The sequence below is a fragment of the Rutidosis leptorrhynchoides genome, chromosome 2 (assembly GCF_046630445.1).
Source record: "Rutidosis leptorrhynchoides isolate AG116_Rl617_1_P2 chromosome 2, CSIRO_AGI_Rlap_v1, whole genome shotgun sequence".
NCBI lineage: Eukaryota > Viridiplantae > Streptophyta > Magnoliopsida > Asterales > Asteraceae > Rutidosis > Rutidosis leptorrhynchoides.
Genome location: NC_092334.1, coordinates 52082158 through 52370515, shown reverse-complemented (window position 1 = coordinate 52370515; position 288358 = coordinate 52082158).

The window sequence follows — 288358 nt, the reverse complement described above, 5'->3', positions numbered from 1 at the left end:
TATATACCTATGCATATGACCGCACACACACCACATCTAGCTCGATACTTGTCGCACATCCTTGCTTGACTTGACTTGCAACCGTAATAGTGGTCGCGACTCACTATTACGCTCACATGCCGTGCCATGCTCAAACGTGTCACAACCATCTTGATCGATGTTCCGAAACAACAACACACGATTAGTAACATCATAACATAGCATAGTTGTCCACTTATGCATCAAAGAACTAATCAAACCCCGCACTGACCCGTAGTCCTACAAGTCCCGCATATAATTTCACAACACAAAAGTCTAAGTCTAGGCGCCTATCTCAAGTCACCTAAATCCCTTAGACCATGCTCTGATACCACATGTAACAACCCAACCCGTAATCCATACGATAAATTTTTTTTTATACAACACAATTACACGCCAATTAAATATGTAACCCATTTCACGAGTTCTATTTAAAACGCACAACAATTAATTGTTTACAATAGGCACGAGGGCCACGAATAAAGTTTAGTACAAATTTGACCCATTACAAATGATAGTTGATAAACCAAATGACGTTCCGAGCATGGTTTGGGACTAAACTACCCAAAACTAGGCCAACTTCCAAAAGCTCCAACATAACAACAACAAGGGACACCTAGTGCCCAACGACCCCCTTGCCCTTGTCCGCGCCTGCATCTAAAAAGATAAACAACGAGAAGGGTAAGCAAAGCTTAGTGAGTAGAATAAATATATACATGCATATAAGACTTACCCACACGCATCCACGATATCATATAATGCACACAATCGCATAACATCTCGATAAATAAGCTAGTATCGTGAAACTGTACAACTAGCCACATTAATAACATAAATATCATAATCATAAATCAAATGCTAGCATCACCAACTATAAACCATGGTTAACTAAAATCCTTCGCAAGGGGAATGACTTTACGAAACAAGTCATCGATGTTCATAATAACCGTTAGCTCTCAAACACGGCTATGGTATACTAACCCCCGAGGTCTTCCAAAAACGGCTATGGCATCACCCCCAAGTGTTCCCAAAAACGGCTATGGCATCACTTGATCAACATGTGAGTAAAACACGGCTATTACTCACAATCATGTATACAAACACGGCTATGTGCACAATAACACGGATAATAACGTGGGAGTAAAACACGGCTATTACTCGCCACTATATGCACAAATACGGCTATGTGCATAAATATAAAACGTGGACAAAACGGCTATGTCTCACAACTATGGTCACAAAACGGCTATGTGACACCATTAATACGGCACGTAAATCATATACATACATATATAGATTTTCCACTCACCTCAAGTCCCTTGTGAAAGCTAACCGAGCTTGCAACCCTTCAATGTAATGTACCTATTACATTATGCATTTATTAACATACAATCTAGTTGAATTAAATGCCAAACACTAACCCTTGAGCATTTAATGACCCGTTTGCATTAAATGACTAAACTACACCAAAACCGCCCATTAATGGCCATGCCTCGTCATAAATCACTAAAAGCTAGTGATTAGGGTTTAATAACATCAACTAACATAAACTTGGTGTATTTCATAACCATTTCACCCGATTAGGTCAACTAGTGTTCTTTTGACTCTTTGACTCACAATTCAAGTCAACTTACACAATAATAACACTTTCATCCTTTTAAAAGTGCATTAATGACTAACAACATCATTTAGCACTTACAAACCTCAAATCACAAGATCAAACCCTAGATAATAGCTACTTAGGGTTTCTTTTCAACAACCCAACCCAAAAACCCACCCATTTAACCCTCAAATGGGTCACACTAGTTCCATATGAACCAACCCTAGCTTAAACTAATTAAAACTCAAAACTTAGAGTTGAGACTTACCAAAACTATCCTCTTGTAGCTAATAACAAGGAGAGCAACTTTAATTCTTGCTTCTAGGATTGATTCACAAAACTTCACCTTCAAATCTTGAGTTTAATCTAAGTGGGTTTTAGGATTTGAGAGGAAAAATGTGAAAGAAAATGGAAAAGAAATAAGAAAAATAAGATAAGAGGTTGATATTAAAGGCTCCAACCAGATCTACACGTAAAAAGACCAAATTGCCCCTAAACCCTATTTAATTTGAATAGAATTCGGAGTCAGAATTGCAGAGGTGTCGCGGCGCGGCTCCTTTGTCGCGGCGCGACATAAAGAAGGAAAAAAGACCCTTCTTAACTCAAGTTCTGAACTGGATTTGCTTTGTTTGTCGCGTCGCGGCCCCATTCCTCGCGGTGCGATATTGGCCTGTTCCTGGTCACTTTGACAAAAAAATCATAAAATGAAGGTTCATACAACTAGCACACCTCGTTCACTATTCCTATCCACGTCTAAGCTTCGACCTTAAGTCTCACACGACTCAACACCTTCGCGACACATACACAAACACGTATACGCACGCATTTGCATATACCCATATATATTTATATACACACATATACATATATTCACTTACACCTAACTAACACTTTAGTTCATTTAATCACATAACGAGTAAGTTATAAGCGTACTATTGATTAAGTACGTACCTTTAGATGCGCACGGGAAAACGGGGTGTTACAGGTTTACTCCGTAAAGCGTTCGTGAATCTACACCTTAAATCTAAACCCCAAACCAAAAAATTTAAACCCTAAACCCTAAACTCTAAACCGTTCGTATTAAAAACTCAATCTAAACTCTAAATCTAAACCCTAAACCCTAAACCTAAAAATTTAAATCGTAAAACCCTAAACTTAATTTGATGAAATCGATGTAGAACGGGTGTAGAACAACATGTTCTACATGCTTTTCTACAAAAATTGTAGAACCAAGCTAAAAAATGCATCTATATATTGTTCGATCTAAAAGGAAATTGGTTCGCTTGTGTCTTTTTTTGCTCGCTCGAATGAGTTCTCACATTTTCCAATGCAAAATTGTTCTCAATTGATCTTTTAACTATATATATATATATATATATATATATATATATATATATATATATATATATATATATATATATATATATATATATATATATATATATATATATATATATATATGTTGGAAAATTTGGTTAAAAATGTGTTTTTTCACCAACTTTGGACACTAACTAATATATGATAGAGTAGTCAATATTAATGATGATTTAGTGGGTTTTGTAGCTTCTTGTGAGGGCTTTATAATGAACTAAAGTGTGTCTAAAATGGAATAAAGGTGAATGAGATATCTAGCCTCAAAGTTGTGCGTTTAGTGCAAATTATAAAAGGCTTCTAAGTTGTCAGACATCGGAAGTGGGAACAAACCAAAGGGATTGATGTCCACTATAAATAAAGCTTTTTAGGTTGAAGAAAAATACACCAAAAATCATATAAGCATTCTTATATGATATGAGTTTCCTCTCAGCTGCAACAAGGTCTCCCCATTCCGATTACCTTTCAAACAAGTGTTCAAGTTCGGCAGTACGCTGCTTCGGACCGGTGTACCCTGAGAACATACATTGAATCTGTTTAAGTTTGTATATATACGAAACCAAAACGAGTAAATCAAATAATAACATAATACTCAATATAATTGAAATGTCCCGTTCATATTGATTATAAACGTTCCATATTAATTGATTTCGTTGCGAGGTTTTGACCTCTATATGAGACGTTTTTCAAAGACTGCATTCGATTTTAAAACAAACCATAACCTCTATTTTATCGATAAAGGTTTAAAATGATAATAAAAATATAGCGTTTTCACACGACTATTACATAATGGTTTATGTCCTTAACCATAAGAACGAGTTAGATAACGTATGATTTCATTGCGAGGTATTGACCTCTATATGCGACATTTTTAAAAGAACAACTGCATTTATTTTACATTACAAACCATAACTCTTATGTTAATACAAGCTTTAGACAATATAAAGATGATTATCGTTTAGCGATAATCTTAGACTTACAAACTTTACATGTGATGATAACAATACGATTTCTAGCATATTTTACATTACAATTCCTCGGATATGCAGTTTTATTTTTGACACAAATATGCATACTCAAGATCTTGCTTAAATTCAACATGTTGCAGCGGAAGCTTTTAGTTATCACCTGAGAATAGACATGTTTAAAACGTCAACATAAAGTTGGTGAGATATAGGTTTAATACCGGCAGCGATATAAATATAGACCACAAGATTTCATATGTAAACATTTTAATAAAAATATTCTAAGTGGTTGAGCACTTGGTAACCATACTTAACATTTAATCACGTCGCATATTCCCTTTATTATGAAATCTTACTACACCGTACCAAGTGTAGTCATGAAATGAAGTACTGTACAACCGTTGAATACTGGTCGTCCAGTCCGGTTGGGGTTGTCAGGCCCGATAGATCTATCAACAGGATTCGTGTTAACAATACCGCTGTAAATAATAGTTACCAAGCTATAGGGAAGTATGCCAGTGGTACAACTCAACGTAGAATATATTTTTCAGTTACTTGTGTCCATAACGTAAAACATAAAATACATGTATTCTCATCCCGAAATACTTAGAGTTTAAAAGTGGGACTATATACTCACTTTTGCCTTGAAGATATATATATTTTGACTTGGTCTCCGGTTGATATCACGAACCTATCCATATATAATATATCAATATATTTTCATTTTAAACAATCGTCACATATATATACTTATAATAATTTTAATGTCTTCTTAGTCCGTAGTTAGCAATTCAATTTTAATGGTTCATATTTAGGTGTTTAATAAATAAATAAAACCCCCATCGAAATAAAACCCCATTGTATTCGTATTGGTCGGGATTAATCTTGACCCACGGTACCGGTGTTGTCAAATGACGTGTTGCGTACATAAAATACCAGTGTTGTCAAATGACGTGTTGCGTACAATCATGGGATCTTATGATTAATCTTCTCGTATTGTTTACGGGTGATCCTGAAATATATAAAATTAAATTATGAGTACATATATATAAAATATCATGTTATTTTAGAAAGATGTGATTTATTTAATTTTTCTCCAATTATTTTCGTGGCTAAACTAGTTTTGGATATCCGATTTTGTTTTGGTCATAGTTTCTTCGTTACAACTCCGTTTTCGTTGGTTCAACTTGCCACTTCCTTGGATCGAGTCCTTCTTTAAGAATATGAACTGTAAATACCTTAGTTTGTATTCGAAATCACAGGTCATAGGTCAAACTTTGGTGAAACTTATGAAGTTAATCATTTTCCATCATGTAAACAACCTTAAATGATTATTTTTCTAAAAATACTTATACTTTGAGTTAAATCATGAAATTTTTATGTGTTAACATATTCATAAGAAATATCATTTTTCCAGAATATAAACCTCCAATTCAAAGTTCAAGATAGTTTTTAATTATCCAACCCAAAACAGCCCCCGGTTGCACTCCGACGTCGTAAAAACAGTTTTTAAGGTGTTCTTTGAAAAACCAAGTTATACCTTGTTAAATTAGCATATATTTATAATATATTACAGGTCTTGAAGTATTTTAAAAGTTAAGTTAGAAGGATCTATTTAGTTTGCAAACAAGTTTGAAATCATTCAAACTATGTTCTTGTTGTTAAAATTGTATACCATAAAATAAGATAGCTATATATATATGAATCGAATAAGGTTATGAACAAAGTTACTACCTCAAGTTACTTGGACAAGATTTCTGTAAAAGAGGAGTAAAAACCTAGAACCAAAAGAGTGGTGGAGTTGGATGAAAGATTGGAAGTAAACTTGTGTTCTTGGAAGGATTCTTGAAGTGTTTTTGTAAGGGTTTTCTTATGGTGTTTAAGTGATGTTCTTGAAGCTATATTTTCATGGTGATAGGCTGAGATGGTTAAGGTGTTTAAGGGTTATGAAAGGGTGTTCCTAACTAGCAAAATGATGTAGCAAAGTTGAAGATGGATGGAGTATTTAAGGTGGTGGTGGTGGCGTGAATGATGAGGAACAAAGACATGATCTTTGTTGTATTTTTGTGTAATAATTCATGCATGCATCCAAACTCTAATTACCTCTCATCTAGGGCAGTAATAATAGCTAGTTAGGTGGTGATTTGATGTGTATATACTAATAGTAAATACGTATAGAAGCTAGGTATGATACGAGTACATATACTCTAGATATACGTATAGAAATCTTGTGAAAAATGGAATGAGAATTCAAATATAGCTATCTTTTGTGAATACATTTATATTGTTTTATGTATTTAAGTCCTTAAAAAGTGATTAAATACATTATATATACGATATATATATAAACATTATAGGTCATAAGTATTTATATCAAAAAAAACGTTACGTATGGTTATTGTTTTGAAAACTTAAGTTAGTAGTTTCAAAATATACTTATAACTTATTGTTATTAATACAAAATGAGATATTAAAACATCCATAAATCATGTTAAATATGTATATATACATATATATACACAAACGTATAATTATCATATATTATATAGTTCGTGATATCATCGGTCAAACTAGACGGTCAAACGTTGTGTAAAACTCTTTTCGAAAACATAAGTTTCGACAATTTGGATTGCTTATCATGTTGGTAAGGTTTAATTTATGTAAATATTAATCTTATAAGTATAGATTGATCGAAAAAGTCCGGGTCATTACAGTACCTACCCGTTAAATAAATTTCGTCCCGAAATTTTAACATTGTACCTATTTTGCGTCATCGGGAAACAAGTGTGGATACTTTTGTTTCATCTGATCCTCTTGTTCCCAAGTAAACTCAGGACCTCTTCGAGCATTCCAACGAACCTTAACGATCGGTATGTTGCTCTGCTTGAGCTGTTTAACTTCACGGTCCATGATTTCGACTGGTTCTTCGATGAATTGTAGTTTCTCGTCGACATGGATTTCTTCAAGAGGAATGGTGAGATCTTCCTTTGCAAGACACTTCTTAAGGTTTGAGACGTGAAATGTATTATGTACTCCAGCGAGTTGTTGTGGTAACTAGAGTCGATAAGCTACCGGTCCAATGCGTTCGATAATCTTGAACGGTCCTACATATCTTGGGTTCAGTTTACCCCTTTTTCAGAAGCGTATTACACCTTTCCACGGTGACACCTTTAACATAACCATGTCCCCGATCTGAAACTCTAATGGTTTTCTTCGGACATCGGCGTAGCTCTTTTGGCGACTACGGGCCGTTCTCAATCTCTCCTTGATTTGTACTATCTTTTCAGTAGTTTCATGTATGATCTCGGGACCAGTTAATTGTCGATCTCCTACTTCATTCCAACAGATAGGAGATCTACACTTCCTTCCATACAGTGCTTCGAATGGTGCAGCTTTAATGCTCGCATGATAACTATTATTATACGAGAATTCTGCTAATGGTAAATACTTATCCCATCCGTTTCCAAAATCGATCACACATGCCCTGAGCATGTCTTCAAGAGTCTGAATTGTTCTTTCACTCTGCCCGTCAGTTTGCGGATGATATGCGGTGCTCATATCTAAACGAGTTCCTAGGGCCTCTTGTAGTGATTGCCAGAACTTTGATGTAAATCTACTATCCCGATCGGATATAATGGAAATAGGTATTCCATGCCTTGAAACTATTTCCTTTATATATAATCGTAATAATTTCTCCATTCTATCTGTTTCCTTTATAGGCAAGAAATGTGCAAATTTGGTAAGACGATCAACAATTACCCAAATGGTGTCATATCCCCAGGCAGTCTTTGGTAACTTCGTGATGAAATCCATGGTAATACCATCCCATTTCTATTCTGGGATTTCTGGTTGTTGAAGTAACCCTGACGGCTTCTGGTGTTCTGCTTTGACTTTGGAACAAGTTAAAAACTCCCCAACATATGTTGCAACGTCTGTCTTTAAATTAGGCCACCAATAATGTGTCTTAAGATCTTGGTACATCTTTCCAACTCTAGGATGTATCGAATATCTTGTCTTATGTGCCTCGTTCAATATCAACTTCCTTAATCCACCCAACTTCGGTACCCAAATACGATTTGCAAAATATCGAATTCCATCTTCCCGCATAACGAGTTGCTTCTCATACTTCTTCATTATTTCATTTCCTATATTTTCTTTAGTAAGTGCTTCTCGTTGAACTTCTTTGATTTGTGAGTTGAGATTCATACGAATTTTTATGTTCATCGCTCATACTCGAATTGGTTCTCGTTCCTTTCTGCTTATGCGTCAGCCACCACATTCGCTTTCCCGGGATGATAACGAATTTCACAATCATAGTCGTTTATCAGCTCGACCCACCTACGTTGCCTCATGTTCAACTGTTTCTGATCAAAAATATGTTGAAGACTTTTATGATCAGTAAACACAGTGCATTTAACCCCATACAAGTAGTGTCTCCATATCTTCAATGCAAACACGACTGCTCCCAGTTCTAGATCATGCGTCGTATAATTCCGCTCGTGAATCTTCAATTGTCGGGATGCGTATGCAATAACTTTCTTCCGTTGCATAAGAACGCAACCAAAACCTTGTCGCGAAGCGTCACAATATATTTCAAAATCATCGTTCCCTTCTGGTAACGATAAAATAGGTGCCGTGGTCAACTTCTTCTTGAGTAATTGAAATGCACTCTCCTGCTCAAAGGTCCATTCGTACTTCTTCCCTTTTTGTGTTAACGATGTCAATGGTTTAGCTATTCGGGAAAAATCTTGAATAAACCTTCTATAATAACCGGCTAAACCTAAAAATTGGCGTATCTGCGTTGGTGTCTTAGGAGTCTCCCATTTTTCAATGGCCTCAATTTTAGCTGGGTCAACCTGAATTCCTTTGCTACTAACAACATGGCCAAGAAATTGCACTTCTTTCAACCAGAAAGCACACTTAGAAAATTTAGCGTATAGCTGTTCTTTTCTCAACAACTCTAATATTAACCTTAAATGCTGCTCATGCTCTTGCTCACTCTTGGAATAGATAAGAATGTCATCAATGAAAACAATAACAAACTTATCTAAATATGGACTACAAACTCGATTCATGAGGTCCATGAATACAGCTGGCGCATTCGTCAATCCAAACGGCATGACCAAAAATTCGTAATGACCGTAACGTGTCCGAAAAGCAGTTTTCGGTATATCTTCTTCTTTGACGCGTAATTGATGATAGCCCGATCTTAGGTCAATTTTCGAGTACACACATGATCCTTGGAGTTGATCAAATAAGTCGTCAATTCTCGGTAGTGGATACCGATTCTTGATAGTTAACTTATTTAATTCACGATAATCTATACACATTCAGAAAGATCCGTCTTTCTTCTTGACGAATAAAATTGGAGCTCCCCACGGTGAAGTGCTTGGTCGTATGAATCCACGGTCCAGTAACTCTTTTAACTGACTTTGAAGTTCTTTTAATTCGGACGGTGCAAGTCTATATGGCGCACGAGCCACTGGTGCAGCTCCTGGTACTAAATCTATTTGAAATTCTACAGATCTAAATGGAGGTAATCCCGGCAACTCTTCCGGAAAAACTTCAGGAAAATATCTTGCCACAGGCACGTCGTTGATGCACTTCTCTTTTTCTTTCTTTTCGACTTTATTAACATGTGCTAGAATAGCATAACATCCCTTTTCTAAACACTTCTTGGCTTTCAAACAGCTAATGAGTTTTAGCTTTGAGTTACCCTTCTCTCCATAAATCATCACCGGCATTTTATCCTTACAAGGAATGCGAATTGCCTTCTTGGCACACACAACTTCAGCTCCTACTTTGGACATCCAGTCCATGCCGACTATTACATCAAAACTTCCTAATTCTATGGGTATCAAGTCAATTTTAAACGTTTCTCCGGCTAAATTTATTTTACAATCACGACAAATTTTATCGGCTTTAATTAGTTTACCATTAGCTAACTCAATAATGTACTTAGCATCTAGAGGTAATGATTAACAATTCAATTTAGTGTAAAAATTTCTACACACGTAACTTCTATCGGCACCAGTATCAAATATAATAGATGCTGATAAGTTATTAATGGTAAACGTACCCGTAACAAGCTCCGGGTCTTCACATGCCTCTCTAGCATTAATAATAAATGCTCTCCCACGTGCAGGTCCGATATTCTTCTCTAGATTCGGGCACTGGCTCTTATAGTGACCTTGTTTTCCACACCCATAACAAGTAATGGTAGCCAAAGCAGTTCTATTTGCATTGGTGGCAGGAGTCTTGATACCATTTGTATTTGTAACGAGAGCCCTACAATCTTCAGCAAGATGACCCTTTCGATTACATTTGTTGCATACCACATTACAGTAGCCAGAGTGATGTTTGTGGCATCGGTTACATAAAGGATTTTGTCCTTTGTAACCAAAGCTTAAACCACTACCCGCACCTTGCGTGATTTCTTGTTTCTTAAAAGATTGTTGTTGGTTACCTCGACCATAATTTCCATTCCACTTTCTTTTGTTACCTGATACCTTCACATCAGTATTGGATACTTTCTTATCCATGATGACCTGATCCATTAGCTCGTTTGCCATGGTTATAGCTTCATGAATTGTCTTAGGTTTCGATGCTGTAACATTTACCTTGACCTTTTTGGGCAAACCATCTTTGTACATTTCAATCTTCCGTTCTTCGGTTGGAACCAATTCAGGCATAGCAAAACTAATTCCATGAATCGCTGATTGTAGTTGGTGATTTCAGTACCAACAACCTTCAGGCTTCGTAATTCATCTTCCAACTTCCTAACCTCGTTCCTTGGACAATATTCGTTGATTAACATTGTTTTGAATTCTTCCCATGGAGTATCATAAGCTACATCTCCTCCTACAGCCTTCACATAATTTTTTCACCACGTGAGTGCACTATCTTGTAAAGTGCACGATGCATACTTGGTCATGTCCTTTTCAACACAACCACTGATTTTAAACACAGTCTCCATCTTTTCTATCCACCGGGTTAAACCGATCGGTCCTTCTGTTCCACTGAATGATGAGGGCTTGCAAGCTTGAAAAGTTTTGTAGGTGCATCCTACACGAGGATTTGGGTTAACTGCAGCAGCTCTTGCAGCCTCGACCCATAACATTCTGTCATTCACTCACTGATTGATGAGTTCCTGGATTTCTTGTTCCGTCATTCGGTTCAATCGCGCCATAATCTTCAATAAGAATGAGAAAAAAAATAATTATTCACATGGAATATTATAGATGTAGTATGTATTTACAGTACATCGTAGCTTATTAATAATATGAACCAGTTATTATTATAAAAGCCTTTTCTTCTTATTAGCATTTTATAATTATATCTAGGGTAGTACCTACCCGTTAAAGTTCATACTTAATAGCTTAGTACGAAAATCAATTACTACCACCCAAATAATACTTAACCATGGAAAATTATTGCATTTCACACTTCACTATTTTACATATGCTTATCTTACATCGAACATTAAGCAAACCACACTAATAATATTATACAAAACATTATATGATCCCATGGTTTAATACGGCAGCGCATCGTTTGGTCTATTTTCTAGGACGTTTAGGTTCAAAGAATCGCTTAACGCTTATCCTGGCTGTCTGCCTATATTTTGGCTGTGGGACTGAAGAACTGGATGCCGGGATAGAACGAATAGGAATAGCGGGAATAGGGGTGGTAGTGTCTAGTGGAGTTGGTGCCACATCATCCTTACTAAACTCGGGATTTGAATTTTCTAATTCATTAGCCTTTCGTTTCTTTCCTAGTTCGAACTTGTCTTTCGTAATTTCCTGTATTTCTTCCTCGGGTTCACTTTCCTCCTCGAGTTCACTTTCCTCCTCGGGTTCACTTTCCTCCTAGGGTTCACTTTCCGGGTTCCCTATAGTTGGTTAATCCGGAATTTGTGAGTCTTCCCCAAAGATATCATTTTCGTCATCGGATAGGTTAATGACTGGAACACCATCTGAAGATTCTGGTTCGGAGTCGCTGAATGTGATAACAAGTTTTGAGCCCGACATCTATCACACAACAACTAACCCATTAGTACTACATAATATTTACATATAAATTTTAACCAACAATGATAAGCAATGGTTTTCGAAATCAGACCCGGTCAAAGTCCAGACTTACTAATGTATCCTAACGACTTATCAGTTAGACACACTAATGCAAACCTGGTTCGCTAAGACCACCGCTCTGATACCACATGTCATAACCCGTCCTTAACCATAAGAACGAGTTAGATAACGTATGATTTCATTGCGAGGTATTGACCTCTATATGCGACATTTTTAAAAGAACAACTGCATTTATTTTACATTACAAACCATAACTCTTATGTTAATACAAGCTTTAGACAATATAAAGATGATTATCGTTTAGCGATAATCTTAGACTTACAAACTTTACATGTGATGATAACAATACGATTTCTAGCATATTTTACATTACAATTCCTCGGATATGCAGTTTTATTTTTGACACAAATATGCATACTCAAGATCTTGCTTAAATTCAACATGTTGCAGCGGAAGCTTTTAGTCATCACCTGAGAATAGACATGTTTAAAACGTCAACATAAAGTTGGTGAGATATAGGTTTAATACCGGCAGCGATATAAATATAGACCACAAGATTTTATATGTAAACATTTTAATAAAAATATTCTAAGTGGTTGAGCACTTGGTAACCATACTTAACATTTAATCACGTCGCATATTCCCTTTATTATGAAATCTTACTACACCGTACCAAGTGTAGTCATGAAATGAAGTACTGTGCAACCGTTGAATACTGGTCGTCCAGTCCGGTTGGGGTTGTCAGGCCCGATAGATCTATCAACAGGATTCGCGTTTACAATACCGCTGTAAATAATAGTTACCAAGCTACAGGGAAGTATGCCAGTGGTATAACTCAATGTAGAATATATTTTTCAGTTACTTGTGTCCATAACGTAAAACATAAAATACATGTATTCTCATCCCGAAATACTTAGAGTTTAAAAGTGGGACTATATACTCACTTTTGCCTTGAAGATATATATATTTTGACTTGGTCTCCGGTTGATATCACGAACCTATCCATATATAATATATCAATATATTTTCATTTTAAACAATCGTCACATATATATACTTATAATACTTTTAATGTCTTCTTAGTCCGTAGTTAGCAATTCAATTTTAATGGTTCATATTTAGGTGTTTAATAAATAAATAAAACCCCCATCGAAATAAAACCCCATTGTATTCGTATTGGTCGGGATTAATCTTGACCCACGGTACCGGTGTTGTCAAATGACGTGTTGCGTACATAAAGTACCGGTGTTGTCAAATGACGTGTTGCGTACAATCATGGGATCTTATGATTAATCTTCTCGTATTGTTTACGGGTGATCCTGAAATATATAAAATTAAATTATGAGTACATATATATAAAATATCATGTTATTTTAGAAAGATGTGATTTATTTAATTTTTCTCCAATTATTTTCGTGGCTAAACTAGTTTTGGATATCCGATTTTGTTTTGGTCATAGTTTCTTCGTTACAACTCCGTTTTTGTTGGTTCAACTTGCCACTTCCTTGGATCGAGTCCTTCTTTAAGAATATGAACTGTAAATGCCTTAGTTTGTATTCGAAATCACAGGTCATAGGTCAAACTTTGGTGAAACTTATGAAGTTAATCATTTTTCATCATGTAAACAACCTTAAATGATTATTTTTCTAAAAATACTTATACTTTGAGTTAAATCATGAAATTTTTATGTGTTAACATATTCATAAGAAATATCATTTTTCCAGAATATAAACCTCCAATTCAAAGTTCAAGATAGTTTTTAATTATCCAACCCAAAACAGCCCCCGGTTGCACTCCGACGTCGTAAAAACAGTTTTTAAGGTGTTCTTTGAAAAACCAAGTTATACCTTGTTAAATTAGCATATATTTATGATATATTACAGGTCTTGAAGTATTTTAAAAGTTAAGTTAGAAGGATCTATTTAGTTTGCAAACAAGTTTGAAATCATTCAAACTATGTTCTTGTTGTTAAAATTGTATACCATAAAATAAGATAGCTATATATATATATATGAATCGAATAAGGTTATGAACAAAGTTACTACTTCAAGTTACTTGGACAAGATTGCTGTAAAAGAGGAGTAAAAACCTAGAACCAAAAGAGTGGTGGAGTTGGATGAAAGATTGGAAGTAAACTTGTGTTCTTGGAAGGATTCTTGAAGTGTTTTTGTAAGGGTTTTCTTATGGTGTTTAAGTGATGTTCTTGAAGCTAGATTTTCATGGTGATAGACTGAGATGGTTAAGGTGTTTAAGGGTTATGAAAGGGTGTTCCTAACTAGCAAAATGATGTAGCAAAGTTGAAGATGGATGGAGTATTTAAGGTGGTGGTGGTGGCATGAATGATGAGGAACAAAGACATGATCTTTGTTGTATTTTTGTGTAATAATTCATGCATGCATCCAAACTCTAATTACCTCTCATCTAGGGCAGTAATAATAGCTAGTTAGGTGGTGATTTGATGTGTATATACTAATAGTAAATACGTATAGAAGCTAGGTATGATACGAGTACATATACTCTAGATATACGTATAGAAATCTTGTGAAAAATGGAATGAGAATTCAAATATAGCTATCTTTTGTGAATACACTTATATTGTTTTATGTATTTAAGTCCTTAAAAAGTGATTAAATACATTATATATACGATATGTATAAACATTATAGGTCATAAGTATTTATATAAAAAAAACGTTACGTATGGTTATTGTTTTGAAAACTTAAGTTAGTAGTTTCAAAATATACTTATAACTTATTGTTATTAATACAAAATGAGATATTAAAACATCCATAAATCATGTTAAATATGTATATATACATATATATACACAAACGTATAATTATCATATATTATATAGTTCGTGATATCATCGGTCAAACTAGACGGTCAAACGTTGTGTAAAACTCTTTTCGAAAACATAAGTTTCGACAATTTGGATTGCTTATCATGTTGGTAAGGTTTAATTTATGTAAATATTAATCTTATAAGTATAGATTGATCGAAAAAGTCCGGGTCATTACATTTTACAATAATATTACACAACAATATATGTCTTCGAATGCAGTTTTCAAACAATATTAAACAAGCATGGACTCCAAATCTTGTCCTTAATTTAGTATGCAACAGCGGAAGCTCTTAATAATTACCTGAGAATAAACATGCTTAAAATGTCAACAAAAATGTTGGTGAGTTATAGGTTTAACCTATATATTTATCAATCGTAATAATAGACCACAAGATTTCATATTTTCATTTTTCATAAACATCATCCCATACATAAAGATAAAAATCATTCATATGGTGAACACCTGGTAACCGACATTAACAAGATGCATATAAGAATATCCCCATCATTCTGGGACATCCATCGGACATGATATAAAAACTCGAAGTACTAAAGCATTCGGTACTTTGGATGGGGTTTGTTAGGCCCAATAGATCTATCTTTAGGATTCGCGTCAATTAGGAGTGCAGTAATTCTTATAAATTAGTGATGTTCCCTAATTCTTAGGCTACCAAGCAAAAAGGGGCATATCCGGCTTCGATCATTCACCCATATAATGTAGTTTTGATTTCTTGTGTCTATTTCGTAAAGCATTTATAAAACTGCATGTATTCTCATCCCAAAAATATTAAATTTTTAAAAGTGGGACTATAACTCACTTTTACAGATTTTTTACTTCGTCGGGAAGTAAGACTTGGCCACTGGTCGATTCACGAACCTATAATAAATATGTACATATATATCAAAGTATGTTCAAAATATATTTACAACATTTTTAATATGTTTTACTGTTTTAAGTTTATTAAGTCAGCTGTCCTCGTTAGTAACCTACAACTAGTTGTCCACAGTTAGATGTACGGAAATATATCGATATATATTATCTGGAATCAATCCACAACCCAGTGTATACACGTCTCAGGCTAAATCACAACTCAAAGTATATATATATATATATATATATATATATATATATATATATATATATATATATATATATATATATTAGAATCAACCTCAACCCTGTATAGCTAACTCAAACATTACTGCATATAGAGTGTCTATGGTTGTTCCAAATAATATATATAGATGGGTCGATATGATATGTCAAAACATTTGTATACGTGTCTATGGTACCCCAAGATTACAAAATATATTATAATACATGTATAATACAATATAAGTTAGTTAGGATATGATTAATATAGATTTGTTACCAATTTTCACGTAGCTACAACAAGCAAAATTATCCAATCTTGTTTTACCCATAACTTCTTCGTTTTAAATCCGTTTTGAGTGATTCAAGTTGCTATGGTTTCATATTGAACTTAAGTTTATGAATATAAACAGAAAAATATAAGTTTATAGTCAGAAATACAGGTTATAAGTCAATATTATAAGAGGTAGTCATTTCAGTCGAAAGAACGACGTCTTGATGACCATTTTGAAAAACATACTTCCACTTTGAGTTTAACCATGATTTTTGGATATAGTTTCATGTTCATAAGAAAAATCATTTTCCCAGAAGAACAACTTTTAAATCAAAGTTTATCATAGTTTTTAATTAACTAACCCAAAACAGCCCGCGGTGTTACTACGACGGCGTATATCCGGTTTTACGGTGTTTTTCGTGTTTTCAGGTTTTAAATCATTAAGTTAGCATATCATATAGATATAGAACATGTGTATAGTTGATTTTAAAAGTCAAGTTAGAAGGATTAACTTTTGTTGCGAACAAGTTTAGAATTAACTAAACTATGTTCTAGTGATTACAAGTTCAAACCTTCGAATAAGATAGTTTTATATATATGATTTGAATGATGTTATGAACATCTTTACTACCTCAAGTTTTGTGGATAAACCTACTGGAAATGAGAAAAATAGATCTACCTTCAAAGGATCCTTGGATGGCTTGAAAGTTCTTGAAGTAGAATCATGACACGAAAACAAGTTCAAGTAAGATTTTCACTTGAAATAAGATTGTTATAGTTATAGAAATTGAATCAAATTTTGAGTATGAGTATTACCTTGAATTAGAGAGATATCTTACTATAAATAAGAAAGATTTCTTGAGGTTGGATGATTACATAAAATGGATCTGCAAGATTGAAAGTAAGCTAGCAAACTTGAAAGTGTTCTTGATGTTTTCTTGGGTAGTTGTTTTGTATGTTGATCTAGGTTACCTAGATTGAGCTAGATTATGAAGGAAATGATGAAGAACACTTAGAACACTAAGAGAGTAATTGAGAGAGAGTAATTTGATGCATAAAAATGTAAATCAAAGTGTGTTTGTGGTTGGTGAAATGAGGCGTGAAAATGGAGTCAAATATAGGCTCCATTACTTTGTTGTTTTGTTAGATATTTCATGCTAGTTGCCAAATAATGGTTCTCACATGTGTTAGGTGACTCACAAGGGCTGCTAAGAGGTGAATTATTATGTGTATATACAAATAGTATATACGTCTAGGAGTTGGGTATTGTACGAGTACGAATACGGGTGCATACGAGTAGAATTGTTGATGAAAATGAATGAGGATGTAATTGTAAGCATTTTTGTTAAGTAGAAGTACTTTGATAAGTGTCTTGAAGTCTTTCAAAAGTGTATGAATACATATTAAAACACTACATGTATATACATTTTAACTGAGTCGTTAAGTCATCGTTAGTCGTTATATGTAAGTGTTGTTTTGAAACCTTTAAGTTAACGATCTTGTTAAATGTTGTTAACCCATTATTTATTATATCTAATGAGATGTTAAATTATTACATTATCATGATAATATGATGTATTAATATATCTTAATATGATATATATATATATATATATATATATTTAAATGTCGTTACAACGATAATCGTTACATATATGTCTCGTTTCGAAACCTTTAAGTTAGTAGTCTTGCTTTTACGTATGTAGTTCATTGTTAATACACTTAATGATATGTTTACTTATCATTTATCATATTTAAACATAGTGTAACAATATATTAATATGATTCATATGTATTTAGTAATACGTTGTTATAACGATAATCGTTATATATATCGTTTTGAGTTTCTTAATTCAATAAACTCATTTTTATGTATAACACTCATTGTTAATATACTTAGTGAGATACTTACTTATCATAATCTCATGTTAACCATATATATGTCTATATATATATATATATATATATATATATATATATATATATATATATATATATATATATATATATATATATATATATATAACATCATGTAGTTTTTACGAATTTGTAATGTTCGTGAATCGCCGGTCAATTTGGGTGGTCAATTGTCTATATGAAACCTATTTCAATTAATCAAGTCTTAACAAGTTTGATTGCTTAATATGTTGGAAACATTTAATCATATAAATATCAATTATATATATATATATATATATATATATATATATATATATATATATATATATATATATATATATATATACACATGGAAAAGTTTGGGTCACTACTGTACCTACCAGTTAAATAAATTTCATCCCGAAATTTTAAGCTGTTGAAGGTGTTGACGAATCTTCTGGAAATAGGTGCGGGTATTTCTTCATCATCTGATCTTCACGCTCCCAGGTGAATTCAGGTCCTCTACGAGCATTCCATCGAACCTTAACAATTGGTATCTTGTTTTGCTTAAGTCTTTTAACCTCACGATCCATTATTTCGACGGGTTCTTCGATGAATTGAAGTTTTTCGTTGATTTGAATTTTGTCTAATGGAATAGTGAGATCTTCTTTAGCAAAAAATTTCTTCAAATTCGAGACGTGGAAAGTGTTATGTACAGCCGCGAGTTGTTGAGGTAACTTAAGTCGGTAAGCTAATGGTCCGACACGATCAATAATCTTGAATGGTCCAATATACCTTGGATTTAATTTCCCTCGTTTACCAAATCGAACAACGCCTTTCCAAGGTGCAAATTTAAGCATGACCATCTCTTCAATTTCAAATTCTATATCTTTTCTTTTAATGTCAGCGTAGCTCTTTTGTAGACTTTGGGCGGTTTTCAACCGTTGTTGAATTTGGATGATCTTCTCGGTAGTTTCTTGTATTATCTCCGAACCCGTAATCTGTCTATCCCCCACTTCACTCCAACAAATCGGAGACCTGCACTTTCTACCATAAAGTACTTCAAACGGCGCCATCTCAATACTTGAATGGTAACTGTTATTGTAGGAAAATTCTGCTAACGGTAGATGTCGATCCCAACTGTTTCCAAAATCAATATCACATGCTCGTAGTATGTCTTCAAGCGTCTGTATCGTCCTTTCGCTCTGCCCATCAGTTTGTAGATGATAGGCAGTACTCATGTCTAAACGAGTTCCCAATGCTTGCTGTAATGTCTGCCAAAACCTTGAAACAAATCTGCCATCCCTATCAGAGATAATAGAGATTGTTATTCCATGTCTGGAGACACATTCCTTCAAATATAATCGTGCCAACTTCTCCATTTTATCATCTTCTCTCATTGGCAGAAAGTGTGCTGATTTGGTGAGATGATCGACTATTAGCCAAATAGTATCATAACCACTTGCAGTCCTTGGCAATTTAGTAATGAAATCCATGGTAATGTTTTCCCATTTCCATTCAAGGATTTCAGGTTGTTGAAGTAGACCTGATGGTTTCTGCTGTTCAGCTTTGACCTTAGAACACGTCAAGCATTCTCCTACATATCTTGCAATATCGGTTTTCATACCAGACCACCAAAAGTGCTTCTTGAGATCTTTGTACATCTTTCTCGCTCCGGGATGTATTGAGTATCTGGTTTTATGTGCTTCCTTAAGTATCATTTCTCTCACATCTCTAAACTTTGGTACCCAAATTCTTTCAGCCCTATACCTGGTTCCGTCTTCCCGAATATTAAGATGTTTCTCCGATCCCTTAGGTATTTCATTCTTCAAACTTCCTTCTTTTAAAACTCCCTGTTGCGCCTTATTTATTTGAGTAGTAAGGTTAGTATGAATAATTATATTCATAGCTTTTGCTCTTATAGGTTCTCTATCCATACTGCTCAAAGCGTCGGCTACCACATTTGCCTTCCCCGGGTGGTAACGAATCTCAAAATCGTAATCATTCAACAGTTCAATCCACCTACGATGTCTCATGTTCAGTTGTTTCTAATTAAATATATGTTGGAGACTTTTGTGGCCGGTATATATAATACTTTTGACCCCTTATAAGTAGTACCTCCAAGTCTGTAATGCAAAAACAACAGCGCCCAATTCCAAATCGTGAGTCGTATAATTTTGCTCGTGAATCTTCAATTGTCTGGACGCATAAGCAATTACTTTCGTTCGTTGCATTAATACACAGCCGAGGCCTTGCTTTGAGGCGTCACAATATATCACAAAATCATCATTCCCTTCAGGTAATGACAATATAGGTGCCGTAGTTAACTTTTTCTTCAACAATTGAAACGCTTTCTCCTGTTCATCCTTCCATTCAAATTTCTTCCCTTTATGCGTTAATGCAGTCAAGGGTTTTGTTATTTTGGAAAAATCTTGGATGAACCTTCTGTAGTAACCAGCCAATCCTAAAAATTGGTGTATATGCTTCGGAGTTTTCGGAGTTTCCCACTTTTCAACGGTTTCAATCTTTGCTGGATCCACCTGAATACCTTCTTTGTTCACTATGTGTCCGAGGAATTGAACTTCTTCCAACCAAAATGCACACTTTGAAAACTTAGCGTACAGTTTTTCTTTCCTTAACAACTCTAGCACTTTTCTCAAATGTTCTTCGTGCTCTTAGTCATTCTTTGAGTAAATAAGTATGTCATCGATGAAAACAACGACAAACTTATCAAGGTATGGTCAACACACTCGGTTCATGAGGTCCATGAACACAGCTGATGCGTTAGTCAATCCAAACGGCATAACCATAAACTCGTAATGACCGTAACGCGTCCTAAAAGCAGTCTTTGGAATATCATCCTCCTTCACCCGCATTTGATGATACCCAGAACGTAAATCAATCTTCGAATAAACCGAAGAGCCTTGTAGTTGATCAAATAAGTCGTCGATCCTCGGTAGTGGGTAGCGGTTCTTGATGGTAAGTTTTTTCAACTCTCAGTAGTCGATACACAACCTAAATGTACCATCCTTCTTCTTGACAAACAAAATAGGAGCTCCCCACGGTGATGTGCTTGGTTGAATGAAACCACGCTTTAAAAGTTCTTGTAATTGACTCTGAAGTTCCTTCATTTCGCTGGGTGCGAGTCTGTATGGAGCACGAGCTATTGGTGCAGCTCCCGGTACAAGGTCTATTTGAAATTCAACAGATCGGTGTGGAGGTAGTCCCGGTAATTCTTTCGAAAATATATCGGGAAATTCTTTTGCGACGGGAAAATTATTGATGTTTTTTTCTTCGGAATTGACTTTCTCGATGTGTGCTAGCACAGCATAGCAACCTTTTCTTATTAGTTTTTTCACCTTCAGGTTACTAATAAGATTTAACTTCGCGTTGCTCATTTCTCCGTACACCATTAAGGGTTTTCCTTTTTCTCGTATAATGCGAATTGCATTTTTGTAACAAACGATCTCTGCTTTCACTTCTTTCAACCAGTCCATACCGATTATCACATCAAAACTCCCTAACTCTACTGGTATCAAATCAATCTTAAATGTTTCGCTAACCAGTTTAATTTCTCGATTCCGACATATATTATCTGCCGAAATTAATTTGCTGTTTGCTAATTCAAGTAAAAATTTATTATCCAAAGGCGTCAATGGACAACTTAATTTAGCACAAAAATCTCTACTCATATAACTTCTATTCGCACCCGAATCAAATAAAACATAAGCAGATTTATTGTCAATAAGAAACGTACCTGTAATAAGCTCCGGGTCTTCCTGTGCTTGTGCCGTATTAATATTGAAAACTCTTCCGCGGCCCTGCCCAGTAGTATTCCCCTGATTCGGGCAATTTTTAATAATGTGGCCCGGTTTTCCACATTTATAACAGACTACGTTGGCATTACTTGCTCCGATACTACTTGTTCCGACATTACTCGTTCCGACATTATTTGTTCCTTTAGTTCTATTATACATTGGTCCGTAGACCTCACACTTTATCGCGCTATGACCATTTCTTTTACACCTGTTGCAAAATGTTGTGCAGAACCCCGGGTGATACTCTTCACACCTTTGGCATGGCTATTTCTGATTATTGTTGTTGTTACGATTGTTATTGTTGTTGGGACGATTATTGTAATTGTCGTTGTTGGGACGTTTATTTTAGTTGTTGTTGTTGAGATTGCGATTATTGTTGTTGCGGTTTATGTTGCGGTTGTTGGAATAGTTGTTGCGATTGTGGTTGTAATTGTTGTTGTTGTTATTGTACTGGTGACTCTTGTCACTGTTTTCCTCCCACTTTTTCTTGAGTTGTTTCATGTTGGCTTCTTCGGCCGCCTGCTCTTTAATTCTTCCCTCAATCTGATTTATGAGTTTATGAGCCATTCGAATTACCTTTTGTATGGAAGCGGGCTCATGTGAACTCACATTTTCTTGAATCCTTTCTGGTAATTCTTTTACAAACGCGTAGATCTTCTCTTCTTCATCTTCGAACGTTCCCGGACACAATAGGCACAAATATGTGAATCGTCGTTCATACGTGGTAATGTCGAACCCTTGTGTTCGTAACTCTATAAGCTCTGCCTTGAGTTTATTGACCTCGTTTCTAGGACGGTACTGCTCGTTCATCAAGTGCTTGAATGCTGACCAGGGTAGTACGTAAGCAGCATTTTGTCCTACCTGTTCAAGATAGGTGTTCCACCACGTTAACGAAGTACCTGTGAAGGTATGCGTGGCATACTTAACCTTGTCCTCTTCAGTACACTTACTTATGACAAACACCGATTCGACCTTCTCGGTCCACCGTTTTAATCCAATTGGTCCCTCGGTTCCATCGAATTCCAGAGGTTTGCAGGCAGTGAATTCTTTGTAGGAGCATCCTACACGATTTCTTGTGGAATTAGTTCCACTGCTAGATCTAGAGTTATTGTTATTTTGCATCGTAGCCTGTACTGCGGCTATGTTTGCTGCAAGGAAAACACGGAAGTCTTCCTCGCTCATGTTCAAATTCTGACGATTCGTCGGTGTCATTTCCTTCAAAAATAGCCCAAAAGAATTAAGTTAATCATATAGAATTTTAAGAGTAGTCAATAGTATTTTGTAGCATAGTATGAACTCATTTATAAAAGCTTTTTCTTCATATTATCATTTTATAGTTTTAATTCGGGTAGAACCTACCCGTTAAGTTCACACTTAGTAGCTAATATACAATTCAACTACTATAATTCTATATGAAAAACTGATTATAATAATATTTCGCGTTCAAATTTTATACAATAATTTACAAACTTACAATACCGCTATTATACATATAGGATGGAATATAGCACATAATAACTTTGCTACTCAGCAGCTATAAAGGCAATTCTAGTTAATACGCAAGTCGTTCAGCAAAAGAAATAAAGACACGTAATTCATAAGTCCAGAAACAAGTCATGCATTCTGGTTTTACTAGTATTATTTCCCATCCTTGATCTTGTGGAAAATAACCGTTGTGACCGTTGGCTAGGCAGCATGTTGTAATGTCGTCAAAAGGAAGAGGGTCACGTAATATCCAACAGCCCCGTAATAATCTAAAAACCTTGTTTCTCACCCCAAATACTGAATCCGTCACTTGTGGGAACGTTTTATTTAAAAGTTGTAATCCGATGTTCTTTTTCTCACTTTGGTAAGAAGCGAATATCACTAACCCATAAGCATAACATGCTTCTTTATGTTGCATGTTAGAAGCTCTTTCTATCTCACGAAATCCTATGTTGGGATATGTTGAGTCAAAATAGGTTCTTAACCCGTAGCATAAAATTGCATTTGGGTTCCCCGCATTTAACGCTTTAAAGAAAACACGGCGTAACTTACGGTCTCCCCAATGTGATATACCCCACCTATCAAAGGAAAGCCTTTTATAAACTAAGGCATTTCTGGAAAGTCTTTCAAATGTTTGACAAGTTAATTTCACCATAACTAATTGTGCTGATGAATTCTGACCGACTCTAGACAAGATTTCATCAATCATATCCTCTGGTAGGTCTTCTAAAATATTCGGTTGTCTACCCTTAACGTCCATTTTGTGTTTTTATACTGTAAAATAGGCAAGGATTAGATTCGTAAAAGATAATTAACAAACAATACAAGCAATTTTACATAGAACATAAAAGTACAAGCACACTACAATACATATAATACACAACATGATTACAACCCTCTAATCTGAATCACTGGTTTCTTCTTCTTCGGACTTGGTTCGTTTTCCTAATTTTCTAGGGATATATGGTGTTCCTCTAATACGAGCCGTCGTTTTTCGCAATGGTTTAGAAAAACCTGGTGGTTTAGAGGTTCCCGGGTTATTGTTACAATTTAGGAAATACGGATGTTGCCGATACAGATAAAGTTCATCGGGGTTGGAATCAGGTTTCTCTATTTTTATACCTTTTCCCTTATTATTTTCTTTTGCTTTATTAAAATGGGTCGAGGTAATTTCTATAACATCATCGGAATCCTTATCGGGATCACATTCATCAAAAAATTAGTAATCTTCCCAATATTTTGTTTCCTTGGCGGAAATACCATTGACCATTTTTAACTTTGGTCCGTTGGTTGAGGATTTTCTTTTATTTATCTGTTTTTCTGTGGTTCCTAATATTTCCTCCTCCGAAACCTCTTCTTCTTCCGGTTCCTCTTCTTCCGGTTCCTCTTCTTCCGGTTCTTCTTCTTCCGGTTCTTCAGGAACTTGTGAACCTTCCCAATATATATTCGACTCTTCATTATTATTAGGTGAGTCGATGGGATTTGTACTAGTGGTAGACATCTATCACACAATATCAAACACATTAAGAGGTTAATATATCACATAATATTTACATGTTAATAATATATAGTTTTCAACAAAAAGTGTTAAGCAATCGTTTTTAAAGAAAAACTGTCGAAGTCCAGACTCACTAATACATCCTAACAAACTCGGTAAGACACACTAATGCAATTTTCTGGTTCTCTAAGACCAACGCTCGGATACCAACTGAAATGTCCCGTTCATATTTGATAATGCTAAAAACGAACATATATTTCATAGCATTATTCCTCAAGAAAGACAAGCTTTTAGTTACAATTGTTCTATTTACAAGTGATATTCGTTTAAATAATAAAAGGTGAAGACAAAAGACAGATTCGATGAATTGAAGATACAAACGACCAAAAAGCTCAAAAGTACAAAAGACAATCAAAGAGGTTCCAATTATTGATAAGAAACGTCTCGAAATTACAAGAGTACAAGATTCAAAACGCAAAGTACAAGATATTAAATTGTACGCAAGGACGTTCGAAAATTCGAAACCGGGACCAGAGTCAACTATCAACGCTCGACGCAACGGACTAAAAATTACAAGTCAACTATGCACATAAATATAATATAATATTTAAATAATCCTTATAATTATTTATATATTATATAAATAAATAAAAACCGTCGGCAAGAAAGACTCCAAGTTTGTGAGCTGTAATTTCAAACTCCGCGACTCGCGGAGTTTGAAGGCAAAATAGGCCACGAGTCGCGGAGCCCCAAAGTTTGAAACTCCCTATAAAAGCAAACGAATTCTGATCGCAAAATATATCATATATCCATCTCTCTATCTATATCGTATATATTTATATTTATATTTTAATTTTAATTTTAATTTTAATCCTAATAATAAGGGTATGTTAGCGAATGTTGTAAGGGTGTAAGTTGAAATTCTGTTCGTGTAACGCTACGCTATTTTTAATCATTGTAAGTTATGTTCAACCTTTTTAATTTAATGTCTCGTAGCTAAGTTATTATTATGCTTATTTAATCCGAAGTAATCATGAGGTTAGACTAATTACTAAAATTGGGTAATTGGGCTTTGTACCATAATTGGGGTTTGGACAAAAGAACGACACTTGTGGAAATTAGACTATGAGCTATTAATGGGCTTTATATTTGTTTAACTAAATGATTGTTTGTTAATGTTAATATAAAGATTTACAATTGGGCGTCCCTATAAATTACCATATACACTCGATCGGACACGATGGGCGGGGTATTTATATGTACGAATAATCGTTCATTTAACCGGACACGGGAATGGATTAATAGCCACTAGAATAATTAAAACAGGGGTGAAATTATGTACAAGGACACTTGGTATAATTGATAACAAAATATTAAAACCTTGGGTTACACTCAGTCGACATCCTGGTGTAATTATTAAACAAAGTATTAAAATCTTGTTACAGTTTAAATCCCCAATTAGTTGGAATATTTAACTTCAGGTATAAGGATAATTTGACGAGGATACTCGCACTTTATATTTATGACTGATGGACTGTTATGGACAAAAACCAGACAGACATATTAAATAATCCAGGACAAAGGACAATTAACCCATGGGCATAAAACTAAAATCAACACGTCAAACATCATGATTACGGAAGTTTAAATAAGCATAATTCTTTTATTTCATATTTTATTTCCTTTATTTTTAATTGCACTTCTAATTATCGCATTTTTTTTGTTATTGTATTTAATTGCACTTTTAATTATCGTACTTTTTAATTATCGCAAGTTTATTTTATCGCACTTTTATTATTCGCAATTTCATTATCGTTATTTACTTTACGCTTTAAATTAAGTCTTGTATTTATTTATTATTTTACATTTGGTTTTAACTGCGACTAAAGTTTTAAAATCGACAAACCGGTCATTAAACGGTAAAAACCCCCCTTTATAATAATAATATTACTTATATATATATATTTGTATTTTTATAAAAGTAAACTAATATAGCGTTAAGCTTTGTTTAAAAAGATTCCCTGTGGAACGAACCGGACTTACTAAAAACTACACTACTGTACGATTAGGTACACTGCCTATAAGTGTTGTAGCAAGGTTTAAGCATATCCATTCTCTAAATAAATAAATATCTTGTGTAAAATTGTATCGTATTTAATAGTTTTTCCTGTAAAAATATAAGCTATTTTATATACACCTCGCACGACATCAATATTGATTATAAACGTTCCATATTAATTGATTTCGTTGCGAGGTTTTGACCTCTATATGAGATGTTTTTCAAAGACTGCATTCGATTTTAAAACAAACCATAACCTCTATTTTATCGATAAAGGTTTAAAATGATAATAAAAATATAGCATTTTCACACGGCCATTACATAATGGTTTATAATAATATTACACAACAATATATGTCTTCGAATGCAGTTTTCAAACAATATTAAACAAGCATGGACTCCAAATCTTGTCCTTAATTTAGTATGCAACAGCGGAAGCTCTTAACAATTACCTGAGAATAAACATGCTTAAAACGTCAACAAAAATGTTGGTGAGTTATAGGTTTAACCTATATATTTATCAATCGTAATAATAGACCACAAGATTTAATATTTTCATTTTTCATAAACTTCATCTCATACATAAAGATAAAAATCATTCATATGGTGAACACCTGGTAACCGACATTAACAAGATGCATATAAGAATATCCCCATCATTCCGGAACATCCATCGGACATGATATAAAAACTCGAAGTACTAAAGCATCCGATACTTTGGATGGGGTTTGTTAGGCCCAATAGATCTATCTTCAGGATTCGCGTCAATTATGGGTGCACTAATTCTCAAAAATTAGTGATGTTCCCTAATTCTTAGGCTACCAAGCAAAAAGGGGCATATTCGGCTTCGATCATTCACCCATATAATGTAGTTTTGATTTCTTGTGTCTATTTCGTAAATCATTTATAAAACTGCATGTATTCTCATCCCAAAAATATTAAATTTTTCAAAGTGGGACTATAACTCACTTTTACAGATTTTTTACTTCGTCGGGAGGTAAGACGTGGCCACTGGTCAATTCACGAACCTATAATAAATATGTACATATATATCAAAGTATGTTCAAAATATATTTACAACATTTTTAATACGTTTTACTGTTTTAAGTTTATTAAGTCAGCTGTCCTCGTTAGTAACCTACAACTAGTTGTCCACAGTTAGATGTACGGAAATAAATCGATATATATATTATCTTGAATCAATCCACGACCCAGTGTATACACGTCTCAGGCTAGATCAAAATTCAAAGTATATATATTTTTGGAATCAACCTCAACCCTGTATAGCTAACTCAAACATTACTGCATATAGAGTGTCTATGGTTGTTCCAAATAATATATATACATGAGTCGATATGATATGTCAAAACATTTGTATACGTGTCTATGATATCTCAAGATTACATAATATATTAGAATACATGTATAATACAATATAAGTTAGTTAGGATATGATTAATATAGATTTGTTACCAATTTTCACGTAGCTACAACAAGTAAAATTATCCAATCTTGTTTTACCCATAACTTCTTCGTTTTAAATCCGTTTTGAGTGACTCAAGTTGCTATGGTTTCATATTGAACTTAAGTTTATGAATCTAAATAGAAAAAATATAAGTTTATAGTCAGAAATACAGGTTATAAGTTAATATTATAAGAGGTAGTCATTTCAGTCGAAAGAACGACGTCTTGATGACCACTTTGAAAAACATACTTCCACTTTGAGTTTAACCATGAATTTTGGATATAGTTTCATGTTCATAAGAAAAATCATTTTTCCAGAAGAACAACTTTTAAATCAAATTTTATCATAGTTTTTAATTAACTAACCCAAAACAGCCCGCGGTGTTACTACGACGGTGTATATCCGGTTTTACGGTGTTTTTCGTGTTTTAAGGTTTTAAATCATTAAGTTAGAATATCATATAGATATAGAACATGTGTCTAGTTGATTTTAAAAGTCAAGTTAGAAGGATTAACTTTTGTTTGTGAACAAGTTTAGAATTAACTAAGCTATGTTCTAGTGATTACAAGTTCAAACCTTCAAATAAGATAGTTTTATATATATGATTTGAATGATGTTATGAACATCTTTACCACCTCAAGTTTTGTGGATAAACCTACTGGAAATGAGAAAAATAGAGCTAGCTTCAAAGGATCCTTGAATGGCTTGAAAGTTCTTGAAGTAGAATCATGACACGAAAATAAGTTCAAGTAAGATTTCCACTTGAAATAAGATTGTTATAGTTATAGATATAATCAAAGTTTGAGTATGAGTATTACCTTGAATTAGAGAGATATCTTACTGTAAATAAGAAAGATTTCTTGAGGTTGGATGATTACTTAAAATGGATTTGCAAGATTGAAAGTAAGCTAGCAAACTTGAAAGTGTTATTGATGTTTTCTTGAGTAGTTGTTTTGTATGTTGATCTAGGTTACCTAGATTGAGCTAGATTATGAAGGAAATGATGAAGAATACTTAGAACACTAAGAGAGTAATTGAGAGAGAGTAATTTGATGCATAAAAATGAAAATCAAAGTGTGTTTGTGGTTGGTAAAATGAGGCGTGAAAATGGAGTCAAATATAGGCTCCATTACTTTGTTGTTTTGTTAGATATTTCATGCTAGTTGCCAAATAATGGTTCCCACATGTGTTAGGTAACTCACAAGGGCTGCTAAGAGCTGAATTATTATGTGTATATACCAATAGTATATACGTCTAGGAGCTGGGTATTGTACGAGTACGAATACGGGTGCATACGAGTAGAATTGTTGATGAAAATGAATGAGGATGTAATTGTAAGTATTTTTGTTAAGTAGAAGTACTTTGATAAGTGTCTTGAAGTCTTTCAAAAGTGTATGAATACATATTAAAATACTACATGTATATACATTTTAACTGAGTCGTTAAGTTATCGTTAGTCGTTATATGTAAGTGTTGTTTTGAAACCTTTAAGTTAACGATCTTGTTAAATGTTGTTAACCCATTGTTTATTATATCTAATGAGATGTTAAATTATTATATTATCATGATAATATGATGTATTAATATACCTTAATATGATATATATACATTTAAATGTCGTTACAATAATAATCGTTACATATATGTCTCGTTTCGAAACCCTTAAGTTAGTAGTCTTGTTTTTACATACGTAGTTCATTGTTAATACACTTAATGATATGTTTACTTATCATTTATCATATTTAAACATAGTGTAACAATATCTTAATATGATTCATATGTATTTAGTAATACGTTGTTATAACGATAATCGTTATATATATCGTTTCGAGTTTCTTAATTCAATAAACTCATTTTTATGTATAACACTCATTGTTAATATACTTAGTGAGATACTTATCATAATCTCATGTTAACCATATATATGTCTATATATATAACATCATGTAGTTTTTACGAATTTGTAATGTTCGTGAATCGCCGGTCAATTTGGGTGGTCAATTGTCTATATGAAACCTATTTCGATTAATCAAGTTTTAACAAGTTTGATTGCTTAACATGTTGGAAACATTTAATCATATAAATATCAATTTCATTTAATATATATATATATATATATATATATATATATATATATATATATATATATATATATATATATATATATATATATATATATATATATATATATATATATATATATATGTATAAACATGAAAAAGTTCGGGTCACTACAATAATCAGATCATAAACATATATAAAATAGGAATCGAAACTTAAACAGATTCAAGTTCCACGAAACTTAGATCGTCTTAATTTTCAGTTCCTATTCTATATATATTTATGATCTGATTATATTGAGTAATCGGATTAAATGCTATTTAAACTGAAACGTTTATAACCGGATAGCATGCTTCTGTATGTTTATAATTAACGAGATTTTGTATATGTTCTAATAAACATGAGTTTATGTGTTTCGCTGTTGTATAGTGCAATCTGAATGTAAAAGTGCTTTTTGGAGGAGGATTAATGAATATATTATAGAATAATTTGTAGATTTATCTAATTATGTAAACTTACTGAACTGTGTCACGACATATTTGTGAACAAATTTAACATCAATACGCTTCTAATTTGCTCCCGTTATATGATCGAAATTAATTTATCACGTGCTCATGTGTTAGTTGTTAATCTTTGCAATATAAACAACGACTATTTTCGATCCGTTTTTTTATCCACTATTTGATTTGTAAAATTAGTGTTATATATTATTGCTTATAACCGTTGTTGAAGAATTTAATGTGATAGAACAGATTGCTCAATTGCATGAATAAATAGCTTATATAATGTCATTTGAATGACTTGTTTCTATTCAGATTACTATTTTTTGCCAAAAAAAATAATTAAAAAAATCAGATTGCTATTTGTTCATTTTATTAATTCACGCAAATGGTTCAAATTGAAACTGGATTGAATTGAGACGTAATAAATTAATATTATATGCTGAGGCGGTGCTACTAATAAGTTAAGGTGGGCCTGAAGTGTCTTGAACCTCACAACGCAGTAGGTTACATTGTGTAATATTTTGGAAATTCAATGAGTGACACCATCTATCTATAATCTTGAAAGCTCAAACTGTATATGAAAGATTGAAAATACCAAACATAAGTTGGGTAACAGAGTTGTTGTATTAACAGGGCAATTTGTATAATCCGCGTGTTCGTTTGGTTGAACTGTTATCGGAAAACAAATAACTCGAAACAGATTGCTTGAAACAGGACCCGACTGTTCTATACAGATTTTGGTCTGATTTTAGACTGGTTTTGGATTGGTAAAATTCATGACAAATTACAAATTTTGAACATATTGCTGGATAATATTTATTAACTAAATCGTTGAATAAATGGTTGCTATGTAATCTGGTCGTTCATGATTAAATTGCGATTAAATTTGCTACCTGTTTTTGTGATTTTGTCAAATTCTAGCAATTATTTTTTGTAATGAATTAGCCATATTGACTAATTTGCCGAGTTGACTGAATCAAAATTCGAGATATAAGAAGATATATGAGCATGATCTCTATAGTCATAGTCATATAGATAAGATAAGTTATACCACATGTTCATTAACAAGCATACTATGCACGATATATCTCCTTCACGTAAATAATTAAGGAACGTAAATAATTAAGGAGATATTTGAGGCAAGGATACATATCATATATATTCATATTCTAAATATTGTGCAATGAGTACATGACACGTGAATATCATGCCAGGAATATTTGATACGAGATCTTATAAATAAATTGTTGCGTTAAAACAAGATTGCACCTTATTTAGTTATGGTCTAATTTAAATATTAAGGGTTAAAGCCAAAAATAGGCTACAAACTTACACAAGTATACCGATGTCGCCCACAAACTCATTTTCGTCCTACTGTCGCCTACAAACTTTCAAAAAATGTGCTAACATCAACATTTTGGCGTTTTGACCTGTTACATACTAATTTTGACCTGATAAATTTTTTTTTTTTTTTTTTTTTTAAGAATTAAGATCCAATAAACGAACGACACGTGTTAATTTTGACCAGTTTAGCCGGTAGCAAGTCATTTTTGTTTACATTGGTACACTTTTTGAAAGTTTTTGTTTACATTGGTACACTTTTTGAAAGTTTGTAGGCGACAGTATGACAGAAATGAGTTTGTGGGCGACATCGGTACATTTGTGTAAGTTTGTAGCCTATTTTTGGCTTTAACCCAATTATTAATTATAAGTTTGGCTTTGTAATTAATAATGAGCATTAACCCGATCATGATGTATGCTATTATTATCACTGTTGCAACAGTAGCACCGCTGTCGAATGCGGTTCTTTCTCATACTGAGAAAGACGTGGGAAGTTCACAAGTGTGAACTTATACGTTGGCACTAAAGGATGTTCTTTTATATGACCATCTTGAACCTTGCGAGATTCTCGACCGAACCTTGAGAGGTTCTCGACAGAACCTTGCGAGGTTCTCGACTGAACCTTGTGAGGTTGTCAACTGAACCTTACGAGGTTCTTAACTGAACCGCTTCCCAAGTTGCAGAAGGGAACATGATGCTCAAATTGTGAGTGCGGGTTCAGACTTGGAATCATTCGGATTCCTTGTGCTGCAGCTATGTCTTGAATGACATGGTCAATTCGTTCTATAACATATATTCGAACCATTTTCGGACTGCTTCCGGACTGATTTCGGATTGTTTTTAGGATTGTTTCCAGACAGTATTCCAAACCGGTTTTGGACTGTCTTCAGGACAGTATTGAGACAATTTTCTACTGTTATTGGATTGGTAAATGGTTTAGTTTAACCATATAGTTGAAACCTTTTGGTTTACATGTTTGCGTTCAAATCGAGTTGATTTAACCGTTGGATTGAAACATGTTTGGCATACTCGTTTGGGTTGAAACATGTTTGTTATACTCCTTCGAGTTAAAACCTATTTGGTTTACCTGTTTGGTTGAAACCTGATTGGTTGAAACTCGGTTTACCTCTTTGGTTTAACATGATTGGGTTGAAACCGTTTTAGTTTAATCCATTTTGCTTAAGACAAACTGTAACTTTTATTTGGGTAGAAAACCTAAAATTTTCCAGTGTGCGTGGTATTTGCTGACTGAAATTTTCTGTTTTGCTAAAAAAGTTTATTTTAGTTTATTTTTCAGAGTGATGATCCTGAAAATTGACCTCTAGATAGGAACTCACATTGAATAATGTATTGTATGTTCATGAGATTCGATAGGAATTTGGTGTCCGGATGGTTGTTGAACAAGTTTGGCGTTTTAAAAAAAAAAATGATTAAAGGGTCATGTTGACCAAGAGTGAATGCTCTATAAATGTGAAACTTGTGTTGAAGCCAAATTAACGAGATCGTCTTCGATTGAACGAATAACCGAACCTCTTATTATCCACATATGTGTGTGATTTAAAATCCATTTTAACGAGGAATGGTAACAGTTACTTCATTACGTTTATCGATGATATCACGAAGTATTGTTATGTTTAGTTGTTGAAAAGTAAAGAGGAAACAATTGAGAAGTTTTATTGCTTATAAAAACGAAGTTAAGAATCAACTTAACAGAAAATCAAGATTGTTCGTTGTGATAGAGGTGGTGAATATGTCGCACCTTTTGCTGAATTTTGTTTACAAAATGACATTAGACATGAATTCACTGCACCTTACTCAACCTGATCGAATGAAACTATTGAACGAAAGAATAGAACCTTGAAAGAAATGATGATTGTCATGTTGGTGTGTTTTAGTGTAAATCTGAACATGTGGGGGGATGTTATTCCATCGGCAAATTATCTTTTAAATAAGATACCCCAAAGGAATCAGAATGAAACCCCATACAAGTTATGGTTGAAAAAGAAACCATTCTATGAGTACCTCAAAATGTAGGGGTGCCTAGCAAAGGTAGATGTTCCATTACCTAAGGAACAAAAGATAGGCTCCAAGACTATTTATTGCATATTTATTGAATATGTTGAATAAAGTAGTTCTTATGGCTTCATTTTGTATGAATTCGATATTTCGGATATTTACAAAGATCTTAAAATGAAATCGAGAAACGTTTCATTTTTGAAAATGTATTTCCATACATTACAAATGAACGTGGAAGTTCGTCTAGGATAGACGATGAAGGTGTTCAAGATGAGACACCTGATGATCTAGTTCAAGAGGAGCTAGTAGATATGAGGAACTTCCTCGGAAGGATCTTAATGGAGAGATACCATTAAATATTTATTTGTGATAATAAACTGAATTATGATTTTGTCATGATACAAGAGATATGGTATGACATTTCTTGTGAGAAAAGTTATGGAGAATATGTATGATGCGTCTTTTATTCTAATGCTTTGGACATAAAGTCTATGGAATGCTAGGCTTGGACTTGTTAATGACGATCATTTGCAGACATCAATTTATAAGTAATATTTCATTGTATTGAATATATTTATGGACAAAATCTCTTTCATTCAGTAATAGAAGGATTTGATATATTTTGAAACCAGATTTGTGAATATCATTGATGATGTGAATTATTCACATGTTAAGTGAATTATGATATTGAAGATAATTATTGTAACGACCCGACTTTTTCGACTTATATTTTTGTGCTCTATACTTTCACGAATCTGCGTATATGTGCGTACTGAGCTAGTTTATGCTCTGGGATCTTATTTCATGATAAATTACTTCCGTTAATACCTTAAAACGTGCTATTAAGTGTTTAATCACTTAACTTGATCCTCGAATGCTTTTATGACCGTTAGTGTCACTTTACGTTTAAAGCGAGCTACATACTTGGTACACGTTTAACTTTTGTCATAATTGGAATATTATGACTACGTAATACTAATTGTTATTTTCTAATGACAATTACTTGGCTTATTGGTTGCTTAATTACGCTTAGTAATTTACTAATGCACACTAGTTAGTCTTGTTGAACTTTCTACCTTATTGGACTTAAGCCCACCCTACTCTAGTTATTGGACTTTTAAGTTAGCCCAATTTTAAATGGATTATGACCCATTAAGAAGTAGGATAAAAACCCATTAATATGAGCCAACATACTTGATGTGCAGCGGGGTGTATATAAAATAGTTTATATTTTACTAGGAAAAACTATTAAATACGATACAATTTTACACAAGATATTTATTTATTTATAGAATGGATATACTTAAACCTTGCTACAACACTTATAGGCAGTGTACCTAATCGTACAGTAGTGTAGTTTTTAGTAAGTCCGGTTCGTTCCACAGGGAAATCTTTAAACAAAGCTCAACGCTATATTAGTTTACTTTTATTAAAAATACAAATATATATATAAGTAATATTATTATTATAAAGGGGGGTTTTTACCGTTTAATGACCGGTTTGTCGATTTTAAGATTTTAGTCGCAGTTAAAACCTAATGTAAAATATAAAATAAATACAAGACTTAAATTAAAGCGTAAAGTAAATAACGATAATGAAATTGCGAATAATAAAATTGCGATAATTAAAAAGTACGATAATTAAAAGTGCGATTAAATAACAATAAATAAAAGTGCGATAATTAGAAGTGCAATTAAATATAAAATAAAGGAAATTAAATATGAAATAAAAGAATTATGCTTATTTAAACTTCCGTAATCATGATGTTTGACGTGTTGATTTTAGTTTTATGCCCATGGGTTAATTGTCCTTTGTCCTGGATTATTTAATATGTCCGTCTGGTTTTTGTCCATAACAGTCCATCAGTCATAAATATAAATTGCAAGTGTCCTCGACAAATTATTCTTATACCCGAAGTTAAATATTCCAACTAATTGGGGATTCGAATTGTAACAAGGTTTTAATACTTTGTTTAATGAATACACCAGGTTATCGACTGCGTGTAAACCAAGGTTTTACTACTTTGTTAACAATTACACCAATTACCCTTGAATGTAATTTCACCCCTGTTTTAATTATTCTAGTGGCTATTAATCCATTCCCGTGTTCGGTTAAATGAACGATTATTCGTACATATAAATACCCCGCCCATCGTGTCCGATCGAGTGTATATGGTAATTTATAGGGACGCCCAATTGTAAATCTTTATATTAACATTAACAAACTTTCATTTAGTTAAACAAATATAAAGCCCATTAATAGCCCATAGTCTAATTTCCACAAGTGTCGTTCTTTTGTCCAAACCCCAATTATGGTACAAAGCCCAATTACCCAATTTTAGTAATTAGCCCAACATCATGATTACTTCGTTTTAAATAAGCATAATAATAACTTAGCTACGAGACATTAATGTAAAAAGGTTGAACATAACTTACAATTATTAAAAATAGCGTAGCGTTACACGGACAGAATTTCGACTTACACCCTTACAACATTCGCTAACATACCCTTATTATTAGAATTATAATTAAAATTAAAATATAAATTATAAATATAAATATAAATTTTACGTATGAAGAGGAAGAAAAAAAGATGATATATTTTGATCAGAATTCGGGTTGCTTTATAGCCAGAGTCGAAATTTGGGGCTCCGCGACTCGCGGCAAAAGCCTCTCCAAACTCCGCGAGTCGCGGAGATAGAAATTACAGCTCAGTCCTTGGAGTTTTCTCTGCCGACGGTTTTTATTATATATATATAATATATATATAATTAATATAATTAATTATATATTATATTATATTTATATGTATAGTTAACTTGTAATTTTTAGTCCGTTGCGTCGAGCGTTAAGAGTTGACTCTGGTCCCGGTTCCGGATTTTCGAACGTCCTTGCGTACAATTTTATATTTTGTACTTTGCGTTTTGAATCTTGTACTCTTGTGATTTCGAGACGTTTCTTATCAATAATTGGAACCTTTTTGATTGTCTTTTGTACTTTTGAGCTTTTTGGTCGTTTGCGTCTTCAATTCGTCGAATCTGTCTTTTGTCTTCACCTTTTATTATACAAACGAATATCACTTGTAAATAGAAAAATTGCAACTAAAAGCTTGTCTTTCTTGAGGAATAATGCTATGAAATATATGTTCGTTTTTAGCATTATCAAATATTTCCACACTTGAGCGTTGCTTGTCCTCAAGCAATATTGTCTTGAAATACTAGAATCACTTCTTTATTCTTCACACTTTGTACATCAGTGATTTCTATACGGCGGTATAAACAATGGTAGTAACGATATGGTTTACAGTCCCACATGACTATAAAAATTTAGATCCATTAAGGAAATTGGATCTTTATGAAAACATTTGATCTTTTGAAATCTAGTTTTTACCCTAGATAAGTTTTCCGGAATAACCCTTTACCGGTGTTTGTAAAATATTTTTGTGGGTTTGGTGGGTTTCAGATTTGAAAATTTTAGCTCAAAACTTGCGGTTTTGTGTCACCCACTTGCTAACCTTGTATTTGGAAAGCAACACGTCCAGTTTACTTGTCCCGTATATTACCTTTCGGTAAACTACCGTCCGGTTGTAAAGGAAAGCGTTGAACAAGCAACTGTTAAGGCAATGTCCCGTGACATGCTTTTGATTATGGTCTATAACGTGTCGGACGCAATTACTATCCTTGGTAGGAGCAATAGTAAAGCTCACCCTTATAATTTTTCGGTCTGGCACAAGGTCCTGTCTTTGACCATGCTATGCAACCACCGTTCTTACGGTTGACACCCGATTTAGTTCAGGTGACCTAATGAATTCCAGGTGAATTCCTAGGATTTTACGTTCAATGGAAATGAACGCATTGAAAATAGGGTTTTCAGAAAACAAATCGGTTTATAATTTTGATCAAAATATTTTCTCGTTTAAGCTCGAGTTTAGATATCATCGAATTCCATGAGTTTGTAATTCTCAATCTTTAAGGTCAATCTCTAGGATTGAGTAATATCAGTCTTAAAAGCTGATTTTTAATCTTTAAGGAGATTATCCTTTCTGGGGATCTGATTCATTAGTCTTATCCAGCTAATTTGCACGGTGCCTCCCCATTGTACGAGATAAATCCTTCTCATGGTTAGGATAAATCTGACCACTTGGCGACCCTGTTTAATGCTGAGGTCCGTGGATTTCCTGTTGATTTTAGAGATGACTTTTCTAGATTTTTCGTCAACCTACAGCTGGTCTGGACGACAACTTCATGACCTAAATCAAGAAGCGCGTTTCTTTTTCGGAAGACTTTACTTCCTTTTAATGATGGAATCGATTCATCGTGTAGATCCATCTTTTCTTTTCTTTCATCGGGTAAAACAGTTTAGTTTAGTCCAAAGCAAAAGTATTTTCAGTTATTTGTTACAGATATATGTGACATATGTTTAAAATAACTTGGTAAATTTTCCCACACTTGGCTTTTATTTTCCTTTTTATCGTCCTCTATTCCATTTTAAATGAATTTTAACATTTTAGTTTGTTTCTCAATTTATGTCTCTTACGAGGTAACAATAATTTCGGTGTTAAAACCTAGTTTTATCGTTCATAAATATGTATAAACATGATTTTGAATTCATTTAATTGAAAATTTTTAAAAATTTTACTAGAATTGGGTAGTCAGTATATAAGACTAGGGCTGTTCTTTATTATCAGAGAGCACTAGATTCTAATACAACTACTGCTTTACTAGTATTTTTAATGGTAACCAAGTTGTTTAATATAAAAATTTTAAAATCCGAAAGAATTTAACCCCTTCCCACACTTAAGATCTTGCAATGCCCTCATTTGCAAGAAATCAGTAACAATTTAAATTATTGAGGGTGATTTGTGTGAAAATGATTAAATTTTTACCAAAGTTTCCAAATATATTGGCGTTTGTTTGCTGAATGATAAATGGTGCACATCATTTGTTCATTCCGTCTTGTTGTTATTTCACATATATTTTGCATCTTGTCGTCAAAATCAGTTGCTTTTGCTGAACTTAATGCCAGTCTTTGAAAATGCGTTGTTTTACCCTGTTGTGTACATAAGATAAACTGCAAACATATATACATATTTTTGAAGTTTGGTATATTACCCCACATTCAAAAATTATTAAAATCTAAGAATAAAAGTTAGAAATTATAAAAATGATTACAATATTAACAAAAATATTAAATATATCAATAATTACAAATTACAAAAGAATAAAAAAAATAATAAGTAAACTAAGGATGATATTGGTACCAATAGGGGTTCCAGGCATAACCATAAGTGCTATAGAATGCTTCGGCAGGGTCATACGTAGGATATGGTGGCTGCATCTCTATCGACCAAGGAGGGAAGACGGGTTTCGGTGTAGGAATATAGTTTCTACCTATATGTTGGCAATGCGCTATGATCTGGTTCTGATGAACTTGCCAATCTTCAAATGCTCTATGTCTAGCATTTTCGTATTCCTGAGAAGCTATAAACCTATGCATTTCTTGCATCTCATTCCCCCCTCCTACATTACCTTGCTCCTGGTTTCTCTCCACCTGTGGATGTCTACCATGGTATCGTACTGCGGCGTTATTTCGCCTCTTTAAAACTTTCGCACCATGGTATACATTTAAACCTATAGTGTCGCGGGGTTCCGGGTCTTCTAGTAATAATCCCCCCCGACTTATATCCACACCGAGATATTCACCAATCAAAGTAATAAAAATACCACCTCCTATTATGCTATGTGGTCGCATCCCCCGAACCATAGCTGATAAATAATAACCCACACAATATGGTATACTTACAGCGCTCTGTGGGTCTCGAATACACATATGGTAAAACAAATCTTGTTCATTTACCTTTTCTTTGTTCTTACCCCTTTGTGTAATCGAATTGGCTAAAAACCTATGTATCACTCTTAATTCGGCTCTATCTATATCCAAATAAGAGTAGTTTCCCCCTTTGAAACGGTGATGGCTTGTCATTTGACTCCACACACCGTGTGTATCAAAATTTTCATCTATCTTTCTACCGTTTAGTATCAATCCTCTACAATCGGCAGACGCTAACTCCTCAGGCGTATATATACGTAAAGCCTGAGCCATGTCCAGTAAAGACATGTGGCGCATCGAACCGCCTAACAAAAATCTAATAAAAGAACGATCGGTTAAACTAGCTACCCGATCATTCAACTCTATACTACATAACAACTCTTCACACCATACTTTATATACAGGTCTGCGTATGGTGAATAAACATATCCAGTCATTAAAAGAAGAATTACCATACCTCTGTACAAGTAATTCCCTAATTGGCCCGGCCAATTCTACTGCTTCTAAGGGTCCCCATTCTATGACCCTCGGTACCTCAACAACCTTGGAATGAAGAGTATGCAAACCCCGTTGATATTTTGGATAATCTATCCAAAGTCTGTCAAATCTCAGGTTCGGGTGCAACTCTTCCAAATGCATATCGGAAAAGGTCATGACTGGATGAGGTACATCCTGCTTGTAGTAGTTATCCACCTCCTGTTGTTCCAAATTCTCAGCAGGAGCATTGCGGGCTTGGGATGAAGATTCACCCCTTTCATTCTGCAAAACACATCAAACACAAATTTTGTGCATCCAAATATGCATTAGTGTCAGCAAAATCATCAATCAAAATAATTACAATGACATTATCAATTTATATCAAACTTAAGCTTATTTTCACATTTTTATCAAATCTACACTTTTTCAAATAAGCATATACGAAAATTTTCGCCAAGTTCAAAAGCATTCAACTCAAATAACATGTCAAAATAATCATTACTAGCAATTAAACAAGTCTCAAATGGCATTATCTTTCAAAAATCAAGTTCATGAATTTTAGACTTGAAAAAGTCCACTTTAATTCTCAAAATCATGTTTAGGCTCAAAGTTTGGATCATTTAACTACCTAGACATGTTACACTACTCAATTTAGCAACAATTCATGACAAAAATCAGCCATAACCTGTTTATATCAAAAAGCCCCAAATTGCTCAAGAACACAAACCCTAGATTATTCAAAATTTGAAGTTTAAGGCTTCTAATCATGTTAAACAGCATCAATCTAGGTTATACAATTCGGATTGTTTTTAGGATTGTTTCCAGACAGTATTCCAAACCGGTTTTGGACTGTCTTCAGGACAGTATTGAGACAATTTTCTACTGTTATTGGATTGGTAAATGGTTTAGTTTAACCATATAGTTGAAACCTTTTGGTTTACATGTTTGCGTTCAAATCGAGTTGATTTAACCGTTGGATTGAAACATGTTTGGCATACTCGTTTGGGTTGAAACATGTTTGTTATACTCCTTCGAGTTAAAACCTATTTGGTTTACCTGTTTGGTTGAAACCTGATTGGTTGAAACTCGGTTTACCTCTTTGGTTTAACATGATTGGGTTGAAACCGTTTTAGTTTAATCCATTTTGCTTAAGACAAACTGTAACTTTTATTTGGGTAGAAAACCTAAAATTTTCCAGTGTGCGTGGTATTTGCTGACTGAAATTTTCTGTTTTGCTAAAAAAGTTTATTTTAGTTTATTTTTCAGAGTGATGATCCTGAAAATTGACCTCTAGATAGGAACTCACATTGAATAATGTATTGTATGTTCATGAGATTCGATAGGAATTTGGTGTCCGGATGGTTGTTGAACAAGTTTGGCGTTTTAAAAAAAAAAATGATTAAAGGGTCATGTTGACCAAGAGTGAATGCTCTATAAATGTGAAACTTGTGTTGAAGCCAAATTAACGAGATCGTCTTCGATTGAACGAATAACCGAACCTCTTATTATCCACATATGTGTGTGATTTAAAATCCATTTTAACGAGGAATGGTAACAGTTACTTCATTACGTTTATCGATGATATCACGAAGTATTGTTATGTTTAGTTGTTGAAAAGTAAAGAGGAAACAATTGAGAAGTTTTATTGCTTATAAAAACGAAGTTAAGAATCAACTTAACAGAAAATCAAGATTGTTCGTTGTGATAGAGGTGGTGAATATGTCGCACCTTTTGCTGAATTTTGTTTACAAAATGACATTAGACATGAATTCACTGCACCTTACTCAACCTGATCGAATGAAACTATTGAACGAAAGAATAGAACCTTGAAAGAAATGATGATTGTCATGTTGGTGTGTTTTAGTGTAAATCTGAACATGTGGGGGGATGTTATTCCATCGGCAAATTATCTTTTAAATAAGATACCCCAAAGGAATCAGAATGAAACCCCATACAAGTTATGGTTGAAAAAGAAACCATTCTATGAGTACCTCAAAATGTAGGGGTGCCTAGCAAAGGTAGATGTTCCATTACCTAAGGAACAAAAGATAGGCTCCAAGACTATTTATTGCATATTTATTGAATATGTTGAATAAAGTAGTTCTTATGGCTTCATTTTGTATGAATTCGATATTTCGGATATTTACAAAGATCTTAAAATGAAATCGAGAAACGTTTCATTTTTGAAAATGTATTTCCATACATTACAAATGAACGTGGAAGTTCGTCTAGGATAGACGATGAAGGTGTTCAAGATGAGACACCTGATGATCTAGTTCAAGAGGAGCTAGTAGATATGAGGAACTTCCTCGGAAGGATCTTAATGGAGAGATACCATTAAATATTTATTTGTGATAATAAACTGAATTATGATTTTGTCATGATACAAGAGATATGGTATGACATTTCTTGTGAGAAAAGTTATGGAGAATATGTATGATGCGTCTTTTATTCTAATGCTTTGGACATAAAGTCTATGGAATGCTAGGCTTGGACTTGTTAATGACGATCATTTGCAGACATCAATTTATAAGTAATATTTCATTGTATTGAATATATTTATGGACAAAATCTCTTTCATTCAGTAATAGAAGGATTTGATATATTTTGAAACCAGATTTGTGAATATCATTGATGATGTGAATTATTCACATGTTAAGTGAATTATGATATTGAAGATAATTATTGTAACGACCCGACTTTTTCGACTTATATTTTTGTGCTCTATACTTTCACGAATCTGCGTATATGTGCGTACTGAGCTAGTTTATGCTCTGGGATCTTATTTCATGATAAATTACTTCCGTTAATACCTTAAAACGTGCTATTAAGTGTTTAATCACTTAACTTGATCCTCGAATGCTTTTATGACCGTTAGTGTCACTTTACGTTTAAAGCGAGCTACATACTTGGTACACGTTTAACTTTTGTCATAATTGGAATATTATGACTACGTAATACTAATTGTTATTTTCTAATGACAATTACTTGGCTTATTGGTTGCTTAATTACGCTTAGTAATTTACTAATGCACACTAGTTAGTCTTGTTGAACTTTCTACCTTATTGGACTTAAGCCCACCCTACTCTAGTTATTGGACTTTTAAGTTAGCCCAATTTTAAATGGATTATGACCCATTAAGAAGTAGGATAAAAACCCATTAATATGAGCCAACATACTTGATGTGCAGCGGGGTGTATATAAAATAGTTTATATTTTACTAGGAAAAACTATTAAATACGATACAATTTTACACAAGATATTTATTTATTTATAGAATGGATATACTTAAACCTTGCTACAACACTTATAGGCAGTGTACCTAATCGTACAGTAGTGTAGTTTTTAGTAAGTCCGGTTCGTTCCACAGGGAAATCTTTAAACAAAGCTCAACGCTATATTAGTTTACTTTTATTAAAAATACAAATATATATATAAGTAATATTATTATTATAAAGGGGGGTTTTTACCGTTTAATGACCGGTTTGTCGATTTTAAGATTTTAGTCGCAGTTAAAACCTAATGTAAAATATAAAATAAATACAAGACTTAAATTAAAGCGTAAAGTAAATAACGATAATGAAATTGCGAATAATAAAATTGCGATAATTAAAAAGTACGATAATTAAAAGTGCGATTAAATAACAATAAATAAAAGTGCGATAATTAGAAGTGCAATTAAATATAAAATAAAGGAAATTAAATATGAAATAAAAGAATTATGCTTATTTAAACTTCCGTAATCATGATGTTTGACGTGTTGATTTTAGTTTTATGCCCATGGGTTAATTGTCCTTTGTCCTGGATTATTTAATATGTCCGTCTGGTTTTTGTCCATAACAGTCCATCAGTCATAAATATAAATTGCAAGTGTCCTCGACAAATTATTCTTATACCCGAAGTTAAATATTCCAACTAATTGGGGATTCGAATTGTAACAAGGTTTTAATACTTTGTTTAATGAATACACCAGGTTATCGACTGCGTGTAAACCAAGGTTTTACTACTTTGTTAACAATTACACCAATTACCCTTGAATGTAATTTCACCCCTGTTTTAATTATTCTAGTGGCTATTAATCCATTCCCGTGTTCGGTTAAATGAACGATTATTCGTACATATAAATACCCCGCCCATCGTGTCCGATCGAGTGTATATGGTAATTTATAGGGACGCCCAATTGTAAATCTTTATATTAACATTAACAAACTTTCATTTAGTTAAACAAATATAAAGCCCATTAATAGCCCATAGTCTAATTTCCACAAGTGTCGTTCTTTTGTCCAAACCCCAATTATGGTACAAAGCCCAATTACCCAATTTTAGTAATTAGCCCAACATCATGATTACTTCGTTTTAAATAAGCATAATAATAACTTAGCTACGAGACATTAATGTAAAAAGGTTGAACATAACTTACAATTATTAAAAATAGCGTAGCGTTACACGGACAGAATTTCGACTTACACCCTTACAACATTCGCTAACATACCCTTATTATTAGAATTATAATTAAAATTAAAATATAAATTATAAATATAAATATAAATTTTACGTATGAAGAGGAAGAAAAAAAGATGATATATTTTGATCAGAATTCGGGTTGCTTTATAGCCAGAGTCGAAATTTGGGGCTCCGCGACTCGCGGCAAAAGCCTCTCCAAACTCCGCGAGTCGCGGAGATAGAAATTACAGCTCAGTCCTTGGAGTTTTCTCTGCCGACGGTTTTTATTATATATATATAATATATATATAATTAATATAATTAATTATATATTATATTATATTTATATGTATAGTTAACTTGTAATTTTTAGTCCGTTGCGTCGAGCGTTAAGAGTTGACTCTGGTCCCGGTTCCGGATTTTCGAACGTCCTTGCGTACAATTTTATATTTTGTACTTTGCGTTTTGAATCTTGTACTCTTGTGATTTCGAGACGTTTCTTATCAATAATTGGAACCTTTTTGATTGTCTTTTGTACTTTTGAGCTTTTTGGTCGTTTGCGTCTTCAATTCGTCGAATCTGTCTTTTGTCTTCACCTTTTATTATACAAACGAATATCACTTGTAAATAGAAAAATTGCAACTAAAAGCTTGTCTTTCTTGAGGAATAATGCTATGAAATATATGTTCGTTTTTAGCATTATCAAATATTTCCACACTTGAGCGTTGCTTGTCCTCAAGCAATATTGTCTTGAAATACTAGAATCACTTCTTTATTCTTCACACTTTGTACATCAGTGATTTCTATACGGCGGTATAAACAATGGTAGTAACGATATGGTTTACAGTCCCACATGACTATAAAAATTTAGATCCATTAAGGAAATTGGATCTTTATGAAAACATTTGATCTTTTGAAATCTAGTTTTTACCCTAGATAAGTTTTCCGGAATAACCCTTTACCGGTGTTTGTAAAATATTTTTGTGGGTTTGGTGGGTTTCAGATTTGAAAATTTTAGCTCAAAACTTGCGGTTTTGTGTCACCCACTTGCTAACCTTGTATTTGGAAAGCAACACGTCCAGTTTACTTGTCCCGTATATTACCTTTCGGTAAACTACCGTCCGGTTGTAAAGGAAAGCGTTGAACAAGCAACTGTTAAGGCAATGTCCCGTGACATGCTTTTGATTATGGTCTATAACGTGTCGGACGCAATTACTATCCTTGGTAGGAGCAATAGTAAAGCTCACCCTTATAATTTTTCGGTCTGGCACAAGGTCCTGTCTTTGACCATGCTATGCAACCACCGTTCTTACGGTTGACACCCGATTTAGTTCAGGTGACCTAATGAATTCCAGGTGAATTCCTAGGATTTTACGTTCAATGGAAATGAACGCATTGAAAATAGGGTTTTCAGAAAACAAATCGGTTTATAATTTTGATCAAAATATTTTCTCGTTTAAGCTCGAGTTTAGATATCATCGAATTCCATGAGTTTGTAATTCTCAATCTTTAAGGTCAATCTCTAGGATTGAGTAATATCAGTCTTAAAAGCTGATTTTTAATCTTTAAGGAGATTATCCTTTCTGGGGATCTGATTCATTAGTCTTATCCAGCTAATTTGCACGGTGCCTCCCCATTGTACGAGATAAATCCTTCTCATGGTTAGGATAAATCTGACCACTTGGCGACCCTGTTTAATGCTGAGGTCCGTGGATTTCCTGTTGATTTTAGAGATGACTTTTCTAGATTTTTCGTCAACCTACAGCTGGTCTGGACGACAACTTCATGACCTAAATCAAGAAGCGCGTTTCTTTTTCGGAAGACTTTACTTCCTTTTAATGATGGAATCGATTCATCGTGTAGATCCATCTTTTCTTTTCTTTCATCGGGTAAAACAGTTTAGTTTAGTCCAAAGCAAAAGTATTTTCAGTTATTTGTTACAGATATATGTGACATATGTTTAAAATAACTTGGTAAATTTTCCCACACTTGGCTTTTATTTTCCTTTTTATCGTCCTCTATTCCATTTTAAATGAATTTTAACATTTTAGTTTGTTTCTCAATTTATGTCTCTTACGAGGTAACAATAATTTCGGTGTTAAAACCTAGTTTTATCGTTCATAAATATGTATAAACATGATTTTGAATTCATTTAATTGAAAATTTTTAAAAATTTTACTAGAATTGGGTAGTCAGTATATAAGACTAGGGCTGTTCTTTATTATCAGAGAGCACTAGATTCTAATACAACTACTGCTTTACTAGTATTTTTAATGGTAACCAAGTTGTTTAATATAAAAATTTTAAAATCCGAAAGAATTTAACCCCTTCCCACACTTAAGATCTTGCAATGCCCTCATTTGCAAGAAATCAGTAACAATTTAAATTATTGAGGGTGATTTGTGTGAAAATGATTAAATTTTTACCAAAGTTTCCAAATATATTGGCGTTTGTTTGCTGAATGATAAATGGTGCACATCATTTGTTCATTCCGTCTTGTTGTTATTTCACATATATTTTGCATCTTGTCGTCAAAATCAGTTGCTTTTGCTGAACTTAATGCCAGTCTTTGAAAATGCGTTGTTTTACCCTGTTGTGTACATAAGATAAACTGCAAACATATATACATATTTTTGAAGTTTGGTATATTACCCCACATTCAAAAATTATTAAAATCTAAGAATAAAAGTTAGAAATTATAAAAATGATTACAATATTAACAAAAATATTAAATATATCAATAATTACAAATTACAAAAGAATAAAAAAAATAATAAGTAAACTAAGGATGATATTGGTACCAATAGGGGTTCCAGGCATAACCATAAGTGCTATAGAATGCTTCGGCAGGGTCATACGTAGGATATGGTGGCTGCATCTCTATCGACCAAGGAGGGAAGACGGGTTTCGGTGTAGGAATATAGTTTCTACCTATATGTTGGCAATGCGCTATGATCTGGTTCTGATGAACTTGCCAATCTTCAAATGCTCTATGTCTAGCATTTTCGTATTCCTGAGAAGCTATAAACCTATGCATTTCTTGCATCTCATTCCCCCCTCCTACATTACCTTGCTCCTGGTTTCTCTCCACCTGTGGATGTCTACCATGGTATCGTACTGCGGCGTTATTTCGCCTCTTTAAAACTTTCGCACCATGGTATACATTTAAACCTATAGTGTCGCGGGGTTCCGGGTCTTCTAGTAATAATCCCCCCCGACTTATATCCACACCGAGATATTCACCAATCAAAGTAATAAAAATACCACCTCCTATTATGCTATGTGGTCGCATCCCCCGAACCATAGCTGATAAATAATAACCCACACAATATGGTATACTTACAGCGCTCTGTGGGTCTCGAATACACATATGGTAAAACAAATCTTGTTCATTTACCTTTTCTTTGTTCTTACCCCTTTGTGTAATCGAATTGGCTAAAAACCTATGTATCACTCTTAATTCGGCTCTATCTATATCCAAATAAGAGTAGTTTCCCCCTTTGAAACGGTGATGGCTTGTCATTTGACTCCACACACCGTGTGTATCAAAATTTTCATCTATCTTTCTACCGTTTAGTATCAATCCTCTACAATCGGCAGACGCTAACTCCTCAGGCGTATATATACGTAAAGCCTGAGCCATGTCCAGTAAAGACATGTGGCGCATCGAACCGCCTAACAAAAATCTAATAAAAGAACGATCGGTTAAACTAGCTACCCGATCATTCAACTCTATACTACATAACAACTCTTCACACCATACTTTATATACAGGTCTGCGTATGGTGAATAAACATATCCAGTCATTAAAAGAAGAATTACCATACCTCTGTACAAGTAATTCCCTAATTGGCCCGGCCAATTCTACTGCTTCTAAGGGTCCCCATTCTATGACCCTCGGTACCTCAACAACCTTGGAATGAAGAGTATGCAAACCCCGTTGATATTTTGGATAATCTATCCAAAGTCTGTCAAATCTCAGGTTCGGGTGCAACTCTTCCAAATGCATATCGGAAAAGGTCATGACTGGATGAGGTACATCCTGCTTGTAGTAGTTATCCACCTCCTGTTGTTCCAAATTCTCAGCAGGAGCATTGCGGGCTTGGGATGAAGATTCACCCCTTTCATTCTGCAAAACACATCAAACACAAATTTTGTGCATCCAAATATGCATTAGTGTCAGCAAAATCATCAATCAAAATAATTACAATGACATTATCAATTTATATCAAACTTAAGCTTATTTTCACATTTTTATCAAATCTACACTTTTTCAAATAAGCATATACGAAAATTTTCGCCAAGTTCAAAAGCATTCAACTCAAATAACATGTCAAAATAATCATTACTAGCAATTAAACAAGTCTCAAATGGCATTATCTTTCAAAAATCAAGTTCATGAATTTTAGACTTGAAAAAGTCCACTTTAATTCTCAAAATCATGTTTAGGCTCAAAGTTTGGATCATTTAACTACCTAGACATGTTACACTACTCAATTTAGCAACAATTCATGACAAAAATCAGCCATAACCTGTTTATATCAAAAAGCCCCAAATTGCTCAAGAACACAAACCCTAGATTATTCAAAATTTGAAGTTTAAGGCTTCTAATCATGTTAAACAGCATCAATCTAGGTTATACAAGCATAATACATAAACAATTTAAGTCTAATTACACTAAAAAGCATCAAAATCAAATTGGGGAAAAAATAGCTCAAGAACACCTAATTTCGAATTAATGGTGTTTAGGTGTAGAAATTTACCGTTTTTCTTGAGTAATTCTTAGATTTCATCCTTCTCAACATGATTTTAGCAAAAAATTTGGGGATTAACGGTTAAAAATTGGGATTTTTGGGGGTGGTTTTCGGGTTTTTTCGCAGTGTTTTTGCAGTATTTTTCGAGTTGTTTTTGTGTGTGGGAGCTGATCAGTTCGTGCAGCTCTTTTATTTTTTTTCTGGGTTTTGGTCCCTCCGCGAGTCGCGGAGGTTTTGCACTGCAAACTCCGCGAGTCGCGGAGTTTGCTCTCTCTTTTTTTTTTTTTTTTTTTTTTTATAATCATTAACTTATTAAAACAATTTAGTAATTAATTTTAAAATTTTGTTTCCCTTGTTATTTAGGACGAGGTCGTTTCGGATCGATGTCCTAGTCCGTCCTTCGACAAAATTTTAAAATTTGTCTTTTTGTAGCGATTGTTTTAAAAGCTAAGATTTTTGGGTTTTTTTAATTTTTTTGGCATACTTTAAATCAATAAGATTAAAAATAATGATAATAAAAGTTCTCGTCCCTCCCTCGGGTAAAGCAATTTCGGTTCAAAGACCTAGTCTTCAACTTACGACGAATTTTAAAAATCATATTCTTAACTTAATGAGATAAAGTAAATTTTTGTTTTTAAATTCACACAACTTAAATATAAAATTCAAAATTAATATAAAAAAAATCACACCAAACTTAAAATTTGAAATGCATAAAATTAAAAATTCATATTTTAAAAATTAAAAATTCACACCAAACTTAATTTAAAAATTCATATTATAAATTCACACCAAACTTATATTAATTTTTCAAATATTTACAATTTTAAAAATATTGTTTTTATAAAGTTTACAATATTAATTTAAGGTTTAAATATTAATTTTAAAAACATGGTAAAAATAAAATTAAAAATCTTTTTGTCTTTTTATCCCACTTTAATCAATCAAATATTATCAAAAATATGCGCCCCTCTTTTCGGTAAAGTAATTTCGGTTCCAAGACCTAATTTAACTCATGACGAATTTTTGAAATATTTTGGGTTGATTGTTTAAAGATATTTATACCTTAAGAATAAACGTTAAATTTCGCAGTGATGTAATAAATTTTTGAATGATATCAATAATTTCGGTCGCCAAACCTAATTTTATTTAATACCAATTTAATACTTTTTAGCGAACAAATTAGCGTTTATTATCAAAAGGTTAAAAATAAAAATAAAAACTAAAAACTGTACAGACATACCTGTGAAATAGATTTCTTAGTTATATGATCTATTCCATTCATAAGATAGTCGGTTTAATTGGTTTTCCATGGCTGCATAGGCGTATCCTCGAGCATTCAGTGTCTTTTCTTCTAAACATATGAACGGTCCGTCTCTGCATAAAGTAACAAATTCGGTATTTGAATAGGTTTGATTATTTGAACATTTACCTCCATGTGACCATTTTCCGCATTTGTGACATCGTTCTAGGTGTCGTGCTCTTCTTTTCGCTGCGGATTTTGATTTTTCTTTACCAAATTGTAACTTATTATCTTCGCATCTGGATTCTTTTCTAACTCCGTCCATTCTTTCTCTGATTACTGATACTAATTCACTCGGTAGTATGTCATTATTTCTTTTAGTGATCAAAGCGTGTAGCATTAGACCATGGTTTAGTTCACAGGCAGTCTTCATTTTGTAAAAACCTAAAAAAATAAAAATTCAGAATGGGGGGAGAAGACTAGTTCTTTAGGGTCTGCTAGGGAAAGACCATACGTGTTCCATTTTCGAGAACTACACGAAAACAGACAATCTAACTCTAACAGAAATACATATTATCCTTTAAAGACTTGATTCTCCCCACACTTAGTTAGCTGTGGTGTCGAAATTGTGATTAACTTCGTTGTCGACTTCCATCGGACCATGTATGTAATGTTTAACTCTGTGACCATTAACTTTAAATTCAATCCCATTTGAATTTATTAATTCTATCGTTCCGTATGGGAAAACTCTTTTGACTATGAATGGTCCAGACCATCTTGATTTCAATTTTCCAGGAAATAGCTTGAATCGTGAATTGAAAAGAAGAACTCTGTCTCCTTCTTTAAATTCTTTTGAACTTCTGATTCTTTTATCATGCCATTTCTTCATTCTTTCTTTATAGATTAACGAATTTTCGTATGCTTCATGTCTTAATTCTTCTAATTCGTTTAGTTGACTTAATCGTAGACGTCCGGCTTCATGTAAATCAAAATTACATGTCTTCAAAGCCCAAAAAGCTTTGTGTTCAATTTCTACTGGAAGATGACATGCTTTTCCATAAACAAGTCTAAAAGGTGTGGTTCCAATTGGAGTTTTGTAGGCTGTTCTAAAAGCCCAGAGTGCATCCTCCAATTTAATGGACCATTCCTTCGGATTTGATCCTACGGTTTTCTCTAGAATACGTTTTAAAGCTCGGTTGGTATTTTCAACTTGTCCACTTGTTTGTGGATGATATGCGGTGGAGATTTTATGAGTTACTCCATATCTTTTAAGAACTTTCTCAAGTTGATTATTACAGAAATGAGTACCCCGATCACTTATTAAAGCTTTCGGTGTTCCAAACCTTGCAAAAAGATGTTTTAAAAAGTTGACTACAACTCGTGCATCGTTAGTTGGGAGAGCTTGTGCTTCCGCCCATTTAGATACATAATCAATGGCTACGAGTATATATAGATTATTATGAGATTTTGGAAATGGACCCATAAAGTCAATACCCCAAATGTCAAATACTTCACATACTTGGATGACATTTTGTGGCATTTCATCACGTTGACTTATTTTTCCGGCCCTTTGACATGCATCACAAGATTTGCAAAGAAGGTGTGCGTCTTTGTAAATTGTAGGCCAATAGAATCCAGCTTCATAAACTTTTCTTGCTGTTAGTTGAGGCCCATAATGCCCTCCTGTTGGTCCTGTGTGACAATGGTTTAAAATTTTACTAGCTTCATCTCCAAATACACATCGGCGTATTATTCCATCGGGACAACTTTTAAACAGATGTGGATCTTCCCAGAAATAGTGTTTTATATCACTGGAGAATTTCTTTCGTCTTTGGTACGATAATCCTTTTTCAAGGAATCCACAAACTAAGTAGTTTGCATAGTCTGCAAACCATGGGATTTCTTTATAATCTATCTTCAATAGATATTCATCAGGAAAGTTGTCTTGTATGGCTGATTCATTCAGAACTTCTAATTCGGGATTTTCAAGACGAGAAAGATGATCAGCGGCGAGATTTTCTGCTCCTCTTTTATCTCGGATTTCAATATCAAACTCTTGTAAGAGTAAGATCCAATGGATTAATCTTGGTTTAGCATCTTGTTTTGAAAATAGGTATCTAAGAGCAGAATGGTCGGTATAGACCACCGTTTTTGCTAGAACGAGATATGATCGAAATTTGTCAAAAGCAAAGACAATAGCAAGGAGTTCTTTTTCAGTAGTTGTATAGTTCGTTTGTGCTCCTTGTAACGTCTTACTAGCATAATATATAGGTTGAAATCGTTTTTCAATCCTTTGTCCTAAAACGGCTCCCATTGCAAAATCACTTGCATCGCACATTAGTTCAAATGGTAGATTCCAATTTGGTGTTATCATGATTGGTGCATTAGTGAGTTTTTCTTTAATAATATTAAAAGATTTGATACACTCATCTGAAAAGATGAATGGCGCATCCTTTTCTAGGAGTTTATTCATAGGAGTGGCAATTTTAGAAAAATCTTTTATGAAACGTCGGTAAAAACCGGCATGCCCTAGAAAACTCCTAACTCCTCTAACATTGGTGGGATGTGGAAGTTTAGCAATTACATCTACTTTAGCTCTATCCACTTCAATTCCTTCTTTTGAAATTTTATGTCCAAGAACGATGCCTTCTTTAACCATGAAATGGCATTTCTCCCAATTAAGTACTAGATTTGATTTTTCGCATCTAATTAGCATTCGTTCCAGATTAACTAGACATGATTTAAATGTATCACCGAAGACTAAAAAGTCATCCATGAAAACTTCCATGCATTCTTCTATCATGTCGTGAAAAATCGCCATCATGCACCTTTGAAAGGTTGCAGGGGCGTTACAAAGTCCAAATGGCATGCGTTTGTAAGCAAACGTACCATAAGGGCACGTGAATGTGGTTTTCTCTTGATCTTCGGGTGCTATTGGAATTTGAAAATATCCGGAAAATCCATCTAGAAAACAATAGTAACTATTTCCGGCTAATCTTTCCAACATTTGATCTATGAAAGGTAAGGGAAAGTGATCTTTTCTGGTGGCGTCATTTAATTTTCTATAATCAATACATACACGCCATCCTGTTACAGTCCTAGTAGGAATAAGCTCATTTTTCTCATTTGTAATGACAGTCATGCCACCCTTCTTAGGCACGCATTGAACTGGGCTTACCCATGGACTATCAGAGATTGGATATATCAAACCTGCATCTAGCAGTTTAATAATCTCTTTCTTAACTACATCTTGCATATTAGGATTTAGTCTTCGTTGGCGTTGCACATACGTTTTATGACCTTCTTCCATAAGGATTTTATGTGTGCAATACGAAGGACTTATTCCTTTAATATCATGAATCTTCCATGCAATGGCTGGTTTATGAGCTTTCAACACAGAAATGAGTTGTGATTTCTCATTTTCAGTAAGAGAAGACGATATTATTACAGGTAATTCAGATTCACCATGTAAATAAGCATATTCCAAATGGTTTGGAAGTGGCTTTAACTCTAATTTCGGAGGTTCTTCTATCGATGATTTATATCGATATCTGTCTTCTTCTTTTAGCATTTGAATTTCTTCTGTTGTTGGTTCATATCCATTAGCTATAAGTGTAGCTAACATTTCAGCTTCATCAATTGGTTCATTACCTTCTCCTAAAGAACATTCTCCTGTTCCTTGTAATTCTGGAAATTCTTCTAATAATTCTGCATGTGCATCTATAGTTTGAATATAATAACATGTATCATCTGCAGATTGTGGTTGTTGCATTGCTCTATCAACTGAAAAGGTAACACTCTCATCCTCTATACTTAGGGTCAGTTTCTTACCGAACACGTCTATCATTGCTTTAGCCGTGTTTAAGAATGGTCTTCCTAATATGAGAGGAACTTGAGAATCTTCTTCCATGTCCAAAACAACAAAATCTACTGGAAATACTAAAGTACCAACTTTAACTAGCATGTTCTCCATTATCCCTCTAGGATATTTTATTGATCTATCGGCTAGTTGTATGCTTATTCTGGTTGGTTTTAATTCTCCAAGGTCTAGTTTAGCGTATAGTGAATACGGCATTAGATTTATACTAGCACCTAAGTCTGCCAATGCTTCAATTGAACTAAGACTACCCAGAAAACATGGAATTGTGAAACTTCCTGGATCAGATAATTTTTCTGGTATCTTATTCAACAGCACTGCTGAACAATTAGCATTCATAGTAACAGCCGAGAGTTCTTCCATTTTCTTTCTATTCGTGATTAGATCTTTCAAGAATTTAGCATACCTTGGCATTCCTGAAATCACATCAATGAAAGGAAGATTTACATTTATCTGTTTAAACATATCCAAGAATTTGGATTGCTCGGCTTCAAGTTTTTCTTTCTTCATTTTACTCGGGTAAGGAAGTGGTGGTTGGTATGGTTTAACATAAGGTTTATCCTTAACTGTGTTATCTTCATTAACCTTTTCAACTACCGGTTCTTTTTCCTTTTCTTGATCAGGTTGTGGTTCTTGTGGAGTAGGAATAGTTTCATCAGAAGTTACAGGTATTTCAGGTGGTTTAAGTGTTGTACCACTTCTTGTGGTAATAGCTTTAGCTGTTTCATTCCGGGGGTTAGCATTTGTATCGCTAGGTAGACTTCCCGGTTTTCTTTCACCTATTAACCTTGCTAGGTTACTCACTTCTTGTTCCAGATTTTGAATAGAAGCTTGTTGATTTCTAAATGCTTGAGCATTTTGTTCATTGGTTTGTTTTTGAGATGTGAAAAACTGCGTTTGAGTTTCAACTAGCTTCGTCATCATATCTTCTAAATTTGGCTTTTTATCATCGGTTTGTTGTGGTGGTTTGTTTTGAAAATTAGGTCTTTGCTGATTGTAAGTATTATTGGATACTTGTTGATTGCTAGGACCTTGTTGGTTGTTGTATGGAATATTTCGGTTATAATTCTGGTTTTGATTGTAAATCGGTCTTGGCGGTTGATAATTATTCTGATAATTATTTCCAGGCCTTTGGTTTATGTATGAAATATTCTCTCTTTGTTCCATTGTTAATTCAATACTGAGACAATCTTTTGTCAAATGTGGTCCTCCACACTGCTCACAACTAATTCGTATTGAGTGAATATCTTTAGTCATCTTTTCCATTCGTCTCTCGAAAGCATCTATCTTTGCCGAAATGGAATCTAAATCATGACTAGAATCGGCTCTAGCTGCTTTAGATGATCTAATGATATCTTTTTCTTGGTGCCACTCATGTGAGTGGGAAGCAGTGTTATCAATAATTTTGTAAGCATCAGTTTCGGTTTTCTTCATAATAGAACCACCAGCTGCTATATCTATGTCTTTTCTTGTAGTGATGTCGCATCCTCGGTAGAATATTTGTACTATTTGACAGGTGTCTAAACCATGTTGCGGACATCCTCTTAACAACTTTCCATATCTTGTCCACGCCTCATATAGAGTTTCATTTGGTTTCTGTGTGAACGTAACAATTTCTGCTTGAAGTCTTACGGCTTTAGATGCAGGAAAGAATTGTTTAAGAAATTTGTCAATTAAAACGTCCCATGTATCAATCGCCCCTTCAGGTAACGATTCCAACCAATCTTTGGCTTCTCCCTTTAAAGTCCAGGGAAATAACATGAGATATATCTGTTCATCCTCCACTTCTCGTATTTTAAATAGTGTGCAGATCCTATTAAAGGTACGTAGATGTTCATTTGGATCTTCCTTCGGCGCACCACTAAATTGGCATTGATTAGTCACCATGTGTAGAATTTGTCCTTTGATTTCATAATCTGGCGCATTAATGTCTGGATGAGTAATTGCGTGACCTTGGCCAGTGCGTTTAGCTCTCATTCGGTCTTCCATACTTAAAGGTTCCAGATTCTCCATAATTGAATTTGTTGAATCGGTATCACTAGATGATTCTGTTTTAATGGTTCGTTCCTCAACAATCTCTGTTTGAATGATTGGTGGCTCCGGAGGAAAGTTTAATGGTTCAGGATCTACGAACCGTTCCTGAATATTCTCTGGATTCTTAATTGTGAGGTTGGGTTCAAAAAATGGATTATCGGAAATTTGAACTGAAGTACTTGGTTGACTAGATGACGATTCTAAAGAAAAATCAACGGCGGTTATATTTGTTAAACGATGTCTTGATCGAGTTACAGGTGGTGAACGTACAAAAGGTGATGAACGTCTTGCTCGGTGCATTCACTGAATATCCTATTAGTTTTAAAAAGGAAAGAAAAATTATAATAAGTTATCCAATCAATAGACTTTTCTGATTTTGCCCACGTTTCGAATAGCCAAAAGATGCAGCAGAGGGGCAGGATTCGTTTGGTCTCAATATAATTGAGGACTGTTTGGCTCCAATAACCCGGTCCACGTACAAATCCAACTATTACTACGAACCAGAAAATTTTGATGTCTATTAATTTAACCACTCAAAATAAATTTTCGTAATTTTGAGAAATTTAGATAAGAAGTAGAAAAAATTCTAAGTCCTAAAAACTAGAATGGCGAGAAATAAGAAAGAAAAAGAGTTCGTCGAAAAAGGTCGAAAAAGAAAAAAAAAAAATTGTTGAAAAATAAAAGGTGACGGAAAAATAAAAGAAACTTATCAAAACTTAAAAATACTTGACTAACCTAACCTTATTACTACAACTAACTTAAAATTATAATCGCAAATTGAAATTACTAATTGGAATGATAATTGGTACATAGTAAAAGGTCTAAAAATATTAAAGCTTACAGGAAAAACTAAATCCCTAAATAGAAATAACTTAAAAAGAAACTAAAACTTAAAAAGGCGTCGCAAAATTCTAAAACACCTAAATCTTAGTCTAAAGAAAAAGCACTTAAGGAATTCTACGGCAAAGCCTAAAAATCTAGGAGTAAAAATAACTATAGCAAAAACTAAGTTTAAAATTAATTATGAGCTAAAAATACAAATATTACGCTACAACGATTAAAAAGGGACAAAATATAAAAATATACAAAAAGTTGTAAAAAGTACAATTTTTTATAAAAATATTATTTTTATATTATTTATTTTATTAAACTATTAATTTTACAATTTTAATAAAACTAATTAAACAAAATACATAAATTAAATAAAAAGTAAAAATAAAACTAAAACTAAAACTAATAATAATAATAATAATTATTAGGTTTAAATAATAATTATAATTAATAATAATAACCCGTAATTAATGCAGTTTTAGGGTTTCTGTTCGCGTGTCAGAGTAGCTCCGCGAGTCGCGGCAATTAAAGAAGAAAACCCCGCGAGTCGCGGGGTTCAGAATTTCAGCTGACAGCTTGCAATATTCGACGCGTTTTTTTTTTTTATATTTTATTTTCTGTTTTCTGTTTTTATATAAATAAAAGATGTTTAATAAAATTTATATTTTTATAAATTAAAATAAAAATAAAGAAACTTATAAAACTTAAATATTTAACAAAATCTTAAAAATACTTATATTTTTTTGTTTTTCTTTTTATATTTTCGAATATTTAAAACGTATTTTTACAAAAACGACTTTTAATAAAAGTAACTAAAAATCTTTTTTTTTTTATATATTAGCGTTGCGCTTCCGGCTTTTAAGAGTGTTCCCCGGCAGCGGCGCCAAAAATACTTGATGTGCAGCGGGGTGTATATAAAATAGTTTATATTTTACTAGGAAAAACTATTAAATACGATACAATTTTACACAAGATATTTATTTATTTATAGAATGGATATACTTAAACCTTGCTACAACACTTATAGGCAGTGTACCTAATCGTACAGTAGTGTAGTTTTTAGTAAGTCCGGTTCGTTCCACAGGGAAATCTTTAAACAAAGCTCAACGCTATATTAGTTTACTTTTATTAAAAATACAAATATATATATAAGTAATATTATTATTATAAAGGGGGGTTTTTACCGTTTAATGACCGGTTTGTCGATTTTAAGATTTTAGTCGCAGTTAAAACCTAATGTAAAATATAAAATAAATACAAGACTTAAATTAAAGCGTAAAGTAAATAACGATAATGAAATTGCGAATAATAAAAATGCGATAAAATAAAATTGCGATAATTAAAAAGTACGATAATTAAAAGTGCGATTAAATAACAATAAATAAAAGTGCGATAATTAGAAGTGCAATTAAATATAAAATAAAGGAAATTAAATATGAAATAAAAGAATTATGCTTATTTAAACTTCCGTAATCATGATGTTTGACGTGTTGATTTTAGTTTTATGCCCATGGGTTAATTGTCCTTTGTCCTGGATTATTTAATATGTCCGTCTGGTTTTTGTCCATAACAGTCCATCAGTCATAAATATAAATTGCAAGTGTCCTCGACAAATTATTCTTATACCCGAAGTTAAATATTCCAACTAATTGGGGATTCGAATTGTAACAAGGTTTTAATACTTTGTTTAATGAATACACCAGGTTATCGACTGCGTGTAAACCAAGGTTTTACTACTTTGTTAACAATTACACCAATTACCCTTGAATGTAATTTCACCCCTGTTTTAATTATTCTAGTGGCTATTAATCCATTCCCGTGTCCGGTTAAATGAACGATTATTCGTACATATAAATACCCCGCCCATCGTGTCCGATCGAGTGTATATGGTAATTTATAGGGACGCCCAATTGTAAATCTTTATATTAACATTAACAAACTTTCATTTAGTTAAACAAATATAAAGCCCATTAATAGCCCATAGTCTAATTTCCACAAGTGTCGTTCTTTTGTCCAAACCCCAATTATGGTACAAAGCCCAATTACCCAATTTTAGTAATTAGCCCAACATCATGATTACTTCGTTTTAAATAAGCATAATAATAACTTAGCTACGAGACATTAATGTAAAAAGGTTGAACATAACTTACAATGATTAAAAATAGCGTAGCGTTACACGGACAGAATTTCGACTTACACCCTTACAACATTCGCTAACATACCCTTATTATTAGAATTATAATTAAAATTAAAATATAAATTATAAATATAAATATAAATTTTACGTATGAAGAGGAAGAAAAAAAAATGATATATTTTGATCAGAATTCGGGTTGCTTTATAGCCAGAGTCGAAATTTGGGGCTCCGCGACTCGCGGCAAAAGCCTCTCCAAACTCCGCGAGTCGCGGAGATAGAAATTACAGCTCAGTCCTTGGAGTTTTCTCTGCCGACGGTTTTTATTATATATATATAATATATATATATAATTAATATAATTAATTATATATTATATTATATTTATATGTATAGTTAACTTGTAATTTTTAGTCCGTTGCGTCGAGCGTTAAGAGTTGACTCTGGTCCCGGTTCCGGATTTTCGAACGTCCTTGCGTACAATTTTATATTTTGTACTTTGCGTTTTGAATCTTGTACTCTTGTGATTTCGAGACGTTTCTTATCAATAATTGGAACCTTTTTGATTGTCTTTTGTACTTTTGAGCTTTTTGGTCGTTTGCGTCTTCAATTCGTCGAATCTGTCTTTTGTCTTCACCTTTTATTATACAAACGAATATCACTTGTAAATAGAACAATTGCAACTAAAAGCTTGTCTTTCTTGAGGAATAATGCTATGAAATATATGTTCGTTTTTAGCATTATCAATACTAGCATTTTTGTTAACCATTACCATACATGTTGCATGGGATCCCAACAATAAGCACCACCTTTAGACCACCACCATACAAAAAGCAAAAAGGTGTCCCCTTGTCCCCCCATTTGGCCGTCAGTTTTGGAGACCACCACCACCACCACACTATAAATACCAAGCTCATTTCTCCCATTTCACACTTGATCTCATTCATATTTTACACACACTTGCTCTCTAATTCTCTCTCTAGTCTTTCTCACACTAAAAATTGTAAGTTTAAATTTTCTTCTTCTTCTTCTTTTCTTCTTCTACACGAGATCATCATCATCATTAAAGGGTCAAGCTTTTTAGCTTCTTGATCTTGTTATATCTTGAAGATTCAAACTTTGATTTGAATCCTTTAAGAACATGAAAGATTCAAGCTTTCTAGCTTTGAATCTTCATTACTTTGTTGGATCTAAGTTTTCTAGCTTATGATCCCTTTATTTTGTTAAAAAGATCAAAACATGTTGTTAGGACCCCGAAGTTGTCTAGTGTTAATGTGAAATAAGCTTAAATGATGGTTCCTTAGAAGAGGGCTATATAAGGAACCTAAATAGTCCTAATTAGATAGCCATTGCATTGTAACTGAGTTCTAGAAGCTGTGGAATGTAAATCTTATTGATTCTCTCTCATACCGAGTCTCCTTTACACTTACCGAATCTCATTATAACTTGTCTTTTCTTCGAATCTCAACATGATCTGACCTATCATTTGGTATCAGAGCTTCCAGGGAGTGATATTACATCACTAGATCGATACAGAGGTTGAAGATTACAGAATCTGAGCACTCTCGGTATATTGAATCAGATTCGGTATAATCGAATCTGATAATCTGACGTTCAGATTCTTGTGATAAGTTCAGCGAAGGTGTATTAGGTTGATTAGAAAGAGTTTCAATCATCATTACAGCTTTTTAACATCAATTATGAAGAACCAAGTTGATTTTTAGAGTTCGTGGCTAAAACTCTCGGTATTCATCATTTCCAGCTTGATTATGTAGTTTAGTAAAGGTTTGAGATTTCAGTTGTGATCGTGAGGTGTTTAATCACATTTCTGACGGTTTAATTTCTTCAATTCTTCAAGTTTTGAAGATTTGATCTACATTCGGTATCGTAACTATTATACCGAATCTGCTTCAAAGCTATTAATTCTCAATCAGTGTTGCAGATTGTGGTGTGTTTGTGATTCAATCACATTCGGTTTGGTCATACGCAGCTAATTAGTGTGATTTGTGAAAGGATTCGTTTGAATTCTAAGTTTTCATACTTAGACTCGGTATTGTCAACTGCTACAGTTGACATTCGATATCCTATACATTCGGTATCTTTGATATTTTGTGTGATACTAACTTGTTTCCTTGTGCAACAAGGTTATAGAATCTAGTTCAAAGGAATTGAATTGTGTTTGAATTCAAATTCATACAGAATCTGACTACTGAGTCAGATACCGAATTAGAATCTCGGTATCACTTAATTCATTGGTTTTAAGTGTTCTCAGGCTACAAATCTTGTGGTTACCGAATCTATACTGAATTTGGGTGTGTTACTTGTATTTCTGATCAGTTTCTGATACAGAATATGGTTTACCGAATCCACTACAGTACAGAATCTGTACCGAATCTGCTACAGTACCGAATCAGATACCGAATCTGACATTTTTGTTAGATTGTTGTGATTTTTCATCCTAGATTTGTGTAATACCGAATCTTTACCGAATCTACCTCATTTTCAAGATGTCTACTCAAGATACTTTGATCATTAGATCAGATTCCCGTCCTTCAGTGTTGTTTGATGGCAAGTACACTCAGTGGCTTCACCGAATCACTCAGTACATAGACTATAAGGGTGAGAAAGCAAAGTACATATGGGCTTCTCTGAGAGATGGTCCAGTTGTAGATTATCATCCGGATACTAGTATGCCAATTTCAGTCTATGAACTTTCTGGTGATAAACGTGAGAGAGCTCAGGGTGACATAGAGGCAAAGAACATTGTTATGCAAGCTATCCCGTATGAGTTGTTTGAATATGTTGATAGCAACACCACAGCAAAAGATATATGGGATGAGATCAAACGACAGCAAGAAGGTTATGACATGTCAGATGTTACTAAACTGAATAAGGCTCTGGGATTTTATGAAGATTTCAAGCAGGGACCTGATGAACCACTCAAGGATACCTACCGTCGTTTCAATGGTGTTCTCAATGAGTTGAAAAGGTGCAAGATCATAAAAGTAAATGCTGAAGTCAACATGAAATTTCTCAAAAAGCTCAATGTTGATTGGCTTCCTTATGGAACCATTGTTTGATCTACCAAAGAGATTGACAAGTTGACTATTCATGAGCTTGTTGGAGTTCTTATGCATTACCAACCTGAAGTGTCTAAACTTCAAGAAGGAAGGAAAGTGTCATCTCCAAGTGATCCTCTTGCTCTCATGGCCAAAAAGAAGAGCAAATCATTTACGACTTCCAAAAGTTTGTCCAAGAAAGTGCTTGTTGAAGAATCAACTGATTCTGAAGAGTTGAATCTTTCTGATGTTGATGATTCTCACCTTGAATTAGTCAAAATGGCAGCCATGTTCACAAAAGCCTTAAACAAACACAAGTTCAAAAGCAAATCAAGCAATCAACGCAGGAACTCATCGTCTTCCTCGTACTACAAGAAAGCTGATCACTCAAAACAACAACAACGTGCTGATGATTCCAAGAAGGATTAATCAATCTATTTCAATTGTGGCAAAGCTGGTCATTACTCTCGTGAGTGCAAGATGCCTAAGAAGTGAAACGCCCGATCCTAATCCATCCGGACGAAGTCCGCATCGATTATAAACGAATCACAATAGTTGGTTACATCGCGAGGTACTTGACCTCTATATGATACATTTTACAAACATTGCATTCGTTTTTAAAATATAAACTTTCATTTACATCGAAGGTTGACAGATATGCATACCATTTCATAATATCCAAACTATAAATGACTTAATCTGTCGTTTACTTAATAATAATCTCTAATGAACTTCAATGACTCGAATGCAACGTCTTTTGAAATATGTCATGAATGACTCCAAGTAATATCCTTAAAATGAGCTAATGCACAGCGAAAGATTTCTTTCAAACCTGAGAATAAACATGCTTTAAAGTGTCAACCAAAAGGTTGGTGAGTTCATTATTTTATAGTAATCATTTCATTTTCATCATTTAAATAGACCACAAGATTTCATATTTCCATTTCTCATAAACATACGTCCCATGCATAGAGACAAAAATATCATTCATATGGATTGAACACCTGGTAACCGACATTCACAATATGCATATAAGAATATCCCCATCATTCCGGGATCCTCCTTCGGACATGATATAAATTTCGAAGTACTAAAGCATCCGGTACTTTGGATGGGGCTTGTTGGGCCCGATAGATCTATCTTTAGGATTCGCGTCAATTAGGGTGTCTGTTCCCTAATTCTTAGATTACCAGACTTAATAAAAAGGGGCATATTCGATTTCGATAATTCAACCATAGAATGTAGTTTCACGTACTTGTGTCTATTTTGTAAATCATTTATAAAAATTACGCATGTATTATCAGCCCAAAAATATAAAGGGTAAAAAAGGCAAATGAAACTCACCATACTGTATTTTGTAGTAAAAATACATATAACATCATTGAACAAGTGTAAGGTTAGCCTTGGATTTACGAACCTAAATTAATTATTAATTATATATATTTATATGATGGTCAATATTTGTCTAATAATTTAAGTAAGGTCATAGTGTACCACAATCCTAATGCTCGAGACTAATATGCAAAAGTTAACAAAAGTCAATTTGACGCAAAAATGATTTCCAAAATTTATACATGATTATTATATAGTCTTAAATATCGTCGTTTTATATTTTTAAAATATTTTTAAAAGATTTATTAGAGTAGATAATATAATTTATTTATTAATAAATAAAACTTTATATAAAAATATACTTTTATATATCTTAGATAATAAAATTTATAAAGTTTATTGAATATCATAAAAATGTTATGATAGGTTTTATTAAGATAATTATATTATTTGTATTACATTTTTATTTGATAAAATAACATTGATAATAATAATAAGTAAAAGTTGTATTATTTTGTATTAATAATTATTATTATTCTACTAATAATAATAACAATATTTATATTTATGAAAATGGTATTATAACAATATGATAATGATAATTCTTATTAATAATGAAATTTTATATTAACAATGACATTCCTATTAAAAATAATAATCTTTGTAAAGATACCATTTTTAATATTAACTATAATACTTTTAATAATAATTGTGATATAAATAATGAAAAATGATAGCTTTATCTAAATCAATTTCTTTAAATTTCATCACGATACTCATTATTTCCTAATCAATTTGTTAATAGTTTTTAAATCGTCTTTTATATCGCGTTCATCTTAATGATAGTAATAGTAATCATACTAATTAAGTGTTACTAATATTAGTTTTAATAATACTAATAATAATAAATATTATGATAAGGATAACACTAATAACTATTTTAATGATAATAATAATAATAATAATAATAATAATAATAATAATAATAATAATAATAATAATAATAATAATAATAATAATAATAGTAATTGGATAAAAGTTAGAACGACGATAATAATAATAATTTTTACAAAAAATTCAATTGACGATAACTTCTAATCCGTTCATCGAATCCATTCGATATCTAAAGGAAAAGTTCTTAATTTTTTGCTAGCTTTCCAAGGACATGCATATCTTATACCTTATCTCAACCGCAGGTGTAACTAGTTTAAGATTCAACATAACCTATCTAATGGCAATATCAAAAGTACAAGCATGCATAATCCTATATACTCGAGCACTAGTCAGGGATACACTATTAGTATGTAAAAATTAAATTATGAGTACTCACGTATCAATATTGAGATTCAATATCGCAGAAAAGGTACGTAAACGCGACGGAGATGATAAACACTAGATTGGCCTTACGAGCATACCCATGAATCATACTCATCACCTCCATAGCTATAACCCATAATTTTCTTAGCCCTATCCTACTCGAAACCCAGTTTTTAAAAAAAAACACGCGTATGACCTCGTCGTAGTATTTTATTTATATTACTAATAATATTGCTCCTACTAATAATAATAATAAGTTTAATAATAATAATAATAATAATAAATAATAAATAAGTATGTATATGTATATTTAGAGAAAATGAGATCGAGCTAGATAAAAAAAAAAAAAAATGGAACGCTCGATATTTATAGAGATTTTTAATCTCACCTACTACCTAAACTTCCATAATTTGTGGCTTTACTACGTTTACCTATCATATGAAAAAAAAAACGTGGAAGTGATTAATTTATATAATATTTAATATAATATATTTAATCTTTAGAATTAATTAAATATTATATTATATTTACGCTCATGGTAAAAATATAATTTTTACAAAAATGACACGGTCGTGGTCTCACGACTCATGTACCGCTTTCTATTTTTCGAGCGCACTTTCGTACGTTTAGAAAACTAGCCTTTTACGTTACGCGACGTGTACCTTTTACAAAAATTAGACTTACTCATCAATAAATTTCCTTTATAAAAATATAACTTATAAAATTAAGCGTTGTGGTCATTTACTTCTATAAATCAGTGACTCGTTGTTTATCAAAATATATTATTTTAAATCAGGACGTTTTATGACTCGTACCTTTATCAAAATATAGACTTAAATAAATGAAAAATTAACCCACTCAAAGTGTAACTTAATCTTTTAAGTAATTTGGTTATTTACTTTTATAAACCATAATCTCGTTATTTATCAAAACAATTTTAATGATATTAGTTTAGATCAAAACGTTTGTTGACTAATTATAATATAATAATTCATCATCTCGTAAAATATATATATATATTTTCAATAAAAAAAATAAACTCGTATATATCGTATATAATGGAAATATTAACGTAATAATATTATATTTAGTTTTTCAAACTAATAATAGTTCAAAGTCTATTTTAAAAACATAAAACACGTAACGTTTACACTCTAAACCTATAATTCATTTATACGCTAACATTTATTTTAGTTCCCTTAAACTTTCTAAATATAATAACTTAGTATCGATCGAATCAAATAACAAGGGTTATGAAATTCAATCCTCCACCAACTTTTTGTCTAATCCTCAATAATTAACACTTTTGTTCCTATATACAATCACTTTTCCAAATATTCCGAATACCGTTAAAAATAAGGGTTTCCTAATTCAAAGTGGACCTCATAACAGAGACTCTTCATCCTAATTCAATGTATCTTATAAATCAATCATTTTATATTTTCATCTAAATCCATCGATAAGCATATTAAACTTATATTGAAATAAAATACATTCTTGTAAAGTATTATATATCTAATACCTTGTTAACGCCTTCACTTAATAAGTACTATATACACACATCTATATACACATAAATGTTTGTGAATCGTCAGGCATGGTCAAATGGTAACTTATTACATGAATATAGATTTCAAACTTTCGAGACTTTAACATTATAGATTTTTGCTTATCGTGTCGGACACATATAAAGACTAAAGTTTAAATTTGGTTGGAAATTTCCGGGTCATCACAGTACCTACCCGTTAAAGAAATTTCGTCCCCGAAATTTGATAGGGGTCGTCATGGATAACAATAAGAAGTTTCATGGCAAATTTGAGTTGATAAAAAGAGTTTTATCATTATTGTGTAATATGGATAAAACAATTTGTTTTTGCGAAGAGCACGAATGAAGCTATCATTTAAAAGTGAAAATGAATAAATGCAGGTTTGACTTAACCGGTGGCGTAGTCAAGATTGATTTCTGGAATTTAAGGAATTTAGAAGAAGATCTTCATAATAAGATTTGATACGTCGGTAATTAAGGAGATTAGGATCCTCTTCAGTTATATGCGATAATCTGCTTCGATTGCTCTGTCTATAAATCCACCCTCTCCATTTCCTTATAACTCACATCTTCTATTCTTTCTTCCTCAATTCATACCTTAAAGTATTTATCAATATGCTTCATCCTATTTTGATCCTTGATATACTCTTAATTTTTACATATGTCATCCTTCTCTTTCATCTACCACCGGAGGATTTTATTTACTTCTACTATTATCTTGGGGTTATAGTGTTGTTAATTTTCCCGCGTCTTTACGTTGCAATACATATTGATATGCACGGTTTGTAGTTTCTGGGTGGTTGTTGGGTTTTATATCTTCCCTTATATTTCGAAGTCCCTGCTTCTGTCTTCTATAATCATTGTCATCCATAGTTAATGCTCTCTCCTATTTGCTGCGATTTATACTCCAATTTTCTATTTTGGAGTTTTATTCTTTCGTTTCCTCTTCTTGCGACTAAGCATCTCTTGTAATGGTCCGGAATTCACACCTATGGATTTCGGAATGAACATAGTTAACGTTCTAAGAAAGAAATGGTAAGGGCAAAATTTTGATTTGGTAAATTACCAGAATACCCTGGAAAAGACCGAATCATCAAGAAAAATTTTCTTGATATGTTTAGAGATTAAATATAATACAAGAGCCGTGTAGCATGGCACATGATGACGGTATGGTCTGTGAATCATCACGTTCCATTTAGAAACTCAACATAACTTACTGTAATATAATGGCGTTGATCAAGTGTCATTATATTATACTAATTCATGCTTCAGTTCCCAACACTACTTTAAAATATTCCTATTTTAAACTTGAATGTTTCAGAATTTAGAAACTAAAATAGTTTCTTTTATGATGTAATACAGATAGCGCGAAGAGGTAAATGATTTCAAATAAGAAAAATTAAGAAAATATCTTCAGAAATATGGAGGATATTTATAATGAAAGATATGATGATATTTTAGAATTTCTAATATCAGAGGATGATGAAGAATATTATCTGTAGGGGTTTAGAGTCAGGAGCAAGGTATTCGTTAATGACTTCAGCAGGTACTGAATCATTTGGATCCTTTGAAATCAGGTTCAGTCTTTGTAATTTATCCACAGCCTCCTTCCTACTTTGCTCAATCCGTTTTCCAGTTCCAAAACTTCTCTTTTTCTGCGCTTTGCCAGCACACTTCATCATTATCATCCAGCTTTTACCGTTTAAAGTTGTTTATAGTTTTTGCTGCTTCATCAGCATTTTTTTTTTCCATTTTCGGCGAACCAATTCGTAGTTCGGAGTGTTTTTCAGAAACTTCATATTCAAATTAAGTCCAGAAGATAGACGTTATATATACACATATAACTGTTGGCATAGACATGCTGCGAGATTTCAAAATACTGATTGCTAAATCCCAATGATTCGTATGGCAATTCTCATTACAAGATGTGAATGAGTAAATGATGGGGTTTCAATGAATAATTATAATGACTTTTTGGAGAGGCTAAAGTCAAAGGGTAATGAAGTTGTTGGTACATCTGCTAATAATGTGGTGGAATGTAAAAGGTTCCCTGGTAACGATGGTGTATATCTCAAGGTTATAATAAGGTTAGTCTGACTGAAAAATCGAGGTTGACTTGCTGGAGTTGTGACAAAACTGGCTACTTTGAATAGGAGTCGCAAATTTATTTTTGCTAATAAATGCCAAAGAATCTGACGCGGATACGTTGTTTAAACTTTTACTTTGGTTTCAAGAGTTTTTCGGGTACATAACTGTGGGTAACATGTGGTTGGATCATCATCTCGATTGCTCATCATTCGAAGTGTCTTCAGAAATTTTCGAAGGGTTTGAACACAGATTGTAATCATTAACATACATTTGATGTTCTAACACTGTTTTGAAGTCAAAATATAGCTTGTGAAAGATGTAAGGATCTAAGAGTGATGATTTTGGTCATATCTCAAGTTGAATTTTGAGATTTCAAAATCAGAATATGTAATTAAATTTTGAATGAGTATGGTTGTTTTGATTTCTATAAAAGAATGTATATTGTTGTGAAAGTAGGGAGTATAATGGATGATTTGCTGAATCAGATTCGAAGAATGTAACATATTAATTGTGAATTTATATATCTCTCGGGTATTACCTACCCGTTAAAAAAAAAAATTCACAATTAATATTTTGTACAAAAGAATTTTATTACAGTCTTTATGAAAATATATATATGTATATTTTCTTCAGATGTAACATAGATTTAAAGAGTTAATGTTAAATTAAACTCATTTGATTTACGGTTGAAACTAGAATTGAATAATCCCTAAAGGCTTTAAAAAGTACATAACTTTTACGCAGTATTTCTTTAATGACATTGAAATTATGAATCAATACTTCTTTATTTATTGATGTATGATGTTCGGTTCGTGGAATTCTTGTGAATTTCGCAAAGTACGAATGATGTTATCTGAAAAGTTTCGGGTACATCGATGATGAAAGTGTAAAATCAAATATATACTTGATTTATTATGAATTGGAATTTGTTGAATTGTGTAGTTAACGCTGGTTAAGTTGCGGCCGAAGGACGTACATTATTGCATATTTGTAATATGAATTAACCGAGTAGTTAAGATTCACACACAATAGCTTAGCACGGAAAGATTTATTTCAATATATATATATATATATATATATATATATATATATATATATATATATATATATATATATATATAATTTCTTCTGAGGGAATGAGTTAATTCTTCATAACTCATTGATACAATATACACGTTATTGATTCGTAATGATGTCCACAGTGATTCTTGAACTGACGGAGTTTGTGATGTTATCGGTGTTGTTGATTCGAATGTTGACTGTACTGACGATGCTGGTAACGCTGATGGTACTGTTGATGCTGCTGGTAAAGCAAGTTTAACTTGTTAATCACACACCATTTTTGTCAGGGTTTCTACTCTTCCTTCTATCATTTTGGTTCGCTTAACTGATTTATGGTTAGGGCTAGATTAGATAATCTCTAAGACTTTAGAGATTACATAATCGCCGCGGAATGTTTCTCCAATGAAGTTATGAATTAATACTTCATCAGTTATTGTTGTTGGTACTCCTTGGTATCTATGGTGCGTATGACGTTGATGCTCGTGGGACAGATTGTGAAGTTGAGGTTTACGATGCGGTTGTGGTTGGAGGTGGTAATGGTACTGTTGGCGTTGATGATGGTGGTACTGGTTATGCTGCTGATGCTGCTGCTGGTGTTTGTAATCTCTGCACCATATTCTCCAAAGCCACTACCCGAGCGCGAAGTTCGTTGACTTCTTCTATTACACCGGGGTGATCGGTAGTTCGGACGAGCAGATAAATATAATCTAGAATTTGTTGTAATATATAATCGTGACGAGATACTCTGGAAATGAGCGAAAAAATGGTGTTTCGAACAGGTTCGCCGGTAAGTGCTTCAGGTTCTTCGTCAAGAGGACAATGTGGTGGATGGAAGGGATCACCTTCTTCTTGTCTCCAATGATTGAGGAGGCTACGAACCCATCCCCAATTCATCCAGAATAGGTGATGACTGATTGGTTGATCTATTCCGGTCACACTACTTTCGGAGCTTGAATGGGATTCCATTTCGAAATCTGAGTGACTTGAACTGATGACGAATTCCATTTCGTACGATTGGATAAAGGATTTTTTTTTCCGTTATGAAATGATTTTGGCTAACGGATGGTATTCTAATTACATAGAATATATATATATATATATATATATATATATATATATATATATATATATATATATATATATATATATATATATATATATATATATATATATATATATATATATATATATATATATATATATATAGATCAAAAGATTTCGTAGATTACGGAGGACTTTGCGGGATATGTCAGGCAAAGTTTAAAGTAACAGATACGATAAGATATGATTTAGCAGATATGCTAAGATATGAATTTTTGTCTATACACTATTCATGCAATCAATGCAGCAAGACGTGTCTTGACTTAAGAATAATAATCAGGTAATTTTGTAAGGATGGTAAGTAGATGATTTCCGACTAAAAATGATAAGCAAAACTTTTGGCATGCCGACACGGTCGAAGTCCAGACTCACTAATGCATCCTAACGACTTATCAGTTAGACACACTAATGCAGACCTGGTTCGCTAAGACCATCGCTCTGATACTAACTGAAATGCCCGATCCTAATCTATCCGAACGAAGTCTGCATCGATTATAAGTGAATCACAATAGTTGGTTACATCGCGAGGTACTTGACCTCTATATGATACATTTTACAAACATTGCATTCGTTTTTAAAATATGAACTTTCATTTACATCGAAGGTTGACAGATATGCATACCATTTCATAATATCCAAACTATAAATGACTTAATCTGTCGTTTACTTAATAATAATCTCTAATGAACTTCAATGACTCGAATGCAACGTCTTTTGAAATATGTCATGAATGAATCCAAGTAATATCCTTAAAATGAGCTAATGCACAGCGGAAGATTTCTTTCAAACCTGAGAATAAACATGCTTTAAAGTGTCAACCAAAAGGTTGGTGAGTTCATTATTTTATAGTAATCATTTCATTTTCATCATTTAAATAGACCACAAGATTTCATATTTCCATTTCTCATAAACATACGTCCCATGCATAGAGACAAAAATATCATTCATATGGATTGAACACCTGGTAACCGACATTCACAATATGCATATAAGAATATCCCCATCATTCCGGGATCCTCCTTCGGACATGATATAAATTTTGAAGTACTAAAGCATCCGGTACTTTGGATGGGGCTTGTTGGGCCCGATAGATCTTTCTTTAGGATTCGCGTCAATTAGGGTGTCTGTTCCCTAATTCTTAGATTACCAGACTTAATAAAAAGGGGCATATTCGATTTCGATAATTCAACCATAGAATGTAGTTTCACGTACTTGTGTCTATTTTGTAAATCATTTATAAAAATTACGCATGTATTCTCAGCCCAAAAATATAAAGGGTAAAAAAGGCAAATGAAACTCACCATACTGTATTTTGTAGTAAAAATACATATAACATCATTGAACAAGTGTAAGGTTGGCCTTGGATTCACGAACCTAAATTAATTATTAATTATATATATTTATATGATGGTCAATATTTGTCTAATAATTTAAGTAAGGTCATAGTGTACCACAATCCTAATGCTCGAGACTAATATGCAAAAGTTAACAAAAGTCAATTTGACGCAAAAATGATTTCCAAAATTTATACATGATTATTATATAGTCTTAAATATCGTCGTTTTATATTTTTAAAATATTTTTAAAAGATTTATTAGAGTAGATAATATAATTTATTTATTAATAAATAAAACTTTATATAAAAATATACTTTTATATATCTTAGATAATAAAATTTATAAAGTTTATTGAATATCATAAAAATGTTATGATAGGTTTTATTAAGATAATTATATTATTTGTATTACATTTTTATTTGATAAAATAACATTGATAATAATAATAAGTAAAAGTTGTATTATTTTGTATTAATAATTATTATTATTCTACTAATAATAATAACAATATTTATATTTATGAAAATGGTATTATAACAATATGATAATGATAATTCTTATTAATAATGAAATTTTATATTAACAATGACATTCCTATTAAAAATAATAATCTTTGTAAAGATACCATTTTTAATATTAACTATAATACTTTTAATAATAATTGTGATATAAATAATGAAAAATGATAGCTTTATCTAAATCAATATCTTTAAATTTCATCATGATACTCATACTCATTATTTCCTAATCAATTTGTTAATAGTTTTTAAATCGTCTTTTATATCGCGTTCATTTTAATGATAGTAATAGTAATCATACTAATTAAGTGTTACTAATATTAGTTTTAATAATACTAATAATAATAAATATTATGATAAGGATAACACTAATAACTATTTTAATGATAATAATAATAATAATAATAATAATAATAATAATAATAATAATAATAATAATAATAATAATAATAATAATAATAATAATAATAATAATAATAATAGTAATTGGATAAAAGTTAGAACGACGATAATAACGACGATAATAATTATACTTTTTACAAAAAATTCAATTGACGATAACTTCTAATCCGTTCATCGAATCCATTCGATATCTAAAGGAAAAGTTCTTAATTTTTTGCTAGCTTTCCAAGGACATGCGTATCTTATACCTTATCTCAACCGCAGGTGTAACTAGTTTAAGATTCAACATAACCTATCTAATGGCAATATCAAAAGTACAAGCATGCATAATCCTATATACTCGAGCACTAGTCAGGGATACACTATTAGTATGTAAAAATTAAATTATGAGTACTCACGTATCAATATTGAGATTCAATATCGCAGAAAAGGTACGTAAACGCGACAGAGATGATAAACACTAGATTGGCCTTACGAGCATACCCATGAATCATACTCATCACCTCCAAAGCTATAACCCATAATTTCCTTAGCCCTATCCTACTCGAAACCCAGTTTTAAAAAAAAAACACGCGTATGACCTCGTCGTAGTATTTTATTTATATTACTAATAATATTGCTCCTAATAATAATAATAATAAGTTTAATAATAATAATAATAATAATAAATAAGTATGTATATGTATATTTAGAGAAAATGAGATCGAGCTAGATAAAAAACAAAAATGGTACGCTCGATATTTATAGAGATTTTTAATCTCACCTACTACCTAAACTTCCATAATTTGTGGCTTTACTACGTTTACCTATCATATGAAAAAAAAACGTGGAAGTGATTAATTTATATAATATTTAATATAATATATTTAATCTTTAGAATTAATTAAATATTATATTATATTTACGCTCATGGTAAAAATATAATTTTTACAAAAATGACACGGTCATGGTCTCACGACTCATGTACCGCTTTCTATTTTTCGAGCGCACTTTCGTACGTTTAGAAAACTAGCCTTTTACGTTACGCGACGTGTACCTTTTACAAAAATTAGACTTACTCATCAATAAATTTCCTTTATAAAAGTATAACTTATAAAATTGAGCGTTGTGGTCATTTACTTCTATAAATCAGTGACTCGTTGTTTATCAAAATATATTATTTTAAATCAGGACGTTTTATGACTCGTACCTTTATCAAAATATAGACTTAAATAAATGAAAAATTAACCCACTCAAAGTGTAACTTAATCTTTTAAGTAATTTGGTTATTTACTTTTATAAACCATAATCTCGTTATTTATCAAAACAATTTTAATGATATTAGTTTAGATCAAAACGTTTGTTGACTAATTATAATATAATAATTCATCATCTCGTAAAATATATATATATTTTCAATAAAAAAAAATAAACTCGTATATATCGTATATAATGGAAATATTAACGTAATAATATTATATTTAGTTTTTCAAACTAATAATAGTTCAAACTCTATTTTAAAAACATAAAACACGTAACGTTTACACTCTAAACCTATAATTCCTTTATACGCTAACATTTATTTTAGTTCCCTTAAACTTTCTAAATATAATAACTTAGTATCGATCGAATCAAATAACAAGGGTTATGAAATTCAATCCTCCACCAACTTTTTGTCTAATCCTCAATAATTAACACTTTTGTTCCTATATACAATCACTTTTCCAAATATTCCGAATACCGTTAAAAATAAGGGTTTCCTAATTCAAAGTGGACCTCATAACAGAGACTCTTCATCCTAATTCAATGTATCTTATAAATCAATCATTTTATATTTTCATCTAAATCCATCGATAAGCATATTAAACTTATATTGAAATAAAATACATTCTTGTAAAGTATTATATATCTAATACCTTGTTAACGCCTTCACTTAATAAGTACTATATACACACATCTATATACACATAAATGTTTGTGAATCGTCAGGCATGGTCAAATGGTAACTTGATTACATGAATATAGATTTCAAACTTTCGAGACTTTAACATTATAGATTTTTGCTTATCGTGTCGGACACATATAAAGACTAAAGTTTAAATTTGGTTGGAAATTTCCGGGTCATCACAAGAAGAAGGATGCAACTTACTACAAGAAGAAAATGTTGTTGGCTATGATTGTAGAAACTGGGGGAGAGCTAAAACCGGTTGATGATACTTGGTTTAACTGGACTGATGATTCAGATTCAGAGGTGAAATATGCAAATATTTTCAAGGTGACTAAGATCATCAAAGCTAAGGAAGCAATGGAGAATTCTGAGTCAGCATCTGATGATGATGAGGTACAATCATCTAAAATTCCACCTGATTTTATAAAAGTGCAAAATGACATGATGAAGAATTTGGTCTCAATGTAAAAAGAAGTCAAAGGTTTAAAATCTGAAAACAAGGTTTTAAAAGATAAAATCAAACTTCCTGAGACCAAACCATCTTCATCTAAATTACAATCGGAATAACAAAGATTGACTGTCCAACTCAGCTCCACGGAAACTGAGTTGGAAGATCTTAAAAAATCAATTCATCCGATTAAGGTCGAAAGGACAGATTATCATCTAAAATCGGAACGACTTGCAGAAAAAGTTCAATTTTAGAAAAAGATCTTTCTGATTTGAAAACTCAACATGAACCCACACTTTCAAAGCTAAATAAGAAAATTATTCAATTGGAAAACACCATAATTGAAAAGAACTCTGAAATTTCTTCATTGTCAAAAGAGTCTTTTCAAATGAACGCACAACTTGCTTGATATGAGGAAAAACTCTATCGAACAGATCAATCCAAAGCAATCATGAATATGGAACTTTCAAAACAAACGATTTTCATGAATAGACCAAAAACAATTCATGGTGAAAAGTGGGAGTTGGGTTATGAAGATCCTAAGATCTTAGATAATGCTTCCAAAAAGATTCCAGGATTATATCATTCTGATTACTTTCAAGCTGGTTTACCATCTCATTTTGTGCATGCTTCTGATGCTGATTTTGATGATGTTATTGTTAATCGCAAGTCTAGGAAATACCATCAAATTAGCTTAATGTATGGGAAAATCAATGATAAAATGGGTAAATCAAATCCTGATTTCTTGAAGAAACTTGTTGAAACTGAAAAGAATATGCAACGTGAAAATTATGTGCCTAAGCGTTGACTGGTTTATATCCCAATACTCATGCTAGAGAAATACATTTTAATGCTTGAGAATGAAGTGTTTAACAAACCTAGTTCTAGCATTATTGCCGTAGATGAGGTGTTTGATGAACCAACTATTGATGTGAAACCAATTCTACCGGCCTTACCTGCATATTCTGATAATGTTTTCTGTGAAGACCTAGCACATGAACTAACTGTCTTCTTTAAGACAGAATCTCTTGGTCAAACTGATTTAGATGTAAAGGTAGAACCTCGAGATGAACCAACTGTTGAAAACTTGATAGACTTTGACACAACAATTGATCCTTTGAATGAATTTTACGCAAACATACCTGTTGTACGAAACTTGAAACGTATATTAGGTATAGTTGAACATGAAAATGTTGATTTGCAACTTAAGTGTCAATCATTAGAACAAATGCTTGCTTTGTGTGATAAGTTGCCTCCACTTTCTAAGAAAGAATGTACTTATGATTTTAAGAAAGGTGAAGTGCTAGTTTCTGTAGAGGAATCATGTCTTGAGATTAAGAGCTTAAAACAAAAAATAATTCAACTGAAACAGGCTAACACACTTAAGCAATCATCTACTGTTGAAACCAACATGCCTGAATGTGTTGGTGGGATTAATAAGAAAGGGAAGGGAACAACAACATCTACTGATGCAAAACCCATTACTATTCTTCAAAACCCACTACGTTCTCAATTTGGTAAACGTGTTTCAAAAGTTACACCTTCAACCTAATTTGTTGTCAAGAGAGTTCATTCTCAAAATGGTTCTGTTTTAACTGAAAAGATTCCTATGATTCCAATGTCAAATCAATCAAAGGAAAGTCTTTTAACGAAATCAGTTAAGTCAACACAACACACGAGTCCAAAACCTGATTTGAGTGAGTATGATGCAAAGGAACGTAAAATCAAATTGGAAATTTTGCAAAATCAATCATCTCATGTGTCAACTGAAAAGTTTGGACGTCTAACTAACAGAGGTGTTTTTCGTGTCACAGGTCATAATCCAAATTTGACTTACAAGTCTGTATGGGTTCCTAAGTCCACGACTAAGAAAGTAACAACCAAACCAAAGCAATCTACTAGTCGACCTAGGAAATCATCTCATGTCATTCAATTTTTGTCTGTGAACAAAACATCTGCTTGGAATAAGTTGTGTTTTAAGACTTCTGATAATGATGTAAAACTTGATATTGCATACGATGCTTCATGTAATGTGGTTTTAAATGATGCTTTATTGTCTAAATTGCATGATGCTCTACATGATTATCTCATTGTTGATCCAAAGTTTATTGTTGGTACTAACCGTAGAGGACCCAAGAAACTTTGGGTACCTAAACTCTAGGAAATTAACGTTTTCAGGGTTTCGACATCTGTGTTTGGTATATCGATTCCGGTTGCTCTCGACACATGACGGGCAATAAATCCTTTCTTGTCAATTTTGTTGACAAATTTCTAGGAACGGTTACTTTTGGAAACGATGAGATTGCAGCAATAACGGGTTATGGAGATTTTGTGAAAAATGGCATAAGGATCAAACGGGTCTCATATGTTGAGGGTTTGGGGTGCAGTTTATTTAGTGTCAGCCAATTTTGTGACGGAGATCTCAAGGTTTTGTTTGAACGTCGTCAATGCTCGGTGCAATCCACCGATGGAAACGATCTCCTTGTTGGTAAACGTTGTGCTTCACTTTATACCATTGACCTCAATGATGCACCATCACATGCAATCATATGTTTGGTTACTCGTTCAACAAAGGAAAATTCATGGTTATGGCATCACCGGATGTCACACCTGAATTACAAGGGTATTAATCGACTGGTCTCTAAAGACTTAGTTGATGGTATTCCATGCTTTCAATATGATAAGCATCATATGTGTCCATCATGTGCAATGGGTAAGCTAAAATGGACTAATCATCCGCTTAAGCAAAACCACAGTACTTCATCATCCTTGCAATTATTGCATATGGACTTATGTGGCCCCATGCGTATTTCTAGCCTTGGTGGCTGGAAACATGTTCTTGTCATTGTAGATGACTATACCCGATTTACATGGATTTTCCTTCTAAGGACTAAGTCAGAAACCCCCTCCATTATCATTGAGTTCATTAAAAAAACTCAAAGCTCTTTTAACAAACATGTTAAGAGTATTCGAACTGATAATGGGACGGAATTTAAGAATGACATGCTTGATAGTTATTTGAAAGACCAAGGCATTGAACATCAGTTCTCTGCTGCACGAACCCCTCAACAGAATGGAGTAGTCGAACGACGTAATCGTACGTTGTGCGAAGCAGCACGAACGATGCTTGCTTACTCCAAACTACCTCCGAAAATGTGGGGGGAGGCCATTTCCACTGCATGCTATACCCAAAATCACTGTATCATTTATAAACATTTTGATAAAACTCCTTATGAGTTACTATATGGTAGACGCCCGAATGATAAATATTTCCGTGTCTTTGGTTGTATATGCTATGTGCTTAACGATTTTGAAAGCCTAGGAACGTTTGATCCTCATGGCGATCAGGCCATATTTCTCGGTTATTCTTCGAACAAAGTTGCCTATCGTGTCTATCACAAACAGACAAAGACGATAAAGGAAAGCATTAATGTAAGTGTAACACCCTCGAAGTGGGCCTAGCTGTTAGATTACTATTTTGCCCTCAGGTTGTGTGGTGTTATTATATGCTTTTATTTTAATTTAACATTTATTATTATTTAATGTTATGGATAGGACCAGTTTGTGACAAGGGTCACAGAACATGTTTGTTTATTTAATTTGGACTTCGTTTGGGTCACCAAATGAGATACGAAAAAATTCAGATAACTGATAAATACCCGTGTCTTAAGGGGTATGGGTTTATAACCCACTTAAGTATGTATTATCTGGATGTTTCCATCCATTTCTTCAAAATTCCCAAACAAAACCCGTACCTAAACTCCTTCACTCTTGAAACCCTAATTGATCTAAACTTGAAATTGGATTAAGAGACTTTAGAGACTGATTTCTAGCACCATTGTGAGCATCATCTCAGGTTTGTCCTGTTGAATCCATGCTTTGATTGTTAGAAATTTGGGTTTTTATGTTCTTGAGTAAAAAGTGTGATTTTGGGTTTGATTCTTGCTTTAATGTGTTAGATATGCTTAATTGATGTTAGAAATAGTTGCTATATAGTTTATATGATGTATTTGAAGTGGTTTTGGTGTTAGAACTTGCAAAAATCATGTTTTGGGGTCAAAAAACGCGAAAACAACGAGCTGTAGGTGTTCATCAGCACCCACACTTTTGACAGGTCACTCGTACTAGTGACCACACTTTTGAGGGTCAACCACACATGTGAGGACTCACTCGCACGAGTGAGGCCTCAGTAACACATGTGAGCACAGGGTCAGATTTGTGAAAACTTGTTTTGGTCATAACTTTTAAACCGTAACTCCGTTTTTGATGAATCAAGTATTGTTGGAATCGTAATGAAAAATACTTTCCAATGGTAAACTATTTAGAAGCTATATAAAAATGTATTTGGGTCATAAATAGAGGTATTAGTGTGTGTGTCTTGTGTGCATGCGTTAATCTGTTATTATGGGTTGAATTCTTGATATAGACTTATGAATGAATGAATATATGATGAATATAGGTTGGAAAATATCTTTAAATGTTGCTATTGATTTTTCTTATCACTCGTACAAGTGAGCCTTCACTCGCACGAGTGAGCTTTCACTCGTACGGTTGAGGCGGTCAACCGCATGGTGAACCACAAGAGTGAGTGGTTACTTGAACTGTTATATTTGCTAGTTGGATCGTACGGTTGATATGTGACTCGTACGAGTCATATGTCACTCGTGTGGTCAAGCGTATGGATCTACTATTGTGTAATTAGAGATTTGGCTAAGGACCAAACGTACGAGTGAAGTGTCAACTGCACGGTTGAGGTTTCTCAGACATACGAATGAGTGTCACTTGTATGGTTGATAGTTCAGATTGATTAAGTGTTGGTATTTGGTGTTATTGTCTTATTGTCGGGTTGTTATCGAGACATTATAACTAACTTGTGTATATGCCTTTCTCAGGAGAAAATGAGAAAGAGAAGGTTCAGTGATTAGACAGTTGAACACCTTCTCATTTGCTGGTAATCGGTGAGTGGGAAAAACTGGAGAACATAGTATAGAGTAGCATGTTACATTATGATTGCCATGCTTGTTAGCTATACTTACTGATACAGTTAGTTAGTACATTGTGATGAGTGCATGTTGGGTGATGCTTGTCTGCTGGAGCCCAGTGCGTCCCTATTGTGTGGTGGCCTCGGTAGGAGAGATCAACCTGCGGGTTGGGTTCCTCATGTGGTGGCCTAGACAACCATGGTGTATATATATGTGAATGACACGTCCGTCTCGTGTGGATTATGAGGCGGTCAACCGCATGGTGAACCGCACGAGTGAGTGGTTACTTGAACTGTTATATTTGCTAGTTGGATCGTACGGTTGAGATGTGACTCGTACAAGTCATATGTCACTTGTGTGGTCAACCGTATGGATCTACTGTTGTGTAATTAGAGATTTGGCTAAGGACCAAACGTATGAGTGAAGTGTCAACCGCACGGTTGAGGTTTCTCAGACGTGCGGATGAGTGTCACTCGTACGGTTGACAGTTCGGATTGATTAAGTGTTGGTATTTGGTGTTATTGTCTTATTGTCGGGTTGTTATCCAGACATTATAACTAACTTGTGTATATATATGTCTTTCTCAGGAGAAAAGGAGAAAGAGAAGGTTCAGTTATTAGACAACTGAACACCTTCTCATTTGCTGGTAATCGGTGAGTGGGACTAACTGGAGAACATAGTATAGAGTAGCATGTTATATTATGATTGCCATGCTTGGTAGCTATACTTACTGATACAGTTAGTTAGTACATTGTGATGATTGCATGTTGGTTGATGCTTGTCTGCTGGAACCCAGTGCGTCCCTATTGTGTGGTGGCCTCGGTAGGAGTGATTAACCTGCAGGTTGGGTTCCTCATGTGGTGGCCTAGACAACTATGGTGTATATATATGTGAATGACGCGTTCGTCGCGTGTGGATTATATATATACAACACGGTGGTGGAGGAACTTCTGGTAAGCCCCAGTCCGATCAGCTGGTGGTTAATGGTTTCGCCGAACTGCCAGAGTCTCTGTAAACGGCACTTGGGTGATGTTTATGTGTTAGACTATGTGACATGATTAGTATGACGGTTCCTGTATACTATTTCCTGTAGTTAGTTGCACTCACTTAGCTTCGTGCTAATCCCCTACATCTTCCCTGCAGGTTATGGATTTGTTGTATGCTAGTTATCAGGGCCAAGATGGGATGTTTGAAGATATGTTTGACAAAGCCGGAAACTCTGATGTCGCGTCTTTTCTATTAAAGTTGTATTTACATTTTAATATAACACCCGGTCGTTTATTTATTAACGTGTTATCATTAAGTGGATTATATATATATATACATGTTTAACTTATGTATTAGTTAAATTGGTCTTCCGATGTATTAAAAAAAATCTGGGGTGTTATAAGTTGGTATCAGAGCGTAAGTTTGGCAGCATGTGAACGAAAGTGACATGTTCCCAAACCGTGTGTCGAGTCAAACATATCTTAGGGTGGGTTAAGTGAGTGAAGTAGGTATTGACGAGTTAGTTGACGAAAACTAACAGATTATCTACTACGCTTTGTGTGTGAGATGTTGTGTTAAGACAGGTATGAAGATCGATTCCACCCTACTGGTGCCCTGTTGACCCTCAGTACTGACAGAACTTCGGTGGATGCGTTTGATGCCGATTTGGATGAAGGACTTAACGCGTATTAGTTGACATGGCTCCAATGATGAGGATTCAGTTGCAGAGTTGATGAGGGTTAAGGGTGCGGGTGCGATCGAGGTGTTGATAGATACAGAAGATGTCTTCTTATTCATAAAGGTACATTCTTGTTACACTACTGTAATTGTTATTATTTTACTTGTAGATTGTGTTCCTGTCTTTGTCGAATTTGGTGTTTGTTGTAATGATAATCTGTGATGATTAGTGTTTCAATTTGTGATTGATTAATTGTACTTGTAAGATAGAAGTAGATGACAGTTGACGGACATAGTTACGACGATTGTGTCTAGAGCTACCCTGCCACTATCGGGATTTTATTCCCTTAGACTGACTGTTATATTCTATGAGACTTTATAGATATGACCTTTGTGATATGGTGTCATGCTATTGTGAATTGTTTGTTATATGGCCTGTTGTACTATATGTGAGATTACTGTTGGCCTAGACTGGAAGAATTGAAGTGAATGATTTGTAGTATTAACAAAAGATGAATACGAAGTCATTTCTTGACCGTTGACTGATGGGACACACGTAGTGACCCATAAAGACTGATTAGGGTAGTGACCCCTTGATGAGTAGTGAAAGTCTCGAACCCTATTGTGTAACTATGTGAAGTGTAGTCTTCATGCTTGGTGACCGTGACTGAACCAGTAAATGACGGACCCTATGATATTACAGTATGACGGGACTTGTTGTGTTGGACTTAGGTGAAATGTAATTCCTTCCCATGGATCGACGAGACACACGTAGTGGCCCGTAAGGATTGAAATAGAGTAGTAGTTTCCTTGTCTTCTCATAAGAGGATCCGGACCCTGTTTGTTATTGTCATATGTAGGTGGTTTGCATGTCACGTTTGATGTTGACTTTTGGTTTAGATGATTGTGGCCGTAGTAAGACTTTGAAGAATCGTTTTCCTACCATAGACTAATGTGAGTTAGTGGTGACCTTTAGGAAGTAAGTTTGAATGGAGTTTTCCATGTAGTCTTGACTGAAAATAGGAAAACTGTGTTTTGTCGTTATGTGAGGAGTATTATTAGCCTGGATGTACTGTTGCAGGATTTGACTAGCTAAGTAGGACCTGTAGAGTTGTCCTGAGAAGTTGTTGATTTTTTTGTGAATTGATATCACTCATTAGATGTCAGTATGTGAGACGTTCGTTTAGTGACTTTCTTGGAAGTAGAGAAGACCTTAACGGGAATATAAATTCAGTTCAAGCTGAATTATGATGAATCTTGACTAGGTCAGGAGATGTGATTAGAACATTGATCATATTACTATTATGATAGAATCATTGATCTGATAGTTCGATAGTGACCGTTGTGAATATTTTGTCTTTTGAAGATTTGAATGTAAGGCCGAGGACGGACAATAATAGCATTTGCAAATAAGACGAAGTAAGTAGGTATAGTTTATTAGATGTTGGATCAGAGTTACTAATGTGGTTACTAAAGAGGACTTAGTAGAATTAATATCGAACTAGAACCAAGTTAGGTGTTTTCTTTCAAGACTTTTGCGGTTTTGATAGCCTTAGATTATAAAATCTATTAGTTTGGGATATTTTGGAGATTTATAACTACCGGTGACTTGAGAAGATAGACTGTGTTGTTTTGATGAACTCGATTAAGATCTTGTTCCGAAATACTAGAAATGAAAGTGTGATTTAGAATGATGTACTACGTCTGGCCAACGGAAATACATTATAGTAAATCATACAGTAGTTTTGAGAGTTGAAAGAGATGTAACGAGTGTTAGATCGAGTGTTATTTGATGATGAATGTGATTTTCGATGAACTGTTGACCGAGTGTAGACTTTTCTGACATAGTAATGTTAGTCGAACAATATTTGGACCTAGGCTATTGATGATCGAATAAGCCTTAGTTTTGAATTTTGATAAAGTTCGAAGCAAAATAAAGTCAATGCAGAGATAGTTTTAGTGGTGTCAAACGCGTGTATTGATATCATTTGACGGACTTAATTGTTAGATGGATGTTTATTGCTTGTGGTAGTGGATATCGTTGACTTGAAATCCATGTTCGAATGATTAATGTTGGTTTAATATTGCATTTGTAAGTGTTTCTTTTAAGGATGATATGAATAAAGTCATACTTTAAGTGATGAATTTTGGGTAAGTATCAACCTAGATAAGTGATTTATGACGAAACCCTTAAATATCGAATTTGAATTAGGTATTTAATTGTGTGTTCTGGTAGCACTTTAACCAAGTGACGATCTTTCTGATGTAACTGTAGTAGTGTTGGGCATGTGAATTGATGTTACTTGAGGAAATTAATACTTGGATAATTAATTTCAGAATGTGTGGACGATTATTCTTTATTCAAGATTTGTGATGTAATGATTGAATTGATTTGAAATTGGGTTATTAATCATTTCTCCTATGATTGAGTTGACCAGAATCACGATTTAGTCGTTGAATAATTGGGTGAATATTGAACTAGATAAGCGAATTTCAATGAAATTCTTGAATATCGGGATTGAAACAAGTATTAAATTACGGTGTTTGGGTAATTTAGTGTGATCCGAGTTGATTTGGCTATGTTGTAGTGATGAAATTAGCTAAGTTTGTGTATTCTAAGGTAAATGATAGCATTTATTCAGTGTCTTAGAGTGAGTTGAATTGGAAAATTCGATGAAGGTGACTCGGGGATAACCTCAAATCATGATTGACAGATATCATGTAGTGGGTCATTAGTAGTGACTCGAGAGTTAGTGTGTAAAACCTAGACATGAGATGGAATTTTTGTGGTATTTCGTAAGATTAATGATAGATCAAGTTTGGAATTCAGACGAAATTATACTTGTTCAGTTATTAGATAGCGGCAGGTTGTCAGCATTGAATTTCTTTAGCTAGTGGTAAAGACTGTTTTCTAGACCAGAATGTGAAGAATGATTCGGATATCGTGTAGTGTAAGTAAGTATGTTTGCAGAACGGCATATAGCGGGTCTTGACCCTTGGGTAGTAGACTAGCAGATGGTGTGTTTGACTTTAGACCGATAAGATAACTTTTGATCTACGAGAATGAACGGAGCTTTGTAAGGCGTATGATGGTAGGACATTATTTGACTTAGTTCACGTTGTGGCCCGTTGTGGCCCGTTGTGGTGGTTTGTAATACCCATGACCTTTGTTGATTTGGTGATGTAGAATTGTGGGCTTAACTAAGTTGCGTCTTCATGTGACTCGTTGACAACAGACTGATGACTTAGATTAAACTGAATATAAGATTTGATGGGTTAACTTTATGGGTAATCTCGAAATTTGATGGATCAGTCTGATTCAATGAAATTGACAGTGTATAACCGTTGGTATCTTCAGAAAGTGGGGTGTAATGACAGTTTGACGTGAAACTTTTTGTGGAAGTCAATTAAGTTGATGAGGGGTCTATATAATACTTTTGGGTTGTCTTATATTTGAATGAATGTTGATTGCATCTAGTGTTGAATTGTTTAATCGTTATCCTCTTAGCATAGCGCTAGGATAAAAGATGACGTGCGCGGCCCTTGTTAAACAATTGATTGTTGGTACTTGGTTACCCCTTCAAGCAATAATTGTGATGCTATAGACAATTGCGGGATAAATTATCTGAATGTTGTGTTGCATGATTGGAGTTGGTCGTAACAGAAAGGGTTAGCATTGACTTAGTGACGGTGAGTTTTTAAATTAATGATTTTCACTTATAGGTTGGCAGATGAGAAAACTAATGAACCTTGGTAATGCTTGTTATCTTATGATGTGTTTTGGTGTAGCTACCAGTGTGACCTATTGTGTTGGTATTTGTTACCTGTGACCCGGGTTGGCTATGACGTAGCAGATTACGAGGACGGAATCTCTTTAAGAGGGTAGATTTGTAACACCCTCGAAGCGGGCCTAGCTGTTAGATTACTATTTTGCCCTCAAGTTGTGTGGTGTTATTATATGCTTTTATTTTAATTTAACATTTATTATTATTTAATGTTATGGATAGGACCAGTTTGTGACAAGGGTAACAGAACATGTTTGTTTATTTAATTTGAACTTCGTTTGGGTCACCAAATGAGATACGAAAGAATTCAGATAACTGATAAATACCCGTGTGTTAAGGGGTATGGGCTTATAACCCACTTAAGTATGTATTATCTGGATGTTTCCATCCATTTTTTCAAAATTCCCAAACAAAGCCCGTACCTAAACTCCTTCACTCTTGAAACCCTAATTGATCTAAACTTGAAATTGGATTAAGAGACTTTAGAGACTGATTTCTAGCATCATTGTGAGCATCATCTCAGGTTTGTCCTGTTGAATCCGTGCTTTGATTGTTAGAAATTTAGGTTTTTATGTTCTTGAGTAAAAAGTATGATTTTGGGTTTTATTCTTGCTTTAATGTGTTAGATATACTTAATTGATGTTAGAAATAGTTGCTATATAGTTTATATGATGTATTTGAAGTGGTTTTGGTGTTAGAACTTGCAAAAATCATGTTTTGGGGTCAAAAAACGCGAAAACAGCGAGCTGTAGGTGTTCATTAGCACCCACACTTTTGACAGGTCATTCGTACGAGTTACCACACTTTTGAGGGTCAACCACATGTGTGAGGACTCACTCGCACGAGTGAGGCCTCAGTCACACGTGTGAGCACATGGTCAGATTTGTGAAAACTTTTTTGGTCATAACTTTCAAACCGTAACTCCGTTTTTGATGAATCAAGTATCGTTGGAATCGTAATGAAAAATAATTTCCAATGGTAAACTCTTTAGAAGCTATATCAAAATGTATTTGGATCATAAATAGAGGTATTAGCGTGTGTGTCTTGTGTGCATGCGTTAATCTGTTATTATGGGTTGAATTCTTGATATAGGCTTATGAATGAATGAATATATGATGAATATAGGTTGGAAAATATCTTTACATGTTGCTATTTATGTTCCTTATCACTCGCACAAGTGAGCCTTCACTCGCACGAGTGAGCTTTCACTCGTACGGTTGAGGCGGTCAATCGCATGGTGAACCGCACGAGTGAGTGTTTACTTGAACTGTTATATTTTCTAGTTGGACCGTACGGTTGAGATGTGACTCCTACGAGTCATATGTCACTCGTGTGGTCAACTGTATGGATCTACTGTTGTGTAATTAGAGATTTGGCTAAGGACCAATCGTACGAGTGAAGTGTCAACCGCACGGTTGAGGTTTCTCAGACGTACAGATGAGTGTCACTCGTACGGTTGCTAGTTTAGATTGATTAAGTGTTGGTATTTGGTGTTATTGTCTTATTGTCGAGTTGTTATCGAGACATTATGTGATGACCCGAGAATTTCAGACCAAATTTAAACTTAATCTTTATATATTTCCGACACGATAAGCAAAGTCTATTAGACCGAGTCTCAAAATTTAAGAACTGTTTACATGAATACATTTGACCTTTGACTATTCCTGACGATTCACGAACGATTGTTTGTAAATAGAAATGTATATATATATATATATATATATATATATATATATATATATATATATATATATATATATATATATATATATATATATATATATATATATATAATGTTAATTTGCAATATTTCAAAATTTAGTTATCTGAATTAATCATGTAAAATAAAGTAATATATAATATTATAACTTAGGATGTATCTACATGTATAAATAAAGCATATTAAATATATATCATTAAGTATAATTCACAATATATTTATATATATAACTATGATTTCTATATAATAAGAATTCAATAAAAGTTATTATGTAATATAATATATGATGTTACATAGTTAATAATATATAATACAAATAAAAAAAATAGAGTTATTAATATTATTATTAGTATTTCAATATTATTATAAATATTAATATTAATATTAGTATTAATAATATTATGAAATCAGATATCTATGTTATTGTTAAGACTATTAATATTATATTAATATTAATTATTATTATTAGTACTATTAATTATTATTAATATATATTATATTCATCATTCAATATTATCAGATTCAACTAATACAGAACGAATTCTGTTTGAATTTTCCCATCAAACTTTTTATATTTTTGTTTTCTTATATGAAATAGTTATATATTCAAATCATTCGTACGAAGTTGTTAGTCATCAACATCTAGCTTTATTTTTTTTCTTTCTTCTTTTGTTTTCTGTCTCTAATCCTGTTGCAAAAGAAACGAATTCAATCACAAGAAGCAAACAAAATCTGTTTGAGGTCGCTTTCTATTTTATTTTTGTATTCTCTGATTGAAGAACGATTGGTACTTTCTGTCTGCATTTTGTTACATGATGAGTTCACAGATCAATTATGATTGAATTTAGCTAATACATCATGTACTCGATCACATTATGAAAGGACCCGTCCTAATCCATCCAGACGAAGTCCATATTGATTATAAAAGATTCACAACAGTTGATTACATCGTGAGGTACTTGACCTTTATATGATACATTTTACAAACATTGCATTCGTCTTTGAAAAGACAAACTTTTAATACATTGGAAGCTGACGACATACATACCATTTCATAATATATCTAAACTATAAATGACTTGATAATAATATTGATGACATCGACGACTCAAATGCAACGTCTTTTGAAATATGTCATGAACCACTCCAAGTAATATCTATAAAATGAGCAAATACATAGCGGAAGATTTCTTTCGTACCTGAGAATAAATATGCTTTAAAGTGTCAACCAAAAGGTTGGTGAGTTCATTAGTTTAATATAAATAATCATTTCATAATTTTAATAGACCACAAGATTTCATATTTCCATTTCTCATAAACATCCGTCCCATGCATAGAGACAAAAATATCATTCATATGGATTGAACACCTGGTAGCCGACATTAACAATATGCATATAAGAATATCCCCATCATTCCGGGATCCTCCTTCGGACATGATATAAATTTCGAAGTACTAAAGCATCCGGTACTTTGGATGGGGCTTGTTGGGCCCGATAGATCTATCTTTAGAGTTCGCGTTAATTAGGGTGTCTGTTCCCTAATTCTTAGATTACCAGACTTAATAAAAAGGGGCATATTCGATTTCGATCATTCAACCATATAATGCAGTTTCGATTACTTGTGTCTATTTCGTAAAACATTTATAAAAGCAGCGCATGTATTCTCAGTCCCAAAATATATATTGCGAAAGCATTTAAAAAGGGATTAATGACACTCACTGTACTGTATTTTGTAGTAAAAATACATATGACGACATTTGAACAAATGCAGGGTTGGCCTCGGATTCACGAACCTATATCATTTGTATATATATTAATATGGATAACCGTAATCGAACAAGTTTATATATTATATCTTAAATTATATTTTGTACTTATTTAGTTGGTGTATATATTGAAAATGTTTAATATCTATATATTTAGTTATATTATATATATATATATATATATATATATATATATATATATATATATATATATATATATATATATATATATATATAGTTAGAATTATATAAGTATATCATTAGTTTGTTATATATGAGTGTTTATATAAATAATGTTATTATGTTTGATATGTATGTATATAAACTATTAATATAATTACAATATATGTATTAAGTATATTTTTAAGTACAAAATATTTATCTGTAACAAAAATGGTAGTTTTGATAATAATGAATTACTCATAATAATAAATTTCTTAATATCGATAATACTAATAATTGTAGCGACCCCGACAAATCGTCAAGTGACGGCGTCGGCTACGTGGGTCCCATTACCTGATTATAAGTCTTTAAGATAACGTTTGACCAAAATATGTCGCCTTCATTTCAAAATAAAGATTGTTTCAAAGTTTACAAGAATTGTTCAACCAAAAGTTAAGTTACAACGTTATAAGTACGATTGAAATCTAGGCGACACGGTTTAAAGTAAAGTCAAAAGACGCTCCATGAAATGCATGTATACTCGACATCGGATGCAAGTATCAAATAGTAAGCGGAAGCATGTTTCACATATCGTGCAAGACCTGAGAAAAACATAGAAATCTGTCAACGAAAACGTTGGTGAAATCATAGGTTTAAGTAAGTAAGTACAAGTGAACCACAAGATTTGCATCAAAGAAATAATAGTAATACATTCCAAAAGTTTGTTTCACGAGCACCCAATTATCAAAGCTTAACATTCCATCCATTGTATACCCCATCCATAGTGCTAGAACAAACACTGATTCTCGAAAATATATTTCATCCGTAGACGGTAGCGAACCGTCAGAGATGAGGGTTGTCAACCCATATGGCCATATAACATAAGTTCTCGCTTACACCCGGCAAGTGTAACTAATGATAATCGAATTGAGGATTTTTGTTCTAAACTCGTATGTAGAATGTTTGTTTTCCCGTTCTTGTGTTCACTTAGTTCAAAAGAATCGTTTATGTTTTCTCATCCCAAATATAAGTTCAAAAAGAGTAAAAGTGGGACTATGATCTCACCTTGAGTGCGAGAGTTATAAAAGTACTTCAACAAGTAAACGCGTGCAAAGACAAGGCTAGTCTTGACCTAAACATATAGGTTATATCAATAACGGTAAACACAAACGGTCAAAGATGTTCAATTAGTCCTATGGCTCGTTACGACTCGATTATATTAACATGTGAATCAACTAGTCAAGTTTCATGCAAGTTACAAGTAAATAATCATGTTAGAAGGGTTGCATAAGTATTTGGTTAAGTTTGACAAAAAGTCAAACTTGGTCGGGTCAAAGTCAACGGAAAAGTCAACATGGTCGGGTCGGGTCTCGGACAAATTTTCTATGCTAGTTATTCATATATAAGCATGTTAAAACAAGTTGCACGTGAATTTGAGGTCTAGAACATGCCAAACATTTTTCGTCAAAAGACTAAGCGAACAGCCAGTTTTAGGCCATTAGGACGGCGTCCCAGATGGCTGGACGGCGTCCTATATTGAAGAGTGGGACGGCGTCCTGAGTACCTAGACGGCGTCCAGGTATTAGAAGTGGGACGGCGTCCTGAGTTTCTGGACGGCGTCCTGAGTTTCTGGACGGCGTCCTGGTTGGTTTCCAGGCCCTGTTTGCTGCAACTCTAAGTGCACGAACCAACAATCAAACCAACCCAAATTACAAACCGCAAACAATTAGAACATGTATTTTATATCACCGGAAAGGTAATTTGACGAGGAAAACACCTAGACACATTTCATCAAGCAATTCAACACTTACACACCCCAAAACCGCATTTAAACGTCCATAGTCAAAGTTCAAGTTCCAAATATGCATTTCATGATTCGGGCAACCGTTTTACATGTATGATATGCCGTTTCGAAGGTGATCAAACACACATTGCAACAAAACACTTAACAACAATATCTCATAGCATTTGACGCATCAAAAGTTCATGTAAAGCTTATCAAACCCTAATCCAAGTTCACAAAATCACTAATCATGTTCTTGGAGTTTCCTTAATCAACCTATACATCAAAACGAAGCTAAAGATACTAGTAACACTTTTAAAACATGCACTTTAACAATCTAACAACATTTGATCATCCAAAATCAAGGATTTAGCAAGTAATTTTCATATTGAACTAATTACACCAAAAACAACGAATCGAGCATACAAATTACATACACGACATCACAATGAGCCATAGACGCTAATCAACAACTTTATAAGTCAAGAACACGAATTTAAAGAAATCTAGTGTTTGAGAAAATGTTACCCAAATGAGATGAAGTTGGTACCAAAACGAAGAGGAAGTTGTAAGGAGCTCAAATATGTAATTTGTTTTGCAAAATACCCGCTAGATCATAAATGGATGATGAATCTTTGTGTTTGGAGTTAGAGAGAAAATGGAGGAAGTAATAAAATGGAGGAGGTGATAATGAAAGGGTGGAAAGGGTTTGACCCTTTGACCTAGTCAAAGGTTTGAACCCTTGGCAAGTTTGGTCCCTCAACTATGAATCGGGTGCGGGAATTAACCCAACGAATATTTTAAAAACGTTCGAGTAACGGATGACTTTATAATTAGATAACGAGAATATTATGAACGTTAGTTAACGAAAGATACAAATTTGAATAACGAAAGATATTATATAAAAAAAAAAGACGGTGTTAAAATAAATTTAACGGAAAAACGTGGGATGTTACATTATCCACACCTCAAAAGAAATTTCGTCCCGAAATTTAGTTGGAAGTAATAATCGATACCTCTCACTCGAGACCGGAGATGTCAATGCTATGAATAAGTGAAGGTACGTCCTTGAGTGTTCTCATGAATTTGGATTTTTACGATCCCCGGTTTCAACTGGTTTTCCTATGAAGAGAAGTTTGTCTTCAATAATGCACGTTCCTGTTCCGCAGGACACGTTTCTATGTTTGTTACAAGAAATGTAAGGTAAACGGAAACTTAATTGAGTCGGAAGTTCTAAACGGTAGGAAGCGGTTCCAATACGCCCCAAGGTTTCAAAAGGTTCAATATTGCGGCTATAGTCTTTCTCGATTTCCCAAAATGGATTACACCTTTCCAAGGTGCGGTTTCTCAATATTACGCGGTTACACACTGGGATTTGTGAGGTTTTCATCTAAGTTTGGTATAACTCTTTTGGCGACTACGGATCGTCTCGAGCCCTCCTCGGATTTGAATGATTTCAATTGTTGTTTCTTGATGGAGTTCAGATTTCGGTGGTTGATGCTTTGGTTAAATGAACAGGGGTATGACATTTGCGGTCATATAGGGTTTCGGAAAGTGCGTGTGAACACACGAGTGGTAACTACTGTTGTAAGAGGGATCTACTAAAAGCGACCATGCAAGTTTGAAACATGTCTTTCGAAGACGTAAATCATTCGTTTGCTCGGTTCGTCGGTTTGTGGGTGGTACGCGGTACTCATGTCTAAGCGGGTCTCCAAGGTTTCTTGCAAAACTAGAAGTGAAACGAGTATTTCGATACGTGATGATTGACAAAGATGCACCGTGTTGGAATAGAATCTCTTAATATACGTTTGAACAAGTTAGTTAGGGTTCGAAAATGTTCGTTAGAACTATTCACCCTCGTGGCGAATACTATTGTAATATGAAGAGTTTCTCTATCCATGGAGAAAATGTTACAAGGAGTTTCCTTAAACGAAAATGCGAGCGATAAAGATAGGAGTGAAATGAGGACTTAGAATAGGATGAGCTTACATCTCGGGGTTGCCATAACGTGCCTCTAGTTGTCAAAAGTTGAAGTCTGAAAGAGAAACGAGGTAGTACACGTAGTTGTATAGTTCGGGGTTGAATAATAGTTGACCGATTTATCAGAAACACAAGGGCGTTAAGTCAAAGAAGAGTGAAGTATCGTTGAATTGTGTGTTATCTTAAATTCCAGTAATATTAGACGGTGACGGTGAAATAACAGAGGTAGGTAGTGTGGTACGGGATGACGAGAAAATTGATCGGATCCACAATTTAGGATTCGAATTCTTCGTGCAAAATAACGAATTTTAGTTATGTTGATTTTTGAGACGAGAGAGTATGCCTTTCGGCGTTCAAGTAGAAATATTTCCATGTTTGAGTTCCATCTAGTGCTATACGAATTTAGCTAGGAAGGTTGGTGTGAAGAATCACGTTCAAGGCTCCGACATGAAAAGGTTTAAAGTTGTGTAACACGAGAAAAGTCAGAAATGAATCTTCGGTAACAACCGGTGAGATCTAAGATTTTTACGAATACAAGTCTGCGTTGGGAGAGTTTCCTGATTACATGTGGCTTGATTTCGAGATTGATTGTAACGACCTGACCATAAACATCATGGTCTAGAAAATTGGACTTCGTTCAACAGAAATTCTCACTCAGAGACTTTGGTATAGAGTTGCTCTTTTCTCAAAAGTTCGAGCGGGAGATGGTGATGTTGTTCGTTTTCCTTCTTTACTTGGATAGGTCAAGATATCATCTATAAATACGATAACGAATTAGTCTATATGAATTTGTATACGCGGTTCGAGAGGTTTGTGGATACGGGCGTGCCTTGGATAAATCGAATGGTACCAAGAGAGATTTACAACTAACGTTGTGAGTTCGGAAGATGGCTTAGGAGACATCGTCTCCCTTAACCCCCAATTGATGATAACCGGAACGGAGGTCATTTTGGAATGCACACGAGATTCATGCAAGTAATCAGGTGGTCATGGATACGAGGAAGAGGGTATCGGTTTTCAACCGAAAATTATTTAGTTCACAATAATCTATACCTAGTTGTAGGGAAACAATTTCTCCTTAACGAATAGGTTCTGAGCTCCCTAGTTCTATAGGTGTCAAGTCAATATTCTTAACGTATATCCTCCGATAGAATTTATAGACACACAATATCTTTTCGTTGGTCGTTTAAATTGCCTAAGTAGTATCTAAGGGAAAAAAAAAGGTGGAATGTAATGAGTACAAGTCAAAGTCTTGGTTGTAAAACGTCTAGCGGTAATTGAATCGAATAAGTATGAAACATATGGTTTGTTGTGAAGAAACGTACCCGTGACTAGTCCATCGTCGTCTAGGGCATCCTAGGCGTTGATGTTGAAAGTTCAACGGCGTGCGTTGGGGTTGATTTTCTTATTTGGGCATTCATTCCTAAAATGACCCGTTTGACCACATTCGAAGCAAGCACCCGTCCTGTGTGCGTTGGGCATCATTCGAGCGACGGGGGTGGTACTTCCACAACGTTTGGCGACGTGACCACTTCCTTGGCGCCGGTGGCGAAACCTGCCACATCCTTCAAAGTGAAGCTTGTGGCATTCGTTACAAAAAGGTAGTTTTCCGGCATAGCCTTTCTTGTCGTTGGAGGTGAAAGGCTTCTTGGCGGGGTTGTTGTTATTGTTGTGGTTGCTAAATTGAGAGGCTCCCCATGTTCTTTTGTTGTTACTCGGGTGGTTCTCGACCATTGGTGCCGGTGCTTCCATTTCATTCACCGTTTTCAAAGTTTGGTGGGCCTTTGCTAAAGCCTCTTGTAGGTTAGTGGGTTGGGATATCATTACCCCGTGTTGAATGCCCTTAGGGAGGCCATCCATGTAAAGTTCGACTCTTAGGGATTCGGGAGTCATGAGATTTGGACACATCGAGACTAGTTCAGTAAACCGTTGATTATAAGCTTCGAGGTCGTTCCCGACCGTTTTTAAATTCCTTAGACCCTGCTCGAGCCTTCGAGTCTCGTCGCGCGGGAAGTATTTGGTGATCATTCTTTCTCTTAATTCGGTCCAAGAGAGTGTGTGGGCTTCATCGCTTCCCACTAATTGTACATACGTGTTCCACCATGAGAGAGCAATACCGGTGAAAGTGAGGGTGGAAAACTTGACCTTATCTTGGTCTCGACAACCGCTTGTGTTAAAAACGGTCTCCATTTGTTCAAACCATCGGGTGAGAGTAACCGGTCCTCCGGTTCCATCGAAAGTGGGAGGATTGTACTTCATGAAGTTCTTGTAGGAGCAACCTTCGATTGAATTACCGGCTCCATGATTGTTGTTGTTAGAAAAGTGATCGGCCACGGCCGTACCCACGGCGGTGGTTATCATTCGTTGAAGAGCTTGTTCTAGAGTTTCGAGAGGAGTATTGTGTTGACCTTGGTGAGCCATTGTTCCTTCATGTCACAAGAATATCGTTGATTAGTATTCTTAACAATACTAACCGTGATATGGAATAAGGATATAGAGAAAATTTTTCCTTGACTCGCCTTAAATTCTTTATGTCATAATGTCGGAACGTCCATGTGAATCACCGTAATATAATCCCGGAAATTATATTACCCTGATTCTCATGTGCATTTAACATTACTTCATAAAGTAAAGGTGGCGCGTCAACAAAATTTATCAACGTAAGATCAAGATCGAATACGAGTTAGATATGATAGAAGAGTTCGAGTATAAATGCACAAATAGTCAAGTAATTCCTACTTCAGTCTATATGCCGGTTGTAGTCTAGATTCACCTATGTACCCTATGACTCGGGGTGGACACAAATGAACTCTAAATCCCTACAACCAAGGCTCTGATACCACTTGTAGCGACCCCGACAAATCGTCAAGTGACGGCGTCGGCTACGTGGGTCCCATTACCTGATTATAAGTCTTTAAGATAACGTTTGACCAAAATATGTCGCCTTCATTTCAAAATAAAGATTGTTTCAAAGTTTACAAGAATTGTTCAACCAAAAGTTAAGTTACAACGTTATAAGTACGATTGAAATCTAGGCGACACGGTTTAAAGTAAAGTCAAAAGACGCTCCATGAAATGCATGTATACTCGACATCGGATGCAAGTATCAAATAGTAAGCGGAAGCATGTTTCACATATCGTGCAAGACCTGAGAAAAACATAGAAATCTGTCAACGAAAACATTGGTGAAATCATAGGTTTAAGTAAGTAAGTACAAGTGAACCACAAGATTTGCATCAAAGAAATAATAGTAATACATTCCAAAAGTTTGTTTCACGAGCACCCAATTATCAAAGCTTAACATTCCATCCATTGTATACCCCATCCATAGTGCTAGAACAAACACTGATTCTCGAAAATATATTTCATCCGTAGACGGTAGCGAACCGTCAGAGATGAGGGTTGTCAACCCATATGGCCATATAACATAAGTTCTCGCTTACACCCGGCAAGTGTAACTAATGATAATCGAATTGAGGATTTTTGTTCTAAACTCGTATGTAGAATGTTTGTTTTCCCGTTCTTGTGTTCACTTAGTTCAAAAGAATCGTTTATGTTTTCTCATCCCAAATATAAGTTCAAAAAGAGTAAAAGTGGGACTATGATCTCACCTTGAGTGCGAGAGTTATAAAAGTACTTCAACAAGTAAACGCGTGCAAAGACAAGGCTAGTCTTGACCTAAACATATAGGTTATATCAATAACGGTAAACACAAACGGTCAAAGATGTTCAATTAGTCCTATAGCTCGTTACGACTCGATTATATTAACATGTGAATCAACTAGTCAAGTTTCATGCAAGTTACAAGTAAATAATCATGTTAGAAGGGTTGCATAAGTATTTGGTTAAGTTTGACAAAAAGTCAAACTTGGTCGGGTCAAAGTCAACGGAAAAGTCAACATGGTCGGGTCGGGTCTCGGACAAATTTTCTATGCTAGTTATTCATATATAAGCATGTTAAAACAAGTTGCACGTGAATTTGAGGTCTAGAACATGCCAAACATTTTTCGTCAAAAGACTAAGCGAACAGCCAGTTTTAGGCCATTAGGACGGCGTCCCAGATGGCTGGACGGCGTCCTATATTGAAGAGTGGGACGGCGTCCTGAGTACCTAGACGGCGTCCAGGTATTAGAAGTGGGACGGCGTCCTGAGTTTCTGGACGGCGTCCTGGTTGGTTTCCAGGCCCTGTTTGCTGCAACTCTAAGTGCACGAACCAACAATCAAACCAACCCAAATTACAAACCGCAAACAATTAGAACATGTATTTTATATCACCGGAAAGGTAATTTGACGAGGAAAACACCTAGACACATTTCATCAAGCAATTCAACACTTACACACCCCAAAACCGCATTTAAACGTCCATAGTCAAAGTTCAAGTTCCAAATATGCATTTCATGATTCGGGCAACCGTTTTACATGTATGATATGCCGTTTCGAAGGTGATCAAACACACATTGCAACAAAACACTTAACAACAATATCTCATAGCATTTGACGCATCAAAAGTTCATGTAAAGCTTATCAAACCCTAATCTAAGTTCACAAAATCACTAATCATGTTCTTGGAGTTTCCTTAATCAACCTATACATCAAAACGAAGCTAAAGATACTAGTAACACTTTTAAAACATGCACTTTAACAATCTAACAACATTTGATCATCCAAAATCAAGGATTTAGCAAGTAATTTTCATATTGAACTAATTACACCAAAAACAACGAATCGAGCATACAAATTACATACACGACATCACAATGAGCCATAGACGCTAATTAACAACTTTATAAGTCAAGAACACGAATTTAAAGAAATCTAGTGTTTGAGAAAATGTTACCCAAATGAGATGAAGTTGGTACCAAAACGAAGAGGAAGTTGTAAGGAGCTCAAATATGTAATTTGTTTTGCAAAATACCCGCTAGATCATAAATGGATGATGAATCTTTGTGTTTGGAGTTAGAGAGAAAATGGAGGAAGTAATAAAATGGAGGAGGTGATAATGAAAGGGTGGAAAGGGTTTGACACTTTGACCTAGTCAAAGGTTTGAACCCTTGGCAAGTTTGGTCCCTCAACTATGAATCGGGTGCGGGAATTAACCCAACGAATATTTTAAAAACGTTCGAGTAACGGATGACTTTATAATTAGATAACGAGAATATTATGAACGTTAGTTAACGAAAGATACAAATTTGAATAACGAAAGATATTATATAAAAAAAAAAGACGGTGTTAAAATAAATTTAACGGAAAAACGTGGGATGTTACAATAATAATAACGATATTCGTTAAAATCGATACTTCTGTCATTAATGGTAGTAGTAAAACTAATAATTACAAAACTGATATTAGTACTATTATTAGTGAAAAATAATAATAATTTGTATGGTTTTTATAATAACAATAATAATAATCATAATCCTAATCATATTAATAATAGTAATACTCATATTAGTAGTAATCTTATAAAATTAATAATAAAGATAACAATAATAATAATATTTAGTGATATTACTAATAATGATAATAATTGTAATATTAGTAATAATAACAATGATTAATAATAATAATGTTTATCATAAATAATAACACTAATAATAATAATACTAACAATAATAACATATAATAATAACATCAACAATAATAATAATCATGGTAACAACAACAATAATAATAATATTGATAATAATGATAAAAATAAAAATAAAAATAAGAAACTACCTTCTTAATAATGAATTGAAAGAAAAATAGCCCACTGCAGGGCTCGAACCCTTGACCTCTCGAAAACCATCAAACACGCTGACCAGTTGGGCTATTGCCCGTTTTCTGAATTATTTACCCTTCTAACTATTATAAACTGTGTTAATCAACCACACTAGCTTCTCCTTCTTCCTCATATGAAATCGATCAGAAATAGATACTAACCATTCCAACCAATTCAAGGTTTCAATCAAAACATAGACGTTCAGTTATAATCGTGTTGAATTAACATAATGAAAAAAAAAAATACATCCACAGGTACCACGATGACCCGTTAATCTCCAAAGTTGATTTTAAAATTTCGGACATGTTAGCTTATGATTACAACATAAAATATGTTGTAAATCCTTCATAGAATCTTTATAGATCATTAATTGAACTTGAATTCTAACTGAGAACTCGAATTCGATCAAAGACCCATCGTTTGACTTTTGAAACCGAAGCTTTGACTCTCAAATTCAACCTTGATTTCACAAATTACGATTTGAAAATTTGCAGATATAATCACAACTTGGTTTAGATTACTTCTGCATTTTTAGATTTCTAACATTCATTCGAGTTTGAGGTTTTGATTAAAACACCAAGAACAGAGGGTATTCGGTTTTTATTAAAAAAATTTGTTTAGATTTTACAGAATAAAATAACTGAAATTGTTGATTGATATCAATGAGAGAATAATTGAGTAATGCTTCCAATGGAGACGTTAAATTATTGTTATGTAGTAGATGCAATTTGTAACTTAATTCTTCACAGACAAAAACAGGAAATAAATAAATAAAATAAAATAATTAAAAGTAGCCCTTGATTGATAAATGTATTTGGTTGTGTCTTTGAATTGAGGATCGACTAGTACAGACAGGAATATATATTTGATTATGATGTATAACAAATTTTACGAATTTTCATGTGTTAAAGATCATATTCAGTTTTTTTTAAATAATTAAATAATATATTAATATTAATAATAATAATAATAATTATATTAATAATAATAATAATAATAACAAATCAATAATAATAATACTGATCATAATAATTCTTAATAATAATGTTCCTTGTAAGGCTACTAATAATAATTATATTGATAATAAAAATATTAATACTAATAATAACAATAATTTTATAAGTATTGATAATAATAAGTAATAATAAGAATAGTAATAATTATCAATAAAAAAATAAAGATATAAATAGAAGTAACAATTATAATAGGTCACAATATTAAGGATTTTAACGAAATTAACAATAATAGGATTATTAATGATATTTATAATAATAATACTACTTATTAATAATAACATTAGAAATAATAATATTTGTATATACATATATATACACATACATTTTAATTAACAAATTTTATTACATAGTTAAATGCACTAAATATGTATTTCAAACCATTAAGTCTAATATCATTATATACTTACGAGTAATATTCATATGTATATATATATATATATATATATATATATATATATATATATATATATATTTAAAATAATAATTTCATTACTTACTATGTTAATAATTATAACAATTGTATACAACAGTTTATTAATATCCCTATATACATAATTATTTATATTTACATATTTATATATGTACATAACTATTTACAAATAACGGTTCGTGAATCGTCAGAAATAGTCGCAGGGTAATTGCATATATGAAAACAGTTCAAACATTTTGAGTCTCAACATTACAGACTTTGCTTGTCGTGTCGAAATCATATAAAAATTAAGTTAAATTTGGTCGGAAATTCCCGGGTCATCACAGTACCTACCCGTTAAAGAAATTTCGTCCCGAAATTTGAGTGAGGTGGTCATGGCCAACAATAAAAATGTTTTCATGACGAATATGAGTCAATAATTAAAGTTTTATCACCATCAGGTGATTTGAATAAAACAACTCAATTATTTGAAGCGTACGAGTGAAATTATCACAAAAGATTGAAATAGGATAAGTAAAGATTCGTCGTAACTTTTGACAGAGTCAGGGTTGAATTTTTAAAGTAAGATACATCTTAACTTTCGACGTAGTCACGATTGAATTTAGAAAACAGGATGCGTCTTAACTTTTGACGTTGTTTTGGTTGAATTCCGGAATTCAAGGGATTTAGAGAAAATCTTCGAAATCTAAAAGATTTGATTCTTCGGCGAGTAAGGAAATTAAGATCTCTATAATTAAATACGGTGATCTGCCTCGATTACTCTGTCTGATATTTCCATTATAAATTAAGCTATTCCGTTCCATTATTCTCACCATTCCCATACTCTCTTCCTTAGTTCATACATTCAAAAGATTGTGGATATGCTTAATCCAGTTCTAATCCTTGTCCTTATCCTTACTATCGCAAGAATCATTCTCCTTTTCCAACTTTCACCCAAGGAATCTGCTTACTTCTACTTTGCTCTTGGGGTTATAGTGCTTTTAATTCTCTCGTGTCTTTATGTTGCGATAAACATTGATATGCACGGTTTGTAATTTATGCGTTGTTATCGGGCTTTATATCTCTCCTTATATTTCAATGTCCCCCTTTCTGTCTTCTAAAATTATTGTCATCCACAATTAATGCGCTCTCTTATTTTCTGCGATTTATACCCCCTTTCTCTTTCGGAACTTCATGCTTTTGTTTTCTTTTCGCAAGTATTGGTCCAGAATTTGTAGGTATGGAGTTCTGAATGAACTTAATGTTCTAAGCAAGAAAGAACATAATAGCACGATTTGATTTGTCAAATTACCAGAATCACTGAGAATAGAACTATCAAGAATATACTTTCTTGATATGTTCAGAAGTTAATTTGAATGAAAGAGTTATGTAACCTGGCACGTGATGACGGTATGATCTGTGAATCATCACGTTCCATTAGAAGTTCAGCATGACTTACTGTAATATAATCACGTTGATCAAGTATCATTATATTATACTAACTCATGCATCAGTTTCCAACATTACTTCAATAATATTCATATTTTAAGCTCGAAAGTTTACAGAATATAGAAACTAACAGTTTCTATATGATTCAATACTGATAGCACGAAGAGATTAATGATTTCAGATAAGAATAGTTATAAAAATATTTCTAGAAATATGGAGGATATTTATAATGAAAGATACGATAATATCTCAGAATATCTAAGATCAGAGGATGATAGAAACTATTGTCTGCAAGGGTTTAGAGTATAGAGCAAGATATTCACTAAAGAGTTTAGCAGGCATTGAATCATTTGGATTCTTTGAAGTCAAACTTATTCTTTGTGATTTGTCCACGGCTTTCTTCATAGTTTCGCATAATTTGCTTTTTGGTACGAAATTTTCTATTGAATGTTTCCAATATAATGATACACAGGAAGCACGAAGAGGTATATAATTTCGGACGAGAATATTTATGAAAATATCCTCAGAAATATCAAAGATATTGATGATGATATTTTGGAATTTCTAAGTTCGATGGTTGATGGAGAAAGATTTTCCGCAAGATTTTAACATGACTTCGGAGCAAGATAATCTCTAAAGATTTCATCGGATCCAGAATTACCTGGATTCTTTGAATTTAGGGTATGTTACTTGTATTTCTCCTTGGTTTCCTTTATGGTTAGCTCATTCCGTTTTTCAGTTCCAACTTTTCTGAGCTTTTCCAACATATCATTCTTTATCATCAAACTTTCGGTGATTAAGGTCGTTTACGGTAGTCTACTGTTTCTGCTACTTCATTCAGCTTTTTCAACATTCAAAATATTGATTTGTAGAATGAGTGCTTTTCAGTTTCATAATGAAAGATCATAACTCTAAGAGATAAATGTTATACATATAACTGTTGATGTAGAAATGCTGTGAGTTTTCAAAGTACTAATTGCTGATTCCCGGTAATTGGTATGACAGTTCTCGTTACAAGATGCGGATGAGTATATGATAGGGTTTCAATGAATAAATATAATGATTTATCAGAATGATTTGAGCCAAGAAACAATGAGGTTGCTGGTACGTCTGCTGGTAATGTGTTGGAATATAAAAAAAAATTCTCCGGTATCAAAAGGGTAACTGTATATATATCAGGATTATAGTAAGACTACTTCGAATGAAAAGTCGAAGTTAACTTGCTGGAGCTGTGACAAAATTGACTACTTTGAAAAGGAATTGCAAAGTTATTTTTGTTAATAGATGTCAATGAAATCTGACGCGGTTACGTGTTAAACTTTTACTCAGTTATCGAGAGTTTCTCAGGTGCATAACTATATGCATAACTCTTTCCTTCCGTAGATGAAGTGCGGTTGATTCATCCTATCGATTGAGGTGTTTTCAAGAATCATGAATGGTTTGAACGCAGAATGTAATCGTGAAGATACAAATGAGGTTTAAGATGAAATCAAGTGGCAAACTTAAAGAATTGTTTCATTTCATATGTTATAATCAATATTTTAATTCATTTTAATTGTCCAATGTTATTAGTCCACAGTCGATAGTCCACTAATAATAGTCCAATAATTCATATATAGTTTAATATATAATATTTGAATTAATTAATACGTATCGTGACCCGTGTACATGTCTCAGACTCGATCACAACTCAAAGTATATATATTATTATAGAATCAACCTCAACCCTGTATAGAGAACTCAATCATTACTGCATATAGAGTGTCTATGGTGATTCCAAATAATATATATAGATGTGTCGATATGATATGTCAAAACCTTGTATACGTGTCCCGATATTTAAAGTGCGTAAAATAAATAACAGAATTTAAATGACAATAAATAAAGTGCGTAAAGTAAATAATAGAAATTAAATGATAATAAATAAAATTACGAGAATATAAATTGCGATAAAATAAATTGCGATAATTAAATTGCGATAAATAAAATGTAATACGGAATTAACAGTTAGCTAGGAACAGTTAGCTAGAATTTTGTTAGCGTGGTTTCTTAATAAAATTTAATATTATTAATTAGTCTGTTTCTAATCAATTTTTATTGTGTCCATTATTTCTTCATTATGCCACTTGTTGGATTCTGATAGGTCAAAATCCAAATATGAAATTGAATTTGAATGAAAATAGCTATCCTTTGGTGAACGGATACGTATCTTGGTGGTTGTAAATAGGATAGTGAATAACTATTGAATCAGATTCGAAGAATGTACAATGTAACTTATTAATGTGAAATCTAAATATTCCTCGGGTATTACCTACCCGTTAAAATATTTTCACCATTAACAGTTTGTATGAAAGAATTTTTAATTACAATCTTTATGAAAATATATATATTTTCTTCATATGTAATCATGGATTTATTGAATCAATATGATATTAAACTCGTTTGATTTACCGTTTGAACAAGAATATATAATCTCTAAAACATTAGAGTTTACATAATCATCATGTCGAACGAAGATAGATGATGTAGAACGTCATGTAGAACGATGATTATACTCGAGGTACAGAATGAGATGTCGAAGCTGGTGATGCGGATGTTGTTGTTGGTGGTACTAGTGCTACTGGTGCTGAGGCTGGTGATGTTACTGGTGTTGGTGATACTGCTGATGCTTGCAAATTGTGTACCGTGCTCTCTAAAGTTAACACTCGATCTCGGAGTTCTTTAACTTTTTCTACTAACCCTGGTTGGTTATCAGTGTGAGGTAGAGATTGGATATCTTCTCTAGTCCCGTTAATGGTAGTCTCAAGACGAAAAATTCTGGCAAAAAGGGTATAAACGGTGTTGCGAACAGGTTCGCCGGTGAGCGGGTCGAGTACTCCAAGGTTAGGTGGTAGATTCGATTCATGATATGGAGTACCTTCTTCCCTTCTCCATAGGGTGAGTATGTCGCGAACCCACCCCCATTTTCTCTAGTAATCACGATAGTTGATTGATTGGTGTGCTCCTGTCACGCTGTCTTCGGAGTCAGAGGAACTTGGTCGATTCGTAGAGGCCATCTTACGCGATCTCAGGAAAGATTTTTTTTTTTTTTTTATGAAAAGTTTAGTGACAGTAATTGATAGTTGGATGGTGTTCTCAATGCATAATTTACATAGATATATATAGTACCAGGATCCCTTAAATTAAGGAGAAATTTACGAGAGATATCAGGCAAGGTCTACAGTAACAGATACGCTAAGATATGAATTGTCAGATACGCTAAGATATGAATTTTTTTGTCTATACACTATTCATGCAGTGAAAAGTGTCTAAACTAAGAATAATGAGCATGTAATTTCCTAAGGATGATAAGCAGATGATTTAAGACAAAAATGATAAGCAAAACTTTTGACATGCAGACATGGTCGAAGTCCAGACTCACTAATGCATCCTAACGACTTATCATTTAGACACACTAATGCAGACTTGGTTCACTAAGACCACCGCTCTGATACCAACTGAAAGGACCCGTCCTAATCCATCCGGAAGAAGTCCATATTGATTATAAATGATTCACAACAGTTGATTACATCGCGAGGTACTTGACCTCTATATGATACATTTTACAAACATTGTATTCGTTTTTGAAAAGACAAACTTTTAATACATTGGAAGCTGACGGCATACATACCATTTCATAATATATCTAAACTATAAATGACTTGATAATAATATTGATGACATCGACGACTCGAATGCAACGTCTTTTGAAATATGTCATGAACGACTCCAAGTAATATCTATAAAATGAGCAAATGCACAGCGGAATATTTCTTTCGTACCTGAGAATAAATATGCTTTAAAGTGTCAACCAAAAGGTTGGTGAGTTCATTAGTTTAACATAAATAATCATTTCATAATTTTAATAGACCACAAGATTTCATATTTCCATTTCTCATAAACATACGTCCCATGCATAGAGACAAAAATATCATTCATATGGATTGAACACCTGGTAACCGATATTAACAATATGCATATAAGAATATCCCCATCATTCTGGGATCGTCCTTCGGACATGATATAAATTTCGAAGTACTAAAGCATCCGGTACTTTAGATGGGGCTTGTTGGGCCCGATAGATCTATCTTTAGAGTTCGCGTCAATTAGGGTGTCTGTTCCCTAATTCTTAGATTACCAGACTTAATAAAAAGGGGCATATTCGATTTCGATCATTCAACCATATAATGCAGTTTCGATTACTTGTGTCTATTTCGTAAAACATTTATAAAAGCAGCGCATGTATTCTCAGTCCCAAAATATATATTGCGAAAGCATTTAAAAAGGGATTAATGAAACTCATTGTACTGTATTTTGTAGTAAAAATACATATGACGACATTTGAACAAATGCAGGGTTGGCTTCGGATTCACGAACCTATATCATTTGTATATATATTAATATGGATAACCATATATATGAGTGTTTATATAAATAATGTTATTATGTTTGATATGTATATTGTATTTGATATTTGTATATATATTGTATATATATATATATATATATATATATATATATATATATATATATATATATATATGAGTGTTTATATAAATAATGTTATTATGTTTGATATGTATGTATATAAACTATTAATATAATTACAATATATGTATTAAGTATATTTTTAGGTACAAAATATTTATCTGTAACAAAAATGGTAGTTTTGATAATAATGAATTACTCATAATAATAAATTTCTTAATATCAATAATACTAATAATAATAACGATATTCGTTAAAATCGATACTTCTGTCATTAATGGTAGTAGTAAAACTAATAATTACAAAACTGATATTAGTACTATTATTAGTGAAAAATAATAATAATTTGTATGGTTTTTATAATAACAATAATAATAATCATAATCCTAATCATATTAATAATAGTAATACTCATATTAGTAGTAATCTTATAAAATTAATAATAAAGATAACAATAATAATAATATTTAGTGATATTACTAATAATGATAATAATTGTAATATTAGTAATAATAACAATGATTAATAATAATAATGTTTATCATAAATAATAACACTAATAATAATAATACTAACAATAATAACAAATAATAATAACATCAACAATAATAATAATCATGGTAACAACAACAATAATAATAATAATGATAATAATGATAAAAATTAAAAAAAATAAAAAACTACCTTCTTAATAATGAATTGAAAGAAAAATAGCCCACTACAGGGCTCGAACCCTTGACCTCTCGAAAACCATCAAACACGCTGACCAGTTGGGCTATTGCCCGTTTTCTGAATTATTTACCCTTCTAACTATTATAAACTGTGTTAATTAACCACACTAGCTTCTCCTTCTTCCTCATATGAAATCGATCAGAAATAGATACTAACCATTCCAACCAATTCAAGGTTTCAATCAAAACATAGACGTTCAGTTATAATCGTGTTGAATTAATATAATGAAAAAGAAAAAAAAATACATCCACAGGTACCACGATGACCCGTTAATCTCCAAAGTTGATTTTAAAATTTCGGACATGTTAGCTTATGATTACAACATAAAATATGTTGTAAATCCTTCATAGAATCTTTATAGATCATTAATTGAACTTGAATTCTAACTGAGAACTCGAATTCGATCAAAGACCCATCGTTTGACTTTTGAAACCGAAGCTTTGACTCTCAAATTCAACCTTGATTTCACGAATTACGATTTGAAAATTTGCAGATATAATCACGACTTGGTTTAGATTACTTCTGCATTTTTAGATTTCTAACATTCATTCGAGTTTGAGGTTTTGATTAAAACACCAAGAACAGAGGGTATTCGATTTTTATTAAAAAAATTTGTTTTGATTTAACGGAATAAAATAACTGAAATGGTTGATTGATATCAATGAGAGAATAATTGAGTAATGCTTCCAATGGAGACGTTAAATTATTGTTATGTAGTAGATGCAATTTGTAACTTAATTCTTCACAGACAAAAACAGGAAATAAATAAATAAAATAAAATAATTAAAAGTAGCCCTTGATTGATAACTGTATTTGGTTGTGTCTTTGAATTGAGGATCGACTAGTACAGATAGGAATATATATTTGATTTTGATGTATAACAAATTTTACGAATTTTCATGTGTTAAAGATCATATTCAGTTTTTTTTAAATAATTAAATAATATATTAATATTAATAATAATAATAATTATTATATTAATAATAATAATAATAATAATAATAATAATAATAATAACAAATCAATAATAATAATACTGATCATAATAATTCTTAATAATAATGTTCCTAGTAAGGCTACTAATAATAATTATATTGATAATAAAAATATTAATACTAATAATAACAATAATTTTATAAGTATTGATAATAATAAGTAATAATAAGAATAGTAATAATTATCAATAAAAAAATAAAGATATAAATAGAAGTAACAATTATAATAGGTCACAATATTAAGGATTTTAATGAAATTAACAACAATAGGATTATTGATGATATTTATAATAATAATACTAGTTATTAATAATAACATTAGAAATAATAATATTTGTATATACATATATATACACATACATTTTAATTAACAAATTTTATTACATAGTTAAATGCACTAAATATGTATTTCAAACCATTAAGTCTAATATCATTATATACTTACGAGTAATATTCATATGTATATATATATATATATATATATATATATATATATATATATACATATATATATTTAAAATAATAATTTCATTACTTACTATGTTAATACTTATAACAATTGTATACAATAGTTTATTAATATCCCTATATACATAATTATTTATATTTACATATTTATATATGTACAAAACTATTTATAAATAACGGTTCGTGAATCGTTGGAAATAGTCGCAGGGTAATTGTATATATGAAAACAGTTTAAACATTTTGAGACTCAACATTACAGACTTTGCTTGTCGTGTCGAAATCATATAAAAATTAAGTTAAATTTGGTCGGAAATTCCCGGGTCATCACACATTATACATAAAACCTCCTGTAATTTGTAAAATAAGAAAGAGAGGACAGAAAGCAAACTCAGCACCATCTTCTTTAATCACTTCTGCAAATCATGATTATGATTCGGTTCAAGAACCAAGCTCCACCACTATCTCCACGATTAACCACCATCACCATAAAACTCGTACCATTCTCAAATCCACTCCACGTTCTCCAAACCATGAAACCACCACCTCATTGCATGTTTTCTTTGAAAAACATCACTACCCTTCTCTCTACGTCTCTCTAACCTTTCTGCAAAAATTGAACCAACACCTTCATTTAGTTACTAGGAACAAACATCCATATTGTATCCTTCTTCTTCAAAGCCAACATGAAACCCAATTTACTGCTATACTAAAATGATACTTCTGTTACAATTATTTTTTTAAAAAAAAAACATAAGGAACCACTCCCCAAAACAAACACCCAACCATCTCCAAATAAATTGCTGCTATACTCTTCACGTTTATGTTTTTCTACAATCACGAAGATCACCATCAAAGCTTGTATTACTGCTGCAACGAATTCGGTTTAGCTTTTAACCATGAACCACATATATTTATTGTTATTATATATAAGTATATTTCTAGGAAGTTTATGTGTACGGGATGGTTTAGGTATTGCTTAATATATTGCCCTATATGCAAAGAAGAAGGAAATTGAGACAAATGATTATGGGACAAAGAAATAATCGACCCATTTTAGCAAAGTAAGTATTGGATACTAATGATTTGCGGTTTATACTAATCAAGTGGGAATGGAAGTTTACCGACACCCACTAACTCCTTCTCAAATATATAATCTAGAATTGATGTTAATGGAATATGAGGTAACCATGATGAGTGATGAGGTGATGCAGGCGATTTTTTTTTTGTTTTGATTCATTACGATCGAGCAGAATCAAAAAGGGATTGGAACAAACCCCAAATATAACCTGGATCCTTTTAATTAATAGATTGGGCCACGTTACATTTGGGCCGTAAGTTTTGTTGTTGGGCCAAGGATTTTATTCTTCTGATGGGCCGTATTCTGTGTATGCTATTGGGCCCAAGATCCGGCCTATATTGCTGTATGTTAGATTAGTTTAGCTAGGATCGATTTGTTAGGGAAGAAGAACAAGGAGTCAGAAATAAAGGTTATATACATATATTTAGGTTTCACATAACTACAGAAAGAAACAAATAGCATGTTGGTTAAAGGTGTGGGTTGTTAAGCAAGAGGTCGCGGGTTCGAGTCCCCTCCTGGGCAGCTTATTTATTTTTAATACTTCTAAGGTATAACTTGATTTATTATTATTATTATTATTATTATTATTATTATTATTATTATTATTATTATTATTATTATTATTATTATTATTATTATTATTATTATTATTATTATTATTATTATTATTATTACTACGTATTGTTATTATTATTATTAGTATTATTATAAAATTTAATGTTATTATAGTTAAGATTAATTGTATAAGATGAGAAATTGTTAATATATAAGTATGGTTTTTATTGTTATAATTAAGAAGTAGTAATTATTAGTATTATCATTACTTTTATCATTAACATTGTTAGTGTTAAGATTATTACAAATATTATGATTTTTGTAAATATCATCATTAATATTAATATTATTATCATTATTATTATCATTACTAATATTATTATTATTACAAAGTATTAATATTTAGGGTTACTATTATTATTATTATTATTATTATTATTATTGATATTGATTTATTTAGTATTATAATTATCACCAATACCATAACTATAACTATAAGTGTTAGGAACATTACTTATCATCAATATATTTTTATAAGTAAGATTATTATAAATTGTATCATTTTAGTATTATTATTATGATTATTATCATTATTAGCATTATAACATAATTATCATTATTAATATTGGTATTATTATTATCATTATGATTATCACTAAAATTATTATTTTGTTTTCATTAAAACTGTCATTATTAATATTATTTTGCTAGGTATTTCTATTAAAGTATTAATCAAAAATATGTTAATATAACTAAATAAATATTAAACATCTTGAATATATACACAAATTAAATACATATAATATATAAATTAAGATATAATATATATACTTATTTAACCTCAGTTATATGTATTAATAAATATCCAAATGATATAGGTTCGTGAATCCGAGACCAACCCTACATTGTTCAGTTGTTCAATATAGTCATATGTATTTTTACTACAAAAAACATTAGGTGAGTTTCATTATTCCCTTTTTAAATGCTTTCGCAATATATATTTTTGGGACTGAGAATACATGCGCTGTTTTTATAACTGTTTTACGAAATAGACACAAGTAATTGAAACTACATTATATGGTTGAATGATCGAAATTGAGTATGCCCCTTTTTATTAAGTCTGGTAATCTAAGAATTAGGGAACAGACACCCTAATTGACGCGAACTCTAAAGATAGATCTATCGGGCCCAACAAGCCCCATCCAAAGTACCGGATGCTTTAGTACTTCGAAAATTATATCATGTCCAAAGGAGGATCCCGGAATGATGGGAATATTCTTATATACATATTGTGAATGTCGGTTACCAGGTGTTCAATCCATATGAATGATATTTTTGTCTCTATGCATGGGACGTATGTTTATGAGAAATGGAAATATGAAATCTTGTGGTCTATTAAAAATTATGAAATGATTATTTATGTTAAATTAATGAACTCACCAACCTTTTGGTTGACACTTTAAAGCATGTTTATTCTCAGGTATGAAAGAAATCTTTCGCTGTGGATTAGCTCATATTATAGACATTACTTGGAGTCATTCATGGTATATTTCAAAAGATGTTGCATTCGAGTCGTTGAGTTCATCAAGATTATTATTAAGTCAATTATAGTTAGATGTATTATGAAATTGTATGCATGCCGTCAACTTTTGATGTAATGAAAGATTGTCTTTTCAAAAACGAATGCAATGTTTGTAAATGTATCATATAGAGGTCAAGTACCTCACGATGTAATCAACTGTTGTGAATCGTTTATAACCAATATGGACTTCATCCGGATAGATTAGGACGGGTCTCTACACATTATAACTAACTTGTGTATTTTTCTTTCTCAGGAGAAAAGGAGAAAGAGAAGACTCAGTGATTAGACAGCTGAACACCTTCTCATTTGCTGGTAATCGGTGAGTGGGACTAACTGGAGAACATAGTATAGAGTAGCATGTTATATTATGATTGCCATGCTTGTTAGCTATACTTACTGATACAGTTAGTTAGTACATTGTGATGACTACATGTTGGTTGATGCTTGTCTGCTGGAGCCCAGTGCGTCCCTATTGTGTGGTGGCATCGGTAGGAGAGATCAACCTGCGGGTTGGGTTCCTCATGTGGTGGCCTAGACAACCATGGTGTATATATATGTGAATGACGCATCTGTCGCGTGTGGATTATATATATACAACACGGTGGTGGAGGAACTTCTGGTAAGCCCCAGTCCGATCAGCTGGTGGTTAATGGTTTGGCCGAACCGCCAGAGTCTCTGTAGATGGTACTTGGGTGATGTTTATGTGTTAGACTATGTGACATGATTAGTATGACGGTTCCTGTATACTATTTCCTATAGATAGTTGCACTCACTTAGATTCGTGCTAATCCCCCACATCTTCCCTGCAGGTTATGGATTTGTTGTATGCTAGTTATCAGGGCGAAGATGGGATGTTGGAAGATATGTTTTACAAAGCCGGAAACTCTGATGTCGCGTCTTTTCTATTAAAGTTGTATTTACATTTTAATATAACACCCGGTCGTTTATTTATTAACGTGTTATCATTAAGTGGATTATATATATATATATATACATATATATATATATATATATATATATATATATATATATATATATATATATATATATATATATATATATATATATATATATATATATATATATATATATATGTTTAACTTATGTATTAGTTAAATTGGTCGTCCGCTGTATTAAAAAAAAATCTGGGGTGTTATAGTAAGGTTCGATGAGTTATCGGGAATGGCTTTTGAACAACTCAGTTCAAAACCCGATCCTAACCTGACTACTTCTTCTTCCGCGCAAAATTCAATTTTCTTGAAGAAGGTTGTTCCTATGGTAACAACAGAGGAACTGGATATCTTGTTTGATAGTCTTCATGCTCCTCAACGGAATTCAAATGTTCAAGCCGTACCGGTTACACCATCACAGTCAACTACTGTGGAGACTCAACCAATTCTTTTTGATGAAGATACAACACTAACTGATTCACCTGTTGCTTCTTCATCCTCCCTCCCACCTCCTGATGATAATCTTGAACCAATTCAAGATACATCTGTTAATACAATTCCAGTTGTTTCTCCAGATACTCAAATAAATCCATTAGAAAATGTTACATCAGATCAAGCGGATCAAGGCTCAACGTCAACAACGGTTGATGTTTCAATGGATACCACTAATGTACAACCTCTTCCACATAACAATTGATGGACTAAAAGTCATCCAATTGATCTTATCATTGGTGATGCATCTGCTCCAGTCTCAACTCGAAGGGCAACTCGAAATATGTGTCTATACACTGCCTTTCTAAGTAAGATTGAACCAACAACTATTGCTCAAGCTTTACTAGATCCGAACTAGGTGGTAGCAAAACAAGAAGAGATCAATTAGTTTGATCGTTTGAAAGTATGGCGATTAGTTCCAAGACCAACGGGTCAACGACCAATAGGGGTTAAGTGGTTTTTTAAGAACAAGAAGGATTCTGATGGAATTGTGGTTCGAAATAAGGCACATCTTGTAGCCAAGGGGTATCGACAACAAGAGAGTATTGATTATGACGAAACGTTTGCTCCGATTGCTAGGATTGTGGCTATTCGTCTTTTCCTTGCATTTGCTTCTCATATGCAGTTCACGGTGTTTCAAATGGATGTCAAAACTGCTTTTTTGAACGGTCATCTTCAAGAGGAAGTTTATGTTGATCAACCAGAAGGCTTTATCGATCCCATTCATCCAAACCACGTCTATTACTTGGAGAAAGATTTGTATGGTTTGAAGCAAGCACCGCGTGCATGGTACGAGACTTTAACAAAGTATTTGCTGGACAATGGCTTCTCTCGTGGAACGATTGATACAACGCTATTCATCCGTAAAAACCACGGTCCCATTCTCTTGGTTCAAATTTATGTTGATGACATTATTTTTGGTTCCACGTCCCCGGCCTTATGTAAAGAATTTGGTGACCTTATGGCCAACAAATTTGAAATGAGCATGCTTGACCAGTTAAATTTCTTCTTGGGGTTACAAGTAAAACAATTACCAAATGGGATTTTTATCAGTCAAACAAAGTATATCAATGATATGCTAAAATGTTTTAAAATGACTGCTTTAAAACCAATGACAACCCCAATGAGGACTTTACTGGATGCTGATGCTAATGGGGAACCCTTTGACATTACGCTTTATCGAAGCATGGTTGGTTCTTTAATGTATCTGACTGCAAGTAGACCAGACATTACACTTGTTGTAACTGTCTGTGCCTGCTTTCAGTCAAACCCTAAGAAATCCCACTCCAAAGTGGTTGTTAGGATTTTTCAGTACCTTAAAGGTACACCTAACCTTGGGATCTGGTATCCTCATGGATCCGATTTCAATCTCACTGCTTATACTGATGCGGATCATGGCGGTTGCCATGTTGATAGAAAGAGCACATCTGGATCAATTCAGATGTTGGGGAATAGGCTTGTTGGTTGGTCATCTAAAAAGCAGAACTGTGTATCTTTATCAACAGCTGAGTCTGAGTACATTGCTGCAGCTCACTGTTGTTCACAAGTTTTGTGGATGCAAACTCAACTTTTGGACTATGGCTTTAAGATTTCTAAGACCCCAAATTACTGTGATTCACATAGTGCTATTGCAATTACAAGCAACCCGGTCCAGCATTCTAAGACTAAACACATTGATATTCGTTATCATTTCATTAAGGACCATGTAGAAAAAGGGGATGTAGATTTATACTTTGTTCCTACCAAAGTGCAATTAGCTGACATGTTCACTAAGCCTTTAGATGAACTTAGCTTAAAGTTTTTGATCAAAGAGATTGGCATGGTATTGTATAGTGCTTGACATTCCTTAGATCTGTTGGGACTTATACTTGGGATCTTATGTTTAGGGGGAGTAGATACTCTCTAGGGGGAGCAACTGATTTCTTATGCTTTGGTTAACATCTTTCAAGGGGAGCCTTTTAGATCTGTGTTAACTTCCTGGGATTAAGTTTCAATGGTTACGAAAGGGGGAGGTAATTCATTGATATCATATTTCAAGGGGGAGTTAATTCATTTTCTTGGGAAAATATCAAAATGGTGATTTACTTTCTTGTATATCACATTTTGAGGGGGAGTAAATGGGAGAAAATGAAAAGAAAATTGTTTTTCAAAAGTGAATTTCATAAATTCTTTGTTTATACCTGAAAATAATTCACTAAGGCTTGTATACATCTCAGTATGCAACCCGTTTTAACAATTGGTATCACTGAAGATTTGTACTTTGTACATAATTCAAAATTTTCTAAGTTCAAATCTTGTTTTATAAAATTCATAAAAATTGAAAAAGATAAAATCCAAAAACATGTGAATTTTAAATGAATAAATGCTAATTTTAGCATTATACCGAATCTGACAACCAACAGTACAGATTCGGTAAGTTCAAAATTTTCATAAATTGTCTCAGAAATATTTTTCATAAAAAATGTGATAGTCTTGAATGATTTTTGATAAAGATTTGTCAAAATTTGAAGTCAATATGTTTAAATCTGAAATTAGACGGTATTCGGTATTTAAGTCCCATTCAGTAAAGCCCATGTCTTCAAAACATTCGGTATCTATAAATAGCAGGGTCAAAGTCAAACTTTCTCTCACTTTACTCTAGTTGCATACCGAATCTGAACTAATCTACCGAGTCTACCTAATCTACTGAATCTGTCTCTCTGTATCTTCAAATCTTTGGTATATTCTTGTTTTAATCAAATTTAAGTATCACATGTTGTAGATATGAGATGATTGAACACTTGTAAACCAGAAAATAATGCAAAATAACATGATTGTGACACTTAATTTTGAAAAAGTGTTGATTATACCGAATCTGAGTCGAGTTTATTAATTCTTAGATTAAACTCATCTGATTTGGTTAATTAACATAAATTCTTGTCAAATTTATGTTAAATTAGTTGATCTATCAATTGACCGAGTCTGATTACATGTTTAATTGAGTATTTGATGGATTCTGTACATACCGAATGCGTTCTTGCTACAGTACCGAGTCTGTTCAAATGATTAACATGCTTTTCTGCTTTGATTGAGTTGTTAATTCATTATGATCATATTTTTGCATGATATAAGACTGAATATGCATGTTTGGGTGATTATGTGTGATTTTTGAAGATACCGAATCTGTTCTTGGCATTTTACCGAGTCTGTAATTTGGTACTTTAAAAATAATGTGATTTTCAACTTGATAAATCTTGCATGCTTTATTTAAGTCTTTGGTATGAAAACTCAAGCTTATTTGGTTACAGAATCTCAAGTTTTCATGACTACCAAATCTGCTTGATTTGTGCTTAAATTTGACTAAGTGTTGTTCTAATTCTTTGTGTTATATAATTAGCTTTACATGATGATTTTGTACTGTAATGAATATCATATAAATGTCATGTTTGTCAATTACTTGTTCATATTTGGAAAAAATGATTTTTATAACTTAGAAAAACCATAAAAATGATAAAATTTGAAAAATACAAAGGATTTCAAAGGCAAATAAGAATAGAGATATGTGTTTTATGTTAAACATCTTGTGGTCTTCTATTTCTTATTTATACAGCTAAATGGTGAACAATCACTTTATCAACTCTGAAACCAACATTCCCTATAACTACTGGACTGCAATACTAGAGAGGCATACACTGAGGCCTGCTCTAAGCTCAACTGCCAGTGTGCCTGTGACAGATCTAGAGCAACTGAACAGAACTATTAGGTTTGTGGAAGCTACACAACCTACTGCTGCAAATCCAGAGGGTACACAAGCTCGATTTGAATTTGAGCTAAGAGGAGTTCAAGGGATGAGGAGTATTACAAAAGCTGATTTTAGGAGGATATTTCAGCTTCCTCTTGTTCAAAATGCTCCTGCTTTCCCTGCTACTTAGCAGATGATGTCTTCAATTTTTGATCTTGGTTATGTTGGAGCTACCAATGTTCCACCGGCTAAGTTTTAGAAGAAATACCTGCACTCAAGGTGGTATGTAATCTTCTCAATCATCAACAAATGCTTGTTGATGACAAGGAGTGGATCAGATAGCTTGACGGTGCCAATATTGAGGCTGTTCTACTCATTCACTAGAGTAGAGACTCCTGACTATGCAGAGCTTCTATGGGATTTGGTTAAGGCTCAAGTTGATAAGCCAAGGGGTTCATACATCCCTTGTGAAAGGTTTTTCTGTATCTTTATCCATGATGCTATAAATGCTTGCAGAAATGCAAATATATTTGTACCAGGTACACATGGATTACAGATGAAAAGATTTGGGGAGCTGAAGATGAATACCCCGATGGAATCTGACAATCAATTCACTGCGCTAATTCCAAATTGGCTTGTAGGGCTAGTTGCACCCCAAGATGCTCGAATGCGTTCATATTTTGAGGCTGTAGGAATACCTCTTCCGAACCCGGTACAACAAGCACAAGTTGAACCCGCCACGGTTCCAGCCCCAGAGGTTGTAGAGGAACCTGTAGTACAACCACCCGGGCCAGCTAATCCTCCACTTAGGGTGAACCTCAAACGTTCTAGGGTAGCACACCATGCTCAACCCGTGAGGATCAGGGAACCTACATCATTTAGGATTGAACCAACCCTTTCAACAACACCCGAAGTGAGCAGTGACACTGATTCTTCAGCAACTGAATCATCTCCTAAACATTCTCCTAAGAGAACTCGATTTATGCCTGATGAGATGATTCAGACTCCGCCAACCCAACGAGTAACTAGATCTAGGACTTCGACACCTATCATCCGCCAAACAGTTACTCCAACCATTGGTGATACGGACTAAGACCTAGAGCCCATTAGGTCACCCTCACCCATCTCCGTATCACATCCAATAATAACAGTAAGCCCTACGCTAAATGAAGCGCAAGCTTCGGTAGGCAAGAGATCTAAACGCACGGATGGTAAAAAGACCAATAAGCCCATCCAATCTAAACAGGACTTAATAATAAATCCTACACAGCAAGATGCTTCAGCTTCTAAGGAAGTAAAGTCTTCCTCTGCAGTAAAGTCTGCGTTGACTCAATCGATTGAGGAAACTCAATCATTGAAGTCCAGAAAGGCCGAAGGGGAGCCAAAAAGTCTTGAAAAGGTACCCTGCGTATCGGCTGGAAATCCTCCTGTGCCTCAACATACAACAGGGCCTCGAGGTCCAGCTTATCTTGATGAGGGAGATCTGCCGCGTCCCATGAAAACGAGTCAACATGACAATCCTTCAGGATATTTATCAGACTTCCAGCAGACTGATCCCTTGGTTCATGAAAGTGATCCATTGGTTCAAACCACTTCTATTCCGAATTCTGAATCTCAGGGTCTGGAGGAAGAGTCGTTAACTAAAAGAGATGTACCACCTTATGGTATATCAATGATTTCAGGAGTCGGAGATAGCAATATCTATGTGAGATCTAAACCGACGGGTAGTTCTACTACTTTTTCAGAGTCCCATAAGACTAAAGTTATGGAGGCGGATGCTTCGAAAGAAACTTCGTCGGCGACAACTCCAGTTGTTGCCCAACCTCCATCAGAAGGGGATATCACGAATCTGACTAGTAGTATGTACAGCCCTACATATAAGAATAATACCGCACGTATATCCTTACCTGCCCTCACAGCAAATTAAACACTTTCACCGACATCGCCTTCAACCGATGCTGCTGCTGCTGTTCCTATTGTTACATTACCACCATCACCCTCGCATTCACCAAATTTCTATGATGCTTTGGAGCAAGAATATTTCAGTCGTATGTTTTCTCGAGTTAATCTTGATGTTCTTCGACGCACTTCGCTTCAAGCATTGTTTCGCACTCAAGTACGATCTCCACTTACTTCCTGCTCTTCTTCAATAAGTCCTTACCGTGATAATGAACATGAAGATTCTGATCCTCAGAATAGCCATGAGAGGGAGATAGGAGTAGATGGAGATTATCTAACGGTGAACATTTCAACTAAGGGTGGTGGTGTGAGGTCTTCATCAGCTTCTCAAGCTCAACAGGTTCAGACGGAATCAAAAATGATTTCTACCCATGATGAAATTGATGATAAGGAGCCTGAGCAAGTTATAATTCCAATTGTACATTCAGAGGCTGATGGGGGACCGGTAGAGGAGGATTTGAACTTAAGTGATTTTTATCTTGAAGAAACAGATGATGATGGGTTTGTCATTCTAAGAAAATTATCTTCAGTATCTTCAATCCCAAAAAATGTAGAGATTGTAGATGAAGGGAATCCTGATCCAGTAACTGAAAGTGATGATGAAATGGATTCTTCTGATGATGATGAAGAAAATCTTTATGTTAATCTAAATGATGATGATATCTTTGACCATATTGAAGATGATAATGTTCCAACTGATGATGCGACAAATCCTACTGATCATTCATCGAATTCTACACCTTCATCGAGTTCAAATCCAACAAATGCTAATGAAAGCTCAACTTCTGGTACATCTACATCAAGTGAAACAGTGAATTCCAGATTCAAATATAACCATGGTATATTCTTTAAGAATTGGGAACAAAGATTGTTATTGGGAGTTGAACATGATTTCATAACTTTACGTAACACATTCATCGAGGAGAATGCTTACAAGATCTTTCGCATTAACGAAACACCAAGGAGTAAAAGATTTACTTATATAGGTTCACGATTGCTTCCAGCAAGTGAAAGAAACTGGTATGAGTTTATGTGGAGGAAACATATCAACAAAGATAAAGATGATTTGTGGCTTCAAAGTAAATATCGTATTTCAGAAGTGTTGAATAATACTCGATTCGGAGTAGAGATAAGCGAGAAAAGAGACGTCATTAGTCAGTTTCACATTATTAGAGAAGATGAGAAGGAATACAAGTTCACAGAAGCAGATTTTCATAATCTAGATATGCTTGATATCATTCACATCTACAACTACCTTAGTATCATCACCATTCGACCTTTTGCTAAGGCTCAAGCTTTGAAAGCTGTGAAAAGATACATGATGGAGACAATCGAACTGATGAGACATGAAGATTTTCAAATTGGTCTCGAAGCGAATAGGAAAAAGATTCGAATAACCTGTCTGAATCAATACACAGAGGGACTAAAGGATATGAGAATGTTTCAAATGCAATTCGAACCCGAAGGGTTTGTATTTGTGAATTCTCATAAAGAAAAAGTGTTCATCCGCACGGAAGAGTTGAACAAATACTCAGATGGTACACTCAAGGATGCACTGAAGTATCTTAAAATTCGTCAAAGCAAGTTTGATGGCATTGACATGAAAATGGGTCTTGGAGAGTTTATAAAGCATATCAGAGATCGTCTGAAGCTCTGGATCCGTACAAGACAGTTTGAGATTCTTCGTGGCCAGAGAAAGAGAAGGTATTTCAAAGAAATGGATGAATATCCATTACATGAGGGATATCCAAGAAAAGCGTGGGGTGTCTGGAAACCTTCAAAGCAAATTTCAGAAAATCAAGTAGAAGTTTCAAAACCAGATGACACACGATGGAAACTAACGTTTGGACCTCTCAAGATTACTCAATAGGATTATATTATAAAGTTCACATTTAACACTAAAGGGGAGATTGTTAGGACCCCGAAGTTGTATAGTGTTAATGTGAAATAAACTTAAATGATGGTTCCTTAGAAGAGGGCTATATAAGGAACCTAATTAGTCCTAATTAGATAGCCATTGCATTGTAACTGAGTTCTAGAAGCTGTGAAATGTAAATCTTATTGATTATCTCTCATACCGAGTCTCCTTTACACTTACCGAATCTCATTTTAACTTATAATTTCTTCTAATCTCAACATGATCTGACATATCACTTGTGTTTATGATCTTCATAAAACTTGAAGATCTAGCCTTTTGCTTTAAGGATCTTCAAGAACATTAAATATCCAAGCTTTCTAGCTCAGGGTTTCATTATTTTGTTAAAGATCTTAGCTTTTTAGCTTATGGTCTCATTACTTTTACTATATCTTAGCTTTCTAGCTTATGGTCTCATTAATCTTGTAAAGATCCAAGCTTTCTAGCTTAGGGTTTCTTAATATTTGAATATATAAGCTATTATTGTAGATCTCACTTACTTGGAACCTTTATATGATTTTTATGGTGATAAAAATCAAGTCTTCATCAACTCATATGATGAAGATGCATAAACTTGTGTCAAAAGGACAAAGGTTGAAGCTTTATTGTGTTTATGCAATAAAGAGACAAACTTGATGTTCAAAACTTGTAGAATGTTAGCTTTTACTCTTAGTTGTGTGTTGATGGTTGAAACTTGGTCAAAGTGATGCTGAAACATCAAAGAGTTGTACACTTGAAGCTTACACGCATCAAGGATGAGAACCGTGATGAGCATCAAGCACCAAGAAACTCACCGGAGCACTTGTTTGCTGTTTTTCGGGGTCTGATCAGACTCTTGGGACTTCTGAAAAATTGATTTTCAGATAGTTCGGTTCGATTAGATGACTTTTCGTCCAAGACTCTCCTAAATCCGATATACGGTTTAGGATTTATAGCCTTCCGAAAATCACTATGCCTTTGTAACGACGTGCTGAAAAATTCTGACCTACTCGCGCTTGAACCATCTCCACGGTCAAACGTCGTCGAGTTAGGATCTGAAAATTGGATAGAGGTACAAGGACTCACATACGGAGCCTTGGCCACTGACCACGCATCTTTTAGGTTTGTATAGAGGTCGTAGCATCTGTCCGAAGTCAGCCTTTGCTTCGATCTCTATTCTTGTTGAAAACTTACTTTATCTTTTACGAATGATGATGATGATGATACTTAAGACTTAATTTATTCACTTTTAAACTTTTGGGGACAATTTACTGACCTAGTAACCTTTGACTTAGGCTGAGGACCTTTTGGATCGACCAACTTACTTGTTTGGACCGACTTACTACTTGCTTACATTTTCGTATCGATTTTACCGCACATTCACTGTGAGTTATAGCTTCCCTTTTTACTTTAACTATTCTGGGACTGAGAATACATGCGCTTTTTATGTTTTACATATTAGACACGAGTACTTAAACTTTACATATGTGTGGGTGGCATAACGACACAAAGATTCCCCTTAGCTCGGTAACGTTTAGTCATTGGTTTATGAACCGGTGAACGCGAATCTTAGATATGGATATATAGGGTTTGACATCCCCACTCGGGCTAGTCGCGCTAGTATTCAACGGGTGTTTAATACTTCGTAAATAGACGCACTCGCCAAGTGTACTTTTAGGGGGTTATATTACGTTAAGTTAGTTACCGGGTGCCCACGGATAAGCATATACTTTATCATACTGATTTTAAATGCTGATTTGAAGCACTGAAATCTCGTGGTCTACATTACACTACTGATTACAAACAAACTATAGCTCACCAACATTCGTGTTGACTTTTTAAGCATGTATTTCTCAGATGCTTAGACGTTGTTGCTTCCGCTGTTAGACTTGTTGTATTAGTCTTGGTGCTATAGACTTGCTATTACAGACTCGCTGTGTTAGACTTCCGCTGTATTGTTAAGAGATGTCTCAATCATGGAACTTTTACTTTGCATTCACAACTTATGTTACATTTGAACAATTATAAATATAAAGATGACAATCTTTATTATTTTATTATCTTGAAGTTTTGAATTACCTAATCAGCATTCAGATGCAAATATAATTTGAGTGTAGAACTTTTGTTAAGTTTCTAAATTTTACGTCTCTAGGTCAAACCTAGAATATGACTAAGAATTGCTCAAATGTGCTTAAATATGGGTAACAAAAGATGTAAATCTTATGTGGGGGCATTTGAACGCTTCATTGATTAGAATCATATTAGATATATATGATTATGAGATCAAGTAGCAAGACATGTGGGGGAAGCATTGAAATGACAAGCAGTAACCCTAGTTAGTTGTGTAAAATGAGCACAATAGCTTGAAAAATGTGGGGGTGTCTTGTATTTTGATATCAAGAACATTATTCATGTTTACGAATGTACTCGATCCGACTTAGTTTATGTTGTATGCACGCTAAGTAGATACATGAATAATCCAAGTACATCTCATTAGAGTTGTATGATTAGATTATTCGGTACTAGGGATTACGGGTAACATTATAAAGATATCCTGCAGTGATCAACGGTCACTTCAATGTGAACTAGATATCTGATACGAATGATTCCAGAGCGACAAGTGGGTATGTATTCACACTTGTAGGTGCTGCTATATCGTGAAAATCGTCTAAACAAATGATTATTGCTAGATCCACGATGGAATCAGAATTCATCGCTTTAGATAAAGTTGGTGAAGAGGGAAAATGTCTACGTCAATTCGTTGAGGATATACCAAGATGGTCTAAGCCGTTGTCGGCCATATGTATACATTGTAATAGCCAATCGATGATTAGTAGAGCTCGTATTACAATGTATAATGGTAGGAATGACCTAGACATAATAAAGTAAGACAACTAATCTCTAGAGGAATTATCACTATTGACTATGTGAAGTCAAAGGATAATGTTGCGGATCTGCTGAATAAAAAGGGCTTAAACAGAGAGTTAGTATATGAGTCGTGCGTGGGAATGGGACTGAAGCCCATGAAAGGCTAAGTGGGAGTTAATCAGTAAACTAGCAACCCCTACACCACTTAGGGAGTTTACTAATTAACAGTAAACATCCTAGTTCATTCCTGAAAGTGACATGTAAGAGGATAAGCCTATGGCTTTTAATTGATTCAACTGAAATAACCATGCATGGTTAATCAGTAGCCATACGGTGGTGAATCACCTATGTGAGAGAGAAGAGAGGTCGCTTCGAAGGGTATTGTTGGGCCATAATACTTGATAAGCTCTCGCAGAACCAGGCTAATGTTCATGACCATAACGAACATAACTATGAGGACTTGACGTTGTCAGGGAGAGTCTTGTGTGAATCGTATTGCCTACATAAACAGCAGACGAGTTCAAAGACATCGCCGTCTACACAGAGCCAGTAGACTAAGTGCTTTTTCACAAGCAAAAGTTCAAAGGGTAACACCTACTTATCATATGCAAGATTCAACCGCTGAAACTTAATCGGAATATTGTTGTTTCTGAGATCGATCTCCATTCATGTGGGGGATTATTGGAAAATTTGGTTAAAAGTGTGTTTTTTCACAAACTTTGGACACTAATTAATATATGATAGAGTAGTCAATATTAATGATGATTTAGTGGGTTTTGTAGCCTCTTGTGAGGGCTTTATAATGAACTAAAGTGTGTCCAAAACGGAATAAAGGTGAATTCTAAAGGCTTCTAAGTTGTCCCACATCGGAAGTGGGAACAAACCAAAGGGATTTATGTTTACTATAAAAAAAGCCTTTAGGGTTGAAGGAAAATACACCAAAAATCATATAAGCATTCTTATATATTCTGAATTTCCTCTCACCCGCAACAAGGTCTCCGTTCCGGTTACCTTTCAAGCAAGTGTTCAAGTCCGGCAGTACGCTGCTTCGAACCGATGTACCCTGAGAACAGACGTTGAATCTGTTTAAGTTTGTAGGAAATTATATACGAAACCGAAACGAGTAAATCAAATAATAACATAATACTGAATATAATCAGATCATAAACATATATATATATATATATATATATATATATATATATATATATATATATATATATATATATATATATATATATATATAGGGGGCAGGATCAATGGGGAAGTAACCAATCGGGGGGAAGCGAGGGGAAGCAAAAAAAAAAATTCGTTTTTTGGAATTTTTTTTCAGGCATCAAGATCACACGAAAATATGAACATTTAGAACAGACACTTCGTGATGAATGTTATTATTTAGGCGGAAAAACGATCGACAAAAATAACATTCAAGATAATATTGTTCGTGAAGAATGTTAACGTTTTTTTCATGTTTTGTGAAGTTAAATTTAGCCCGATTTAGAGTTTAGGGTTTAGGGTTTAGGGTTTGGTGTTTTGGGTTTATTCCATAAACCCAAAACACCAAACCCTAAACCCTAAACTCTAAACCGTTCGTGTTAAAAACTCAATCTAAATCCTAAATCTAAACTCTAAACCCTAAATTTCTAAACCCTAATATCTAAATTCTATAAACCCTAATATCTAAACCCTAATATCTAAAACCTCAACATACGCTCGAAAAACACGATAATTGTTATATATTAGTTCTTCGAGCGTTTTTCAGCCAAAATAAAAACATTTATTACAAAGTGTCTTTATTAAATGTTCATATTTTCATCCAATCTATAATGTTCGTGAACAAAGTTTTTTCAAAAAACGAAAAAAATAGATTTTGCTTCCCCCCGATTGGTTACTTCCCTCTTGATCCTATATATATATATATATATATATATATATATATATATATATATATATATATATATATATATATATATATATATATATATATATATATACGTATATATATATATATATACATATATATATATATATATATATGTATATATATATACGTATACATATATATACATATATATATATATATATATGTATATATATATATATATATATATGTAGAATATGAACTGAAACTTAAACAGATTCAAGTTCCACGAAACTTAGATCGTTTTAATTTTCGGTTCCTATTCTATATATGTTTATGATCTGATTATATTGAGTAATATGTTATTATTTGATTTACTCGTTTCGGTTTCGTATATAATTTCCTACAATATATATATATATATATATATATATATATATATATATATATATATATATATATATATATATATATATATATATATATATATATATATATATATATATATAGGGGCATGATCAATGGGGAAGTAACCAATCTGGGGGAAGCGGGGGGAATCAATTTTTTTTTTCGTTTTTTAAAAAAACTTTGTTCACGAACAATATAGATTGGATGAAAATAAGAACATTTAGAAAAGACACTTCGTGATGAATGTTATTATTTTGGCGGGAAAACGATCGACAAAAATAACATTCAATATAATATTGTTCGTGAAGAATGTTAACGGTTTTTTTTCTTCATGTTTTGTGAAGTAAAATTTAGCCCAATTTATAGTTTAGGGTTTAGGGTTTAGCGTTTGGTGTTTTGGGTTTATTCCATAAACCCAAAACACCAAACCCAAAACCCTAAACCCTAAACCCTAAACTCTAAACCGTTCGTGTTAAAAACTCAATCTAAATCCTAAATCTAAACCCTAAATATAAACCCTAAACCCTAAATTTCTAAACCCTAATATCTAAACCCTATAAACCCTAATATCTAAACCCTAATATCTAAACCCTAATGTCTAAAACCTCAACATACGCTCGAAAAACACGATAATTGTTATATATTATTTCTTCGATCGTTTTCAAGCCAAGATAATAACATTCATCACGAAGTGTATTTTCTAAATGTTCTTATTTTCATCCAATTTATAATGTTCGTGAACAAAGTTTTTTCAAAAAACGAAGAAAAAAAAATTTGCTTCCCCCCGATTGGTTACTTCCCTCTTGATCCTACCAATATATATATATATATATATATATATATATATATATATATATATATATATATATATATATATATATATATATATATATATATATATATATATATATATATATAGGGCAGGATGAATGGGGAAGTAACCAATCGGGGGGAAGCGGGGGGAAGCAAAAAAAAAAATTTCATTTTTTTTGGAATTTTTTTTTTCCGGCATCAAGATCACACGAAAATATGAACATTTAGAAGAGACACTTCGTGATGAATGTTATTATTTAGGCAGAAAAACGATCGACAAAAATAACATTCAAGATAATATTGTTCGTGAAGAATATGAATGTTTTTTTTTCCATGTTTTGTGAAGTAAAATTTAGTCCGATTTAGAGTTTAGGGTTTAGGGTTTAGGGTTTGGTGACCCTAAACCCTAAACTCTAAACCGTTCGTGTTAAAAACTCAATCTAAATCCTAAATCTAAACCCTAAATCTAAACCCTAAACCATAAATTTCTAAACCCTAATATCTAAACCCCATAAACCAAAATATCTAAACCCCAATAGCTAAAACCTCAACATTAGCTCGAAAAACACGATAATTGTTATATATTACTTCTTCGAGCGTTTTCCCGCCAAAATAAAAACATTTATCACAAAGTGTCTCTACTAAATGTTCATATTTTCATCCCATCTACAAAGTTCGTGAACAAAGTTTTTTCAAAAAACGAAAAAAAAATTTTTTTGCTTCCCCCCGCTTCCCCCCGATTTGTTACTTCCCTCTTGATCCTACCACTATATATATATATATATATATATATATATATATATATATATATATATATATATATATATATATAACATTAAATTAAATTGAAATTAAATTTGTTTGTCTTAATTTGTAAGCTACACAGAAACAGAACAAATGCTATTTTTGTATTAATATAAGCACTCTTGTGATATCATTCAATTCAGTTGGACCACTTTATAAGTTTTCTTTTTCTCAAATTTGGTCCGGTTTTATGTCTCTATCGTATATTCGTATAGGCATTATTGGTTGTACATTAAGTAAGGACTTGGTCCAATCCAAAATTTGGTTATTTTGCAATAATGCAGTTGAGTTTATGGTAAGTATCTAAACACGTACATGAACTATTAGTTAGACATCCACATCTAACAATGAGATATTAAAAATACTCCGTATATGCGAATAATATACAAAAAGGTCTCATACATTTTGCATTTTTTTGAAGATAGTCCATATTTAATAATTGTTCCACGTTTAACATGTTACTACATATATCAAAATCATATGGCATAACAAAAACGCCCTATATATTATTATATTATAATTCACTAGCTTAAGACCGGCGAATTCGCGAGATTTTGTAGGGACGAATCAAAACTTGAATTGTCAAAATAATTTTATTTTATATAGTATTTGTTAGGTTGTTACGAAACCAAAACAATTTCAGTAGTAATGTACATATAGTGTTATTTTGCTACAAATGTATGATTGAAGTTTGCTACATCAGGTCTCATATAATTTTGGTACAAAGTGCATAATGTGTAATGTTGATGGAGCAAAATTACATGGGTGTTATTTGTTAGTACACCATGTTGCAAAAGTTGTTGTATTTTGGTGCCAATGCAAAAGGTTACACATAGTGTGTTTTGAAGTTTGTTAGGCATACAGAAGTATAAAGAGGTGTTGGTGGCTGTAATGTTACAAGATGTTATTCTTTTTTCTTTTTAGCTTCTGTAGACTCTGTTTTTGACATATTATATGAATATATGAATGTTAGTCTAATTGCTGCAAGGTGTCATTAATCATTGTTTGGTCAATTATTGAAACTTTGAAAGTTAACGATACATGTGTCAACAACTAATTGTAAATAGTTACTTGACCTGCATGTCAACCTATCATTTCACCAATTATAATAAGGGATGTAACCAATTTTTTAAGTTTTCTAACAAACAATATATAACCATAATCACGGACCAAAATTACCTGACAAATGGGTCGATCTTTAATTCTGAAACACCTATGAATAACATCATAACAAGAACAACACGTGGTATTCTTTTGATTGGCCCAAATATGAATATTGATTGATTTCATAAAGCATGTGTTTAAGAAATGATTCATTTCTTTGATTAAGAGGGGTAACCACAATTCCTCCGCCTAAATGATCAAGCTTATCTTTGATACGATGTTATATAGTATTTGTTAAGTGAAATAGAAACGAAAAATAATATCAGAAGTATTGTTGAATTAATGATAATGAAGATATCAAGTTACATCCCGCAAAATGAAACACAAAATTAAAAAACATGAATTGATAACCTGCCCGAATTTGCAATTAATTTTTATAGTCGAGTTTCGCAGAGATTACTCCATGATTTTAATCGCTTAATGTGCCGATGAATTGTATAGAGAGCGAAAACTATTTGCTTTATTATTTTTTTTTTTTTGGCAAAATAACGAGAACTTTTATAGATACGAAAACGTTTTCAAAAAGAAAACGAATTCAACTAAAGATACAAAAGAGAAGCACCAATGAGGCTCGGACCTAGGAAGCTTCTAACAACAAACTATCTATACCGAACCGCACTTAAACCGAACTAAACAAAAGTAACTAGCTACGAAACCAAAATTAAACAACACAACTAGAAAACGAAATAAACGAACTCAAGATTCAAATATCCTTTATGAACACGACAAATTGTTTCTTTTCGGCGCCTTGAACCAATTTCTTATTTCGAGATTGAAGATTCTTCTTATAAGCCGGTGTACGCGGGGTCTCGTCAGAGTTAATTAAATTAACCGTAACCGATTCACTCTCCGGTTCACTCCCGGCCAAACACGTCATCATTGCGTCAAAAGCCTTGAAAGCCTCGTCGTCCATTATATCTTTTGCCAAATTTGAAGAGCTTCCTTCCCCCGATCTCGCAAAACGGCCCTTCTTATCTAACTTGCCGCCCATAAACAAATTTTGAATGGCATCCCCGTAGTCCAAGTCTTCGTCATGATCAATGAGCTTATACGACCCCGATGTAGAAGCTACATTTTTCCTCGACCGCAAATTCACACCTTCAAATTGTTCTCTTGGAACTTTCCGATTTAACACGTACCAAGCTTTACAATAACCTTCACACGAAGGATCCTCGCAATCACAATACATCCTTCCACTACGACCAATCAAAATCGGTGAAGGCTTATCTTCCTTTGATCCATCCTCTCGATTAGCCTTCATATCTTCCTTCTTTTTCTTCTTTTCCTTCTTCAAACGAGCCAACCTTTCCGCAAACGTGATATCGTCATCGTTAACCTCACAAGAATCATTCAAAACCCTTTGATCACCTGAAACTGGGTCCAACCCAAGTCCACTGCCTGGCCCAGTAAAACTCATGGTGTCTACAGCAGCTAAACTAGTTCCAAATTCCATATTGGAATTTTCAGGTAACTCCACATCATTAACTGCATTGCCTCGACCATTCGCAAACCGGATATCTACATCTTCAAAACATGTGTCATCACAGGAAGGTGCGATTACCAACCCAACATGCTTCTGACCGTTTTTTTCAAACCCGCAACCTCATTATCTCGACGAAACCCGAATCCCATTTGCCACCACGAAACGATTCGTCGACTCCATCAAATTTTGATCAAAACCATCAAAAATGAACCGATTTAACCTATTAATATCCGAGATTTCTGATACCCAAACATTGCATTTAGCAAACTTCCTACCTTTCAAATCGACATCTACCTAGTCATGAATGTGTCTCGTACTTGAGGATTTTACGAAGGCGAATAAAGAGCCCACGGATATTAAAGTAGCAGACGATTTAGCGACGGTTATGACCTCACCAAATAGAGAACCAATAACCATAGCCCACGGAACCCCCGACATTTCCAACCATGCATAACGGTGAAACGAGTTAGCCAAATCCATAAACAGAGAGATCCTAACGAATTCCGTTGAGGAAGAATTGATGATATTATTAAAACTACCCATATCACCGCATATGCAAATACAACCAAAAGCACCAAACTTGCAAATATTTGAAACATGAGCATTACACGAAATTAAGAAAGTAGAGACCTTAGTATCAACCAAAGGAACGGTATCTAGTAACAACACCGCTCGTTCAAGTTGTTGAATGATAGCCACGTTAGGTTCAATGGTACACCATAATTTGTTGTGCGAAACCGAACGCACCAGAGTTCTGTTGAAACGAGCTCTATTATGAGTATATTTTGAATCTCCTTTAATTTAACAATCGCATAATGTATTTGTCTACAACCAAATAAATTGAATAAATATTACAATAACATTCCATGAAATAAATAGTTCAAAATGTCTAAATTGTCTAATAATTAATATTGTATTTTAGTATTGTATTCGACTTAGAATATACAAGTACTTCGTACTATATTACCAACTAAACTTTCTATGCATGGCCTAATATTTAAAATGGTTCGTGATCAAGCGTATATTTCCCAAAGGTCAATACACACGTTCAATACATTTAAAGAGGTTTAAGGATCTTAAAACTTGGCTCTCTGGTCCGGCTACCGTGAATAACCCTGGCCGACATGATGATGTCGGGAGAGTGGCTAAGTGATTAAGTCCACCTTCGATGACGGCCGTCGATCGGAAGGCCCTAAATAAGGTTGTAGGCAACATTCGTGAAATAACTAACTTGTTAACCTTAGAAGATGATGATAGCTGTTATGTGAGATGTGCTACGTGAGATCTGATCTTTAGAATGACGATTAGGGTTAGCATATATAGGCAAACCCTAATTCTAGAATCCTCCACGATTGTGGTAATCCTTTCCATAATTAACTCCCCCGTATCTCGGATATAATTATGGAAAATATTACCGAACTTGGTCAACAAGTAACCGCTATACCGAGAACAAAGTATTCAATGCGCTACCGCGCACCACAGAGATTCCATGCGCATGCGCACACTAGTGCTTGCCCGTGTATAGCATGCGCTTGCGGGGGGCAGTATCATTATATCCCCCAGTTTGGTGTTATGTGATGCAAGACGCATGATAGCAAACTATTAGGCAAAAAGAAAAAGAAAACGCAGAGCATTAAATGCTCCACACGCGGCCCGAGACCATTTAATGCCTGTCACTGCCATCGAAGCCTGTTCGGCTGACAAGACATAAAGCAACAGTGATACAGCGCGTGTGAGCCACTTACCCTGTAATGGGAACGGCAACCAATGATGATTCATGGGTTGTAATTAATGACCGTTAGATTGAAACATGTGTACGCCCACGATGACATTGCCACCCCACGCTTGCCTATAAATGCACGTAAAAAACTCTCATTTCTACTTTTTCAGCCAAATCGTCTCCAATACGCTGCTTAAATCAATTCCGATCAAACTACGTGTATTCCGGCAAGTCGTAAAAGGTAAGTAATTCTCCGATCAGTCTTATTAAATGACGAAAGCGAATGAAACCTTTGTAGAGAGTGTAGTATCCGTCATCGAGCAGAAGCACATAGATTCCTTGATTAAACAATATCCGTTATTAGAACAGTATAACCCGGTGCCACCCCTAGCCAATTAACGTGCCCATGAATCACCGGAGAAAAAGGTAGCCATTTATGAACACGCTTTTAAGCACGAAAACTTTAGGGTTCCACCGTCAGACTTTTTTCTAGGCGTTTTAGACCATTACCATGTAGGGTTAGGGTAGTTACACCCATACACCACAGGAAAGATAATCCTTTTGAAATGTGGTGCACTGCGTTAAACAAAGTACCTATGGTCAACGTGTTTTGCCATTTATACCGCCTTGCCACTCATCATAAGTCCTGGGTCACTTTTTTCGCACGCCATAATTTAACGAAAACCCCCAAATCCAACGCTGGTCAATGGAAAGAAACCTTTTTCTTCATCGACCAAACCGTTGTGGGCACAAACTTTCCGCATACCTTAGTTTGGTGCGATGGCGTAGCAAAAGATGTAAACAAAACCCCAAAACTGGATGATGAGGAAGCCAAGCTGCTTGCGGAATGCGCAAATGCACAAGTAGTCCACCACGCTTATGGGAATGTGATGCTGCAGTTGGGGAAGATATATGCCCATTGGCCATGGGAGAACCTGCGACCAGCCATAGTCGCACCGAATGGAAAAGGTAGGAATAGTAACACGTAAATTTATTTTACGCAGCCACATATGTTGTATTTAACTTGCGTGTTTGTGTATGCAGAGATGAGGATGAAAAAGGTGCTAACCATGGAGGAGATTACGGCAATCTCCTTCCGCAAACAGAATGTGGAGGAGCCATTGGAGCAGGAAAAGACTGGCGAGAATGAGGTATCCGTTTCGCAGACCTCGACCAACAAACGCAAGGCCGTCGCAACCCCACAAACGAACCAATCCAAGAAGAAGAAGCTCACCTCTAAACAAAAAGAGGATATGCGAAATGACAACTTCATTCCTATAGAGTAGCCATCTGCAATCCTGCCTCCTCCAGTTACTGGTAAGCATTTCATTACTCATTCAGCATACGCATTATGTGTCCTAACTTATGCGTTGCAGAGCATATTGATGATACGCATCAAACACAGCCGCTGGTGAATCCTGACCTTGAAGCGACCGCCACCTCCAAAGACCGGGCCATAGAGCTGGATTCAGACACCACACCAACACCACCGTGCGGTAGCTTCTGCCTGGCCAATCTAGCCCAGCTCACCCAGTCCTCTGCAGAGAATGCCGCCGAGCAGTCCGCCTTCTTGCAACAAATCTTTCCGACAGAATTCCATGAGCAACTATCCGCGCTGCCCTTCCGCCAAGCACACGACGTCTTCATTCAAAACGGCCTTGTGTTCTTTGGCATGTTTGCGGATTATGCACGCCGTGCTACCAACTTGCACCAAGTGGCACTGCGGAAAGAAACCGAGCTAGGTTTGCTGCAAGCGGGTGTTGATCAATTGAGAAGCGATAGGAGGGACGCGGACGAGACATACTGTAGTGATCCGAACTTTTCCATGTTTATATAAATTAATTAAGATTGATATTTACATGATTAAATGTTTCCAACATGTTAAGCAATCAAACTTGTTAAGACTTGATTAATTGAAATATGTTTCATATAGACAATTGACCACCCAAGTTGACCGGTGATTCACGAACGTTAAAACTTATAAAAACTATACGATGACATATATATGGTTATATATATAGTTAACATGTTTTTATTATAAGTATGTATCTCATTAGGTATCTTAACAATGAGTTATATACATAAAAATGAGACTATTAATTTAAGAAACTCGAAAACGATATATATAACGATTATCGTTATAACAACGTCTTACTAGGTACATATGAATTATATTAAGATATTGATACACTTGGTTAATTATGTCAAATGATAAGTAAATATATTATTAAGTGTATTAACAATGAAATACATATGTAAAAATAAGGCTACTAACTTAATGATTTTGAAACGAGACATATATGTAACGATTATCGTTGTAACGACATTTAATGTATATATATCATATTAAGAGATATTTGTACATCATAATATCATGATAATATAATAATTTAAAATCTCTTTTGATATTATAAACATTGGGTTAACAACATTTAACAAGATCGTTAACCTAAAGGTTTCAAAACAACATTTACATGTAACGACTAACGATGACTTAACGACTCAGTTAAAATGTATATACATGTAGTGTTTTAATATGTATTTATACACTTTTGAAAGACTTCAATACACTTATCAAAATACTTCTACTTAACAAAAATGCTTACAATTACATCCTCGTTCAGTTTCATCAACAATTCTACTCGTATGCACCCGTATTCGTACTCGTACAATACACAGCTTTTAGATGTATATACTATTGGTATATACACTCCAATGATCAGCTCTTAGCAGCCCATGTGAGTCACCTAACACATGTGGGAACCATCATTTGGCAACTAGCATGAAATATCTCATAAAATTACAAAAATATGAGTAATCATTCATGACTTATTTACATGAAAACAAAATTACATATCCTTTATATCTAATCCATACACCAACGACCAAAAACACCTACAAACACTTTCATTCTTCAATTTTCTTCATCTAATTGATCTCTCTCAAGTTCTATCTTCAAGTTCTAAGTGTTCTTCATAAATTCCAAAAGTTCTAGTTTCATAAAATCAAGAATACTTTCAAGTTTGCTAGCTCACTTCCAATCTTGTAAGGTGATCATCCAACCTCAAGAAATCTTTGTTTCTTACAGTAGGTTATCATTCTAATACAAGGTAATAATCATATTCAAACTTTGATTCAATTTCTATAACTATAACAATCTTATTTCAAGTGATGATCTTACTTGAACTTGTTTTCGTGTCATGATTCTGCTTCAAGAACTTCGAGCCATCCAAGGATCCATTGAAGCTAGATCCATTTTTCTCTTTTCCAGTAGGTTTATCCAAGGAAATTAAGGTAGTAATGATGTTCATAACATCATTCGATTCATACATATAAAGCTATCTTATTCGAAGGTTTAAACTTGTAATCACTAGAACATAGTTTAGTTAATTCTAAACTTGTTCGCAAACAAAAGTTAATCCTTCTAACTTGACTTTTAAAATCAACTAAACACATGTTCTATATCTATATGATATGCTAACTTAATGATTTAAAACCTGGAAACACGAAAAACACCGTAAAACCGGATTTACGCCGTCGTAGTAACACCGCGGGCTGTTTTGGGTTAGTTAATTAAAAACTATGATAAACTTTGATTTAAAAGTTGTTATTCTGAGAAAATGATTTTTATTATGAACATGAAACTATATCCAAAAATTATGGTTAAACTCAAAGTGGAAGTATGTTTTCTAAAATGGTCATCTAGACGTCGTTCTTTCGACTGAAATGACTACCTTTACAAAAACGACTTGTAACTTATTTTTCCGACTATAAACCTATACTTTTTCTGTTTAGATTCATAAAATAGAGTTCAATATGAAACCATAGCAATTTGATTCACTCAAAATGGATTTAAAATGAAGAAGTTATGGGTAAAACAAGATTGGATAATTTTTCTCATTTTAGCTACGTGAAAATTGGTAACAAATCTATTCCAACCATAAATTAATCAACTTGTATTGTATATTATGTAATCTTGAGATACCATAGACACGTATACAATGTTTCGACCTATCATGTCGACACATCTATATATATTTCGGAACAACCATAGACACTCTATATGTGAATGTTGGAGTTAGGTATACAGGGTTGAGGTTGATTCCAAAATATATATAGTTTGAGTTGTGATCAATACTGAGATACGTATACACTGGGTCGTGGATTGATTCAAGATAATATTTATCGATTTATTTCTGTACATCTAACTGTGGACAACTAGTTATAGGTTACTAACGAGGACAGCTGACTTAATAAACTTAAAACATCAAAATATATTAAAAGTGTTGTAAATATATTTTGAACATACTTTGATATATATGTATATATTGTTATAGGTTCGTGAATCAACCAGTGGCCAAGTCTTACTTCCCGACGAAGTAAAAATCTGTGAAAGTGAGTTATAGTCCCACTTTTTAAATCTAATATTTTTGGGATGAGAATACATGCAGGTTTTATAAATGATTTACAAAATAGACACAAGTACGTGAAACTACATTCTATGGTTGAATTATCGAAATCGAATATGCCCCTTTTTATTAAGTCTGGTAATCTAAGAATTAGGGAACAGACACCCTAATTGACGCGAATCCTAAAGATAGATCTATTGGGCCTAACAAACCCCATCCAAAGTACCGGATGCTTTAGTACTTCGAAATTTATATCATATCCGAAGGGTGTCCCGGAATGATGGGGATATTCTTATATATGCATCTTGTTATTGTCGGTTACCAGGTGTTCACCATATGAATGATTTTTATCTCTATGTATGGGATGTGTATTGAAATATGAAATCTTGTGGTCTATTGTTACGATTTGATATATATAGGTTAAACCTATAACTCACTAACATTTTTGTTGACGTTTAAAGCATGTTTATTCTCAGGTGAATATTAAGAGCTTCCGCTGTTGCATACTAAAATAAGGACAAGATTTGGAGTCCATGTTTGTATGATATTGTGTAAAAACTGCATTCAAGAAACTGATTTCAATGTAACATATTTGTATTGTAAACCATTATGTAATGGTCGTGTGTAAACAGGAAATTTTAGATTATCATTATTTGATAATCTACGTAAAGCTTTTTAAACCTTTATTTATGAAATAAAGGTTATGGTTTGTTTTAAAAATGAATGCAGTCTTTGAAAAACGTCTCATATAGAGGTCAAAACCTCGCAACGAAATCAATTAATATGGAACGTTTTTAATCAATAAGAACGGGACATTTCACATACAAGGCTGCTGAAAATGCTGCGGCGAAAACGAAAACCGCCTTGATTGCCGAGCGAAAAAAGAATCAAGAGCTGGTGGGGGCGGTTAATCAGGCAAAAGGTGAAGCAGAACACCTGCGGGCTGACCTTGACAGGGTCAGCAGAGAGAAGGATGATGCGGTAACTGGCCGGGAGCTGGCAGAGGCGGATCTGTCAAAGCTGCGCACCTCTCTTCCGTCCCTTGCATAAAAGGTTATGGATTTAGACCCCGTGACCGAAAAATTCAACGCATATATGGACGCAGCCCTGGACCATGAGCGTAACAAGGTCGTGAGAGAGGTAATCAAATGCTACGCACTCGCGCCCCCTATCCAGACGCCGTCTAGAAGCATATCAAGTAGGACAACGCAGCAATACTCATGGACGCAGAACAAGCGATCCAACTCATTGAAATCCCTAAGCTTGCCACGTTCTCCAAGGATCCCAACGCCCCATCGACAAACTTTTAAAAGAGAACTTGTAAGTTTAAAACAATGCCCCATTAACTGCTCCGTAAGTCCTATGCTTAGGCAGGCTTGTGTATTTTTATTTTTGAGCCCTAAGTCCCATGTTGGGCAGGCGTTTAAAACAATTATGTCTATTATATATTGATGTACATTATGTTTGTATCTTTTGCATGCGTCTTCGTTATATTGTTTATATTTTGCGAAGTAAAACAAATGTGAACCGCATGCCTATGCACGGGAGTTTACCAAAACTCATGCGCATACATGGGCACTGTGTAAAAATAAACCAATATTCTAGCACTTTTACCCTAAGCGTTTTAGACTCAAAAGTTACTGCATTCTTGCTTTGTCACATACTAGAGGTGCACTTTAGTTGTGTGGTAAGCAACGCAACTAAAAACAAACCAAAGTTTTTACACTTAAGAGTTTTCCCAAGTAAACCAATACTTAGAACAGTTTAATATGCACAAGTAAACAAATGCTCGTATTTTAAGTCGACTTTGCATCCTTCTAGTCTACGTGGCGCTTGGCTAGGGGAAAACCAATTCCCTTCGCCTGCCGTGTACATCTAGCCTTGTAATCAAACAGGCTTCTGCCGCGCGGGGGCTAGAGGACACCCCTTACGTAGGCAGGAAACCACATACAAAAAATCAAACACATAGAAAAAGTGTGTGCGAGTAAATATTGTCATTGACATTAAATGTGATTACAACCGCGACACGTCCAAACGGACGGAAATTACATAGATAAAAAAGAAAAAATAATGCGTGATAATGCTAAAAACGAACACATATTTCATAGCATTATCCTTCAAGAAAGACATGCTTTTAGTTGCAATTGTTCTATTTACAAGTGATATTCGTTTAAATAATAAAAGGTGAAGACAAAAGACAGATTCGACGATTTGAAGACGCAAACGACCAAAAAGCTAAAAAGTACAAAGTACAATTTAAGTGGTTCAATTTATTGATGAGAAACGTCTCAAAATTACAAGAGTACAAGTTGCAAAACGCAAAGTACAAGATATTAAATCGTACAAAAGGACGTTCAAAAATTCGGAATCGGGACATAAGCCGAGTATCAACGCGCGACGAAACGGACCTAAAATTACAAGTCAACGATGCACAAGAATATAATATAATATAATATAATATATAATTATATATATTATATTATATAATAAAATAAACCAACAGCCCACGTTTTGCTAAACAAAATATCTGGATCCAGTTGGCCATGCGATTGCATGACCTGGAAGAACAAAAACCATGCGATCGCATGGCACCCAGGAGATGGCCAAGTGCTATAAAAAGGCAGTTTGCTCGACGTTTTATGTACACCTTCATCAACTAATACTCTCTATCTCTCAATATATATTTATATTTTAATAATAATTATAATTTTAATATTAAGTTAATAATAATAAGGTTATAGTGGCGAATGTTTTAAGTTTGTAAGTCGAAATTATGTCCGTGTAACACTACGTGATTAATACTCATTGTAAGTTTTGTTCAACCTTTTTAAATAAATGTCTCGTAGCTAAGTAATTATTACGTTTATTTAAGCCGAAGTAATGGTGATGTTGGACTAAATATTAAGATTGGGTTATTGGGCTTTGAACCATAATTGGGGTTTGGACAAAAGACCGACACTTGTGGAAATTGGACTATGGGCTATTAATGGGCTTTATATTAATTAAATGATATCTCGTTGATTTAATATAGAGATTTATAATTTGACGTGTTTATATATAACCACATACGCTTGAATGGGTACGGTGGGCAGGATATCTATAAATACTAATAATTATTCATTTGACCGGACACGGGGATGGATTAATAGTCACTGGACTCATTAAAACAGGGGTGGATTACATTCAAGGATAATTAGTGTAATTGTTAACAAAGTATTAAAACCTTGGATTACACGCAGTCGATAACCTGGTGTACTCATTAAATAAAGTATTAAGACCTTGTTACAGTTTAAATCCCCAATTAGTTGGAATATTTGACTTCGGGTATAAGGTTAATTTGGCGAAGACTCTCGCACTTTATAATTATGACCGATGGACTATTATGGATAAAACCAGATGGACATATCGAATAATCCAGGACAAAGGACAATTAACCCAAGGTAATAAATTAAAATCAACACGTCAAACATCATGATTATGGAACTTTAAATAAGCATAATTTCTTTAATTTATATCTCTTCGCACTTTTATTTATCGTCATTTTATTTATCATCATTTTATTTATCGTACTTTAAATTATCGCACTTTTAATTATTGTACTTTTATTTATCATCATTTACTTTACGCTTTAAATTAAGTTATATTTATATTTAATATTTTACATTAGGTTTTAATTGCGACTTAAGTTTTAAAATCGACAAACCAGTCATTAAACGGTAAAAACCCCCTTATAATAATAATAATACTACTTATATGTATATATATATATATATATATATATATATATATATATATATATATATATACAAATATAGTTTAAAATATATATAGCGTTAAACTCAGCTAGCTCCCTGTGGAACGAACCAGACTTACTAAAAACTACACTACTCTACGATTAGGTACACTGCCTATAAGTGTTGTAGCAAGATTTAGGTATTTCCCATTCTATAAATAAATAAATAACTTGTGTAAAATTGTAGCGTATTTAATAGTATTTCGTAGCAAAATATAATCTATTTCGTACTACACCTCGCACACATAAAGTATTTTTGGCGCCACTTCCGGGGACTCAACAACGCCGAAGCAAAACGCTATAAAAAATTAGTTTTTAAGATATTTTTGTAAAAATATAACATTTCTTATTTTGTAAAAATATTTTGTTAAAAATACAAAAATATAAAAACATAAAAAAGTATATATATATATATATATATATATATATATATATATATATATATATATATATATATATATATATATATATATATCTATTTAAGTGTTTAAATAAAAAGAAAATATATATATTTTTTATATAAAGTATAAAAGTATTTTTTTTTAGTTCTTAAAAATATAAGTTTATAAATATTACTTATATTAATTTGGTAAAGATTATAAAGTAAAAAGGAAAAAAAAAAACGATTGAACCTGCAATTTTTTCGACGTGCATCTAACTGAGCCTGTAGAGCCATGCGACCGCATGGTTTTATCGCCTTAACCCCATGCGATAGCATGGGGTGATCTGACACGCCTGACTTGATCATCGTACAACATTAATTACGGATTATTATTAATTATTATTATTAGTAAACCTAATTAGGGTTAATTATTTTATTATTTAGTTTAGTTTTTAATTAATTTGTAATTTAAGTTTTAATTAGGTTTATTACTTTATAAATTAGTACCTTTTTAATAAAAAATTATAAAAATAATATTTTTATAAAAATAGTATTTTTATAACTTTAAGTTTTATTTTTAATTTTTGTATCTTTTTATTAGTTTAATTCGTAATTTGTATATTTATTATTCGTAATTAGTTTTAAACTAGTGTTTGCCATAGTATTTCTAGATCTTTAGGCTTTGCCGTAAAATCCCTTAAGTACTTTTTCTATAGACTAAGATTTATGTGCTTTAGAATTTTGCGACGTCGTTTTAAAATTTTAGTGCCTTTTAAGTTATTGCCGTTTTGGATATAGAATACCTGTAAGCTTTAATACCTTTAGACGTAAGTTTTAATTCTTAGTTTTTAGGCTTTTAAGTTTCGACGCTGCATTTTATTATTATTATTTTTTGACTTTTATTTTTCGACGCTTATTTTTCGACCTCTTATTTTTCGACGCACTCTTTTTCTTGCTTATTTCTCGACGCTCTAGTTTTTAGGACATAGATTTTATCTTCAAAATTTAGACGAAAAATTATTTTAAGCGGTTAAATTGATAGACATCCAAAATTTTCTGGTTCGTAGTAATAGTTGGATTTGTTAGTGGCGAGTTGTGGATCTCCGATTTAAAGGGTCCTGGCTACCTGCTGCATCTATTGGCTATTCGAAACGTGAGCAAAATCAGAAAAGTCTATTAATTTGATAACTTATATAATTTTATTTTTATTTTTATAACTAATAGGATATTCAGTGAATGCACCGAGCAAAACGTTCACCACCTTTCATACGTTCACCTCCTGTAACTCGATCAAGATATCTAGCCAATATTGTCGCCGTTGATTTTTCTTTAGAATCGTCATCTAGTCGACCAAGTACTCCAATTCAAATTTCCGATAATCCATTTTTTGAACCCGACCTCACAATTGAGAACCCGGAGGATATTCTAGGACAATTCAGAGATCCTGAACCATTAATCATTCCTCCTGAACCATAAATCCTTCAACTGGAGATTGTAGAGGAAGAAACCATTAAATTAGAATCCTCTAGTGATTCAGATTCAACAATTTCAATCATGGAAAATCAGGAACCTTTAAGTATGGAAGACCGAATGAGAGCTACACGCACTGGCCAAGGTCATGCAATTACTCAACCAGACATTAATGCGCCAGATTATGAAATCAAGTGGCAAATCCTACACATGGTAACTAATCAGTGCCAATTTAGTGGTACGCCAAAAGAAGATCCAAACGAACATCTTCATACCTTTAATAGGATCTGTACTCTATTCAAAATCAGAGAAGTTGAGGATGAACAGATCTATCTCATGTTATTTCCCTGAACTTTAAAGGGAGAAGCGAAAGATTGGTTAGAATCGTTACCTGAAGGGGCGATTGACACATGGGATGTTTTAGTTGAGAAATTTCTTAAAAGATTCTTTCTAGCATCTAAAGCCGTGAGACTTCAAGGAGAATGGTTACTTTCACGCAGAAGCCAAATGAAACTCTATATGAGGCATGGACAAGATTTGGAAAGTTGTTGAGAGGATGTCCTCAACATGGTTTAGACACTTATCAAATAGTACAAATATTCTACCAAGGATGCGACATTACAATACGAAAAGACATCGACATAGCAGCTGGTGGTTCCATTATGAAGAAAACTGCAACTGAAGCTTACAAAATTATTGATAACACAGCCTCCCACTCACATGAGTGGCATCAAGAAAAAGACATCGTTAGATCATCTAAAGCGGCTAGAGCCGATTCTAGCCATGACTTTGATTCCATTTCCGCAAAGTTAGATGCTTTCGAGAGACGAATGGAAAAGATGACTAAAGATATTCACGCAATACGAATTAGTTGTGAGAAATGTGGAGGACCACATTTGACAAAAGATTGTCTCAGTATTGAACAAACAATGGAACAAAGAGAGAATGTTTCATACATGAACCAAAGGCCTAGAAATAATTATCAGAATAATTATCAACCTTCAAGACCAAACTACAATCAAAATCAGAATTATAACCAAAATGTTCCATACAACAACCAACAAGGTCCTAGCAATCAACAAGTATCCAATAATACTTACAATCAGCAAAGACCTATTTTTCCTAATAAACCACCACAAACCGATGATAAAAAGTCAAATTTAGAAGATATGATGTCAAAGCTAGTTGAATCTCAAACGCAGTTTTTCACATCTCAGAAACAAACTAATGAACAAAATGCTCAAGCATTTAGAAATCAACAAGCTTATATTCAAAATCTGGAACAAGAAGTAAGTAACCTAGCAAGGTTGATAGGTGAAAAAAACTAGGGAGTCTACCTAGCGATACAAATGCTAACCCCCGAAATGAAACAGCTAAAGCCATTAGCACGAGAAGTGGTATTACACTTAAACCACCTGAAATACCTATAATTTCTGATGACTCTATTCCTATTCCACAAGCACCACAGCCTGAGGAAGAGAAGGAAACAGAACCGGTGGTTGAAAAGGTTAATGAAGATAACACAGTTAAGGCTAAACCTTATGTTAAACCATACCAACCACCGCTTCCTTACCCAAGTAAAATGAGAAAAGAAAGATTTGAAGCCGAGCAATCCAAATTTTTAGATATGTTTAAATAAATAAATGTCAATCTTCCTTTCATTGATGTAATTTCAGGAATGCTAAGATATGCTAAATTCCTGAAAGATCTAATCACAAATAGAAAGAAAATGGAAGAACTCTCGGCTGTTACAATGAATGCTAATTGTTCTGCAGTGCTTTTGAATAAGCTACCAGAAAAACTCACAGATCCAGGAAGTTTCACAATTCCATGTTTTCTGGGTAGTCTTAGTTCAATAGAAGCACTGGCAGACTTAGGTGCTAGTATAAATTTAATGCCATATTCACTATACGCTAAACTAGACTTCAGAGAATTGAAACCAACAAGAATAAGCATACAACTAGCCGATCGATCAGTAAAATATCCTAGAGGGATAATGGAGAACATGCTAGTTAAAGTTGGTACTTTAGTATTTCCAGTAGATTTTGTTATTCTGGACATGGAAGAAGATTCTCGAGTTCCTCTCATATTAGGAAGACCATTCTTAAACACAGCTAAAGCAATAATAGACTTGTTTGGTAAGAAACTGACCCTAAGTATAGAGGACGAGCGTGTTACCTTTTTTGTTGATAGAGCCACGCAACAACCGCAATCTGTAGATGATACATGTTATTATATTCAAACTATAGATTCACATGCAGAATTATTAGAAGAATTTCCAGAATTACAAGGAACAGGAGAATGTTCTTTAGGAGAAGGAACTAAACCAATTGATGAAGATGAAATGTTAGCCGTACTCATGGCTAATGAATACGAACCAACAATAGAAAAACTTCAAATGTTAAAAGAGGAAGACAGATATCGATACAAATCATCGATAGAAGAACCACCGATATTAGAGTTAAAGCCACTTCCAAACCATTTGGAATACGCTTATTTACATGGTGAATCTGAATTACCTGTAATAATATCGTCTTCTCTTACTGAAAATGAAAAATCTTAACTCATTTCTGTGCTAAAATCTCATAAACCAGCTATTGCATGGAAGATTCATGACATTAAAGGCATAAGTCCTTCGTATTGCACACATAAAATCCTTATGGAAGAAGGTCATAAAACCTATATGCAATGCCAACGAAGACTAAATCCTAATATGCAAGATGTTGTTAAGAAAGAAATTATTAAACTGCTCGATGTATGTTTAATTTATCCAATCTCTGATACTCCATGGGTAAGCCCAGTTCAATGCATACCTAAAAAGGGTGGCATGTGATAATGCTTAAAACGAACATATATTTCATAGCATTATCCCTCAAGAAAGACAAGCTTTTAGTTGCAATTATTCTATTTACAAGTGATATTCGTTTAAATAATAAAAGGTGAAGACAAAAGACAGATTCGACGAATTGAACACGCAAACAACCAAAACGCTAAAAAGTACAAAGTACAATCCAAGTGGGTCAATTTATTGATAAGAAACGTCTCAAAATTACAAGAGTATGAGCCGCAAAATGCAAAATACAAGATATTAAATTGTACGCAAGGACGTTCGAAAATCCAGAACCGGGACATGAACTAACTATCAACGCGCGACGCAACGGAGCTAAAATTACAAGTCAACTATGCACATAAATATAATATAATATATAAATAATTCTTAAAATTATATATATATTATATTATATATTAAAAACCGTCGGGAAACTAGAAAACAAAAGCATGTGAGCTGGATCAGAGGACCATGCGATCGCATGGCCAGAAGGCACAAAATCCATGCGATCGCATGGGCATCAGAATCTGGCCAAGTGCTATAAAAGGCGACGAATTTTGTACGAAATATACCAACTTTTTCAATCTCTCTTTCTCTCTATGTAATATATATTTATAATTATAATTTTAATTATAATTAAGATTAATAATAAATTATGGTTTAGTTGGGTTAATGTAAGAAATGTTTTACGGGTTTTGTAAGTCAAAACTCTGTCCGTGTAACTCTACGCGATTAAATACCACTGTAAGCTATGTTCTTCCTTTTTAAATTAATGTCTCGTAACTAAGTTATTATTATGCTTATTTGAGCCGAAGTAATCGTGATGTTGGACTAAAATATTAAGACGGGGTTATTGGATTTTGTACCATAATTAAGGTTTGGAGAAAAGACCGACACTTGTGAACATTGGACTATTGACTAATAATAGGTAGGGGGTATTGTCTAATCGAATGACAACTCATTGGAACCTGTCGAACCTATCTTCAAATTAGTCAAACTAATAATTATTAAATTGATTGCGAATGTCCTATTTAGTGATGTTTATACGACATCGTTTACAATCATTTAATTAATTATTCGGGTTGGGTAATTGATTATTCATTCTGATCAAGTGGGTAAATTAATATTCATATCTCATTAAAACAGGGGTGGATTACATACAAGGATAATTGGTGTAATTGTTAATAAAGTATTAAAACCTTGGATTACACGCAGTCGATAACCTGGTGTAATTATTAATAAAGTATTAAAACCTTGTTACAGTTCGAATCCTCAATTAGTTGGAATATTTGACTTCGAGAATAAGGTTAATTTGACGAGCATTTTATAATTATGACCGATGGACTATTATGGACAAGAACCAGATAGGTATCAAATAAACCAGGACAAAGGACAATTAACCCGGGTTATTATTTAATTAAAATCAAAACGTCAAACATCATGATTACAGAAGTTTAAATAAGCATAATATTTTTATTTCATATTTCATCGTACCTTTATTTACTGTCATTTTAATTACTGCAATTTACTTTATCGCAATTTAAATTCTGTCATTTATATTATCGTCATTTATCTTTACGCTTTATTTAAAATCGACAAACCGGTCATTAAACGGTAAGTTTATATATATATAATTGTTTAAACGGTCATTAAACGTCATTTATATATATACACACACAAATATAATTGTTTAAAAATATAGTGTACGCAATAAGCCGTCTCCCTGTGGAACGAACCGGACTTACTAAAAACTACACTACTCTACGATTAGGTACACTGCCTATAAGTGTTGTAGCAAGGTTTAGGTATATTCACTATTTAAATAAATAAATAACTTGTGTAAAATTGTAACGTATTTAATAGTATTTCGTAATAAAAATATAACTATTTCGTATACACCTCTGCGCACATTAAGTTTTTTGGCGCCGCTGCCGGGGAGCCGAAAGCAAAACGCTAATATATATATATATATATAAATTTTAATCTCTTTTTGTAAAAATATAATTTTTTTTAAGTTTTAAATATATAAAAAAATATATATATTTTTAATATAAAAGTTATATTTTTAATTTAAAAAAAAATTTAAGTTTTTAAAATATAAGTTTATTATATTTTCTATAAATATTTTGTAAATAAAAAAATATATATATATATTAAAAATTATACGGGCCTAGTACTGTAGAAGCCCAACACCAAGCCTGGTATCCGATTCCATGCGATTGCATGAGCAGAGCCCTAATAACTCATTCGACCGCATGACCTGCTCTGACAGGTCTGATCCTCGACTGAATCAAATTAGGGTTAAGTTTAATATATAATTAATTATAATTAGGGTTCAATTAAAATATTAATTAGTTTAATTTAGTTTTATTTTTAGTTTTAATTAGTATTATTAAGTTTAATAATTATTATAAACTATATAAATTAATACTTTTATAAAATAATAATATAAAAATAATATCTTTATAAAATTTGTATTTTTATCATTTTAGTTATAATTTGTATTTTTATCGTTTATTTCGTAATATTTATCTTTCGCTATATAGTTTTAAGTTTAGTATTTTGCCGTAGTAATTTTTATATTTCTAGATTTTTAGGCTTTACCGTAAAATCCCTTAAGTGCTTTTTCTTTAGACTAAGATTTAGGTGCTTTAGAATTTTACGACACCGTTTTAAGATTTTAGTACTTTTTAAGATATTGCCTTTTTGGATATAGAATTCCTTTTAACCTTTAATACCTTTAGACGTAAGTTTTAATATTTATTTTTCGACTGTTTGTTTTTCGACGCTTATTTTTCGACCTTTTAGTTTTCGACGTTTTTCGTCGCTCTTTTTCTTTCTTATTTCTCGACGCTCTAGTTTTTAGGACATAGAATTTTCTTTATCTTCTTAAAATTTCAAAACGAAAAATTATTTTAAGCAGTTAAATTGATAGACATCCAAATTTCTGGTTCGTAGTAATAGTTGGATATGTTAGTGGCGAGTTGTGGGCTTCCGATTTAAAGGGTCCTGGCTACCTGCTGCATCTATTGGCTATTTGAAACGTGGGCAAAATCGGAAAAGTCTATTAATTTGATAACTTATATAATTTTTATCTTTTATAACTAATAGGATATTCAAGTGAATGCACCGAGCAAAACGTTCACCACCTTTCATACGTTCACCACCTGTAACTCGATCAAGACATCTAGCCAATATTATCGCTGTTGATTTTTCTTTAGAATCATCATCTAGTTGACCAAGTACTCCAACTCAAATTTCCGATAATCCATATTTTGAACCCGACTTCAAAATTGAAAACCCGGAGGATATTCAAGGAAAATTCAGAGATCCTGAACCACTAATCATTCCTCCTGAACCACAAATCATTCAACCAGAGATTGTCGAGGAAGAAAAAACCATTAAATTAGAATCCTCTAGTGATTCAGATTCAACAAATTCACTTATGAAAGTAACAGAACCTCTAAGTATGGAAGACCGAATGAGAGCCACACGCACTGGCTAAGGTCACACCATTATTAAGCCATACATTAATGCGCCAGATTATGAAATCAAAGGACAAATCCTACACATGGTAACTAATCAATGCCAATATAGTGGTACGCCAAAAGAAGATCCAAACGAACATCTTCGTACCTTTAATAGGATCTGTACTCTATTTAAAATCAGAGAAGTTGAGGATGAACAGATCTATCTCATGTTATTTCCCTGGACTTTAAAGGGAGAAGCCAAAGATTGGTTAGAATCGTTACCCGAAGGAGCAATTGACACATGGGATGTCTTAGTTGAAAAATTTCTTAAACAATTCTTTCCGGCATCTAAAGCCGTGAGACTTCAAGGAGAAATTGTTACGTTCGCGCAAAAGCCAAATGAAACATTATATGAGGCGTGGACAAGATTTGGAAAGTTGTTGAGCGGATGTCCGCAACATGGTTTAGATACTTATCAAATAGTACAAATATTCTACCAAGGTGTCGACGTTGCTACACGAAAAGACATCGACATAACAGCTGGTGGTTCCATTATGAAGAAAACCGCAACTGAAGCTAACAAAATTATTGATAACACTGCCTCCCACTCACATGAGTGGCACCAAGAAAAAGATATCTTTCATTCATCTAAAGTGGCTAGAGCCGATTCTATCCATGACTTTGATTCTGTTTCCGCAAAAATAGATGCTTTCGAGAGACGAATGGAAAAGATGACTAAAGATATTCACGCAATACGAATCAGTTGTGAGCAATGCGGTGGACCACACTTAACGAAAGAGTGTCACATCGAGCAAACGATGGAACAACGTGAGAATGTTTCCTACATGAACCAAAGGCCGGGAAATAATTATCAAAATAATTATCAACCGCCAAGGCCAAACTTTAATCGAAATCAAAATATTCTTTACAATCCAAATGGACCCAACAATAACTCGTATAACCAACAAGGTCCGAATAACCAACCAACTCAAAACAATACTTTCAATCAACAAAAACCTAGCTTGTATAAACCACCACAACAAACCGAAGAGAAAAAGTCAAATCTAGAAGAAATGATGGCAAAGCTAATGGAATCTCAAACACAATTTATAACATCTCAAACCCAAACAAATGAGAGGTTTGATCAATCACTAAGAACTCAACAAGCTTCCATTTTGAATCTACAAAAACACGTAGGTACTCTTGCTAGCATGATGAGTGAGAGGGAACAAGGAAAGCTACCGAGTAATATTGAAGTAAATCCTCGGAATGAGAATGTTAATATGGTTTCAATGAATTCTGAAAAACCAGCACAAGAAGATGGGAAGGTTTTAGATGTGAGTAACAATGAAGAAGTTACAACACCACCACCACCACCACCCGAGTATGTAAAACCAGTGATGGCACCATGCAGACCACCCATCCCATTTTCAAGAAAAGGAGTTGAGTATGAGCAAGTAATAGGTAATAAAGTTTGTGATACCTCTGGAAAGAAGAAGAAGAATAAGAAAGTACAAGAAACAAAAATTGTAAAGATAAACCCGGTGAAGACAGTTCCACCAAAACCTCCACCCAGGTTGGGTGATCCGAATGAATTTATTGCTCCTTGTCTACTTAGTGATTGTGTCATGTATGATGCACTAGCAGATTTAGGTGCGAATGTGAGTGTTATGCCTCTTTCATTATATAAGAGATTAGGAGTAGGTGAGTTAAGTCCAACAGAGATGAGTGTTCGACTCTTTGATCAAACCATTAGGCACCCAGTTGGAATTGCTGACAACATACCCGTTCAAGTGGGTAATTTAACCTTTTTAGTCGAATTTATTGTCATTGACATAGAAGAGGACCCAAACATTCCTCTAATTTTAGGTCGACCATTCTTAGCATCTACCGGGGCGTTATTTGATGTAAGAGAGGGTAGAATGACACTTAGTAATAATGAAAAATCGATCACCTTTGTGAGTCGAAAGTCTAAATCTCCACCAACCAAAACCGTTGAATCGATAAAAACGATCGATGAGAAGCATATTGTTTTACCAACTCCAACGGTAGTGCTTAACAATAATAAAACGCCTAAGTGTGGGGAAGATGAAGTAACACCTAATGATGACCTGATAACAAAGAACCCCGTTGTTGATACAAAATTAAATGACTCCGTTATTAACAGTTCAATAAAGAAACTTATTAAACGGATTCGCGATGCTAGAACCAAAGGGAACTTTAAGTTATGTAACCGGTTAGTATCCAATCTATCGCCTAAAGAAAAGGCGAAACTAGTTGAATTTGTGGATATTACACAGGAATCCGACCAATGACTTAAAGCAAAAGTCACAGATATGCAAGTTGATTATGGTCCAAAAGAAATTGACGATGAAGTTAATCACAATTTCGACACCACAGCTACCTAAGTGTGGGGAGATTCAAATGTTCTCAAAAGAAAACGTTGTCTAGAGTTAGTTGTTCTGTTCTCGTGTAGTTCCGAGAATGGAATCCGATTGGTCTTTTCCACTAGCAGACACTAAAGAACTAGTTTTATCCCTCCATTCTGAATTTTTGTTTTATAGGTTTTGTATGAAATTAATATGCTTTTTAAATTTAAGTTTTGTGTGAATTTAAAAACAAAAATTTACTTTATTTCATTAAGTTTAAAAAAAAATGATTTCTAAAATTCATCGTAAGTTGAAGACTAGGTCATGGAACCGAAATTGTTTTACCCGAGGGCGGGGCGAAAAATTTTGTTATCATTATTTTTAATATTATTGATCTAAAGTATACCAAAAAAATTAAAAAACCCAAAAATCTTTGCTTTTAAAACAATCGCTTTAAAAACGACAAATTTTAAATTTTGTCGAGGGACGGACTTGGTAAACATACTGAAACTACCTAAAGTAAAAGGAAACAAAATTTTAAAAAATTAATCATTTAAATTGTTTTAATAACTAAAGATTTTATAAAAAAAATAATAATAAAAATATTATGTATGTTTGTAGTTTATCTTATGTACAAAACAGGGTAAAACAGCGCACTTTCAAAAACTGGCATTAAGTTCAGCAAAAGTTACTAATTTTGACGATAAAACGCAAAACATATGTGAAATTACAACAAAAGGAATGAACGATGAGACGCGCCATCTATCATTCGACGAGCTTAGTAATTACAAACTCGGTATTTTTAATCAATTTTCTACACTAATCACCCTTATGAATTTATAATTATAGTCTGATTTCATGCAAATGAGGGCATTGCATGATCTCAAGTGTGGGGAAGGGTTATAAATTCTCTCGGGTTTACACTTAGTTTAATTGCCAAATTTTGTGAAAATTTGAAAAAATTTCAATTAAATGAATTCAAAATCATGTTTATACATATTTATGAACGATAAAACTAGGTGTTAATACCGAAATTATTGTTACCTCGTAAAGGACATAAATTGAGAAACAACCAAAAACTCTTGAATTCATTTAAAATGGAATAGAGGAGAATAAAAAGGCAAAGAAAAGAATAAATAAAAGCTAAGTGTGGGAAGAATTTACCAATTTCTTTAAAACACATATCACATATTTGGTACAGATTATTGCAGGTACTTTTGCTTTGGACTAAACTAATCAGTTTTACCCAATTTACTGTAATACATTTGAAAGAAAAGATGGATCTACACGATGAATCAATTCCATCATTAAAATGAAGTAAAGTCTTCAGAAAAAGACACGCGCTTCTTGATTTAGGTCAGAAAGTTGTCGTCCAGACCAGCTGTAGGTTGACGAAAAATCTAGAAAAGTCATCTCTAAAATCAGCAGGAAATCCACGGACCTCAGCATCAAACAGGGTCGCCAAGTGGTCAGACTTATCCTAACCATGAGATGATATGTCTCATAAAATGGGGAGGGCGCCGTGCAAATTAGCTTATAAGACTAATGAATTAGATCCCTAGAAAGGATAATCTCCTTAAAGATCAAAAATCAGCTTTTAAGACTGATATTACTCAATCCTTGAGATTGACCTTAAAGATTGAGAATTAAAACTCATGGAATTCGATGATATCTAAACTCGAGCTTGAACGAGAAAATATTTTGATCAAAATTACAAACCGATTTGTTTTCTGAAAACCCATTTTTAATGTGTTCATTACCATTGAACGAAAAATCCTAGGAATTCACATGGAATTCATTAGGTCACCTGAACCAAATCGGGTGTCAACCGTACGGTGGTTGCATAGCATGGTCGAAGACAGGACCTTGTGCCAGATCGAAAAACTATAGGGTGATCATTACTATTGCTCCTACAAAGGATAGTAATTGCATCCGACACGATATAGACCATAATCAAAAGCATGTCACGGGACATTGCCTCAATAGTTGCTTGTTCAACGCTTTCCTTTACAACCGGACGGTAGTTTACCGAAAGGTAATATACGGAGCAAGTAAACTGGACGTGTTGCTTTCCTAATAGAAGGTTAGCAAGTGGGTGACACAAAACCATAAGTTTTGAGCTAAAATTTTAAAATCTGAAACCCACACAACCCACAAAAATATTTTGCAAACACCGGTGAAGGGTTATTCCGGAAAACTTATCTAGGGTAAAATCTAGCTTGAAATTTTCAAAAGATCAAATGTTTTCATAAAGATCCAATTTTCTTAAAGGATCTAAATTTTTATAGTCATGTGGGACTGTAAACCACATCGTTACTATCATTGTTTATACCGCTGTATCAAAATCACTGATGTATAAAGTGTGAGAATAAAAAAAAGTGATTCGAGTGAAGTGTGATTTTATTTTAAGTTCTGTATTGCTTGAGAACAAGCAACGCTCAAGTGTGGGAATTATTGATAATGCTAAAAACGAACATATATTTTATAGCATTATCCCTCAAGAAAGACAAGCTTTTAGTTGCAATTATTCTATTTACAAGTGATATTCGTTTAAATAATAAAAGGTGAAGACAAAAGACAGATTCGACGAATTGAAGACGCAAATGACCAAAACGCTAAAAAATACAAAGTACAATCCAAGTGGGTCAATTTATTGATAAGAAACGTCTCAAAATTACAAGAGTACGAGCCGCAAAATGCAAAATACAAGATATTAAATTGTACGCAAGGACGTTCGAAAATCCGGAACCGGGACATGAACCAACTATCAATGCGCGACGTAACGGAGCTAAAATTACAGGTCAACTATGCAAATAAATATAATATAATATATAAATAATTCTTAAAATTATATATAAATTATATTATATATTAAAAATCGTCGGCAAACTAGAAAACATAAGCATGTGAGCTGGATCAGAGGGCCATTCAATCGCATGGCCAGAAGGCACAAAATCCATGCGATCACATGGGCATCAAAATCTGGCCAAGTGCTATAAAAGGCGACGAATTCTGCACGAAATATACCAACTTTTTCAATCTCTCTTTCTCTCTATGTAATATATATTTATAATTATAATTTTAATTATAATTAAGATTAATAATAAATTATGGTTTAGTTGGGTTAATGTAAGAAATGTTTTACGGGTTTTGTAAGTCGGAACTCTGTCCGTGGAACGCTACGCGATTAAATACCACTGTAAGCTATGTTCTTCCTTTTTAAATTAATGTCTCGTAACTAAGTTATTATTATGATTATTTGAGCCGAAGTAATTGTGATGTTGGACTAAAATATTAAGACGGGGTTATTAGATTTTGTACCATAAATAAGGTTTGGACAAAAGACCGACACTTGTGAACATTGGACTATTGACTATTAATAGGTAGGGGGTATTGTCTAATCGAATGACAACTCATTGGAACCTGTCGAACCTATCTTCAAATTAGTCAAACTAATGATTATTAAATTGATTACGAATGTCCTATTTAGTGACGTTTATACGACATCGTTTACAATCATTTAATTAATTATTTGGGTTGGGTAATTGATTATTCATTCTGATTAAGTGGGTAAATTAATATTCATATCTCATTAAAACAGGGGTAGATTACATACAAGGATAATTGGTGTAATTGTTAACAAAGTATTAAAACATTGGATTACACGCAGTCGATAACCTGGTGTAATTATTAACAAAGTATTAAAACCTTGTTACAGTTCGAATCCCCAATTAGTTGGAATATTTGACTTCGAGAATAAGGTTAATTTGACGAGCATTTTATAATTATGACCGATGGACTATTATGGACAAGAACCAGATAGGTATCAAATAAACCAGGACAAAGGACAATTAATCTGGGTAACAATTAATTAAAATCAAAACGTCAAACATCATGATTACGGAAGTTTAAATAAGCATAATATTTTTATTTCATATTTCATCGTACCTTTATTTACTGTCATTCTAATTACTACAATTTACTTATTCGTAATTTAACTTCTATCATTTATATTATCGTCATTTATCTTTACGCTTTATTTAAAATCGACAAACCGGTCATTAAACGGTAAAACCCCCTTTTTATAATAATAATACTATATATATATATATATATATATATATATATATATATATATATATATATATATATATATATATATATATACAAATATAATTGTTTAAAAATATAGTGTACGCAATAAGCCGTCTCCCTGTGGAACGAACCGGACTTACTAAAAACTACACTACTCTACGATTAGGTACACTGCCTATAAGTGTTGTAGCAAGGTTTAGGTATATCCACTATTTAAATAAATAAATAACTTGTGTAAAATTGTATCGTATTTAATACTATTTCGTAATAAAAATATAACTATTTCGTATACACTTCTGTGCACATCAGCATGACTGTCATCACAAATGAAAAAGATGAGCTTATTCCTACTAGGACTGTAACAGGATGGCGTGTCTGTATTGATTATAGAAAATTAAATGACGCCACTTTCCCTTACCTTTCATTGATCAAATGTTGGAAAGGTTAGCTGGGAACAGTTACTATTGTTTTCTTAACGGTTTCTCCGGATACTTTCAAATTCCAATCGCACCCGAGGACCAAGAGAAAACCACGTTCACGTGCCCTAATGGTACTTTTGCTTACAAATGCATGCCATTTGGACTATGCAACACCCCTGCAACCTTTCAAAGGTGCACGATGGCGATTTTTCACGACATGATAGAAGAATGCATGAAAGTTTTCATAGATGACTTTTCAGTCTTCGGTGATAGTTTTGAAATATGTATAGTTAATCTTGAACGAATGCTTATTAGATGCGAACAATCAAATCTAGTACTTAATTGGGAGAAATGCCATTTCATGGTTAAAGAAGGCATCGTTCTTGGTCATAAAATTTCAAAGGAAGGAATTGAAGTGGATAGAGCTAAAGTAGATGTAATTGCTAAACTTCCACATCCCACCAATGTTAGAGGAGTTAGGAGTTTTCTAGGGCATGCCGGTTTTTACCGACGTTTCATAAAAGACTTTTCTAAAATCGCCACTCCTATGAATAAACTCCTAGAAAAGGATGCTCCATTCATATTTTCGGATGAATGCATCAAATCTTTTAATATTCTTAAAGAAAAACTCACTAATGTGCCGATCATAACTCCAAATTGGAATCTGCCATTTGAACTCATGTGCGATGCAAGTGATTTTGCAATGGGAGCCGTTTTAGGACAAAGGATTGAAAAATGATTTCAACCTATCTATTACGCTAGTAAGACGTTACAAGGAGCACAAACAAATTACACAACTACTGAAAAAGAACTCCTTGCTATTGTCTTTGCTTTTGACAAATTTCGTTCATATCTCGTTCTAGCTAAAACGGTGGTCTATACTGACCATTCTGCTCTTAGATACCTATTTTCAAAACAAGATGCCAAACCACGATTAATCTGTTGGATCTTACTCTTACAAGAATTCGATATTGAAATCCGAAACAAAAAGGGAGCAGAAAATCTCGTCGCTGATCATCTTTCTCGCCTTGAAAATCCTGAATTAGAAGTTCTAAATGAATCGGCTATACAAGATAACTTTTCTGATGAATATCTATTGAAGATCGATTATAATGAAATTCCATGGTTTGCAGACTATGCAAACTACTTAGTATGTGGATTCCTTGAAAAAGGGTTGTCGTACCAAAAATGAAAGAAATTCTTTAGTGATATAAAACACTATTTTTGGGAAGATCCACATTTGTTTAAAAGTTATCCCGATGGAATAATACGCCGATGCGTATTCGGAGATGAAGCTAGTCAAATCTTAAATCATTGTCACACAGGACCAACAGGAGGGCATTATGGGCCTCAACTCACAGCAAGAAAAGTCTACGACGCTGGATTCTATTGGCCTACAATTTTCAAAGACACACACCTTCTTTGTAAATCCTGTAATGCATGTCAAAGGGCCAGAAAAATAAGTCAACGTGATGAAATGCCACCAAATGTCATTCAAGTATGTGAAGTATTTGAGGTTTGGGGTATTGACTTTATGGGTCCATTTCCAAAATCTCATAATAATCTCTACATTCTCGTTGCCATTGATTATGTATCTAAATGGGCAGAAGCACAAGCTCTCCCAACTAACGATACACGAGTTGTAGTCAACTTTTTAAAACGTCTTTTTGCTAGGTTCGGAACACCGAAAGCTTTAATAAGTGATCGGGGTACTCATTTTTGTAATAATCAACTTGAGAAAGTTCTCAAAAGATATGGAGTAACTCATAAAATCTCAACCGCTTATCATCCACAAACAAGTGGACAAGTTGAAAATACTAACCGAGCTTTAAAACGTATTCTAGAAAAAACCGTAGGATCAAATTCGAAGGAATGGTCCATGAAATTGGAGGATGCACTCTGGGCTTTTAGAATAGCCTACAAAGATCCAATTGGAACCACACCTTTTAAACTCATTTACGGAAAAGCATGTCATCTTCCAGTAGAAATTGAGCACAAAGCATTTTGGGCTTTGAAGACATGTAATCTTGATTTGCATGAAGCCGGTCGTCCACGGTTAAGTCAACTAAACGAATTAGAAGAATTAAGACATGATGCATATGAAAATTCGTTAATCTATAAGGAAAGAATGAAGAAATGGCATGATAAAAGAATCAGAAGTTCAAAAGAATTTAAGGAAGGAGACAGAGTTCTTCTTTTCAATTCACGATTCAAGCTATTTCCTGGAAAATTGAAAATAAGATGGTCTGGACCATTCATAGTCAAAAGAGTTTTCCCATACGGAACAATAGAGTTAACAAATTCAAATGGGATTGAATTTAAAGTTAATGGTCACAGAGTTAAACATTACATACATGATTCCATGGAAATTGACAATGAAGTTAATCATAATTTCACCACCCAAGAAAACCCTCAGAATGAAAACATAAATATGTTGTCAACGACATATGAAAAGCCAAAATTGGAAGACGGGGAGGCTTCAAATTGGAGTGATGAAGAAGAATATCTATATAAACCTCCCATTCCAAGAAACGAAGAAAAATGTGAACAAGAAGTTCAAGTAGAAGTGAAAGAACCAATAAAAGATCACCCGGAAAAGGTTAACTGTGACGACCCGGAAATTTCCGACCAAAATTTAAACTTAATCTTTAGATGATAACATTATTCCGACATGATAAGTAATAAATTTTTACAAGTTTTAAAACTTTTGAAATAAGTTTCATACAAACAATTGACCAACCATTTGTTCGACGATTCACGAACGTCATAACTTGTATTAAACATATACTTATATATTTATATGGATATATGGATTATATCTAACTTGAAAATATGATAATTAAGTATCTCATTATGTATATTAATAAAGTATTATATATACATATTTTCATACTACTAATTTAAAGAGTTTTTGAACAATATATATGTTACTATTTAAACGACGTAATTAACTTATGTTAAAATGTATTTACATATAATGTATTACGAGTGTAAATACATCCTTACAAGTATTTAATACACTTTATAATATACCAATACATATAAAGGATAGCTATACTCGTATTTTTGTTCAATTTCTTCAAGAATTCTACTCGCATTCGTACGGTATTTTTTTACCCGTATTATACACAGCATCTAGAAGTATTTACTATTGGTATATACCAATAGAAATCTGCAATTATTTGTGTAATATGTTATCCATGACCTAATCAATTTAATATGTCATCCATGACTTAATATATTTTAACTTATCTTAGATATTTTCACTAAAAACCAAATTTTCAAGCCTATAAATAAGCACCATTTCTAACTCATTTTTACACATTCATTTTCCAAATTTTACTTCCAATTTTCACACACACTTGCAAGAACTCTCTCAAGTTTTGTTCTACTACTTCTTTCCAACAACTTTACATTCTAAACTTGATGTAAAAACTCTACTTCAACTCTTGTTCAATTCATATGTCTATAGCTATCTATATAAGAGTTTATAAACTAGAACATAGTTTAATTAATTCTAAACTTGTTCGCAAACAAAGTTAATCCTTCTAACTTGACTTTAAAAATAACTTAACACATGTTTTATATCTATATGATATACTAACTTAATGAGTTAAAACTTGGAAACACGAAGAACACCGTAAAACCGAACATACGCCGTCGTAGTAAAACCGGGGGCTGTTTTGGGTTGGATAATTAAAAACTATCATAATCTTTGATTTAAAAGTTGTTCTTCTGGAAAAATGATATTTCATATGAACATGATACTATATCCAAAAATCATGGTTAAACTCAAAATTGAAGTATGTTTTTCAAAATAGTCATCAAGATGTCGTTCTTTCGATGGAAATGACTACCTCTTTCAAATATGGATTATAACTTGTAACTCCGACTATAAATCACCACTTTTTTAGTTTAGTTTCACAAATTACAGTTCGTTATGAAACCATAGTGTGACGTTCGCTCCAAATCCATATGGACGAACACGTCATTCATTGATTTCATTGCGAGGTATTTGACCTCTATATGATACGTTTTGTAAACATTGCATTCTTTTGAAAAGGCATACCATAAATGAATATTTAATTCCAAGGTTTTCGACATCTGATGATTTCTACATATAGACAATCACCGTAAATAATAGTTTACAATAATAATACTTCCGTTGACAATGCAGTCAAAATGGATACATGATGATGGTTTTGTGAATGCAACGTTTTCTTGAATAAAGCATGCAAGACTCCATGCACATAGCTTGTATATCATGTAAGCAAACAGCGGAAGACTTCTAGGGAACCTGAGAATAAACATGCTAACAAGTGTCAACACAAAGGTTGGTGAGTTCATAGTTTTAATGTTTCGTATAATCTGTATATAAAGGTGGATCACAAGATTTCAGTTGTTTCATCCAGAAACGTTTATCAATAGATTATATAAAAGTGGATCACAAGATTTCAGTTGTTTCATCCAGAAACGTTTATCAAAATATTCTACGAAATTGAGCACCCTGGTAACTAAACTTTAACGTATATAATTTGTACCCTTTGTATAATCATCTTAATAATACACGCAAACCAACGTGTACGCTTCTCAAATAGCATACGTCCGTTAAAAGGCTAGTGCTCTAGCTCGGACGGGGATATCAAGCCCTATGGATCCATATATAACTACTCGCGCCCACCAGTTCTTATAACTGGCAGTTACTAGTTACCAAAGCTAAGGGATTTTCGGTTCAAACTCGGTGTAGAATTTAGTATGTACTTGTATCCATTGCGTTTAAAATAAAGTGCATTATTCTTAGCCCAAAAATATATATTGCAAAAGTATTTAAAAAGGGAGCAAATGAAACTCACACATATAAATATTGTATATCGGTTAATAAAGCATTTGCATGTATTCTCAGCCCAAAAATGTAAAGGGTAAAAGGGATCATATGAAACTCACACAAAATCAGTTTTAGTATTTGTATCCATTTAGTAAAACAGTTTATAAAACTGCGCATGTATTCTCAGTCCCAAAAATATATATAAAAAGGGAGTAATGAAACTCACATCAAATCAGTTTAGCATTTGTATCAATTTCATAAAATGGTTATAAAAGCATTCGCATGTATTCTCAGTCCCAAAAATGTAAATAAAAAGGGAGCAAATGAACTCACACATATAAATATTGTATATCGGTTAATAAAGCATTTGCATGTATTCTCAGCCCAAAAATGTAGAGAGTAAAAGGGATCATATGAAACTCACACAAAATCAGTTTTAGTATTTGTATCCATTTAGTAAAACAGTTTATAAAACTGCGCATGTATTCTCAGCCCAAAAATATATGTAAAAAGGGATCAAATGAACTCACACATATAAATATTGTAAAACAGTTAATAAAACATTTGCATGTATTCTCAGCCCAAAAATGTAATGAGTAAAAAGGGAGCAAATGAAACTCACTGTTTTATATTGATATACAATATTGCAGGAAAGCACGTAGACGCATTGGATATAATAAGCACGAGGTTTGATTCACAAAAATACCCCCGAATATTACCCATAACCTTCTTGGCAATAACCCATATTTTCCTTAGCTCTAGCTTTCTCGGAAACTCGTTTTGAAAAATTACTTGGACAGCACTCCGTCGTAATATTTTATGTACATTATTATTTTTGTATCGCAAAAATAATAACACTAATAATAAAAATAATAAGATTAATAATAATCTTATTATTAATAATAATAATAATAATAATAATAATAATAATAATAATAATAATAATAATAATAATAATAATAATAAAATAAATAAATACGGAGTAAAAATAATATATGTGTGTGTGTGATTTATCTGGCCAAAACTCGAGAATTTATAGCACTTGGCCTGAAATCTGGAGTCATGCGACTCGCATGGAAATGGCCTTCTGGCCATGCGACTCGCATGAGGACCAGGGACAGCTCACATTGTTTTTGTCCTAACATTTGTCGACATAATAAAATATAAATATAATATATATAATTTAAATTAATTAATTATATATTATATTAAATTCACGTGCATAGTTGACTTGTAATTTTTGTTCCGATAAGTCGTACGTTGTCACTCGACTTATGTCCCGGTTCCGGTTTTTCGAACGCCCTTTCGTACGCTGAGAAAACTTGTACTTTACGTTTCGTGAATCGTACCTTTGTCAAAATATAGTCTTAAATTATCCATAAAATATACCACTGTAGCAAAGTTACTGTAGCAAGTCAATTTTTACTGTAGCAATTCACTGTAGCAAAGTCAATTTCACTGTAGCAAATAGTGATTTTCGAAAACACTGTAGCATTTTGAGTAATGTGGCAATTTGAAAACACTGTAACAAATTAGTGTTTAACTAGTTCATCTTAAACGCTTTAGTTAACTTATCTAAATATCAATTGAATCAATAAACGAATGTTACTATCGTTTATTATATATATGTATATATCTTTTTAATATACATAAATCAGTTTTTAAATACACATTGGAAGTTATTTATAAATAAATTTTATTAATAAATATTTCAACTTATCATATACATTCAAATAGATATTTAAACCAATAAGTTTAATGTACGGTATCAAACAATTAATACATTGTTACCTTTTCATGTTATAGTATATATGTATCTATTTACATATAATTGTTCGCGAATCGTCGAAAACAACCGAAGGGTATTTAAATATATAAAAGTAATTCAAAAATTTTGAGATTCAGTTTTACAGACTTTGCTTATCGTGTCGGAAATGTTAATCATACAAAGATTAAGTTTAAATTTAGTCGAAATTTTTGGGTCATCACAGTACCTACCCGTTAAAGAAATTTCGTCCCGAAATTTGAGTGAGGTCGTCATGGCTAACAATAAAAATGTTTTAATGACGAATATGGGTTGATAATAGAGTTTTATCTATGTTTGAATAATATAGATAAAATAATCCAATTACTCGAAGCGTATGAGAGAAGTTATCGTAATAAAGTGAAATGGAGAATAAAGATGCGTCTTATCTCTTGATGTAGTAACGATTGATTTCCGGATTTTAAGGAATAGAAAATCTTCATAATTTAAATAAGATTTGATTTTTCAGAATTTGCGGAAATTAAGATTTTCTTTGATTAAATGCGTAATCTGCCTCTATTGCTGCGTCCGATATTTTGCTATAAATTGACCTCTTTCGTTTCATTTATTTTCAACACTCCTATAATCTTCTTTCTTATTTCATACATCCCAATAGATTGTGAAAATGCTTAATCCAGTTCTGATTCTTGATATTTTCCTGGCTATCTTATCCTTCATTCTTCTTTTTCATCTGCCACCAGAGGAAGTTATTTTCTTCTACTATTACCTTGGGGTTATAGTGTTTTTCATTCTCCCGTGTCTTTATATTGCTATACGCATTGATATACACGGTTTGTAATTTCGGGGTTGTTATCGGGCTTTATGTTCTCCATTATATTTCGGAGCTTCATGCTTTCGTTTTCTCTTCCCGGCCTTAAGTCAAGCGAATAATGGTCCAGAATTCGTAGGTATGAATTTCAGAATAAACATAATTAATGTTCTAAGAAAGAAACGGTAATGGCACAATCTGACTTGTCAAATTACCAGAATATCTGGAAAAGACCAAATCATCAAGAAAATATTTTCTTGATATGTTTAGAGGTTAAATAGAATAAAAGAGTTATGTAACATGGTTTATGATGAGGGTGTGATCTGTGAACCTTTGTCACGTTCCATTAGAAACTCAACATGACTTACTGTAATATAATCACGTTGATCAAGTGTCATTACATTATACTAACTCATGCTTCAGTTCCCAACATTACTTCAAAACATCCATTTTTTCGAATTTTTTTAGATTTTAGAAATTAAAATAGTTTCTTTTATGATGTAACACAGATAGCGCGAAGAGGTAATGATTTCAGATAAGAATGGTTTAAAAAAATATCTTCAGAAATATGGAGGATATTTATAATGGGAGATACGATGATATCTTAGAATATTTAAGATAAGATGATGATGAAGAATATTGTCCGCAAAGGTTTTAGTGTAAGGAGCAAGGTATTCTTTAATGATTTCAGCAGACTCTGAATCATTTGGATTCTTTGAAGGTAGATTTAGTCTTTGTGATTTGTCCACAGCCTCCTTCATGGTCTGCTCAATCCGTTTTTCAATTCCAAACCTTCTCTTTTTCTCTGCTTTACCACCATACTATTCTTTATCATCAAACTTTTGACTGTTAAGGTCGTTTACAGTTTTTGCTTCTTCATCAGCATTGTTCCAATTTCAGAGAACTAGTTTCATAGTTTGGGGTGTTTTTCAAAAACTTCACATTCGAAGTATGTAATTCGAGGAGGTAGACGTTATATGTACATATAACTGTTGGCGTAGACGTGCTACAAGATTTCAAGATACTGATTGCTAATTCCCGATAGTTGGTATGGCAATTGCCGTTACAAGATGTGGATGAGTACATGATACGGTTTCAATGAGTATAAAGATTTTTCGGAAGGTCAAAGATCAATGAAGTTGTTGGTAAATTTACTGCTAATGTGGTGAAACATGAAAGGTTCCCTGATAACAAAAACGTATATGCCAAAGTTACAAGTCTGAAAGGTCGTCGTTGACTGATTGAACGATTGATAATACTGGATACTTTGAAAAGGAATTGCAAGGTTATTTTCGGTAAAAACAATGCTAAAGGATTTATCACAGATACGTGTTAAAGTTTTACTTAGGTTTCGAGAGCTTTCCAGATGTATGATTATAAGTACAAATCTTTCTTTTCGTAGATATCGTGTAGTTGGTTTGTCTTCTCGTTTGTTCATTAGTTGAAGTGTTTCCAAGAATTTCGATGGGTTTGAACGCAAAATGTAATCATATGATGTTCTAGTACTGTTCTGAATTCAAAGCATGGTTTTCGAAGCATGGTTTTGAAAGATGTAGGAATTTAAGAGTGATGTTTTTCGTTTAATCTTGACTTGGATTCTGATCTATCGAAATCAGAATATGAAATTGAATGAAAATGGTTATTCTGCGATGAACAGATACGTATATCTATAGGTTTGAGCAGTATAGTTAATGATTGCTGAATCAGAATTGAAGAATGTATAGTGTAACATATTAATGTGGAATTTATATATTTCTAGGGTATTACCTACCCATTAAAATATTCTCATCATTAACAGTTTGTACAAAAGGATTTTCAATTATAATCTTTATGAAAATATATGTATGTATATTTCCTTCAGATGTAATATAGATTTAATGAGTTATTAAACTCATTTGATTTTCGGTTGGAACTAGAAACGAATAATCTCTTCTATATTAAAGATTACATAATCGTCGCAGGATATTTCTCCAATGAAGTTATGAATTAATACTTCATCGTTTATAGTTATTAGTATTCTTCGGTGTCTACGGTGCGTATGAGGTTGATACTCGTGGGACAGATTGTGAAGTTGAGGTTTGCGATGCAGATGTTGTTGGTGATGGTAATGGTACTGTTGGTGTTGTTGTCGGTGGTACTGTTGATGCCGGTGATGCTGCTGGTGTTTGTAACCTTTGCACCATATTCTCCAAAGCCACTACCCGAGCACGAAGCTCGTTGACTTCTTCTACTACACCAGGATGATTGGCGGTTCGGACGAGCGGATGAATAAGATCCAGAATTTGAGAGAGTATATGATCATGACGAGATATTCTGGAGATGAGAGAGAAAATGGTATCACGAACAGGTTCGCCGGTAAGTGCTTCAGGTTCTTCGCCAAGAGGGCAATGTGGTGGATGGAAGGGATCTCCTTCTTCTTGTCTCCAATAATTAAGTAGGCTACGAACCCATCCCCAATTCATCCAGAATAGATGATGGCTAATTGGTTGATCCATTCCGGTTACACTGTCTTCGGAATTCAGGTGAATATCCATATCGGAATAGCTGTCAGTGTTTGAACTAGATATGGGATCCATCTTGTATAAATAGGGAGATGATTTTTTTTTTTATATGAATTAGATTATAGAATTTAGTTTGGTATTCTTCAATACATAATTTACATATGTATATATAATACCAAATTCCATAAATCACGGAGAAATTTTCGGAAGATATCAGGAAAAGTTTACAGTAATAGATACGCTAAGATATGAATTTTTGTCTATACACTATTTATGCAATAAATGCAGGAAAACGTGTCTAGACTTAAGAATGATAAGCATGTAATTTTCGATAAGAAATGATAAGCAAAACTTTTAACTTGCAGACACGGTCGAAGTCCAGACTTACTAATGCATCTTAACAACTATCAGTTAGACACATTCATGCAAGACCTGATTCGCTAGGACCAACGCTCTGATACCAACTGTGACGTTCACTCCAAATCCATATGGACGAACACGTCATTCATTGATTTCATTGCGAGGTATTTGACCTCTATATGATACGTTTTGTAAACATTGCATTCTTTTGAAAAGGCATACCATAAATGAATATTTAATTCCAAGGTTTTCGACATCTGATGATTTCTACATATAGACAATCACCGTAAATAATAGTTTACAATAATAATACTTCCGTTGACAATGCAGTCAAAATGGATACATGATGATGGTTTTGTGAATGCAACGTTTTCTTGAATAAAGCATGCAAGACTCCATGCACATAGCTTGTATATCATGTAAGCAAACAGCGGAAGACTTCTAGGGAACCTGAGAATAAACATGCTAACAAGTGTCAACACAAAGGTTGGTGAGTTCATAGTTTTAATGTTTCGTATAATCTGTATATAAAGGTGGATCACAAGATTTTAGTTGTTTCATCCAGAAACGTTTATCAATAGATTATATAAAAGTGGATCACAAGATTTCAGTTGTTTCATCCAGAAACGTTTATCAAAATATTCTACGAAATTGAGCACCCTGGTAACTAAACTTTAACGTATATAATTTGTACCCTTTGTATAATCATCTTAATAATACACGCAAACCAACGTGTACGCTTCTCAAATAGCATACGTCCGTTAAAAGGCTAGTGCTCTAGCTCGGACGGGGATATCAAGCCCTATGGATCCATATATAACTACTCGCGCCCACCAGTTCTTATAACTGGCAGTTACTAGTTACCAAAGCTAAGGGATTTTCGGTTCAAACTCGGTGTAGAATTTAGTATGTACTTGTATCCATTGCGTTTAAAATAAAGTGCATTATTCTTAGCCCAAAAATATATATTGCAAAAGTATTTAAAAAGGGAGCAAATGAAACTCACACATATAAATATTGTATATCGGTTAATAAAGCATTTGCATGTATTCTCAGCCCAAAAATGTAAAGGGTAAAAGGGATCATATGAAACTCACACAAAATCAGTTTTAGTATTTGTATCCATTTAGTAAAACAGTTTATAAAACTGCGCATGTATTCTCAGTCCCAAAAATATATATAAAAAGGGAGTAATGAAACTCACATCAAATCAGTTTAGCATTTGTATCAATTTCATAAAATGGTTATAAAAGCATTCGCATGTATTCTCAGTCCCAAAAATGTAAATAAAAAGGGAGCAAATGAACTCACACATATAAATATTGTATATCGGTTAATAAAGCATTTGCATGTATTCTCAGCCCAAAAATGTAGAGAGTAAAAGGGATCATATGAAACTCACACAAAATCAGTTTTAGTATTTGTATCCATTTAGTAAAACAGTTTATAAAACTGCGCATGTATTCTCAGCCCAAAAATATATGTAAAAAGGGATCAAATGAACTCACACATATAAATATTGTAAAACAGTTAATAAAACATTTGCATGTATTCTCAGCCCAAAAATGTAATGAGTAAAAAGGGAGCAAATGAAACTCACTGTTTTATATTGATATACAATATTGCAGGAAAGCACGTAGACGCATTGGATATAATAAGCACGAGGTTTGATTCACAAAAATACCCCCGAATATTACCCATAACCTTCTTGGCAATAACCCATATTTTCCTTAGCTCTAGCTTTCTCGGAAACTCGTTTTGAAAAATTACTTGGACAGCACTCCGTCGTAATATTTTATGTACATTATTATTTTTGTATCGCAAAAATAATAACACTAATAATAAAAATAATAAGATTAATAATAATCGTATTAATAATAATAATAATAATAATAATAATAATAATAATAATAATAATAATAATAATAAAATAAATAAATACGGAGTAAAAATAATATATGTGTGTGTGTGATTTATCTGGCCAAAACTCGAGAATTTATAGCACTTGGCCTGAAATCTGGAGTCATGCGACTCGCATGGAAATGGCCTTCTGGCCATGCGACTCGCATGAGGACCAGGGACAGCTCACATTGTTTTTGTCCTAACATTTGTCGACATAATAAAATATAAATATAATATATATAATTTAAATTAATTAATTATATATTATATTAAATTCACGTGCATAGTTGACTTGTAATTTTTGTTCCGATAAGTCGTACGTTGTCACTCGACTTATGTCCCGGTTCCGGTTTTTCGAACGCCCTTTCGTACGCTGAGAAAACTTGTACTTTACGTTTCGTGAATCGTACCTTTGTCAAAATATAGTCTTAAATCATCCATAAAATATACCACTGTAGCAAAGTTACTGTAGCAAGTCAATTTTTACTGTAGCAATTCACTGTAGCAAAGTCAATTTCACTGTAGCAAATAGTGATTTTCGAAAACACTGTAGCATTTTGAGTAATGTGGCAATTTGAAAACACTGTAACAAATTAGTGTTTAACTGGTTCATCTTAAACGCTTTAGTTAACTTATCTAAATATCAATTGAATCAATAAACGAATGTTACTATCGTTTATTATATATATATGTATATATCTTTTTAATATACATAAATCAGTTTTTAAATACACATTGGAAGTTATTTATAAATAAATTTTATTAATAAATATTTCAACTTATCATATACATTCAAATAGATATTTAAACCAATAAGTTTAATGTACGGTATCAAACAATTAATACATTGTTACCTTTTCATGTTATAGTATATATGTATCTATTTACATATAATTGTTCGCGAATCGTCGAAAACAACCGAAGGGTATTTAAATATATAAAAGTAATTCAAAAATTTTGAGATTCAGTTTTACAGACTTTGCTTATCGTGTCGGAAATGTTAATCATACAAAGATTAAGTTTAAATTTAGTCGAAATTTTTGGGTCATCACACATAGCAATTTGATTCACTCAAAACGGATTTATAACGAAGAAATTATGGGCAAAACAATATTGGTTAGAAATGGATAATTTGATTACGGGATTAATTCACTAAAATCTATACTAACCATATCCTAGCTAACTTTTCTTGTATTATACATGTATTCTAACATGTCATGGTTACACAATACATCGGATAAATCAAAAGACACCACATACACAATACGTGTAACTACAATAGCGGTATCGTAGGTCATGATTGAGTCTTATACAACACGTGTATACTATGTACTACTAATTGTGGACTACTAATATGGACTACTAAATATGGACTACTAATTGTGGACTACTAACGTTGGACTGCTAACTTGACAACTTAAACAATCACACGTGATTGAAAATATGAACTTAAACAATCACACGTGATTGAAAATATGAACTTAAACAATCACACGTGATTGAAAGTATGAACTTAAACAGTCACATGTGACTGAAGATATGATATGAATAATAGTTGTATTACATTTTGATATATATATATATATATATATATATATATATATATATATATATATATATATATATATATATATATATATATATATATATATATATATATATATATATATATTTGTTACAGGTTCGTGAATCCAAGGACGACAGCCATATTTTTAATAAGTTGAAAACTTATTATTAATATACTTTTATTACCGTGAGTATATAGTCCCATTTTTAAACGCTAAAAATATTTTGGGATGAGAATACATGCATTTTATGTTTTACGCCATGGACACAAGTACTTAAAATATATTCTACGTTGAGTTGTACCACCTTGCATATCTTCCCTAATAGCTTGGTAACAAATATTTACATGTTGTAAGAACATGTAAGCGCGAATCCTATTGATAGATCTATTGGGTTTGACAACCCCAACCGGGCTAGTCGCTCTAGTATCGTAAACGGTTGCATAGTACTTCATTTTTACTACACTTGGTACAGTGTAGGGAGATTTCATAATAAAGGGAATATGCTACATTAATGGTTAAGTATGGTTACCGAAGCGCTCAACAACTTATAGAATACTTTTATACACTTGCGAGTGTACATATATTTATAACTATGAAATCTTGTGGTCTATATTTATATCGATGCTAGCTTTAAACCTATATATCTCACTGTAAGATCCAGTTTTTCCAAGTTATGTTGGACGCCGTCCAAATAGGTGGGACGTCGTCCCATTGTAAAGGGCTGGACGTCGTCCAGAAATTTGGACGCCGTCCAGATTGCCTGGCAGGCCAGCTACCTTGTTTTTAGATATTTAAAGTGGGTATTTTGGTAATTTCACTTGGGGGCCCAATTTAAGCCTTAGATCAATTGGTGGAGCCTCATTCACTCCATTATCAACCACCTCATCCTTCCACTTCAAGTTTAGAGAGAGAGGGAAGTTTTAGAGTGAGAAAGCTCTATCTAAGGAAGAAGAAGCTTGTTTCGGGTTAGAGCTCGAGCATTAAAGTTGTTCATCTCCTCACTAGCTACGTTTTGATTGTGGTGGTAAGTCCTGAACTTGATTTCCTTAGTTTAAATTGTTAAGGGTTAAGGTTTGGGCTAGCGATGAACATTAAAACCCATTTGTTAATGATTTGGGGGTTTTTGTGTAAGTTTGGGTCATGAAGACTCAAACATGACTAACCTAGGGTTTTAAAATGATAAATATAATTATGAGTCTTAAATTGGTTAGTTAACTACTAGCACACCTAGATGTTATGTAAATGGGTGTTATTTGGGTATGTGGTGACCCGAATGGGTGTGGAATCCTCGAATGGGTAAAACGGGTCTTAGATGACCTAAGTTGTCTTGTTAATGTGAAAATGAGATAACATTGCGATTTAATGTGTATCAAGACCATAAATGGCTAGAGTTAGGGTTTTTGGTGAAGTTGACCCATAATTAGGGTTAAGTGTGCAAATGGGTCGAAATTGCACCTTGGGTCAAAAAGACTCTAGAATGTTGAATGAGTTGGTTGACTAACTTGAGTTGTAATTGATTATGTGCTAAATGTAATAGGTACTTTACATTGAAGGTTCACAAGCTCGGTTATCTTTCACAAGAGACTTTGAGGTGAGTAGAATAAGTATACATGTACGTATATGATATGTTTATTTGTATGAGTGGATATGTGTTGTCCAAGTTAGTGATATATGCGTTGTACACTAACGGTTTTATAGATGGATATGTGTTGTCCAAATTTAGTGATATATGTGTTGTACACTAACGATTGTATAAATGGATATGTGTTGTCCAATTTAGTGATATATGTGTTGTAAACTAACGATTTTATATACGGATATGTGTTGTCCAAGGGTTAGTGATATATGTGTTGTACACTAATGGTTGTTATGAACACCGGTGGGAAATTTGAGTACCATTCCTCTTACGATTGGTTAACCATGGTTGTGTGATTTGGGTATTAGCATGTTTAATTGTGAACTATATGCTATTGTTGTCGCTAGCTCATTTATGTATTACGGATATTGGTTTGTGCATGATGGTTGCATAGTTGTCGAATTGCTAGCTTGAATCCGGTATTGTGTAAGCAAATGCAAGTAGATAGATTATATATGCATATGTATAACTATTATACTCACTAAGCTTTAGCTTACCCTCTCGTTGTTTATCTTTTTAGGCTCGGGCTTGGATAAAGGCAAGGGCATTCAATTGGATTAGTGGTCTCCCGCTAGTTTTGTTAGGGGATGCTTTTGGGTATTTAGCTTTTGGAAGTTCGGCCAAGACTTGGGTAGTTTAACCCTAAACACCATGCTCTAGGGGTCGTTTGTAATGAAAACTCTAATGGTCGAAACTTGTAATTTTGAACGAAACTCGTAAAATGGGCGATGTGGGCCCGATGATGCAAAACTTGTTTTGATTATGAAAATCTCTTAGTTTTACTTATATTGTTATGTTGTAAAAAGGTTTTCGTTTAATGTGAGTTGGACCCGTGAGCAGAATCTGGCAGGCCATTTGGACGTCGTCCAGATCTGCTGGACGCCGTCCAAGCTTTCTTTGCTGGATGCTGTCCAATAATCTGGACGCCGTCCAGATGTGCTGCATCATAAAATTTTTTTTAGCGTGTTTTTGGTAAAGCGAAGTTGGGTTGTTACAAGTGGTATCAGAGCATGGTCTAAGGGATTTAGGTGACTTGAGATAGGCGCCTAGACTTAGACTTTTTGTGTGCGCATTATGCGGGACTTGTAGGACTTTGGGTCGGACCGGGTGTTGATTAGTGTTTAGGTTTATGTGAACTAACCTTGCGCTAATTGTTTGTGTGGTGTTAGCAATCGTAAAGCGAGATAGACGTTGTACTAGCAAGTTAATGCGACGTGCTCGCATAACAATGATTAGCTACCATTGTTACGGGTTCAAATCGTGTCAAAAAAGCGATGTACGACGAATGTTAAGCAAGATGGGTTAGCGTAGTGTGTGTGTATACATATGTGTTAAGTCCTTCCGTTTCGTTGTTTAATCTTTTCCGTTTTATAGAATGAAGATGAGAAATGGACACGACACCAATGACGAAAGTACGAGTGAGGACGTTGAGTTCACGGCCAAGGTTGAGGCCATCTTTAAATGTCAAAAGGCGGAGTTCCTCGAGGATGTTAAGAAAATGTTTCTAGATACGATTGACGAGCAACTAGTCAATGTAGTAAAGGAGCAAGTTAAGGCCGTTCTTCATGAAGATAATGTGGGAAGACGGGACTTTCTCTATAAGAACTTCAAGGACTCTCACCTCCCACCTTTGAAGGTGAACGAGACCCTCTTAAGAGTGCCCGTTGGATCTCCGATATGGAGGGGGCCTTCCGTACTTGTGAATGTCCTCCCGATAAGAAGATAAGGTACGGGTGTGGTATGTTGAGGGGCGATGCTAAGTTGTGGTGGGACGCAAAGATCCAACTTTATGGCGAAGAACAATGCATGGAATTCACTTGGGATGAATTCAAGAAGGAGTTTTTCGACGAATACCGAACTTCGGCCGATCTTACTAGGCTTAAAGACGAGTTACGTTCTTTGAGGCAAGGGTCAATGGATTTGAACACTCTCAAATCCGTGTTTTTGTCTAAGAACCAATTTTTCCCGGAGTATGTCGGGAATGATAAAATGTTGAAGGAAGACTTCTATCGAATCTTAAATGATAGTTACCAAGAGAAGATTAGTGTGAATGTGGTGAAAAGTTTTGATGAATTGTTCAATATGGCCAAGGGTTTTGAGGCGCTTGTGATAAGAAAGGGTGGTTTTACTTTTGGTAAGAGGAATTTCGAGAATTCGAGTCAATCGAACTTTTCAAACAAGAAGAACAAGAAGGATTCTGAAAGTGTTAATAGTGTGATGAAGGGTGGTTTCGGTGGTCATGTGGTCACTTGCTATACTTGTGGGCAAAAAGGACACATGGCTCGTGATTGTCCAAATGCGCCGAACAAAGTTACATGTTACAATTGTGGTAAGGAAGGGCACAACAGGCCCGAGTGTCCCGAGTTGCGCAATGATAATGTTAAGCGGCTAGAGAAGGTGGCAGGTATGGCTAGGGGTCGCAATTATTTGATGACCAATGAGGAAGCCAAGCAATCTAACGAAGTTGTCTCAGGTACCTTCATGGTTAATTCTAATTCGACAAGGATACTCTTTGATAGTGGTGCAAACTTGTCGTTTGTGTCACCGAAATTTGTGCCTAAACTTAATTAAGTTAAGTCGTCCGATAGAAGTTGAAATAGTGGATGGCAAGACGGTGCTAGTGGTAGATGTGTGTAAAAATTGTAATGTTGTGTTTGGTGCCGAAAACTTTAAAATCGATCTCATCCCGATGACTTTGGGTGATTTTGATATCGTTGTTGGTATGGATTGGCTCGATCATAATAGAGCCGATATTGCATGCCATGAAAAATTTATTCGAGTGAAGACCCCTAGTGGGGGAGAGTTAATTATTCATGGTGATAAGCGGAGAAGACTTGTGCCGATATGCACTTTTGCACGGGCATGTCGTTTTCTTGTTGGTGGTGGCATGGCTTTTCTTGCCCATGTTGTTGATACTCGTGATGAGCCACCCCCCATTCGTGAAATTCCGGTGGTTAATGAATTTGAAGACGTTTTTCCGGATGAGTTACCGGGTGTTCCAGCGGAAAGACAAGTTGAGTTTCGCATTGAGTTGGTTCCGGGGGCTACCCCCATTGCTAAAACTGCTTATCGTTTAGCACCAACGGAAATGCAAGAGTTGTTAAATCAAACCCAAGAGTTACTTGAGAAGGGTTTTATTCGACCGAGTACTTCGCCATGGGGCGCTCCGGTTTTATTCGTGAAGAAAAAGGATGGTAGTATGCGGATGTGCATCGATTATCGGGAGTTGAACAAAGTGACGATCAAGAATCGTTATCCATTGCCTCGGATTGACAATTTGTTTGACCAACTCCAAGGTGCAACTTATTTCTCTAAAATCGACCTACGGTCCGGCTATCACCAAATGCGGGTCCGTGAGGAAGACATTGATAAAACGGATTTTCGAACGCGTTATGGGCATTTTGAATTCGTGGTTATGCCTTTTGGTCTTACGAATGCACCGGCGGCATTCATGGATCTTATGAGCCGAGTGTGCCAACCTATGTTGGACAAGTCGGTAATTGTGTTCATTGACGACATACTTGTCTATTCAAAGAGTATGCAGGAACATGAACTTCATTTGCGATGTGTGTTAAAGACGTTGCAGAAGGAGAAGTTGTATGCTAAATTCTCCAAATGTGAATTTTGGCTAAGGGAAGTTCAATTCCTTGGCCACATTGTGAACGAAAATGGTATTCAAGTAGATCCGGGGAAGATAGAGATGGTGAAGAGTTGGAGACGACCGACTACGCCTACGGAAATCCGAAGTTTTCTTGGATTGGCCGGTTATTATTGTCGGTTTATCCAAGATTTTTCTAAGATCACTTCTTCGTTGACGAAATTGATGAGGAAGAACGCGAGGTTTATTTGGGAGAACGAGCAAGAAATTGCTTTTCAATTGTTAAAAGAAAAGTTGTGTCAAGATTCGGTGTTGGTGTTGCCGGAAGATGCGGAAGACATGACGGTTTATTGTGATGCTTCGCTAAATGGGCTCGGGTGTGTTCTAATGCAAAGAGGTAAAGTCATCGCTTACGCCTCTCGACAATTAAAGGAACACGAGACGAGGTATCTGACTCATGATCTTGAGTTGGCGGCGGTTGTGTATGCATTGAAAATTTGGCGCCATTACTTGTATGGTGTCAAGAGTACGATTTATTTGGATCATAAGAGTCTGAAACATCTCTTTAACCAAAGAGATTTGAATTATCGTCAACGTAGGTGGATGGATGTGGTAAAAGATTATGATTGTGAAATACTTTATCATCCGGGCAAGGAGAATGTGGTCGCGGATGCGTTAAGTCGAAAGAGTCATCACCCGGCGTTGCGATTGGGATTGTTACGTATGATTATTACTAACGATTTTCTTGAAAAACTTGGTGTGATTCAAATAGAGGCTTACGTTCACAACAGGCATGCGGAACGAATAGTGGGGCAATCGGAATTCATTACTATGGGCTCGCATGGTTTGTTGTCTTTTCAAGGGAGGGTGTGGGTGACTAAGATGGGGGATTATCGACGAGTGCTACTTGATGAAGCACATAAGTCAAAGTATTCCATTCATCCGGGCGCAACAAAAATGTATCTTGATTTAAGGAAGGAGTATTGGTGGAAGGGCATGAAACATGATGTTGTTAAGTATGTTGAGCATTGCGTCACGTGTTTGCAAGTTAAAGCCGAACACTAAAAGCCGTATGGTAAGTTACAACCGTTAGAAATCCCGAAGTGGAAATGGGAGCACATTACCATGGATTTTATCACCAAGTTATCAAAGACGGCGAGAACCCAATTTGATTCAATTTGGGTGATAGTTGACCGATTGACAAAAAGTGCTTTGTTTCTTCCCATTTGGGAAGCGATATCATCGGAGACCTTGGCTAAATTGTTTATCAAAGAAGTAGTCTGTAACGACCCGAATTTTTCGACTTGCTTTTGTGCCTTGTATTTTAGCGAAACTGCGTATTTGTGCGTACTGTGTTACTTTATTACTCCGGAACCTTGATACACATGTTTTATATTCATATATACTTTAAAACGTGCCTTGGTGTATGTAGAATGCTTAACTTGTCCACCAGATGTTTTATAACCGTTAGTGTTACTTGCCGTTACGAATAAACCGCGGACTGCGCGCACGTGTGACTTTTGTCGGAACCGGAACTTTTAGACTGCGAAATATTAATTATTATTTTATAATAATAATTACTTGGGCCTTTGGATGCTTAATTTTATTTATTTAATTGCTAAAGCCCAATAGTTAGTCTTGTTGGACTTTCTACCTTGTTGGGCTTAAGCCCACCCTACTCTAGCTAGTGACCCAATTAATTAGCCCAAGTATTATTACTAGTGGCCCATAATAATAAATAAATAATAAATTAATTAATTAATGAGTCATACTAGCATAATGGATAAGGTTTATCTAATTGTCACATGGGATTCTAGCAAAAGGACACACTTTAGACACCATTAGCCAAAAAGCAAAGTTTTGTCTCCCCCTCCCCTCCCTCAAAATCACGGCCCTAGGCCTAGTCCACCTCGTCAATCCTTGTCATTTCATTTGCTTATAAATACTAGTCATTTGCTTCTCATTTCAATCACTTGCTCATTTGGTTTTCACACACACTTGTTCTTTCTTTCTTTCCTTTCTAGTATTGCTTGTAAGTCTTCTTTTTCTTTCTCTTTTCCTTTCATTTTCGTGGCCATCATCATCATATTATGGAGATCAAAGTTCCTTTTAGCTTTGATCTTGCTTATATCTTGTTGATTCAAGCATGAATCCTTCAAGAACATTGAAGATTCAAGCTTTCTAGCTTTGAATCTTCACCAACTTTATAGATTCATCTTTCTTTTACTTTAATCTTGTTATTTTGTGATAAAGATTCAAACTATTGTTTGTAATCTTCATGCATCTTCAAGATCCAAGCTTTATGCTTCAAGATCTTCAAGAACAATTAAGATGCAAGCTTTCTAGCTTGAATCTTCATATCTTTTTGTTAGATCTAAATTCTTTTTGCTTTGATCTTGTTATTTTGTTGAAAGGATTCAAACTTTTGTTTGTAATCTTCATGTATCTTCAAGATCCAAGCTTTATGCTTCAAGATCTTCAAGAACACTTAAAGGTTCAAGCTTTCTAGCTTTGCAACCTTGTAACTTGTGTGAAATGGATCCAAGCTCTCTAGCTTAGGGTTCCATCACCTCATTTGACTTAGATTGTGCTTATAATTTTTGAATTGATGTAAAGTTTGTAGCTTTAGTTGTTATTGTGAATTGAAATTGTGTTAAGACTAAGGATATGATGTAACCTTGGTTCATCATCCATCTAAGACTCATGAATGAGTTGTGTTCTTACTTGGTCTTAACATATTGTGTATTGATGGTGAATCTTGGTCAAAAGTGATGCTAAACCATCAACGAGTTGTACACTTAAAGCTACAAGCATCAAGGATGAGAACCGTGATGAGCATCAAGCACCAAGAACCCCACCGGAGCACTTACCTACTGTTTTTCGTATCTGATCAGACCACCTGGGCTACTGAAAAGTTGATTTTCAGTTAGTTTGGTTCGAGTAGATGATTTTCCTTTTAGGCCTCGTCTTAATCCGAGTTACGGTTTAGGATTTATGGCCCTCCGATAGTCACTACACCCTATTAATGTTGTGCTGAAATTTCTGACCTACTCGAACTTAAACCATCGCCACGGTCAAACGAAGACGAGTTAGGTTCTGGAAATTGGTCAGTGGTTAGGGGACTCATATACGGAGCCATAGCCACTGACTATGCATCTTTTCGATTTACGTAGAGGTCGTACCAGCTGACCGAAGTTAGCCTATTGTTTCGATCTCTATTCTTGTCAAACTTACTTAGCTTTTATGATGATGAACGATGATGATGATGACACTTAAACTTATTTTATGCACTATTAGAATTTATAAAGACAACCTACTGACCTAGTAACTTTTGATTTAGGTTGACGACCTTTCGGACCGACTTACTACTTGCGTACTTTCATTACCGACTTTACCGCTTTAATCATTGTGAGTTATAGCATCCCTTTTTACTTTAACTATTTTGAGACTGAGAATGCATGCGCTTTTTATGTTTTACATGTTAGGCACGAGTACTTAAACTTTATATGTGTGTGGGTTATACAACGGCATAAACTTTCCCCTTAGCACGGTAACATTTAGTCATTGGTTTTTGAAATGGTGAACGCGAATCTTAGATATGGATCCATAGGGTTTGACATCTCCACTCGGGCTAGTCGCACTAGCATTTAACGGGTGTTTAATACTTCGTGAAAATACGCCCTCGCCAAGTGTACTTTCAGGGGGTTATAAACGTTAAGTCGAGTTACCGGGTGCCCACGGTTATGCATATACTTTTTATACTGTTTTGATACGCTGTTTGCAGCACTGAAATATCGTGGCCTATCTTACGTTACTATTACAACTTAAACTATAGCTCACCAACATTCGTGTTGACTTTTTAAGCGTGTATTTCTCAGGTGCCTAGAGGTTTATTGCTTCCGCTGTTACACTTGCTGTCATGTTGTTATTGAATTGCTGTTATGGACCTACTGTACTAGTTATCCGCTGCATTACTAGAGATGTCTCAAATTATGAAACCTATGTTTTGCATCCGTAAACTCATGTTATTTTGGAACAATGGTTTGTAATAAGTCTTATGACATGTTATCTTTGTAAAACGTTATCTTTTTAATGAATGCAAATCGGTTTTCAAACAGCATGTAGTATTCAACCGTGTAAAGATCCTGTTGTTGACGAATCGTACACGATGGTTTTGTACGGGGCGTCACATAGTCGCTCGACATGGGGTTCCTATATCTATTATTTCGGATCGAGATACCCGTTTTACATCTCGGTTTTGGGAAAAGTTTCATGATGATATGGGTACACAATTAAAATGGAGCACGGCGTATCATCCTCAAACGGACAGTCAAACCGAACATACGAATTAAACATTAGAGGATATGTTACGGGCGTGTATTATTGATTTCGTTGGTAGTTGGGACGAGCACTTGCCTTTGGTGGAATTCTCGTACAATAATGGTTATCATACTAGTATCGGGATGCCACCTTATGAGATAATTTATGAGCGAAGATGTCGAACTCCAATTTGTTGGGGTGAAGTGGGACAAAAGAAAATCGGGAGTACCGATTTGGTTTTAGAAATGAATAGAAAAATCGATATAATTCGGGCTCATTTGAAAAAGGCGTAAGATTGAAAAAAGTCGTATACTGATAAACGTAGGCGAATGATCGAATTCCAAGAAGGTGACATGGTGATGCTTAAGGTTTCGCCATGGAAGGGTATTATTCGGTTTCAAAAATGGGGAAAGTTAGCTCCTCGGTTTATTGGCCCATTTAAAGTTAGCTCGGGTTGGCGAAGTTGCGTATCGTTTGGAATTACCCGAAGAACTTGCGGGGATCCATAATACATTCCATGTTTCCCATCTCCGTAAGTGTCTTGCGGATGATTCATCATGGGTACCATTGGACGAGATTGAGCTAAATAATAAGTTGGAGTATGTTGAGGAGCCGATTTCTATACTCGATGAGAAGGTCAAAAGGTTGAGAAATAAGGTGGTTAGGACTTTTAAAGTTCAATGGCGTCGTAATAAAGGTTCCGAGTTTACTTGGGAACCCGAAGAGTTTGTTTTGGTATATCTTCCTGCTTGTCATGCGGCTTGGATCGCGAGGTCGCAATTCGGTTCAAGTGGGGGAGAGTTATAAGATCCAGGCTTTCCAGGTTATGTTGGACGCCGTCCAAATAGGTGGGACGCCGTCCCGTTGTAAAGGGATGGACGTCGACCAGAAATTTGGACGCCGTCCAGATTGGTTGGCAGGCCAGCTGCCTTGTTTTTAGATATTTAAAGTGGGTATTTCGGTAATTTCACTTGGGGGTCGAATTTAAGGCCTTAGATCAGTTGGTGGAGCCTCATTCACTCCATTATCAACCACCTCATCCTTCCACTTCAAGTTTAGAGAGAGAGGGAAGTTTTAGAGTGAGAAAGCTCCATCTAAGGAAGAAGAAGCTTGTTTCGGGTTAGAGCTCGAGCATTAAAGTTGTTCATCTTCTCACTAGCTACGTTTTGATTGTGGTGGCAAGTCCTAAACTTGATTTCCTTAGTTTAAATTGTTAAGGGTTAGGGTTTGGGCTAGTGATGAACATTAAAACCCATTTGTTAATGATTTGGGGGGTTTTTGTGTAAGTTTGGGTCATGAAGACTCAAAGATGACTAACCTAGGGTTTTGAAATGATTAATGTAATTATGAGTCTTAAATTGGTTAGTTAACTACTAGCACACCTAGATGTTATGTAAATGGGTGTTATTTGGGTATGTGGTGACCCGAATGGGTGTGGAAACCTCGAATGGGTAAAACGGGTCTTAGATGACCTAAGTTGTCTTGTTAATGTGAAAATGAGATAACATTGTGATTTAATGTGTATCAAGACCATAAATGGCTAGAGTTAGGGTTTTTGGTGAAGTTGACCCATAATTAGGGTTAAGTGTGCAAATGGGTCAAAATTGCACCTTGGGTCAAAAAGACTCTAGAATGTTGAATGAGTTGGTTGACCAACTTGAGTTGTGATTGATTATGTGCTAAATGTAATAGGTACTTTACATTGAAGGTTCACAAGTTTGGTTATCTTTCACAAGAGACTTTGAGGTGAGTGGAATAAGTATGCATGTACGTATATGATATGTTTATTTATATGAGTGGATATGTGTTGTCCAAGTTAGTGATATATGCATTGTACACTAACGGTTTTATAGATGGATATGTGTTGTCCAAATTTAGTGATATATGTGTTGTATACTAACGATTGTATAAATGGATATGTGTTGTCCAATTTAGTGATATATGTGTTGTACACTAACGATTTTATAAATGGATATGTGTTGTCCAAGGGTTAGTGATATATGTGTTGTACACTAACGGTTGTTATGAACACCGGTGGGAAATTTGAGTACCATTCCTCTTACGATTGGTTAACCATGGTTGTGTGATTTGGGTATTAGCATGTTTAATTGTGAACTATATGCTATTGTTGTCGCTAGCTCATTTATGTATTGCGGATATTGGTTTGTGCATGATGGTTGCATAGTTGTCGAATTGCTAGCTTGAATCCGGTATTGTGTAAGTGAATGCAAGTAGATAGATTATATATGCATATGTATAACTATTGTACTCACTAAGCTTTAGCTTACCCTCTCGTTGTTTATCTTTTTAGGCTCGGGCTTGGATAAAGGCAAGGGCATTCAATTGGATTAGTGGTCTCCCGCTAGTTTTGTTAGGGGATGCTTTTGGGTATTTAGCTTTTGGAAGTTCGGCCAAGACTTGGGTAGTTTAACCCCAAACACCATGCTCTAGGGGTCGTTTGGAATTTAAACTCTAATGGTCGAAACTTGTAATTTTGAACGAAACTCGTAAAATGGGCGATGTGGGCCCGATGATGTAAAACTTGTTTTGATTATGAAAATCTCTTAGTTTTACTTATATTGTTATGTTGTAAAAAGGTTTTCATTTAAAAGTGTCGGGAAGCGGGTTTTCCGCTCATGTGAGTTAGACCCTTGAGCAGAATCTGGCAGGCCATTTGGACGCCGTCCAGATCTGCTGGACGCCGTCCAAGCTTTCTTTGCTGGACCCCGTCCAATAATCTGGACGCCGTCCATATGTGCTGCATCATAAAAAAAAAAATTTAGCGTGTTTTTGGTAAAGCGAAGTTGGGTTGTTACACTCACCAACCTTTGTGTTGACTGTTTAAGCATGTTTATTCTCAGGTCCTTAAGAAAGTCTTCCGCTGTTGCATTATCTGAGCAAGCTGTGCATGGAGTCTCATGCTTTTGTTTAAATGAAGTGTTGCATTCAATAAAACCTTTGTCATGTATTATATTCGACTGTTATGTCACGTGTGTAGTATTTGGAAACCGATGTATTATGGGGATTATTTCTTAAATAACCGCCCACTTGTTTAAAACATGCATTATCTATAATAATGGTGTGCTTTTTATAAAACGAAGGCAATATTTTTCTAAAACGTATCATATAGAGGTCAAATACCTCGCTATGGGACCAATGAATAACGTACTACGTTTATAGTAATATGGACGGGTCGTTTCATTAACAAACGAAATCTACTTACTAAAGTAGGAGACCCAGGTGAATTTATCATTTCTTGCTTGCTTAATGATGGTGCTATGTATAATGGGCTCGCAGATTTAGTAGCAAGTGCGAATGTTATGCCTCTTTCCTTATACAAAAGATTAGGTGTGGGTAAATTAAGACCAACCAGAATAGGTGTTCAATTATTTGATCAAACCATTAAACACCCGGTTGGAATAGCCAACAATTTACTTGTTAAAGTGGGAAGTTTGACCTTCGCTGCAAATTTCATAGTTATTAAAATGGAGGAAGACCTTGATATTCCTCTAATTTTAGGTCACCCATTTTTAGCAACCACCGAGGCGTTCTTTGATGTAAGAGAAGGTAGAATGACACTTAGGCATGGTGATAAATCGGTCACCTTTGTGAATTGAAAGTTTCAATCTTCACCAACCAAAACTGTTGAACCAATAAAAACGCCTAAGTGTGGGGAAGATGAAGAAACACCCAATGATGACCTGATAACAAAGAACCCCGTTGTTGATACGAAATTAGATGAACCCGTTTTTGACAGTTCAACGAAGAAACTTTATAAACGGATTCAAGATGCTAGGATTAAGGGGAACTTTAAGTTATGTAACCGATTAGTATCCAATTTGTCGCCTAAAGAAAAGGCGATGTTAATTGAATTTGTGAATGTTACAGAGGAAATCAACAAATGGCTTGAAGCAAAAGTCAGAGATATGCAAGTTGTTGATGTTCCAATTGAAGTAAATAATGAAGTTAATCACAATTTCGATACCACAGCTAACTAAGTGTGGGGAGATTCAAATGTTTTAAAAGATAATATAATGCTATCTAGGGTTAGATTTTCTATTTTTTTTGTAGTTTTCGAGAATGGAATCCGAATGGTCTTTCCCTAGCAGACCCTAAAGAACTAGTCTTCTCCCTCCATTCTGAATTTTTATTTCTTTTAGGTTTTACGAGATGAAGAATTCCTTTGATCTGACCCATGGTCTACTATTACACGCTATGATTACTAAACGTAATAATAACACTTTTCCGAGTGAACTGGTATCATTCATAAGAGGAAAAATGGATGAAGTGAGGAAAGAACTCAGGAAAGATCATCATAAGACACATTTTGGTAAAGGAAAATCAAAATCCGCAACAAAAAGAAGAGCACGACACCTTGAAAGATGTCATAAATGCGGAAAATGATCACATGAAAGGAAATGTTCGAACAATCAGACACATTCCAATTCTGAATTTGTTACTCTATGCAGAGAAGGACCATTCATATGTTTAGAACAAAAGTTATTGAAAATTCTAGGTTACACTTATGTAGCTATGGAAAACCAAATCGAACGACTCTCCTATGAGTCGACTAAAGCAGGTCTCTGAGAATCTCTCACATGTAAGTATGTACAGTTTTTATTTGTTTTTATTTATTGCTTTTAACCTTTTGATAATAAATGCTGAATCGTTAGCTATAAAGTATTAAATTGATATTCAATAAAATTAGGTATGCGAAACCGAAATTATTGATATCATACAAAAATTTAATGCATCACTGCGAAATTCACCGTTTATTCATAAGGTATAAATATCTTTAATCAATCAATCCAAAATATTTTAGAAATTCGTCAGGAGTAAAACTAGGAAATATAGCCAAAATTACTTTACCCAAAAGAGGGACACATATTTTTGTAAATATTTGATTGATTAAAGTGGGATAAAAGACCAAAAAGATTTTTATTTTTATTTTTACCTTGTTTTTAAAATTAATATATAACTATATTATTTAAATGTAATTTAAAAATTAATGTATATAAATATTATTAATATTTATATGAAATTTTAATATGCATTTTAAAATTTAAGTTTGGTGTGAATTTAAAAACAAAAATGTACTTTATTTCATTAAGTTAAAAATATGATTTCTAAAATTCGTCGTGAGTTGAAGACTAGGTCGTTGAACCGAAATTGCTTTACCCTAGGGCGAGACGAGAAATTTTATTATCATTGTTTTTAATTTTATTGATCTAAAGTATGCCAAAAACATTAAAAAAATCCAAAAATCTTTGCTTTTAAAACAACGCTTCAAAATGATAAATTTCAAAATTTAGTCAAGGGACGAACTAGGTAAACATACCGAAACGCCCTCAATCTAAAAAGAAACAAAATTTTAAATTAAGTAATTATTTTTTTTATAAGTTAAAGTTTTTATATAAAAAAATAAATAAATAAAAAATAAAATCAGGGACCCCATGCAATCGCATGGGATTTACCCTATACCACCATGCGATTGCATGGTACAAAAATATTGGGCAGAAATAAAAAGCTCAGTCGACTGCTCTGCTTCCCATATTTACACACACACATACACGAAAACTCTCCCAAATCCTCTCAAAAATTCGCGATTTTTCATCAAAATTCACCAAATTTCTTGCTATAATCCGCTCTAATCATGTGTTTGTTCAGAAGTTTTTCAAAGAAGGTAACGATTCCACCCGTAAAACTCTTTAAATTCGAATTATAGTGTTCTTGAGCAATTTTTTACCTAATTTAATTTTGATGATTCCTAGTGTAATTAGAGTTAAATTATTCATATATTATGCTTATATAACCTAGATTGATGCTATTTGTCATGATTTGAAGCCTTAAACTTAAAATTTTTTAGAAATCTAGGGTTTGTGTTCTTAAGCAATTTAAGGCTTTTTGATATAAACAGGTTATGGCCGATTTTTGTTATGAATTATTGCTAAATTAAGTAGTGTAACATGTTTAGGTAGCTAAATGATCCAACTTTGATCCTAAACATGATTTTTGTAAGACCCTAATAATAATTGTACAGTAGTGTAATTATGGTACATGAAGTGTGGGTGACTTTGTATATTAAAACAGAGGTCAGAGAGTGATCTGGGCTGGGTGCGCTCAGCGCACACATAGTGGTGCGCGTGGCGCACTCCTCACTGTAGTCGGGTTCTGCTTGTTTTAATTAGATATTTTGTTGGACTTTTTGCTAATTTCATTTGTGGACGAGTTGGAGGCCAGTAGGTCAGATCTTGGGGTGTCACTCACTCCATTTCCAACAACCTCATCCTATCCACTTCAATTTTAGAGAGAGAGTGAGATTCTTGTGTGAGAAAGCTCAATCAAAGGAAAAAGGAGCTAGTTTTGAGTCTTAGCTCGAGTTATAAAGTTGTTCATATCCTCTCTAGCTACGTTTTGGTTGTAGTGGTATGTTCTAACTTTAATTTCCTTACTTTGATTTTGTGTAAGGGTTAGGGTTTGGGTAAATGGTGAACATAAAACCTATGTTTGGCGATTTTGGGTGTTCTTGGGTAAGATTGAGTCATGTAGACTCAATAGTAACTAACCTAGGGTTTTAAAGTATTAATTGGCGTGTATGAACATAAATTGGTTAGCAAATTACTAGCACACCTAAATGTTTAGTAAATGGGTGTTAGGAGGGTTTGTGGAAGACCCGAAATGGGTGTGTTGACATTAGAGTGATTAAATGAGTAATTGTTGACCTAGTTGGGCAAGATGGGTGTGAAATGTCATAAGTTTGTGTAAGACGGTGTTGTTAGACCTTAATCACTAGCTTTTAGTGATTGATGATGGGTCTTGACCTTAAATGACGGTTTTGGTAAATGGGGCATTTAATGCAATTAAGTCATTGAATGCACATGTGTAAATTGTTGGCATTTAGTCCAACTAGTTTGTGTGTTAATGGAGTACTTATTATATTAGGTACTTTGCTTTGAAGCTTGCGGAGTTATAAAATCGTCACCAAATTGTTAAGGTGAGTGGAGTAATTATACATGTATGTATATGGTGTATTTATTTGTATGCTATGGTATGACCCACGGAGCCGGGAGTGCCATAGTATGTGTGAGTGTACTATGATGTGAACCACGGAGCCGGTAGCATCATGGTGCACATGTTGTGATGTGAACCACGGAGCCGGTAGCATCAAAGTGTGAACCACGGAGCCGGTAGCACTATAAAAATTAGGTGTGAACCACGGAGCTGGTAGTACTGAAGTGTGAACCACGGAGCCGGTAGCACTATAAAAGAGTATGACTCGAATGCGTAGTGACGTGAACACGGAGCCGGTAGCGTCATAGCATTACGTATGGTGTGAACCACGGAGCCGGTAGCACCATGACGTGTGTATGGTTAACCATATAGCTTGTGTATGTGTTGTTGTATAGCATAATATATTATTTTGGTGAATATGCTAATGATTATGCTAGTTGCGGTATTTGGAGGTTATTAGCTTATACTCGGAGTTTGTATGCTAATTGTTGTTACTAGCGAATATTACGGTGTATGTAACTGCATGCAAGTAGGTATACTATATATGTATATGTATAATTATTGCATTCATTAAGCTTTGCTTACCATCTCGTTGTTTATCTTTTTATAGGCTCCGGCGTTGACAAGGGTAAGGGCATTCGATTGGATTAGAGATCTCGCTTGTTGTTTAGGGGATGCTTTTGGGATGTGATAGCTTTTGGAGTTTGATCGAGACTTGGGTAGTTTAACCCCAAACACCATGCTCATAGTGTCGTTTGGAAATTAAACTAATGTGATCGAAACTCATGATTTATACGAAACTCGTAAAACGGCCGATGTGGGCCCCGTTTTGTTAAACTCATTTTATGTTTGAATCGTATGAGTTTTTCATATTAGAACATGTTGTGAAAAGCATTTCGTCTAATTATGTCGGGAAGTGGGAGATCTTTATTTGAAAATTTGCAAAATCGGACAGAACTGATTTGGGGCTTGTGCGCGCTGCGCACCCTGTGGTGGTGCGCATGGCGCACTCCACTGTTTAAAAAAAAAAAAAAAAAAAATTGTTTCGCGTAATCGGTTGGTTATTGGTTTGGGTTGTTACAAGTGGTATCAGAGCATGGTTTAAGAGATTTAGGCGACTTGAGATAGGTGCCTAGACTTAGATTTATTTGTGTATGCGCTTTATACGGGACTTGTAGGAGACGGGTCGGACCGAGAGTTGATTAGTGCTTAGGTTTATGTGAACTAACCTTGCGCTAATTGTTTTGTGTTGTGTTAGCAATCATCAAGCGAGATAGACGTTGTACTAGCAACTTAATACGACGTGCTCGCGTAACAATGATTAGCTACCATTGTTACGGGTTCAAATCGTGTCAAACAAGCGATGTATGATGATTGTTGAGCAAGATGGGGTAGTGTGGTGTATATGTATATGTATACGTGTTATGTCTTTTCGTTTCGTTGTTTAAATCTTTTCCGTTTTATAGAATGAAGATGAGAAATGGACACGACACCAATGATGGAAGTACGAGTGAGGACGTTGAGTTCACGGCCAAGGTTTAGGCCATCTTTAAAAGTCAAAAATCGGAGTTTCTCGAAGATGTTAAGAAGATGTTCGTAGATACGATTGATGAGCAACTCGTCAATGTGGTAAAGGAGCAAGTTAAGGCCGTTCTTCAAGAGGATAATGTGGGGAGATGGGACTTCTTCTATAAGAATTTCAAGGACTCTCAACCTCCCACCTTCAATGGTGAATGGGACCCACTTAAGAGTGCCCGTTGGATCTTCGATATGGAGGGGGCTTTTCGTACATGTGAGTGCCCTCTCGATAAAAAGACGAGATATGGTTGTAGCATGTTAAGAGGTGATGCTGAATTGTGGTGGGACGCGAAGATCCAACTTTATGGCGAAGAACAATGCATGGAATTCACTTGGGATGAATTCAAGAAGGAGTGTTTCGACGAATACCGAACTTCAGCCGATCTTACAAGGCTTAAGGACGAGCTACGTTCCTTGAGGCAAGGGTCGATGGATTTGAACACTCTCAAATCTATTTTCTTGTCAAAGACCCAATTTTGCCCGGAGTATGTTGGGAATGATAAAATGTTGAAAGAAGATTTTTAATGAATCTTGAACGATAACTATCAAGAAAAGATTAGTGTAAATGTGGTAAAAAGCTTTGATGAATTGTTCAACATGGCAAAGGGTTTTGAGGCGCTCGTTTTGAGAAAAAGTGGCTTTACTTTCGGCAAAAGAAAGTTTGAGGGTTCGAGCCATTCGAACTTTTCAAACAAGAATAGCAAGAAGGGCTCCGAAAGCGTTGGTAGTGTGAAGAAGGGTGCTTCCGGGGGCTTTGGACCCAAATGTTATAATTGTGGACGACAAGGACACATGGCTCGTGATTGTACAAATGCATCATCTACACCCAAGCTCACTTGTTATAATTGTGGTAAAGAAGGGCACAAGAGGCCGGAATGTCCCGATTTGAATAATGATCATGTTAAGAAGTTAGAGAAGGCGGCGGGTACGGTTAGGGGTCGCAATTATTTGATGACCAATGAGGAAGCCAAGCAATCTAACGAAGTTGTTTCAGGTACTTTCATGGTTAATTCTAATCCGGCAAGGATACTCTTTGATAGTGGTGCAAACTTGTCGTTTGTGTCACCAAAATTTGTGCCTAAACTTAATAAACCGTTAGCTAAGTTAAGTCGTCTAATAGAAGTTGAAATAGCGGATGGCAAGACGGTGCTAGTGGTTGATGTGTGTAAAAATTGTAATGTTGTGTTTGGTGCCGAAAATTTTAAAATCGATCTCATTCCGATGACTTTGGGTGATTTTGATATCGTTGTTGGTATGGATTGGCTCGATCATAATAGAGCCGATATTTCATGCCAAGATAAGTTTATTCGGGTAAAGACCCCAAGTGGGAAAGAGTTAATTATTTGCGGTGATAAACGAAGAAGACTTGTGCCGATATGCACTTTTACACGGGCACGTCGTTTCCTTGTTAGTGGTGGCATGGCTTTTCTTGCCCATGTTGTTGATGCTCGGGATGAGCCACCATCCATTCGTGAAATTCCGTGGGTGAATGAATTTGAAGACATTTTTCCGGATGAGTTACAGGGTGTTCCGGCGGAAAGACAAGTTGAATTTCGCATTGAGTTGGTTCCGGGGGATACCCCCATTGCTAAAACTCCTTATCGTTTAGCACCAATGGAAATGCAAGAGTTGTTAAATCAAACCCAAGAGTTGCTTGAAAAGGGTTTCATTCGACCGAGTGCTTCGCCATGGGGGGCTCCGGTTTTATTCGTGAAGAAGAAGGATGGTAGTATGTGGATGTGCATCGATTATCGGGAGTTGAACAAAGTGACGATCAAGAATCGTTATCCTTTGCCTAGGATTGACGATTTGTTTAACCAACTCCAAGGTGCAACGTATTTCTCTAAAATCGACCTACGGTCTGGCTATCACCAACTGCGGGTCCGTGAGGAAGATATCGAAAGAACGGCTTTCTGAACTCGTTACAGGCATTTTGAGTTTGTAGTTATGCCTTTTGGTCTTACGAATGCACCGGCGACATTCATGGATCTTATGAACCGAGTGTGCCAACCTATGTTGGACAAGTCGGTAATTATGTTCATCGACGACATACTTGTCTATTCGAAGAGTATGAAGGAACATGAAGATCATTTGTGGGGTGTGTTAAAGACGTTGCGGAAGGAGAAGATGTATGCTAAATTCTCCAAATGTGAATTTTGGCTAAGGGAAGTTCAATTCCTTGGCCATATTGTGAACGAAAATGGTATTCAAGTAGATCCGGGGAAGATTGAGACGGTAAAGAGATGGGGACGACCGACTACGCCTACAGAAATCCGAAGTTTTCTCGGATTGGCCGGTTATTATCGTCGGTTTATCCAAGATTTTTCTAAAATTTCTTCTCCATTGACGAAATTGACGAGAAAGAACGCTGGATTTAATTGGGAAAACGAGCAAGAGATTTCTATTCAATTGTTAAAAGAGAAGTTATGTCAAGCTCCGGTGTTAGTTTTTCCAGAAGGTGTAGAAGACATGACGGTTTATTGTGATGCGTCTTTAAATGGGATCGGTTGTGTTCTAATGCAAAGGGGTAAAGTCATCGCTTTTGCCTCTCGACAATTAAAGGAACACGAAACGAGATATCCGACTCATGATCTTGAGTTGGCGGCAGTTGTGCATGCGTTGAAAATTTGGCGCCATTACTTGTATGGTGTCAAGTGTACGATTTATTTGGATCACAAGAGTTTGAAACATCTTTTTGATCAAAGAGATTTGAATTATCGTCAACGTAGATGGATGGATGTGGTGAAAGACTATGATTGTGAAATACTTTATCATCCGGGTAAGGTGAATGTGGTCGCGGATGCATTAAGTCGAAAGAGTCAACATCCGTCGATACGAGTGGGATCGTTGAGCATGATTATTACTAACGATTTCCTTGTAAAGCTCGGCGAGACTCAAATCGAAGCTTTTGTTAACAATAAGCATGAGGAACGAATCGTGGGACAAACGGAGTTTATTACCTTAGGTCTGCATGGTTTGTTATCTTTTCAAGGAAGAGTGTGGGTGCCTAAAATGGGTGATCATCGACGAGTGCTACTTGATGAAGCACATAAGTCAAAGTATTCCATTTACCCTGGAGCGACGAAATGTATCTTGATTTGAGGAAAGAGTATTGGTGGTCGGGCATGAAACGTGATGTTGTTAAGCATGTTGAACAATGCGTCACATGTTTGCAAGTGAAAGCCGAACACCAAAAGCCGTATGGTAAGTTACAACCGTTAGAAATCCCGAAATGGAAATGGGAGCACATTACCATGGATTTCATTACAAAATTACCAAAGACGGCGAGAACCCAATTTGACTCGATTTGGGTAATAGTTAATCGATTGACGAAGAGTGCCTTGTTTCTTCCCATCCAGGAAGCGATATCATCGGAGACTTTGGCTAAATTGTTTATTAAGGAGGTGATAGCGAGACATGGGGTTCCTATATCTATTATTTCAGATCGAGATACCCGTTTCACATCTCGATTTTGGGAGAAGTTTCATGAAGATATGGGTACACAATTGAAATTGAGCACGGCGTATCATCCTCAAACGGACGGTCAAACCGAACGTACTAATAAACTTTGGAGGATATGTTACGGGCGTGTATTATTAATTTCGGTGGTAGTTGGGATGAGCACTTGCCTTTGGTGGAATTCTCGTACAATAATAGTTATCATACTAGTATCGGGATGCCACCTTATGAGATGCTTTATGGGCAGAGGTGTCGAACTCCGATTTGTTGGGGTGAAATTGGTCAAAGAGAAATCGGGAGTATCGATTTGGTTTTAAAGATGAATAGTAAGATTGATATGATTCGGGCTCATTTGAAAAAGGCTCAAGATAGACAAAAGTCTTATGCCGACAAACGTAGGCGAATGATCGAATTCCAAGAAGGTGACATGGTGATGCTTAAGGTTTCACCATGGAAAGGTATTATTCGGTTTCGAAAACGGGGAAAGTTAGCTCCTCGGTTTATTGGGCCATCCAAGGTTTTAGCTCGTATTGGTGAAGTCGCGTGTCGTTTGGAATTACCCGAAGAGCTTGCGGGGATCCATAATACATTTCATGTTTCCCATCTCCGTAAGTGTCTTGCGGATGATTCTTCTTGGGTGCTATTAGATGAGATCGAGCTAAACAATAAGATAGAGCATATTGAGGAGCCGATAGCTATACTCGATGAGAAAGTCAAAAGATTAAGAAATAAAGAGGTGAGAACTTTTAAAGTTAATGGCGATGGAGTAAAGGTTCCGAGTTTACTTGGGAGCCCGAGGAGTTTGTGTTAGTTTATCTTCCCTCTTGTCATGTGGCTTGGATCGCGAGGACAAGCTCCGATTCAAGTGGGGGAGAGTTGTAAGACCCTAATAATAATTGTACAGCAGTGTAATTATGGTACATGAAGTGTGGGTGACTTTGTATATTAAAACAGAGGTCAGAGAGTGATATGGGCTGGGTGCGCTCAGCGCACACATAGGGGTGCGTGTGGCGCACTCTTCACTGTAGCCGGGTTCTGCTTGTTTTAATTAGATATTTTGTTGGGTTTTTTGGTAATTTCATTTGTGGACGAGTTGGAGGCCAGTAGGTCAGATCTTGGGGTGTCATTCACTCCATTTCCAACAACCTCATCCTATCCACTTCAATTTTAGAGAGAGAGTGTGAGATTCTTGTGTGAGAAAGCTCAAGCAAAGGAAAAAGGATCTAGTTTTGAGTCTTAGCTCGAGTTATAAAGTTGTTTATCTCCTCTTTAGCTACATTTTGGTTGTAGTGGTATGTTCTAACTTTAATTTCCTTACTTTGATTTTGTGTAAGGATTAGGGTTTGGGTAAATGGTGAACATAAAATCCATGTTTGGCGATTTTGGGTGTTCTTGGGTAAGATTGAGTCATGTAGACTCAATAGTAACTAACCTAGGGTTTTAAAGTATTAATTGGGGTGTATGAACATAAATTGGTTAGCAAATTACTAGCACACCTAAATGTTTAGTAAATGGGTGTTAGGAGGGTTTGTGGAAGACCCGAAATGGGTATGTTGACATTAAAGTGATTAAATGAGTAATTGTTGACCTAGTTGGGCAAGATGGGTGTGAAATGTCATAAGTTTGTGTAAGACGGTGTTGTTAGACCTTAATCACTAGCTTTTAGTGATTGATGATGGGTCTTGACCTTAAATGACAGTTTTGGTAAATGGGGCATTTAATGCAATTAAGTCATTGAATGCACATGTGTAAATTGTTGGCATTTAGTCCAACTAGTTTGTGTGTTAATGGAGTACTTATTATATTAGGTACTTTGCTTTGAAGCTTGCGGAGTTATAAAATCGTCAACAAATTGTTAAGGTGAGTGGAGTAATTATACATGTATGTATATGGTGTATTTATTTGTATGCTATGGTATGACCCACAGAGCCGGGAGTGCCATAGTATGTGTGAGTGTACTATGATGTGAACCACGAAGCCGGTATCATCATGGTGCACGTGTTGTGATGTGAACCACGGAGCCGGTAGCATCAAAGTGTGAACCACGGAGCCGGTAGCACTATAAAAATTAGGTGTGAACCACGGAGCCGGTAGCACTATAAAAGAGTATGACTCGAATGCTTAGTGATGTGAACCACGGATCTGGTAGCGTCATAGCATTACGTATGGTGTGAACCACGGAGCCGGTAGCACCATGACGTGTGTATGGTTAACCATATAGCTTGTGTATGTGTTGTTGTATAGCATAATATATTATTTTGGTGAATATGCTAATGATTATGCTAGTTGCGGTATTTGGAGGTTATTAGCTTATACTCGGAGTTTGTATGCTAATTGTTGTTACTAGCGAATATTACAGTGTATGTAAGTGCATGCAAGTAGGTATACTATATATGTATATGTATAATTATTGCATTCACTAAGCTTTGCTTACCCTCTCGTTGTTTATCTTTTTATAGGCTCCGGCGTTGACAAGGGTAAGGGCATTCGATTAGATTAGAGATCCCGCTTGTTGTTTAGGGGACGCGTTTGGGATGTGATACTTTTGGAGTTTAACCAAGACTTGGGTAGTTTAACCCTAAACACCATGCTCATAGTGTCGTTTGGAAATTAAACTAATGTGGTCGAAACTCATGATTTGTACGAAACTTGTAAAACGGCCGATGTGGGCCCCGTTTTATAAAACTCAGTTTATGTTTGAATCGTATGAGTTTTTCATATTAGAACATGTTGTGAAAAGCGTTTCATATAATTATGTCGGGAAGTGGGAGATCTTTATTTGAAAATTTGCAAAACCGGACAGTACTGATTTGGGGCCTGTGCGCGCCACGCACCCTGTGGTGGTGCGCGTGGCGCACTCCACTGTTATAAAGAAAAAAAATTTGTTTCGCGTAATCGGTTGGTTATTGGTTTGGGTTGTTACAATTTTTGAACATCAAAGTGGACTTTTTAAGTCTAAAATTCATGAACTTGATTAAATTGAGGTAATTGCCATTTGAAACTTATTTAATTGCTAGTAATGGTTATTTTAACATGTTATTTGAGTTGAATGCTTATGAACTTTTTATACCTTTTCATATATGCTTATTTGAAAAATTGTAGAATTGATAAAAATATGAAAATGAGTATAAGTTTAATATGGATTAAACATGTTATTGTAATTGTTTTAATTTATTATTTTGCTAACACTAATGCATATTTGGATGCACAAATTTTGTGTTTAATGTGTTTTGCAGAGAAATACAGATACAGATGGTGCATCATCGTCTAGACGACCTAAACAAGAACCTAATCAAGAACCGCAACAGGAACCACAACCTGAACAACAACAACATTATGATCAACACGTGCCATACTATGAACCAAAACCACAATTTTTTATTGCCTACATAATATTTCCAGTTCACCATGTAATAGAGCACTCGAGAATTTGTGAAGAGGAGTTACATCCCAATCTTAGATTTGATAGAAGCTGGAGAAATTACCCAACGTACCAACGTAACAAATTTAAGCTTTGCACCAAAAATGTGGAAGTACCAAGGGTAATAGATTGGGAGCCTTTAGAAAGGGTCAATCTAGCTAACCCAGTTAGGCTATTACTAATCCAAAGGTATGGCAACTCTTCTTTTCCTGATTGGGAACGTTTATTTACCACTCGTAGACCTGTATATAAGGAGTAGTGTGTTGAGCTAATGAGTACTATAGCCTTAAATAAGGATGTAGATAGGTTAGACGATAAGACTTTTCTTAAATTTTTACTTGGAGGTAGGATGTACAGGATGTCTATGATAGACATGGCTAGAGCTTTACAGATTTACACCCCCGCTGAATTATTATCACCTGATTGTACAGCTTTAATTTATCAAGGTGAAAGGGTAGATAGAGATTTTGACGCTAACGCCATATGGAGGCGTATGTCAAATTTTAATGTATTTACGTGGGGTGGAAGACACTCTTATTTAGATATTAATAAGGTAGAGCTTCGCATAATTCATAGATTTTTAGCAAACTCGATTACACAAAGAGGTAGAAACAAGGAAAAAGTAACCCTAAACGATTTATTCTACCTTAAGTGCATTCGAAACACAAGAGGCTTTGTTAATATCCCCTTCTGTGTTGGGTTTTATTTGTTCAAAGTTGTGGAAGGAATACATGATGGGGGAATAATAGGAGGAGACATTTTTGTTACTCTCATTGGAGAGTATTTAGGTGTAGATAGGGAACACGGGGGTCCAATGATGGTGGTTGAGGAACAAACAGATACTATAGGCTTGCAGGTTTATCAAGGTGTCAAGGTACTAAAACGGAGGCACAATATGCCAATACCATATCAGGGCAACCATCCACAGGTAGAGAGGGGTTCGGATGAGGAGATGGAGGAAACAGATGACATTAGGGATGTCATTAGGGATAGTTATACTGATGTCTTCCAGCATGTAGATGAGGTGGAAATGAATAACCAGACTAGGCATCATCAGTATGAGCAGTGGAGAGCCAGGGATGAGTATGAGCACTCCAGGCGACGCCAACACGATAGCTAGCAAGTTCATCAGCACCAAATCATGAGCCAGCTATCATATCAGGTACCACATAACTATATCCCGACTCGACCTGCTTTTTATCCACCACACCAGCCTGACATGCGACCACCCTTTGACATGTACGACCCCAATCAAGCCTACCAGGACACCTATCACCAACCATGGAACCCGAGCGATGATATGAACTGGAATCCCTATCCAAATCAAATAGTGTTCCATTGGTGATTTCTTATCTTTTATTATTTTTATCTATTTATGTTAAACATTTAACATTTTGATACTTTTATGTAATGTTTAACATTTTTATTATTTTGTACTAATATTTCATTTTTGTAATTTGAAAGTGGGATATTAAATCCCATTTCAAAATATCATGCATGTTTATATTTGTATTGTATGTATTTTATTTCATGTACACAACAGGGTAAAACAGCACATTTTTAAAGACTGGCATTAAGTTCAGCAAAAGCAACTAATTTTGACGACAAGATGCAAAATATATGTAAAATAACAACTGCAGGAATGAACAAATGATGTGCACCATTTATCATTCAAACAAACAACAATATGTTTGGAAACTTTGGTAAAATTTAATCATTTTTCTATGCTAATCACCCTCAATAATTTAAATTGTTACTGATTTCTTGCAAATGAGGTCATTGCAAGATCTTAAGTGTGGGAAGGGATTAAATTCTTTCGGTTTTAAATTTTTTTTGACTTATACACTTGGTTTAATAGCCACCATTAAAATACTAGTAACGCAGTAGTTGTATTAAAATCTAGTGATCTCTGATAATAAAGAACAGTCCTAGTCTTATATACTCACTATCCACTTCTAGTAAAAAATTTTAAAAAAAAAAAAATTTCAACTAAATTGCAGTGACCCGAACTTTTCCATGTTTATATATATTAATTGAGATTGATATTTACATGATTAAATGTTTCCAACATGTTAAGCAATCAAACTTGTTAAGACTTGATTAATTGAAATATGTTTCATATAGACAATTGACCACCCAAGTTGACCGGCGATTCACGAACGTTAAAACTTGTAAAAACGACATGACGATATATATATGAATATACATATGGTTAACATGAGATTATGATAAGTAAGTATCTCCATAAGTATATTAACAATGAGTTATATACATATAAACAAGACAACTAACTTAAGGATTTCGAAACGAGACATATATGTAACGATTATCGTTGTAACGACATTTAAATGTATATATATCATATTAAGATATATTAATATATCATAATATCATGATAATATAATAATTTAACATCTCATTAGATATAATAAACAATGGGTTAACAACATTAATTGAGATCGTTAACTTAAAGGTTTCAAAACAACACTTACATGTAACGACTAACGATGACTTAACGACTCAGTTAAAATGTATATACATGTAGTGTATTTAGATGTATTAAAATAATTTTGGAATACTTCAAGACATATATCAAAACACTCATACTTAACAAAAATGGTTACAGTTACTTTCCCATTCTTTTCTTTCATCAAGAATTCTAGTCGTATTCTTACCCGTATTATACACAGCTTCAAAACGTACTTACTATGGGTATATACCAATAGGAACTAGCATGGGATTCCAATCTTGATTATGTCATGTATGACTAATCAATTTTAACTTCTACCATGAGCTAGTCAACTAACTAGAACTCCTTTTAACCCCACTCACCACTCACCAATTACCACTCATCATTCACTACATTTCACTTCCAATTCTCTTTCTAATTCTCTCTCAACACACACACACTATTATGAACGTATTTTTCCAGTAGTTAATCATCATCTTCATCAAAAATCACTTCAAGAATCAAGCTATAATCATCATAGGAAGAACACTTCAAGAACACTTCAAAAATCCCTTCAAGTTTACTAATTTACTTCCAAGCTTTCTAATCCATTCCAAGTAATCATCTAAGATCAAGAAACCTTTGTTATATACAGTAGGTTATCTTTCTTATTCAAGGTAATATTCATATTCAAACTTTGATTCAATTTCTATAACTATAAACTATCTTAATTCGAGTAAAAATCTTACTTGAACTTATTTTTGTGTCATGATCCTACTTCAAGAACTTTCAAGCCATCCAAGATCCTTTGAAGCTAGATCATTTCTTGTCACTTACAGTAGGTTTATCTACTAAACTTGAGGTATTAATGATGTTCATAACATCATTCAATTCATATATATAAAACTATCTTATTCGAAGGTTTAAACTCGTAATCACTAGAACATAGTTTAGTTAATTCTAAACTTGTTCGCAAACAAAAGTTAATCCTTCTAACTTGACTTTTAAAATTAACTAAACACATTTTCTATATCTATATGATATGCTAACTTAATGATTTAAAACCTGGAAACACAAAAAACACCGTAAAACCGGATTTACGCCGTCGTAGTAACACCGCGGGCTGTTTTGGGTTAGTTAATTAAAAACTATGATAAACTTTGATTTAAAAGTTGTTATTCTGAGAAAATGATTTTTATTATGAACATGAAACTATATCCAAAAATTATGGTTAAACTCAAAGTGGAAGTATGTTTTCTAAAATGGTCATCTAGACGTCGTTCTTTCGACTGAAATGACTACCTTTACAAAAACGACTTGTAACTTATTTTTTCGACTATAAACCTATACCTTTTCTGTTTAGATTCATAAAATAGAGTTCAATATGAAACCATAGCAATTTGATTCACTCAAAACGGATTTAAAATGAAGAAGTTATGGGTAAAACAAGATTGGATAATTTTTCTCATTTTAGCTACGTGAAAATTGGTAACAAATCTATTACAACCATAACTTAATCAACTTGTATTGTATATTATGTAATCTTGAGATACCATAGACACGTATACAATGTTTCGACCTATCATGTCGACACATCTATATATATTTCGGAACAACCATAGACACTCTATATGTGAATGTTGGAGTTAGCTATACAGGGTTGAGGTTGATTCCAAAATATATATAGTTTGAGTTGTGATCAATACTGAGATACGTATACACTGGGTCTTGGATTGATTCAAGATAATATTTATCAATTTATTTCTGTACATCTAACTGTGGACAACTAGTTGTAGGTTACTAACGAGGACAGCTGACTTAATAAACTTAAAAGATCAAAATATATTAAAAGTGTTGTAAATATATTTTGAACATACTTTAATATATATGTATATATTGTTATAGGTTCGTGAATCAGCAGTGGCCAAGTCTTACTTCTTGACGAAGTAAAAATCTGTGAAAGTGAGTTATAGTCCCACTTTTAAAATCTAATATTTTTGGGATGAGAATACATGCAGGTTTTATAAATGATTTACAAAATAGACACAAGTACGTGAAACTACATTCTATGGTTGAATTATCGAAATCGATTATGCCCCTTTTTATTAAGTCTGGTAATCTAAGAATTAGGTAACAGACACCCTAATTGACGCGAATCCTAAAGATAGATCTATTGGGCCTAACAAACCCCATCCAAAGTACCGGATGCTTTAGTACTTCGAAATTTATATCATATCCGAAGGGTGTCCCGGAATGATGGAGATATTCTTATATATGCATCTTGTTAATGTCGGTTACCAGGTGTTCACCATATGAATGATTTTTATCTCTATGTATGGGATGTGTATTGAAATATGAAATCTTGTGGTCTATTGTTACGATTTGATATATATAGGTTAAACCTATAACTCACCAACATTTTTGTTGACGTTTAAAGCATGTTTATTCTCAGGTGAATATTAAGAGCTTCCGCTGTTGCATACTAAAATAAGGACAAGATTTGGAGTCCATGTTTGTATGATATTGTGTAAAAACTACATTCAAGAAACTGATTTCGATGTAACATATTTGTATTGTAAACCATTATGTAATGGTCGTGTGTAAACAGGATATTTTAGATTATCATTATTTGATAATCTACGTAAAGCTTTTTAAACCTTTATTTATGAAATAAAGGTTATGGTTTGGTTTAAAAATGAATGCAGTCTTTGAAAAACGTCTCATATAGAGGTCAAAACCTCGCAACGAAATCAATTAATATGGAACGTTTTTAATCAATAAGAACGGGACATTTCAGTTGGTATCCGAGCGTTGGTCTTAGAGAACCAGAAATTTTGCATTAGTGTGTCTTATCTAGTTTGTTAGGATGCATTAGTGAGTCTGGACTTCGACCGTGTTTACTTGAAAAATGATTGCTTAACAAATTTTGTTGGAAACTATATATTTTTAACATGTGAATATTATGTGATATATTAATCTCTTAACGCGTTTGATATTATGTGATAGATGTCTACCTCTAGAAAAAGTCCCATTGACTCACCTAATAATAATGAAGAGTCAAATGTAAATTGGAATGATTCGTGGACTGATTCACAAGTTCCCGAAGAGGAACCGGAAGAAGAGTCGGAACCGGAAGAAGAATCGGAACCGGAAGAAGAATCGGAACCGGATGAAGAAATAGAACCGGTGGGGGAAATAATAAAACGGTTAAGTAAAAGAAAATCCTCAACCAACCGACCAAGGTTAATTATGGTCAATGGTGTTTCCGCCAAGGAAGCAAAATATTGGGAGGATTACCAATTCTCCGATGAATCGGATTCCGACGAGAATTCCGATGATGTTATAGAAATTACCCCAACTGAATTTAAAAAGGCAAAAGAAAATAATAAGGGAAAGGGCATAAAAATAGAGAAATCTAATTCCAACCCCGATGAACTTTATATGTATCGTCAACCCCCGAAGTCCTTAAGTTGTAACAATGACCCGGGAACCTCTAAACCACCAGGTTTTTCTAAACCAATGTGGATAACGACGGCTCGTATTAGGGGAACATCATATATCCCTAGAAACTTGGCAAAACGAACCAAAACCGAAGAAGAAGAAACAAGCGAGTCAGAATAAGATAGTTGTATTCGTGTGGTGTAATATAAGTAATATAGTGTGCTTATGCTTTATGATATATGTAAAAATTGCTTGTATTAATAAGTATTTTTTTTATGAATCTAACTCTTGTCTATTTTACAGTATAAAAACACAAAATGGATAGACAACCCAATATTTTATGAAACCTACCCGGAGACATGATTGATGAAATCTTGTCTAGAGTCGGTCAGAATTCTTCGGCACAACTATTTAAGGCGAGATCAGTTTGTAAGACATTCGAAGAACGTTCCAAGAATGCCTTGGTTTATAAAAGGCTTTCGTTCGAAAGATGGGGGATATCACATTGGGAAATCCATAAATTACGATGTGTTTACTTTGACGCATATATTGCGGGGAACCCAAATGCTATTTTACGCAATGGGTTAAGAAATTATTTTGACTCAATATATCCGAATATTGGACTTCGTGATTTAGAAAAAGCGGCTAACATGCAACATAAAGAAGCATGTTATGCTTATGGATTAGTAATGTTCGCTTCTCACCAAAGTGAGAACAAGAACATCGGCCTACAACTATTAAACAAAACGTTCCCACAAGTGACGGAGTCGGTAATTGGGGTAAGAAATGAGGTTTTTAGATTGTTACGGGACTGTTGGACATTACGTAACCCTCGTCCCTTTGACGACGTTACAACACGCTGTCTTATCAACGGCCATAACGGTTATGTTCCACAAGACCAAGGATGGGAAGTAATCCTAGTAAAACCAGAATGCATGACTTGTTTCTGGACATATGAATTACGTGTCTTTATTGCCTTTGCTGAACGACTTGTGTACTAGCTAGAATTATCTTCACAACCATCTTGTATCAAATTTATTGTGTGCTATATTTCATGCTATATGTAAAATAAGCGGTATTGTAAGTTTGTAAAATATTGTGTAAAAGTTTGAACGCGAAATATTATTATAATCAGTTTTTCATATAGAATTGTAGTAGTTGAATTGTATATTAGCTACTAAGTATGAACTTAACGGGTAGGTACTACCCGAATTTAAACTTATAAAACACTAATATGAAGAAAAAGCTTTTATAAATGAGTTCATATTATGCTACGAAATACTATTAACTACTCTTAATATTCTGTATGATTAACTTGTTCCATTTGACTATTTTGAAGGAAATGGCACCGACTACTCGACACACCGTGAATATGAATGAAGAGGAATTCCGTACTTTTCTAGCTTCAAACATAGCCGCAGTACAGGCTGCGCTACATACCAACAATAACCTTGAATCTAGCAGTACAGGAAATCGTGTAGGATGCACCTACAAAGAATTCACTGCCTGCAAACCTTTGGAATTTGATGGAACCGAAGGACCGATTGGATTGAAACGGTGGACCAAGAAGGTCGAATCGGTGTTTGCCATAAGTAAGTGTACTGAAGAGGACAAAGTGAAGTACGCTACGCATACCTTCACAGGTTCTGCGTTAACATGGTGGAATACCTATCTAGAGCAAGTGGGACAAGACGATGTGTACGCACTACCGTGGTCAGTATTCAAGCACTTGATGAACGAGAAGTACCGTCCCAGAACCGAGGTCAATAAGCTCAAGACAGAACTTAGAGGGTTACGAACCCAAGGATTTGATATTACCACGTACGAAAGACGATTCACAGAATTGTGCCTATTGTGTCCGGGAGCATTCGAAAATGAGGAAGAGAAGATCGACGCATTTGTGAAAGGATTACCGGAAAGAATCCAAGAAGATATAAGTTCACACGAGCCCGCCTCCATACAACAGGAATGTAGAACGGCTCACAAACTAGTGAACCAGATTGAAGAAAGAATTAAAGAACAGACTGCTGAAGAGGCCAATGTGAAGCAAGTCAAAAGAAAGTGGGAGGAAAACGGTGATAAGAATCACCAATACAACAACAACAGCAATTACAACAATAATCGCAACTATAACAAACGGCCCAACAACAACAACTACAACAATCATCCCAACAACAATAATAACCGCAACAACAACAACAACAATCAGAAGCAGCTATGCCAAAGGTGTGAAAAGTATCACTCGGGGTTCTGCACCAAATTTTGCAACAAGTGTAAAAGAAATGGTCATAGCGCGGCGAAGTGTGAGGTCTAAGGACCAGGGGTTAATAGAACGAAAGGAACAAATGGTGTCGGAACGAGTAATGGCAGAGCAAGTAGTGTCGGAGCAAGTTATGCTAATGTAGTTTGTTAAAAATGTGGAAAACCGGGCCACATTATTAGAAATTGCCCGAACCAGGAGAACACGAATGGACAAGGCCGCGGAAGAGTTTTCAATATTAATGCGGCAGAGGCACAGGAAGACCCGGAGCTTGTTACGGGTACGTTTCTTATTGACAATAAATCTGCTTACGTTTTATTTGATTCGGGTGCGGATAGAAGCTATATGAGTAGAGATTTTTGTGCTAAATTAAGTTGTCCATTGATGCCTTTGGATAGTAAATTTTTACTCGAATTAGCAAATGGTAAATTAATTTCAGCAGATAATATATGTCGGAATCGAGAAATTAAACTGGTTAGCAAAACATTTAAGATTGACTTGATACCAGTAGAGTTAGGGAGTTTTGATGTGATAATCGGTATGGACTGGTTGAAAGAAGTGAAAGCAGAGATCGTTTGTTACAAAAATGCAATTCGCATTATACGAGAAAAAGGAAAACCCTTAATGGTGTACGGAGAAAAGGGCAACACGAAGCTACATCTTATTAGTAATTTGAAGGCACAAAAACTAATAAGAAAAGGTTGCTATGCTATTCTAGCACACGTCGAGAAAGTACAAACTGAAGAAAAGAGCATCAATGATGTTCCCGTCGCAAAAGAATTTCCCGATGTATTTCCGAAAGAATTACCGGGATTACCCCCACATTGATCCGTTGAATTTCAAATAGATCTTGTACTAGGAGCTGCACCAATAGCTCGTGCTCCTTACAGACTCGCACCCAGCGAGATGAAAGAACTGCAAAGCCAATTACAAGAACTTTTAGAGCGTGGTTTCATTCGACCAAGCACATCACCGTGGGGAGCTCCTGTTTTGTTTGTCAAGAAGAAAGATGGTACATTCAGGTTGTGTATCGACTACCGAGAGTTGAACAAACTTACCATCAAGAACCGCTACCCACTACCGAGAATCGACGACTTATTTGATCAACTACAAGGCTCGTCTGTTTATTCAAAGATTGACTTACGTTCCGGGTATCATCAAATGCGGGTGAAAGAAGATGATATTCCAAAGACTGCTTTCAGAACACGTTACGGTCATTACGAGTTTATGGTCATGCCATTTGGTTTAACTAATGCACCAGCTGTGTTCATGGACCTTATGAACCGAGTGTGTGGACCATACCTTGACAAGTTTGTCATTGTTTTCATTGATGACATACTTATTTACTCAAAGAATGACCAAGAACACGGTGAACATTTAAGAAAGGTGTTAGAAGTATTGAGGAAGGAAGAATTGTACGCTAAGTTTTCAAAGTGTGCATTTTGGTTGGAAGAAGTTCAATTCCTCGGTCACATAGTGAACAAAGAAGGTATTAAGGTGGATCCGGCAAAGATAGAAACTGTTGAAAAGTGGGAAACCCCGAAAACTCCGAAACACATACGCCAGTTTTTAGGACTAGCTGGTTACTACAGAAGGTTCATCCAAGACTTTTCCAGAATAGCAAAACCCTTGACTGCATTAACGCATAAAGGGAAGAAATTTGAATGGAATGATGAACAAGAGAAAGCGTTTCAGTTATTGAAGAAAAAGCTAACTACGGCACCTATATTGTCATTGCCTGAAGGGAATGATGATTTTGTGATTTATTGTGATGCATCAAAGCAAGGTCTCGGTTGTGTATTAATGCAACGAACGAAGGTGATTGCTTATGCGTCTAGACAATTGAAGATTCACGAACAAAATTATACGACGCGTGATTTAGAATTAGGCGCGGTTGTTTTTGCATTAAAGACTTGGAGGCACTACTTATATGGGGTCAAAAGTATTATATATACCGACCATAAAAGTCTTCAACACATATTTAATCAGAAACAACTGAATATGAGGCAGCGTAGGTGGATTGAATTATTGAATGATTACGACTTTGAGATTCGTTACCACCCGGGGAAGGCAAATGTGGTAGCCGATGCCTTGATCAGGAAGGACAGAGAACCCATTCGAGTAAAATCTATGAATATAATGATTCATAATAACATTACTACTCAAATAAAGGAGGCACAACAAGGAGTTTTAAAAGAGGGAAATTTAAAGGATGAAATACCCAAAGGATCGGAGAAGCATCTTAATATTCGGGAAGACGGAACCCGGTATAGGGCTGAAAGGATTTGGGTACCAAAATTTGGAGATATGAGAGAAATGGTACTTAGAGAAGCTCATAAAACCAGATACTCAATACATCCTAGAACGGGGAAGATGTACAAGGATCTCAAGAAACATTTTTGGTGGCCAGGTATGAAAGCCGATGTTGCTAAATACGTAGGAGAATGTTTGACGTGTTCTAAGGTCAAAGCTGAGCATCAGAAACCATCAGGTCTACTTCAACAACCCGAAATCCCAGAATGGAAATGGGAAAACATTACCATGGATTTCATCACTAAATTGCCAAGGACTGCAAGTGGTTTTGATACTATTTGGGTAATAGTTGATTGTCTCACCAAATCAGCACACTTCCTGCCAATAAGAGAAGATGACAAGATGGAGAAGTTAGCACGACTGTATTTGAAGGAAGTCATCTCCAGACATGGAATACCAATCTCTATTATCTCTGATAGGGATGGCAGATTTATTTCAAGATTCTGGCAGACATTACAGCAAGCATTAGGAACTCGTCTAGACATGAGTACTGCCTATCATCCACAAACTGATGGGCAGAGCGAAAGGACGATACAAACGCTTGAAGACATGCTACGAGCATGTGTTATTGATTTCGGAAACTGTTGGGATCGACATCTACCGTTAGCAAAATTTTCCTACAACAACAGCTACCATTCAAGCATTGAGATGGCGCCGTTTGAAGCACTTTATGGTAGAAAGTGCAGGTCTCCGATTTGTTGGAGTGAAGTGGGGGATAGACAGATTACGGGTCAGGAGATTATACAAGAAACTACCGAGAAGATCATCCAAATTCAACAACGGTTGAAAACCGCCCAAAGTCGACAAAAGAGCTACGCTGACATTAAAAGAAAAGATATAGAATTTGAAATTGGAGAGATGGTCATGCTTAAAGTTGCACCTTGGAAAGGCGTTGTTCGATTTGGTAAACGAGGGAAATTAAATCCAAGGTATATTGGATCATTCAAGATTATTGATCGTGTCGGACCAGTAGCTTACCGACTTGAGTTACCTCAACAACTCGCGGCTGTACATAACACTTTCCACGTCTTGAATTTGAAGAAATGTTTTGCTAAAGAAGATCTCACTATTCTGTTAGATGAAATCCAAATCAACGAAAAACTCCAATTCATCGAAGAACCCGTCGAAATAATGGATCGTGAGGTTAAAAGACTTAAGCAAAACAAGATACCAATTTTTAAGGTTCGATGGAATGTTCGTAGAGGACCCGAGTTCACCTGGGAGCGTGAAGATAAGATGAAGAAGAAATACCCGCATCTATTTCCAGAAGATTCGTCAACACCTTCAACAGCTTAAAATTTCGGGACGAAATTTATTTAACGGGTAGGTACTGTAGTGACCCGAACTTTTCCATGTTTATATATATTAATTGAGATTGATATTTACATGATTAAATGTTTCCAACATGTTAAGCAATCAAACTTGTTAAGACTTGATTAATTGAAATATGTTTCATATAGACAATTGACCACCCAAGTTGACCGGCGATTCACGAACGTTAAAACTTGTAAAAACGACATGACGATATATATATGGATATACATATGGTTAACATGATATTATGATAAGTATCTCCATAAGTATATTAACAATGAGTTATATACATATAAACAAGACTACTAACTTAAGGATTTCGAAACGAGACATATATGTAACGATTATCGTTGTAACAACATTTAAATGTATATATATCATATTAAGATATATTAATATATCATAATATCATGATAATATAATAATTTAACATCTCATTAGATATAATAAACAATGGGTTAACAACATTAATTGAGATCGTTAACTTAAAGGTTTCAAAACAACACTTACATGTAACGACTAACGATGACTTAACGACTCAGTTAAAATGTATATACATGTAGTGTATTTAGATGTATTAAAATACTTTTAGAAGACTTCAAGACATATATCAAAACACTCATACTTAACGAAAATGGTTATAGTTACTTTCCCATTCTTTTCTTTCATCAAGAATTCTAGTCGTATTCTTACCCGTATTATACACAGCTTCAAAACGTACTTACTATGGGTATATACCAATAGGAACTAGCATGGGATTCCACTCTTGATTATGTCATGTATGACTAATCAATTTTAACTTCTACCATAAGCTAGTCAACTAACTAGAACTCCTTTTAACCCCACTCACCACTCACCAATTACCACTCATCATTCACTCCATTTCACTTCCAATTCTCTTTCTAATTCTCTCTCAACACACACACACTATTATGAACGTATTTTTCCAGTAGTTAATCATCATCTTCATCAAAAATCACTTCAAGAATCAAGCTATAATCATCATAGGAAGAACACTTCAAGAACACTTCAAAAATCCCTTCAAGTTTACTAATTTACTTCCAAGCTTTCTAATCCATTCCAAGTAGTCATCTAAGATCAAGAAACCTTTGTTATATACAGTAGGTTATCTTTCTTATTCAAGGTAATATTCATATTCAAACTTTGATTCAATTTCTATAACTATAAACTATCTTAATTCGAGTAAAAATCTTACTTGAACTTATTTTTGTGTCATGATCCTACTTCAAGAACTTTCAAGCCATCCAAGATCCTTTGAAGCTAGATCATTTCTTGTCACTTCCAGTAGGTTTATCTACTAAACTTGAGGTATTAATGATGTTCATAACATCATTCAATTCATATATATAAAACTATCTTATTCGAAAGTTTAAACTCGTAATCACTAGAACATAGTTTAGTTAATTCTAAACTTGTTCGCAAACAAAAGTTAATCCTTCTAACTTGACTTTTAAAATTAACTAAACACATGTTCTATATCTATATGATATGCTAACTTAATGATTTAAAACCTGGAAACACGAAAAACACCGTAAAACCGGATTTACGCCGTCGTAGTAACACCGCGGGCTGTTTTGGGTTAGTTAATTTAAAACTATGATAAACTTTGATTTAAAAGTTGTTATTCTGAGAAAATGATTTTTATTATGAACATGAAACTATATCCAAAAATTATGGTTAAACTCAAAGTGGAAGTATGTTTTCTAAAATGGTCATCTAGACGTCGTTCTTTCGACTGAAATGACTACCTTTACAAAAACGACTTGTAACTTATTTTTCCGACTATAAACCTATACCTTTTCTATTTAGATTCATAAAATAGAGTTCAATATGAAACCATATCAATTTGATTCACTCAAAACGGATTTAAAATGAAGAAGTTATGGGTAAAACAAGATTGGATAATTTTTCTCATTTTAGCTACGTGAAAATTGGTAACAAATCTATTACAACCATAACTTAATCAACTTGTATTATATATTATGTAATCTTGAGATACCATAGACACGTATACAATGTTTCGACCTATCATGTCGACACATCTATATATATTTCGGAACAACCATAGACACTCTATATGTGAATGTTGGAGTTAGCTATACAGGGTTGAGGTTGATTCCAAAATATATATAGTTTAAGTTGTGATCAATACTGAGATACGTATACACTGGGTCGTGGATTGATTCAAGATAATATTTATCAATTTATTTCTGTACATCTAACTGTGGACAACTAGTTGTAGGTTACTAACGAGGACAGCTGACTTAATAAACTTAAAACATCAAAATATATTAAAAGTGTTGTAAATATATTTTGAACATACTTTAATATATATGTATATATTGTTATAGGTTCGTGAATCAGCAGTGGCCAAGTCTTACTTCTCGACGAAGTAAAAATATGTGAAAGTGAGTTATAGTCCTACTTTTAAAATCTAATATTTTTGGGATGAGAATACATGCAGGTTTTATAAATGATTTACAAAATAGACACAAGTACGTGAAACTACATTCTATGGTTGAATTATCGAAATCGAATATGCCCCTTTTTATTAATTCTGGTAATCTAAGAATTAGGGAACAGACACCCTAATTGACGCGAATCCTAAAGATAGATCTATTGGGCCTAACAAACCCCATCCAAAGTACCGGATGCTTTAGTACTTCGAAATTTATATCATATCCGAAGGGTGTCCCGGAATGATGGGGATATTCTTATATATGCATCTTGTTAATGTCGGTTACCAGGTGTTCACCATATGAATGATTTTTATCTCTATGTATGGGATGTGTATTGAAATATGAAATCTTGTGGTCTATTGTTACGATTTGATATATATGGGTTAAACCTATAACTCACCAACATTTTTGTTGACGTTTAAAGCATGTTTATTCTCAGGTGAATATTAAGAGCTTCCGCTGTTGCATACTAAAATAAGGACAAGATTTGGAGTCCATGTTTGTATGATATTGTGTAAAAACTGCATTCAAGAAACTGATTTCGATGTAACATATTTGTATTGTAAACCATTATGTAATGGTCGTGTGTAAACAGGATATTTTAGATTATCATTATTTAATAATCTACGTAAAGCTTTTTAAACCTTTATTTATGAAATAAAGGTTATGGTTTGGTTTAAAAATGAATGCAGTCTTTGAAAAACGTCTCATATAGAGGTCAAAACCTCGCAACGAAATCAATTAATATGGAACGTTTTTAATCAATAAGAACGGGACATTTCATAAATGAACTCAAAATCATGTTTATACATATTTATGAACGATAAAACTAGGTGTTAACACCGAAATTATTATTACCTCGGAAAACGACATAAATTGAGAAACAACCCAAAATGCTTGAATTCATTTAAAATTGAATAGAAGAGAATAAAAAGGCAAAGAAAGAAAAATAAAAGCCAAGTGTGGGAAAAATTTACCAAGTTATTTAGAATATATATCACATATTTTTGTACAAATAATTGAAGATACTTTTGTTTTGGACAATATTTATCAGTTTTACCCAGTTTATTGTAATATAAATAGAATTTAAAAGGAAGTAAAGTCTTCCGAGAAAAAGACATGCGCTTCTTGATTTAGGTCAGGAAGTTGTCGTCCAGACCAGTTGTAGAGTCTACGAAAAACCTTGAAAAGTTTTCTCGAAAATCAGCTGGAAATCCACGGACCTCAGCATCAAACAGGGTCGCCATGTGGTCAGACTTATCCTAACCATGAGAGGATCTATCTCGTACAATGGGGGGCACCGCGCAAATTAGCTTATAAGACTAATGAATCAGATCTCCAGAAAGGATAATCTCCTTAAAGATCAAAAATCAGCTTTTAAGCCTGATATTACTCAATCCTTGAGATTGATCTAAAAAAATTTAAAATGCATTTATTATTACTAATAATTATTATTATTATTATTAAAAATATAAATACTAGCGAACTTTATTATTATTATTATTTATTTTTAATATAATAATTATATGTATAATTATTATATTATTAATATTTAAATATGGATTCTTTATACGAAATTAATTACGTTACATATGTATGTGAAAATACATGTCTCTATATATTTGTAAAAATAAAGACAAGTTTGTTAGTCAAGCGGGTCATTAAAATATATGACTTTAGCATTTACATTTACTAAATACCTAAAACATAAGAATTCAAACTCATGGAATTCAATGATATCTAAACTCGAGCTTGAACGAGAAAATATTTTGATCAAATTACAAACCGATTTGTTTTTTGAAAACCTATTTTCAATGCGTTCATTACCATTGAACGTAAAATCCTAAGAATTCACCGGAATTCATTAGGTTACCTGAACCAAATCGGGTGTCAACCGTAAGAACGGTGGTTGCATAGCATGGTCGAAGACAGGACCTTGTGCCTGACCGAAAAATTATAGGGTGATCTTTGCTATTGCTCTTACAAAGGATAGTAATTGCATCCGACATGTTGTAGACCATAATCAAAAGCATGTCATTAGACATTTCCTTAACAGTTGCTTGTGCAACGCTTTCCTTTACAACCGGATGGTAGTTTACCGAAAGGTAATATACGGAGCAAGTATACTGGACGTGTTGCTTTCCCAATAGAAGGTTAGCAAGTGGGTGACACAAAACCGCAAGTTTTGAGCTAAAATTTTCAAATCTGAAACCCACAAAACCCACAAAACATTTTGAAAACACCGGTGAAGGGTTATTCTGGAAAACTTATCTAGGGTAAAAGTTAGAATGAATTTTCAAAAGATCAAATGTTTTCATAAAGATCCAATTTCCTAAAGGATCTAAATTTTTATAGTCATGTGGGACTGTAAACCACAACTCTACTATCATTGTTCATACCGCCGTATAAAAATCACTGATGTACAAAGTGTGAAGAATAAAAAAGTGATTCTAGTAAAGTTATATTCAAGTTCTATATTGCTTGAGGACAATCAACGCTCAAGTGTGGGAATATTTGATAATGCTAAAAACGAACACATATTTCATAGCATTATCCTTCAAGAAAGACAAGCTTTTAGTTGCAATTGTTCTATTTACAAGTGATATTCGTTTAAATAATAAAAGGTGAAGATAAAAGACAGATTCGACGATTTGAAAATCCAAACGACCAAAAAGCTAAAAAGTACAAAGTACAATCCGAGTGGTTCAATTTATTGATGAGAAACGTCTCAAAATTACAAGAGTACAAGCCGCAAAACGTAATGTACAAGATATTAAATCGTACAAAAGAACGTTCGAAAATCCGGAACTGGGACATAAGCCGAGTATCAACGCGCGACGAAACGGACCTAAAATTACAAGTCAATGATGCACAAGAATATAATATATATATATATATATATATATATATATATATATATATATATATATATATATATATATATATATATATATATATATATAATTATATATGATTATATATATTATATTATATAATAAAATAAACCAGCAGCCCACGTTTTGCTAAACAAAATATCTGGATCCAGCTGGCCATGTGATCGCATGGCCTGGAAGAACAAAAACAATGCGATCGCATGGCACCCAGGAGATGGCCAAGTGCTATAAAAAGGCAGTTTGCTCGACGTTTTATGTACACCTTCATCAACTGATACTCTCTATCTCTCAATATATATTTATATTTTAATTATAATTTTAATTTTAATATTTAGTTAATAATAATAAGGTTATAGTGGCGAATGTTTTAAGTTTGTAAGTCAAAATTCTGTCCGTGTAACACTACACGATTAATACTCATTGTAAGTTATGTTCAACCTTTTTAAATTAATGTCTCGTAGCTAAGTTATTATTATGTTTATTTAAGCCGAAGTAATCGTGATGTTGGACTAAATATTAAGATTAGGTTATTGGGCTTTGAACCATAATTGGGGTTTGGACAAAAGACCGACACTTGTGGAAATTGGACTATGGGCTATTAATGGGCTTTATATTAATTAAATGATATCTCGTTGATTTAATATAGATATTTATAATTTGACGTGTTTATATATAACCACATACGCTTGACTGGGTACGGTGGGCGGGATATCTATAAATACTAATAATTATTCATTTGACCGGACACGGGGATAGATTAATAGTCACTGGACTCATTAAAACAGGGGTGGATTACATTCAAGGGTAATTGGTGTAATTGTTAACAAATTATTAAAACCTTGGATTACACGCAGTCGATAACCTGGTGTACTCATTAAACAAAGTATTAAGACCTTGTTACAGTTTAAATCCCCAATTAGTTGGAATATTTGACTTCGGGTATAAGGTTAATTTGGAGAAGACTCTCGCACTTTAAAATTATGACCGATGGACTATTATGGACAAAACCAGATGGACATATCGAATAATCCAGGACAAAGGACAATTAACCCATAGTAATAAATTAAAATCAACATGTCAAACATCATGATTATGGAAGTTTAAATAAGCATAATTTCTTTAATTTATATCTCTTCACACTTTTATTTACCGTCATTTTATTTATCATCATTTTATTTATCGTACTTTAAAATATTGCACTTTTAATTATTGTACTTTTATTTATCATCATTTACTTTACGCTTTAAATTAAGTTATATTTATATTTAATATTTTACATTAGGTTTTAATTGCGACCTAAGTTTTAAAATCGACAAACCGGTCATTAAATGATAAAAACCCCCCTTTATAATAATAATAATACTACTTATATATATATATATATATATATACAAATATAGTTTAAAATATATATAGCGTTAAACTCAGCTAGCTCCCTGTGGAACGAACCGGACTTACTAAAAACTACACTACTCTACGATTAGGTACACTGCCTATAAGTGTTGTAGCAAGGTTTAGGTATTTCCCATTCTATAAATAAATAAATAACTTGTGTAAAATTGTAGCGTATTTAATAGTATTTTGTAGCAAAATATAATCTATTTCGTACTACACCTCGCACACATCATTGCGCTAAAGTATATTGGAGTGATCAGGTCCAACCAGCTACATGTAACATTTTTTCAACAACGTCGCGTGCCAAGTGCGTTTCACATTTTTTCCATCTAATGTCGCAAGATGGTATACCCCGGTGTTGCTTGTTCCCACTACCTTGTATGGGCCTTCCCAGCGGGGGCCCAATTTCCCAGTATCTTCCGCATGACTTGCGTCATTCTGACGCCAAACTAGGTCCCCACACTTATAAGAGCGTGAACGCACACGCTGATTATAGTACTTTGCAATTTTTTGCTTATTGTTAGCTTCGTTGACCACCGAAGAGAGTCTGCGCTCTTCCAGCAAATTAAGATTTCTCACAAAGCTTCCGAATTGATTTGTTCATCAAAATTCTGTGCGCGGAACGTTGGTATCCCAATTTCTGCGGGTACAACAGCTTCTGACCCATACACCAAACTGAACAGAGTCTCACCAGTGCTCGCTTTAAGTGTTGTTCGATGTGCCCACAACACCTTTGGTAGTTCATCCTCCCAACCGACGCGACCATAGCCCAATCTGGCTTTGATTCCCGCCACTATATCTCAGTTGGTGACTTCGCATTGGCCATTTGCTTGCGGATGCGCAATGAATGTGAATGTTTGCTTAATATTAATCTCTGCGCACCAACTGCGAAAAGGATCTCTCGCAAACTGCGTGCCATTATCACTAACGATTTCGTTTGGTATACCGAATCGACAGACGATTTCTTCCCATACAAAATTCCGCACTCTTTTTCCTGAAATTGTTGCCAACGGTCTTGCTTCCACCCACTTTGTGAAATAGTCAATTGCAACAATCAAGAATTTAATGTTTCCTGCGTATGCAGAGTATGCGTAAGATACTGATGAATGTAGCGTATGATATGAAATGAATGGTTATATTACCTCGGCCTTTCGAAAATGGTTCGACTATGTCAATTGCCCATTTGCAGAATGGCCATGGTGAGGAGACTGGAATCATGGGATGCGCAGGTGATCTGCTGATTGGTGCATGTATTTGGTAAGATTCTCAGTGCTTAACTATGCTCGCAGTATCTGCGTACATGGTTGGCCAATAATAACCTAGCCGCATAATCTTTGACACAATAGACCTGTGCCCCGAATGAAGAGCGTATGCACCCTCATGCACCTCGCGTATAACATCCTCAGCTTCATTCGGGCCAATGCACCTTAAATGTGGTCCTAAATAATTTATTCGATATATGACATCACCTTCAAGGGCGTACATTGGCGCCTTGGTACGAACTTTCTTTGCGTCAACAGAGTCCGCGGGTAACGTGCCATCCCGCAGAAAAGCAATGATGGGTGTCATCCACGTTAAGCTGGACTCTTCAACACGTGGCACTAAAGGCATCATAACTGTGATGACCCGAAATTTTTTGACTTATTTAAACCAATTCTCTATACGATTTATTATTTTAACACGTTAAACAAAGTCTGTTAGATTGAGTCTCAAAATTTTGGAACTGTTTCATATATACAATTCCTTTGATTACTCTCGACGATTCATGAACAATTATATGTATGTATATATATATATATGTACAAGTAAAAATGACTTTGCTACAGTAAAACACTATTTGCTACAGTGAAACCGTATTTTGCTACAGTGCTACAGTGATTTGCTACAGTAATACTGTTTGCTACAGTAACACTATTTGCTACAGTAACACACTATTTGCTACAGCACAACTATTTGCTACAGTAACACTATTTGATGTCGACGAACTAGCAAACAAAATCAAAAAAGGCGGCCATGCGATCGCATGGCAAAAACACTGAAAACTCATGCGATCGCATGAGCTACAGTAAACGGAAAAGTACTATAAAAAGTCAGCTCGCTCGACGAATTTTTTTACACCTTCACTTCTTTTCTTTCTTCTGTAAGAGTGATAATATTTATAATTTATAATATATAATTTAAAGTTTAATAATAATAAAGTATATACGCGGGTGTTTTAATTCGGGTTTCAAACCGTTTTAAGCTAAGGAAATATTGGGTATTGTTCGGGGTATTGTTCGGGGTATTGTTCGTGAATCCAAGACCAACCATACAGTCATCCACTATCTTTACGTCTACGTAATTTGCCTACAATATTGAACCACAATATTGAACAGTGAGTTTATAGTCTCCCTTTTTTTTAAATACTTTAAATATTTTTGGGCTGAGAATACATGCAATTTATTTTAAATGCAATAAGACACAAGTACATACTAAATTCTACACTGAGTTAAACCGAAAATCCCTTAGCTTTGGTAACTAGTAGTTGCCAGTACATAGGATATGGACTGGTGGGCGCGAATAATTGTATATGGATCCATAGGGCTTGACATCCCCATCCGAGCTAGAGCGCTAGCCTTTTAACGGACGTATGTTATTTGAGTTTAAGACACGTTGGTTTGCGTGTATTAAAACGAATGGGGTAATTATCACTATAGCGTTAAGTTTAGTTACCAGGGTGCTCTGTTACGTAGAATCTATTGATAAACTTTTGATGAAATCTTGTGGTCTATCTTTATATATGTTTATGACTCGAGCAATTAAACCTATAACTCACCAACATTCGTGTTGACTTTTAAGCATATTTTATTCTCAGGTCCTTAGACTGCTTCCGCTGTGATGTGCTTGTTACCTGCATGGAGTCTCTCATGCTTTGTACAAAGTTTATTGCATTCAAAATAAAACTGCGTTGTGTAATAAATAATTGAACTGTGATGTCAACCTGTAAATTAAAGACTTATGTATTTTGGGGTTTTGCTTATACCTAAGCACTCGCCCACATGTTTATAACTTTCTATGTTTAGAAAGTCACTTATTTTAATGAATGCAATATTTTATCAAAACGTATCATATAGAGGTTAAAACCTCACTGTGGAATCAATAATTAACGTGCCGCATCAACAGCGATTTTGACGGGTCGTTACTGTGACGACCCAGAAATTTCCGACCAAATTAGAACTTAATCTTTATATGTTCCAACACAATAAGCAAAGCCTGTAATGTTGAGTCTCGAAATGTTTGAACTATTTATATAGATTCATTTAACTTGTGACTATTTCCGACGATTCACGAACAATTGTGTGTAAATAAATATGTAAATATATATACATATATAAATATAAGAGTGCATGTTAAGTTGTATTAATAAAATACAAAATAATCATTTGAATTGAAAATGTAAAATAATGTACAAGATAATTAAGATTAAAATTTATTTATGATTTAAACGAATTCTTATTTTTATTTATTATCATTTTTATGATATTATTTAGTTATTTTATTAGAATTATTATTAATATTATTAGGGTATTTACTATTAATATTTATTAAAAATAAAAATAGAGAATCCCATTCTGTTAGAAGTAACTATCAATTTTTTTTTTTTTTCTTCACATGAAAATAATTTACGTACTTCATGTCTCCAGTTTGTTACAAGTCTACTTCACAAATCAATTGGAAATCAATTTAACTGTTAAATCATGTACCTAATCACTCTATATAAGTTACAAACTGTGATTTGAGTTGAAAACAAAGAAAACCCAGAAAATAAGCTCGACACTCTGTACATTCATCTTTTTCACCATATTTTGATTTAGAAAAAATTTTCAAAATGTAATAATGCAGTCATGTTAGGAATCGTCTATCTAAACTATCTGTAAGTTTTCAATCCTCAATTCTTTCTATTAATTTCTAATTTGAGAGTCAAAGTTTTGGTTTTCAAAGTCAACTAAGTGTTCTTGAATCAAATTCGAGTTTGTTTTGATATCTCCAGTTAATTTGATGATCCATAAAGATTATAGGAATGATTTGCAACACAATTCATGTTGTAATCATAACCTATAACACTCTTAATCTAAAAATCAATTTTTGAGTTCTTGAGTTCTTCACAGTGATATACACTAACGTGAATTCGAAACAAATTTCAAAAACTAAAAATGTAGAGTTGTTAGGAATCATTTACTTAAACTTCCTGCAAAATCTCAAGTTCCAATTCTTGATAACGAATTCGAATTTGCGAGTCAAAGTTAAATTGTCAAAAGTCAACTGTTTTGTTCTTGGAGAAATTAGAGCTTGTTTTGATGTTTTAAGTTCAACTGACGATTTCAATAGTTTTTAGGAATGATTTGAAACATGTTTCATGTTGTAAAGATTGTCCAAAACGAACTCAAAATTGAAAACAAAATTTTTTTTTCTTGGCTACCAGCAAGCAGTAGGATTTTTTTGTTTTTTTTTCTCATTTTTTTTATATCATGAACACATTTTTATTTTTTGTTTCATGTTTGTTTAGAAGTCCTAAAACCATTTTGATGATTGACTATTAAGAATGAAGTTGTTTGATTGTTTAGATTTTGGTGAAGAAGATGAAGTGGGTTGAAACATGTAATAGATAAGTATTTGGGTTTGTATTATAAATCAGAAAAACTGAAATGGAGGAATGGTTAAGGGTGTTGATGAGTGAGCGAGAGGTCTCGGGTTCGAGCCCGGCTTGGTGCAATTTTTTTAAAACTGACTCCTAAGGTAGTTTTATACTTTTAAAAATTATTATTATTATTATTATTATTATTATTATTATTATCCTTAGGTATTTCTACAATTATTAATTTTACAAAACAAAAGATATATATGTAAATATATTATTACATAAAATATACTAATATTACATAAAATTATGTTTCAACTAATATTATTGATATAACATTAATTAAATATCAAATAAGTATCATAATATATTATAAGAATAATTAATACATAACAAATATATAAACTTAATTGATTTATACTATAATGTGTTAATACTTGATATAGGTTCGTGAATCCGAGGCCAACCCTGCATTGTTCAATGTCGTCATATGTATTTTTACTACAAAATACAGTATTGTGAGTTTCATTTACCTTTTTACCCTTTATATTTTTGGGCTGAGAATACATGCGCAACTTTTATAACTGTTTTACGAAATAGACACAAGTAATCGAAATTACGTTCTATGGTTGAATGATCGAAACTGAATATGCCCCTTTTTATTAAGTCTGGTAATCTAAGAATTAGGGAACAGACACCCTAATTGACGCGAACTCTAAAGATAGATCTATCGGGCCCAACAAGCCCCATCCAAAGTACCGGATGCTTTAGTACTTCGAAATTTATATCATGTCCGAAGGAGGATCCCGGAATGATGGGGATATTCTTATATGCAAATTGTGAATGTCGGTTACCAGGTGTTCAATCCATATGAATGATATTTTTGTCTCTATGCATGGGACGTATGATTATGAGAAATGGAAGTATGAAATCTTGTGGTCTATTGAAATTATGAAATGATTCTTTATGATAAACTAATGAACTCACCAACCTTTTGGTTGACACTTTAAAGCATGTTTATTCTCAGGTACGAAAGAAATCTTCCGCTGTGCATTTGATCATATTAGAGATATTACTTGGAGTCATTCATGACATATTTCAAAAGATGTTGCATTCGAGTCGTTGAGTTCATCAAGATTATTATTAAGTCAATTATATTTGGATATATTATGAAATGCTTTACATGCCTGTCAACTGTCGATGTAACGAAAGTTTGTCTTTTAAAAATGAATGCAATGTTTGTAAAATTTATCATATAGAGGTCAATTACCTCGCGATGTAATCAACTGTTGTGAATCGTTTGTAATCGATATGGACTTCGTCCGGATGGATTAGGACGGGTCTCTACAGTTGGTATCAGAGCAGTGGTCTTAGCGAACCAGGTCTTGCATTAGCTTGCCTAACTGATAGTCGTTAGGATGCATTAGTGAGTCTGGACTTCGACCGTATCTGCATGTCAAAAGTTTTGCTTATCATTTTTATCGGAAAACATCTGCTTATCATCCTTAGGAAATTACCTACTCATTATTCTTAGTCTAGACACATTTTACTGCATTGACTGCATGAATAGTGTATAGACAAAATTCATATCTTAGCGTATCTGACAATTCATATCTTAGTGTATCTGTTACTGTAGACCTTGCCTGATATCTCTCGTAAATTTCTCCTTAATTTAAGGGATCCTGGTACTATATATATCTATGCAAATTATGCATTGAGAATACCATCTAACTATCAATTGATGCCACTAAACTTTTCATACCAAAAATCTTTCCTGAGATCGTTTAAGATGGCCTCTACGAATCGACCAAGTTCCTCTGACTCCGAAGACAGCGTGACAGGAGCACACCAACCAATCAACTACCGTGATTACTGGAGAAAATGGGGATGGGTTCGCGACATACTCACCCTATGGAGAAAGGAAGAAGGTACTCCATATCATGAATCAAATCTACCACCTAACCTTGGAGTACTTGACCCGCTCACCGGCGAACCGGTTCGCAATACCGTTTATACCCTATTTGCAAGAATTTTTCGTCTTGAAACTACCATTAATGGAACTAGAGAAGATATCCGACCTCTACCTCATATTGATAAACAACTCAGGTTAGTAGAAGAAGTTAGAGAACTCCGAGCTCGAGTATTAACTTTAGAGAGCACGGTATACAATTTGCAATCATCAACAGTATCACCAACACCAGTAACATCACCAGCCTTAACACCAATGGCACCAGTACCACCAACAACCCAAGTTTCAACAATCCATGCCTCAACATCTCATTCTGTACCTCGAGTATAATTATCGTTCTACAAATCATTCTACATCATTTATCTTCGTTCGACATGACGATTATGTAAACTCTAATGTTTTAGAGATTATGTATCATAGTTCTAATCGTAAATCTGATGAGTTTAATATCACATTGACTCATTAAATCCATAATTACATCTGAAGAAAATATATATGTAAATATATTTTCATAAAGATTGTGATTAAAAATTCTTTCGTACAAACTGTTAATGGTAAAAATATTTTAACGGGTAGGTAATACCCGAGAAATATTTAAGATTTCACATTAATAAGTTACATTGTACAGTCTTCGAATCTGATTCAACGGTCGATTACCATCCTACCTACATCTATCGATATACGAATCCGTTCACCACAGAATAACCATTTTCATTCAAATTCAATTTCATATTTGGATTTTTACTTACCAGAATCCAACAAGTGGCATAATGAAGAAATAATAGACACAATAAAAATTGATTTGAAACAGACTAATTAACAATATGGAATTTTGTTAAGAAACCATGCTAACTGTTCCAGCTAACTGTTCCTAGCTAACTGATTGCATTCTATTTATCGCATTTTATTTATTGCAATTTAATTATCGCAATTTACATTCCCACAATTTTATTTATTGTCATCTAATTTCTGTTATTTACTTTACGCACTTTAGTTATCGTTATTTAATTCCTGTTATTTATTTTACGCACTTTAAATATCGGGACACGTATATAAGGTTTTGACATATCATATCGATGCATCTATATATATTATTTGGAATCACCATAGACACTCTATATGCAGTAATGATTGAGTTCTCTATACAGGGTTGAGGTTAATTCTATAATAATATATATACTTTGAGTTGTGATCGAGTCTGAGACATGTACACGGGTCCTGATACGTATTAATTAATTCAGATATTATATATTAAGCTATATATGTATTATCGGACTGTTAATTGTGGACTATCAAATATGGACTGTCGACATTGGATAATTAAAATGAATTAAAATATTGATTATAACATATGAAACTAAACATATCTTCAAGTTTGCCACTTGATCTCATCTTAAACCTCATCTGTATCTTGACGATTACAATCTGCGTTCAAACCTTTCATGATTCTTGAAAACACCTCAATCGATAGGATGAATCAACCGCACTTCATCTACGGAAGGAAAGGTTTATGCATATAGTTATGCACCTGAGAAACTCTCGGCAACTGAGTAAAAGTTTAACACGTAGCCGCATCAGATCCTTTGGCATTTATTAGCAAAAATAACTTTGCGATCCCTTTTCAAAGTAGCCAATTTTGTCACAGCTCCAGCAAGTTAACTTCGACTTTTCATTCGAAGTAGCCTTACTATAATCCTGATATATACAATTACCCTTTTTATAACGGAGAATTCTTTTATATTCCACCATATTACCAAAAGACGTACCAGCAGCCTCGTTGTTTTTTTTGGCTTAAATCTCTCTGACAAATCATTATATTTATTCATTGAAACCCTATCATATACTCATCCGCATCTTGTAACGAGAACTGCCATACCAATTACCGGGAATCAGCAAATTTGTATTTTGAGTCTCGCAACGTTTCCACATCAACAGTTATATGTATCCATATAACATTTATCTCTTAGAACTATGATCTTCCATTCTGAAATTCAGAAAAGCACCCAGTCTGTGAATTAATGCTCTAAATTTTGAAAAGTTGAATGAAGCAACAAAAACTATGGATGATTTTAACAGTCAAAAGTTTGATAAAAAAAAAAAGATACGTTGGAAAAGCTCAAAAGGAAGTTTGGTACTGAAAAACGAATTGAGCAAACCATGAAGGAGACTCTGAGCAAATCACAAGGACTAAACTTGTACATAAAGAACCCTGATGATTCTGTTTCTGATGAAGTCTTTAGTGAATATCTTGCTCCTTATTTATTCTAAATCCTTGCGAAAGGATTTTCTTCATCAACATTCGATCTCAGAAATTCTGAAAATATCATCATAAATATCTTTGATATTTCCGAGAATATTTTCATAACAATTCTTATCTGAAATCATTAATCTCTTCGTGCTATCAGTGTTACATCATATAGAAACTGTTAGTTTCTATATTCTGTAAACTTTCGAGCTTGAAATATGAATGTTATTGAAGTAATGTTGGGAACTGATGCATGAGTTAGTATAATATAATGACACTTGATCAACGTGATTATATTACAGTAAGTCATGCTGAGTTTCTAATGGAACGTGATGATTCACAGATCATAACGTCATCATGTGCCATGTTACACGACTCTTACATTCTACCCAATCTCCAAGTATATCAAGAACATATATTCTTAATAGTTCTATCTTTTCAGATATTCTAGTAATTTGAAAAATCAAGATCGTGCCATTACGATTTCCTTCTAGAACATTAACTATGTTCATTTCAAAATCTATATCTACGAATTCCGGACCATTATTCGCTTGACTTGAAGTCGGGAAGAGGAGACGAAAGTATGGAACTCTTGAATATAAAAAAAATATAAAGCTCGACAACAACACATAAATTACAAACCGTGCATATCAATACGTATTGCCACGTAAAGGCACGGGAAAATTAAAAACACTATAACCCCAAGATAATAGTAGAAGTAAATATAATCCTCCGGTAGTAGATGAAAGAGAAGAATGACAGATATGAAAGTTAAGATATATCAAGGATTGGAACTGGATGGAGCATATTAATGAATGCTTTAAAAATATGAATCAGGGGAGAAAGAATGGAAGGTGTGAGCTGTGAAAATAAGGAAACGAAGGGAGTGGATTTATAGTAAAATATCCGACAGAGCAATCGAAACAGATTATTGCATTTAATCAAAGAAGATCTGATTTCCTATATCGCCGAAGAACCAAATCTTATTACGAATATTTTCTTTAAATCCCATGAATTCCGGAAATCAATCATAACTACGTCATCAGTTCCCTCTCTTGCGATAGCTTCGATTATACTCTTCGCGTAATCAAATTTTTGTTTACCTATATTACTCACTGATGATAAAACTCTAATTTCTAGCTCGGATACGTCATGAAAACATACTTATTGTCAGCCATGACCATTCCACTCAAATTTCGGGACGAAATTTCTTTAACGGGTAGGTACTGTGACGACCCGGAAATTTCCGACCAAATTAGAACTTAATCTTTATATGTTCCAACACAATAAGCAAAGCCTGTAATGTTGAGTCTCGAAATGTTTGAACTATTTATATAGATTCATTTAACCTGTGACTATTTCCGACGATTCACGAACAATTGTGTGTAAATAAATATGTAAATATATATACATATATAAATATAAGAGTGCATGTTAAGTTGTATTAATAAAATACAAAATAATCATTTGAATTGAAAATGTAAAATAATGTACAAGATAATTAAGATTAAAATTTATTTATGATTTAAACGAATTCTTATTTTTATTTATTATCATTTTTATGATATTATTTAGTTATTTTATTAGAATTATTATTAATATTATTAGGGTATTTACGATTAATATTTTGTTAAAAATAAAAATAGGGAATCCCATTCTGTTAGAAGTAACTATCAATTTTTTTTCTTTTTCTTCACATGAAAATAATTTACGTACTTCATGTCTCCAGTTTGTTACAAGTCTACTTCACAAATCAATTGGAAATCAATTTAACTGTTAAATCATGTACCTAATCACTCTATATAAGTTACAAACTGCGATTTGAGTTGAAAACAAAGAAAACCCAGAAAATAAGCTCGACACTCTGTACATTCATCTTTTTCACCATATTTTGATTTAGAACAAATTTTCAAAATGTAATAATGCAGTCATGTTAGGAATCGTCTATCTAAACTATCTGTAAGTTTTCAATCCTCAATTCTTTCTATTAATTTCTAATTTGAGAGTCAAAGTTTTGGTTTTCAAAGTCAACTAAGTGTTCTTGAATCAAATTCGAGTTTGTTTTGATATCTCCAGTTAATTTGATGATCCATAAAGATTATAGGAATGATTTGCAACACAATTCATGTTGTAATCATAACCTATAACACTCTTAATCTAAAAATCAATTTTTGAGTTCTTGAGTTCTTCACAGTGATATACACTAACGTGAATTCGAAACAAATTTCAAAAACTAAAAATGTAGAGTTGTTAGGAATCATTTACTTAAACTTCCTGCAAAATCTCAAGTTCCAATTCTTGATAACGAATTCGAATTTGCGAGTCAAAGTTAAATTGTCAAAAGTCAACTGTTTTGTTCTTGGAGAAATTAGAGCTTGTTTTGATGTTTTAAGTTCAATTGACGATTTCAATAGTTTTTAGGAATGATTTGAAACATGTTTCATGTTGTAAAGATTGTCCAAAACGAACTCAAAATTGAAAACAAAATTTTTTTTTTCTTGGCTACCAGCAAGCAGTAGGATTTTTTTGTTTTTTTCTCATTTTTTTTATATCATGAACACATTTTTATTTTTTGTTTCATGTTTGTTTAGAAGTCCTAAAACCATTTTGATGATTGACTATTAAGAATGAAGTTGTTTGATTGTTTAGATTTTGGTGAAGAAGATGAAGTGGGTTGAAACATGTAATAGATAAGTATTTGGGTTTGTATTATAAATCAGAAAAACTGAAATGGAGGAATGGTTAAGGGTGTTGATGAGTGAGCGAGAGGTCTCGGGTTCGAGCCCGGCTTGGTGCAATTTTTTTAAAACTGACTCCTAAGGTAGTTTTATACTTTTAAAAATTATTATTATTATTAATATTATTATTATTATCCTTAGGTATTTCTACAATTATTAATTTTACAAAACAAAAGATATATATATGTAAATATATTATTACATAAAATATATTAATATTACATAAAATTATGTTTCAACTAATATTATTGATATAACATTAATTAAATATCAAATAAGTATCATAATATATTATAAGAATAATTAATAAATAACAAATATATAAACTTAATTGATTTATACTATAATGTGTTAATACTTGATATAGGTTCGTGAATCCGAGGCCAACCCTGCATTGTTCAATGTCGTCATATGTATTTTTACTACAAAATACAGTATTGTGAGTTTCATTTACCTTTTTACCCTTTATATTTTTGGGCTGAGAATACATGCGCAACTTTTATAACTGTTTTACGAAATAGACACAAGTAATCGAAATTACGTTCTATGGTTGAATGATCGAAACTGAATATGCCCCTTTTTATTAAGTCTGGTAATCTAAGAATTAGGGAACAGACACCCTAATTGACACGAACTCTAAAGATAGATCTATCGGGCCCAACAAGCCCCATCCAAAGTACCGGATGCTTTAGTACTTCGAAATTTATATCATGTCCGAAGGAGGATCCCGGAATGATGGGGATATTCTTATATGCATATTGTGAATGTCGGTTACCAGGTGTTCAATCCATATGAATGATATTTTTGTCTCTATGCATGGGACGTATGATTATGAGAAATGGAAGTATGAAATCTTGTGGTCTATTAAAATTATGAAATGATTCTTTATGATAAACTAATGAACTCACCAACCTTTTGGTTGACACTTTAAAGCATGTTTATTCTCAAGTACGAAAGAAATCTTCCGCTGTGCATTTGCTCATATTAGAGATATTACTTGGAGTCATTCATGACATATTTCAAAAGATGTTGCATTCGAGTCGTTGAGTTCATCAAGATTATTATTAAGTCAATTATATTTGGATATATTATGAAATGCTTTACATGCCTGTCAACTGTCGATGTAACGAAAGTTTGTCTTTTAAAAATGAATGCAATGTTTGTAAAATTTATCATACAGAGGTCAATTACCTCGCGATGTAATCAACTGTTGTGAATCATTTTTAATCGATATGGACTTCGTCTGGATGAATTAGGACGGGTCTCTACAGTTACAGTTGGTATCCGAGCTTGAGGTCATAGGAAACCAGAAATTACATTAGTGTGTTTAACTGGTAATTGTTAGGATGCATTAGTGAGTCTGGACTATGACCATATCTGTTTTTACTGATTTTTGCTTATCATTTGGTCAAAAACATTATATGTGATATATTTATATGCTAACGTAATTGTTGTTCCAATTATGTGATAGATGACTTCTTCTAATCCTATCATTTTGTACGACTCGGAATCGGACACTGAATCTATTATATCCACAACTGAAAAGGGCGTTCCAATACCTATTAAAGAAGAAATTGTGTTAGCCGGAGAATCTCAACTCCCGGTAAACCCAGAGGAGGTTCCAGCTCCACCCAACTCTAGTTTTCGGGAGCCACAGTATCGTTGGCATGGACCCATGATCCCTGGAGTAAACGAGGATCGTCCATTTCTAAACGAATATGGACATTGGTCCAGATATACCGCCGACGGGCGGGTTGTGCCGATTACGCCTGGCAGATTTCGGTTCATGACCACCGGTACATATTCTCGCAGTTTGTCATCATATTCTCCTACACATGACTCAGACAGTTCGTCATCAGACGAGATCAGTAAGGAGGAGGATTTCACTAATGAAATAAAAGAGGTCACTAAAGAGAAATTCCAACTTGCTATAGATAATAAAAACAACCACAATAATAAAATGTCCTTAATTATTAAAAAGGAATAGGACCATTCGATCCGTAACCACCCTTATTGTGTTAAACCCAGTGAGGCAACGGGTACCTCAAAACCCCAACCAAGAATAAAATACACTGCCAAAATGTCTGTCGGACCATGTGCACACAAACAATTGGCAGAGAGAACCAAATGGGAAGAAGTTTCTGATAATTCTGAATAAACGACCTCGCAACCATAAATCTTCCATGAGCTATTCTATTGCTTATGTGTGCTACTCTATCTTGTTATGTAGAATAATCATATGTAAAATATCGGTATTGTATGGTATTGTATTATTTTGGTTTATTAATAATAAATGCATGGAATGATTATTTGTATTATTACTACTTCTTATTATTATTATTACATAATAACATAGTAACTCGCTATAATTTTTCATAGTGGAATATTATTAGGATTTTAGTAGTTAATTCCTTGTACTAGCTATTATGTATGAACTTAACGGGTAGGTAATACCCTAGAAATAATTATAAAATGCTAATAAGAAGAAAAGGCTTTTATAATAATCAGTTCATATTATTAATATGCTACGATTAACTATTGACAACTCATTTTACCTATAATATTCTATATGATTAAATTATATCTGTTGTGTTTATTGAAGAAACATGTCTCAAATGTCGGATGCTGAGTTTGAGCAACTAGTCGAGAAACGTGTGAATGAAAGAATTGCTGCAGCCGAGGAAGCAAAAGCAACAGCCGAAGCAGCAGCTAAAGCAACAGCCGTAAACACAAACTCACGAAACGGATGCTCATACAAAACTTTTCAAGGATGCAAACCACAGACGTTTAGTGGAACCGAGGGACCAGTCGGTCTAACCCGATGGTTTGAAAAGATTGTAGCGACCCGACCAAATCATGTTTGACGGCGCCGACTACTTAGGTCCCGTTACGTGGTCATAAGTCTTTAACATGACGTTTGACCAAAATATGTCGCATTCATTTCATTAGTAAAAGGATGTTTCAAGTTTACAAATGTAGTTCAAAGGACTAGTTACATTACAATGTTTAACGTACGAATGAAACCCTTGCGACACAATTTAAAGTAGTCAAAAGACACTCCAACTATGCATGTATACTCGACATCCAAGCAAGTATCAAAAAGAGTGCGGAAGCATGTATCAAGTAGCGTTCAAGGACCTAAGAAAACATATAGAAAAATGTCAACGAAAACATTGGTGAAATCATAGGTGTTTTAGTAAACGTTGCATTTGAACCACAAGATTTAATATAATATGATTATCAAACCATTTGCATTCCAAAGTTGTTAATTGTTTCGCGGGCACCCAATTATCAAACTTAACTGTTTTGCACCCTTTGCGTAGTGTAGAACATACACTAGACCCGAAAATATATTTCATCCGCTAACGGTAGCGAACCGTCCGAATGAGGCTCGTCAAGCCCATGTGATTACATAATATAAGTTCACGTTTACACCCTGCAAGTGTAACTAATGATAATTGAATTGAGGATTTTCGTTCAAACCCGTACGTGGAATGTTCGTTTTCGTACTTGTGTTCAATGTGTAAAAGCATGATACGTATATGTTTCTCATCCCATAGTTTAAAGCATAAAAGTTGTTTGAAAGATGGGACTATGATCTCACCTTGAGTGCACGTATGAAAAGTACTTCACAAAGTAACGTGTGCGAAGGATAGTGCTAGTCTTGACCTAAACCAATAGGTCGTATCAATAACGGTAAACACGATAGGTCAAAGATGTTCAATTAGTCCTATGGCTCGTTACGACTCGTTTATGTAGCATGTGAAATCAAATTGCCAAATTTCATGCAAGATACAAGTATAGAAACAAGTTAGGAAGGTTGTATAATCATTTGGTTAAGTTTGACAAAAAGTTAAACTTTGGTCGGTCAAAGTCAACGAAAAAGTCAACACGTTCGGGTCGGGTCCCGAACTATTTTTCTGAGGTTTTTATTCATATATAAACATGTTAGAACAAGTCTCATGTGAATCGGAGGTTCATAGGGTGCCAAACATTTTTCATAATTTGACCAAGGAGGTCAGAACCTGACCACGGCTTAGGCCGCGCCGCGACCCAGGATTGTCGCGCCGCGACAATACACGGGAGCTGGTACCTGGTCAGTCTCAAATGTCCAAGTCTCAATTCCAAACACTTTCAAGCATAACTCGCAAACCGCTAATACTTAGAACTCGTATCTTATATCGTTAGAAAGGTAATTTGACAAAGAACATAACTAAATACATTTCACCAACCAAAAACGTTATTTGTAACAATCGACTTTCCAAAGTAAATGATCAATTAATGCACACATTTAATGCAAGTGCACATTTATGATTCGGGCATTTAATGCATACATACAACACGCCGTTTTATAGGTAATCGAGCATACAATACAACTAACTACTTACTAACAACAATTCATGGCATTCAATGCATCAATTATTCATTTCAAGCTTATCAAACCCTAACCCAAATTCACCAAAATCACTAATCAAGTTTATGGAGTTTTCTCAAGAAACCTACACATCAAATTGAAGCTAGTTATACTAGGAACACATTTAATACATGCATTTATAACATTTAACAACATTCAAACAACCAAATCGCCAAATCAAACACGCCAAAGTTCATACTCAAGCTAGTTACTTCAAATAACGAAATCGAGCATATAAATCATATATTCATGTTAGACTTGAGCCATAGACACTAATTAACAACTTTATAAGTTCAAAATATCAAGAACACAAAATCTAGTGATTTTAGAAAGTTACCCAAACTTGATGAAGTCGGTATGGAATCGAAGAGGAAGTTGCAAGGATTCCAAATATGTAATTTGTTTTGCAAGACACCCGCTAGCTTGGATTTAGATGATGATTCTTTGATATGGAGTTTGAGAGAAAATTGAAAAGTAGTAAAGAAAAAGAGAAATGAAATGAAAAATGGGGGAGGAAGGGGTTGACTAGTCAAATGCTAGTCACCTTTTTGGCACTTTGGCGAAACTAGTCCCTCAAGTTCGGTTGCGGGTGCGTGAATTACCTAAACGAGATATTTTTAAAACGTGTATTAACGGGAAATGTTATAAACATATAACGGGATATAAATAGTTAAACGGAAAAGTAAACGAAAAAAGGCGGGATGTTACATTACCTACTCCTTAAAAGAAATTTCGTCCCAAAATTTAAGTAGGCGTAGTAGTCGTTGTTTCTTCCTCGGAATTTCGCGTTTCCGGAATCGGGAATAAATGAGGGTATTTCCTTTGCATTTGATCTTGCCTTTCCCAAGTAAACTCGGGCCCCCTTTTGGCGTTCCAACGGAATTTAACAATCGCAATTCGGCTTTGTTTCAATGTCTTGACGGAGGTGTCCATAATTTCAACCGGTTCCTCCACAAAATGAAGTTTGTCATCAATAGTAAGTTCCTCGAGAGGGATGACGATATCGGGTTCGGCAAGACACTTTTTCAAGTTAGATACATGGAAGGTAGGATGGATGGAGTTCAATTGAGGCGGAAGATCTAAACGATAAGCAACGGTTCCAATACGCTCCAAAATTTCGAAAGGACCAATATACCGCGGATTTAGCTTCCCGCGTTTCCCAAAACGGATTACACCTTTCCAAGGTGCGACTTTTAACATTACGTGGTCACCGACTTGAAATTCAAGGTCGTTGCGTCTTTTATCGTTATAGCACTTTTGACGACTCCGAGCCATCCGAAGCCTATATCGGATTTGAACGATCTTCTCGGTGTTTCGTGAATGAGTTCGGGTCCGGTGATTTGTACGTCGCCTACTTCGGCCCAACAAAGAGGAGAACGGCATTTTCGACCATATAACGCTTCAAAAGGTGCGGCTTTAATACTCGCGTGATAACTATTGTTGTAAGAGAACTCGGCGAGAGGTAAGTGCTTGTCCCAAGCTTTTCCAAAATCAACCACACAAGCTCGTAACATGTCCTCCAACGTTTGAATTGTGCGTTCGCTTTGTCCATCGATTTGGGGATGATATGCGGTGCCCATGTCTAAATGCGTTCCTAACGCTTCTTGCAAGGTACGCCAAAATCTAGAAACAAAACGGCCATCTCGGTCGGAGATAATCGATAAAGGTATACCGTGTCGAGCTACGATCTCCTTTATGTAAAGTTGTGCAAGTTTCTCCATTTTGTCGGTTTCTTTCATAGCGAGAAAGTGTGCGGATTTGGTGAGACGGTCAACAATTACCCAAATGGTATCATAACCGCCCGTTGTCTTTGGTAACTTGGTGATGAAGTCCATCGTTATTCTTTCCCACTTCTATTGCGGGATTTCGGGTTGTTGAAGTAACCCGGATGGTCTTTGGTGTTCGGCTTTGACTTTGGAACATGTCAAACACTTGGCAACATAAGTAGCTACGTCCCTTTTGATGTTCGGCCACCAATATTGTTCTTTAAGGTCGTGGTAAATCTTATTGGCACCGGGGTGAATCGAGTATCGTGACTTATGGGCTTCATCTAAAATAAGACTTCGTAGGTCCCCATAACTAGGCACCCAAATCCTTCCGGCGAAATATCGGAGCCCGGTTTCCTTAGTTTCGAATCGAGAGACGAGAATGTTCAAGAGCTCGTGTGAAACATTTTCATCCTTGAGAGCCTCATCTTGGGCTACCCGAATTTGGCTATTAAGGTTGGTTTGGATGGTGATGTTTAAAGCTCGGACACGAAGAGGCATCGCTCTTTCTTTTCGACTTAAGGCATCGGCTACTACATTTGCCTTCCCGGGATGGTAACGAAGCTCGCAATCGAAATCGTTTAAGGTTTCAATCCACCTTCATTGTCTCATGTTTAGTTGCTTTTGATCGAAGATGTGTTGGAGACTTTTGTGATCGGTAAAGATAGTACTCTTGGTTCCATAAAGATAGTGTCTCCACATTTTAAGTGCAAAGACAACGGCTCCGAGTTCGAGATCATGTGTCGTGTAGTTTCGTTCATGAATTTTGAGTTGTCGAGAAGCATAAGAAATGACTTTCGTTTGTTGCATCAACACACACCCAAAACCATGTTTCGAGGCGTCGTAATACACAACAAAATCGTCATTGCCTTCGGGAAGTGACAAGATAGGAGCGGTGGTTAGCTTCGTTTTCAAGATTTGGAATGCGGATTCATGTTCGGTTGCCCAAACGAATTTTCTTCCCTTATGAGTTAACGCGGTTAGAGGACGAGCAACCAAAGAGAAATCTTTGATGAATCTACGATAGTATCCGGCTAGGCCCAAGAATTGACGAATGTGAGTAGGAGTAGTAGGAGTCTCCCATTTACTAATGGCTTCGATTTTCGATGGATCGACTTTAATACCTTGGTCACTTACAACATGACCAAGGAATTGAACTTCTTTCAACCAAAATTCACACTTGGAGAATTTGACATAGAGTCGTTCTTGTCTTAAAAGTTCAAGCACAAATCGGAGGTGTTCCTCGTGTTCTTCTTCGCTTTTTGAATAAACTAAAATATCATCGATGAACACGATAACGAATTTGTCAAGATACGGTTTGCACACGCGGTTCATAAGATCCATGAACACCGCCGGTGCGTTAGTGAGAGCAAATGGCATTACAAGAAATTCATAACTACCATAACGAGTTCGGAAAGCGGTTTTGGAGACATCTTCCCCCTTAACCCTCAATTGATGATAACCCGAGCAGAGATCGATTTTTGAATATACACAAGACCCTTGTAATTGATCAAAGAGGTCATCGATGCGAGGAAGAGGATATCGGTTCTTAACCGTCAATTTGTTTAGTTCACGATAGTCAATGCACATTCGTAGGGATCCGTCTTTCTTTTTAACAAACAAAATCGGAGCGCCCCAAGGTGAATGGCTAGGTTGGATAAAACCACGATCAAGTAGTTCTTGGATTTGACTTTGCAATTCTTGCATTTCGGATGGAGCGAGTCTATATGGTGCACATGCTACGGGTGCGGCTCCCGGAATAAGATCGATTTGGAATTCAACCGGTCGATGAGGTGGAAGACCCGGCAATTCGTCGGGAAATACATCGGAATAGTCACTAACAATTGGCACATCATCGATCTGCTTCTCATCAGACTCGACTTTCTTAACGTGAGAAAGGATCGCAAAACAACCCTTACGGAGTAGTTTTCTAACTTTAATACACGAAACGAGGTTGAGTCCGGTGCAACTCTTATCGCCATAGACGATCAAAGGTTCACCATTCTCGATAGGGATTCGGATTGCGTTAAGATCACAAAAGATGTGAGATTTCGTTTTGGCTAGCCAATTCATACCGATTATTACATCGAAGCTCCCTAGTTCCATGGGTATCAAGTCAATTTCAAACTCATTACCCAAAATGTTTAACGTACACCCCCGGTAATATGTGTCGGCACTCAATAGTTTTCCGTTGGCCACTTCAATGGTATAGGTGGTATCTAGTGGAAATGGTGGAGTTTTAAAAGAATGAGTCAAAGTCTTGGATACAAAACTCTTATCGGCACCCGAATCGAATAAACAAGTAACATAAGTGTTGTTGAGGAGAAACGTACTCGTGACTAATTCATTGTCATCTCGGGCTTCCTCGGTGTTGATGTTGAAAGCTCGTCTGCGTGTGTTGGTGTTGGCTTTCTTCTTCGGACATGCATTTCTAAAATGACTCGTTTGGCCACATTCGTAACAAGTACCCGGTTTTGGTGCATTGGGCATCTTTTGAGCGACGGGGGCGGCACTTCTACAATCGTTGGCCACATGACCACCCCTTTGGCACCGGTGGCAAAATAGATTGCTACATTCACCATAGTGGTGTTTGTGGCATTTGTTGCAAAAGGGTTTATTTCCGCCATAACTTTTCTTGGCGTCGGAGGTGTAAGGCTTCTTAGCAAAGTTGTTGTTGCTTGATTGGGAGGGTTCCCACTTTCTTTTGTTGCCGCCCGATTTATCCTCGGCCTTAGGTGCCGGAACTACGATTTCGTCAACCGTTTCGATCAATTGGCGGGCCATGTTCAATGCTTGTTGTAGGTTAGCGGGTTTGGATGACATCACCCCTTGTTTGATGCTCTTTGGAAGACCATACATATAAAGTTCGACCCTTTGAGATTCGGGGTTCACGAGGTTTGGACACATCAAGGATAGTTCAGCGAATCGTTGATTATAGGCCTTGAGATCGTTTCCGACCGCCTCTAAGGTTCTTAGCTCTTGTTCGAGCTTTCGGGTTTATTCGCGAGGGAAATATTCGACGACCATCCTTTCCCTTAAATCGGCCCAAGAGAGGGCGTAAGCTTCATCGGTACCCACCGATTATACATAAGTATTTCACCATGTAAGAGCGACACCGGCGAAGGTGTGAGTGGAGTATTTGACCTTGTCTTGGTCCCGACAACCGCTTATGCTAAAGACGGCTTCCGTTTGCTCAAACCATCGGGTGAACATGACCGGTCCCCCGGTTCCATCAAAAGTGTCAGGTTTGCACCCCATGAAGGATTTGTAGGAGCACCCTTCATTTGAGTTACCGGCTCCATTGTTGTTGTTGTTGTGGTTGTTGTTATTGTTGGAGGAGTGATCGGCCATGGCCGCTTCCACGGCGGTGGCTATCATTCGTCGTAGAGCTTTTTCGGGAGTCTCATGGCGTGGCACACGACGAGGAGGCATTGTTCCTTCAAAACACCAGAATACCGTTGATTAGTATTCTTAATAATACTAACCATGATATGGAATAAGGATAGAGAAAAATTTTCCTTCACTCGCCTTAAATTCTTTATGTCATAATGTCGGAATGTTCATATGAGTCACCGTAATATAATCCCGGAAATTATATTACCCTAATTCATATGTGCATTCGACACTAATTCATATAGTCAAGGTGGCGCGTCAATTAAATTAAGTAACGTGAGATTAAGGTTGAATAAGAATTAGATGTGATAGATGAGTTTGAGTATAATGCACAAGTAGTCAAGTAATTCCTACTTCAAGTCTATATGCCGGTTGTAGTCTAGACTCACTAATGTACCCTATGACTCGGGGTTGACACCAATGAACTCTAAATCCCTACAACCAACGCTCTGATACCATCTGTAGTGACCCGACCAAATCATGTTTGACGGCGCCGACTACTTAGGTCCCGTTACGTGGTCATAAGTCTTTAACATGACGTTTGACCAAAATATGTCGCATTCATTTCATTAGTAAAAGGATGTTTCAAGTTTACAAATCTAGTTCAAAGCACTAGTTACATTACAATGTTTAACGTACGAATGAAACCCTTGCGACACAATTTAAAGTAGTTAAAAGACACTCCAACTATGCATGTATACTCGACATCCAAGCAAGTATCAAAAAGAGTGCGGAAGCATGTATCAAGTAGCGTTCAAGGACCTGAGAAAACATATAGAAAACTGTCAACGAAATGTTGGTGAAATCATAGGTGATTTAGTAAACGTTGCATTTGAACCACAAGATTTAATATAATATGATTATCAAACCATTTGCATTCCAAAGTTATTAATTGTTTCCCAGGCACCCAATTATCAAACTTAACTGTTTTGCACCCTTTGCGTAGTGTAGAACATACACTAGAACCGAAAATATATTTCATCCGCTAACGGTAGCGAACCGTCCAAATGAGGATCGTCAAGCCCATGTGATCACATAATATAAGTTCACGTTTACACCCTGCAAGTGTAACTAATGATAATTGAATTGAGGATTTTCGTTCAAACCCGTACGTGGAATGTTCGTTTTCGTACTTGTGTTCAATGTGTAAAAGTATGATACGTATATGTTTCTCATCCCATAGTTTAAAGCATAAAAGTTGTTTGAAAGATGGGACTATGATCTCACCTTGAGTGCACGTATGAAAAGTACTTCACAAAGTAACGTGTGCGAAGGATAGTGCTAATCTTGACCTAAACCAATAGGTCGTATCAATAACGGTAAACACGATAGGTCAAAGATGTTCAATTAGTCCTATGGCTCGTTACGACTCGATTATGTAGCATGTGAAATCAAATTGCCAAATTTCATGCAAGATACAAGTATAGAAACAAGTTAGGAAGGTTGTATAATCATTTGGTTAAGTTTGACAAAAAGTCAAACTTTGGTCGGTCAAAGTCAACGAAAAAGTCAACACGTTAGGGTCGGGTCCCGAACTATTTTTCTGCGGTTTTTATTCATATATAAACATGTTAGAACAAGTCTCATGTGAATCAGAGGTTCATAGGGTGCCAAACATTTTTCATAATTTGACCAAGGAGGTCAGAACCTGACCACGGCTTAGGCCGCGCCGCGACCCAGGATTGTCGCGCCGCGACAATACACGGGAGCTGGTACCTGGTCAGTCTCAAATGTCCAAGTCTCAATTCCAAACACTTTCAAGCATAACTCGCAAACCGCTAATACTTAGAACTCGTATCTTATATCGTTAGAAAGGTAATTTGACAAAGAACACAACTAAATACATTTCACCAACCAAAAACGTTATTTGTAACAATCGACTTTCCAAAGTAAATGATCAATTAATGCACACATTTAATGCAAGTGCACATTTATGATTCGGGCATTTAATGCATACATACAACATGCCGTTTTGTAGGTAATCGAGCATACAATACAACTAACTACTTACTAACAACAATTCATGGCATTCAATGCATCAATTATTCATTTCAAGCTTATCAAACCCTAACCCAAATTCACCAAAATCACTAATCAAGTTTATGGAGTTTTCTCAAGTAACCTACACATCAAATTGAAGCTAGTGATACTAGGAACACATTTAATACATGCATTTATAACATTTAACAACATTCAAACAACCAAATCGTCAAATCAAACACACCAAAGTTCATACTCAAGCTAGTTACTTCAAATAATGAAATCGAGCATATAAATCATATATTCATGTTAGACTTGAGCCGTAGATACTAATTAACAACTTTATAAGTTCAAAATATCAAGAAAACAAAATCTAGTGATTTTAGAAAGTTACTCAAACTTGATGAAGTCGGTATGGAATCGAAGAGGAAGTTGCAAGGATTCCAAATATGTAATTTGTTTTGCAAGACATCCGCTAGCTTGGATTTAGATGATGATTCTTTGATATGGAGTTTGAGAGAAAATTGAAAAGTAGTAAAGAAAAAGAGAAATGAAATGAAAAAGGGGGGAGGAAGGGGTTGACTAGTCAAATGCTAGTCACCTCTTTGGCACTTTGGCGAAAATAGTCCCTCAAGTTCGGTTGCGGGTGCGTGAATTACCTAAACGAGATATTTTTAAAACGCGTATTAACGAGAGATGTTATAAACATATAACGGTATATAAATAGTTAAACGGAAAAGTAAACGGAAAAAGGCGGGATGTTACATTACCTACTCCTTAAAAGAAATTTCGTCCCGAAATTTAAGTAGGCGTAGTAGTCGTTGTTTCTTCCTCGGAATTTCGCGTTTCCGGAATCGGGAATAAATGAGGGTATTTCCTTTGCATTTGATCTTGCCTTTCCCAAGTAAACTCGGGCCCCCTTTTGGCATTCCAACGGAATTTAACAATCGGAATTCGGCTTTGTTTCAATGTCTTGACGGAGGTGTCCATAATTTCAACCGGTTCCTCCACAAAATGAAGTTTGTCATCAATAGTAAGTTCCTCGAGAGGGATGACGATATCGGGTTCGGCAAGATACTTTTTCAAGTTAGATACATGGAAGGTAGGATGGACGGAGTTCAATTGAGGTGGAAGATCTAAACGATAAGCAACGGTTCCAATACGCTCCAAAATTTCGAAAGGACCAATATACCGCGGATTTAGCTTCCCGCGTTTCCCAAAACGGATTACACCTTTCCAAGGTGCGACTTTTAACATTACGCGATCACCGACTTGAAATTCAAGGTTGTTGCGTCTTTTATCGGTATAGCACTTTTGACGACTCCAGGCCGTCCGAAGCCTATCTCGGATTTGAACGATCTTCTCGGTGGTTTCGTGAATGAGTTCGGGTCCGGTGATTTGTACGTCGCCTACTTCGGCCCAACAAAAAGGAGAACGGCATTTTCGGCCATATAACGCTTCAAAAGGTGCGGCTTTAATACTCGCGTGATAACTATTGTTGTAAGAGAACTCGGCGAGAGGTAAGTGCTTGTCCCAAGCTTTTCCAAAATCAACCACACAAGCTCGTAACATGTCCTCCAAGGTTTGAATTGTGCGTTCGCTTTGTCCATTGATTTGGGGATGATATGCGGTGCTCATGTCTAAACGCGTTCCCAACGCTTCTTGCAAGGTACACCAAAATCTAGAAACAAAACGGCCATCTCGGTCAGAGATAATAGATAAAGGTATACCGTATCGAGCTACGATCTCCTTTATGTAAAGTTGTGCAAGTTTCTCCATTTTGTCGGTTTCTTTCATAGCGAGAAAGTGTGCGGATTTGGTGAGACGGTCAACAATAACCCAAATGGTTTCATAACAGCCCGTTGTCTTTGGTAACTTGGTGATGAATTCCATCGTTATTCTTTCCCACTTCCATTGCGGGATTTCGGGTTGTTGAAGTAACCCGGACGGTCTTTGGTGTTCGGCTTTGACTTTGGAACATGTCAAACACTTGGCAACATAAGTAGCTACGTCCCTTTTGATGTTCGGCCACCAATATTGTTCTTTAAGGTCGTGGTACATCTTATTGGCACGGGAGTGAATCGAGTATCGTGACATATGGGCTTCATCTAAAATAAGACTTCGTAGGTCCCCATAACTAGGCACCCAAATCCTTCTGGCGAAATATCGGAGCCCGGTTTCCTTAGTTTCGAATCGAGAGATGAGAATGTTCAAGAGCTCATGTGAAACGCTTTCATCCTTGAGAGCCTCATCTTGGGCTACCCGAATTTGGCTATTAAGGTTGGTGTGGATGGTGATGTTTAAAGCTCAGACACGAAGAGGCACCGCTCTTTCTTTTCAACTTAAGGCATCGGCTACTACATTTGTCTTCCCGGGATGGTAACGAATCTCGCAATCGAAATTGTTTAAGGTTTCAATCCACCTTCGTTGTCTCATGTTTAGTTGCTTTTGATCGAAGATGTGTTGGAGACTTTTGTAATCGGTAAAGATAGTACTCTTGGTTCCATAAAGATAGTGTCTCCACATTTTAAGTGCAAAGACAACGGCTCCGAGTTCGAGATCATGTGTCGTGTAGTTTCGTTCATGAATTTTGAGTTGTCGAGAAGCATAAGAAATGACTTTCGTTCGTTGCATCAACACACACCCAAAACCATGTTTCGAGGCGTCGCAATACACAACAAAATCATCATTGCCTTCAGGAAGTGACAAGATAGGAGCGGTGGTTAGCTTCGTTTTCAAGATTTGGAATGCGGATTCATGTTCGGTTGCCCAAACGAATTTTCTTCCCTTATGAGTTAACGCGGTTAGAGGACGAGCAACCAAAGAGAAATCTTTGATGAATCTACGATAGTATCCGGCTAGGTCCAAGAATTGACGAATGTGAGTAGGAGTAGTAGGAGTCTCCCATTTACTAATGGCTTCAATTTTCGATGGATCGACTTTAATACCTTGGTCACTTACAACATGACCAAGGAATTGAACTTCCTTCAACCAAAATTCACACTTGGAGAATTTGGCATAGAGTCGTTCTTGTCTTAAAAGTTCAAGCACAAATCAGAGGTGTTCCTCGTGTTCTTCTTCGCTTTTTGAATAAACTAAAATATCATCGATGAACACGATAACGAATTTGTCAAGATACAGTTTGCACACGCGGTTCATAAGATCCATGAACACCGCCGGTGCATTAGTGAGACCAAATGGCATTACAAGAAATTCATAACTACCATAACGAGTTCGGAAAACGGTTTTGGAGACATCTTCCCCCTTAACCCTCAATTGATGATAACCCGAGCAGAGATCGATTTTTGAATATACACAAGACCCTTGTAATTGATCAAAGAGGTCATCGATGCGAGGAAGAGGATATCGGTTCTTAACCGTCAATTTGTTTAGTTCACGATAGTGAATGCACATTCGTAGGGATCCGTCTTTCTTTTTAACAAACAAAATTGGAGCGCCCCAAGGTGAATGGCTAGGTTGGATAAAACCACGATCAAGTAGTTCTTGGATTTGACTTTGCAATTCTTGCATTTAGGATGGAGCGAGTCTATATGGTGCACGTGCTACGGGTGCGGCTCCCAGAATAAGATCGATTTGGAATTCAACCGGTCGATGAGGTGGAAGACCCGGCAATTCGTCGGGAAATACATCGGAATAGTCACTAACAATTGGCACATCATCGATGTGCTTCTCATCAGACTCGACTTTCTTAACGTGAGCAAGGATCGCAAAACAACCCTTACGGAGAAGTTTTCTAACTTTAATACATGAAACGAGGTTGAGTCCGGTGCAACTCTTATCGCCATAGACGATCAAAGGTTCACCATTCTCGATAGGGATTCGGATTGCGTTAAGATCACAAAGGATGTGAGATTTCATTTTAGCTAGCGAATTCATACCGATTATTACATCGAAGCTCCCTAGTTCCATGGGTATCAAGTCAATTTCAAACTCATTACCCAAAATGTTTAACGTACACCCCCGGTAATATGTGTCGGCACTCAATAGTTTTCCGTTGGCCACTTCAATGGTATAGGTGGTATCTAGTGGAAATAGTAGAGTGTTAAAAGAATGAGTCAAAGTCTTGGATACAAAACTCTTATCGGCACCCGAATCGAATAAACAAGTAACATAAGTGTTGTTGAGGAGAAACGTACCCGTGACTAATTCATTGTCATCTCGGGCTTCCTCGATGTTGATGTTGAAAGCTCGTCCGCGTGTGTTGGTGTTGGCTTTCTTCTTCGGACATGCATTTCTAAAATGACCCGTTTGGCCACATTCGTAACATGTACCCGGTTTTGGTGCATTGGGCACCTTTTGAGCGACGAGGGCGGCACTTCTACAATCGTTGGCCACATGACCACCCCTTTGGCACCGGTGGCAAAATAGATTGCTACATTCACCATAGTGGTGTTTGTGGCATTTGTTGCAAAAGGGTTTATTTCCGCCATAACTTTTCTTGGCGTCGGAGGTGTAAGGCTTCTTAGCAAAGTTGTTGTTGCTTGATTGGGAGGGTTCCCACTTTCTTTTGTTGCCGCCCGATTTATCCTCGGCCTTAGGTGCCTGAACTACGATTTCGTCAACCGTTTCGATCAATTAGCTGGCCATGTTCAATGCTTGTTGTAGGTTAGCGGGTTTGGATGACATCACCCCTTGTTTGATGCTCTTTGGAAGACCATACATATAAAGTTCGACCCTTTGAGATTCGAGGTTCACGAGGTTTGGACACATCAAGGATAGTTCGGCGAATCGTTGATTATAGGCCTTGAGATCGTTTCCGACCGCCTCTAAGGTTCTTAGCTCTTGTTCGAGCTTTCGGGTTTCTTCGCGAGGGAAATATTCGACGACCATCCTTTCCCTTAAATCAGCCCAAGAGAGGGCGTGAGCTTCATCGGTACCCACCGATTGTACATAAGTATTCCACCATGTTAGAGCGACACCGGAGAAGGTGTGAGTGGAGTATTTGACCTTGTCTTGGTCCCGACAACCGCTTATGCTAAAGACGGCTTCCGTTTGCTCAAACCATCGGGTGAGCACGACCGGTCCCCCGGTTCCATCAAAAGTGTGAGGTTTGCACTCCATGAAGGATTTGTAGGAGCACCCTTCGTTTGAGTTACCGGCTCCATTGTTGTTGTTGTGGTTGTTGTTATTGTTGGAGGAGTGATCGGCCATGGTCACTACCACGGCGGTGGCTATCATTCGTTGTAGAGCTTGTTCGGGAGTCTCATGGCGTGGCACACGACGAGGAGGCATTGTTCCTTCAAAACACCAGAATACCGTTGATTAGTATTCTTAATAATACTAACCATGATATGGAATAAGGATAGAGAAAAATTTTCCTTGAATCGCCTTAAATTCTTTATGTCATAATGTCGGAATGTTCATATGAGTCACCGTAATATAATCCCGGAAATTATATTACCCTAATTTATATGTGCATTCGACACTAATTCATATAGTCAAGGTGGCGCGTCAATTAAATTAAGTAACGTGAGATTAAGGATGAATAAGAATTAGATGTGATAGACGAGTTCGAGTATAATGCACAAGTAGTCAAGTAATTCCTACTTCAAGTTTATATGCCGGTTGTAGTCTAGACTCACTAATGTACCCTATGACTCGGGGTTGACACCAATGAACTCTAAATCCCTACAACCAACGCTCTGATACCATCTGTAGTGACCCGACCAAATCATGTTTGACGGTGCCGACTACTTAGGTCCCGTTACGTGGTCATAAGTCTTTAACATGACGTTTGACCAAAATATGTCGCATTCATTTCATTAGTAAAAGGATGTTTCAAGTTTACAAATGTAGTTCAAAGGACTAGTTACATTACAATGTTTAACGTACGAATGAAACCCTTGCGACACAATTTAAAGTAGTCAAAAGACACTCCAACTATGCATGTATACTCGACATCCAAGCAAGTATCAAAAAGAGTGCGGAAGCATGTATCAAGTAGCGTTCAAGGACCTGAGAAAACATATAGAAAACTGTCAATGAAAACGTTGGTGAAATCATAGGTGTTTTAGTAAACGTTGCATTTGAACCACAAGATTTAATATAATATGATTATCAAACCATTTGTATTCCAAAGTTGTTAATTGTTTCGCGGGCACCCAATTATCAAACTTAACTGTTTTGCACCCTTTGCGTAGTGTAGAACATACACTAGACCCGAAAATATATTTCATCCGCTAATGGTAGCGAACCGTCCGAATGAGGCTCGTCAAGCCCATGTGATCACATAATATAAGTTCACGTTTACACCCTGCAAGTGTAACTAATGATAATTGAATTGAGGATTTTCGTTCAAACCCGTACGTCGAATGTTCGTTTTCGTACTGGTGTTCAATGTGTAAAAGCATGATACGTATATGTTTCTCATCCCATAGTTTAAAGCATAAAAGTTGTTTGAAAGATGGGACTATGATCTCACCTTGAGTGCACGTATGAAAAGTACTTCACAAAGTAACGTGTGCGAAGGATAGTGCTAGTCTTGACCTAAACCAATAGGTCGTATCAATAACGGTAAACACGATAGGTCAAAGATGTTCAATTAGTCCTATGGCTCGTTACGACTCGATTATGTAGCATGTGAAATCAAATTGCCAAATTTCTTGCAAGATACAAGTATAGAAACAAGTTAGGAAGGTTGTATAATCATTTGGTTAAGTTTGACAAAAAGTCAAACTTTGGTCGGTCAAAGTCAACGAAAAAGTCAACACGTTCGGGTCGAGTCCCGAACTATTTTTCTGAGGTTTTTATTCATATATAAACATGTTAGAACAAGTCTCATGTGAATCGAAGGTTCATAGGGTGCCAAACATTTTTCATAATTTGACCAAGGAGGTCAGAACCTGACCACGGCTTAGGCCGCGCCGCGACCCAGGATTGTCGCGCCGCGACAATACACGGGAGCTGGTACCTGGTCAGTCTCAAATGTCCAAGTCTCAATTCCAAACACTTTCAAGCATAACTCGCAAACCGCTAATACTTAGAACTCGTATCTTATATCGTTAGAAAGGTAATTTGACAAAGAACACAACTAAATACATTTCACCAACCAAAAACGTTATTTGTAACAATCGACTTTCCAAAGTAAATGATCAATTAATGCACACATTTAATGCAAGTGCACATTTATGATTGGGGCATTTAATGCATACATACAACACGCCGTTTTGTAGGTAATCGAGCATACAATACAACTAACTACTTACTAACAACAATTCATGGCATTCAATGCATCAATTATTCATTTCAAGCTTATCAAACCCTAACCCAAATTCACCAAAATCACTAATCAAGTTTATGGAGTTTTCTCAAGCAACCTACACATCAAATTGAAGCTAGTGATACTAGGAACACATTTAATACATGCATTTATAATATTTAACAACATTCAAACAACCAAATCACCAAATCAAACACACCAAAGTTCATACTCAAGCTAGTTACTTCAAATAACAAAATCGAGCATATAAATCATATATTCATGTTAGACTTGAGCCATAGACACTAATTAACAACTTTATAAGTTCAAAATATCAAGAACACAAAATCTAGTGATTTTAGAAAGTTACCCAAACTTGATGAAGTCGGTATGGAATCGAAGAGGAAGTTGCAAGGATTCCAAATATGTAATTTGTTTTGCAAGACACCCGCTAGCTTGGATTTAGATGATGATTCTTTGATATAGAGTTTGAGTGAAAATTGAAAAGTAGTAAAGAAAAAGAGAAATGAAATGAAAAAGGGGGGAGGAAGGGGTTGACTAGTCAAATGCTAGTCACCTCTTTGCCACTTTGGCGAAACTAGTCCCTCAAGTTCGGTTGCGGGTGCGTGAATTACCTAAACGAGATATTTTTAAAACGCGTATTAACGGGAGATGTTATAAACATATAACGGGATATAAATAGTTAAACGGAAAAGTAAACGAAAAAAGGCGGGATGTTACAAAGATGGAGTCCGTTTTCAAAATCAGTAATTGTGCGAACGGAGACAAGTCAAAGTATGCTTCGTGCACGTTACAAGACGGTGCACTTACTTGGTGGAAAAATTATGCTAAAGCAGAAGGAATAGATACGGCATATGATATCTCTTGGGAAGAACTGAAAAAGATGCTAATCGAAGAGTACTGTCCTCGAAACGAGATTAGAAAAATGGAATCGGAGTTACGTAATCTGAAGGTTATCGGCACGAATCTCAATAACTATGAAAATCGTTTCATGGAACTAGCCTTGTTGTGTCCCGAATTGGTGCCAAACGAGAAATGAAAGATAGAAATGTATATTGACGGTTTATCGATCAATATTAAAGGAAATGTTACATCGTCCAAACCGAATACGATGCAGGAAGCCATGACAATGGCACACCAACTCATGGACTAGATCACAGAGAGTTCGATTAAGACACCAATTACCGAAGTCAAGACAACTGAAGGAAAGAGGAAATAGGAAGACTATAGGGGCACAAGTACTCACCTGAAGAAACAAGAAACTTTTAAAGGTAAACAAGATGGGGCAACTGCAAGTCCAAACTATAAGGGATCCCATCCGTTCTGCAAAAGATGTTACACACATCATGCAGGTTATTGCCAAGTGGTCTGTGATAAGTGTAACAAGAAAGGACATGTGGCGAAAGATTGTTATGCCACCGTTTTTGAAGTAAAGACAAAACCGACCGATGTCAAGAAATGTTTTGGATGCGGGAAGTCTGGTCACTTTATAAATCAATGCCCTAATAAGGAAAAGAACAAAGAACCCGCACGTAGGAGGGCATTTAATGTTAGTACCAGTGAAGCACGTGAGGATCCTAATCTTGTCACGGGTACGTTTACCGTTAATAACCAACTAGCTTCTATTATGTTTGATACGGGTGCTGATAGAAGTTATATGTGTAAAGACTTTAGTTCTAAACTAAAATGTGCATCATTACCTTTAGACGATAAATATACTATTGAATTAGCTAATGGTAAACTGATAAAAGCCGATAAAATTTGCCATGGTTGCGAAATAAATCTCGCTGGTGATACCTTCAAAATCAATTTGATACCCGTAAAATTAGGAAGTTTTGACGTAATCGTTGGCATGGACTGGATGTCCAAAATAAGAGCGGAAGTTGTTTACGCTGAGAAAGCGATCCGCATCTCTCGAAAGGATGAAACTTCATTAATGATTTATGGGGAGAAGAGCAACTCGAAGCTGAACCTTATCAGCTGTATGAAGGCTCAGAAACTTATAAGAAAAGGTTGTTATGCTATTCTGGCACACGTAAAGAAGATCGATACTGAAGAAAGAAGCATTGATTACATGCCGGTTGTAAGAGAATATCCCGGAGTATTTCCAGAAGAATTACCGGGGCTACCTCCATTCAGATGTGTAGAATTCCAGATTGATCTCATACCAAGAGCCGCACCTGTAGCCCGATCCCCATATAGACTTGCACCTTCAGAAATGCAAGAATTACAAGACCAGTTGCAAGAATTATCGGACCGTGGATTTATTCGTCCCAGTTTTTCACCTTGGGGTGCTCCTATTCTGTTCGTCAAGAAGAAGGATGGATCTATGAGAATGTGCATAGATTACCGAGAATTAAACAAATTAACGATCAAGAATCGGTATTCATTACCGAGGATTGATGATTTGTTTGATCAATTGCAAGGATCAAGTGTTTATTCTAAGATTGATCTACGCTCCGGATATCATCCGCTGAGAGTGAAGGAAGAAGATGTTCCTAAAACTGCGTTCAGAACCCGTTACGGTCACTATGAGTTTGTCATGCCTTTTGGATTAACTAATGCTCCAGCAGTATTCATGGATCTAATGAATCGCATCTGTAGACCGTATTTAGACAAATTTGTCATTGTTTTTATCGATGACATATTGATTTACTCGAAGAACAAGGAAGAACATGAGCAACACTTAAGACTGGTACTAGAGATACTCAAGAAAGAAGAATTGTAAGCAAAATTTTCGAAGTGTGATTTCTGGTTACAAGAAGTACAATTTTTGGGCCATGTTGTCAGTAAACATGGAATTAAAGTTGACCCTGCCAAGATCGAAGCCATTAGTAAATGGGAAACACCGAAGACTCCAACACAAATCCGCTAATTCTTAGGTCTTACTGGTTACTACCGAAGATTCATTCAAGATTTCTCTAGAATCGCCAAACCCTTAACTGCATTGACTCAAAAGGGAAAGAAGTATGATTGGTCCACGGAACAGGAATCCTCATTCCAGTTATTAAAGAAGAAGTTAACGTCTGCACCCATTTTGTCATTACCGGAAGGAAATGATGATTTCGTGATCTATTGTGATGCTTCGCGCCAAGGTTTAGGATGTGTATTAATGCAACGCACAAAAGTTATCGCATATGCCTCACGACAACTAAAAATTCATGAAAAGAACTATACGACGCACGATTTGGAACTTGGAGCAGTAGTTTTTGCACTCAAAATATGGAGACACTATCTATATGGCACCAAGTGTAGAGTGTACACCAACCATATGAGTCTTCAGCATATTTTTGATCAAAAACAACTCAATATGAGGCAACGTCGCTGGGTAGAGTTGTTAAACGATTACGATTGTGAAATCCGTTACCACCCCGGAAAGGCTAATGTTGTAGCTGATGCCCTAAGTCGAAAAGAAAGAGTAAAACCTCTTAGGGTCCTAGCTTTGAACATTACAATTCGTACTGATCTCACAAAGCAAATTCAAGCAGCACGGTTAGAGGCTTTAAAAGAAGAAAATGAAAAAGGCGAAATGAGCAGAGAGTTAGAAAAACAGCTTGAAGTAAAAGCCGATGGAACCCTGTATTTAGCTGGTAGGATATGGGTACCAAAACATGGTAACCTAAGGCAACTAGTACTGGACGAAGCACACAAAACGAGGTACTCAATTCATCCAGGAAACGGGAAAATGTACCACGATCTCAAGAAGTTCTATTGGTGGCCTAATATGAAGACAGAAATTGCTACTTATGTAAGCAAATGTTTGACGTGTGCAAAGGTCAAAGCTGAGCACCAAAAGCCGTCAGGATTACTGCAACAACCAGAAATTTCGCAGTGGAAATGGGAAAGAATAACCATGGATTTCATTACGAAATTGCCAAGGACTGCAAGTAGTCATGATACTATTTGGGTGATAGTTGATCGTCTAACTAAATCAGCTCACTTTCTACCAATAAAGGAGACAGACAGTATGGAGAAATTAGCAAGCCTATATTTGAAGGAAGTAGTTTCCAGGCATGGTGTACCCATCTCTATCATATCTGATCGCGACACCCGATTCATATCACGTTTCTGGCAGTCATTACAAAAAGCATTGGGAACTCGATTAGATATGAGCACCGCTTATCACCCATAGACAGATGGTCAAAGTGAAAGAACAATACAAACATTGGAAGACATGTTACTGGCATGCATGATTGACTTTGGAACCAGTTGGGACCGACACTTACCGTTGGCAGAATTTTCATACAATAACAGCTATCATACGAGCATCAACGCAGCGCCATTTGAAGCACTTTACGGTAAAGTGCAGATCTCCTATCTGTTGGAGTGAAGTAGGAGAAAGACAACTTACTGGACCAGAAATTATTCATGAAACCATCGAAAAGATCATTCAAATACAACAGCGATTGAAAACGGTCATGAGTCTCCAAAAGAGTTATGCTGATGTAAGAAGAAAATCGCCAGAATTTCAAGTGGGCGACAAAGTCACGTTGAAAGTGTCACCCTGAAAAGGCGTAGTACGATTCGGTAAACGAGGAAAGTTAAGTCCTAGGTACGTTGGACCCTTTGAAATCACAGAAAGAGTTGGAACAGTTGCTTATCGATTAAAGCTACCGCAAGAACTTAGTAGTGTTCACCACACATTTCACGTGTCAAATTTGAAGAAATGTTTAGCTGAAGAGGATGTCGTAATTCCTCTTGACGAAATACGAATCAATGATAAACTCCATTTTATCGAAGAACCTGTTGAAATCATGGACCGTGAGGTCAAACAATTAAAACAAAGCAAAATACCGATAGTTAGGGTTCGTTGGAATGCAAGACGAGGACCCGAGTTTACTTGGGAACGTGAAGATCAAATGAAGCAAAAGTATCCATATTTGTTCACTGATATCGCTCATGAAACAGGTACTACTCAAAATTTCAGGACGAAATTTTCTTTAACGGGGAGGTACTGTGATGACCCGAAATTTTTTGACTTATTTAAACCAATTCTCTATATGATTTATTATTTTAACACGTTAAACAAAGTCTGTTAGATTGAGTCTCAAAATTTTAGAAATGTTTCATATATACAATTACCTTTGATTACTCTCGACGATTCATGAACAATTATATGTATGTATATATATATATATGTACAAGTAAAAATGACTTTGCTACAGTAAAATACTATTTGCTACAGTGAAACCGTATTGTGCTACAGTGCTACAGTGCTACAGTAAACACTATTTGCAACAGTAAACACTATTTGCTACAGTAATACTATTTGCTACATTAAACACTATTTGATATTGACGAACTAGCAAACAAAATCAGAAAAGGCGGCCATGCGATCGCATGGCAAAAACACTGAAAACTCACGCGATCGCATGAGCTACAGTAAACGGAAAAGTACTATAAAAAGTCAGCTCGCTCGACGAATTTTTTTACACCTTCACTTCTTTTCTTTCTTCTGTAAGAGTGATAATATTTATAATTTATAATTTATAATTTAAAGTTTAATAATAATAAGGTATATACGCGGGTGTTTTAATTCGGGTTTCAAACCGTTTTAAGCTAAGAAAATATTGGGTATTGTTCGGGGTATTGTTCGTGAATCCAAGACCAACCATACAGTCATCCACTATCTTTACGTCTACATAATTTGCCTACAATATTGAACTACAATATTGAACAGTGAGTTTATATTCTCCCTTTTTTTTAAATACTTTAAATATTTTTGGGGTGAGAATACATGCAATTTATTTTAAACGCAATAAGACACAAGTACATACTAAATTCTACACTGAGTTAAACCAAAAATCCCTTAGCTTTGGTAACTAGTAGCTGCCAGTACATAGGATATGGACTGGTGGGCGCGAATAATTTTATATGGATCCATAGGGCTTGACATCCCCGTCCGAGCTAGAGCGCTAGCCTTTTAATGGACGTATGTTATTTGAGTTTAAGACACGTTGGTTTGCGTGTATTAAAACGAATGGGGTAATTATCACTATAGCGTTAAGTTTAGTTACCAGGGTGCTCTGTTACGTAGAATCTATTGATAAACTTTTGATGAAATATTGTGGCCTATCTTTATATATGTTTATGACTTGAGCAATTAAACCTATAACTCACCAACATTCGTGTTGACTTTTTAGCATGTTTTATTCTCAGGTCCTTAGACTGCTTCCGCTATGATGTGCTTGTTGCCTGCATGGAGTCTCTCATGCTTTGTACAAAGTTTATTGCATTCAAAATAAAACTGTGTTGTGTAATAAATAATTGAACTGTGATGTCAACCTGTAAATTAAAGACTTATGTATTTTGGGGTTTTGCTTATATCTAAGCACTCGCCCACATGTTTATAACTTTCTATGTTTAGAAAGTCACTTATTTTAATGAATGCAATATTTTATCAAAACGTATCATATAGAGGTCAAAACCTCACTGTGGAATCAATAATTAACGTGCCGCGTCAATAGCGATTTTGACGGGTCGTTACAATAACAATGGATTTCGCATGCAGTTATTCTATGAGAACTCTTTTCCCCAGATGATCGAAGGCCAATACAGCCAACTTGCTAAGCGCATCCGCCTTCTTATTTTGCCCTCGCATTACATGAGAAAATTGAAAAGCCTCAAACTCAGCGAGGTTATGAACATGCGATAGATATTGCTGCATGGCTATGTCATGCGCTTCAAAGTCTCCACTAACTTGGTTGCATACTAGCTTTGAATCCACGTAAGCGTGCAGAACTTTAACATTTAATTTGTGCGCAATCTGCATGCCTGCTAACAAAGCCTCATATTCTGCTTCGTTATTTGTAACAGCAAAATTAAACCGCAACGCATATGTATGCTCTTCGCCATCCGGGCCAGTTAAAATTACCCCTGCACCCGCGCCAGATGCACTACAGGCATCTTCGGTGTATAACTTCCATGGTGTCAAAATTGGTGCAGGCGTGTCCCGATGTTCAGCCGATGCTTCAACATCTGCAGGTAACTCTGCTAACTAATCCGCAAGTATCTGACCCTTAACCGCGCTTCGCAAAGAAAATTTTATTTCGTGTTCCCCTAACTCAACTGCCCATTTAGCCATTTGGCCAGAAATCTCGGGCTTATATAGCACCTGAAAGAAAGATGATTGCGTTAGTCAATGCGGTATTCCCGGACATTGTCGCAAATTAGGTAGTTACCAACTGGGTGTGCTTGAAAGTACTGACACAAACGTCGCGCTGTGTGAACTAGCGCATATACTAGCTTCTCAATTGATGAATAGTTTACTTCGCTTGCTGTCAGCGTCTTGCTTACAAAGTAGACCGGTATTTGCGTCTGAGAAAACCTCAACGTTATTTGTCCACGAAATAAATAATTCATATATATAAATAAAAGAGAATGGACTACCTTTCCGCGATCCACGATAAGGACCAAGTTGACTGCTTCTTTTGATGTCGCAAGGTATAGCGTAAGCGTTTCGCCTGATACTGGCGCAGTGAGTGTTGGCAATTCAGCAAACACCTTCTTCATCTCTTGAAAAGCTGATTCTGCTTCCTGAGTCCATACAAAGTCTTTTTTCTTTAAACAATTCTTTAAAGTGTTGAAGAATGGTAACTACCGTTCCGCAGCTTTTGACAAGAACCGCGTGATCGCTGCGAGCTTCTCGGTTAGACTCTGCACATCTTTCTTTGTCTTTGGAGATGGTAAACTATCAATGGCTTTGATCTTTTGGGATTCGCCAAGATTCCACGCGCCGTCACCACATGACCTAGAAACTTGTCTTCATCCTCCCCGAAACTACACTTGAGCGGGTTAAGCTTCATGTTGGTCTTGCGCAAAGACGCAAACATTTCTAGGATGTCCGCGAGCATTTTTTCTTCGATGTTACTTTTAATTACCAAGTCATCGACATATGCTTCAAGATTTCTGCCAATTTGGTGCTTGAAAGCTGATTCAATTACGCGCTGATAGGTAACGCCTGCGTTTTTTAATTCGAAGGGCATCTTCATATAATAGTAATGATTCTACCTTCCAGTCAATCTCTGGGAGAGGGTAGTTATCTTTAGGACACGCTTTATTAATGTCCTTAAAATCGACACATATCCGCCAGTTACCGTCAGCCTTATTTACCAACACAGGATTAGCAACCCATGTCTGGTACCGTACTTCCCGTAGGATGTTTGCTTTGACCAGGTTATCAACTTCTGCGCATAACCAATCACTACGTTCAAGGGCCATGTGCCATTTCTTTTGCCTAACAGGCGTGAGTGATGGGTTAACATTCAACTTATGTTCCGCAATAGCCCGCGGAACCCCAGTCATATCTGATTCTTGCCATGCGAAGACATCTGCGTTAGCTAACAAGATACCGTGCAACTTAGCTTTAGTTTCTGTTGACAAGCCTGTGCCAATTTTGATTCGCTTGTCCGGATGCAAGCGATTAGCTATGACTGTGCTACTTTTAAGTTGCTCTCCTATGCTGGGAATGTCTACAGGCACAACTGAACCACATAACTCGGTTGTTTGATGCGACACAATTGTGGCAATTCCTCCCATGGTAGGAAACTTAATCAAGCCGTGCACCACTGAGGGTATAATGTCAAAACGTCGTATGAAATTTCTCCCCAGAAGCGCATTGTAACGTGTGTAGTGACCCGAACTTTTCCATGTTATTATATATTAATTGAGATTGATATTTACATGATTAAATGTTTCCAACATGTTAAGCAATCAAACTTGTTAAGACTTGATTAATTGAAATATGTTTCATATAGACAATTGACCACCCAAGTTGACCGGCGATTCACGAACGTTAAAAATTGTAAAAACGACATGACGATATATATATGGATATACATATGGTTAACATGAGATTATGATAAGTAAGTATCTCCATAAGTATATTAACAATGAGTTATATACATATAAACAAGACTACTAACTTAAGGATTTCGAAACGAGACATATATGTAACGATTATCGTTGTAACGACATTTAAATGTATATATATCATATTAAGATATATTAATATATCATAATATCATGATAATATAATAATTTAACATCTCATTAGATATAATAAACAATGGGTTAACAACATTAATTGAGATCGTTAACTTAAAGGTTTCAAAACAACACTTACATGTAACGACTAACGATGACTTAACGACTCCGTTAAAATGTATATACATGTAGTGTATTTAGATGTATTAAAATACTTTTGGAAGACTTAAAGACATATATCAAAACACTCATACTTAACGAAAATGGTTACAGTTACTTTCCCATTCTTTTCTTTCATCAAGAATTCTAGTCGTATTCTTACCCGTATTATACACAGCTTCAAAACGTACTTACTATGGGTATATACCAATAGGAACTAGCATGGGATTCCACTCTTGATTATGTCATGTATGACTAATCAATTTTAACTTCTACCATGAGCTAGTCAACTAACTAGAACTCCTTTTAACCCCACTCACCACTCACCAATTAACACTCATCATTCACTCCATTTCACTTCCAAATCTCTTTCTAATTCTCTCTCAACACACCCACACTATTATGAACGTATTTTTCCAGTAGTTAATCATCATCTTCATCAAAAATCACTTCAAGAATCAAGCTATAATCATCATAGGAAGAACACTTCAAGAATACTTCAAAAATCCCTTCAAGTTTACTAATTTACTTCCAAGCTTTCTAATCCATTCCAAGTAATCATCTAAGATCAAGAAACCTTTGTTATATACAGTAGGTTATCTTTCTTATTCAAGGTAATATTCATATTCAAACTTTGATTCAATTTCTATAACTATAAACTATCTTAATTCGAGCAAAAATCTTACTTGAACTTGTTTTTGTGTCATGATCCTACTTCAAGAACTTTCAAGCCATCCAAGATCCTTTGAAGCTAGATCATTTCTTGTCACTTCCAGTAGGTTTACCTACTAAACTTGAGGTAGTAATGATGTTCATAACATCATTCGATTCATATATATAAAACTATCTTATTCGAAGGTTTAAACTCGTAATCACTAGAACATAGTTTAGTTAATTCTAAACTTGTTCGCAAACAAAAGTTAATCCTTCTAACTTGACTTTTAAAATTAACTAAACACATGTTCTATATCTATATGATATGCTAACTTAATGATTTAAAACCTGGAAACACGAAAAACACCGTAAAACCGGATTTACGCCGTCGTAGTAACACCGCGGGCTGTTTTGGGTTAGTTAATTAAAAACTATGATAAACTTTGATTTAAAAGTTGTTATTCTGAGAAAATGATTTTTATTATGAACATGAAACTATATCCAAAAATTATGGTTAAACTCAAAGTGGAAGTATGTTTTCTAAAATGGTCATCTAGACGTCGTTCTTTCGACTGAAATGACTACCTTTACAAAAACGACTTGTAACTTATTTTTCCGACTATAAACCTATACTTTTTCTGTTTAGATTCATAAAATACAGTTCAATATGAAACCATAGCAATTTGATTCACTCAAAACGGATTTAAAATGAAGAAGTTATGGGTAAAACAAGATTGGATAATTTTTCTCATTTTAGCTACGTGAAAATTGGTAACAAATCCATTCCAACCATAACTTAATCAACTTGTATTGTATATTATGTAATCTTGAGATACCATAGACACGTATACAATGTTTCGACCTATCATGTCGACACATCTATATATATTTCGGAACAACCATAGACACTCTATATGTGAATGTTGGAGTTAGCTATACAGGGTTGAGGTTGATTCCAAAATATATGTAGTTTGAGTTGTGATCAATACTGAGATACGTATACACTGGGTCGTGGATTGATTCAAGATAATATTTATCGATTTATTTCTGTACATCTAACTGTGGACAACTAGTTGTAGGTTACTAACGAGGACAGCTGACTTAATAAACTTAAAACATCAAAATATATTAAAAGTGTTGTAAATATATTTTGAACATACTTTAATATATATGTATATATTGTTATAGGTTCGTGAATCAACAGTGGCCAAGTCTTACTTCTCGACGAAGTAAAAATCTGTGAAAGTGAGTTATAGTCCCACTTTTAAAATCTAATATTTTTGGGATGAGAATACATGCAGGTTTTATAAATGATTTACAAAATAGACACAAGTACGTGAAACTACATTCTATGGTTGAATTATCGAAATCGAATATGCCCCTTTTTATTAAGTCTGGTAATCTAAGAATTAGGGAACAGACACCCTAATTGACGCGAATCCTAAAGATAGATCTATTGGGCTTAACAAACCCCGTCCAAAGTACCGGATGCTTTAGTACTTCGAAATTTATATCATATCCGAAGGGTGTCCCGGAATGATGGGGATATTCTTATATATGCATCTTGTTAATGTCGGTTACCAGGTGTTCACCATATGAATGATTTTTATCTCTATGTATGGGATATGTATTGAAATATGAAATCTTGTGGTCTATTATTATGATTTGATATATATAGGTTAAACCTATAACTCACCAACATTTTTGTTGACGTTTTAAGCATGTTTATTCTCAGGTGATTATTAAGAGCTTCCGCTGTCGCATACTTAAATAAGGACGAGATTTGGAGTCCATGCTTTTATGATATTGTGTAAAAACTGCATTCAAGAAACTTATTTTGTTGTAACATATTTGTATTGTAAACCATTATGTAATGGTCGTGTGTAAACATGATATTTTAGATTATCATTATTTGATAATCTACGTAAAGCTTTTTAAACCTTTATTGATGAAATAAAGGTTATGGTTTGTTTTAAAATGAATGCAGTCTTTGAAAAACGTCTCATATAGAGGTCAAAACCTCGCAACGAAATCAATTAATATGGAACGTTTTTAATCAATAAGAACGGGACATTTCAGTTGGTATCCGAGCGTTGGTCTTAGAGAACCAGAATTTTGCATTAGTGTGTCTTATCGAGTTTGTTAGGATGCATTAGTGAGTCTGGACTTCGACCGTGTTTACTTGAAAAATGATTGCTTAACAAATTTTGTTGGAAACTATATATTTTTAACATGTGAATATTATGTGATATATTAATCTCTTAACGCGTTTGATATTATGTGATAGATGTCTACCTCTAGAACAAGTCCCATTGACTCACCTAATAATAATGAAGAGTCAAATGTAAATTGGAATGATTCGTGGACTGATTCACAAGTTCCCGAAGAGGAACCGGAAGAAGAGTCGGAACCGGAAGAAGAATCAGAACCGGAAGATGAGGAACCGGATGAAGAAATAGAACCGGTGGGGGAAATAATAAAACGGTTAAGTAAAAGAAAATCCTCAACCAACCGACCAAGGTTAATTATGGTCAATGGTGTTTCCGCCAAGGAAGCAAAATATTGGGAGGATTACCAATTCTCCGATGAATCGGATTCCGACGAGAATTCCGATGATGTTATAGAAATTACCCCAACTGAATTTAAAAAGGCAAAAGAAAATAATAAGGGAAAGGGCATAAAAATAGAGAAATCTAATTCCAACCCCGATGAACTTTATATGTATCGTCAACCCCCGAAGTCCTTAAGTTGTAACAATGACCCGGGAACATCTAAACCACCAGGTTTTTCTAAACCAATGTGGAAAATTACGGCTCGTATTAGGGGAACATCATATATCCCTAGAAACTTGGCAAAACGAACCAAAACCAAAGAAGAAGAAACAAGCGAGTCAGAATAAGATAGTTGTATTCGTGTGGTGTAATATATGTAATATAGTGTGCTTATGCTTTATGATATATGTAAAAATTGCTTGTATTAATAAGTATTTTTTTTTATGAATCTAACTCTTGTCTATTTTACAGTATAAAAACACAAAATGGATAGACAACCCAATATTTTAAGAGACCTACCCGGAGACATGATTGATGAAATCTTGTCTAGAGTCGGTCAGAATTCCTCGGCACAACTATTTAAGGCGAGATCAGTTTGTAAGACATTCGAAGAACGTTCCAAGAATGATTTGGTTTATAAAAGGCTTTCGTTCGGAAGATGGGGGATATCACATTGGGAAATCCATAAGTTACGATGTGTTTACTTTGACGCATATATTGCGGGGAACCCAAATGCTATTTTACGCAACGGGTTAAGAAATTATTTTGACTCAGTATATCCAAATATAGGACTTCGTGATTTAGAAAAAGCGGCTAACATGCAACATAAAGAAGCATGTTATGCTTACGGGTTAGTAATGTTCGCTTCTCACCAAAGTGAGAACAAGAACATCGGGCTACAACTATTAAACAAAACGTTCCCTCAAGTGACGGAGTCGGTAATTGGGGTAAGAAATGAGGTTTTTAGGTTATTACGAGACTGTTGGTCATTACGTAACCCTCGTCCCTTTGACGACGTTACAACACGCTGTCTTATCAACGGCCATAACGGTTATGTTCCACAAGACCAAGGATGGGAAGTAATCCTAGTAAAACCAGAATGCATGACTTGTTTCTGGACGTATGAATTACGTGTCTTTATTGCCTTTGCTGAACGACTTGTGTACTAGCTAGAATTATCTTCACAACCATCTTGTATCAAATTTATTGTGTGCTATATTTCATGCTATATGTAAAATAAGCGGTATTGTAAGTTTGTAAAATATTGTGTAAAAGTTTGAACGCGAAATATTATTATAATCAGTTTTTCATATAGAATTGTAGTAGTTGAATTGTATATTAGCTACTAAGTATGAACTTAACGGGTAGGTACTACCCGAATTTAAACTTATAAAACGCTGATATGAAGAAAAAGCTTTTATAAATGAGTTCATATTATGCTACGAAATACTATTAACTACTCTTAATATTCTGTATGATTAACTTGTTACATTTAACTATTTTGAAGGAAATGGCACCGACTACTCGACACACCGTGAATATGAATGAAGAGGAATTCCGTACTTTTCTAGCTTCAAACATAGCCGCAGTACAGGCTGCGCTATATACCAACAATAACCTTGGATCTGGCAGTACAGGAAATCGTGTAGGATGCACCTACAAAGAATTCACTGCCTGCAAACCTTTGGAATTTGATGGAACCGAAGGACCGATCGGATTGAAACGATGGACCGAGAAGGTCGAATCGGTGTTTGCCATAAGTAAGTGTACTGAAGAGGACAAAGTGAAGTATGCTACGCATACCTTTACAGGTTCTGCGTTAACATGGTGGAATACCTATCTAGAGCAAGTGGGACAAGATGATGCGTACGCACTACCGTGGTCAGCATTCAAGCACTTGATGAACGAGAAGTACCGTCCCAGAACCGAGGTCAATAAGCTCAAGACAGAACTTAGAGGGTTACGAACCCAAGGATTTGATATTACCACGTATGAAAGACGATTCACAGAATTGTGCCTATTGTGTCCGGGAGCATTCGAAGATGAGGAAGAGAAGATCGACGCGTTTGTGAAAGGATTACCGGAAAGAATCCAAGAAGATATAAGTTCACACGAGCCCGCCTCCATACAACAGGCATGTAGAATGGCTCACAAACTAGTGAACCAGATTGAAGAAAGAATTAAAGAACAGACTGCTGAAGAGGCCAATGTGAAGCAAGTCAAAAGAAAGTGGGAGGAAAACGGTGATAAGAATCACCAATACAACAACAACAATAATCGCAACAATTATCCCAACAATCGCAACATCAATCGTAACTACAACAAACGGCCCAACAACAACAACAACAACAACAACAACAACAACAACAACAACAATAGCAACTACAACAATCATCCAAACAACAATAATAACCGCAACAACAACAACAATCAGAAGCAGCTATGCCAAAGGTGTGAAAAGTATCACTCGGGGTTCTGCACCAAATTTTGCAACAAGTGTAAAAGAAATGGTCATAGCGCAGCGAAGTGTGAGGTCTACGGACCAGGGGTTAATAGAACGAAAGGAACAAATGGTGTCGGAACGAGTAATGGCGGAGCAAGTAGTGTCGGAGCAAGTTATGCCAATGTAGTTTGTTATAAATGTGGAAAACCGGGCCACATTATTAGAAATTGCCCGAACCAGGAGAACACGAATGGACAAGGCCGCGGAAGAGTTTTCAATATTAATGCGGCAGAGGCACAAGAAGACCCGGAGCTTGTTACGGGTACGTTTCTTATTGACAATAAATCTGCTTACGTTTTATTTGATTCGGGTGCGGATAGAAGCTATATGAGTAGAGATTTTTGTGCTAAATTAAGTTGTCCATTGACACCTTTGGATAGTAAATTTTTACTCGAATTAGCAAATGGTAAATTAATTTCAGCAGATAATATATGTCGGAATCGAGAAATTAAACTGGTTAGCGAAACATTTAAGATTGATTTGATACCAGTAGAGTTAGGGAGTTTTGATGTGATAATCGGTATGGACTGGTTGAAAGAAGTGAAAGCAGAGATCGTTTGTTACAAAAATGCAATTCGCATTATACGAGAAAAGGGAAAACCCTTAATGGTGTACGGAGAAAAGGGCAACACGAAGCTACATCTTATTAGTAATTTGAAGGCACAAAAACTAATAAGAAAAGGTTGCTATGCTGTTCTAGCACACGTCGAGAAAGTACAAACTGAAGAAAAGAGCATCAATGATGTTCCCGTCGCAAAAGAATTTCCCGATGTATTTCCGAAAGAATTACCGGGATTACCCCCACATCGATCCGTTGAATTTCAAATAGATCTTGTACCAGGAGCTGCACCAATAGCTCGTGCTCCTTATAGACTCGCACCCAGTGAGATGAAAGAACTGCAAAGCCAATTACAAGAACTTTTAGAGCGTGGTTTCATTCGACCAAGCACATCACCGTGGGGAGCTCCTGTTTTGTTTGTCAAGAAGAAAGATGGTACATTCAGGTTGTGTATCGACTACCGAGAGTTGAACAAACTTACCATCAAGAACCGCTACCCACTACCGAGAATCGACGACTTATTTGATCAACTACAAGGCTCGTCTGTTTATTCAAAGATTGACTTACGTTCCGGGTATCATCAAATGCGGGTGAAAGAAGATGATATTCCAAAGACTGCTTTCAGAACACGTTACGGTCATTACGAGTTTATGGTCATGCCATTTGGTTTAACTAATGCACCAGCTGTATTCATGGACCTTATGAACCGAGTGTGTGGACCATACCTTGACAAGTTTGTCATTGTTTTCATTGATGACATACTTATTTACTCAAAGAATGACCAAGAACACGGTGAACATTTGAGAAAGGTGTTAGAAGTATTGAGGAAGGAAGAATTGTACGCTAAGTTTTCAAAGTGTGCATTTTGGTTGGAAGAAGTTCAATTCCTCGGTCACATAGTGAACAAAGAAGGTATTAAGGTGGATCCGGCAAAGATAGAAACTGTTGAAAAGTGGGAAACCCCGAAAACTCCGAAACACATACGCCAGTTTTTAGGACTAGCTGGTTACTACAGAAGGTTCATCCAAGACTTTTCCAGAATAGCAAAACCCTTGACTGCATTAACGCATAAAGGGAAGAAATTTGAATGGAATGATGAACAAGAGAAAGCGTTTCAGTTATTGAAGAAAAAGCTAACTACGGCACCTATATTGTCATTGCCTGAAGGGAATGATGATTTTGTGATTTATTGTGACGCATCAAAGCAAGGTCTCGGTTGTGTATTAATGCAACGAACGAAGGTGATTGCTTATGCGTCTAGACAATTGAAGATTCACGAACAAAATTATACGACGCATGATTTGGAATTAGGCGCGGTTGTTTTTGCATTAAAGACTTGGAGGCACTACTTATATGGGGTCAAAAGTATTATATATACCGACCACAAAAGTCTTCAACACATATTTAATCAGAAACAACTGAATATGAGGCAGCGTAGGTGGATTGAATTATTGAATGATTACGACTTTGAGATTCGTTACCACCCGGGAAAGGCAAATGTGGTAGCCGATGCCTTGAGCAGGAAGGACAGAGAACCCATTCGAGTAAAATCTATGAATATAATGATTCATAATAACCTTACTACTCAAATAAAGGAGGCGCAACAAGGAGTTTTAAAAGAAGGAAATTTAAAGGATGAAATACCCAAAGGATCGGAGAAGCATCTTAATATTCGGGAAGACGGAACCCGGTATAGGGCTGAAAGGATTTGGGTACCAAGATTTGGAGATATGAGAGAAATGGTACTTAGAGAAGCTCATAAAACCAGATACTCAATACATCCTGGAACGGGGAAGATGTACAAGGATCTCAAGAAACATTTTTGGTGGCCGGGTATGAAAGCCGATGTTGCTAAATATGTAGGAGAATGTTTGACGTGTTCTAAGGTCAAAGCTGAGCATCAGAAACCATCAGGTCTACTTCAACAACCCGAAATCCCAGAATGGAAATGGGAAAGCATTACCATGGATTTCATCACTAAATTGCCAAGGACTGCAAGTGGTTTTGATACTATTTGGGTAATAGTTGATCGTCTCACCAAATCAGCACACTTTCTACCAATAAGAGAAGATGACAAGATGGAGAAGTTAGCACGACTGTATTTGAAGGAAGTCGTCTCCAGACATGGAATACCAATCTCTATTATCTCTGATAGGGATGGCAGATTTATTTCAAGATTCTGGCAGACATTACAGCAAGCATTAGGAACTCGTCTAGACATGAGTACTGCCTATCATCCACAAACTGATGGGCAGAGCGAAAGGACGATACAAACGCTTGAAGACATGCTACGAGCATGTGTTATTGATTTCGGAAACAGTTGGGATCGGCATCTACCGTTAGCAGAATTTTCCTACAACAACAGCTACCATTCAAGCATTGAGATGGCGCCGTTTGAAGCACTTTATGGTAGAAAGTGCAGGTCTCCGATTTGTTGGAGTGAAGTGGGGGATAGACAGATTACGGGTCCGGAGATTATACAAGAAACTACCGAGAAGATCATCCAAATTCAACAACGGTTGAAAACCGCCCAAAGTCGACAAAAGAGCTACGCTGACATTAAAAGAAAAGATATAGAATTTGATATTGGAGAGATGGTCATGCTTAAAGTTGCACCTTGGAAAGGCGTTGTTCGATTTGGTAAACGAGGGAAATTAAATCCAAGGTATATTGGACCATTCAAGATTATTGATCGTGTCGGACCAGTAGCTTACCGACTTGAGTTACCTCAACAACTCGCGGCTGTACATAACACTTTCCACGTCTCGAATTTGAAGAAATGTTTTGCTAAAGAAGATCTCACTATTCCGTTAGATGAAATCCAAATCAACGAAAAACTTCAATTCATCGAAGAACCCGTCGAAATAATGGATCGTGAGGTTAAAAGACTTAAGCAAAACAAGATACCAATTGTTAAGGTTCGATGGAACGCTCGTAGAGGACCCGAGTTCACCTGGGAGCGTGAAGATCAGATGAAGAAGAAATACCCGCATCTATTTCCAGAAGATTCGTCAACACCTTCAACAGCTTAAAATTTCGGGACGAAATTTATTTAACGGGTAGGTACTGTAGTGACCCGAACTTTTCCATGTTATTATATATTAATTGAGATTGATATTTACATGATTAAATGTTTCCAACATGTTAAGCAATCAAACTTGTTAAGACTTGATTAATTGAAATATGTTTCATATAGACAATTGACCACCCAAGTTGACCGGCGATTCACGAACGTTAAAAATTGTAAAAACGACATGACGATATATATATGGATATACATATGGTTAACATGAGATTATGATAAGTAAGTATCTCCATAAGTATATTAACAATGAGTTATATACATATAAACAAGACTACTAACTTAAGGATTTCGAAACGAGACATATATGTAACGATTATCGTTGTAACGACATTTAAATGTATATATATCATATTAAGATATATTAATATATCATAATATCATGATAATATAATAATTTAACATCTCATTAGATATAATAAACAATGGGTTAACAACATTAATTGAGATCGTTAACTTAAAGGTTTCAAAACAACACTTACATGTAACGACTAACGATGACTTAACGACTCCGTTAAAATGTATATACATGTAGTGTATTTAGATGTATTAAAATACTTTTGGAAGACTTAAAGACATATATCAAAACACTCATACTTAACGAAAATGGTTACAGTTACTTTCCCATTCTTTTCTTTCATCAAGAATTCTAGTCGTATTCTTACCCGTATTATACACAGCTTCAAAACGTACTTACTATGGGTATATACCAATAGGAACTAGCATGGGATTCCACTCTTGATTATGTCATGTATGACTAATCAATTTTAACTTCTACCATGAGCTAGTCAACTAACTAGAACTCCTTTTAACCCCACTCACCACTCACCAATTAACACTCATCATTCACTCCATTTCACTTCCAAATCTCTTTCTAATTCTCTCTCAACACACCCACACTATTATGAACGTATTTTTCCAGTAGTTAATCATCATCTTCATCAAAAATCACTTCAAGAATCAAGCTATAATCATCATAGGAAGAACACTTCAAGAATACTTCAAAAATCCCTTCAAGTTTACTAATTTACTTCCAAGCTTTCTAATCCATTCCAAGTAATCATCTAAGATCAAGAAACCTTTGTTATATACAGTAGGTTATCTTTCTTATTCAAGGTAATATTCATATTCAAACTTTGATTCAATTTCTATAACTATAAACTATCTTAATTCGAGCAAAAATCTTACTTGAACTTGTTTTTGTGTCATGATCCTACTTCAAGAACTTTCAAGCCATCCAAGATCCTTTGAAGCTAGATCATTTCTTGTCACTTCCAGTAGGTTTACCTACTAAACTTGAGGTAGTAATGATGTTCATAACATCATTCGATTCATATATATAAAACTATCTTATTCGAAGGTTTAAACTCGTAATCACTAGAACATAGTTTAGTTAATTCTAAACTTGTTCGCAAACAAAAGTTAATCCTTCTAACTTGACTTTTAAAATTAACTAAACACATGTTCTATATCTATATGATATGCTAACTTAATGATTTAAAACCTGGAAACACGAAAAACACCGTAAAACCGGATTTACGCCGTCGTAGTAACACCGCGGGCTGTTTTGGGTTAGTTAATTAAAAACTATGATAAACTTTGATTTAAAAGTTGTTATTCTGAGAAAATGATTTTTATTATGAACATGAAACTATATCCAAAAATTATGGTTAAACTCAAAGTGGAAGTATGTTTTCTAAAATGGTCATCTAGACGTCGTTCTTTCGACTGAAATGACTACCTTTACAAAAACTACTTGTAACTTATTTTTCCGACTATAAACCTATACTTTTTCTGTTTAGATTCATAAAATACAGTTCAATATGAAACCATAGCAATTTGATTCACTCAAAACGGATTTAAAATGAAGAAGTTATGGGTAAAACAAGATTGGATAATTTTTCTCATTTTAGCTACGTGAAAATTGGTAACAAATCCATTCCAACCATAACTTAATCAACTTGTATTGTATATTATGTAATCTTGAGATACCATAGACACGTATACAATGTTTCGACCTATCATGTCGACACATCTATATATATTTCGGAACAACCATAGACACTCTATATGTGAATGTTGGAGTTAGCTATACAGGGTTGAGGTTGATTCCAAAATATATGTAGTTTGAGTTGTGATCAATACTGAGATACGTATACACTGGGTCGTGGATTGATTCAAGATAATATTTATCGATTTATTTCTGTACATCTAACTGTGGACAACTAGTTGTAGGTTACTAACGAGGACAGCTGACTTAATAAACTTAAAACATCAAAATATATTAAAAGTGTTGTAAATATATTTTGAACATACTTTAATATATATGTATATATTGTTATAGGTTCGTGAATCAACAGTGGCCAAGTCTTACTTCTCGACGAAGTAAAAATCTGTGAAAGTGAGTTATAGTCCCACTTTTAAAATCTAATATTTTTGGGATGAGAATACATGCAGGTTTTATAAATGATTTACAAAATAGACACAAGTACGTGAAACTACATTCTATGGTTGAATTATCGAAATCGAATATGCCCCTTTTTATTAAGTCTGGTAATCTAAGAATTAGGGAACAGACACCCTAATTGACGCGAATCCTAAAGATAGATCTATTGGGCTTAACAAACCCCGTCCAAAGTACCGGATGCTTTAGTACTTCGAAATTTATATCATATCCGAAGGGTGTCCCGGAATGATGGGGATATTCTTATATATGCATCTTGTTAATGTCGGTTACCAGGTGTTCACCATATGAATGATTTTTATCTCTATGTATGGGATATGTATTGAAATATGAAATCTTGTGGTCTATTATTATGATTTGATATATATAGGTTAAACCTATAACTCACCAACATTTTTGTTGACGTTTTAAGCATGTTTATTCTCAGGTGATTATTAAGAGCTTCCGCTGTCGCATACTTAAATAAGGACGAGATTTGGAGTCCATGCTTTTATGATATTGTGTAAAAACTGCATTCAAGAAACTTATTTTGTTGTAACATATTTGTATTGTAAACCATTATGTAATGGTCGTGTGTAAACATGATATTTTAGATTATCATTATTTGATAATCTACGTAAAGCTTTTTAAACCTTTATTGATGAAATAAAGGTTATGGTTTGTTTTAAAATGAATGCAGTCTTTGAAAAACGTCTCATATAGAGGTCAAAACCTCGCAACGAAATCAATTAATATGGAACGTTTTTAATCAATAAGAACGGGACATTTCAACGTGAAGTCGAACGAACCACATAAAAGTCGATTAACTCGCTTCTAGCCAACTGCGAATTCTTGTCATCCGCAAGCTCTACTACAAATTCTATCCGGCCTAGCGGCCATGAGCTTTCCCCAGAGAATCCTGATAGCGTAATATCGGGTTGGTGCAACTGCGCCTTGACTTCTGCGGGAAGAAAACGATAGCAGTGCTCGTACATAATGTCGACACCGCTTCCGGTATCAACGTACATGCATTTAATCTGTATTCCGCGATCAGGAATGCGACACGTGATGATAACAGGCTCATTAACTGTGTCGATTGACATGACAAGAGGGAATGAAATTGGGATAAGTTCCCAATCCTGATATTCATTGTATTTTCTTCGTTGACCAACTTTCTCTGCGTCAACCATATTGATGGATAAATCGGCACCTTTAGTTTTATCAGTTTTTTGCCATGCAAAAGTTTTGGCTTTTGAACCCTCTTCTGCGGCTTTTCCCTTATCTTTCTTTGGTGGTTTTAGATGGTCTAACTTTCCTGCACGCAACGCTTCCAACACCTGTTCCATTAAGTTTTTACACCGATTGGTGTCATGGCCGTGATCATCATGGAACTCGCAGTACTTTGTTTTATCCCGCTTACCAAATTCTGTCAGCGGGGTTGGAACCGCAAAGGTTGCACACACTGGTTCGGTGGCCAAAATCTCTTTTGGTGTTTTAGATAGGCTTTTGAGCAGCGTATAATTCTGATTATTAATGTCACGCTGATTATTGTTTCGATAATTACCTTGTGTGCGTCCCTTATCACTTCTTATGGGACCACCACTAGGATACCTTCCACGAGAACTGTTACCACGGCTTTGATCGCGCAATCGATCATCATCATCTTTCCTCTCGTTGCGTGAGCAAGCTGTGGGAATATCATTATCTTCGCCACTCCGCATATAATTATGGCATTCATTAAGTGCTTCAGTATAAGTTGTTGGCACCGTATGGCGCAAACGCTTGACCAGCGTTGGATGACGTTCTGAACTTATACCATGTATGAGGCCAGAAATCTGCTGCTCCAGTTTAAGGTCTGGTATGCGCAAGCACTCATTAGTATATCTCGTAAGAAATTTACCCAAAGATTCCTTGGGTTTCTGTACGATATCATGACATTCAATATGAGTGCTCTTGCGTGGCCTCTGATTTTAATACTGCAGCAAAAACTTTGTTCGTAAATCCATGAACCCGGATATGCTGCCTGCTGAGAGCTTATTGAACCATTTACGTGCAATACCCTACAGTGTCATGGGAAATATCTGACATGCAATTGGATCCACCCATCCTTGGGTGCGCATTGCGCCTTCAAACCGCTACAGGAAATCATCTGGATCAGTCAAGCCATTATAGGTACCCAGTGTGTGAGGTATCTTTGGTGCTGATGGAAACGGATATGCAGTTATGTGCGGAGGAAACTTATCAAAAGTAGTTGGTAGCTCAAAAGGTGGTTTAACAGGGTCACCTTTGAGCCCTGCGAAGAAACGCTTCATCATATCCTAAACAAAGTCAGGTTATGAAAATAAGTGAACCATGTCAGGAGGCGCAGCCTGCATAAATTGCCCCGCAAGGTTAGCCTGCCACCGAATATTTTGCCAAGACTGCTCTGGCATCTGCGCATATGGCCAAGGCTATTGTATTGGGAAAGATGGTAGCCCGGACGGCACATAGTACACAGCTTGATGAAAAGGAATCGACACCTGCGGAGCAGATGACTGCGAGACATGAGGGTATGCTGCTAAAAGTCCGACTGTATGCACAGTGCTTTGCTGTTCTGCAGTTAGTGGTGTCCAATGCAAGTTTGCGTCTGGAATGACACCGAATCCTCAACTATTAAGTAATGCTTGCGCATCTGCAGGGGTTTGAAACTGTGAAATTGGATGCGGCGGCTGCCAAGGCTGCAACGGTGTAAACGACGAATTTTGCTGACCACTCTGCGTCTGCAAAGGGATTGAAACCGTAGTACTGTAGATGGGCATCAGGTCACAATATACTACATGCGGCCCCACAGTTTCTCTACTAGTGCCAACAGAGATAACCCTTGGATCCACTGCGGAAAAATCTAGCTATGTAGTTGTAACCGGCGAGTTTGCCCTTGGTGGTGTTATTCCATTCGGGTATATCGGCTTATACCTCTGAAAAGGTTTGCTGGACATAGGTGGAGGGTAAGGCGTGATTCCCGCCCTCGTAGTCATAGCTTGCGTCTGCTCTTTACCAGACGGCGTGTCCTGATTATCAGTATGAGTACGTTCCGATGATTCCCCGGAAGTCATGATTCTGTTAAAGAAACAAAAAATTCGAAAATTTTGTGAGTAACGAGCCTTATAATTCAAAACTTTAAATAAAAAAACCATTAAACACGGCTTGAATTAATTCGGCTGTCAATGAAAGCACCACTTGATCATGCGTATATTTCCCAAAGGTCAATACACACGTTCAATACATTTAAAGAGGTTTAAGGATCTTAGAACTTGGCTCTCCGATCCGGCTACCGTGAATAACCCTGGCTAACATGATGATGTCGGGAGGGTGGCTAAGTGATTAAGTCCACCTTCGATGATGGTCGTCGATCGGAAGGCCCTAAATAAGGTTGTAGGCAACAGTCGTGAAATAACTAACCTGTTAACCTTAGAAGATGATGATAGCTGTTACGTGAGATGTGCTACGTGAGATCTAATCTTTAGAATGACGATTAGGGTTAGCATATATAGGCAAACCCTAATTCTAGAATCCTCCACGATTGTGGTAATCCTTTCCATAACTAACTCCCCCGTATATCGGATATAATTATGGAAAAGATTACCGAACTTGGTTAACAAGTAACCGTCATACCGAGAACAAAGTATTCAATGCGCTACCGCACACCGCTGAGATTCCATGCGCATGCGGACACTAGTGCTTGCCCGCGTATGATATGCGCTTGCGGATTGCGGTATCATTAGTTCGAAAATGTAGCCCAATAATATACTCCGTATAAATCTTGGACCATTTATTTCTTAAGGTTTAAAAATGTTGTATCCCATAAAATTAATACTACAACTTTGATAATATTTAAGACATATGTTTTGAAGTATAATTATTTATAGGGTTAAGGCTACTCAATATATATATATATATATATATATATATATATATATATATATATATATATATATATATATATATATATATATATATATATATATATATATATATATATATATAGTTTCAATGTAGACCATATACACCGAAAAATATTATTATAGGCTATAGGCTATATACATTAAAAAAAAAATGTGTTATTATAAACCATTATAACTTGTTAACATGTAGCAGTTTTTTGTCAAGAACACCAAATTAATTCTGCTATTTAGATCTTGTTAGCTAATAATTTGTTAAAATATTCATCAATCATAAGCATGAATCCCTTCTTGTTATATATTGTATGATTAGTGTGTGCACGTGTGAAGTGTTATGGGCTTGTTGCTTGGTGTTGTTGGGCTGCTTATTCTTATTGGGCATGCTGTTGTTGCTGCTTTTATTTTTTTACTGTTTGGGCCACTAGAGTGGAGCCCAGCCCTGCTTTGTTTATGTCCGTTGGTGGCTGAGTTATTTAACCCTCACATCTGCCTCTTGAGAAATTACACAAAAAAGAGAAACATACCATCAATCTTCTATTTTTTTTTCTCTTGCATTTTTAGGGTTCTTATCACCCTTCACAGTTTTCATATCTCAATTTATACATTCAAGATTTTTGTTCTTGTTTTAATCCATAAACACTGTGGATTTTGTTTGCTTCTCATGTCTGATTCAGTTTTCATTCATTCAAGTGTAATAATCTTGAAGTATTGTTGAAAGTTTGTGGTTTCATTTAATTATTGAAGTTTTCTGGTGATTGATTCATTGTTTTTATAAGATTCCTTCATGAAAAGTATAGTAAGGGTATGCTTATTAAAGCCTTAATGGGTTGTATGTTCTGAGGGTCTTATTCGGTCATCCATTATACATGTTTCTTTACGAATTTCTGGCTCAACCAGGTATGGATCTAGAGATTATTGGTCAGCCAGAAAAGTATTGTCCTCCACAATACTACCATCTGCTGGGGTACTCCTTTCTCCTCGTTACTAGCTCAAATTTTTAACTATGCCACATCCTAGCTTATCACCAAGTGTGGGATTCCAACCCAAATGAACACTAGACAAATATTCCCAAAATCTTTAACTAAAACTCCTAAGTGTGGGATACACTAGGAACATTGGGGACAATGTTCTTCTTAGTGTGGGTTGTTGGTATAATGTTTTATGTTGTATTAAACCCCATTACAAAGACTCCGAGTTCTTAAGCCAAATTTCAAAAAATTTAAAAAAAGAAAGCCTTTCCAAAAAAGTACTTTCGAAAACCTAAAACGTTTGTAAATAAAATTAAGGCTTAAGTAGGGTAGAAATCTTGTTGGGACAAACCGAATCTCTAATAGAGCATTGCATGACTAGGCATTATCGACCTAAAATGATTATGGTGAGGCACCCAAATAAGACCATATAAGCATTCATCTTTAATGTTTCACTATTTTCCGTTGAGAGTGCTGATATCTATAGTCAAAATCAGAACTTGCTCTAGATCTTCATTTCCAAGTCACTAAATGTGATTCGTATATAATCAGAAGAGCTAGCCATTTGTCAAATAAAACTTCCACCACTTCTACCACATCAAATCATCATCTTTACTATCACTCGAAAAATCCAGAAAATGAGATTCCTTCCGAAAACCCGATGTTATAAACCTCTCAAGTATCACGGCAAAGGTCTTGTAAAAAGTTTACCGGCAGAAAGTTTCTCGAGAAAAAATCCCCCCCCCCCCAAAACGTGTATTTTCAAAGTTCTGAAAAAGGGTGCAGAACGTATAAAGAGAAACGCCAAAGAAGAACTTGGCCGAAAGTGCTTCTCAAAAATATCAGCACTCCTATCTATCTTACATTTATGAAATTCCGAATAAAAGTCTGTAAAAAGATTATATTACCTTTTTCTCACCCCCTTAAAACAACTTCACCACCACTCCAAAATTCCTTTCCATCTTTCCAAATTGACAAATGAACTAGAAGCTATGGTTATTACCGTTTTCACATTAGTAGCAAGAATTTGAGTATTTATCAAGCCTATGACGATGAGTGCAACATGACTGGCTATGAGCGAATTCATTTCTTAGATCTATAGGGAAACCTAAAATACTTGTGTGATTTGAGAGACCCGTGAAAGCTAGCTTAAGTCATGTAACCTCCTAGCATGCTTGTGGAGATAGTTTCAACCCCAACATAGATGACTCACCTTATCTTTTCGCTCTTATGATAGAAAGCAAACCGCTTAGGCTAATAGAAAGGAAACTTCGAAAATATTTCTTAAGGAAAAATGAGAAGTGTGCTTGAGGACAAGCAAAGTCTAAGTGTGGGATATTTGATATCGGCTAAAAAGTCATGTTTTCACCCCGGTATTGAGGCCCAAGAACAATAAAGTTCCAAGCTTTATCACCAAAATACTCGCTTCATCGGAAGAAATTGAAGATCAAGTGATTACAAAGCTGGTGCAAAAAGAATCAAGACAATCGGAGCTAAAACGAAGATTCTAGAGCGAAAACAGTGAAAGACAAAAAACCAAGTTACGATCAAGGAAATCAAGTTACAATCCAGCAAAAAACAGCAGACCAGGGCTTGCCATCCGGCTTACCATATGGCCTGCCACTATGTAAAACGGCCTGCCATACGGCCTTGGCATACGGGCACACAAAACGGCTTGCCTGGTCATACGGCCTTTCGTACGGCTTGCCAGCCGTATGCCAGGATAAATTTGCTTATTTAAGGAGCTTTTGTCATCCACTTTTACACACACTTCAATTCACTTGTCTCTCCCTCTCTTTCTACAATATTAGTCATACTTTCAAGGTCTTCGACTCCATGCGGGAAACCTAGTACCCGGAGAAGAACGTCGAAGATTGTATTAGGAGCGGTCTGGAGTTTGAAATTTTCACTTTTGTATTCGGAACTCATTTAATCTACTGGTACTTCTATCCTTTGTCTTTATATAATGTCATTATTATTATACTTTGTGATATTGTTGCCATGATTAGCGAGTAGTTATCTTTAGTGTATGTTATGATGTAGTCAGTTATAATGCCGAAATAATATAATGGTTTGTGTATGTTGTCAAGATACTTTCCGATTATGCTTTAAACTCAATCACTTTTCCAACTAATAGAACGTAGTTATCGGCTCTGTTATTGGGAAGTCGTGAACCCCGATTCAGAGTACACTATATGTGTCACCTCTTAGTAAGAGAAGTTGTTGGTTGAATGTTGGTTAATGGACTAAACGACAAAGTTAAGTATGATGCTTAACCAAAGAATATGTTTTGATGATGAGACATACATATGCATAAGTGATGATCGACATCTTAACATAAAACACGCAAGGTCACTAATCCATACTTGATCTTGCAAATGACGTCAAACAAAACTTAAAGAATGAAAATAAAGGTCAGTAAAATACACGGTCAAGGTACGGTCGATCGCATACCCAGCCGTAGAAGCCCAGACTGAATTGCAACGCAGTTTTGTGAAAACAAGTTGCACGGTTGCCACCACGGTCAACCGCAGTGCGACCGCAGTTTTCACTGTCACCATTTTTGACCAAATTTAGTTTGACTAGTTCCCGACATCTATAATTCATGAAACCTTTTTCAATACGCTTAGAATAGATGTCCTTTCCATACTCAATTGAGTTTTGGTCATAAAAACACTAATCTTGGTTAATTACGCTTAATTACATCTTAATGACAAATGAACCAAGATTGGGCATAACACATAAGTGTTAATCAACAACTTGTGATCTTAAAACTTATCTAGATATCCTTTGTATGATCACCAAGTACCAACACACTTAAGCTAATGTCACTAGAACATTAATTACAATCAAAGATGTTAGTGATTAATTAAGGCTAAATGAAGAACAATGATTTCAAGTGTAACTAGTAAAGACTTGTAATCCTAGAATACACTTAGATATATTTAGGATGGTCACCAAGTCCCAACTAGAGATTGCTCTTCCCTTGTGCATGTGTTAGACATTAATGTGTGCTTACACATTAATCATGAAATATGTTATATTGCAAGTAAGCTTGCTAAAAGCTTAAACTATTATGTTGTGTAAATATCTATATGATTGATTTTAGAATAATTATCTCTTGCTATGTGTGAGTATTACTTGCTACTTGCTAATATGTTTAATACTCATTAATTTGTCAACTTGATTAACATGCTTGCTATGTGCTACTAGTTAGAATACTAGGATTCAAGTAACTAGTTTACTCCAATAAATTAAGTGTAAAATGGTTCACAAAGTAATAATAGTCAATTGTCTATTTGGTCTTGTCTAAGTAACAAGTTGTGATTACTTATCCAAGTATGACGATGTCTTTACACACTTAATGATTATTTTAGAAAGACATCATTCAATTAATCTCTACTTAATCTTAAATTGAATATGACTTGTGATTAATTAAAACTAGGAAGTTAATGACATATTGACTAGTCTTTAGGATTGAACCAAATGCATTAATGTGGCTAACTAAGTCTTCACCAAACGGAAATTTCCCAAAATATCAATCAAGACACTTCTCCAAGAATGTTGGGTGTACCACTATCGGAGTGTTATGTCACTTTCACTCAATAAGACCAAATCCCACACACTTAATGCATATAGTACTTGTATAGGATGTTGGGTTTCTTTTGCAGGACCTAGATGGAGTAAAGGTTCCAAAATGTGGTGTTCAAATTTGAGTCAAACGGCTATACAACGGATACATATTTTGGATTGGAACACGTGTAGTCGAACCAAGGTCGACCGTGCTGGCAACCGTGCGACAACGGCTATTTTTTGAATCTCACTATAAAAGGCAAGCATTAAAGAGCATTTAAAGTTGACCGTCTTGCATATTTCAAAAGCTTATTTCCAGAGATCACAAGGGCTCTAATTACTACTCAAATGTGATCAAGCAAGAGAAGATTCTATGATCTTATAGATATAGAATTTGGTTATTGTAAACTTACTAATTAAAATCATTTATCTTGTGAGTTTACTTAATGTAATGTATGTCCTAGTATTGTCTTAGGATCATCATTACAAATGGTATAAGCCTTGTAACTTCAATTAGTAGAAGCATAGGCTAGTTTAGTGATCTACTTCCTTAAAGGGACTTAGGAAGTTGATTAATCTTATTTGGAGATTAATACTTGTACAATGTGAAGACAAATTGATCTAGGTTGGAGTTGATCTTTCAAAGGGATAGAAAGATTATGTTTGTTGTCTACCAAAGAAGTTGAAGACTTGTAAATCGGATCTCCACCGGGTTTGGAGAAAAGTGCTTAGTGAAGCAAGAAATCCCGATTAGTGTAATCGGGGAGTGGATTAAGGTGGATTAGTTAACATCCACCCGAACCACTATAAATCCTTGTGTCTATGTTCTTTACATTACTTTATTCGTCATTTTGAACATACACACCACACATAAAGTTTGAGTTGAGTTGGTTGATCATAGTTAATTGAATTTGGTGATCAATCGAAAAAGTGTTAAAAACGTATCAAGTAACTATTCACCCCCTCTAGTTACTTACAGAAGTCTATTGGATACAACGTAAGTTTGACTGAGGCACACCGGTTGTAGTAAGTCTACATAGCCTTGGATTCCGACTGAGGACTCTTTCGTAGTGAAACATCTAACTAGGCCCCTAGTACATTGTCGGTCCTAGAGCATGCTAGTGTAGTCACCAAGCATATAAACTTCGTACGTGCATGCTGAAGCACAACGGTTGTTGTAAGTTGTACCTCTGCTAAGTAAGGTCATGGAACCCGGTCAGTGCTGATTAGTACAATTCACCATAATGCAGTCTCAAGCATTACACCCCGCTTGAGGGATTCTTAGTTAATTAAGGAACTGTTTGTTTAAACACATAAAGGATTAGACCGTTAGGATAACCGAATGTGTTCATGGAAGTCAAACCTGACTTGGCCATGGTGTTCTTTATGGTTGAACTCCTTTTAAAGGGCCTAACTATCTTTTTAAACCCAATCATTAATGAAAGCATCGAAACATATCACGTCTCTCGGATATGACATACCCTGTATTCTATTATGCTTAAGAAAGTTTAGACCTTTGTGGAATGTTAATACGTCACCCAACCGAGTCGCTTAATTGGATGAGCCGTCTGAACATGTATGCCTGTAGTCAGACTGCACAGGTGTCGGGGGTAAGGGACGTTGTTGTCTATACAGAATCTTCAAGCCTAACGCATTACCCAGTGACATGTCTTATGACAGAGGCGGTAGGACTAGTGTAATGAATACAAGGTCACTACCTATTCGTGAGTCAGCATTCCATAATCTCGGTAAAGTAACTGACGAAACCATAGTATGCACTTGCTTTAACCTTCTCTAAATTACAAATTTTCTAGCATTTACTTTACTTTATCTTATAATTTAGAAAACCCAAAATTATGTGACAAACCACTACTTCTTCTGATATTGCTTAAAAAGTCGGTTACGTTTGTCATTGAATGAGGTAGACAAGTGGGTCCCAGCCAGTGTTGTAAAAAACGGAAAAAACGGGGGTGTAGACAGGGGTGTAGACGGATTTTGGAGTGCCCCATCCTGTTTATACATAAAACATTTGAAAAAATAGAAATCGACCAAAAAACGGTCAAAAGACGGTCAAACACGGTCCGAGACGGGAAAAAACGGATTTTTCTGATTTTTTTTCAAGTTTTTTTTTTTTTAAATAAAAATAAACGTTGTGCTATTACTTAGGGTTTCTTTTTATGTTTGAAATGTTGAAGTATTTAAACATGTGTGAAATGCTTATGTTTGGAATAATGTAATGTACAATATATATATAATATATAACATTTTTATTTAAAAGTCAACGTTAGTCAACATCCGTCTAGACCTCCGTCTCGACCCCGTCTCGACCCTTTTAGGACTCGACCGTCTCGACCCCGTCTCGCGTCTTTTGCAACCTTGGTCCCAACAGAATCCTAATTTTTTTTTATTTTTAAGTACGGGGCCTAAATCTTATTAGCACTTTCTATGGTAGAAAGAGTAAGTTGACCTAGGGTCGTGTTTTTGAATGGTTTAACGAATTGAATTTCAAAGGGATAAATGTTCTTGGTTAAATTGTTTGGATAAAAGAGTAGTTTTAGTTGTTATCTAACAGGTTCCTAAATACTGGAAAAGTAAAAAGGTGGAGGAATACCGAAGTGTGCAGGTCAAGGAAATGCTGTCCATGATATATGTCTAGGCTAGGGAAAGGTAGTCATGAGGATGAGTCTCTAAATAGGATAGTATGGTTTTGATCGGATGAGCCAATCGTACAGTCCTACCAGTCTTCGAACTCTCGGAGTTCTCTTTGCGTGAAGACCGTCATGTCACTAGGGTTGCACTATCGGAGTGTGTCTAAACCTAGGGGGTTATCCTCAGTTAAGCAATAGGTCGTGTCAGAATAACGACATGCCGTGTCGAGTGGACACAGTTACAATAGGAGAGAATCTACCGGGCTAAGTTGGCAACAACATTAGAAACTAACTAACCTATCATCATTCTACAAATATCCTACTGTACTACTTATTATACGGTGTTACAGTGTTATGCTGACAATGATATAGATATGGATCTACCCGATGCACTTAATATATAGTAGGACCAGTCTTAAAGCAACAATCAAACAAGAACATGTAATGGGAGATGGAACATACAAATGGGTACAGCTAAGTGGATCATAACAGGCCCTAAGAAGTCTCCTTGGGTCAGTTATCAGGCATACTAGGTCATTCATGTCTTAATTCCTAGGTTCCGTGTCCCATAAGTTCGGGCCTCTCGGGAACACCGACCATACCAAGTTCATATATGCTTCAGGTACAGAATAAACGAGGGTCTTAGTCCTATGAAGTAGCTAATTTCATATGAGTGGACAAGTCTCATTCACAACCTGGGTTGGTCAATCCCTAAGATACTAGCATACAAGCCTTACTATAATCAGAGGTTCAGCGTAACAACAGTAAACGTACTAATAAGTCATAACTACTCTAGCCTAGGTTTCTATCATGGCAACATATGAATACTCTAAGCTATCATGGTAATATCATAACACATATTCAAACATGGATAATAATAACACATATTTAAATATAAAAGAATAGCGTTTAGATTAAAACCTGAAAAGTGATTACAGATTCGCCCGAGATCGCTACAACTCCGGAAGTTCCTCTATAAAAACTAACTAACTAACTACTAACTAAACTACTATTGAAAAGTAAAATTGAGTGTGTCTTCAATGTGTGGAAGTCAAGTATCTTGAAATGGAGAGAATTGGCTCCTATTTATAGGGCCTTCTGGACTGGCAGGCCATCTAATTTTATGGCAGGCCGTTTAATTAGGTCGTCCAATTTCCTGTTGGGCCGTTTGATTTGTTGTCAGCCCGTTTAATCAGCCCGTTAACTGGCAGGCCATTTGAAATCAGGAAGACCGTCCACCATAGTGTGGCCGGCCATTTTTTCTTCTTCTGGCAGGCCGTTTTTCTGGTGACTTCTGATATTTTGACGTTTTTGCTGTAGATTCTTCGTTTTAAGTCCGTTTTCTTCGATTCTTATTGCATTGCCTTCGTGATTACTAAACCTACAAAATGAAGCAAAGACTTGCCACTTTTGGCGATAAAGTTTGAATCTTTATGGTTTTTGGCCTTAAAATCGGTGGTAAAAATGTGACTTTTTAAGCGATATCAAATTATCTCACACTTAGGCTTTGCTTATCCTCAAGCAATAAAGTTGGAATAATAGGCTTATTCTACTAGATTATATATCCCATAATACCTCAACCTCTTTTATTTATGCCTAAAATCAGAAATTTGGAACATCGTTCAAACGTATTTGAAAAAGTTTCCAATCTTATGTTTTAAACGCAAGATTTTAGATTATTTTCATGTTTGAAAAAGGCGTACTTCACAACTCTCTTCGTAAAGTAGAGTATACATGACCAAGCTTCTCACAACGAATCACTCATATCACTCAAGTGTTTAGGGTGTCCTATTCTAATTGTATTGTCGCTCAGAAGCCAGTCGTATAACGGTCGTCATCATAGGCTTGTTCAAGAATCGATATCTCAACCAGTTAAATGAGGACGGCACTGATTTCCTTCCTAATCTATCTTTCAAGAGAAGACGGGTTTAAAGGGTAGGATGATGGAGAAAGGTGAAGGTTTATAAGGTAGGGTATTTCATCGAATCTTTTAGATATTCGATAGATTTAAATTTCTTGGGAATAACCTTTTTCTATCATAAGATGGGACTCTATTTTTTTTGGTGAAGAGTTTTCGGAGAGGAGCGCGATTTTTGCGAAGAATTTGTCTAGAATTTTCTTTGCTAGGCGGCTCTTCTGAGTCACAACTTCTTTTACGGGATTTTCTATACCTTTATTAGATACTTTTTTTGGCATCCCTTCTTCATGACTTTTGTCTATTTTTCTTGTGCCCAGAGAGACGATGATATTTTTACCAAAAATAGGCCTTTGGCCTATCAAAAACAATCTGGAATTCGAAATTTTCGACAAGTGTTTTGAAGTAAACTTGATCTATCTTTGTGAATTTCTAAGATCTTTGAAATGAGAAAGGAATGAAAGTGATTGTGTTACATTTTTTGGGGGTGAATTTGGAGGTGAAAATTTTATGATTCATCAACTCTTTTGAGTGAGTTGGTCAGGTTTAAACATTTGGGAGTGGAAACGGAAATGGAAGGTTTTTACCTTTTCTATTCAGAATGGTTTCGGAAAGAGGATCGCACCTTCACCACGTATAGCGCTCATTAACCATTGGCTTTGAAACGTATATCAAGGACAAGTTCTAATTCAAACCGTATACCGGCACGCTCATCAAACGAAATAGCAAAGTATTGTAGATTTGATGGTTCTTACAATAACTTTGGGTCCATGGAAATCCTCACTATTTGTTTGTGGGGGTCATGATTGATTATGCGTAGCCTTTTTACACATTTTTCAAAATAAAATCCTTTATATGAAAACATAGGTTTTAACTAATTCGTTTTGTTTTAATAGATGTGAAGAAAAATCTGACTTATGCAATTTTTATTAAGGTGTTTTTGAAAATTTGAGCGTTTTTATGGTATCTTGTTCTTAATATCCCTTAACCCTAATTACATCCAACACTTAGAAGAACATTGTCCCTAATGTTCTCTTTTAAAGAAAGTTTTAATAATATTATATATTAAGGACAATAGTTTTCTAAAATTCTCTAAGGTTGGAATTGGTATCCTACACTTAGAGCTTTTAGTATGTTTGTAATATTGTATATCTAAAAGTGATGGGATAATCCCACACTTTAGAGATTTTAACAGTTTATAAATATAAGAAAAGGTTACTAAGGATAAGTCACTCCCCTATGGTCATGTCTCTTTTGAGAACTTCCTAGGGCAGATGCTTGGAAAAATACCAGGCTCCTTCCTAATAATTCTGCAAAAACATAGTCATAATCTACCACACAAAATTTTTAGTACATGCTTTTCTGATTATGATAAAAGAAAATACTAAACTAGAAATAAAATTAAAAAGATATTGATGATAACTATCCTGTCTACATATATGTGGAGCTATTTTTGAAGTCAGAGTCTCAAATAGTAGCTGGATCAAAGTCCTCGAGCCCAGCTATGTCATCCAATAAACCATCACAAGGTTTTCTCAGAAGATCATCAAGAATAAGGCTTGAAGGTAACGGTAAGCCCTCCAAACTGAAAGGATCATAGGGCACCAGAGCGGGTATGGTATCTGTAAGCCCAAAAAGTTGCTCAAACGGTAGCTGAGGTACGGATGCTGGCTCTGAAGTAATTGGGACAGTGATGAGGTAACCTTCAGCAGGTGGTGTGGCGAATGAATGCTCTATTACATCAACAGTCTTAACTCTAGGCGGTGGTATAATGATAGGGGATGTAGAGGGCGGAGTGGCGGCAGATGCTGTGGACACAAGGGTTGTGGCAATAGGTGGAAAATATCTCTAAGAAGGATGAGAAGTAAGATCCAACCTAAACGAAGAGGGTCTCAAATATCTGCGTGGAACACCAGATCTCTTGAAGTGTGCCATCTGTGCTGCAAATAGTGTCTGATGGTCCTGTGCCATACACCAAGTCAAGTCTCTGTCTGTGGAGCGTACCCCATAACGGAACACGGTGACTGGTGGGTGTGGTTTTGATGTATCTGCCTGATGCACTGATCGTGAGGCGAGCCGCGCGGATCATCTCAAAGGTCATGATGGTGCGATCGGTGTCTCATCTTCCTCCTCTAATCTCAACATATCATTCTTCGAGGCCGAATTTGGCTGGTAGAAGGCCTAGGGTGATCTGATCCTGAACTGTAAATGACATCAGTCCTTTTTCGTTTGACCTGAATGCCCATAGTAGAACCTGTACTCATCTTTTTATAATATTCAACAACTTTGTCAGAACTAAGCAATTTTCTTACACATGGTGTAAGATAAACACTTAGGGTTAGTAAACAGGTAATAAATCATCAATAAAAATAAATATGGAAGTAAAATAAACATAAAATAAAGAAAACGAAGAAAGATACTAACTAGGATAGGTTTGGGGTGCCTCCCAAGAGCGCTTTGTTTAAAAAGTCTTTCAAGCTCGACTTTTAAAATACCAGAAAACTTCTTTAGTCTCGAATTGAAGAGTAGAACCTTATCTCCAGGAGCGAACTTTATTGGAATTAATTTTGCATCGTTTAAAAGCTTTGTCTTCTCCTTGTAGATATATGATGTCTCATACGTTTGATCTCTTAATTCGGATAATTCATTTAACTGCATTTTTCTATGTCTGCTGGTTTCGGAAGGATCAAGGTTGCAGGTTTTCAGTGCCCAAAGAGCTTTGTACTCTAATTCTAGTGGAAGGTGACAAGCTTTGTCGTAGATCATCCAATATAGTGTAGTGCCAAGAGGATTTTTGTAAGTAGTGCGAAATGCCCATAAAGCACCGTCCAACTTTTCAGCCCATCTATTCCCATGATTATCGACAGTGCGTTACAATATTCTCTTTAATGCACTGTTCGTGACTTCAGCTTGTCTGTTAGTCTGCGGATGATATACAGTGGACATCTTGTGGGTGACTCTGTATTGTTACATCACCTTCATGAACTGAGTGTTACAGAAGTGTGTGCCTCTATCACTAATAATAGCACGGAGAGCTCCGAATCTGCTGAATAATCTCTTTAGGAAATTGGTGACGACTTTGGCATCGTTTGTTGGGAAGGCTTGTGCTTCTACCCATCGTGATACGAAATCTACAGCTACTAGGACATATTCTTTGCCATTAGACTTAGGGAATGGCCCCATAAAGTCTAAACCCCATATTTTAAAAATCTCTCAAGCTTGGATGTTAGTGCGTGGCATTTCATTCCTTGAGAAAATCATCCTTTGACGTTGACATGCGTCACATTTCTTCACAAGCTCTTGCACATCTTTAATATAGATGGCCAGTAAAAGCCCGAATTGTATACCTTTCTTGCTGTTAAATTAGCTCCATGATGACCTCCAGTTGGCCCGTGATGACATTGATGAAGAATCCTGATAGCTTGCTTTTCGTTTACACACCGCCTAATTACTTGGTTTGGACAGACTTTAAACAAGTACGGATCTTCCCAGTAGTAAGATTTCACATTTCGGAAGAATTTACGTCTTCGAGAGGTGCTCATTCATTTTTGAACTACTCCAGCCACTATAAAGTTGGCTATGCCTGCGTACCAGGGGGTATCAGTAAATTGTGATCCTACTTCGGCTTGTCCTAAGCTCATAAGTTGTTCTTCCGAAAATTTATCTCTGATATCTTGTTCTTCAAGTGGTTCCATCGATGGATTCTCCAGTCGACTAAGATGATCTGCTGCGACATTTTATGCTCCTTTCTTGTCTTTAATCTCGATATCAAATTCTTGTAAGAGCAGGATCCATCGTAGAAGTCTCAATTTTGTGTCTTGCTTTTTGAACAGATATTTAAGTGTTGAATGGTCTGTATAGACTGTAGTTTTGGACAGGACAAGATATGATCAGAATCTATTGAAGGTGAATACTACAGATAGTAATTCCTTTTCCATGGTTATATAATTCTCTTGAGCTCCAGTCAAGGTTTTACTAGCGTAATATATCAGATGAAAATGTTTATCTTTTTGTTGGCCGAGGACGGCTCCAACTACGAAATCGCTAGCGTCACACATGATCTCGAATGGTAAACTCCAATCTGGAGCAATCATGATAGGTGCATGTGTGAGCTGCTCTTTCAGATAATTGAACGCTTGAGTGCACTCTTCGGTGAAGTTGAACGGAACATCCTTTCCAAGGAGGTGAGTAATAGGTCGAGTGGCCTTTGAAAAGTCTTTGATGAACCGACTGTAGAATCCAGCGTGCCCCGGAATACTTCAAACTGCTTTGACTGTAGTTGGTTCTGGTAACTTGGCTATGTTTTCTACTTTGGCTTTATCAATCTCTATTCCTGTTTTGGATATCTTGTGTCCTAAAACTATCCCTTCCTTTACCATGAAGTGACATTTCTCCAGTTTAACACTAGGTTTGATTCTTCACTCCGGGTGAGCATTTTGTCCAAGTTGGAAAGGCACGAATTGGAAGGTACTTCCAAAAACAGAGAAGTCATCCATGAAGACTTCCATACAACGTTCGATCATGTGGTGGAATATTGCTACCATGCATCGCTGAAATGTAGCAGGTGCATTGCATAACCCAAAGGGCATGCGGCGATAAGCAAATGTTCCATAAGGACATGTGAAGGTTGTATTTTCTTGGTCCTTAGGATCGAGGGGAATTTGAAAGTAGCCAGAAAAAGCATTAAGAAAACAATAGAATTTGTTCCCCTATAATCGTTCTAACATTTGATCAATGAACGAGAGTGGGAAATGATCTTTCTGGGTTGTATCGTTTAATTTACAATAATCTATGCAAACCCTCCAACCAGTGACTTCCCGAGTTGGTATTAGTTCGTTATTATCATTTTTGATAACGGTCATTCTTCCTTTCTTTGGTACAACTTGTACAGGACTGACCCATGGTGAATCAGAAATTGGATAGATCAGACCGGCGTCCAGAAGTTTGATTACTTCTTTCTTGACGACCTCTTGAATCTTTGGGTTTACCCTACGCTGTCTCTGAACTGATGGCTTAAAGTCATCTTCCATGAAGATCTTGTGACTACAGTAATTTAGACTGATTCCTTTCATATCGGAAATCTTCCAAGCAATCGTTCTCTTGTGTGACTTTAAGACTTTGATTAACTCCGCCTTTTCCTTGGGTGTAAGTTCCTTTGAGATGATGACTGGTAATTGCGAATCTCCTCCTAAGAACGCATATTCCAAGTGCTCAGGTAACTTCTTGAGTTCCAATTCAGGCAGTTCCTCGATAGATGATTTCATCCTGGGGATTTCCTCCCTATCTAACTGATCATACCTTTCTTGGTACTCAAATTCTTCAGGTTCTTGTATAGTGGTAATTGAAGCTATCTGCTCTTTTATTCTAGAAATTGTCCTTCTTAATGCCTCGGCTCAGGCGTAAGGATTCGCTCTTCCTTGGCCACTTGATGTAGTGTGGTGAGTGATCCCGCGAGGTTTCACTCTTCGTTGACCACGATTGCGGTCTGATGTATGTGTGGCGAGTGATGTTCACTCTTCATCGGCCACTTTTGCGTGTGAGTTATGTGGTGGGTGTTATTCACTCTTTTTCGACCACTTTAGCCTGTGAGTATGCGTGGTAGGGCCGTTCGGTAGGCGCTTTCGTCAGCCACGTACGTGTGCGAGTAAAGTCATGGATGTTGACTAGATTCGATGTAGAAGGTAACCGTGTTAATGGTTATGACAAAGTTGGAAGGGCGTAAGTCTTGGTGATTCCAAGCATCTCCTTAATGATGAGTGGAAGACTACTATACTAGCTGTGCGGTCCATGTTGTTTGTGACAAGCGGGCATTGCTAGAAAGTTGTGGCCGTTGAGTCGTAAGGTTCGTTGGATTTATGTGACTTCGAGTAGTCAGGCGACGTGTGACATCGAGAGTAGACTCCGTGAGGGTCGAGTTTTTGAGACTCGGTGGTAGTGGTGGGAGTTGCATAACACTGCGTCAGGTGCCTCCTTATACCTGCTAGTGAAATGTTCGACTCCGATGGTGCAACTACTTTGTACTTAGGTACCGATGAGAAACTAAAAGATACAACTGTGATTGGATGTAGTGATTAGCAGGAATTGACGGTGTGACTGATTTGAAGGCGAGGTTCGAGTACATTGTAGTAAGTTCGTGAAGAATTGTTGTGTATGACTAACGTCAAGACCGATCATGTGTATTGTGGAATGTTGAAATTCCGCAAGATGTTATCATCTTGGCAGTGAAAGTACGGGGTTAAAACCCTAAGTGGGGGAGTATGTACCCGGAGGATACGGTATTGCCTCGGTTTGGTAGGCGTATTCGAGATGTTTGTTGGAAGTCGTCCCGTTTGGTGAGCGAACTCGTGACTTGGAGTATTGATTTTGACTGTCTCGTATAGAGATATGTTAGTGTAGAGCGCGTTTAAGAGTGAGTTCTTTAGAGTATTGAGGACTTGTACGTGCAAGAAGTGACAAGGTCATCCTTAATGGACGATCGAAACGATGTTCACAGGGTAATGGTAGACGAGTTGTGAGTCGAGCAAGGTTGCGTGTCGGTTGGAGTTACCGAAGAGCGTGCGGGAAATTCCATCATGGTGTGCGTGGTGTGGATGACTCAAATTAGTTGACGGTTGGCAAAGATACTCTAAGTTGTAAATTAGAGTGTGCCAAAGAATCGTGGAGGATAGTTGGGTGATTGGAATGTTGTGTGGCGAGAAAGTGTGACCGATAAGATGCAATGGTGGCATCAAGGGGGTGTAGAGTTGTGTGAGAACTCAAAAAGTTTAGGAAGGTGTACTTTCCTTGTTTGCGATGAGGTTTAGATTGCGAGGACGCGATCCAGTTTAAGTGGGGGAGAGTTGTAACACCCTGAATTTTAATACATCAGGAAGTGTCGCTAGAAAGTGTCACCAGAAAAGTGTTCCCAGAAAGTGTTAGGAAAAGTCTACCTATACTTATGCATTTTCAGATTTTACATCAGAATTAGTCAGAATCAGTCCCTGAACTTGAACTTCAGTTAATCAGTTCAGCCGCGCCGCGGCTAGAAAGGGGTGCGCCGCGCCTTTAGGCATGAGCTGATGGTGATTCCTGGAAAAGGCCTGATGACAAATTTGCCTTGGAGCCGCGCCGCGGGCTCATATGGCCGCGCCGCGCCTTGTGCTGGGCCAGACTCGAATTTCAGCCTTTTAAAAGGGGTTTAATGAGGGGCAAATGGGTAATTTCGCGTATGGACAGTTTTTGAACCACAAAACTGAACCCAGCTCAATCTTATCCTCATTCCAACTCATTTTCTTCATCTTCTTCACTCTCATCCTTTTAGAATGAGAAAGAGATTCTAGAGTGAGAAAGCTCCGATCTAGGAGGAAGGAGGTCAATTCGGGTGAAAGTTCAAGTGTTAAAGTTGTTCATCTCGCTCCTAACTACATTTTGAGGGTAGTGGTAAGTCTCGAATCCGAGTTTCTTTGTTCATGATAGTTGTTCAATTTAGGGTTTTGAACTTGCATGTTCTTGAGAAAACCCACTTAGCTCTTTAATGGAAGTTTGGAGCTAGTAATTGGTGTTGTTGACCCTTGTTGGTGGATTTTGGGTTGGTTGATGATTTAACCATGTTTAAGACTTGTAATTGGGGTTTAATCACTAGGTTTAGTGATTATGGAAGTATTGGAACCCATTTGGGTGTTTGGAAGACTAATTTTGAAATGGGTCAAAATTAGGGTTTATGAGTCAAATTGGGGAAGGAAAGTATTACTACTTGTGTTTTGGTTAAATTGGCATTATAGGACCATTTTCACTTGTGTTAAGTGATTATTGGTTAGTTTGGGTTTTGGTTGTGCTTGGAAGCGCAATTGGGTCAAAATTGCACTAAGTGTCAATTTGGGTTGGTTTGTGATCCACCCTAATTGTGTTGTTTGTTATGTGATAAATGGAATAGGTACTTTCCATTGACTTGTGGCGGATTATTCGGTTGCATTCATCAAGGTGCTAAGGTGAGTGTAAATATATTATATGCGTATGTATGCATAGGATAGGTGCGGGTGGGGTAGAGTGATCCTTGGGAGTTCGGGTTCACTTTACACGTGTATGAGATGATGGACTCTATGAGTTTTGGGTCCACGTGGCACGTTTGTGCGATTTGGGTTACCACCCTTGGGGTAGTGAATATTGAGCGTATCAGATTCACATTGACAAGTAGGTCAACCCCGTTGTTGTTGTCGAGGTGATATGGGTGGTGATTCGCGTGTAGTTTGAGCTTCACTAGTGAATCACGTGTGGTTTCAGATTCATAATGTCGCGTGTGGTTCCGGACATTCCTATTATTGTTGTTGACTTAGGGTAGTGGATCGCGTGTAGTTTCGGATTCACTGAGCGCGTGTAGTTTCGGCCAACCCTATTGTCGTTGAGGTGAAGGTGGTGAATCGCGTGTGGTTTAAAATTCACTGGGCCTGTGTTGTTTCGGCCGGCCTTCCTGTGTTTGAGGTTAAAGGGTTAACCTCGGGATTTTTGGGTAGATGTATATATATATATATATATATATATATATATATATATATATATATATATATATATATATATATATATATATATATATATATATATATTTTAGACGTGTTATATACCTTTGATCCTCAAAATTTCACATATTGGTCAAAGTGGGCGTGTATGACCCAAATGGGTCATAAATACTCATTTTGACCAAAACATGTCAAAACTCATTTTTAAAACATTACAATCTTCAAACTTACTTAAATTGGTATATCGGACGTGTCCAAGTTGCCCGTTACTCATTTCGATACTTTTTGGCTTAAATGGGTCAAGTGTCCAAACGAACGGTTTAAATTACATGGTTTATACTTATACAAAATTATCACTTTAGAACACCCCACACTATATGAAATAGTTAATATAAGTGTATTAAGTTCGTACAAAAAGTCTCAAGTCTCTAGCATTGGTCATTATTTTTATAACCAGAAACATTTGCAAAAACACACGCTTAAAATCGTATTTACAGCAGCAACTTTTGTGATTTTTAGAAAAATCATCGCAACTCCAAATCAGTCACCGCCAATTGGAGATGCCTTTTTTTTAAGTGAAGAATCTACAGAAAAATTCCCATAACCTGGTTCGACCCAGATCAGACCCAGTTACAGAAAACGTTAACAGTGGTTCGTGCAGTTTTCAGAATTCAAACAGCATTTTTATTAAAATGTACTAAACTTTGAACGAGCGTAAAAGTCTAAAGAAAATTCGAATCGACCCGATTCTTGAGTCTAAATTCAATAGATTTTCGACGTCTACAATCTTATCAACCCAGGTTTTTAATTACACCTCGTTAACCGTGTCAAAAACGTACTTTTTCAGCCTATCCCGAAATGTACCTTATTTTAATCCTAACTTTTGACCCGTTCGCCCAATTTACGCAATATCTATATGAAAATTTAACTACTTTTCGAGAGTAATTCATCTAACAACTTATCATAATCAGTTACGAAGATTTACCTGCTCAGAATCAGATAAGCAGTTACGAATTTTTATATCAAAATCTATTTACGCGTAGTTTTTGATCCGTTAATCTAAATCAAACGATTCTTAAACCAAAAGTTATTAATTTTTCAAGAGCAATACATTTATACACATATCATAAACTGAAAATATCATGTTCATATCAGTAGCCCCATTAAAATTCGTGATCATTCATAAAAACGAGTTAAAACTTCAATTAAACATAACATGGGCATACGGTAACGAAAATTCGAAATTCCAAAGCCCAAACTTATTAGTTTTTCAAGAGGATTATGATTATCTCATAATATTATACATTCAACAAGTTCAAGTTTCTGACCTCACACAAAACAAATTCGTGATTCATCAAAAAGTCATCAAACGATCAAACTAACGAATAATATCATGCATACATACAAGGACTTGAGCACTAGACACTATATCTTCCCTAATATGTAACAAAAACATGAAAACCCAAAAATTAGAGTTTTTAAAACTTACCCTAATCAAGAAATTGTTGGTATGAATGTGTAGAGCTCTTCGAGAGGAATCCGAATATGTAAACGATTTTATGATCAAGCAAGTATTGAAGGTGTTCTTGAGGTTTGAAGATCGATGATGATGATGAATAGTATATGGGTGTTCTTGAGGTTTGAAGTGTCGGTGTGTGTTATGATAAATGAAATGAAATGAAATGAATTGGATCAGGATATAATATAGATAAGATAGAGTCACGGGTTTAAGTTAGGTAAACACGGGTATTAGTGTGTAGTCACGGGTATAGATATATCACAGGTGTAATAATTAAATAAACACGGATTATAATTTTAGTAGTCACGGGTTTAATAGTAAGAAAATATAGATATAATATATAGCCAAGGGTGATAATTAAGTTTTTATCCGTTAGTTAAAATCCAATGTATCCTATCTTAATATGATTCAATAATTTGTAAATTTTATATTTATAAAAAAAATGCATCTATATATATATATATATATATATATATATATATATATATATATATATATATATATATATATATATATATATATATATATATATTGTTCGAAACATTTTATATTTAATTCCAATCAATTATTTAAATTAATAATCATACACTTTGTTGTCTTAACATATTTTTTTTTCGTTTTCACTAATCGCAGTGTTTAATTTATAACTAGTATATTCTATAAAAAAATGGAGTGGAAAAATCATTGAATCTAACAAATGGTTGTCAAGTTTTTAATAGAAAGTTAATGGAAAAAGTCGGGTTATTACATTACCTACCCGTTAAAGAAAATTTCGTCCCAAA